Here is a 284,809-nt window from a genome sequence, read left to right as displayed (position 1 = left end):
CCTCTGGTAACCACCAATCCAATCTCTGTCTCTATGTGTTTGTTTGTTGTTATTTTTATCTTCTACTTATGAGTGAGATCATATGGTATTTGACCTTCTCCCTCTGACTTATTTCACTTAACATACTATTCTCAATGTCCATCCATGTTGTCACAAATGGCTGGATTTCATCGTTTCTTATGGCTGAGTAGTATTCCATTGTGTATATATACCACATTTTCTTCATCCATTCGTCCCTTGATGGGCACTTAGGTTGCTTCGAAGTCTTGGCTATTGTGAGTAACACTGCAATGAACACCGGGGTGCATGTATCTTTACACATTGGTGTTTTCCTGTTCTTTGGATAAATACCCAGCAGTGGAATAGCTGGATCATATGGTAGTTTTATCCTTAATTTTCTGAGGAATCTCCATACTGTTCTCCATAGTGGCTGCACCAGTTTGCACTCCCACCAGCATCGTACGAGAGTTCCCTTCTCCCCACATCCTCTCCAACACTTGTTGTTTCCTGTCTTGTTAATTATAGCCATTCTGACGAGCATGAGGTGATATCTCATTGTAATTTTTGTATGAGTTTTAATAGATGAAGGAAAAAAACTACATGATCATCTCAATTGATGTAGAAGAAGCATTTGACAAAATCTAACACCACTTCAAGACAAAAAACGCAATACTCTAAGAATAGAAGGGACCTTCCCTAACATGATAAAGGCCATATGTGAAAAACCCTCAGTGAACATTATACTCTAGGGTGAAAGACTGAAAGCATTTTCCCTGAGATGAGGAACGAGACAGGGTATCTGCTTTCTCCCCTTCTATTCAACGTAGTACTGGAAGTTCTAGCCAGAGTAATTAGGCAAGAAAAAGAAATAAAAGGCACCCAAACTGGAAAAGAAAAAATAAAATTCTCTCTGTTCACAGATGACGTGATCTTAAATGTAGAAAATCCCGGAGAATCCACACACAAAAAAAAGGTTAATAAACAAATTCAATAAAGTTGTAGAATACAAAATCAACATGCAAAAATCAGTTGTTTTTCTATACACTAACAATGAACAATCTGAAAGGGAAATTAAGAAAATCATTCCATTTACAATAACATCAAAAAGAAATACATATATATATCTCTACAGTAATCATGACAGTGTGGTGTTGGCAAAAGGATAGACATACGGAACAATGAAACAAGATAGAGAGCTCAGAAATAGACCCACACAAATATAGTCAGCTGGTTTTTTATAAAGGTGCAAAGGCAATTCAATGGAAAAAAAACAGTCTTCAACAAACAGTGCTGAAATAATTGAATATCAACAGAAAAATAATGAAGCTTCAACACATTCCTCACCACTTATACAAACTAGCTCAAATAGAATCATAGACCTAAATTTATACATAAAATAATAAATCACCTGGAAGAAACATATGGGAAAAATTTGCATGTCCTTGGGTTTGGGAAAGACTTGTTTGATATGATACAAAGAGCACAAACCATAAGAGAGAAAACCTGGTAAATTAGACTTTATCAAAATTAAAAATTTTTGCTCTGCAAAGAGATTAAAAAGACAAGCTAGAGACTGGGAGAAAATATTTGCAAATCACATATCTGATAAAGGGCTTGTATCTACAATATACAGTCATGCATTGCTTAATGACAGGGATACATTCTGAGAAATGCATCTTTAGGTTATTTCATTGTTGTGTGAACGTGATAAAATATACTTACACAAACCTAGATGACATAGCCTACTACACACCTAGGCTATATAGTATTAATCCTATGAAACCACTGTCATATACGCTGTTCATCCTTGACCGAAATGTTTCTGTGTGGCATATGACTGTATAGAAAACGCTCAAAACTCAACAATAAGAAAACAAACAACGTCATTTGCAAAGGGGAGAAAAGAACTAAACAGACACTCCATCAAACAAAATACAGGCACACCTCAGTGGTACTGTGGGTTCAGTTCCAGACCACCTCAATTAAGCAAGTATCACAATAAAGCGAGTCACAAGAATTTTTTGGTTGCCCAGTGCATATAAAAGTTATGTTGACACTATACTGTAGTCTATTAAGTGTCCAATATCATCATGTCCAAAAAAACAATGTATGTGCCTTAATTAAAAAGGACTTTATTGCTGAAAATACTACCCATCATCTGAGTCTTCAGTGAGTTGTAATCTTTTTGCTGGTGGAGGGTCTCGCCTCAGTGTTGATGGCTGCTGACTGATCAGGGTGGTGGTTGCTGAAGGCTGGGGTGGCTGTGGCAATTTCTTAAAATAAGACAACAATGAAGTTTGCCACATCAATTGACTCTTCCTTTCACTAACAATTTCTCTGTAGCCTGCGATGCTGTTTGATAGCATTTTATCCACAGTAGAACTTCTTTCAAAATGGGAGTCAATCCTCTTAAACCCTGCCACCGCTTTATCAACTAAGTTTATGTAATATTCTAAATCCTTTGTTGTCATTTCAACAATCTTCACAGCGTCTTCACCAGGAGCAGATTCCATCTCAAGAAACCACTTTCTTTGCTCATCCATAGGAAGCAACTCCTCATCCATTAAAGTTTTATCATGAGATTATGGCACTTCGGTCACATCTTCAGGCTCCACTTTTAGTTCCACTTCTCTTGTGATTTCCATCACATCTGCAGTCACTTCTTCTACTGAAGTCTTGAACCCCTCAAAGTCATCCATGAGGGTTGGAATCTACTCCTTCCAAACTCCTGTTAATGTTGATATTTTGACCTCTTCCCATGAATCACAAATGTTCTTAATGGCATCTAGAATGGTGAATCCTTTCCAGAAGGTTTTCAATTTACTTTGCCAAGATTCATCAGCGGAATCACTATTTATGGCAGCTATAGCCTTATGAAATGTATTTCTTAAATAATAAGACTTGAAAGTCAAAATTACTCCTTGATCCATGGGCTGCAGAATGGATGTTGTGTTAGCAGGCATGGAAACAACGTTAATCTTGTTGTACATCTCCATCAGAGCTCTTGGGTGCCCAGGTGCATTGTCAATGAGCAGTAAGAATCTTTTTGAAAGGAATCTTTTATTCTGAGCAGTAGGTCTCAACAGTGGGCTTAAAATATTCAGTAAACCATGTTGTAAACAGATGTGCTGTCATCCAGGCTTTGTTGTTCCATTTATAGAGCACAGGCAGAGTAGATTTAACATAGTTCTTAAGGGTCCTAGGATTTTCAGAATGGTAAATGAGCACTGGCTTCAACTTAAAGTCAGCAGCTGTATTAGCCCCTAACAAGAGGGTCAGCCTGTCCTTTGAATCTTTGAAGCCAGGCATTGGCTTCCCCTCTCTAGCTATGAAAGTCCTAGACGGCATCTTCTTCCAATAGAAGGCTGTTTATTCTACATTGAAAATCTGTTGCTTAGTGTAGCCACCTTCATTAATGATCTTAGCTAGATCTTCTGGGTAACTTACTGCAGCTTCTGCATCAGCACTTGCTGCTTCGCCTTGCGCATCTATGCTATGGAGATGGCTTCTATTCTTAAGCCTCATAAACCAACCTCTGCTGGCTTCAAACTTTTCTTCTGCAGCTTCCTCACCTCTCTCAGCCTTCATAGAATTGAAGAGAGTTAGGGCCTTGCTCTGGATTGGGCTTTGGCTTAAGAGAATGTTGTGGCTGGTTTGATCTTCTATCCAGACCACTAAAACTTTCTCCATATCACCAATAACGCTGTTTCGCTTTCTTATCATTCATGTGTTCACTGGAATAGCACTTTTAATTTCCTTCAAGAACTTTCCCTTTGCATTCACAACTTGGCTAGCTGTTTGGCACAAGAGGTTTAGCTTTTGGCCTGTCCCAGCTTTCAACATGCCTTCCTCACTAAGCTTAATCATTTCTAGCTTTTGACTTAAAGTAAGAGACTTGCGACTCTTTCTTTCACTTGAACACTTAGAGGCCATTGTAGGGTTATTAACTAGCCTAATTTCAATATTGTTGTGTCTCAGGGAATAGGGAGGCCTGAGGAGAGGGAGAGAGATGGGGGAACCGCCAGTTCGTGGAGCAGTCAGAACACACACAACATTTATGGATTAAGTTCACTGCCTTATATGGGCACAGTTCGTGGTGCCTCAAAACAATTACAATAGTAACATCAAAGATTACTGATCACAGATCACCATAACAAATACAATAATCACGAAAAAGTTTGAAATATTGCAAAAATTACCAAAACGTGACACAAAGACACAAAATGAGCAAATGTTGTTGGAAAAATGGTGCCAATAGACTTGCTCGATGTAGACTTGCCGCAAACCTTCAATTTGTAGAAAGCACAATATCTGCGAAGTGCAACAAAGTGAAGTGCAATAAAATGAGGTATGTCTGTATACAAACGGCAAATAATATATGAAAAGATGCTCAACATCATTAGTCATTAAGGAAATGTACATTAAAACCACAAATGCTACAAACCACAAACTGCACACATGTTAAATGGCTAAGATTTAAAAACTGACAAAACCAAGTGCTAGCAAAGATGCAGAGGTCCTGGAACTTTCGTATGTTGCTGGTGAGAATGTAAAATAGTACGGCCACTTTGGAAAACACCTTAGCCGTTTCCTCTAAAGGTAAACATAGGCTTACCATCAATCCCACTCCTCGTATTTACCCAAGAACACTTAGGCTCACCTGTACGCAAATGTTTATAGCAGTTTTATTCATAATCAGCAAAAGCTGGAAATAACTTAGATGCCCTTCAACAGATGAGTGGTAAGCAAACTGTGGTGCATTCACACAACAGAACATTGCTCATCAATGGAATGGGACAGGCTACTGGTTCATGCAACAATATGGGTCACTCTTAAATCTGCTTCCATAGGTGAAAGAAAGAAGCCAAACCCAAAGTCTACATACTATATTATTCCATTTTTATGCCATTCTAGAAAAGGTGAAACCATAGGGGCAGAAAGCAGATCAGTAATTCCCTAAGGGTGGAAGTGAGAAGAGAGTTTGACCAAAAGCGGCAGCGTGAGGGGACTGGGGAGTCAAGGAACTCTCCCACATTGTAACATGGTGTTGGAGAAATGATGCCATACATTTGTCAAAACCCACAGAACTGTACTTCTCAAGAAGTGAATTGACTGTATGCAAATATTTGTAAAAATCAACCAGGGTGTCAGGGGCTCTCAGGATGTAATGTAGACTATGACAAATGGATCTGACTGTATTACAAATATATGACATCACCACACTGTAGGGAGTGGGAAAGAAAGGAGCTGACCTCAGTGTTTTGCTGGATACTGTGAGGCTAAAGATAGAAAGAACCTTACACAAATTCTGTACTCTATTAGTTAAGTTTGTTTTTCACAAAGGACTGAGTTAGCAATTCTGAAAATACTTTGCATATGTAGTACGGTAGAACAAAGTAAATATCGTGTAGATAACAAAATCCGAAGAAAGATGTTATAGTTAATGAGAGCCAAAGACATTACAAATGAGTAAAGAAGAAATGCCAGAATGAACATACAGTGCTGGATTGGAGTCAGAAGCATCAATATAAAATCACATATTCCTTTAAGAGATAAATAGCTGTAGATAGGTATATAGGTAGGTAAACACATAGATACATACATATGTATGTGCAGACACATGGGTTAGTATATGTTCGTATATTTTCTAGCTCTGTCCCATGACAGGGCCCTGCAGCAAATAGCACTCAATGTTGCTATCTAAATACCACTCCAATTAAAGGAACCAGAGTTATTTGGAAAAGTGTTGATTCCAGGGCTGGGGCAGTAATAATTCAAGATGAACCTGGAGCATCTATTGGTGCTAGAAAGTTACAAAGAAAAAAGGAGGGAAAGAGACAGAGAGGAATGGGGAGGGAGGGAGTGGATGGGGACACGTCAGAGGACACAGGAACACACCTAGAAGACTCCCAATGGCCAAGACTTGCCATTTGAGCAACCAAAAAATAGCGATAGTATTGAATTATATTTCAAAGAGTAAAACAAATATCCAAAAGTTCACACTGATATAAATAAATGATGGAGAAGGGACAACTCCTCTTTACAAAATCATTCCAATTAATAAAGGTAGATGGAATGAGGGCCACAGAAAATCACCATTAGAACAGCACAGTAATATTTGCTGCAGGTGAATCTATCAGTGAGTGCAAAAGTTTAAGAAAAAGCAGGATATTTGCCTAGTCTCAAAGTATCTCTCCCAAACTTTTACTTTAAGAAAAGAGAAAAAAATAGTATCTTTTCAGAGGAAAAAATAGTACCTGTCATACTCCAAGTGATCAAGGTTGCCATCCCTGTAATAAGTCAATAAGTCTAGTTCCCCATGATATGGTATAATGAGAAAGACATGTGGCATTTTTTCCCAAAAACCCATAACCTCAATCTAAGGATGAGAAAACATCTGACAAACCCAAATTGAGAGACATTGGACAAAATACCTGACTGTCACGGATTAGAGGAGACCAAGGAGACATGACAACTAAACGCAACATGGATCCTGGAACAGAAAAAGGACATTAGCAGAATCTGAATCAAGTCTGCAGTTTAGTTGTGGCATTGCACTAATGCTAATTTCTTAGTTTTGATAATTGTATCATGGGTACGTAAGATGTCAAAATTAGGGAACTCTCTGCACTATCTTTGTAGTTGTCCTGTAAATATAAAATTATTTTTAAATGAAAAGTTAAAAAAAGACACGGTGAAATTAAGAAAATTAAAAGGCAAGCCACTAAAGGAGAGAAAATATTTCTCAAATATATATCTTACACAGGACTCAAATCTAGACTATACAAAGAATTCCCACAACTTAGTAATATGAAAACAACCTGGTTTAAAAATAACGGTTAAGATTTGAATAGTCACTTAACCAAAGAAGATATGAATGGCAAATCAGCACTTTTAAAGTTATTCAGCATCATTAGCCATTATAGAAATATAAATTTCACCATGAGATACCACTGCACGCCCACTAGAAGAGCTAAAAGTAAAAAAGCTGTCAACACAAGACTTGGTAAGGATGTGGAGCAACTGGAACTCTCATACATCGCTAGTGGAAATAGAGAGTAGAGCAGCTTCTCTAGAAAATAGTTTGGCAGTTGCATAGCAAGTTAAACACACACTTATGCAACCCAATAATCCTACTTCTAGATATGCATCCAAGAGAAACGAAAACATCTGCTCATACAAAGACTTGTACCCAAATGCTCATAGGAGCTTTATTCATAATAGCCAAAATCTGGAAACACCCCAAATGTCCCTCACTGATGAAAGGATAAGCAAATTATGGTATATGCATACAACGGAACGTTACTTAGTAATAAAAAGGAGCAGACACTTGCACACACAGCTACGTGGATGAGTCTCAGAAGCACGATGCTGAGTGAAAGAAGTCAGACTAAAAAACTCCACACAGTATGATTCCATCTATATGAAATTCTAGAAAAAGTAAAACTATAGCAACAGGAAACAAATCAGAGTTTGCCAGAGCCCAGGATGAGGGCTGTGACTTGACTGCAAAAGGGTAGCAGGGAATATCTTGGGAATGTTAGAAATGTTCTACAGAGAGATCATGATGGTGATTACACTACTGTGCTCAATTGTTAAAATTGTTAAAATTCATCATTCATAAATTGATGAACTTTATTCTATGAAAAATTATTCTTCAGTAAGGCTGATTTAAAATATATATACATATTTTAGTAGAAAAACGCAAGTTGCACAATGTATTTTTTTTAGTTAAAAAAACTATACTTGTGCATATAAAGACATTTTTTTACATCTGGAAGCTCCCACATCAAAATTATAAAAATAGGGAAAAGAAGAAGGGGACAGGGGATGGAATGTGGAGAATGGTCAAATAGAACATTTGTTTTAACTCCAATATTCCAGTTTTTAAGAAAAATTTATTTATGTACTACTTATACAATTAAAATTGAATTTAAAAGATAGCAGTAGCTAGTGTTTAGTCTTTCCCTGCCCCCTGGCGGGTATTGGAGAATCGGGGGTCAATTCTGTCTGCTCCACCAGCAGGTGGGCTCCTTGAGGGCGGGGACGGACATGTTCTTCTCAGAGAGCCCTCTGGCCACAGCACGATGCCCGGGGCACGGAGCCACAGAAGCTGTCAGTCCCGCCTGTGTCTGGTGCCCCCTGGTGGTGACGTTGCCTCCTTCTCTCAGTGGCTGGCAGGGCCAGGCAGGAAAGCAGCTCTGTCTCAGGGGGGCTCCAGGTGTGCCCATAGCTGGGGCCGGGGTCTCGTAGCTGGAGGACGGGCCTTGAGGAGACGCTATTTCTGGATACTTAACCTGGATCTCCCTTGCGGGGGTGGGCTGCCAGCAGAGGGCACTCAGGGCAAGTCCAGAATGAGCCCTACCCCTGGCTAAGTTTTAGCCCCTCGCCCTGTTCCCCAACTCTGTCCTTCCCTCAAGTGCAGGAACACAGGTGCCCTGGGGCCTCAGAATGTATCCCCACAGACAGAAGACCCATCCTCGGCCCTCTGAGAGCGCACCCCACTTAGCGGGGGCTCTGCAGGGCTGCTGACTGCCTGGAGCCATGGGACACTGTCACAGGGGCCTGTGATCCAGCTCTGCATAGGGTCAGGGTGAGAGCTCAGGCTCTGCTCAGGGTCGGAGCTCAGCCTGCAATCTATTTGGGGTCTCAGCTGGACCAGAGTTAAGGCTCAGACTGGGCGTCAAGGTCAGGGCTTAGTCTGGGCCTGGGCCAGGATCAGGAAGAGGGCCGGGGCTGAGTCCCTGAGGGACCACAAATAATGATGCTTAGATTCTTTGGGCTCTGAATGGCAAATCAGCTTCTGTTATGAGCCTTTTAGGTCAACCTCACAGTCCCAAAGTGATTTTCTGCTGAACAGAAATCACGGCCCCCCAGGAGCACCTGCTGAATGAGGGGCAGGGCAGGGCAGGGCCAGGTGTGGACGGGCAGGGGTGCGGGAGGAGCGCTGGCCTTCAGCCAGGCAACGTGAGAACAATGTGACACTTTGTTTTCCTCCAACCGAAGACGGTGCTTTGATTTGTGCATGGATAACTCATTTCTTTATAAACTTTAAACTTGACCGCAGACTTTGCCCTGCTTCTCCTGAGCAGGCTTTCTCTAGCCAGGCCTGATGAGAGGGGCTACCTGGGAGGGATCTAGAGCCAGCCATCCCCCACGGGTGCCCAGCATGGATCATTGCCCTTATTTTGCAGAAGGAGAAACTGAGGTGCCCAGGGTCTCACGGGAAATTGTCCGCTCTGTCGGGACTGGGACCCAGGCCTCCAGGTTCCCATGCCACGTGCTGTCTGTGGCCCAAGTTGTGTGCTATAATTCACTGTAAGATTCTGAGTCAAAATTTCAATGGCTTATTTTGGTGTTGAAGAGGTTTTTACACACCAACTCAAGGTGCTGCTGGGAGCAGTGGCCCCTGAGCACCATGAGAGTGTCGTGGAGAACAGTGCCCACCAGGCCCCAGTGAGTGGGCAGAGCAAGGCTGCACCCCACATGTACTGTCCCACCCTGTGCCCACTCCCTGGACTTCCTGGAAGAGGCAAAGCATCACCTCCAGACAGAGGAAGGATGCACCACTTCAGGTAGGGAGACCGAGGCCCAGGGAGGGCGGGAGACCTATCCAGGGTCACACAGCCAGTCAGAAGCAAAGCTAGGGTGCTACCTGTCCAGACATTCCTCCCAGAGCAAGAGGAGAAGGGGCAGTGCCTATGGAATGTGGCCTGGGTCCGGGCGGGGCCAGAGCTGGGCTGTCAGGGCTGGGGGACGGCAGAGGGCCTGGTGGAGCTGTAGGAATGGGGCAGGAGGGCTCGAGGTGGGGGCAGCCACGGTGGGGTTTGGGCTGCGCAGAGCTCTCCCTGGCAGCAGTGTGGCCAGTGGTCAGGAGGGGCAAGAGTGGCCGGGAGAAACCAGTGGTGGCAAGTTCCCCAGAATAAACGAACCTCTGCCACGGGCAACAACATGGATGAATCCCAAAACCAAAGGAGGACGGAACATCCCAGAAAACCACCTGCAATGGGCTACCATTCATTTAATGCCCAAAAAGAGGAGTGTTGAACAATTGCTTGGTTAGGTGTATATACACTCATGATAAAAAATCTTTTTTTTTGAGCAAAGGAATGACAAACACAAGATTCAGGATATTAGACATCTCTAAGGGGTCTTCAGGGCATAAGGGATGTGCCCAGGGCTAGATGCAAATTACTGGAAATGTTCCACGTCTTGTGTTGAGCGATGGGCTCATGGGTATTTATTATATTACTCAACTTTATAACCTAGCTCTATAATAATTAATCCTTATGTAGAGCTTACTATGTGCCAGGTCCTTTAATAAGCATGTTACACACAGCAGCTCTTTAATGCTCTCCGCAGCTCTATGAAGTGGGGTCCCATTTACAGATGAGGAAACTGAGGCACCATTAGTTGGAGATCACACAGCTGATATGAGACCCCGGATTCCATCCCCAGCAGTCTGAGTCGGGAGCCCACAGTCTAAACAGCTCTACCAAGCTACATATACTGTTGCATAAGTATGTTATTTTTTAATGTAATAAAGAAATTAAAGTGTGCTGGGAGAGGTAGGAAAGGAGGCGGCCACTGTGTTCTGGGTGACATGCAGATGTCCCCACCTGCTCTCCCCTTCCCCAGATAAAATCCCTCCCCCACCCCTGGCCTCCTCTCCTCCACCCACCTCCCCTCCACCCACCCAACTGCCCACCCCTCTGTTCTCCGGGCACCAGCACTGATGATCCTGTGCTTTCGTTTGCACACTGGAGTAGCCCAGTGCAGCCGAGACAGCGGGGCCAAGCTGGAAGACTCGTGGAGTAAGCAGTCCCAGTCCCCTCCGGGAGGACCTGGGGACTGGGCCAAGCTCCTGCTCCTCAAGCCTCCTTCAGAGTTGCTGAGCCTGGGGCTGGTGCTCAGTTCTGATCTGAGGGGGCCGGCCCCGGGGTGGGAAGGGGTGGGAGTGCAAAGAAGGGCTGGATGTCCCCCGAGGCCATCTCCTGGCCTCTCCCTGCAGCTCCCTCCTCATCCTCCCCACCGGAACCATCTCAGCCCCACCCAGCCCCCTTATTTATAAACCATATGTCCTTGTGTCCCTGCCTGCCCGGACTGTTTGTCCAAAGCTTCAGCTGCTTCCCCTGATAACCTGAGGACCAGAGGTCCTGGGGAACTGGGAGGCGCCCCGGGGCAGGCAGAGTTCAGGGATGCTCTGCGGGGCTCTCTCCCTGCTCAGGAGCCTTCAGGGGCTCCCCATGGAGATCGCAGGGCCCGTTGCATAGAACCTCCTCAAGAATCAGTAGCTGTTCCCGTTTAAATGTTGAATTTCTCTTGTTGCCCCCAGGAGCAATTCCAGACTTCTGGCCAAGCCCCTCAAAGTCAACTGAGGAAGTTTAGGCCCAGAGAGGGGAAGTGACTTGCCCTAACTCACACAGCAAGGCAGTCTGAAGTTCTCTTTACTTCACCTCACTGCCTTTCCACCCAACCAGTGTGGAGAAATGGATAGAACTCGGGCCTGGACCGTGGCTCTGAATGCTATCTCTGCCCTTCCCAGCTGTGCAACTTTAAACTGGTTGTCTAACCTCTCCGATTTATAGTTTCTTTATCTATAAAATGTAAGCACTGTCTGTTTTGTTCAATACCCATGACCCAGAATAGTGCTTGACACATAGTAGGAGCTCAACAAATATTTCTCTGATGAATGAATGAGTGAATCCCTAACTCTCAGCTCATTTATCAGTATCAAGTGAAGCAATATACATGAGGTTACTGCACAATGCCAAACACACAGCAGGACATTGCAGATGGGATTCCCATCTCCCCTTCACTGACCACTCTGAAGGCTCCAGCCTCCCTTCTGACCCCAGCCGGGATGCCTGATCTCCAAAGCCCAGATGCATCATGAAATTCCCAGGCGCCAAGAGCCCAGAGCCTAATGAGTCTACTCAGAGCACCCAGGCCAGCCTCCCTCACAGCAGCGCCTCCGGCCCCTGCTCCCCACTGCTCTGCCTAGTCCATGGCCCCTCCATGTGATGCCTGGGGATCAGTGCCCCTGGCCACCCCTTGGGGTCCAGCCTGCAAGGCCTGGGTGCCCTGGACTCCCCTTCCCTCTCTTCTTTGCAGAGCAAGCTTAGAGCAACAGAAAGGACTCGAGTCCTAGCCCAGAGGGAGCCCCTAGGTGACTTAGGGCAGGCCCCTTCTCTCTGGCCTCCATTTTCCCAGCTCTTTAATGGGAGGGGGTAGGTGTGGGGGACTTTGGTTGACTCCCTATCACCCCCACTCTTCTCTGGCTTCCTAGCATCACCACACCCGGGTCCCCATGGTCCCCACATATAGACACAGCTGTCCCAGGACACCCCAGTGAATGGGCAGCTTCCACTCCCAGCCCGGCCTGCTAAGGAGTCCCACCCACCCCCTCCTGACTCTCTCCTAAATCCATTAAGCCCCAGAACCTGCCCTGCAGGGCCCACAAGGGATTAGCAGCCAGCAGGAGAAGGGTAGGGGTGATGTGGGCACATGGGCAGGGCTTTGGAAACAGCCCCCCTGGGAGTGCTAAGCCCTGGGAAGGGGACTTGCTGACTTCCCCAAGAGCTGGGCAGAGGTGCCTGGATGCTGATTCCACCTGGATGAGCCCCAGGGTGTGCAGAATGAGGGCCAGGCCTGCGAGTGCTGCCACAGGCCTCCTCCTCCTTCGGACAGGGTGCTAGGACTGGGCAGAGAAGGGGGAATGATGGCACCTGGGTCCTGGCCTCAGTGAGAGACTGCAGGACCCACTGCAGGCCTTCCTCCCAGCACTGTGTTATGGAGAAACTAAGTCAGGGGAGGGGTGCCCAGGGTCCCACAGCACAGCAGGCAAATGGGGAAGACAGACAACAGGTGCAGCAGGTTCCCCACATTCAGGGTAGGCCTGCACCTTCCAGAGGGGGACAGACCTAATCCTGGTCGTAGGGGATGTCGGGTCTCCCCAAGCATCCTGGAGCTCTGAGGACAGGCCTGAGGCTCCCATCCCCATGTGCGCCCCCACAGCAGAGCTGAGCAAGCGCGGAGCCCAGGGGGCATTAGGACACAGCTGCAGAGATGTGAGCTGAAGTGTGAATGAAAAGACCCCAAAGCCAGCACATGCGGAGAGGCTTCCAAGTATGCGGTTCTGAAAGGCTTTTGAGCAAAATCCTAGACCTGGGAGGGCCTTTCGGGTCTCTCAGATTCAATCCCCATTGTCTGGGTGGTGAAACTGAGGCGTAGAGAGGAGAAGGGACTCATCCAAGGTGTCACAGTAAGTCGGTGGCAGAGGCAGGCCCAGAATTCTGGGCCCTGACTCCTAGCCCAGTGCTCATCCCCCTTCCACCGGCTGCTGCCCTGCTCCAGTGTCGAGGGAGCCCTGGTGTGCTGAGCCCGCCCTGGATTGGCCTGTTTCCGGAGGCTCTGGGTGAGATCTGGCTCAGCTCGGGCTCACCCCCAGCCTGTGCCACCTTTGCCCACAGCCCCAGGAGCTTGGCGCGGACACCGGCCCCAGCTGGTTCCAGCACAATGGGAGGCCAGTCAATGATTCATGGAGGCTCCTTTCCTGGAGGCCTTCTCTGAGTGTACCCAGGCACCCGCCTTGGGCTCCTGGGCAAGCTCCCCGGGTGGCAGGGCAGGGATTAATCAGTGATGGGCCCAGAGGAAGAGTTACTCCAAGGAGGAAGGTCCTCTTCACCATCACCCGGACTATACACAGCCCTCCCCCAACCCCCAGCCCTCTCCCTCTCCTTCTCTCTCTCTTTTTGTGTCTCCTTGTAATGTTCCTGTTTCTCTTGATAATTGGCTATTTCTATCTCTCCCCAGTCTCTCTCTCCTATGCACCCAGGCACTCACCCCCCACCGCCTCCCCTTCCCCCAAGCCCCCCTAGCATCCTCACTCTGACCTCAGAGCTTCTCTCTCCTCCTTCTTCCCTTACACCTGCCCTCAGGAGAGGGTTTGATAAACTAAGCCACCTGAGGTTTAAATAGGGGACTCTGAAAGCTGAGGGGCCCTCAGAGATAATGCCCAGGGCAACATTTACAAAATGTGTTTTGTAGAAAACCAGTTCACTGAAACAGTGCTACGAGTTACTTCCAAAAGAGAATTCTGTAGACAAATAAGTTTGGTGAATCCTGGCCTAAATAAGTGAGTTTTTTTTCATTGCAGGACTTGTCAGAGCTTCTACTATGGTTGAGACTCCCAGAGGGGGATGTGGTTTCTGACCCTCATCACCTGTGAAAATGAGTCAAGAGCTCCAGGAGCTGGGGCTGTCACTGTGTGAGGACCTCAGAGGGCAGGTGAGCCACCTGAGCCCACTTCACTCGGGATGGCGGCAAGATTCCCACGGCTGCTGAGCTCTGTTTTAGATCTAACTCTCTAGGATTTCCCCCCACAGAAAATCTCGTGGGCTGCTTGGGGAGGCTTCACGCTCAGGGAGAAGGAAGGAAACAGGCGGAGAGCTGGGAGCCCTCAGAATTTTCTGGAATGGAAGCTTCGGGCCCCAGGGAGGCACTCCTGGGCTGGGTGTCTCTAGCCCCCACATTCCTGGAGGCAGATGCAGCTGCTCCTCCCAGCCCGGGAAGTCACTGCCCACAGTGGAAATTCTTGGAGTTCGTCTCGGATGGAAGGTGCCACTGGCCCCAGTCACGATCCAGGCGCATCAGCAACTCCTGGAACCTCACAAACAGTTTAACAGAGTCACACCCTCCCTCAGGCCCAGGAATCCTTTTGCAGGGTGTGGAGCAGACACCTCTTCAAGTCTGCAGAGAGGCAGAGAGAAGGAGAGGAGATAAAGTGAGGCAGGGACAAAAAGATACAGGTGTACAGAGGACGGGGAACTCCTGCTGAGACTCAGAAATGTGGGCGAAGGCACAGAACGCTGGAACAGGAAGTCATGGGTGCTTATTTCAGAGTTGTAGGCGCATGCTGGGCAGCTGGCACATGCCAGGTGGCCTGTTGAGATTAAGGGGCCACGTGCCCTGTGACATGCGAGAGGCTACCTCCAAAATCAGCTTCGGTCAATGACTTGACCTAGATACGGAACTAGCTCCCTCCTCACTGCATCTTCCTGAACGTGGAACTCACCTTCCAGTTTCTGACTTCACAAGGAAGGTCAACTGAGGAAGCATGGTATGTGAAAATAGGGGTTGCCAGCACGCTTACCAAATGTATCATTGATTATGCACTTCTCATTGGAAAAATACTCTCACTGACCAAAAAAACACACACCGCCACCTCATGAGTCATCTATGCAAGCAAGGAGAGGGAGAAGAAGGGAGCCCGGCCTCCACCAGACTCACAGGAACTTGCTTTTCCCAGCGGGTAGATCTACATGGACAGCCTGGAGCTCAGCGGATGACTCTCGGCTCCATGGGTCTGGGTAAAGTGCTCTCCTATTGTTCAAAAACTCAAGCTCGATTTAAGGGAGGTCTCCTCGGAGTTCAAACAAATAACCAAACAGTTGTGAGTGGTCACATCATCCATTGTCAGGCAGTGGCCTGCACAATCCAGAAGACCCTGTAGTAGGTTCCACGGTCAACTCAGACGTCACCGATGCCCAGTTTACGGGTTTGACACCATTCTCCCGCACGTTCACATACACCAAAGTGATACTCAAAACATATTAACACCCTGCATGACACGGGCACCACCCTCAGCCGTCAACTTTCAACTTAGATGATTAAAACTCATTTTACTGGTTTGTATAGGTTTAGTTTGTTTGGGTTTTCTATTTGAGTTCCTTAAAGGTGTGAATTTTTTATAGTTATTTAAGTTGCATTGTGAAAAATACAAGCTAGGTTTAAAAAAAAGAAAAACCTCTTGTTAAATAAGGTACCAGGAGTATATTGGCCACTTTCAGAATGTTCAAGACTGCTGTGAACGGTGGGCTCTCATCCTTGAGAACTTTTTCATCTTTATTAATTCTTTGGGTTTGCTTTTTGTAGACTGGACTCGTTTGTTGAATTCACTGAGAGTGTCTCTCTCTCTCTCCCTCCGTTTCATTTTTCTCCCCAAAGACCATACTTTTCTCCCTCCAAATTATAGATCTGTTTGCTTGCTTAGGAGCTTGTAGAAGAAGGAATGCCGGCTCCCCCTTAATGAACACAAGCCCAGCCAGCCTTCTCAAACTAATATTCCACATGGGGGCCAAGCTGGCTTTGGACAGACCAAGGATGGCATCTGCTGGTGGCATCTCTTAGTAATAACATGACTGTGGGTAGAACACACTTCTCCAGCCTTTGACTATGTGGCAGGGTTTGGTCGTGGGCTAGGGTGCAAGAGCTGGCAGAGCCCTGGGTCTCGTATTTACCCAGAGCCGTGCCATGGCTCTCCCATGAGTGAGAATCACTGGGAAGGTTCTTAGGACAGATCAGAGGACGACTGCAGACAGAGTATTACAGGGCCAAGTTGTCCCCCAGCATGCACGTGCACGCACATGCGCGCACACACACATTTTTCTAACTTGGACCTTACTGGATGGACACTTCTCTTATATATGTGAATTGAATGCTTGCTTTCCCACCCAGAGGTGATGTGCAAAATATATAACAGCTGCATATAACAGTAGCAAGGGCACTGATCCACCACAACTGCCCACCACTGTGGTGGTGGACAAGGTCCTGGAGGCCCCTGATGATGACGGGGTTAACCCTTAAGTGCTGGGCTGTGGAGAGGCCCCGGGGAGACTGGAGAAGGACCAGAGAGCCAGGGAGGCCAGACGGGGGTGGCGTACGACAGCAGCTCAGAACAGGTGGAAGTATTTTAATTTTTAAGAACCAGTGAAGCTGGGCTGACTCCTATGGCAGAAGATCAGTGGTGCCCTCAGCTCGTTCCTCATCAATACACCGGAAAGAACAGACAAATAAGCAAAATCCTATATGCAGAGAATGTGGTTTTGTTGGAATGAAGTAGAGTAGTCAGAACAGAACGAGCTCATTAAAGTTTCTGGGTATCTTCACCAGCGGCCTCTCTACGCTCCAGGGCCCAAGGTACGGGTGGGAACTGTCTCTTGAGGGCTGGGATGATGGCCTTGTAGGCAAAATCCTCACCTCCCTTCCCGACCTCCAGAATTGCCCCCTTTTCAACACTAAGGACAGTAAATGTCACCACCTGTGGGTTCTTGACCCCCCAAGAATGGCACTGCCCTGGCCCCCAGCTCACAGCAAATTCCACTCATCGCCCTCATTGTATTCTAATCCTAAAAAAACAAGGCATCATGCCCAGCAGCTGGTCCATAAAACATTAATCACTATCACCCTCCTTGAGAGGCTCCTGAGCAGTGAAGGTGTGACCTCCAGGAGCGATGGAAAAATTCTAGTGGGTCAGCACATGGCCAGGCCATGCCAAGGTGGGAGGCCCTGGCACCCGTCCCTCCAGTTCTTTTCCAGACCGGCTCCAGGCTTTGGTTCCAAGGATAATGAGGACCAGCCTGGGAACCCTAAAAGGGAGAGAACCCTCCCTGCATCTACCAAATCCCCAAAAGGCGCGGTGGTCCTTGGGACCAAGTGGCAAATGGCTGCCTTGAGCCACCCACATTCTTTCATTTGGGCCATCTTTGAGCCCACATGAGCTTTTGAGAGGATAATGATGCTGGGATCAGTGCCAGTTATGGACCGCTAGCCCCGCAGAGGCTTCATGGCATCTGTGTCTGACCAGTTGACTGACCCCAGTCGGGGATGGCTTCAAAGATCATATCTTCTCCCGTAGACCTATCAGCAACTCTCCAGGGCCTGAAAGAGGGAGCTCCTTGATCCTGGAGAAGAAAGGGAAATATCAAAGGAAACGTTTGGGACTACAAGGATCCCAGATTCCTGAATGTTTAGAAAACCAGGACCGACTGACCCAATGCTTGTGGTCATATTCATGTGTGGCTCAAAGGCAACCTCAGGTTGATCTGAACATTCATCACAGGGCTCCAGCTGATCATCCCTCTAAAAGGCTTTGGAAAATCATGCAATCTGGGCCTGGGTTCCTAGGAGGCCTCAGGACAGGCGGGGCAATTGTGGAGCCCTAACTTTTTGCTCTTGTGAATTTAATGGAGGGACAAATATTCCAGGATTCAGTGCCTGCTGGATTGCATCCTGCTTCCTTCTGGGCCAAGTGCAGAGGGCACGACATTCCGGGCCAGCTGAGCCACCTCTGTGTGCAAGTGTCTATTGGACCATGAGAGAGTCCAGTGGAGGAAGTGACCTATTGTCTGGTCTCAGCTGGGACCCAGCCAAAGGAGGGTGATACGTTCCCCCAGCAAAAGCACCTCACGTGTGGAGTCACCTGAATGCTCAGCAGCTGGGCAACTGAGGTTGAGTCATGGAATCTTCCAGGAAATTTACTCTCTCCATTAAAATTTGATGAACAAAACAGGCAAGGGCTCTGGTTGCTCCAGAAACTCCACTCCAGTTCCAATTATTCCCCCAAAACCCCGTCTCTGTGCTGGCTGGATGGAACATGAGCAGAGCAGAGTGGAGATGACCCTTGGGAGACAGGGTGCCTGGAGCACTGAACCAGGGGCTGAAAGACGGGAGGGACTCTGAGACAGACTGTCCCCAAAGCTTTTTCCCCCAGGCCTGAATGAGGGTCTGTGACCCCTTCGTGATGCATTATTATTCCTCAGGTGCAGCATTGCCCTTCCCCTTCTCATATACTCTGGTGGGAGAGGACAATCTCTGAATGAGCAAGTTTATCAGACATTTTCCTCCCAGATAGGGGGAAGTAAGGCCTGGAGGGCACTGGGGAGGCTGGGGTGGGGCCGGTGCTAGGGGAGCAGCCTCAGGCCAGGTGGTGCCAATGTGTCTTAAGCAGACAACGTGTCCAGCTAGCCCAAGATGAACAGCTCTTCTCCTGGTGCTGTAGTCACCTTCAGCCAGTGGTTCCCTGCCCTTCCTCGTCCCTCTAACACTCTGCAGGCAGAGGAAGCCAGGCTTCCCAGGTGGTCCAGAGCTAAACCTAGTGGGGGTCATGACAAAATGAACCAGCACCATATAGTGGAAAAACCCAATTTTTGAAGCCAGACAGAACAGGTTCAAATCCCAATTCTGCCCCCAACACACTGTGTGGCCTAGGACAAATCATTTTATCTTGAAGGACCTCAGTGTCATCTGTCAGTGGGGGCAGTCATCTCTACATTCCAAGGATGATGTAAAGATTAAAAAAGACTGGAGCCAACTCTGATGGCCTAGTGGTTAAAGTTCGGTGATCACAGCTGTGGTGGCTTGGGTTCACTTCCCTGTCATGGAACCACACCACCCGTCTGTCAGTTGCCATGCTGCGGTGGTGGCTCACATAGAAGAACTAGAAGGACTTACAACTAGGAAACACAACCATGCACTGGAACTTTGGGGAGGAAAGAAAAATTTAAAAAAGAGGAAGATTGGCAACAGATGTTAGCTCAGGGCAAATCTTTCCCTGAAAAAAAATCTTAAAAAAAAAATTAGAAAGACTGTATGTGAAGTCCCGGGAGTTCCTCACACATAGTAGGTGCTCAAGAAATACCAGTTCCTCAACTTCTCCTTCAGGTCCTGCCTCCTGGCACTAGGATTCTAGAAGTTATAGATAAACAGTCAATGAGACAGGCTCTGCCCTGGAATGGCTGGGGCGGCGGGGGGGAGGAAGAGCAAGGGTTGAGGTGGGGGTGGCCAGGGCCCCTAGTGGGGACTGAAAGGGCTTCACGCCTGAGAGGATGGGACAAGATAAGGAGCTAAGCCAAGAAGGGCTGTGCGAGATAGTCTCGGCACACCCCCCTAAGGGGGCCCAGGTTGCAGTGTGCTAGCTCGGCCCCTGTTCCCATAGCCTGGCTGTCACCCTCTCATTCATGCCCGCCTGTCCTGAACCTGGGAGATGCAGGGGCAGTTTGCATGGGCTGAGATAGCCAGGTGCCACTCACAGTGGCCCGGTGCTCACTGGAACAAGAAAGCCTGTTCCCACAGCACTGACTCAGCCTTCACTGGTGACCTAACCCCTGGCCCTCTACAGGCCTGGCCGCCCTTGTATCACCATCAGCCAAGCCCTCTACCAGAGGGAGGCAGGAACTGTGTGTCTCTTAGGAGCAGTGTGGGGGTGCTAGGACCTTCCCAGTCACCCCTTACCTTTGCAGCCCACACTTACGGCAACACCTGCCCATGTTGTCCAGTGAGATTTCCAGAAAGTTGATGGTTCCCAGACTCCGGAACCCCCCAGACTCCAGGCCTCTGTGGAAGGTGCAAGCCTGCCCATGGCCTGTTCCTTATTATCAAGCACTGTTTCCCCACATAATTGTTCCTATTCTGAGAAACTAGCCTTAAGTGTGTGTGTCGGCAGGGAGTGTCAGGGGCCTGAGTCCAAGTGTCAGCTTGACATAGACTTGTCCTGTGACTTTGGGACATGTCTCGGAGTAGCCATCTCCCCTCTATTGAGTGAGGATACCCACGCCTGCTGTGCCCCCAACATTGGGGGAGGCCAGGGGTGGGAAGGAGTTTTGTGAGCTCAAGAGGTCCAGACAGAGCCTTTTTCAGCCCACACCGGCCTCAGGGCTACACGAGAACAGGTGGAAAGGCAGGAGGGGACAGAGGGGTCCTTCCATAGCTCCTTGTCACCCTCTGGCACAGGCCAGCTCACTCTGACCTCTCTTCTCTTCCACCCTTGGCAGACCCCTTAGGAATCTGATGAAAGCCACAGACCCCTCCACGGAAAATGCATACCCTCACTGAACGTGGCTCGGGATTTCAGAGCAGAGGAGCCCTTTGGCCCACAAGGCCTCAAGGGACTAAATCACTTTTCCCCTCTTAGCTACTGCAAGTTGTCCTTCCCATCCTCCATCAGCATCCCCCATGCCTGGCACTGACTGCACTCTGATGGGCGAGTCCGTACCCCCAACAGGGCGGAGCTCCCGGGCAGAGCCTGTGGGCCCCAGCACCCAGCCCAGGCACAGGTCGGGTCAGAAATGTGCGAGGGGGGACAGAGGGAGGGATGCAGTTCCTAGTGCTCCCTGGGCCCTGCTCTGACAGGGGCAGAGGGGACTAAAGGTGCTGTCACACTTCCATCCTGCTTTCCCCCCTCATTCACACTCCAGAATCAAAAATGGCCCCTCAGATGGAGGGGTGTCCCTCAGATGGAGTTCTGGGGTAGGGCTGTGTCCACTCCCTAAGACCAGGGATCCTGAGGGCAGGAGGACAGGCAGGTGCTCCCCCTCAGACTGGGTCCCTAGGGATGGTCTGATCTCTCAGACTCAGAGATCCCTTGTGGGAACACAGTGCCAAAAGAAGAAAAACTACAGGGAACCTGAACAACCTGTATTATCCTTTATTTTCTTAACATATAACGAAATTCCAATTCCAGAGAGACATATATGCAGAGCAGGCAGAGGCAGGGTCCTGGTACGCAGCAGCCAGAATTGGGCAGTGGGTGGGTCTGCTCCCCTCTCCCCTCCAGCACAGCCCTCACCACTCCTGGTGCCTGGCCATTGCCCAGGCAGAAACCGAGAAGTTGGGATTGAGAGGGGCCAGTCTCACAGTCCAGAGAGCAGCCAGAGGCATGGCCTCGGCTGCGAGGCCTGGCCAAATCATGATCTAGCTGTGGGACCTTGGGCCTCAGTTTCCTTGTCTGTTAAATGGGCTAGAAGGCCCTGCTAGGAAATGGAGAAGAGAGTGTATGGATACTGTGATGCATCGGTGACCGTTAAGGGCCTCCTGGTCGTCCCACTGCTTCTAGATACCTACCTACGTATTGTGTCTCTCGGTTTTTGTCACCACCGTGGCTACAGGCATGTAGGGGCACCAGGCCCTGGTGGAACTGAATGGACTGTGTGCACAGCTGCCCCCAAAGCAGACTCTGGACTCTGAACCGTCCTTGGGCTGCAGTGGCCGCTACTTCACCAGGTCAAGGCCGACTCCCCTCCAGGTAAACGAGAAAGGGAAGGCTGTGCCCCGGGGTCACACGGGAGCCTGTGCAGGTCACCCAGCTGCTCAAATGCCTCCAGCCAGGAGCTCAGGAACAAGGCGGAGTCTGCTCCCTCTCCCCCCTCAGGACCAGCTGGAGGCTTGGAAACACCTCAAAGGGTCCAGCAAGGGCATCTGCCTCCGTGGGCTGATCCACATCATGGTCATCTGTCCTCAGGTTTGGGGCTTCAGATAACCAGCTGCCCTTTAAAAAACACACACCCGCATAACGGTGACCTGTGTCTACACTGGCAGGAGGAAGTGGAGAACCGAATAATGATCAAGATGATGCAGTGATGGGTGAAAAGACCGGCTAAAACTCAGTGAAGGGACATGAGTAGTCCTCCTTCGCCCTCTGAGTAGCCTTCTTTCTGCAGTAGTAGGCCCTGTCCGCGGAAACCCCAGCTTAGCAATCAGCCCTGCTTGCCCAGGAACAGGAACTCCCAATGGCCTGCACTCTGTTGCTCTCTGCTTTGCACGTCTATGCATATGTACACGTGTTCACATGGATGTTAGGTACAGCTATACACTTGGGGAAAGAACCAGGGCAAGTGGAAGAAGCAGCACTGGTCCAGACTATGTCTTCCAGAACCGGCGGTGTGTCTACACTTACCGAATCCTAGAGAGGGACCTCAGACCTGGAGAGCTCTCCCCTGTCCCTACCGCTTTACAGACGGGGTCCCTGAGGCCCCAAGATAGGGGCGATCCCAAGGTCATGCAGCAAGTCCAAGAGGGGACTGGAAGCGAGCCACACTGCAAGGATGAGGCTCGTCTGCCACTTGCCCCCACCACTGCCCCGCCTGGGAGCTCTTCCCTGAGCACCCTTAGGAGCAAGGTGCATGCTCTGAGAAGAAGGAGGGCCACGCCCAAAGGCACGAAGCAATAATGGTGGTGCCCCAGGCACCGGCGGCAGGTGAGTCGGTGAGCAACTTTGGGATGAGGGGGCACTTTCTGGCACACCTCCCGTCACACTCTGAGGGGACAACTTAGCAAGGTGGGTCCCTTTCTTTCACCTCCTCCGTGACTTCAAGGGAGTGGATAATTGGTAAATCTGGGTCCCCAGGAAGCCCCGAGGCCAGGAAACAGAGAAAGAGAAAGAAAGTGATAGAAACAGCCCCAAATCAGGCCTGACCACGCAGGTCCTGTGGATCTTTGGGAAGTGACGTTGGCCAGCTTGTCAGAGTGTCTGCAATATGGATTTCAGCCCTCCCCTCCCTCCGCCCGCCCCTGGCCCCGCCCCCACGTGGATGCCCGGGCCAGGCCGCCTCTATTTGGGCTTCATCTCCACCCTGGCGTTGATGTCGTCGCCATCCAGGTCGTACTCCTCCACCTGGCCGCTGGTCCACACCTTCATGCGGTCTGCGAGGTCGCTGCTGCGCGGGGCCAGGATGAAGTCGTAGATGAGCACCGCCAGGGCTCCCCCGATGAACGGCCCCACCCAAAAAATCTAGGAAGAGAGCAGGCGTGCTCACAGGGTGTCTGACAGGGCCTTCCAGGCGCTGCTGAAAGCCCCCTCTCCTGGCACTCTTTTCCTGAATTCCCCACCCCACCACCCCATTGGATGCGTTTTCTGCGCCCCGTGCCTGGGACAGAGCACCCTCATTCCAGAGCCCCCAGAACTGGCCAAAGCCAGGATGGTGGTAGTGGGCATCTCCTTGCCTCTGTGTGGCCCAGCTCAGGCTGCCTGAGGTGGTCAGACCAGCCCCTTCCTGTGGTGGCCACTGCCCCACCCTCCCCCGCTTTGGAAAGGCCATAGGAAAGTCTAGTCTGATAAAAGGTTGGCCTGGAACAGAAACATCCATAGTAAGAATAGCTCAGTCCACTGAGTGCTTGCTCTGCACTGAGCTCAGCTTACAGGTGGTGAAGTCGTCATCCTCCCGGTCATCCCAGGAGGCGGGTAGGTAGCACCATACCCCACTTCACAGCTCAGGAAACACAGGCACCGAGAGGGCCAGCAGCCCAACTGGGGTCACACTGACTGGGAAAGTGGCAGAGCCAGGATTCGGGCCTGCCTCTCGACCACGCTGCTGGGATGACATGGGGCAGGTCTGAGCTGGGCAGGCAGAGGCCTGGCCTATGCTGCCCGAGGTGTGGCCCCACCGGCCCCTTCACCTCAGGCCTTGACTCCCTGATTTCCTCCACCCTGGCTGTCTCCCAGAGCCTCTGGGATGAGAAAGGACATGGCAAGGTGGGGTGGGGCCTACCATGGGGCACCAAAGCCTCCCTCCCCCCTCTTCCACGGGGGGCCCCGCCGCCCCTTACCCAGTGGTCTTTGAAGTTGTGAGTGATCACCGAGGAGCCGAAGGACCGGGCAGGGTTGATACTGCAGCCGGTGTAGTCAATCTGTGAGAGGGAAGGGGCCGGTGGGCAGAGGAGAGAGAGAGAAACAGGGGTGAGAGAGGAAGAGAGACAGTGACCCAGAGAGAGAAAAGACAGGGAAGTGACAATCAGACCCAGAAAGAGAGGGGCACACTGACCCAGAAAGATGGTCAGGAGGTTCCTGTACTTCCCTCTCCCTCAGCCCCAAAGAGCTGATCGCACCCCCCTACACCCCCATGGCATGAACCCTGTTGAGGGTCCCATCCACTGCCCATGACAGGGCACCTCGACAGTCTCTGCCTGGCCCTGCACTCCCCACCCCACCCCACCCCCGCCAACCTGGGAAGGTCCCTCACTCACCGCCAGCAGGTGTCCCAGGGCCACAGAGAAGCCGATGGCAAGGGGGCCTGAGCCCCCGAGGTCACGGCGCCTCCGGTCCGTGGTGGCCAGCACACACAGCACGAGCTGCAGGGTGGCGAGGATCTCGATGCCCAGGCCCTGGCCTGAGTTCACGCCCGGGGCCAGCTGTAGGCAAGAGGGGCAGTGAGGCTCAGTGAGCAAGGCAGGTGGGGACTGTGTCCTAGGCCCCCCAGGCCCGGGCAACAAGGGCCAGACCCTCAATGCCCTGAGAGCCGATCACATCAGCCGCTGGCTGGGCCCAGAGGGGGCAAGGCCTTGTCCAAGCACGCACAGCTAGTAGTGGACATCAGGCCTTGTCCCCTCCCATGCCTGTTGAGGAAGCACCAGCTCGGCCCCTGGTACCTGCCTAGACCCCGCAGGCTCTGCCTAGAGGCCAGAGAGGCCTGCGGCGCCTCTGCATCCGGCTATATACAGGCCAGGGTACCCTGGGGGTACCAAGGCCACAGGTGAGGGACGAGCCCCAGGCCTGGGAGGTGATGGTCAGGCACACTTATAGGAGAAGAGAAGTAAATGTGTGGGAGGGCCCAGCTGGAGACATTGCTTCATGCCCCCAAAATCCAGAACATTCCACCCCATCCCCTGCAGCATCTAAAAATCCCAAAGCTGGGAAGAATTTTCCTCACTTAGTTGGCCTGGCTCCCTTTGTCCCTCTCTCCTTCGTGCCTGTCTCCCTTGCTGCCTCCTTCTCTGTCTCCTTCCCAACTCTGTCTGTCTCTCCCCTGCTCCAGTGTCTCTCTCCTATTTCTTCTCGGACCTGCCCTCCCTGTCTGCCCCCTCCCTCTTCCTCTTGGCCCGGCCACCCTCCCTCTCTCTGGCCACATAGGGCCCGCCACCAGCATCTGGCTGCCACTTGCTCCTGGGCCACTTTTAGAAACATGACTCACGGAAAAAGAAGGGAATGGGAGCTGCCATGAGGTCACCGGAACCCTCTCCCTGCAGCTGCACCAGGAAGACCCCTCCCCGGGGAGTCCCTGCACCCTCTCCCATGTGGGGGGTTCCAGGGGCCAGGTGTGCCCACACAGAGGAGCTGGGCCACATGGGCAAAGGCCCACTCGCTGAGAAGCCCGGATATGGCCACGTAGGCTGTCTTCTCCCAGGCAGGGCTGGTTCACCCCAAATAAGGCTGAACTTGAAGTCTCATCCTGAGGGTGGGAGGTATCTCCAAGGCCATAAGGCATTTTGCAAAATCCCAGGTGAGGGGCATTCCTCTACTCTCCAGAGGTTTTCTCAGCCCCACCCTGAGGCCATCTTACAAGAACAATTCTCTTCCCGCCTTTGTCTGCAGCCCTGGGTCATAGGGAAAGTGACTCACATCCCCTCCCCTGCATGCAACCCCATCTCTGGGCCTTTCCTGGCCCACCCGAGAGCTGCGGCCCCTCAGCTCAGCCAGCCCTCTGGGCAATGCCCGGTTTTCTTCCCACCCCAAGGTGGGGCCATGGAGGCAGGAGCCCTGTCTTCAGGTCCTGACTCTCCTACTTGCTGGTGCCGTGAGCATGGCCTTTCCCCTCTCTGGTCTTTAGTTTCCTCATCTGTAAAATGGATCTAATTTTCCCTGCCCACTCTCCACAGCAGCCAGAGGTTCAAAGGCAGCAGGGGCTGTCTTGGGGCATTTGGAAAGGCTGCAGAGGCAAGAGAGATCCAGACAGTAGTGATTTTGTTCTGATTCTCCCTCATCTTATCCCCAGGATTGGGGGACAGACAGAAGGGGAAGGGCCTTGCTGCATAGGGGTGTGGAGATGGGAGTGAGGCCTGCCTGGAGCCGGACGAGCTCCATGGAGGTGAGGCTTGTACCAATTGACGCCCATCACACTCACACCTGCCACCACTCTCTGTGTCCCAGCGGTCAGGAAGCTCGGGGCTCCTCCCCTTGTTCTCTCCTCTGCTCTCCAGGGTCGGCCTATTTGCTAGCTGGCAGGAGTCCTGAAACCAGCCCTTCCACGGAGATTAATGGAGCAGTCGCTCTAAGTGGCTCCTCCCTCAACCTCCCGCATCCCCACCTCGCCCCTCTCACAGACGTGGCCTGGGTGAGCTCATCTCCTCCCTCGGCTCTTAATCAGGGTCTGAGCACCCCAGCCCCTGCTCTGCCCAAAGGCACCAATTTTTTGCAAGGTGAGCAGAGCAGGGGGCCTGGTGCCGTGCCCAGAACTCTGAGTCCACGGGAAGGGGCCACCTGCCCTGGGAACTTTGGAATAGACCCCTTCCTGATGGCCCAGAGCCCTTAGAACCTGACTGCCCAGAACCACATGGGTAGGTAACCTCCCTCTCCTAATACCCATTAACACTACCACCACCACCAGGAAGCCTCGCCTGATTGCCTCAGTCTTTATTGACTGCCTTTCCTTCAACTGCCAATGCTCTTGCATTACTTACATCAGAAAAACTTGATAATTCAGAATTGGAAGGGGTAATTAAAGGTCTGTTGAAACTTGATGTCCAGGAAAGAGCAGATAAAAATTCAATACATTCGTTGCTTACAACCTGAAACAATTGCTAAATAGGGCCAATCCCAGTTGTGGTCACTTGTTATTGGAAAAAAATAGATGTTTGCACATCCCCAGATAGTTTTGCCTGGCCCAGGTCTTATATTTTACTGATTAAGTCCAAAAAAAAGAAAGTAACAGTTTCGTGAATGCAAGAATAAACAACAGATTAATCCACACATTTAATCTGGAGCATCAGAAAGACATGAGCTCTCCCTTTGAGTACCAAGCCCATGGAAACCTACTCTCTAGGCCCACTTCAGACCCACCAGCTGTGAGAAGCCTTCCCAGGTCCCTGGCTGGAATTAACTTCTGCTGTTGTCCCACCACGACCTCACTGAACTGCCTGCAGCTCTTATAGAGAAGCAATTATCCTGTCTCCTGTGTGGGTGCTCAGCCCCCCGGGCCTGGGAGCTCAGTGAGGACAGGGCAGGGAGATCTTCCCATCTCCCTCCCCAGACATTGGAGGGGACACTCATCGTGTGGTGACAGAAATGGCAGAGGATTCTAATTTTCTGGGACTTCCACCCTCTCTGGAGGCAGCCTGGCTCCACGGAAGTTCTCTGGACCCAGGGCTGGTTTCTTTGCTTTCTGGCTGGGAGACCACAGGCCAGTCATTATTCTCTGTGGGCCTTACAGGGAAGCCCATGCAAGGGCTCCGTGAGATGATGGATGAAGAAGCTGAGGCCCAGGGTGGAGACAGCAAAGCCAGGATCCTTGCCCCAGGATCTTTGCCTCCCCATAAGCCCAGGCCAAGGTGCTGGCTACCACCCAAAGGATGTGGTTATTCCCAGCTTGGACTGGGGAGCTGGCAGAAGGACTCTCTATAGCTGCCAACGTGTCCTGGGCTCCAAGGTGGTACAGGGCTGACCTCTCCAGGCAATGGGCCTCAAACCCTCCCCGTTGCCCATGGGCAGGCTGACCAAGGTAGCTTCCATGGCCCAGGGCCCCAACTTGGCCTGGGAACCCTCATGTCCCACTCTTGGGGAGCAGCAGGCTCCAGAGCCCAACCTGGCTACAGCTCTGAGCGTCTGCTCCTGAAGAACAGGGGATGGGAAACCTGGAGGCCTGCCCCGCCCACCCACTTGATTCAGCCTCACAGCAGGGGGCCTCAATGGGTCCCCAGTGTCACCCTCCATGGACGTTCATGTGTTCATGTGCATCTGGGTAGCCACAGCTCCGTGTGCCTCTATGTGTCTTTAAAGATGGGTGTCTGCAGGATCTATGGGTGACCACACGTGTCCAGTTGTGACTCTCTCCTTTTCTTTTTTGTTAGATATTAAGAGATTTATTACACAAAAATTAAATGAAAGTCTATCAAAGAGCTATAAAAATTCTCAACCTGTATACAGCAAACAATATAGACTGAAAATAAATGACACAAGAATTGACAGAACTACAGGGAGCATCTGATCAATTCACTAGGAGAATGAAAGAGTTTAAGGTCCCTCCCTCTCTTAGAAACTGATAGAATGAAGCAGTCAAAAAATATAAATAACATGAATGGGGAGGATTTGAACCACATAATTAACAAGTTTGATTTAAGGAAAATATGTAAAACACTGCACCCCAAAATTAGAGAATATACACTGTTTTTCAGCCCATGGGGACATTCAGACAAATGGGTCATGTATTGGCCAAATGTATCTCAACTGTCATGGAGAACCCCTGTGACACAGGGTGCGTCTCTTACCAAGGTGGGCTCTGTGTCGGGGGTCTCTGTGTGGCATGTGGCCCTGGGTGGCCGTGCTGTGTCTGATGGCATTTCTGAGTGTGTCACCATGCCCTGTGTGTCATACACCCACACACAGGTGCCACTACTGACTGGGGAGGGAAGAGGAGAAGGGAAGGAGGCCCCCTTGAGCAAGAAAGAGAAAATATGTCTCAAAGGCTCTTTATTTGCTCCCAGAAGCCATTTCACCTCCCTGACAAGAAACAATACACAAAGCAATGGCTTCCTCCTTCCCTCTCTCCTTCTTTTCCTTACTCCAGGGCAGACCCCACCCTCCTGCCAGGGAAAGGAAGAGGCTCCATTGAGAAGCCCCCACCCTACTCTCCTGGGGTCCCAGGGCCTGAGTGGGACCACCCAGACTTGAGAATGTGCTCCATGCCCACATGTGTGTGCCCCCATGTACCATGTGTGAACAGTGGGCTCAGTGGCCTTGGCCCAGAATCTAGCCCCAGACAGTCTCCAGGATTCCTCCCTTCCTGACATGGGACCCGTGCCTCCAAGACCCACAGTCATCCCCCAGCCAAGATCCAGAAACCTGAGTGCAGGATTGCCTCCCACAAGGCCATCTGAACTGCTGCTCTCAACATGGCACAAAGCCTGTGACAGGACCTCCCTGTACCCACCCTGCTGCACCCCCGCACAGCCAGATGCCCCCAGCACAGCCCGGCTGCTGGACAGGTTCTACTCGCACACCCCCAATGGCAGGGAGCTTATTGACTTGAAGGCAGCTCCTTCTCAATTAAAAAAATACCCTTCCTTACACTGAGTGGACATCTGCCTTTCCAGTCGTCCTGATGGTGGGATTTCAGCTAAAAGGAACTGCTGGTGGAATGGGGCCCTTTCCTGCCTCTTCTATCATCTTCAGAGTTAGCGTTTTCAGCCTTGAGGTGTGCTTACGCCACTAGACTGTAGCTCCTTGGCTGTGTGAAGACAGCCCCTCGCTAATCCCCTGCGCACTGCTGTGGGCAAGGAGACCCTCTAGTCCGCGCGGAGATGCCCTGGCTGAGGGGACCCTGGCCATGACAACATTTTCCTGCCCTCACCTACAGGCGTGTGGGCTCAGCCCGAGCCATTCGAGAGACCCCAGACCCATTGGCATTTCCAAGGACAGGGACCATGACCCCCATGGAGGCTCTGCTAGCAAGAACCAAGGGCTCCCTGTGCCCCCAGGGAAGGTTTCCTAAGCCACTTCCCAGGGGACGGGCAGGGGGCATGTTTGGCCTGCCTGGGGAAAGCCCTGGTGGGCTAACACTGCAGGAACACCTGCTGGGTGGGCCCTAGAGAAAGTGGGGAGCACTGTCCAGGTCCAAGCTCAGGTTGGGGAGAACTGCATGGAATTGGCCTATAAGGAGCTAATGGCTCCAGATTGGGGGCGGAGGGCTGTGGCCCAGGAGGCAGGAGCGAGGCAAGTCCCTTAAACTGAGGCACCCCCTTCAGAGTGTCGCCCGTTCAGATAGGTGAGGGCCTAGTATCGAGGGGGCAACATGGGGCCAGTGGGACTTCCCTGAGGGCTCTAATAGGGGAAACAGCTCAGAATTTTCCGTGGTGAGGGAAGTCTCCACCGCAAAGGTCTTGCCTCCCTTGGTGCCCTCCCCCTCATCTGGTTCTGGCTGGAAACAGTAATTATACGTCCCAGCTGGCACCATCACCCAGCCGCCAGCCCCCTCCCTGGGCAGGCCGGCCTGGGCATGGCCGTCGGAAAACTCTGGCTTCCCTTTCTCCAGCCTACCCCCAGCTCTCGAGAAGGTAGGAGGGGCCCTCAACCCCAGGAGAAGTGACGGCATGGAGTCGGGGGGCTTCTCACTCTATGGTTGGGGGAACCGAGGCCTGGAACTGAGGGATGTTTAGGGCTGAGGTCTGGGCCCTGATGCAGCAGGTAGAAGCATCCCCAGGCAGTCAGGCCCAGAATAAGCAGGGCTAAGAGAAGACCCCCAAAGAGGGGAGGCTTGCCCTCTGCTTGAGCCCGCTAAGGGGCTGAAATCACAGGCTCCAGGATGGCTAAGAATCCAGTTCCCTCTAGGATGCAGTCAGACACTGGCCTGAGTCCCGAGCTTCACCACCCTCTGGAGCCCCAGCCTCCCACCATGACCCCCAATCCAGCTGCAACCCATGACTCCCAGGCCTTGAGCTCCCACTGCCCCCTTGCCTGTGTTCATGCACTTCCTCTACTGAAAGCCCCTTCCCTAGCAGGGTCTCCACATTCAGGCTCATGTGGCACCTCCGCCCTGAAGCCTTCCTGGTCCTCCCCACCCCTTAAGGTCAGAAGCTCCCTGGCCTCCCTGACACCTGTTATCACACATGGCTTCTGCAGTATATCACAGGGCAGCTATGCATGGGGCTTATCTCGTCTGGGCAGCTGTGCATGGGGCTTATCTCGCCAGGGATTGTGGGCTTCCCCAGGGCAGGGAGCCAGGTGATTCAGCCCCTCATTCAGCCCACAGCAGCCCCAGGTCGTGTTTGCAGGGAGCATGGCTAGCAAGCCACAGAAGGGAAGAGTAAAAAGAGCAGGTAAATGGGCAGGACTCCCAGGTTCATGAGTGAGCATCTTCCATTTCGCAGAGCCCAAGTGCAACCTGCTATGTCCCTATTTCACAGATGGGAACTAGGGCCACACCGGGAGCTCACGCATCAAGTCACACAGGGTATTGTGGCTGAGCTAGGGCAGGGCAGGCTGGGGCACCAACCCCTGCCTCTCACCCTCGGCTGAAATTGGGGTTTAGCTCTTAGAACTAGCCAGGAATCCTGCAGGCTGGATGGAGGCCCGTGGTCTCTCCAGGGCGTATCCTGAGCCCTGACTCAGTGAGCAGAAAGTTGTCCCCATCATGTCCCTGGGGGACACCCCCTGACTCACCCCAACCACTTCCTGCCACTTCTTTCCCTATTTTCCCTGCAAATCTCCATGCCAACGACTAGCTCCACCCAAGTTTGGGTCAAGGTGGGGTCCAGGGCCCAAGGGGCTGCAGGACCCTCCACAGGGCCTGGAGGAAACAGTGTGTCACCTGCTGGGTAGACTGGACTCTGCCCCTCTTGAAGCCCTGAGGCCACCCCCCAGTCCCTTCGGATCCCAGGTCCAGTGTCTGACAGGAGCCCTTGGGGGTCACTTTCTCTGTCTCTAGGCCCAGGACTTTTGCTTCTGGACCCCAAACTTCCATCGTGTGGTCAGGGCAGTGCCTGGGCCCCCGCCACAGCACTCAGTGCCCTCATGCTCAGCATGGCCCCTCTTGGCTCCTCTTAGCCAAACCCTCCCAGGAAGGGTAATAAACACACATCCCCAAAGAGCTTGCCGGTGGTACGGGCGTGGCCCGTACCAGGACACTAGGACACTAGGTCTCCTCTTGGAGCCTCAAGGTCCTCAGCTCCAGGAAACTCAACAAGTAAGTAGTAGATGGGACCTGAACCCAGTGTGCCTGCCTCCTGGCCCAGGGCTGGCCCCGCACTAGGCTGCCCCTTTTTCTCCCCCATCTGCAACCCCACTCAGCCCAGGTATTGGGGTGACTCTGGAAAATGGAGGCCAGAGAGGGGAAGAGACACTGGAGCAGGCATGGCCAGATCAAAATGGCCCAGAAGTGCCTGCCCTCCTGCGTCTGCCTGGATGCCCATGTTAGAGACTGCTAAGTCTGCAGCAGATGCCCTGCCTGCCTGTCCCTTGAGAGGGAGGGTCAACAGGCGGCCAGAAGGCCGGGGGAGACTCCATCCCTCCCCTGTGAGGACACCTTCCCCATCCCCATTATGCCCAGCAGAGCCCAAATGTGAACCTGACCCTACTCTGCGGGCACTCCCTGGGGTCACCTGGCTCTGCCCCCACTGGACACTGAGGCCTGGAGGGATGTGGCCTGCCAGAGCACCATCCCTTACACCCACCCTGGCCACATCTTCCTGAACTAAAGTCTAAACTCCAGCCTACAGGCTAATCTTCAATCTGGGGCCGGGCATCGGTTGGCTCCATGAAGGGGCTGGGTGAGAGGTCACTGTGACACAAGAAGTGCTAATCCCCCTGTGGCAGGGCCGTGCCAGCTGCCCTCTGCACCAGACTTTACCGAGCCTCCCCAGCTGCAGCCCCAGGATCTGAACTTTGGGTGGGAAGCAAGAGGACAGTTGCTATAATCACCCACCGAGCCCTTAGCCAGCTCCCTTTCTGTCGCCACACCCACCTGCCCTACAGGGGGCCCTGCCAGCCTCCTTTCTCTAGGTCTGATTCCTCCTCTCTGCTCCTTTGCCTCTCTCCCTCCCCTCAGGGCCCACGCTCAGATACATCCTTCAAACCTTACTCAGCCTCTTGGGCCAAATTTCCCCCTGCTGTGGCCCAAGCCTGGTCTAAGTTTGCACTTGGCTGAGGGGCTGGAAAGTGACAGCAGGCAACCACCGCCAACAGCCAATTAGCTGTGCTAAGCAGCCCGGGAGGAATTCTTTTCAGCAGCTGCCACCCAGTTGCCAACATCTGCTTATCATGAGTGCCCCCAGCCCCATTCTAGCCAGGAGCAGTGAGCACACGCAGGTACACGCTCACCCCCACACTCACTCACACACCAGCACTAACATGCTCACAGACACACTTCCAGAAACAGACACACAGGGGAGCACACAGCTTACACAAGCTTGGAAAACCACACCGGCATCCACGTGCATACACTCGTTCACACACACACACGCGCACCACACCTCTCAGTGCCGGGCACAGAGAGTAGAGCCCAGACAGGAGGCGGGATGTCCTGGCGCTGGCCCCACCCCGTACTGTAATCCAGGAAAACCACCTGCAAACAGCCAGCAAGTGTTTCCCCCACCGCCTCCATCTTTGTCTGATTCCTGGGGGACAGAGGAGCGAGAGGGGCTTTTTCCTTGAAAGCAGTTTATCTGGGGACCTGTGTGAATGTGGAGGCTGCCTGGAGGCCTGTGCGTCCCCCCACAGGAGTCCTGCTCACGCACTTGCAGACCTGGCTGCAGACATGCCAGGCATCTGGTTCAGGGGGAGTGGGGACTGAGGGCAGAGTTTCCCCAGTGGCCGGGCTGCAGGCAGAGGGAGCTGCCTGCACAGGCAGGGCTGCAGGGAGCCAAGAAACTACAGTCGAGGGGTGATGAACTGCTGGCCCAAACTTCAGCGGCCTCCAGAGCTTATTTCCCACAATAGATGCCCACAGGGGATACCGGCAAGACTGTTCCTCTCTGGGTCTCAGTCCTGGCAAAAAACAGGCGCTGGGCTGCAGGCGGAGCTGAGTTCCAGCCCCAACTCTGCAAGACCTCCAGCAACTTCTGTTCTCTCTGTTCCTCGGTGTCCCCATCTGCACAATGGGCAGAGGATGAGACCAGTGCTGTCTCAGCACCATTCTAGACGCCCCTGAGCCTGAGGCCAGCCCACTCACCTCATTGCGGCCAAGCGAGTTGTCGGGCAGGGAGGAGGTGACACCCGAGAGAATGGCAGTGGCGACGATGGCGCCCACACACTGGGCGATGATGTACATGAGGGCCCGGAGGATGCTGATCTGGCAGCTGAGCAGCAGCCCCAGCGTGACGGCCGGGTTGAGGTGGGCGCCGCTGATGTGGCCCACGCTCTGGGCCAGCGTGGCGATGCTCAGCCCGAAGGCCAGCGACACCTTCACGTTGTCCTGGGCTGCACCTGATGTCTGGTTGTTCTTCACCGGGTATTGGAAGCCCAGGGCGGAACCAATGCTGATGAAGATGAAGAGGGTCATGGCCAGGAACTCGGCCACCACCGCCCTCCAAAAGAGCTTCGTCTTGAACTCGCTGGCCATGCTGGCAGGGGTCTTGGCTGGAGACTGCTGCCTGGTGCCCGACTCCCTCCGAGAGCTGAGCCACAGCCCAGGCTGGGCCTATTTATAGGGCCCCGGGGGAAGGGGGGGGCACAAAGGGAGGAAGGCCTCTCCTTGCTCCTGGCCCGCCCCGCACCGCACAGGCCTCCTCTCAGCGATGGATGCAGACACAGCTCTGCTGTCGGCCTGCCAACTTTTTTTCCTTTCCTCCTCTCCCCCCTCCCTCCCTCTCTCCCTCCGCCCTCAGCCCTGCCCTGCCCGAGGAGGCAGGCAGGAGGCAGCCACTGCTGTAATAGGCTTTGGGAAATTCTTGCAAGTTGGCCCCACTCAGGGGGCCAGAGGAATCCAGGTGTGCAAAGCTCAGGGGGTGCCCAAGGGCAGAGCCAGGCACTCCAAATGTGGCAAGGTGGGCGGGTTGGACTCAGCGGGTGGACGTTGCCCTCCCTGGAGGCGGGCACCGTGACCCTGCTGCCCTGGCATCCCCATCCTACCTCAGAGTGGCCTTAGACTGCAGTCCATGGGCCCAGGGGTCCAAAGGGGCAGGCTGGGCCTCCCACACTCCGGGTCAGGCCTGGCCACTGGATGTCACTTTAGGGATGTCCCCACGCCTCCAGCCCCACCAGCCAGGCCTCAGTTGATGGGGGCACGGAGGCATCAGAATGTGCAGAGAGCTTGTCTGTGGCCCACCCTCTCAATGGCAGGCCTGAGATAGGAAAGGGTGTGGGAAGCCCCCACTGCGGGAGCCCTCAAGTTTCTAGGAAGAAGTTTGAACTAGTGTTTTGGGGGCAGGTGGGGAAGGTGAGGGCAGTTTAGGACTTTCCTCTCAAAGGCTGTCCAGCCGGCAGACCTCTGGGGAGACTGAAGGAACGGCAGCCTGACCTGGAGACTGGAAGGCCCAGGAGAGAAGAAAGGAGCAAGGGAGAAAGGGAGAGGCCCCAACAGAGCAGTGAAGAGGAGAGGAGACAGACAGACAGACAGAGAATGAAGGGCAGAGTTATAGGGACGCGGAACCATCACAAAAATGGAAGTGAAAGAGATGATCCCCAGGCAGAGGCAGTGAGACAGGCCAGGGCTGAGAGAGAGACAGAAGGAGCACAGAGGGAGAGGAGACAAACTGGAAAGAGGGGAGACACGACTGGACCCAGAGGCAGGCAGGGAAAAGGGAAAGATGAGGGAGGGGCAGGCAGGTGAGGGGGAGGGACCAGACAAGCTCCCAGCCCCCACCCCCCACCCCTGCAGGGGGAAGGGGAAGAGGCTGCTCTGCAGACCCCTGCAGTCCAGCCTGTGCCTGTGCCTCCCCAAGCCAGAGGTCCAGCGGTGGCCAACAAACTGAGCAAGAAACTGGACTCCTGAGCCAGGAGTCCCGTCAGGAGCCCCAGGCCCAGTCCACCGGCCTGCTGCTGGGTAGTGTGTGAAGGGGAGCGGGCAGGGCCCTGGACAGGCGGGGCCCTGGAGGGAGTGGCCTCCGAGGCCCTCTCCTCCCACCTCCTGCCTGCCCCACCACAGTCCTACATGTGAGTGCTGGCTTCTCCCCATTTTATAGGTGAAAAACTGAAGCCCAGTGAGAGGAAGGACTTCTGTGAGTTCTGCATATGCCAGGGGTAGGGCAAGGATGAGCACGTGGATCTTGTGCCTCCTGTCCAAGGGCCATCTGCAGAAGATGACACCAGCCCCCACTGGCCACCCTACTGGCCAGCTGCAGTGCACACCAGGGCCACCCTGGCGCCGGCCATGAACCCGCCCAGGCATCAGCCTGGTGCTTGCTGAGAGCAGGAGGCTCGCTTGGGACGGAGTATGGAGGGTAGCTGTGTCCACCTAAATATCTGTAAGTATAGGATGGAGTGGACATGAGCAGGGAGTCTGCGTGGTGGCTGGTGGGCCCTGCCTGCTCAGAGAACCCCGGTGGCCAGAGGTAATTGGTGCCTTATTAACCATCCAGAGAGGGAGCCAGCCCCACTGGGCCACTTCCAGGAACCTCTTCCACATCCTCCACTCTGGGCGGGCCTGGCTCAGCTCTCCACGCCCCGGGAGGCTTCCTCGTGCCCTGGCCCCTGGCCCCTGGCCCCTGGCCCTGTGGACTTGTGGCAACAGTGCCCCACAGTGAGGGGTTCTCTGTCAGTTCTGGGACCTCCGACCAGAGCTCCTTCCACAGGGCTGGGGTTCCCTCACGCCCAGGCTTCAGAGGACAGCCCTTTTTCCCCTCAGTCCAGACAGGACCGTTTCCCTTCAGGCCACAGGCTCCATGTCCACTGAGAGACATCCACGCCATCCTCCTTCTTCCCCCTCAGATTCTAGGTCCTAACAGAGCCCACACCTGTCCCTGCCCTCTGCTTGGTGCAGGGTCAAGTTCTGACTCTGGCAGGTACTGGGACCCAGCCACGAGGGCTTGAGGAGGGCGGCATGGGAGAGCCGGCACCAGGCCCGCAGGGGCCACTGGGTGCAGGTTGGTGTGGGGGTTCAATACCACAGAAGAGGGGCCTGTATGGGCCTGTGTGTGCTCCAGGTTCCGTGACAGTGTCCGGGGCCAGGTCAGGATCCGTGCAGCTGAGAACACAGAATGTGCTACCAGGCATGAGGGGGAGATTCCCCTGGGACGTACAAATTTATCCAACAAATGTTTACTTGGCACATGCCAAACACCGTTCCGGGCAATGGGGAGACAGCTATGAACCAGACGGCCCTCTCATTGTCCTCCTGAAGCCTGTGTTCTAGCACGTGAGCCTGCAGGCCCTGTGTGGGCACTCTGGAAGACAGAGTATATGACTGCAGAGGGCACGTGTGTGTGTGTGTGCGTGTGTGTGTATGTACTTGGAGAGGCCTGTGTCCTTTGGAGCAGGGCAGGAGATGGGGACCCAGGCGTCACAGAGTAAGCAAAGCACTTTTGCCCAGGCAAATTAGGCACCCGCCAATCTTCGGGTGATAGGAGGATCCTCAGGGCAATACCCCTGCCACCCCCTGCATCTCCCACCCCGTCCTTCACACCAGCATGGCCTCTGCCTCATATGCCACCATTATAACTCCATTCCTTTGGATGACGGCATTGCTGTCACCAGGAGGCGCCATCAGAACACAAGCATCTCCAGAATAATGCCCACCTCAGTCACCCACCACCTCCCATAATGCAAAGGGGCCTCTGTGGCCATAACCTGACCATTTCCATGGGAAGGGAGAAGATCTCCACTGGAGCCCCAGACCCAGGAAGGCCCCAAACCCTTCCATCTCCTTCTCTCTGGTCTGCCACACATCCAGACCGACCAGTGGAGGAAGGAAGGAAACAGCATCTAGCCGAGGGCCCATCTTCCCCACAACCCTGGGAGGCTCGGATGGTAAGAGATTTGCCAAGGAAAAGCAGAGCTGGGATTAGAACCTAATTCCCAGAGCCCAAGTCTGGTTCTCTGCCTGCCTGTCAGGAAGGGCCCCTGACCGGCCCAGTTACCATAGGGAAACCCCAGTTCTGCTTGCTCAGGAACAAGTACAAAGGCTGAGAGGTCCGGGCCCCAGAGGCGCTAGGATGGGCGAGGGGTGGAGGGTTGGGGAAGGAAGCATCAGGCTAAGACTGGGCACATAGAGCAGCCGGGAGAGGCGAGAGTCACCCCTGCAGCCCCCCTAGTCTGGGAGTTTGGGCTCTGAGGCAGGATGCTGCCTCCACCCCAGCTCCTCCTCCAGCGTGGCCTGACTCCGCGTGCTCCGTGTCCCTCCCACGGACAGTGGCATGGGCCCAGCCTCCAGAGCCCACAGGGCTGAGCCAGGCTAAATAAGGAGGACTGCCCCCCACCCAGCTCCTGAGCCTGGGCGGAGCTTGAGGCCACTCAGGCCTGGTCACTGTCTGGCCCTGCTGGAGCAACAGCCTCAGCAAACGCTTTTCCAGATGTGCCTTATTCCTGATGTGCCCAGTGAGACCCGAATTCCAGTCAGAGCTGGCTGTTCCCAGGACAGTCTGGGCTCCGTCCCCATTGGAATCCAGGGGGAGAGTCTCAGGCTTTTCCAGAGGTGGGTGCACAGAGGCTCAGGTGTCGGCCAAGCGTCCGGACCTCGGGCTGCGTGGGGAGAAGACGCCCATGAGTGTGGCCACGGCTGTCACTCTCTTAGCCAGAAGCTTCTGTGGAGCACAGAGCAGAGGAGCTGAGGGGCATGGACCCTGCCTTCTGGGCCAGGCAGGGATTTCTCACCCGCAGGCTGGGTTGTGGGAAACAATGATTTCATTCCCTCCAGGAGGCCCACCCAGAGGGTGGAGCTTGGGGTGGGAAGGGACTCAAATAACAGGCTGGCCGCGACCATCCAGGCACCATCGGCTCACCAGCAGCCTGGATGAATTTTCCAGAATGGCTCAGGCTTTCCAGAATGGAGGCAGAGGGCACTCATGGAGGATAGGAAGAGAGTCCTGGAGCGGGGTGGTGAAAATCAGAGAACGCCCTGCCCGGAGAATGCCTGCGACCTTGATCTAGGACCTGCTGCCCCTGGCCCTTGGCTGCTCAGACACAGCCTATCTCCCCCAGCCCCACACAGGGCATTTGGCTCTAGCATGAAGTCATCCTTCCTGGGAGGCATGGCCAATCCCCTCTGAGGTGGAGCAGAGGAGGGACCCAGGCCCAGGGCACAAAGACCAAAAAGGAGACAGGATGTCCCCTCAAACTCCTTGGCCTGGTCCTCAAGGCTCTCCACTTGCCACCTGGTATGGCACTTGCCACCAGCCCTTCCCAACCCCAGGCAAGGGTCCGGTTCCCGTGCCACAGGCTCTCTGCCCCTGGGTGTCTGCATGCACACTCTTCCTCCTCACATCCTACCTCCTCCTTCCTAGAGGCACAGCTGCCCCTGACCCCCGCCTCCACAGCAGCACCCACAGTGAAGGTTGTGCCCGACCCCCGACCCCGGACTGTCCCCTCACGGCCCCGTGGGGTGAGGCTGGGCCCGAGGGCAGGGCCCAGGTCTTCTCCTTCCCTGTCCTCCGCTCCCCCAGCGGAGCTGAGCACCAGGCTGGGCGTGGCGGGGGATGCTGGGGGAGAATCTGCCCTCTGACCATCCGGTTCCCACCTCTCAAAGCAAGTGAATTCCTCTCTGTCTAACAGATAATTTAGGCCTCACACAATCTCCCTTAAATCAAAACCGGATTTAGCGGGCGACCAGTGATTCATCAGAGGCGGAACAATTTAGTAATTTTCTGAACGGCTGCCTCCTGTTCTCTTCTCGCTGCCCTCACCCTCACCGCTGCCCGCCCTGAGCAATATCTAGGCTTATTGTTGCTTGGGGTGGGGGTGGGGGGAACAGACGCAATTGCAAACCCATTTCTGGAAGGCAGGATTTTCTATTTTGATGTTTTTCCAACTCGACAGCAATAGCCCCACTTGATGCCACAGAGAAGGAGCTAGAGAGAAAGGACGGAAAAGTTGTCTGGCCTGGCTAGCATCTATGAGAGCTTATCACACCACGTCCAGGAATGGGAGCAGAGATTCCAGGGTCAGGCTGGGCTCCCGGGCCTGAATGACGGCACTGTGAGGACACGGGGCTGCCCCCATGCCCACCGCCAACTCCGCTTGGCCTGGAGGAGGTCCTCCAAGAGGGAGTGAAGTCACCTTTTCCCCAGCCCTGCCCTGCAGGTGGGGAGGCATCCCTCACTTCCAGACAACGCTGGTGGTGGCATTGTGCTGGGCTGCCAGCCACACCCTTGGGGCAGTGGTGGGGGGACAGGCAGGACAGGGGGCTCTGGCTGTGGGTCCCCGGAAGGGAAGTCCTCATCATATGTGTGGTGGTTTTGGAGCATTTCCTCACACTGGGCACACACACAGCACTTCCCCTGTCCCCTGGCCTGGCTGCCACTGCAGCTTCCCTCTCTAGCCTCCAAGCCCCCTACCTCCTCCTGCCCTGGGCCCTCAGAAATCTCCTGTCTTTGCCTTATTAGGTCACAAAGCATCAAGGTTGGGAGAACGGAGTCAGATAGCATTGGATCTGATGCCCTCATTTTGCACATGGGGAAACTGAGGCTCAGGGAGGCGAGGTGACATGCCGGGGTCCTTTGGTGCGTCAGAGTGAAGCCAGGACTAGAGTCTGGGTCTCCTGGTTCCTGCCCAGCCTGGTCTGCCAGCCACACCCAGCCTCCTCGTCCTCCCTTCTCTGCTTGACAAGAGGCCACCTCCTCCTGGACTCCAGCAAGAACTTGGAAAAGTGACCTCCCTGACCAGGAACCAAGAGGCCCGGGCAGCCAGAAGGTATCCATGGGGGAGCCTGCCTTTGACTCCCCCAGCCCCCCAGGACCTGACATTTTTGTGTCTCCCAGCTGGGCCTGAGCCAGCTACAGGCCCTTGAACCCCCCACCAATGCTGCAGACCCCAGAGCATCTACACCCATGGCTTCTGCATTCTGCTCACCTTTTGAGGTTTCTTATGCTCTCCTGCCCCTGTCCCACCCCTCACCTATGGCAAGTGTCCCCAGAGGCCATGTCCGAGAGCGCACAGCAAGTCGTGCAGGCAGGGTCTCTGGGCTCCCTCTCCTCCTGCTCCAGCCCCTCTCCCAGATGCCCCTTGCCTCTGGCCTCTTGGCCTCATTGCCCTCTGTGGGTCCCGCTGCCTCTGCCACTCCTCACTACGTCTTCCTCGGCTGTCTCCTTCTGAGAACCACCACGGCTGCTGGACCCTGCTCTGTCGCACGCCCCTTGGTCCCATCACACGTGCTGCATGCCCTTGCCTCCTCTGGACCCTGCTGCTGGGACAAGCAGGGAGTTCACCGGGCCAAAGCTTTGCTGGCTTCTTCAGCGTTTCCAGCAGGCAAAGCTCAGCTGGGTTCCAGCAGTGGGAGCAGGCACCTGCCCGTGTGCTGCCTCATCTCCCTCTGGCCTGACAGCAGGACCGCTTAGATGCCAGCGGGTTCCATAACTTTAGGGAAATTCCTTTCACTGTGCTCGCAGCTGTTCTCACACACCTCACCACCAGGATTAATATATTTATTAGCTATTTATATGTATTAATATAGATATTAATATATTTATCTTTTTATGACCAATGCAATCGTAAAATTTAGTTTTTAATATTGCTTTTGGAGGAAGAGCCCAGAGCCCATGATAATCATTACGTGGCCCTGAGTGCCACCATGGCCACCATCGCTACCACAGCCAGACAGCATTAGGCAGGGCAGGGCCGGAGCTGGGCAGGCTCAGCTGTGCTCAGACTGACCCCTCCAACAAGTGAGGTGGATTTCTGGGCTGAGCCGCGTCCCCAACTCTTTCCTCCTTCATCACGAGTCCTCCATCCTTCTTGCCTGCCCTTGCCAAGTCATACCTGGCCAGGATGCCACAATGTAGTTGTCCCTTCCTCCTCCCCTGACAGTGAATGGGTTTGCATGCATGCAGGTGTGCACACACACACGGCATGTGCTTGCACACACATGTACATACATATGCATGGACAGTGCACATGTGTGCGCACTCATACACATGCAATGCACACACCGGTGTGCATGCCCAAAATATGTGTTGCACACATGTGTGCTTGCCCAAACATATACACATGCAAATGCATGCACATTGTCACATGTACACACACATGCAAAAACACAGAGTAAAGATACGCATCATGGCCACAAACCCCTACACCTCCAATACCCTCTGTCGTGTGTACTGCGGCCTCTGCTGCCTGAGCCTCAGGACCTCTGCACCATCCCTCTGGCACCTCTGAGCACTCACAGCTGTGGCCACCTGCGCTGCTCATGATCCAGGGGCCTCCCTCATCTCATCTCTTTTCATGCAGCTGAATTTAAATGGTGAAGGTGAGGAGCTGCGGGCAAGAGGAACACAGCCGTGGGCATTTCTGTAGCTGCATAGCTTTGTGGCTTCTCTCTTGGGAATTCCACATCTGTTGCTGTGTGCTAGTCTCTCTTCACCTCCAGACAGGACCCCACGCCCTGAGTGGGGACAGGGACTGGGTCTGACCCAGCTCTCTGCTCACAGCCAGGTGGGGAGCAGGCTCAGGTGCAGGGCAGCTCAGGGAAGGTTTCAAAGGTGCACAGAACCAGTCGTCTGCCAGCCCACCAACCAGTGTACAGAGGCATGTGCTGGGCCCCCACAGAGCAGAGACAGGCACGGCCACCTGTGGGGCCACCCTCTTTCTCTCTTTGCCTTCCTAGGACGTCTTGATGCTGTGGGCTGGGGCTGGTGGGGGTGAGTTTAGGAGGGTGAGAGCAATGGTGGGTAGGGCTCACCCTTGTCCCCATCCACCGGTGACCCCTCCCTCTGTGGTCCCGTCTAGGGATTCTATTCATGTGAAGCCAACATTCCTGGAGCCCACAGGGCCAGCAAGATCATCTCACACAGGCGGATCGCTGTCTCGCCTAATGAGAAAATGATGACATGGCCGCCTGCCCTGGGCCCCCGTGCCCAGCCAGGCTCCGGCTCCCCAGACCCCAGCAGCGGCAGCCTCACCCCGGCACACACACCTCCTGCTTTGTGCTGTTGCTCTGCAGGTATGCCTGCTGCTCCTGGGAAGTCAACTCACAGGTCCCCTTGCCACTTCTCCAGAGGGTGACCTCCTGTCACCAGGGTTGAGCACCTCTGAACTCCCAGGATATTAGACCATTAGGACAGGAGGGCCTTCAGGTCATTAAGACCCTATTGCACAAAGGTAAACTGAAGCCACAGGCTACAGTGGCTTCCCCAATGTCCTACACAGTGAACCAGTCTCAACCTCCCCCCGTCCCCACCAGCAGAGCAGCACCCAGTACGGGACCCAGTGGACCAGGAAGGACTTGCTGCACAAGCCAGGCAGACCACACCCCCACCCCACCCCCTTCCTCCCTGCACACCCCCACTGCAGGCCATCAGCACTGAGACCTCTGAAGAGCCAGGGCCTAGAATTCAAGAAGCCCAGGACCCTCACGTCCATTGATCCTGCCTCTGCCCAGGCCAGGTGCAGGCCTAAAAGAGGATACATATAGAGCTGACAGCAGCCTAGGGGCTGGTGAGAGGCCTTCGCTGAATCCCTCCATGTCCCAGAGCCAGAAGCCCTGGGAGTGGCCATTTTTAGAGCTAGCTGGGAAAGAGGGACCCGCCAGGCCCGCATCAGCTGCCTGCCTGCATCTCCCACTCATCCTCACCCCGCCAGTCTGAGGACAGGTGGGCAGAGGAGGAGCCCCAGGCCCTGGGTGCCCAGGCTGGTTGGGAGTCCCAGATCCACAAAGATAAGGCAGTCAGAGAAGAGCCCGGGCAAGGTTATGTGCTGGGGGGAGCGAGGGGTCTATGAGGGGGAAAAGTCACAGAAGCCTTCCTGGAGGAGGGAGCACTTTGAATCACAGAATCTCAGGATCTGAAGAGATCACAAAGGCTGCCTACAATTGCACGTAATCAGGACCCAGGAAGCTACTCAATATTTCCCTGCCAGAGGGCTATGTTCCCCTTCATGAGTACTTGCCTCACTGGGGACCTCTGACCTTCTCATCATGGGACAGCTTGGATGGTTAGAGAGTTGCTCCTTACATGTCACTTTCCAGCAATGCTGCCACCTTTCCCAGTGCTGCCCTTCAGGGCTGCAGACCAAGTGTGTCCCATTCCGCCCCTCCCCTCCCCCCACCCCCCCATACCACCCCTCGCCCAGTGACAGCTCTTTGGAGCAGAAGCATGGACACAAAGACCCATTTTCCAAGGGCTGCCAATTCTCAGGCAAGTCATCCCCAGGTCTCTCAGGCCCTCTGCGTTCCTGCTTCATCCTGGTGGCAGTGGACCCAGGCTGGGCACAATCACACCAGTACAATCCCATCACCCCAGGAGTGGCCAGGAGCAGCCACAGCCAAGAGCCCAGCACCCTAGGAGGATGACCTTGGTCCATGAGGGGGCCCTGTCCTGGGGCACATGCCCAGCACCTGCCTTTTCTCTCCAGACGACAGCACAAGAGAGCTCCCGTCCCACACCTCAGTGACCTGACCCTGCCAGAGAGCAGACCTGGGGGCCAAAATCAAAGCCGGGGCTTGTCCGAAGGGCTGGGGTCAGGCTTGGGCAGGGCTGCAGTGGAGGTCAGTTTCTCTGTAGAGAAATCAGGGTGGGAAGGGGGAGAATCTTTCCAGGTCTTATCTCACGTACTTCTTATATCTGTTCCAAAAGCATCTGAGGATTCCTTCAGTGCTTCTCAGACTTTAACGTGAACACGAAACTCCTGGGGATCCTGTTAAATTGCAGATTCTGATTCAACAGGTCTGAGTAGGCCCAAGATTCTGCATTTCTAACAAGCTCCTGGTGATGCCAATGCTGCTGGTCTCAGGACTTTGAACAGCAAGAGACTGAATTACAAAAAAAAAAAAAAAAACAACTCCAGATCACAGTCTAGTTAAAATAAAAACAGAAAGAGGGAGGAAGCTTCTCATGATACCAGAGAGAGATTGCAATAGACAATCACGTTCCCTCTGAGCTTCCTGAAAACCACGGCAAGAAAGGAAAGTAGTGCTTACCAACTCTTACTCTGTGATAAAAGAGACAGCTGCCTATCCTTGGCAGAAAGTCCTTCCCCTAATTCTGGCTGCCCAGGGAATTGATCGAGCAGATCTTACTCTCAGAAGATTTGAGAAGCAGCCTCTTTAGGGGCACTGCCGGCCCTTCTACGAGGACTGAGCCTGGACACCTCAGTGGGGCACATCACTGATGGAGAGTCACGGTTTAGATAACACAGTGCCCCTGCTGCCCAGCCCAAGTCAGCACCACAGTCAATGCCCATAGGAGACCATCCTCCCACCACTTACTGGTTCAGATACTAGCTGGCTCAAGGATCCCTGACCACAGAGGGAAACCTGGATTCTGATGCTTCACCATGCAGCCTGGGATTCAGAGGAGGGCAGCTGAGGCCAAGGCCTGAGCCTTAGGAAGGGGTGAGGTGCATCTCTGGGCAGCGGAAGAGCCCCACCTCCTTCCAGTAATCAGGAAAGTCTTCCTGGAAGAGGGAACATGGCAGGCAGATTTGTTTATGTAAAGGAAGGGAGGTGGTTTGGGGAGAGGAAAATCCAAGCAGGAGGAGGCATGGGATGGGGTGGGCGTCCAGCCACAACAGCAGCAGGGAGGTTCCCTCACTGCCCCTCTCTCCGTGGCTAGCTCAGACCCTCAGAGATGGGCTGGTGGAGGTGGGCTGGCACAGGGCCCTCCTGCCACCCCCACACCCAGGATGTCCCGTATGAGTCTATCTTCTCTTCACATCCTGAATCTCTGCTCCCCGCTTCCGGCTCAGTGCCAAGAAAGAGGCCTGGGCCCTGCCAGCCTCGGGGAGCACCCAGGCTGCGGGCACGAGGCTCTGGCCTCAGGGCATTCCACACCCAGACCAGCATGGGTGGGAGCTGGGGCTGGATGAGGGGCTCAGACAATTACGCCTCCGAATGTGACTGTGGGCACAGCCACGGACAGGACACAGGAGAGGAGAGACTGGTCAGCCTCGTGCCACAAGGCCTTCGGAAGCCACGGCCCAGTCCGAGGTCTTCCCTCGTAACCAGCTACCTTCCTATGAAAGGCCAACCAGAGTGGTCATCTCAGCCCGAAGGGGGGGTCACACAGGTATTGGGTTCTCAGCCGTCCTCACTCGTCTTTCCTGGGGTGACACGGGACACGTCCCTTTCTTCCCAGCCTCCTTTGTGATGACAGGGTTGTGCAGGACCCTGATGACTTCTCAGAAAAGGAAATGGAAAATCCTCAGATAAATAAAGCCAAGGTGTGTCTGCATTAGCAGGGAAGAAAGTACAAAGCGCCTGGCATTTTCTGTGATCGCCAAAGCCGCTGGGGGCCGATAGGAAGCGGGGTCTGCGGGGGACGCTGGAGTGGACGGCTGCTCCTGCCTTGGCGGGCCAGGCTTCCTTCTGGGCAGGGCCAGAGGGGGCTCTCACCCATCCTTCTCTCCACGGCTCACGGGGAGAGGTCTGAATTGAAGGAAAGGCTGGGCTCCCACACAATGGCTTCGGGTATAGAAACCAGGACACTCATGGCTATTTCCAGAGCCCCCAAAGTCTCAAGCCTGGCTGGCGGCTGGGGAGGAAATCAGGGGAGATAAGAGAGGGGTTCCAGGAGGCCCCACCCTCTCCACCGCCCCGCGTGGGGGCCTTCCAGGAGTTAGGGGAACAAGTAGGAAGAACTTGGCACCTGCCGTCTGTTAGCCTGGAGGCCTTGGGCCAGCGCCTGGCTCCCTGACACTCAGTCTCCTCCTCTGGAAGCAGGAGTTTAAGGGAGAGGCCCAGCAGGTGCTGCACACAGTACCTGCCATGGTGCCTTGGGTCTCAGTCTCGGGAATTGTCACTGCTGAGAACACGGGCCCAAGTGCGCAGGGCCACCTCATCCCGTCGCCTCAGTTTACAAACGGGGGACAGAAGTCCAGACTAGGGAAGGAGGCCCTTGTGGGGGCCACCGGAGAGAAAGGCATTTCTCCAGCTGGGCCAGGAGCAGCTGTGGGGCCGGGTGAGAGCTGGGGAAAGGAGAAAGACTGCCATTTGGGGGGCGGTTTGGAAAGGTAGGGGGAGAGGGACTGCCCTCCAGGGGTCAGTCGACACGGCTAAGGTCCAGCTGGCCTCGCGGCGACCCAGCACTCCACGCCGTCACACTTCCTTACTCTCAGTGAGTTAGACCCGCCCCAGTTCCTGAACCTGCCCGTCCAGCTCCCAGTAAAAGAGCCACCATCTCCTGGGCACAGACTGGGTGCTAGGCCCTGTTCCAAGCACCGTCCACTTACTCCTCACACCAACCTTAAGAGGCACAGGATATGATTATTCCCATTTTACAGACAGAGAAACTGAGGCTCAGAGAGGTTTTTGTTTTGTTTGTTTTGTAACTTAGGTGGCACAACTGAGAAGTTGGAGTTAAGATCTACACCCAGCTAGTCAAACTCCAGGTAAGAGCTCATAACCACTCCACCAAGCTGCCCAGGCCCTTTCTCACAGTGCATATCCCATGGCGGGGTGCAGCAAGGATCCCCCAAACCCAGAGAAAGAACAGTAGAGGGACAGACTTGGGCCTTCTGACCTACAGGCCCTGGAGAGCCAGGGTACCTGACAATAGCAGACGCGGTAGAGGGTGCGTGAGACTCAGACCAGGTACTGAGAGCTCTCTGCTCTTCTGCCTGAGACACTCCTGGTCCTAGGAGATGAGCAGTTTCCATGGCCCCCACAGATACTCCAAATGGCCAGAGCTGGGGATCCCAGACTCTGAGAACACAGATGGGGCACCGAGAACCCCCACGCACTGAAGCCCTTCCCAAAGCCGCCGAGGGACTGAGAACCCTCCTGACAGCCTGGCTGTCTTCCATGTGCACTTGGAGGTGACCAGACCCAAGGGAGCCAGCAGGTCCCGTCCAGCTGGCCCAAGGTCACCAACAGCTTCGAAAACAATGGGCAGCGGGTCCAGCCGTGGCCGGGGCCAGAACAAAGGCCTGGGCACTTCCTCGAATTGAGGCCCCCTCCTTCACAGTTGGCCAAGGCCAGGGACGGAGGAAACCTTCCTCTGGAGGTAGGGATGTTTTGCAAAAACTGTTCCCGGGAGAGCTGCAGCCGCCAGTGCCGACAGGGGAGCAGACAGACAGAACGGCTGCCCAAAGCCACGGTCTGCCTGCCAGGAAGCAGGGGAGAGGGGGGCCTTGACTCCGCATCCATGGGCCCCCCACCTTGCTCCCCAGGCTGAATCACTAAAATGCAGGTATCTCCCACCTGCTCCTCCTCTCCATGGCCCTGGCTCAGAAGCTGGCATTTTTCCTCTGATCCACCCTCCACAGCATTGCAGTATCAGTCTTCTAAAACAGCTTGGAGCCACCACTGCTCCGCTCTGAAACCCCCATGGCTCCCCAGTGCTCACAGGAGACACTGTGACATGCAAGTCCCTTCAGGATTCAGCCATAATGTCCTTAACCTTCCCACCACCCCAGGCTCGCCAGGCCCCTTCCCCCTGGCAGCTCTGCCCCTGTCTGTCCCACCTGGAGTGCTTCTGCCCCTCCTCCTCCCCTGCCCTCCTTCAGGATCCAGTTTTAGCCCCCCTCCTCCAAGAAGCCTCCCTGACTGCTCCAGCCAATACAAATTCTCCTCCTCTGAGCCCTATGCCCCCAATAAAATCCAAGAAGGATCTGAGCCCTGGGGTTTGGAGAATAGGGTGTCAGGAAATCCAGCAATAATAGAACAATCCTTCTTTAGACTAAGGTTCCCCATACGCAGCACCGTCTGTTTACACAGTTGTTCTGACGTAATTATAATCAGCACCCCCTCAGGTTCAGTCCCTGTGCTGGGGCAGGGGAGGCATGGGGCAGGGCCCAGAGAGGATGCTGACATCAAGTGTCCCTAGTGCCCTGAGGGTGCCGACACTTGACACCCCAGCACAGGGAGTGGGTGCTTATCACCCAGGGCTCCCCTCCGCAGGGAGGAGGGACTTTGCTGAACCTCATAGACGTCCGTGGGCCTGAAAACAGAAAATGCCAGATAAGCACCCAGGAACCTCTTATCTGGGGCCACAGGAAAGGTGTCAAGTTTAATCTCAAAGCCACACCCGGAATCAACGGTCTAGAGACCTCAGGCAGCGCCTCCCCACCCCAACACCCAGTGACTGGGGCATTATGCCTGGAGGCAGGGCAAGGGGTTGGCCAGCACGGGTGTGGCGGAGGGGAGGGGCTTCTTCAAAGAAGGGGAATGAACCTCAGGCTTTATCCCACAGGATGGGAAAGTACATGGTGGGAGGGATAGTAGGGATATGTGGAAACCTGTAGCTGGGTGACCAACACCCACTAACTGGGGTCTGGGCTTATGAGAGAGGAGCTGATCAAGGGCACTCAAGAGGGTGGGGCCAGCACTTTTAGCTAGGTAATCCAGGAGGGCTTCCTGGAGGAGGGGCCTTGGCGCTAGGCTTTGAGGGATAGATAGGATTTAACAGATGGACGCGGACAGTGGAAGGGCAGGGAGCCCGGTGCAGCAAAGAGCACTAGCGAAGGCTTCAGGCAGCAGGGGCTCTTTGGTCTGGGGTGGGTGAAGCAAGGAGCCGGAGGAGGGAGCAAGGGGGGTGGCAGAATGAGAGGCGGGTTGGAATCACCCCCTTTGCTCCCCGCCCCCATCAGAGGTATTCCCTCCAGTCCAAAGACCATCTGGTGATCTGGTCTCCAAGAGACCTCCGCGAAGGAGAAATGTCCCAGGAGGGCTCTAAACTAAGGATTGCCATCTGGGCCTCAGCTTCCCCATCTGTAAAAAGAAGGCTATCAGTGACTTCCCAGGGAACAGGACATAGGGTGGGTATTTCATGGGAATGTGGGCAAGGTAGTGGGATGAAGCACCACCATCTTGAGATAGAATGAAAGGAGGGACGGGAAAGGCAAACCGCAGGTTCCCAAACCCCCGAGTGCCCGGCCAGTGGGGTTCTGACCCCTCTCCTGTGCAGAGCAGGTCGGCTGGAGCAACGTCCCCGAGCGGCGTGCAGGCACTGGAAGTGCCCAGCCCGGACCCATGGGCAGCCTGCCTGCCCACTCCTCCACCTACCTGCCAGTCCACCGTTCACCCTGCATTAAGCAATCTCCATTATCACAAATGCCTGGCATTTTTTGCCTGGTAATTACAGCGCCGGCAGCCCCGTGAGGATTAGGGCATGATTAGGGAGGAGGACTCTGGTGGGTGGAGAAAAATACCTGCAAATAGTCTCGGCAGCCTGATTGCCTCCTGCTAATTTCAGGATCCCGTAAGGGCTCGCTGGCCAGTGAGGATCATCCAGTAGCATAGCGTCTGTCACCTCCATCCCCTCCTGCCTCTCCACTCATGCTGCCTTCCTGGGAGCATCGCAGTAGCCCTTCAGCGTGCCCCTTGCCAGGGAGAGAGGTCTGAAGCCGAGCTCTGAGCAGTCCTGCTCTGCGGGGAAACATCCCAGCCCAGTGCCCCTGTCTAAGGCCTTCACCTGCTCTCTACCTCCTCTCCCAGTCCTCGGCCCCTCCCACTCTCCGGTCACCCCCATGAGACCCACAGACATCATGAACCTCCATGGGCTCTTGGCTCTCGTTCCTTTCACGTGGAATGACCTTCCATCCACATCTCCACTTGTCAAAAAACCCTGCCCATCCTTCAAGGCCCAGGTCAGACACGTCCACCTCCGAGGAGCCTCTCCTAACCCCCATGGGAAATATAAAGAGCAAAGACTTATCAGTGTGCTGGGCCCTATTCTGCACGCTTCACAATGTGTTGACTCACTTCATCCTCATGACAGCCCTAGGAGGAGGTAATTTCACAGATGAGGAAACAGAGGCCCAGAGAGCTTATGTCAAGTGCCTGTGGCCATCTGGCTTGGCAGAAAGCAGGGGGTCAGCACTAAACTCAGGCCCTCTGTCCTGATGCAGCTTCTTCCTCGGTGCACCCACACGGCCCCTCTTTTGCATGTCCCGTCAGAACTTCATGGTGGAGACGACTTCTGCACTTCCCCATTGTCACCCCACAATGTCGCAAGCTCCGGAGCAGAGCTTCTCAAATGTTAATCTGATTCACCTGAAGGTTTCCTTAAAATGCAGATTCTGGTTCAGTGGGTCTGGAGTGGAGCCTGAGGTTCTGCATTTCTAAGAAACTCTCGATGTTGCAGACGCTGCTGGTCTAAGGATCAGATGTTGAGTAGCGAGGCTGGAGTCTAGACTAGGGCGGGAAAGTACTCCCGGTGCCATCACTTGCTTAGCAGAGCCCAGGGCCTGTGGGAGCCTAAGACTGCCCCTCTCAGCTCCCAGCCCTCCCAGGAGGACAGGCCCACCGCTGCCTCTCTGCCACCGCTGGTGCTCTGGACGGGCTGGGCCCCAATCCCTGCCTTCCCTTCAGCTCAGATCTGGAGATGCTGGGGGCAATCAGGTGGGGTCTGCATGCACCCCTGCCTTAGGATGTCCCCCAGCACCCCTCCAAGCCCTGGGTCAGCTCTGACCCCCAGAGAGTTCTTGCAGCTCTTCTGGAAACTTCTTACCTGTGCCTCCGCCATGCATAACCTACAGAGAGAGTGGTGCAAATGGTTCTGCCAACATTGGCCCATCACGCCCTCCCGCCATAAGAGAAGGTGAGGAAAGCGCTGGGCCAATAGGGGAGGAGGCCAGCAGCTAGTGAGGATGACTTTGGAGAGAGGCGTCAGTGCACTGGATCCCCGTCCCCCAGCCGTGAGGCTAGGACGGGTGCACCTCGTCTGCTAAAGCCAAGTGAGGGAGGCTTTAAGAAAACTGCCTGAAAGCTTGTCGTGGGTGCCCCGCAGTGTGGGATGGTCTCTGACTCCCGCCTGGGGACGCTGAGACGTCGTCGTTCCGGATGGGTGGCTGAGCAGACAGACAGGCTGAGGTGAGAAAGGTCTGACCTCCAGAATTTGGGAGGCAAAGATGTGTTGGTGCTTTGCATGCTTTAAATATGGATCCTGCAGAAGGAAGACTCTGGTCTTTTTTTTTTTTTTTATTGCGGTAACATTGCTTTATAACATTATATAAATCTGACCTTCTTAAAAAGGGAGAGGAGGGAGGTTGACACCAGCTGCTGCCATAAGCAGCAGCCAGAGGATGAATCAGCTGGCCAGGGAGAGATCCCTAGTGATCCCTAGGGATCCTTAGAGATTCTCCCTAAGAGCAGGGGGAGGGGGAACTTTCCACTGATGAGCTGACGAGCGTGTGGACTCAAGTGGCCATTAAACTGGTCTTACTGCTGACACTACAGGAAGAGCTGTGGACCTGGCCTGCTCTTTCATCCAGAGACCAAGAAACAGTCAAGAGAAAAAGAGAATCCAGTGGGAAGTAGTAAGCAAGAATAAAGCTGCTTCCTGCTCACACTCCACCGAGGTCTGCTTGTTCAATAAACCGGCCCCCTGCTCCGTGTCTGTGGGGGGCAGAGAGGGAGCGGCCGAGCCCAGGCCCAGCCCTTGAGGCTACTCAACTCTAAGACATGGTGCTTCACCTTTTTGAGGGAAAGCGGGAGGGGCATTATTCCACATTCTAGGCCATGAGGAAGGCTATAGACCCTCTCCCCAGAAAATCACACACATGTACATGTACACAAAGATTTTAAGATAATTAGGGGGGCTATGGATGCTCTGAAGCCCACCCCCAGTCTCCCTAAAGAACTATGCACCCCAGATGGAGAGCGCCCGTGTGCAAGGAGACAGGGGCCTGCGCTTCATTCTTGCAGGCTTGGCGCCGGCACCTTGGGTTCATTCTAGCTTCTCTGTCTGGGAGACGGCGGTGCTGGATTCGCTCATCTTAAATTCCAGGAAACCCAGGCGAGGGGCGTCAGACTGCACGTGTACCTGCGTCTTGGCTTTCAGAAAAATGCTTTTGTAATTTGTTGGAACTGGTCTTCTCAAGCAACGCTGGGAATATTTTGATATCTCCAGCCCTGCCAATGGGACTCTGTTCAGGAGGTTAAGCGAGTTTCATTGAAAAGACACACTTTTCCTTCCCGGGCTGATAAACAAGGCTGCTGCAGGGAAACCGACTTCCTCCCCCGGGGCGCTCAGCTGCAGCGGCCGGTCGCTGGCCAAGGAAAACAAATGCAAAAACATTTTGGGGACATATAGGAAGCATTTCTGCTGGACGCCTGCTGTGTGAATGGCCACTGGAGTTTACACAGCAAACCCCACCGGGGCCTCGCACAGCCTGGACAAAGCACTGCCGGCCCACTCACTTCCCTCGGGGTCCTCCCTGCCTCTCCCCAAAGACCAACAGCCTGGCCACTGCGCGTGCCCAGCCCACGAGAGCACAAAACAGGCTCTTCAGTTGTCACCACCAAAAGCCACTTTGCCCCTGCATGCCTGGCCCTTAAAGAGAAGGGGTCTCCTTCTAGCCAGCACTGCAGAGGGAAGACAGCCCCCAAGCTGCTTGCGTCCTGAGCCCACGGGGGGCACATGGAGCCTGGAGACCAGCTGCTGTCCAGCGTCAACGACTCTCCGAGGCCTCTCCCTAGGCCACGGCAGACATGAAAGGAGGGCATACCCCGTCCCCGTGCGAAAACACCCACCTCTGCAGGCCCCACTCAGAGTCACAGCCCAAGTGCTCGCTGGGCACAGCAGGGGCAGGCGCTGGACGGGGCTCCTGAGGGCTCTGCATTATGCTGCTCTTGGCTTCTCACATGGGCAGCCCCGGGACAGAGGCTCCCGGAGGCCGGCGCTGACTCTGGGCGCCCCGGCTCAGCCTCGCTGTTGGGAACCGCTGCAGAGGGGTCCTTAACTCCAGTTTCTGCCACAACTCTCTCCCTCCCTGGTCTTCTTCTTCAGCAGCCTCCCCTGGCATTTTTACACTTCCTCATATTCCTGTGTGAAATCGGTAGGACATAAATTAGTGGAATGAAGGAGGCAGCAGCTGTACAATTTCCCTTCACGAGATTACGTTTTTCCGTTCCCACCTATCCTATCCTTGCTCTGGAACGCCAGGGTCTCCACAGGCCTGGCCCACTCACACTTTCAGCCAGTTCTCTCGGCACGTGCCCCACCATAGCCACACGGGGGCCCACACACAGTCCCTCTCCTCATCCCCATCATATTGCCCTCCATGGCCAAGAGGCTCCTCCCTAGAAGGTTCTTTTCCCCATATCCACTTGGTCAGGTCCGGCCTAGTGGCTCAGGTCCGGGCCCTCCAGGCCCTCATGACCATCCTCTTGGGGCTTTGCAGGGATCCGAGTCTGCCCTGCGGGTCCCAGGGCCTGAGTTGCTCCTGGTCGGCACAGTTGACAAAGCCTGGTGCCTTAGACCTGGGGCTGATCAGTAGAAATCAGGCTAGACCAGAAGCCCAGCCAGGGACACCACTGGACCAGGGCATCGCTTGCCTGCAGAGACCCCTGTTACGTGACGTCTTAGCCCACAGGTCTCCAGGACTCTGGGCCCCTCCACCCATCACCGTTCCCACCCCAGTCATGAATCGCACAGACCTCCTGCTTCCTTCGCGGCAACAGAACAAATGAGTCTCCACCCTCAGTATGGGTTTGACTCCTGTTTTATAGAAAGCCAACTACCAGAAATAACGAGTGCTCAGGGTCCCGGGGCCGACCGGATCAGAGGCTTGGCGAGGGGATGGCCCAGCAGGGAGCAAGGGAGGGATGCAGACAAAAGGTGGCAGAGGCCCTGCTGGCCAGCCTCCTTCCAGTCCTTGGCAGTCACAGCTCAGCCGGGACGGAGCCGCACAGCAGCGCCCTGCGCCCTCATCACAGTCCCGGGCAGGCCCTTCGTGGAGGGGACAGAGAGGTTCCGGACACTTCTGCAGCAGTGCTGGCCCAGGTGGGGTGACACTCTTCTGAAAGCCTTGTCCCTGAGGCCTGGGGCTCAGCTGTTACCCCCAGTGATGAGTGGTGAGCCATTGGGTCTACCCACATGAAGTGTCACAGGATGGGCTCTGAGCCGTTCCAGTTCACCGACGCCCCCTTCCACCTGAGAGCAGAGTAACAGAGAGAGGGAGTCAGGGCTACAGGGCCACAGACGAGCCATCTCCGGCCCTCACTCACCTGAAGTTCCTGTCTCGGGGGCTCTGAGGATTTCAGATTCCACCTTCCCCGCCTCGCCCCTCCTCACTCACACACAAACCTACACACCAGGCTCTTACGAAACACAAATGCCCCAAGACCCCGGAGAGCAACGGAGGAGACAGAAGTGGCAGGTCATTCACTCATTCATTCATTCATTCATTCACGCCACAGTCTTTACTGAGAACCTCCTTTGTGCCTGGCACTGTGCAGCCCTCGGCGGATGTGAGTGATCCACACACATCTGAATCCAGCCACTTTCCAGGGGTGCCTGATGGGGGCACTGTAAAGGCACATGGGAAGACCTAGATATGGGAAAACTTTGGCATATTCAAGGTGCAGAAGGAGGTCCAGGTGCTGGAGCCCAGAAAGGTGAGGAGAGAGGTGCGGCATAGGGTGGGGAGCGGGTGGGGGTGGCGCCACACAGGACCTGGGGAGGATTCTGGGCTATGAGCACTTCAGTAAAGCATAGATTTGCACTTTTTTTAAAATTACTTTATGTCGCCTTAAGAAGCACTGAGTATAATTAAACTGTAGTCCAGGGTGAGATGCAATTTAACAATAGTTCCCTTCCAAAATGAAAGTTATTGCAGGCGAGGCCATGACATTTCCCAACACTTGATTTTAATACATGGTGCTAGTTTTCTACAACAACTCAGAGGAATCACATTTATAGAGGACGGAGTATTTCTGCAAAATCTGGCATTAGGTATATTATATATATATACATATATCCTAAGACTGTATGAACCAAGAAACAGGTTGCATACCTCAGTAGCAGTACTGGAGTGCAGAGGCTGAGACTGGGGTTTACAAATGCTTTTCAAGGTGTGGGGTTTGGGGAGGGAGCAGACGTTTTCAAAACCTGAAGTTTTTCTTCAGGACTGAAGTGAAAATCGTTAACTGCCACAGAGGAGGAGGAAAACAAGGAAGCATTTCTCACTTTAACTGTACATCTGCATTGGAGAGTCCAGTAGCCCTGAGGCTGCAACTGCAAGATGGGAGTGAACAGGCCCACCCACAGGAAGATTGTGCATTTCCCAGCTGAATACTTGCAGGCATCCAGAGGCCTCAGCAGTGGTTCATCGTAAACCCAACATTCTCCATCTTCATGAATAACCTAGACTCCCACTGAATGTCTTTCTCCTTGCCTCCTTCCTCAGCCTTCTGCTCTTTGCCTTTCTTCACGTCTGTGCCTTGCTTCAATCGCCACATCAATGTCTCTGATTTCTAGGTTGAGAGGGACAGCCTTCCAGAGGCAGCGGGATTCATATTCATCCTGTCCTTCCAGCTTACTTTCCTCTTGATCACAGGCAACTTCTTGGTATCTGTAAAGACTTTATGTTCCCCTGTTGAATATTTTACACACTTTACACCATTCCATTTCCCTTCAAACGAGCAAAAAGATTTCTTGTCATTTAGAGAAAAAAACATCTTAGCGGTAGTTCTGTGCTTCTTGGTCCCACAGAAAGGTTTAGTGTGCAAGATGATATTCGCATATAGCCTGTTTTGGAACAATTAATAATGCGTTTTCCTCCTAGCTCCACCCAGGGAACTGTGAGGACAGACTTTCCATAACCACTGGGGAATGCGAGAATGTACTGTTTGTCATTGTCTAGACACAAGACACAGCCCCGCCCCACACTTTGCACGCCAATCAACATCCCAAGGAATTTTTATCTCGTCCAATATAAAGGCTGAATTGTGTCTTCTTGTTAAAACACTCGGCATGAAAGGCTGAGATGGGAGGAAGATGGAAAACCTGCTTAGCTATGAGCGTTATACTGTTTTAGGGAACTGGTCCTTCCAAACCCAGCTCTGCGTTCTCTTCAGTGTCATCTGATCATGCCTGTGATGCTGGGAGATCTCCCCCTCAGTGCATTGGTATGGCTTTTTGGCAACTGATCCTTTCCTTCCCGTGTGAAAGGCTGAGAAACACCATTTCACCACCTCAACCATTCGGTCCCCAGGATCCTTCTAGTCACAAATGCTCAGAAGCAGGTCTAGATGTGCAAAAAAGTTTGCAAATGTTTCTAGAACAAGTCTTCTCTCAAGAGTAATTGTTGGAAGAACTACCTTAGTAAGATCCATTCCAAGCCCAACCTGTGACAAGAGATGCGTGATAACCCTCCCAGGCTCGTCCATGGATCCTGCCTCCTCTTCATCACCAGTCACGTCACATGATCCAACATGGTCGGCATCACTTGTTTCATTGGATGAGGAAGAATTAAGTGACTCTGTGGTATCTGGGTTCTTTAGACTCTTTCCTGAGCTGCTGTGTGTCAGCACTGAGGCAGATCTAGAGGAATCTATTAGACTCTTTGAGGTTGAGCCCCTTTGATGGAATCCATCAGCATCACAGCATTTGTCTCTGTTTGAAGAAGAGACACCAGGACTGTGTTTGGAGACAACATGACATGACTGGGAGAAGCTGGGCTGCTCCTAGATGGTGAGTGCCCACTGCCTGCACCATTTGGTGCTAGAGCCTGATGATGTCCCAGGGTAGCTAACACAGGTCCCGTAAGTAGGGGAGACAGATGCAGCTCCAACTTGCACAACTGAGTAGGTTCTTGAGGTAAGACAGGATGGGAAGGCTGTGCTGATCACAGGTTCCAAGGGAATAGGTTGACCTGCATCTACTGGGTTAACAGTACTTCAGCAATCTGCAGCACCACAATGCAAGGCTTAATTGATTCTACCATGCAACATGTGACTTTCAATTTTCTTTCTCTGTTCATCATCTTTGCAGCTTTGAAGGATGTCATTAAAAAGCTTTTATTGTTGTATTAATATTTGAATGTAAGCATCAGCCTCTGTATCTTATCAAATTCTTGGACACTAGGGGAACATCCTGAATCCAGAGGGCGGCGGAAGGGAGGCAGGGAGGAAAGTAACATTCCCACCCACAGCCTGGCTCCAGACAGGCATCAGGGACCCAGATTTGCAAAGGGGAAACTCCTCCCCAGACCAGGGTGGTTTCTTGTCCCCATCACGGTGAGAACAAGGGGAAGAGTCAGAAGTAGAACAGATTTCCTATATCCCTATAAGATCCGCCCTCAGCCTGGCCCTTCCATCCCTCCCAGCCTTCGCCCTCCCCACCCTGACAGGCAGACAGACGCGCCTCCTATGAGCTCCCAAACTGCACACCCCTCAGATCCTGGCAAAACGGGGTTTGGCTTCAGGGCAGGGGTGAATCATACTCAACTGCTGCTAGGCGTCCATGCCATACCAACAGTCACTGAGTCCTAAGGCCAGGCTGTGGGGTTTATGCTTACAGAGGTGACTAACCCACTCCATCTCTGCCAACGCAGGGACAGTACTGGAAACACCGGAGAGAAGCAGTCCGCAACTACGATAGAAAATCCAAGCAGAGATGTTTTAAAAATTGAAAGGGCTGGGCTGGCCCTGTGGCTTGGCGGTTAAGTGCGCGCGCTCCGCTACTGGTGGCCTGGGTTCGGATCTCAGGCGCGCACCAACACACCGCTTCTCCAGCCATGCTGAGGCCGCGTCCCACATACAGCAACTAGAAGGATGTGCAACTATGACATACAACTATCTACTGGGGCTTTGGGGAGAAAAAGGAGAAGGATTGGCAATAGATGTTAGCTCAGAGCCGGTCTTCCTCAGCAAAAAGAGGAGGATTAGCATGGATGTTAGCTCAGGGCTGATCTTCCTCACAAAAAAAAAAAAAAATTGAAAGGGCTGAGACAGGAAGGACGCTGTGCTTCTCTATAGAGGATGAATGATTCCCCAGTAGGTATGGTTCTGAAAGCCTATGAGTCCAGGATTAAGAAGAACTCTGTGTATGCAGTTAGGGACAGGCAGAGAATGCGGAAGGATGAAATGGAAAGGCTTGAGTCCATGGCAGCATCAAAGCTCACTCAGCCAGTGCGGATGCAGGAGGAGGCTGAGAGCGTGCAAGTTTACAGCAGGGTTTCTCAACCTCTGCACAGTCAACATTTTGGACGAGATAATTCTGCTGTGGGAGCTGTCTTGTGGGATGTTTAGCACCCTCCCCCGCAAGCTGTGACAACCAAAACATGTCCCAGACATTGCCAAATACCGCCTGGGGTGCAAAATCGCCCCCGGCTGAGGACCACTGGCTTAGGGGTTGAGCTCTGTGAAGATGCCGTGGTCCCTGGAGCTCCAGTCGGCTCAGCATCACAGGGTGGGCCCACCTCACGGCCACAGATGAGGCCTGTCCTCCCCAGAGGCCATCTCCACAACAGAGCGGCAGTTACCTGGCTCTACTGATTTTCAACATTGAGGGACTGGTGTATTTCAGGGGGAAACAATGCCTGCTAGAGCCTGTATCAACGAGGAGAAGAGGGCAGGCCCATTTTAAAGCCTCCAGAGCTGACTCCAGAGTAGAAATGCCCCCTGGAACTCCTCTTCCTCACTTTGGATTTCCAGACGAGTATCGTGTATGCAAGTTCTACTTCCTGGGCTCCAGACACCAGATGCCAAAGCAGCTCCGGAATGAGCCCCATGGGCTGTCTCTCATCTGGGGGCCTTGGCCTGTGCTGTGCCCTCCACCTGGAACGACCATCCTCCTCCCCACACCTTCCTCCTTCAGGATCAGATCCAGGACTCCTCCTTCCAGAAGTGTTCTCTGACCCCATGGCCGCCTGGGGGTCCTTCCTTAGCACCACCACCAGGCTCTCCCAGGCCATATTGTCATGGGATCTCCCTCCCCCACTAGACTGTGAGCTCCTCGAGGACAGAGCTAGTCTCATTCGCCTCCGTTCCCTCCCCACCCTCTAGCTCGGTGCCCGAAGCGTGGGCTCAGGGGTGCTGCTGAATGAACATATCCCCTCCACACCCGCTGCTCCTCCTGGAGCCGCGGGCACCTAGCAGGGAAGCCTTAGTCTTCATTCACACCTCACTCTCCCTTCCCTCCGACCCTGGCAGTCACAAAGCCCTGCCCACGGCACACTGCCACTCTCGTGTCCCTTCCCCTCTGCCTCCCTCTGATCCTTCCTCCTCCCCCCAGCACTTGCGTCAGCCCCTTATGGTCTCAGAAGAAAAGGGAACACTTCTGCATCTCTTCTCTCAACCTCACAACAGCTCAGGGAAGGGACAGTTATACCCAATCAACAGATGGGGAAACAGAGGTCTGGAGCAGAACCAGACCTTCTGGAGGTCACGTGACATGACAGCAGCAGAGCGAGGACTCAGCTGAGGTCTCCAGACTCCTGTTCAGTGCTCTCCCCATGCATCATGGCATTGGGTTTTCTGTGAACCCAACTAGGGCAACACAACGGGCAAGTGTGCATGCGGGCTGCAGAGCGGGGAATCAGAAGAGGGAGGGTGGGGCAGTGGGAGCACCCAGGGAACCCTCCTTTGAGGGGTAAGAGGCATTGTGAATGGGGCACCTTGGCAAGAAGGTGTCAGCAGAGGCTTGAAGGTTGGAACAGGCCCCTCAGATGGGCAGGGTTACAGCTGAGGGAGGTGGGCACTCGGCTCCAGCCCCTCGAAGGCACCGTTCCCAGCTGAAATTACATTTTCATGAATTTCTTGTCTGAGCCTCCAAACAGAAACATCTGGGGCCCAGCCCCAGGCCCCGGTTATGAGTTCTTTCCTCTTTTCTCTGGACTGTTGACAACATTTCATTTTCTCTCACTCTAGCTAGGCTGGACGCTCGAGAGAGGTCACTGTGTGTATGTTTGGAAATGACCATAAATGAGTCTGTTTTTGCTGAGGTGGTTAGAGAACAGCTGGGGGAAGGGGAGGGGTACAAACCCAACATTCCCCACACAAGCGAAGGTAACAGGAGACTCTCTGAGGCCGAGATATGCGTCACACCAGTGAGTGGGGATGGCATGGGACCCGGGGACGGTTCAAATTAGGATGCTCTTCTGCAAAGGCAAAACCAGCAGTCTGGTCTTGTGCAATGTCGCCATGGCAACAAAGCCAGGTGGCGGAAAGTCACAAGGCCCACTCAGTGACCTTCCAGTGGGCCGGGATGGCGGGGGCCTACGCACCAGGTCCTGTGCTGCTGGTGACTCGAGCTATGGCCTGGGGCACAGACCTCCACTCTGGAGACCCCGGTCTATAAAAGGAAGGGCCATGTCGAGTGGCGTCCAAGGGCCTCTCTGTGGATCCAAGCAAGTTGCCAGATGGCCAGGTGTATGGTGTGCTCCGTGCTGGGTCAGGGTGACGTCAGGTTCTTCCAGGGCAGTAGAGCTGGGTTGGAGGGTAGGCTGTGCATCTCTCCCTGGATCAGAACAGAGCTGATTCTGAACTTGACTTCTATTCAATTGTGAACTCTCTGAGAGCAAGAACCTAGTCTTATCCAGCTGTTTCTTCCATGGAGTCCAGCTCAGGGATTCCAAGAGGGCTGAAGTGATGGGAGGGAACCTCACTGCCCACCAGGTTGGTCTATCCTGCCCGGAGCACTCAGCTGCATCTCAGCAGGTGCTTGGAATCTGACTGGCCTTACAAATGACCTGAGCTCAGGCTGTGGACCACGTGTACCCACTTCCTGTCAAGGCTGGTACATCCTACAGGCAGCAGGACTTATTCCCCAAGAAGTGGGGCCCCATCTCCAGTGAGTCCTCGCTGACCTCAAGGTCACTTTTCCCAGTTTCTCCCTTTGAGCTGTTTGAGAATCTGGGAGGAAAACAAAATGCAGAGCCTTTGTAATCCAATTCCTTGGAACAGGATTCCAGGAGGCTGGGCCTGCTGTTTCCCATTACCATGGTATGTTATCTGATGGGTACAGAGGGAAAACACCCAGCCTTCCCACTCTTCACTCACCCACGCGGCTTTTCCGGGAACGACGCTGGGAAGGGTTTCACCGTGTTAACTGTCCAGGTGGACCCACCATGGTGGGGCAAGTGAGGGGGTAGAGAACAGGCAGGCAGCTGGTTCCAGGAAAGTCTCAGCAGAGGTTGGAGCACTCACACCTGAAGGGTGGGGGCCGGGGGGCAGCCAGTGGAGCCAGGAAGAAATGACCCCCGGCCCGGTGCGTTACCACTGGCCAGACGCGGGAGGGTCAGCACCTCACTGACATGGGCCTCTCACCAGGCACTAGAACAGCGATTCTCAAAGTGTGGTCCCGGGACAGCAGCACCAGCAGCACCTAGGAACTCCTCAAAAACGCAAAATCTCGGGCCCACCCCAGACCTACCGAATCAGAGCCCTGGGGGTGGGACTGGCGGTCTGCATTTTACCACGTCCTCTAGGGGATGTCTGCTAAAGCCTGAGGACCACACCCTGGAGCAAATCTTCCCAACAGGTGAGCCACAGATGGATACAGGTGTGCCGAAACATTGACCCCCTCAGCCATCTGGGAGCTGGCTGGGGTCTGGGCCAGGTGTCACTACTCTGTGTGCTGCACAAATAGGAGGATTTTCTATCTGTGACAAGGACTAGGAAGTCCTGCTGGAGGAGATGTTAGGGCTCAGCCTTCCCCAAGCTCCTCCCCTGACAGCGAGCAGAGGCCAGGGCAAGGCAGGGCCTCAGCCTGGACCATCCGCCCCTGGCCAAGGGCTCCCCGCCAGATACACGTGGCCTCTCCAGCTTCCCACGTCATTTCACTGTCACCTGCTGGCACATGGGTGGGGCAGGGGGTAGGTCCTGGAAGAAGGGGACAGCTGACAGAAGAGAAAGAGGAGCTTCAGGCCCACATTCGCACTCAGATGTCTCTGGACTGAGCTCCCTGCCACGCCAGCTCTGGGCGAGGGGCTGCCTCGGGGACAGACCAGAGCCCCGAGTCCTTCTCAAGCAATTGCCAAGTAGGGCTGAGCCCAAGAAGTCCAACCCTGGGCCCATGGAGGTGCCTGTGAGTCCTGCAGAGGAACCGTTCTTGGGGAAAGAGGAACTGCGCCAGATGGGGCAGCTGGACAGGTTCAGTGGTGGGCTGCCCGGGGGTGTGCACAGACAGATGGAGGCCTGCAGTGGGAACCTAGGGGTCTGGAGGTGAGCGGAGTCTGTGTCCAGGGTGCAGTCCCAAGCCCTGCTTGGCAGGCCCGCCTGCAGGAAGGATGCCCTGTGGCCTCCCACCCTGTCCTGCAGAAGGTGCCAAGGCCAGTGTCGCCTCCTATCTCCGCTGCTGCCCTTCTCTCATCACTTGGAATGAGTGGCCCTTTGTACATGAAAGGAAAGCGACCTGCATGTGCCTTTAATCCTCCCGATGAAAGAAACGCCGGCACATGACCCCACAGGAATGCTCCATCCCTGGCCTGCTGGGCGGGCAGGTGGACAAATGAACAGATGGACGCATGGATGGGGCCTAATGAGGATGTCCCGACATCCTCTCCCACGTCCTCTCCCTGGTGTTTCCACCGTGTGTGTGGAGTCCTCTCTCTTGGCGGCTCCGTTCAAGGGCTCACTTGCCTGCGGGTGAGCCCCCTGGATCTCAGGCAGTCAGAGCTGCAGGGCCTCAGCCTTCGTCCACGTCCCTCCACCCCAATCCCAATCACCTCACAAACAAGGAAATGCAGGTTCTGCCTGAGGTCACACTGAGTCATGAGTGACCAAGATAACAATAACGAGAGCCGTCTACTGGGCGCTGGGTAATGTCCCGCACACTCTTCACAGCAACCATGAGCCAGGCACTGCCATTATCCCCATTTTACAGATGGCAAAGTGAGGGACAGATGGGTGAAGTCCAATGGCTCATAGCCAGAAAGTGGCAAGGCCAGGATTCGAACTCCAGAACCCACACTCATAATGCCTGCAAGTTGTGCTTCCCCAGAAGAAGGCCCTGGAATCGGGGTCTCCCCCCTCCCTGGCCTGCTCCTCCCACTGCACCTTGAGGCCTCCATGTCCTTACCCAAAGGCTTTGTGAAGGGCCTGCCTGAGCGCCCCCAGCCCTGGGGCTGGTCAGTGAACTCATGAGTGAAGTGAACCCTGACTCACCAGAAAGTCTGGGCCACCCCCTCCTCTTAAATACAGAGGGGCTGAGTTAGAGGAGCCAAGGACGCCCCCTGCCCTGCCTCTGAGGCTAGGGGGCACCTCTGCTCAGTATTCAGAGGGCTCAACCCGCCCCAGCAGAGTGACTGAGGCTGTCCTCCCAGACAGAGGGTGCCCCTGCTCCATGAAGCCACCTCCCAGCTACACCCTGGCCAGGCCAGGCCTCCACCTCCCCATCCTGCTCAAGCCCCCACCCCGCCCCCACCGGGTAAGCTTACCTGTCCCTCCTCTCGGCCTAACAGCACTCACCACGTCTGGCAGCTGCTGCCTTGAGGGAGGGGGGGCCTCGAGAAGCACTCACTTATCCCCCACCCCCTCACAGGGACATCCTCACAAACTGAAGACACGTCACCTCTGCAAGGCACACACTTCTCCACTTGAGCCAGTGACCACAAAACGCTCCCTCTGCATGAGCCCAAGCACTGTGTCCTTCCAGACTGCAGGGGTCCCACTTCACCACACCGCTCTTAGCTGGGGCCACCCCAGAACCCATCCTCCTTCCTGCAGGCCTGACCACCCCAACCACTGCACCTCCCGGCCACTCGGGCGAGGTTCTGAAGCCAGAGATGGGCCTGACTCACTTGGTTCTGATGCAGAGCTCGAGGGGCGGGACGAGGTCTTTGTCTCTGTCCTCAGGGATGGTCTGGGTGGTGTCTGGGGAGGGGAGAGAGGCACACGCCCATCAGCCCAGGACCCGCGCTCACCCTGATGTCGGCACCGGCACCCCAATCCCCAGGACCTGACTCTTCTGGCACCTGCCCCTCTCTTCATTCGACTGGACCCACCCTCGTTCCTGCCCATCAGTTCTCTCCTGGACACCATAGCACCCTCCTCACTGGCCTCCCACCTCCAGTCTCCACCCCACCCTTCTGACCCCCTTCAGCTACAGAACAATTCTTTCTAAAAACACATCTAATCCCATCACTCCCTTGCTCCAAAACCTTCCATGGCTCCCCACTGCTCTGAAGAATAAAACCTACACATGTCAGAATGGTATTTTGGGCCCTCTACTACGTGGTCTCACCTCACCTTACACCCTTAATGCCATCAGTATCTCAAGGCCCCGCTCTGGCCCCTCCTGCATGAGGACCTGCTAACACTCGCCCTCTGATCCCCCAGACCTGACACTTGAGTCTGCGTTGTTCTCTGACTGCCCCGAGTGGGCATGCCAAGGCCGGTTTCCCGGCCGGTCTGGAGGCTCCCTGAGGGGTATGGGGACAGGGTGGGGAGGCGACGCACCGATGGTCAGCCGGATCTGCTCCTGCTGGTTGGCCAGGCCGTCGTAGTAGTACAGGTCAAAGAGCCTCTCGGTCCTCCAGTCTCGCAGGAGCTCCGGCTGCAGGCTGAAGAGGACGCTGAAGTGGCTCTCGCTGCACACCACCCAGATGGGGAACCTCGGGGTTTTCAGGAAGCAGCCGACCTGGACGAGGGAGAGGGAGCTGACAGAGGTGCCTGACGCCACCTGCCATCCACAAGCAGAGGGCCAGAGCACCTTCTGTCCAGCCCCAGGGCCGGGCTGACCTCAGAGAGACCCTGTTGGGGATCACAGCCTACGTGTGATGCTGGGCGCCCCTCCTGGTGCTGTAGGCAGGGCCTTTGCCTCACAGACAGTCATACGGAGCTACCCCAGCCCAAAACCCGAGCAGCCCCCGCCCATCATCTCCCATGTTGGGCTGGTTCACCGTGCTGCCCATCCTGCCTTCAAAAGCTCCCTCACGCCCAGCCTCTCCTCCCCAGACAGTGACCTCCTCACTGGCTCTTCCACACACACTTCCCACCACAGCCACACCGAACCTCTCACAAGTCCTCAAATCAATCCAGCACAGCAAACCTCCGTGCTGTGCATTCCCTGCCCACCGGTCTAGGGCACTGGTATGACTCCTCTCTCCTTGGGTGACGTGCTGCATCACCCAAATTACCCAATCAGGGAGCATGAATCACCTCCTCCTTCTAGTTCCCGGGGTGGGGGGTACTAGGTACTAGGTACTTGCCCTCCTCTACCGCAGTACATCACTCTGCCTGATGATGAACGCATTTTCTGCCCCTTGCACACTGGACTATACCATTAGCAACAAGAACAGGGGACAAGTCACCATAAGCAAGGTTTGACCCATGAAGGTCCTCGTGAAAGAAGTGGAACTTAAACTAGGACTTGACCTTGAAGACAGGTGGGACTTGGAGCCACGAGGAGAAAGGAGCGAGGGCCTCTGGGGCAGCTGTCTGTGGGTGACGCCGGGACGAATGTCCAGAGACATTCAGGGAAGAGCGGGGCATTTGGGAAAGAGCAGGGGAAGCAGAGGCTAGGAGCTGGGACCTCCTTCTGATGAGGCACTCCCTTGTAAAGTTCCTAGCAGAGGACTTCCATGGTAGAGGGGTGTTCGGGGAAGGCAGATGCCACGGATCACACATCAGGGCCCTTAGCACTGCTGATGTTCTGCCTGCCAAGGGGCGAGTGTGGCGGGGCCCTCTGCAGAGGCCTGCTCATAGGCCTGGCTGTCTCTGGCCCTCCCCGCGCTCCCTCCCTGTCACCTGCGACTCCCTTGGCAGCACCTCTCCACCCAGGCCCTGGTATATGCAGCTCTGTACACACCATGGGCCAGGGTGATTCCAGCTTAATCCCCACCAGCCCCAGGGAGATGTTTGCAGGCTCAGGTATTTACAGCCGCAGCCTGTGGATTAAGGAAAGAATGGGAATTATTTTTCCAGTGGGGAGAAGGGCATACTTTCTCCGGAGCCCGTCACGGGAGAGTGGCTGGACAGTCTTCATCGGCCCCTTGGAGCCCACCTGGGAGCTGACTCTGGGCTGGGGTGGCTGGGGCAGAGGGGCTGTGCTCAGAAGGCCCTGAACGAGGTCCCTGGTGAAAGACCTGCCCATCGACAGCTGCCTCTTCCAGAGGGCAGGAGGGCGATCTTTACACGTGTTCATTTTCTCATTTTCCAAGCGCCCCGCCCCACCCCGCCCCCACCCCAGGCCCGTGTGACATTAAAACGTGACGGCAGAGCTCTTTCCTCAGTGGGACGTGGGGGAATTAGATGTCTTAAAGGACGTGGCTGGACGTGCCTAAACCCCACTGCAAACTTGGCTTCTGCTCCAGGCTCAAAAGAGGCTTTTCTGGTGAGGGCGTCACCTTGACCAGGGAGCCCTGAAGCCTGGGGACCCAGGGCTCATTCACTGCAGGAAAAAGAGCTGCGAAGCCCGCCAGGGAGCAGACGTCTGCATGATCGGCCCCCCTGAATTTTCCAGCAGAGGGACCAAAGGGTAGCTTGCCATTTATACACGGGTCAAAAGACTAAGGGCAAAAAAGCTGCCCAGAGAGTTTATAAATGAGTTTTCTCATTCAGGAGCCACTTCCAATTGGGTGACATTTTCCAATGATGAAATTGGCTTCCTTTGGGTTCTTAGGTAGCTGACCAAAGGCCTGGGGCGACGAGGAGGCATGGGAGGCACACTTACTCCAGCAGTCTGAGGCTTTCTCCTAGTGGGTGGATATGCAGCATGACTAGGGATTACCTTTAAATGGGGACTCCTCAATCTTCTGGTGGCGGGGGTGGTGTGTGTGTGAATTCCCCAAACCCATTAGTGGACTGCCAGCTTAGAAGCCCTAATTTAAGAGGATCAACATTTGATTGCTGGCAGAATTACAGTCTGTCATCTCTAAGGATAACATCCATTCAACATGACTTATACTTTGGGCCCAGGCACCGTGCTAGGCACTGGGGACACGGCCACACTGGGGCGAGGGGCTGGTTACTTACAGCAGGGGCCACATTTCTCAGCCCAGCATTTCCTCTGCTTCCCCCGGGGAACACCTGGAGTGTGGGTCATCTGACAAGCTCGTTGACAGGTAGGACCTCCCCACTCCCCACCCCCACATACTCAGCGAAGGCCCCAGAACCCCAGTTCTGGTCAAAGGCTGCAGTGAGAAGCCAGAGACAGTCTACGAGTGAGAGGTAGGTCCAGTTCTGCCCTCTATGTGAAAGAAAGCCTCAGCCTTGTAAGAACAGCCCCTCTGTGGACCCCAGGACCCAGGCTGCCCCAAATGCCAGATTTTCCCCATGGCCACGTCTGTGCTGCCCGCTGGAGAGGGACAAGGCCAGGCCAGAGCGGGACCCCCTCCCCAGGGAGGATGCTAAACCTTCCTGGATTCCTTCCACACCCAACGTGGCTAATCACGAAGGCCGCAAGGGACTCTCTGTGACAGAGGGGACACAGGGGATGGCAAGTGGTGTTAAGGGAGAGGAAACCACTTTGTCTAAACTGCCAGGCCTCCGCCTTCTCCTTCAGAGGCCAGGCCCTCAGTGAGCTCTGGGGAGAAGGAGAGCAGGCCCAGGCTCCTGCCTTAGCAAGCTGGCAGTCCCCGGGCAGAGCAGCAAACATCCCCTTGCTGCAGGGACATAAAACTCCCAGCCTTTGCCAAGCAACAACAGCAGAGGGGGTCTATGCGGACTCAAGCATTCAGATCTTTGTAGGGCCTGAATTTCTTCCACTGACATTTTATTCCAAGGGAAGGATGAGCCCCAACTGATGTTCCCATCAATTACCCTCAACAGACAGAAGGAAAATAGTTTACTTTTTGAGCAACACCCTCAACACAAGCATGGAACCAGGTTTCCTGGTAAGCCCGGGGATTCCACGTGCCTGGCCAAGGTTACCGTGGAATTTCGGGCTGAATGCTTTCAGAGCCCACCCAGGGTCTGATGCTCAGGGGCCCTGGTGCTTCTCACGGGCCACGTGGCCACATTCCTGGGCTTCCTCCTGACACCAGCACATCTAGGAAGGAGCCACTATCATTCCTTTCTCCCTGAGTCTTTGGATCCCACATGTCTGCTTCCTGTCTGTGGGGGTAGGGGTATCCCCTAGAGAGGGCATCTGGGGACAGGGCCACACCAGATGGCCCATGAGCAACAGGATAGAACCCCAAAACATATAATCCTGCAGAAAGGGCACCACGAAACTGAGCCCTGCCTTAAAATGCCGATCTCCACCCACCTCGCAAACTCATTGGCCCAGCACTGCCTGAGTCCCCTTGGGCCAGACTATGTTCCTGGTTCTGGGGCTACATGATGAAAGAGGCCTCGTCCAGAACTTCCAAGAATATTTGCAGGGGGGGCCACCACGAAAAGAGCTCTTGCTACCCCCTCAGGATGACCCTTTCCACGGACTCAACCACAGAACAGAGTCTCCTCTGAAAATGAAAACCAAAACTCAGAGAAGGTTCAGTGGCAGGCTGGGACAAGGACGCAGGGCCCATGCTGCCCTGCCCGTGCTGCCCACAGACACAGTCACCCTGTCTCCTGTGCAGCTTTACCTGGGGGTCTGGCCCTTCCCGAGACCCTGGCTGCAGTGAGAGGGGAAGCAGAGGGATCAGTACACCAGCAAACAGACTGAGTGAGGCCCATTATGGGTTGAATTGTGTCCCCCAAAAAGATATGCTGAAATCTTCACTCCCAGTACCTCCAAATGTGACCTCATTTGGAAATAGAGTTGTTGTAGGTATAATTAGTTAAGTTGAAGTTAGTGGAACAGGTTGAACCCTAATGCAACATGACTGACGTCCTTCTAAGAAAAGAAGACACACAGGGAGAAGATGACCACTTGATGATGGAGGCAGAGATGGGGGTGATGCATCTACAAGCCGAGGAACACCAAGGATTTCCAGAAAATACCAAAAGCTAGAAGAGACGAGGAAAGACTCTCCCTGTGGGTTTCAGAGGGAGCACTGCCCTGCTGACACCTTGATTTTGGACTTCTGCTATGAGAACTTCTGCTCAGAACTACAAGACAATACATTTCTGTTGTTTTAAGCTACCAGGTTTGTGGTGCTCTGTTGAGGCAGCCCTAGGAACAAATACAAGGCCTAAGACCTCAGGTCCCCATCCCTGGAGAAGATGTCCCAACACACACACACACACACACACACACACGCCAGCTGCAGCCACTCTGACCCACAATCACGCTATAAATCTCTATATGTCCCTTCCAGACAACCTTTCCCAGAACACAGTACCCGCTGGCTTTGGGGGTGAATTACTCATGTCAGGGAAGCTGCACTTCTTCCCAGAGCCTCTGTGATGGAGACTGGACTTGAATTCCGCCCGCTCTGGGAATGGGAGTTGAACTTTCCTTGCCCTGCCCTCCTTCTTGTTGGTCCCAGGGAGCCGGGCTCCGCGTCTCCGGGGACCTGTGCTCTCGGTACCTGGCACACATTGTAGTGCTCAAAGAGAGACAAGAAGCCAATGTCGCTGCGTGCAGCAATGCCTTTGAGGAGCATGATGTTCCCGTTCCCAGAATCCAGCTCAACCACGTCGTTGAAAACATTGGACACAGCTTTCCCGGTCAGGAGCAGATTGACAAGTTCCTGTTGACGACAGAAAGGGAAAAGCCTGTCAAGGGGAGACCAGGAACAAGAGAAAGAGGGTGGAGGAGGAAGGAAAGCCAAGAGGGAGAGAGACTGAAATCAGAGGGGCCATGACTTTACTGTTCCCACAGCCCTCGGGGGAGGCTGCCCACTCTCCTCATCAAAGTGACTCCAGGCACTCATCACTCTTTACTCCACGAGCATTCATTGAGCACCAACTGTGCACAAGCTGTCCTAAGCTTTGGGTGGTGGCGGAGGGAGGTTCCTGCTGGAGGGAAAGAATGGCTCCTGACTTCGGGCGTCCAGGTCCAGAGTAGGAAACAATGTGTGCACAGGGCACTGGGGGCCCAGATGGACACGGGACCACATGCCTGAGTCAGAGCCGCTTTGTGGAGAAGCGACATTTGGGTGGGTCTTGACGGAGGGTATTTTTTTTAATAGCCTTTTTTATTTTGAAACAATTTTAGACTCAAAAGAAAAAGTAAAAATAGTACAGAGAGTTCCTGTGTACCCTTCACCCAGCTTCCCCCAACAACATCTTACATAACCAGCATCCCTTATCAACACCAGGAAACTGACAATAGTGCAACACCAATAACTCAATTCCAGGCCTTAATCGGACTTCACTGGCAACGATGGGGTCTTCAGGCAGCAGGGGAGAGTAGAGGACAATAGAAGCAGAGAGGGAGAGGCAGGGAAGCCCCAGGCTGGGTGCTAGCTCTGCCTCTGCCCTTGTCGGCTGTACGGCATCAGGCTGCCCACGTGACTTGTGCGGCACGCCCAAGAGTCCAAGGAGCCTGCCGACCCCAGAACCAGGAGATAGTGACACGTGGAGCATCGTTTCTCTGGCGGTCTCCTTCAGCTAGGGCCTCCCGCACCGGGGTGGCTGGAAGGGCCCTTCCCTATGCAGGACATCTAGGGGTCCAACTTCCTGTTAGGAATGGGGAAACTGAGGCTCACAGATGAAAAAGGATTTGCCCATGCCACATAGCTGGTTAGTGACAGAGCTAGACCTCCACCCACATTTTCCAGCTCCCTGTGTGGAGTCCCATCCCTTTCCTTTCACTTGTTACCCTCAAGGTACCAGCTGGCTGGCCAAAAATTTTTGAGATGAAGGGTGGCTGCTAAGCGCCTGCTGCCTGCTGAGGAAGGATTTCAGCAAGCCCTGTGTTAGCATGCGGGCAGGCAGGACCCTCTATCTAACCCACCTTCTGCCAGGGCTGGCGCACGTGTGAGGCCAGCAGGCAGGAATCTCCCCTCCAGACATGTAACAAATAGCCCTTTCTCTGGAGGGCAGAGGTCACAGAAGTGTTTTCCCCTGAATTGTGAGAGCCAGGCCCAGAGTTAATAAATCTCTCCGTCAGCCCCAGCCCCTGCGCCAGTGACAGTAAAAGAAGCCTCCTCTGATGGCTGCAGAGGGACCCCCATTGGAGGGAGATACTGAAGGGGCCTCATTGTGTCCTTGCAGAGGAAATGAGAAAGAATTTCGAGGAAATGCCTGCTCTGAGATACTGCACCTCAGGGACAGTGGCTGCTAAGAAAGGCCTGGCCATTTTCAGATGGGTTTGAGTTTTCCCATCTAAGTTTCCTTTCTTTTTTTTTTTTTTGTTTGGTGAGGAAGATTGGCACTGAGCTAACATCTGTGCCAATCTTCCTCTTTTTGCTTGAGGAAGATTGGCCCCAAGCTAACATCCGTGCCAATCTTCCTCTATTTTGTATGTGGGTCGCCGCCACAGTATGGCTGACAAGTGGTGTAGGTCTGCACCTGGGATCTGAACCCACAAACTTGGTTCCTGCTCCCTATCTAGTCCCTTGCGGTCATCTAGTCCCTTTCTATCAAAGTGTGGTCCGTGGACCAGCAGCATCGCCCTCCTCGGGGAGCCCGTTAGAAATTCAGAATCTCAGGCCCAGCCTGGAAACCCACTGAATCTGAGCCTGCTTGTCAACAAGACCCCAGGGGGATTCGCGTGCACGTCGAAGTTTAAGAAGCACTGGTTTAGTCCAAACGCCTCATTCCACAGATGAGGAAAATGAGTCTCAGGGAGGGGAAGAAAATCGTCCCAGCTCATTCTGCAAGTGAAGCAGCCAACACAGCTCAGAACCCAGCCCCAGACTCTGGTCTGGCATCCTCTGAACCAACTTAACTGCCCACCCCAGGGCCGCACTGCTCTCTGCCTGCCAAGGGGGAAGCTCCCAGAGGGAAGACAGGCACCCAGGGTGGGGGATGGACCAGCCAGGCGGCCAGAAAGGCAGTCGCTCACCCTGAGGCCTTCCTCTAGGAAGGTGGGCAACAGCCAACCGCACAGTCCTTTGGGTGCCCTGGACAAACCACAGGCCCCACGCCGGACCCTGCATCGTGTGTAGGTATGTTTTCAGAACTGGTACAAGTAAGCCAGGACCCCCAGGACAACTGGTTCCTCAGCTGGGCCCAGCAGACTGAACAGCTCCGCCTGACCTGTCTGTGCTACACACATTGCCCCCGTAGGCACTGAGGGTCAGATTTAACTGTGGCCCAGTGGCCACTCTGGGAGGCCTTGCCGTGTGAGAAAGGCGTGGACAGAAGCCAGGTGTAGCACTTGGCTCCCAGTCCCGATGCTTACTAATAGGATCTTAACAGATCTCTTCCCTGGTGTCACCAGGTGACTGGGTGGATCTATGAAAAGCAATCATGCCAAGAGTCTCCTCTGCCCCTCATGAGGCCTCTTGAGGGCCCCTTTGTGAAGATGCAGAAGGGATGGTTGTTGCAAAGACAACACCCTGTGCAAACACAAAGGGTGCCATGGCTGCTGTCTCCCCAGCTGGACCCGGGGCTGCAGCCTGTGCCCGGGCTCTGAGCTGGGCAGCACCTGGTCTGCTGTCAGTCTCTTTTGCACCCCGTGCAGCACCAAGCACACAGGTCGGGCACAGCAAGCTCTCTGGACATGGAAGCTAACCTGAGTTCCCTTTCTCGGTCTCCACGGTGGTGAAGCTCAGCAGAGGCTGGCAAGGGAAAGCTACTTGGAGAGGGCTGGCAGGGGCCAAGAAGGAAGAAGAGGCAGGGAAAGAAGTGCCTGGCTGCCCTGGTGCCCCACCGCGCCCCCTGACCTGTGTGCAGTATCCGTGTGCTCCAATCAGGTGGCTGGTCGGGACATCGAAGTCCTGGCGGACGCTGGAAAACACAGAGGAAGTGGTGTTAGTGTGTCTCTGCCTGACTCAAGCCGCCCCGGCGAACCTCACTGGGTGACCAGGGCTCCCACGAGTTCTAGGCTGAGGCCCAGAATTCCGGATTTGGCGGGAACCTGAGTGCCCTGGGTTCTGTGCCCTCCCTGGGGTCTGGAGCCCAGGGCTCCTCAAGTCTTGCCCACTCTGCTCTGGGCAACGGCCTCCACTCCGACTTCACTAGCTCCTCTGCCGACACAGAGGAAGGTGACGGAAGCGTGACACAGCAGAAAGGCCCCCGGGTTTGGAATCCAACACCCTGCATTCACATCCCAAGGGTCATTTACTAATGGTGGGGACTGGGACATCTCCTGCTGCCTCTGGGCCTCAGCCTGTGAGTCTGTTAAATGAGAGGAATGGTCTAAAGTGACAGCTGCCACCACTGAGCACAGACCTCGCACAGGCCCCGCACACACATTATTCCCGAAACCCTGAGAGAACACCAGGGCTCAGAGAAGGCTGACTCGCCCAGGGTGCTCGGCTCGTGGGCCATGGAGCTGCCGGGACCCAGCAGCTAGTCTCAGAGGCCTGCGCTCTCCCCAGCCCAGGCTACCACTGTGGCTCCACCCTCGGGAGGGGGGCCCCCTAAAAGGCACAAAGTGAAAAGTCCCTTTGCCAAAAGAAATCCCTCAAACCAAAAGAAACGAATTTCTGGGGCCGTACACTGCTGGGGACCAGAACAATGCAGGGTGTCGTGTCAGCAGGGGCCCTGTCACATGGGAAGTCGGCACCAGGAGGCAAACTTCTCCCCCCACAAACTTCAAAACCGTCCTACCATCTAGAAAGCCCATCATCAGGACATTATTCCTTTTTCCTACCCAAAGTAAATCCCTGGGGAGACTATGCATCATTGTTGAACGGAGCCGTGGGACGAGTAAACAGGAAAGGAGCCACCACCTATGGGACACACTCAGAGGATGGCTATTTCAGCCCACCAGCCCCCAGCAAAGTAAGAATTACTATATTTTACAGACATGGAAATAAGTTCAGAGAGGTGACTCCGGTGGGCCACGTGAGGCCGGAGACTGGCTTCCTCTGCTGCTGCACATGGCCCCAGGGGCATGCCGCCCACCCAGTCCTGTGCCCAAGGTCTGGCCTGCATCCTTCATCCCCACACCAGAGAGAGTACCGAGAGGCAGCCCAGAGGTAGGACGGGCTTAGCAATCACGAGGTTTGTTTTTCCTTTTAGTGGAAGAGAAGAGAAACCTGGTCTCAATTTTATGCTTTAAATCTAAGATCTGGCATAAGTCCACAAACCTAAAACACACACCCTGGCCCCTGCGTCCTTCCCAAACGAGTTTAGAAACTCAAGCTCCATGACCTCTGCAGGAAAAATGCTTTCTTGTGGTTTTAATGACCATGGCCAAATGGGGACAGTTTGTGGTCCACATCGAGAAGACAGGCTAGGGTTGGCACTGCTGGCCCAGCCGAGAACCACAGAGGCTGGGGGTCGCCTTGGAGCAGGCCTGGGAAGGAGCTGGCTGAGGGGACGAATGGCCAAAGGCAGCGCTCGGCTGGCAGTAGCTCAGGCAGAAGAATTAATGGGAACGTTCTCCGAGGCATAGACAGGCATCTTCTGAAGAGAAGAAAATAACCTCAAAGGAGCGCTGGGATGACTGATAAGCATCGCTGGCCCCGAGCCTGCCCAAAGCTTTCAGAAGTAGTCTGATCTTCATAATCTCACATTCACGTGTTCACCCAGCGGGTTTGAGAGCCTGCGTCAGCTGAGGGCAGAAGGACAGTCGGAACGGACAATGGGAGGAAATGGTAATTGCATCCTTAGGTGCAAACACGATGGGAAATTCAGACGTGGGCTCAGATTTAAAAAGGAGAAACATCTGTATTTCACATTAGGGCATTCAGGAGATGCCAAGGCGCTGCTTATGGCTTAAGAGATTTACAACTTTGGCAAATCTAGATGCGCAGACCTCCGTCTAGGGGAAGTCCCTGGAGAGCAGAGTGTGAGGAGTCCTTGAGCAAAGGAACAGGCTCTGCTCTGCCTGCAGGGCAGCCAATTCACGCGGCAGGGCCCTCACCAGGCCCGAGTTCTAGCCCCCGCTTGCTATGTGGCCACAAACCTCTCCTCCCTGGGCCTCAGTCTCCCCTTTTGTAACAAGAGGGGTTTGCACAAGATGAGTGATGTCATGGGCTGAATTGTGTCCTCCAGAAGTCGTATGTTGAAGTCCTGACCCCCAGTACCTCAGAATGTGACTATAGTTGGAGACAGGGCCTTTGAAGGGGTGATTAAATTAATGCGGCCATTAGGGTGGGCCCGAATCCAATCTGAGTAGTATCCTTATAAGAAGAGGAAATTTGGACACATAGAGGGACATGAGAGATGCATGCACACAGGGGAAAGACCGCATGACGACACAGTGAGAAGGTGACTGTGTGCAAACCAAGGTGAGAGGCCTCAGAAGAAACCAAATCGGCCAACACCTTGACCTTGGAGTTCCCGCCTCCAGAACTGTGAGACAATTAATTTCGGTTGCCTAAGCTCCCCAGGCTGTGGTACTTTGTCACGGCAGCCCTAGCAGACAAACACAAGTAGCCTCCAGCACCTTTTCAGACTCAGAGCTCTTTCTTCAAATGGAATCTAATGTGCAGAAGTCCAATATATGAAACATAAAGGCAGAGCTGCTCTGGCTGAGGATGGTCCAGGGGCTGGCCCCATCCTTCTCCCCCTCCACTAGCCTGTGCAGCCCCTCTAGGGGACCCTTAGGTCTCCAAGGTCATGCAGCATACTGGGAGCAGCGGCTGAATCCGTGGAGGGCTCGCCTAAGCTCTGAGGTTCCTACACATTCTGGGCAGAATTCTGAGCTACAAGCTGTGACGGGCCCTTCCCTGGGACTGACAATCACTCTTATCTAACAGCTGGCTTGTCCCTTCCATGGTCCTCCTGGGGGCTGGACAATGCCGGGCCCCAGGAAAATGCACAGCCTGAAACCAGGCACCAGGCTGGGTGACGGGAGCCAGGAGGAGCCAGGGCCTGAAGAAGCATGCGCCCTGAGGCTGCCCTGTACCGAGACCCCTTCGAGGAGCAGGAGCTTTCCCCGATTCTGGACTCGAAGAGTGGAGGGAGCCTGAGGGGACTTGCTCAGGGCGTGAAAACCTACAAGGAGGGGCTGGGCCCTGGCTGCCCGGCCACCACCCTCCTCAGCATTCCGGGAACAAAGGGCCAGAACCTGGACCAACGGTCTGGGGGGACGACCCAGCCTCGAGGGTGTCCAGTTCACTCACTGACAGAGGAGGGGGGCCAGAGAGCTCTGCCTAGGATGCCGCAAGGACTGCTCCTCCAGCTCTGCCCCCATCAGGAGGGCCCGGAGACACTGCGCTGATCAAGAAACAGGACAAAGGATGTCAGCACTGGCAGGGCCCCCAGGGCTCAGCATTTCCCAGACGGGAAAAGGGATGCCCAGAGGAAGAACACAGCTGGCCCAGGACTAGTGACAGATGCCAGCCCGAATTCAGCGCCTGAAGCCCAGAGTCCACTTCCTCTCTCCAGTCCGCCCTTCGTCACACTTCTCAGCGGGGCAGAGGTTCTGCCACCGAGCAGCTTACAACGCGTGAGCCTCAAATCTGCAGCCTCAGGCACTCGCAAATACACTGTCCTCTCTAAAGCCTTGTGAGGCCAGGAGGGCAAGAACTGCCTGCTCCATTTTACTGATGGGGAAACTGAGGCCCAGAAAGGAGAAGGGACTTGTGGTCACACACAGAGTCAGCAGGCCAGGACTGTGTCCTCAGCACCAACATCACAGTGTCTACTGTGGCCTGAAACACGTGATGGACCAGCCCAGCTGGCCAGCTCCAGGCAGGCCCAGGAACCCTGAAGCCCCACTCCTGGTCCCCACCCTCCCTGGCTGGGTGCAGTTTGTCCCTTCACCCTAATGCCTCCCCCACAAGCATCTGAACATTTGAATGAAGGAATCTGAACGATTCATTTGAACAATGAATCTGGGCATTTTGTACAGAAGTTTCTGAATAAGAAGGAAAATATGTCCAAGCGGCCTAGAGACACAGTTCCAGTCTACGGTCAAAGCCATTCACCTAAAATCAATGTCCACGAGGTGGGGTCAGCGGCCAGCTTGGCCTCGGGCTAGCTGAGTGGCCTTGGGCAAGTCCCTGCCTCTCTTAGCCTGATTCGTCATTTATAAAACCAGAGGACTGGAACAAGGGGTCTCCAGGAACCTTCTGGGATGCGAATGAGCGTACCTGGTCCATGACTGATATTTAGAACATCAACCCTAAAACAGGTGGTAATTAATCTGGGAGGACCTGACCAGCCACCTCCCCTCCACCTGAGCCCACCTCCCGCCAGGCCAGCTGCAGCCCATCCCTCCCCGCCAGCCCCTCCCCAGGGACTGCACCTCCCACTGCACTCCCCACCCCCTGCAGCGACCTCTAGAGACAACCACCTTTCCTTTGGTGGGACCTCTATTAACTTTTGAGGATGACACCACTAGAGCAAAGGGCAGCTGTGCAACCACTAAGAGAACCTGGGCTGGGCAGTCAGGGAGCCCAGGATTCAAATCCACTGCTGCTCCCCTCTCCAAGCCTTGGTTTCCCCACTAGCAACACGATATGCTGATGCCTCCTGCTGGTACAGACTGCTGTGAGAACTGAATGAGATGAACTATGTGAAGCATTTGGCATTCGATAAATGTTGCTTCCTTTTTCCTTCGATAGCAACAATAACAACAACAACATCAAAACACAACGAGGTCATGATTCCTGCAATCTCAACCATTCGTTAACACAGCCAAGAACCCAGAATAAACGGAGGCCTCCCAGCGGTTGAAATGCAGCCATGAATATATGAAAAGAACTTGGAGAGAGCGGATACCGACTCTTTTCCCAGGAAAGCCAAGAGAGAGTGGACAATGAGTCAGAACACCTGGGTATCAGGCCCTCTCTGACACCTGTGCTGTGTGACCTTCAGCAAATTGCTTTCCCTCTCTGAGCCTTGGGTGTGTCATTCTCTGATGGAGATAATAATAATCACCTTAAAGGGTTGTTGCAATAAGGGCTGAGGCCATAAAAAGGCCTTGCAAACTGCACACAGGTCCACAGGTTGGAAGGAACAGCTACTATTTCCAGGGCCCTGGAGAAGAAGGGGCTAGATGGGGGCCCAGGAGGCAGGGCAAGGTGTTTGGAAAGAGATGGAGGGACCTGCCTGGGGGAAGGAAGAGAAAGCAGAGACGGCCAAGCCCTTCCCAAGCTGCCTTCCGCCTGACCACCTCCCAGACCTCTCCCCACATGCCAGCACCTTCCTTCCCAACCAGACCTTGTGCCATCGTTCCCTGCAAACCCCACCACTGGCCTTTGCCTACTCTGTTCTTGCTGCCTGCCAGGACCCTTCCCACCCATCCCTCAGAGCCCAGCTAAATGCCGCCTCCTCCATAAAGACACCTCCCTTACCCTTATCCAGTGCTCCATCTCCCCTAGACCTCCCTTTCCTAAGAGCACCCATCACCTGCTTTTCATGTGCCCACCTTGCCCCTCTGGGCAGCAAGGACTTTAGGGCCAGGGATACGTTGTGTCCATCCAGCCTCCTGGTGCCCAGAACTGGGCTCTAACCCTGCAGGTACCCAGCAAATGGGCTCTAAATGACACGAGCCTGCCCACACTCGTCCCAGGAGAAGCGGCAAGGAAGGCCTGGTGGACTGGCCTCCAGAAGCTGGATCCCAGGGGGCGTACGGAGGCAGGAGAAGAAGCTTCCCACCAAGCAGCTGTGGCTGGCCTGGAACAGAAGAGTCCTCCACAAGGTGAGCTGCCTCTCCCTCCTCCTGAGGCCTGTCCTCTTCATCTGGGCACCCGAGCCCTTTGTGGAACAAGGATGCGGAGCCCTTGGGTCAGTGGGTGGGGGTGCTAGATGCACTGAGGGTCAGGACACCCTCCCAAACACCACTAACCGGGTGTGGCCTGGGCTTGGTGGCCCTTCTCTGCTGTGGGAGGTGGGCCCCTCATCGAGCCCTCAGGCTCAGCGCCCGTGTGCAGACCTACTGCCCTCAGCCACGCCCCAATGGCACTCCCTGGCCACGACTTGCCACCTCAGCAGCCTGGCACCAGGCTTGCTCTGGCCCAGACCACGCCGGCCAAAATGAAATGGAGAGTGAGGCAGGTGGACAAGCAACCGGTTTGGTGTGGGCCTACCTGGGGGTCTGTCCTCCACTTCTCCCTCTAAGTTGGCAGACACAGCCCAGCAGCGCCCGTCACTCCACCCCTGACAGGAAGGGCGAGGCAGGAGACTTGGATGATGATGTCAGCCGTGCCACCAACCTGCCCTTAACTTCTTGGAGCCTTGGTCCCCACATCTGTAAAAGGAGATAATGGCCCCAGGCTCCGGACCGGCCCCTTGGGTTGCCACAGGCCCCAAAGCCCAGGGTGTCAGTGGGGGCCCCTCCCTCCCTCCTCCATCTCCAGCTGAGGCTGGGCCTCCAGCACCTGCCTTCCACGGGGAGAGGGGGCCTCAGGGGCCCCTAGAGGGAGCCAGCCAGAGATCTACCGGACGGAGCCCTGGTCACTGCACAGGAGCTGGGGGACACAGGAGCCGGGGGCTTCCAGAAAAGGAACCAGGGAGGGGAAGAAGGTCAATTGAAGGAAGTGGGGTCTGGGTGGAGGGTCTGCTATGTCCAAAAACAAAGGTACCGCAGGCCCTTTGGGTCTGCCTCCCACCCACTACCCTGGTCCCTTCAGACACGTCTGCTGAGAGTGCTCACTAGCATGGCCTCCAGCTACTCTGATGGAGGTTGAAGTTGGCTGGAGTTGGTTGAGGAAGTTCCTCTCCTCCTGCCTCCCAGCTACAGTCAAAAGATCTTGGCACGGCAGGTGGGAAGGGCCCTGCTCCCTCCTGTCTGGTCTCTCGTGTTCCACGTGGAGGACCAGAAGAGCGAGGCCCCGGGATTTGTTCAGGCCGCAAAGCAGCTGCTGCCCATGTGGAGTTGGGTGCCGGGTCCAGGTGGTTCTGTGTGAGCCTCATTATTCTGGGCTGGAAGGGGTCAGGCGGGTACAACAGCAGGGGGGAGGAGAGAGCTGACGCGTATCCCATCTGTCCCCTCCCGTCAGGACAGCACAGCTGGGACCACCAAGAACCCGGGATTCTCAACAAGAACAGCCCCCTGCTCAAATCCTCACGCTGCAAACCACGGGCCCGCCCAGCTTCCCTGAGGTAGTCTCCAGCTCAGTGAGCCCAGTCAGAACTGGAAGCTTTGTCAATGCTTTTCTCCATCTCTGAGAGGAGCGTGCAGGGCCTCCATCAAGGCCCAGATCTGACCCACCTCAATCTCACATCTGCTCTCCTGTTCCTTGATACACCCCAAACTCCCAGTCCCTGACTATATAGGCCTTCCCTTCCCAGCCAGTGTGGCAGACCTCTGTGGGTTCTCCCTACCTTCTGGGCCAGCCTTGTGTTCACATGCCCCGTGATGAGTGCGGCCTGGGCCTTGAGGGGTCAGCTGGGACACGGCTCCCTGCAGGCTGAGAGCTGAAGAAAGGGCTCCCTCTCCACTGGGCTCGCCAGAACCCACCATGCAGGAGGACAGAGGAAAGAAGAGTGAAGAGACAGAAGGAGGGACACCAAGTCCCAAAGGCATTGTCTGGGTTCCTGGATCCAGCCACTCCTAAGGCCCTGGGCTTTTGCTATAAATCAATTAATAGTGCTGTTTTCTGCTTACGCTGGCTCAGAGTGGAGTTTCTGTCACTTTCCTTTGCATTACCAACACTCATCGTTGGTTTTCCTTTCAGGGCTATTTCCACACGAAATAAACTGCATTGTTGTTGTTGTTTTTTCTCTCTTGGAGAGAGATACAGAGAGCAACAGAGCCACCACGGCATGGGTGCTGCCCCTCGCCTTCAGTGCCCGTCTTGTGCTGTTCAGAAACTACTTCAGCAAATGACAAACTACCGCTGATACTGACTTGCAAGATTGCCTTTGGGCAGCCCAAGTTGCACTGTACGAATGCCAAGGGTCCACTGCATGAAAGGTTTTCTGCACAAGCTGTCTCCCCGCCCCAGCCCAGGCCTGAGCTAGCAGGGGGGCATCGCCCGAGCCCTTCCCTGTGCAGGCCTCAGCTCACTGCTGACCCCTCCCGAGGGGCTGGGGCACCCCTGCACTGCGCTGCGCAGGCCTGGTTGGAGCTGCCCCTCACTCCAGGGCACCGAGCATCTTTGGGGCTTGTGAGAGTGTTCTGGGGAAAAGTTCTAGGTCGTATGATTTGGAAAGCAGTGGAGCTGGGGGAGCATGAAAGCTTGTATGAGATTTACCATAAGCAAGTCAAGATCTTAGGGAAGAAAATAGATGGCTGGAAATCAAGAGGAAAAAAATAAAACCTCAAAGCTCTGCAGTTGGTCCGGGGTAAACAAAACTCAAAGACTAGCTTCGCTATTATTCTTTCAGCCTCTGAGGGTGAAGTGTCCAGGCTGCACTCTGCTGCATTTGCATCTACCTATGGCGCCCTCCCCCTGGCTCCCCCCGGGGGGTCAGGAACAGCCGACGGACAGGAGGCATGGACTTTGGTGCAAGGGCTGCCCTGGGGCCTCAGGCATGAGAGCTGTTGCTAGGAGGGAGGGACAGCCATGCCCTCAGCCACATACACACTCACACACACAATCAAGTCACCCTTCACACAATCTCAAACACAAGCACCAACACCCACATCATCTCAGCCAGCCTCACAGCCTTGCCGACTCTCATCTGCGCACACACCACTGCAAATGCACACATACACACACTGTGTTTGTAAAGAACTGGGTGGGTCTCCCAGCCCCCCAGTCCGCTTCTCCCCGGCTGAACAGCCTATGATCTGAGAGCCTCTGCTCTCTCTGGGCTACCAGGACATGTTTCCAACTGCCCAGTCAGTGACTGACCACCCTGAAACAGCATCAAAGGGACAGCAAAGCTGGATCTGAACCCAGAGCAGGAAGCCCTCGGCATCGTCTGGTCCTATGGTTTTTAAGCTGTGTCCGCAGAGCTGGGGTTTCTCCAAGGAGGGTCTCCAGGCACCAGGCGGGGAGACGGGGAGGGGCAGCTGGGGTCTCCACCTCCCCATCCCGATGCTCCGGTCAAAGCCGGTCTGCTGCATCTGCTTTATATAGCGAGCTTCGGGATACGGCTTATTTGGAAAAAATCAGATTTTGTTTCACTACAAAAAGAGTTTAAGAAGCATTAATCTGACCCCCTCTTGTTAGAGATAAACAGCTGAAGGCACAGGTTGGGTCCGCCACACAGCTTGTTGGCAGCAGAGCAGAGATGGGGACCCAGGTGTCCTGAAGCTACATCGTAGCCAATGGGTGGGATGCTTTCCTGTGGTTTCTCACACACTGGGCTGCCCTGGACAAGCCTCTCAGCTCAGGCTGACAAATGGTGCCCGTGCTGGGTGACAGTGGCCCCCACGTGCCCAGATGTCCATAAGGAAAGGCCTGTACAAGTTGCTAACCCCCCAGGCAGGCCCGGATGAGGCGGGTTTCCACAGTCCCAGGACTGTTATCACTGCCCAGCAAATCACAGCAAACCTTCAGCCAGTCCTGGCATCCCTCCTGAGGACGGAGAGCGGAGGCTCCGGGAGCTGAGGGAAGCACTGATAGAGTGCAGCACGACTGGCAGGGAGAGGGAGTGGACCGTTCCAGAAGCTCCCCTTCCAAAGGCAGGCGAGAAAATAGCTTCTTCAGAGGAGCCCCCAGAAATGCCAGGAATGCTAGCATGTTATTTTAGATAATTTCAGCATGAGTCTCTCACAGGATCCGGGCAGCATCTCGACAGGCTATTCCCATCCTCACTGTCAGTCCTGTCTTTCCTCCTCATGTCTGCCATCCCTTTCAGGAAGCCCCCAGGACCACGTGGATGACAGGTCAGCTCCATGGCAAAGCTCACGTCCCTGGCAGCCCCGTGCGAGTGTGGAGTGGCCAGGCAGCCGCCCCGGGACGACGTGAGTGGGGAGGGAGCGTGGGTCTGGAGAACCCCCAGAGGCGGCCCGGGCTGCCCACGGCCTGCCCCACCCCCCACCTGAAGCCCTCTGTCTAACTAAAAGTTTCCTTGAACTTGAACAAATAAGAGCGAGTTGGGTGTCTTCTCAAGCACACCTCTGGGCGGCTCACTCCCAGGACAGGGACTGGTCCTCTCGCTGTCCTTTCTCCTGCCCTCTCTGAGCAAAGGCACACAGCGCCCAGGGAGCCCTGGGCCCCTCAGGACATGCCTGCCAAGGGTGAGCGCCACCACAGGTGGACACATCTCCAATTGCAGGACATCCCTGTGGCCATGTCTCCACCACAAGGCACCAAGCCAAGGCTGAGGGCAAGACAAGACAGGACGGGACAGGAGAGGCTTCTGAGCACAGCTTGGATGGGATGGGACCAGCAGCAGCCATCATCCAAGGCTGGCCCCCCACCGGGAGCAGTGCCAAGCACACGACACATATTTCTTCATTTAAGCTGTGAGGCTGGAATTACCATCCCCATTTCAGAGCAAGAATCTCAGGCTCAAAGGAGTACAGAGGCAGGAAACCAAGTCTGTTTTACTCCCAAGTTCAGGGCCTTACACCGCAAAGGCAAAGAGACCCGTCTGGGGCCAGGCTGCTTGGGTTGAGCCGTGTGACCTGGGGCAAGCCACTCCCCTCTCACAGCCTCATGTCCTCATCTGAAAGACAGGGATCGGGACAGTAATCACAGTAGTGCCACCTAACAGGGCTGTTGTGGAGATTAAAGGAGTTTCATGTGCAAAATGTCACAGCAAAGGAGCTGGCACGTGGGGAGTTTACGAGATGTCAGCTGCTATTGTTCTTACTGCCGATGAGAATGTCCTCTATGCTGTCTTCTTAAAGAAGGGAAGGGAGGCCACAGGAGTGAGACAAACCCAACCAGTGCCCTGCAGGGTCCAATTCTAAAGCAAGTCTCCACTGGTCCTCCCGGAAGGCAGGGCCCGGGCTGGCCAGAGCTGCCATGGGGAGGCTTCAACACCACCGCCTCCAGGACCTGGGAGGGTCTTCAGGGGCCCCGAGGGGGACAGAGACTGTCTTTACATACGCTCTCTCCCCTGCCCTGGGAACAAGGGGAAGGAGGTGACTCCAGCCAGATGGTGTGTGTCTATGTGTCTGTGTCTATATATGTGTGTCTGTCTGTGTGTCTATACGTGTGTCTGTGTGTGTCAGTCTGTGTGTGTTAGTCTCTGTGTCTATGTGTATTTGTGCGTCTGTGTGTGTGTGTGTGTGTGTGTGTATGTGTGTGGTGGAGGGGGAGGGGGTGACAGGGCTGTGACTTCAGGCCCATCAGCATGAGGCTGTGCAGGTCCAGCGGGGCAGCCTTCCCCACACAGATGCCCCATAGACGCCACGGCCTGAGCAGGGACTGACCCCTGGCTGGCTTGGTGGGACGGGCAGGGAGGGGGCAGAAGCAGCCCCCGTCCTCCAGCTCTGGACAACGTGAAGAGTAGCCTGGCCCCCGTGGATGGAGAGGGCCGCCAGAGCCGCTCCCTACAGGAGCACGCGTGTAAACGGGGGCCCAGCTCCTGGGCTGGCGAGTAGGGTCTATGTAGCTGCCCCAGTGACCAACAGAGCAGAGACACTCCAAGCACAGAATCCTAGACCCCCAGAGCCAGAGGGCCCTAGTACAGATGGGGAAACTGAGGCCTAGAGGATCACACACCCAGACATCACCAAGCCTGCCCCTTCTGAGATCTCAGCTTCTCCTCAGCGAGCTCAGGCAACTCACCCACACACTTGGAGCCCCCTATCCAACCATGTCAGCCCAGAGATTAGCAAACCCAGGCCTGGGGGTGCGGCTTACGGTCTCCACGCACATGAGCCCAGCCAGGAACGAAACACGTCATTATGGCAGGATTAGAAGAAAAACGCTGTTAGAAAATGCGATGCACACACGCACTTAACAAGGTCCGCAGCAGCCAGCAGCAGGCAGGCCACAGCATGAAGCCGAGGAGCCCCTGCCCTCCTCCTCCCCCCAGCACCAGAGGCCACGGGAAACGAGGACAGGCCCTGCCCAGGCCCCCCCGGGGACCAGCGTTTCCTTCTGCCAGGGCCTCCCCACCTCCCAGGACTCCTCTGCTTAGAGTTGTTCCCAAATCCTCCCCCCCACCAAGTAACCCCCAAAGTCAAAATTCATTCCCCCAGGTCTCCATGCCCTCTGGGTCCGCTCTCTGCTTGGGAATAGATGGGCAATCGATTGTACTTTACAAAACTATTCATGTGTTATTAATCTGCTACCCTCCCTGGAGACATAATGCCCAGGTGACAAATATGGTAAGAGGCCTAGAAAGCGAGCGTGATGGAGGAACTCCTGCTCTCAGGCAGCCTGGGAGGCCACATTTGACAAGGATGCATGGAGTTGGGGGACCCAGCCTCCCCACTGCCCCTGCCTCCAAGGCCCCCGGGGCCCCCGCCCACTTGTCTCCTCAGGGCTGGCACTAGACACAATCCTTGCAGCCTTCAGGATCGCCCTGGCCTGCAGCAAATCTCCCTTCCCTGAGTTCATGGGGGCCCTCAGTCATCTCCCAGGCCTCAGCCTCAACTGTCCATCCCCACACATGTCCCAGGGGAGTCCACAGGCATCCCTAACGAGGCACACACTGCAGTGTCACTGCAGCACTGGGGTGCCCAGGATGGAGGAGCTCTTTGTGGGTGGGTGTCTGTCAGATCATCCCCTGCACTCGCCAGCACACGTGGGGAGACCAAGGAGAAGGGAGTGTGTACGTAGAATGTAACTTCTCTCTCCTCCACCCGCCCACCGTCTCCTACTCCGCTGCTTCACACATCCTTTGAACCACGCTCACTAAGCACCCACCAAGCGCCAGCACTGCCCCGGGCTCCAGGGAGGCAGGAGCAAACAAGACGGATAGGCCCAGCCCCAGGAGTCGAGGGAGGAAGATACTCACAGCTCCGTGGACCTGGACAGGATGGCAGACACGGTGAGCAGGATGCAACCGTGGGGGCCTGCTTCAAACTGGGAAGAGGAGAAGGGAATGAGCACCCATCAAGTCTGCTCCTCCCTCCTCTCACCGCCTTGGGGGCCACACCCCAGGGAGCAGCCTGACCTGGGCCAGCTGTCTCCAGCCCGGTGCCAGAGGTCGCCAGGTGGCCCCACGGCAGACCCCATGCAGGTCTCACCACCCAGACCCCCTAAAGACGGGGAGCGCATCAGCCTGAGTGACAATGGGAGCAGAGGCAGCATCCGCCAAGGAGCACGGCCCCGACCTCCGAGGCCTGGAAGCTCACCACGCAGCAGCGGCCAGGGCAGGCTCCATTCAAGTGCAAGGGTCTTATGTGCATTATCACATTAAAACTGTCACAGGCCTGTGCGATAAGTACTGTTGTTACTGCCCTCTGCCATATAAGGCAACCGGGGCTCAGAAATTGAGTGACGGGCCCGAGGTCACCCAGCTGGTAAGTAGCTCGGTGGGATTCCAGGGGGCTCCTTCTGATTCCCAATTCCTTACTCAGAAGAACTGTGCTGAGCTGAGAGCAGCAGCGAGCAGGTCTGGGGCAGAGCCGGGTCGGGAGGAGCAAGTGAGGTAAGCATGGGCAGATCCTGTCTTTTTAAAATGTTTCATATTTTGTTCATCATGGGTTTTTTTTGGATTAATTTGCTACTTTTTAAATATTGCACTAAACTATTATTTATGCTGATTATCGAGGTTTTCGGTACCCCCTTGAATTTTGTGCCCAAGGTGAGCATCTCCCTCGTCTCCCCCTTGTCCAGACCCTGGCTTGGAGCCCACAGCCTGGAGCCTGCAGGCCTGGGTTTAAATCCTGGCTCTCCCACTCCCACCTATGTGACCACAGGGACATTTCTTAACTTCTCTGTCCCCAGCCTTCTCATCTGTAAAACAAGGATAATAATAACAGGACCTACCTAACCTCATCAGGTTGTTGTGAAGATCAAGTTAGATAATCCTTATACAACACTTAGAACAAACCCGGTACCTGTGTTGGCTGTTAGTATGATGCTAGCTCCACACTGCTTACCTGTCCAGTGAGCCCAGCAGGCCATAGCCTAATGGGATGAACTACATCACTTCTGTTCCCTGGATAAATGCCACCCCCCAGCCCAAATCAGTGTGAAGACCTTACTCATCCCACTTTGGGGACGATACCACTTCTTGTGAACTGTTGTTGAAGATGCTGCCTGTTACAATAGCCCATGTTCCTTACGTGTGACGTTTCTTTTTATACATAAAACCAGAAAAAAAAAGCTTGCTTTCCTAGAACAATGAGAATTATATAATTTATCATTTTTCCATTTTTGCCTTGGCTGCCAGGAAGCTCAGAACCAAATATGGTGCTCAATTGTGGTAACTCTTTCAGCTCAAGCTTCTGATAAAATTATCTTTTCTTTTCCTCAAAATATAGTCTTTATTTTCATCTAGTAATTCAATTAGTCAGTCATTCAAAAAAAAATTACTGAGTGAAATTTCTGTGCCAAGAGGATGCTCCTTGCTAAGGCTATACTTGTGAGCAAGGTGGGCATAGATCTGCCTTCTCAGGAAGAATCTCAGTGAAGAAAGAACAATAAGCATCTTGAAAAGAGTGAGGAAGGCTCTGCTCTGATGGGAAATACAAGGTCCTCCAGAAACACACAAGGGCCTTCGATACAGACTTGGGATTTAGGGAAGGAGGGGTGTCAAGGAAGGCCTTCTGGAGGAGGTGGTGTGTAATAGAAACCCAAGGAACAAGGAGCAATCAGAAGAGAAGGGAATGCTGTTCTAGGCAAGAGAAAAAGCATGTGCAAAGGCACAGAGACAAGCGAGGGCAAGTTTACTATGGTTAGAACACAGAAAAGCCCTGAGGACATCATTTTTTTAATATATAACTTCAAATCTTTTGTGGAAGCAGCAATGGAATGAATGAATCAACCACCATCTTCAACCAACCTCATCTTAATTCTGTGATCTCAGGCTAGTCCCTTCACTTCTGTGGTTCTCAGTTTCCCCATTTGCAAAACAAGGATAATGAACACCTACCTTGCATATTTCATGACCTCCATGTCTGGAGAAGTGCTCTGACAACTGCAAAGAGTGATGCTGACATCTCCACACAGGGGGACATAGGCCTAGGAGGACCTGAGCCACCAGCACCCTTGTCACAGCTCCACTACAGACATGCACGTCACCCTAGGGAGAGGCAAAGCTCTCTCAGTCTCAGCTGCCCCTTCTGGAATGCTGACCGACTCTGCCATGGACTTGCATCTCTCCTTGGGGAAGTCACAGACTTGCATGTCGCCTTAGGGAAGTCACAAAGCGTTCTTAGTCTCAGTTTCCCCTTCTGGAACGCCTACCTACTTCTGTCATGGACTTGCACATTGCCTCGGGGAAGCCACGCACTTTCTTGGTCTGTTTCCCCTTCTGCCATGCCTGCCACACCTACCTACTTGCAGGACTGCAATGAAGTAAGGGACACGAGCCCATTGGAAGCCCTAACTCTCTACGTCAATGTGGAGAACTATTGTTACTGCTCGGGCCAGCATTTCCACAGCCCCTGCAGCACCTCCAAGGGGGCCTTCCCATGAGCCCTGGATATGCCCCTCCACGTGGACTGGTTAGGAGAGGCTGCAGAGGGGCGGAACGACCCCTGGTCCTTGCAAGAACACAACTGAATGGCACCGATATTCCATTTTATTTTCAAAAACATTTATTAAAATTATTTCATCCAATTCAAGCTGCCAAGACATGGGAGGCCACAGGGCAAGGTGCCCACATTGAAAGGCGAGCTCGAGCAGGCAACGGGGCCGGAAACCATCGTGAGGGTCTGGAAAAATGTCTGGTGCCACTTGGGAAGAAGGGGCCATTCTCCTGTGCGGCTCTGGCCCTGGAGAGACCTCAGCCCACCAAGGATCTCCAATCGGAGGCAAGGGCGGGGGCACCCCCAGCTCACGGGGCTGGGGGGAGAGGCACCAGAGACCTCGCCCGGAGGGTGGGCGGTAATGAAAACACAGCAAGGAGGCTATTTATTCTGGGCAGAGACGTTCAGTGTTCGTTTCCAGGCCTGGCACGAGGAGCCCCACTTAGGCCCAGGCCATGAAAAATGGATTCGGTGAGGGTAGCGCTGAGGCAGCTCGACGGCTTCCAGCAAAAACATAAATTAAACTGCAGGGGGAAAGCACGGCCTTCCAGAGTCAGGCGGGCCAAATATTGACTGCTTGTACCCAGGGACCCAAGCCAGGTGGGAGGGGGAACTGCTCTGAGCCCAGAGGCAGGACAGAAAGGGAGCAGCTCCCCCCCGCTGGCGCAGGCCCCGCTCTCTGAACCTCTTCACAGCCACTGTCTTGCTCAGGCTCCACCAAAACCCTGAGGGTACAGGCCCAGGGAGCGGGGAGGCCCCGTCTGATAGACAAGGATGCGGAAGGCCTTGGCGTTGAGGGGCCACCTCGGGGCCATCGGTGGGCAGTGATGGGGCCTCAGAACCTGGGGTCATTTGAGAATCACCCCGGGCCCCTCCTTTGGCCCCTAGAAGCCTCACAGGGCACTTCCCTCTCCTGGCCTTGTGGCTCCGCGCTCTGCTTCCCCTGACGGCGTGAACACAGGTGCCCCGGACCCAGCCGCCTCGTCACATCACCCACTGATGCTATCAGGCTGTGCTCGCCTCTCGCAGGCGCACTGTATTCTCACAACTCTGGGTGTGGGTAATAGTAGGATCTTTTCTGCTTATTTAGGTGGCCTGGGACTTACTTTGGAAAACATTCTTTCCCACGTGTTTAAGTTTCTTTTTTAAGAACCACAGTAAAGAGCTGGAAGTTCTTAGATAGCTGTTCCATCCTCCATTTTCCAGATGAGGCAGCTGAGGCCCAGTGACTTTCCCGAGGCCACGTGTGACCAAGAAATGAGCCAGAGAAGGTCCCGGGCCCCTCTTCAGCAACCCCCTGTCCTGTGACACCTCGGCCAGGCCCCTCTCCAATACGAGAGCCCTCCCACACACCTCCCAGACAGGCCAGACAGAGCAGCCAGGGCAGAAAGGCAGCATCTTAAGCTGGGCATCTGGGCTGGGCCCGGGGCCTCTCCCTGGGCTGAGTGCCCCCTGAGGCAACAGCCCTGGGGGAGAAGATTTCGGGTGGATCAGCACCTCATGGTCTCAGGGCAGGCCCCGTTTTCCTACCCACGGGGTAGATTCCTACCCCTATCAGGGCTGGGACACTTCCTGGGCTGAGCCCAGATCCTCAGTGTCTCTGGGGAATTGTGCGGGGGTTGGTATTCGGACAGCAGGAGTGTCGGGTCCGGTCCCACATCCGACAAGTTCTCCCACCCTCCTGGCTCACCATCAAAATCTCTAATGCCTTCCCTGAGGCCTCAAAGAGCTGACCCCACAGCCCAGAGGGCTGAAGAAATGGCCAGGAGGAGGCACGGAGAGCGGGCGTGCACACTGAGAGAGACAGGCTCGGCGCTCTCCCTCTCCTTCAATCCCGACACAGGCGTCAGAATTGTGAGGCTTGTAGCTGGGGACTTCAGAGGTCATCATTCCCCCGGCCTCGGCTCACGCTGCACCCTCTCTCTGTAACGCTTCCCTCTCATTCCCACCTGTCTACAACTAACTGTCTCAAGGTTGCCTTAAATAATCATGACGAAGGTGGTTGTGGCATCCACAACCACAGCGAAAAATCACTGAGAACACCGAGCAGGGCACGTGGTTCTGGGCCTTCTGCACAGCCTCTGAGTCAGCCTTTATTATCATTCACATTTCACAGATGAGGAAACTGAGGCACAGAGGGGTGGAGTGAGTTGCCCCAGGTCACAGAGCTATAAGTGGTGTGACCTAGAAGCAAACCTAGGCCCACGGCTCCAGAGACCGTGTTCTTTACCCCTGAAGCATTCAGCCCCCTCCTCCACAAAGCCAGCGAGGCTGCAGCCTTACTCGGAATTCCCTCGGCCCCAGAGCGTTCCGCCCACCTCACAGCCAGGAGGGGATGCACGGATCTCCGCCAGCAGACGCCGTGCTCCAGAGGCCCCACGTGGCCCAGCCCTGCCTCCCAGGACACCAAGCCAGGGCCTGCACTACACAGGGTCTCCATCAATGGTGCTCAGACCTCCAACCCACCCCAGGAATCCAGATTCTAGTCCCCTCCTCAGCTGGCACTGGGCCCCAGTCACTGGCGAAGGGTTCTTTACTTCCAGAGGGGCTGCTTCCCCTGGGATGGAGAGAAAGCTCTCACACCATAGTCTGATGGCTGCTCCCCTTCACTCTGACCCGGCTGCGCCCCAGCTCTGCTTTCCCAGCCCCCACTGTGGGGCAGCTCCCTTCACCCTATAGTCAGGGCCAGCCCTCAAGGATGCGATGGCAGAGACTGGATCCCCTGCCCCCCAAGTCCATCCTTCTCCAGCCTAAATCACCCCACAGCCCTCAACCATGGCACCTGGGGCCAGCACCAGCTCCTTCCCAACCTCTCCACCCCTCACCCCACCCCGAAAGGGATGACCGGGGGACAACTCCAGTTCACCAGCACCTCTCCGGCAAAGAAAGTAGAAGTTTAACAAGGCACATCCCACAGAATAAACCACTGTTCACACCTGATGGACGCTGTGTTGAAGAAAAGTCACCAGCTCCTCATAGCAGGTCAAACTGTGGAGTGTGAGCTGAGGAGACACAAACACACAGGGTGAACGGCCCCAGCCCCGCGGACGGTGCCCCAGATCAGCGTCTGCGGCTCTGGTTTCAGTAGGTACTAAACACCACTTGGAAATGTCCCTGCAGTCAGAGAGCGGTGACCTCGGGACCCAGGGCCAAGCCTGTGTGCAATTTAAAGGCTGGCAGGGCCCCGCTGGGGTCTCTGGGGTCGAGCGTGCCCTGCGGCAGCACTGGGCCTCCCTTAGAGTCCCCAGGATCGGAGACATCACGGGACTAAAGCCAGGGAGCCAGCATCATGTGTGGGCTGGGATATCTGAGAAGCACCTGGGAGCAGGGGCTGCAGGGTGGGGGTCCCATCCAGATGGCCGTCACCGGGCCAGTTCCAAGCCCCGGAGGCAGTGTCCGGAGTCAGTAGGAAGCAGTGGTAATGCGTCTCCTTCACTTTCTCAGGAGGGTCAGGAAAAATCACATTTAGAGAAAACATCCAATAAAGTGAGACCCTTCATTAGGGTCTCAGGGCCACACGTGCCCAAACCTAGGTCAAATGAAACGAACTAGTTGGCACAAAAATCCTCAGTGAAGAGGAGGTTAATTTGTGGCAAATGTCACTGTTTCTGTATTTTCATACGTCTCTCATTTTTTTCCCCTTTGTATTTCTCAGGTCTAGCTTTATGGCTGGTGCGCCATCTTATCAGAGGTCTTCTCCGCCTTCTAACTTCCTCTCCTCTCCATACCATCCCCGACTACCCTCTCAGGACAATCCCAGAGAGGATGCTGAAGACATAAAGAGGGACACCGAGAAGGCTCGGGTTTAGCCAAAAGGCTTTATGTACGGACCGCTGGGGGAACTTCAGGCTCTGTACAACCTGGAGGTGACAGGGCACTCATCCGCCTTTTGTCCATAAAGACAGTTCTGGCAAGAGCCCATCCCCAAAGGCCCCCACCTCTGCCCCAACCCGGCCCAGATGGAGGGCTCTGCTGGCCTGGGCGGCAGGGAGGGCTGGCCCACCCCAGCTGAGGAAGGATTTACTTATATGAAAGGAGACTGTTCCCCAACAAAGCCAAGGTTGCGTGATAATTTTCCAGAAAGCCGTACTGTTTCTAAGATTCCATCTGCTTTGTATTTCCCTGTTGGACTGAACTGCTGTGTTCCCGAAGCCCTAAAAAGGAAAGGGAGATGCATGAGGGCTCTGCGGAAGAGAAGACATGCCCTCGAGCCAGGGAGAAACCACAAGTGCCCTTCAAGGAGGACAAATAAAAGGTGGCTCCAGAGGGATGAGGGAGCCAAGGGTTTCTTGTTTTTACCAGCTTTGAACTCGCCCGCCAGGCTGGGTCCAGAGAACTCCACTAACAGGAGGGGAAAAGGAATGGAAAAAGACAGCAGGAAGAGGGCTGGAGATAACCAAACCCACAACCTGGCAGTCGGAAGCCTGCCTCTCACCCACGACGGACAGACATTTCCAGACTGAGCAACGCTGACCTGCCCTTCGTTTTCGAGGACGTGAGGAACTCCAGCCTCGGTCCTCTCTGGGGCGCCCCGCCCTGACCCCATGAGCATCGGTTCACACGACCCCGTGAGCATCGGTTCACTCGGCACCCTGAGTGTGCAGCCCAGGGAGGCATGGACCAGCAGCGGGGTTTGGGTTTGGGCCCACGGGGCCGTGAGCCTGCTGCGTAGCCTTGCAACAGCCACTGCCTCTCTGAGCTTCTGTTTCCTAGTGCATAAAATGGGGAGAAATTGAATTTTTGCCCCGTCCGCTCTCAGGGCTGCCCTGCAGGTCCTAAGGGCTGGAGTTAGTAAGTTAAGTGGAGCACAGGTCCCCAGGAAAAGCAGCCAGTAGGAACGGTAACGACAATGATGATAACACCCAACACTGACGCGACACTCAGTATGTGTCAGACATTGTCATAAGCGCTTCACACTTATTATTATTTATCATTTATTTATATGGATAAATGATTTAAACTAATGATATCATTATATACCATTTTATTTATATTGACTTATTTAATTCTCATAATCACCCTATTAAGTAATCATTATCATCCCCATTTTCCAAATGAGTAAACAGATGAGGCACAGAGAGGTTGAGTCAATTGTCCAAGGTCATGCAGCCAATAAGCAATGGGGTTTGAAGTCAGCCTCTGGAGTCCATTTTCTTAAGCACTGTGCTCTAATGACCACTGTGACCCACCAGAGTGTGGTCTTTGGCCCCAAAATCACCCCCTTTACTAAAGCTTAGCCACATGGCTGGGATGAAGGGATGCTTCCACTCTGAAGTGTCAGGCTGCAGAGCTAGCAAACCATCCATGTAGATGACAAGGATGGCGTCCTCCATCCGGGGTAGGAAGGAGGCAGCAGGGAAAGGCTGGCTCCATCACCAACCACACTCCTCTCTGGGTCTCTTCCTCAATGGAACAGGGATCCAAGTGACAGAGCAAACAGCAGCATGCTCTGGGGACTGGGGACAGCAGTACCAATTGGTGGGGTGACCAGGGCAACTGAGAGGGTTCAGAAAAATACAGAGGAGAGCAGGCTTCCCAGGCCAGAGGTTTTCTCGGGTGGGTTACGTCCCGAGTTCCCCAGGGGTAGGCAGGGCAGATCTAACCCCGTCCCGAGATGGGAGTGGAGCTGGGTGGAGGGCCCGAGCCCCCTCCCAGTGCGGGGCTGCCCAGCACACCGGGTTGACTCTCTGGGCTCATCCCGGCACGGGGCACAGGGCAGGGATCTGGGGGACACAGAGAGCCCCTGTCAGAGACCCTGTCCCCAAGGACAGGAAAGCACACAGCCAGCCTGCCCACAGCTCTGCTGGCCCGAGGTTGAGTGCTAGCAACACAGCCCTGGAAGCACTTACAGCGTGACCACGGCTCTCTCGTGTCCCCCAGCCCGCCACACGATGTCCGCCATGGCCAGGGCGAGGCAGCGGCTCCTGTGGGTGTTTGATGGCTGCAGCTGCCTGAGGACAGAAAAAGTAATGTGTTTACGCCTCTGGGGACACAGGCCAGGGACGCCGCAGCCCTGTGGCAGATGGTCCGTGCTTTCCCCTGCCACCCAGAGGGGCCCCTGCAGCCCAGGGACTCTGCAGAGACTGGGAGGAGGGGCCTCCTCAGATGAGGACCCAGGGAAGAGCCTTGAGGGAGCAGCTGGGTGGGGCTGGAGGAGGAGCAGGCCAGGAAACCCCAAGGGGAGCAAAGGGGACTCCGGAGGCGTGGCAGGGCCTGAGGTGTGCGTCAGAAAGGGCCCTGCGTTCTGACGGAGCCAGGAGGCTGAGCCAACGTGCTCGGGAACTGCTGCCACTCCAGGTAGACGCGGAGCCACGCCGCGCTCCAGCCTTGGCCAGTCCCGACATCTGGACCCTGGAGACAATGGCTCCTGCAAGCAGGTGCCCTTCACTCCCACCAGCCAGTCGGAATGAGACCACAGGTGGGAGGGGAAAGCAGCCTGACTTGCAGATTACCTAACACAGGGCATGCGGATGTGGGAGAGGAAGGATTCGGGGTGACCTCTGGGTGGGTTCATGGTGGTGCTGCCAACTGAAATGAGGAATACGGGGCAGAGAGGCGGACTGGGGGAGGCGGCTGGAAGTGCACATGGGAGCCCCAGGAGAAGCTGTCGGACACACCTGAGCCCAGGAGAGCGGTCGGGACCGAGTCTGGTTTACGAGCCACCAGCATGTGAGGAGTCCTGGGCCCTTTGAGTGGCTCAGATTTCCCAGAGAGAGGATGAGGAAGGGCAGAGGGGGCGACCCAGGATGGAGCCCCGAGGAACTGTCGTGTAAGGGGGAGGCGGAGGAAGGCAGGAAGGGGCAGAACTGGGGACGGTGCCATTACACAGTCTTAGGAGCAAAAGGGCTTTAAGAAGGATGGGCAGCCAGTGGTGTCAAAGATGGCAGAGAGATCTCTCAGGATGAAAATGGTAACTAAGAGGCTCCTGGTGGGCGAAATGGATGAGAGAGGAGAGTAACAGCCAAATATAGATGCTTCCGCCAGCTTCACATTACCAGGGCTCCTCAGAGCTGGACTTCTTGCCTGTTCCTGAGAAGTTTTTCTAAATTCTTACGAAAGCAGGCTGAGTGCCTCCCTTCCTAACTAACAAAAGGCCCTTGATGAAGATCCCGCTGGGCTGGGAATACAGAGAGGGGTTTCCACATTTTCAATCACTGAGAAATAACTGAGCTCCATGCTAAGCTGTGCGGGGAGAAAGAAAACTAGAGTTTTGTCCTTCCTCTTCGGGTAGGAAAATGGGAACCAGGACACAGGTCACCATGGTGGGCAGCATGTGGTCACTGCCCAGCGCTGGGGACACAGAGCCAGTGGTCTGCACCCAGGCTGTTGTGGTCCAGTGACTTTAAAACAGGAGGTGATGTGACATAGGGGTCCCTCAGTTTCCCCATCCATAAACTGGCGATGACAATAGTACCTCCTTCGTAGCGTTGGGAGCTTTAAACGAGATGATGTTTGTAAGGTCCACGGCCCAGTGCCTGACACGCGGAGAATGTTCAATAAAGGGTACCTATTACTACTGTCTTTATGGAAACATCAGTCCCAACTTGGGCTGTGGCGACGGGAAGGTGAACTCCCAACATCTGATGTGAAAGTGACAGCAAGGCTCCAACACCAGGCAGTCCTTCAAACCAAGTGAGACAAACCACAAGCCCTCAACCACTGGAACAATGACACGGCCAACTGCCGGGTACTTCTGCAGCCACGGGCAGCTCGTCATGTTCCTCGAGGAAACGGTTACCATGCCATCACCAAACCGAGCTGCCTGAGCTGTGGGGAGCACTGACCCCATCGCCATCAACTATGAAAACCAAGATGAGGAAACGTCGCTCTGGGTTTCAGGAGAGGCCAAGCCAAAGCCTACGGGGGGCCTGGAAGGCAGGGCTTGTCAGACAAAGGAGAAAGGATTGGAGGTTCACCTCTTTGGGCTCAGAACCCATGAATGTGAACTCTGTCATCCCCACAGCTCCTGTTTCCTGCCCTGCCCCCATCCAGATGACCATCATGTCTTGTCAATCGCATTGCGCCTCCTGAGTACCCACACCCATCCCCTTCCTGCCCCTGTCCAGGACCCGGGTGCCCTGCTCCTCAGCTGGGCTGCTACAGCCAGTGCCTGACCAGCATTTCTGCTCCACCTGGCCCCTCTCCCCAGTCCTCACTGCACACACTCACCCAGGGCTCCGCCTATAACACAGGTGTGGGAGGGGTGCTCCCCAATCAAAACCCTTACCACGGGTAGGAGTTGTGCAAAATTATGCCTGGATTGCATACTCTGTCTAGACCATCTATGCTGGAAAAACCTCCAGACACGGAACTAAGAGGTCACCTTTCAAACATTCCCTGCCTTCTACACTAACATACTGAAGCAGGTAATGCTTGATGGAAAGCTTCTCCGAGGAGCCACAAATATGACTTTAAAAACCACTATACTGAGTACTCACTGTGCGCCAGGCACTGTTAGAAGCACTTCACATGTATCATTTCATTAATCATTAAAACCGCCCTATGAAGGAGGTACTATTATTGTCCCCTTTTTAAAATGGGGAAACTGAGGCACAGACACTAAATGATTCACCCAAGGTCACACAGTTAGTAAAAATTGGAAAAAGTAAAAGGGAGGGAGGAGGGAGAACTTGGGAGGTGGAACCGTCTGGAGCTCTTGGCTTTAGGAACCAGCATCCCTTTGCCTTCAAACTTGTCTTTCCAGCATCACACAACACTCTCAAGGGACCTGTCTTCCTGATCCCACAGGCTCTACTACAGACCCCTGTACTTCCGGGTTTCTACACAAACCACGATGAGGTGTGTAAGGTCCACAGCCCAGGTCCATAGTCCTCATTCTTTTCATTGGCTTCCATTTAGTAACTCTTTCAGTCTCTCCACCCTTCCCTGGGCCTTCTCCACTTGCTCTTTTGAGACACAGCTTTCCAGAAAACACAGTGGAGTCAGGGAAAGTGCAGTGGTCAGGGCTGGGTTCAATTCCTGGTTCACAGGCCTGGGGAAGCCCCTTGTCCTCGCTGGCCTTTGCCCCCCACCTGTAAACACAGGCACTGGGCCAGATGCCCTCAGCACCATTCCAATCCTGCCATTCTGCCATCTAAACGGCCCCCGTAGACAGGGCTGAGCGTGCGGGCAGATGACAAGAGGAAGGGCGTTGTGTGCATCGCCCAGACTCCAGCTTCGCCAGATAACTAACGCAGTGTCTGCCTTCACTAGCGACACCTCGGTGACCAGGATAGTCCTGCATCGCCTTGATCAGTCAGACCCACATTTATCAAACTCCTACCATGAATCTAGCACCTGGCCAGGCTCTTAAACTGGGAGAAGTTTCTGTAGCAGTCTAGTTCCTCCCAGGAGAAGTGCAGGATGAAGACATTTGTCTAGGAATGGTCGTGGCCGTGGGGGAGTAACACATCCTGTGTTTGCCTAAATTACACAAGTCGTTCAAGTTAAAGAGATGTTTCTACCCTAATTATCTCAAAACAGCCTCACCTGTCCACTCTGACATGCCCACTAGTCTGCATCTGTAGAAAATTCAGAGGAAAACTGGCCAATGAATGGAGGTCAGCTAGTCCATCCCGTCTGCTCCCTCTCAGCGTGAAAAGCCGCCAGAGAGTGGACAGAAAGCTGGCCTGGGGCCCACTGGACCTGAGTTCCAAGCCTGGCTCTGTTACTATTGTCCAGAGAAGCCTTGGGCAAGTGCCTCTCCTTCTCTGGGCCTCCAATTCCCCAATTTCAGAAGGGAAATGGAGATGGGAAGAAAACCCCCTTGTCTATGGCTCGTTACAGGGGAATGAAGTTCATCTTCTCTTCCCACTAGCTGAGCCTCAAGTGGAAAATCACTGAGTCCTCCCGCCCAGCTCTGTCCTCCCTGATGAGGAGAGGACGGCTGCCGGCCTGATGGAAAGAGTCTTAATGAAGCCAGACAGTCCTGCAGAGAAAACACCACCCGTGCCAAGAAGCTTTTATTTCAGCATGACTTCCCTGGAGGGCGCGTAACATCTTCCGTGCTGCTCTCACAGAACCATTTACCCATTGGTTGGGAGGGGAGAGTGAGGAGGGGGGCCCCCACTGCCCAGGCCTGCAGACCCAATGCAAGAAGGCCCACCGGGCCTGGAGTCCCACAAGGGCCCGGAGTGTGACAGCCGCCGATATGTGGCATGTCAGGCCATCACGGTGTCCCTGAAGAGAACAGCAGGCTGCCTACCTTTTTGTTGTTGTTGTTAAGCTGGATCAATTCTGAAATCCTAGAATTTCAGAGTCAAAAGGCAGTACTGAGCCTCAAACCCAGCTCAGCACACACAGCCCACGCAGGAACATCAATGACCCGTCAGGAACATCAATGACCCGTCAATCAATATCAAAGTTGTATCAATAAATGGATGAACCAGAGGAGCTGGCCAATGAGCAGTCTTGCAGAGGTGGCAATGTCCCCTTGGCTCACAGGAGGCAGTGGGTCCCCAGGTGTTTGCTGTGTTACTGTCTGTACTCTTCTGTATTGATTTCTTCCAAAGTAAGAAAAAAAAGGGGGGGGTTCTGGCAGAAGCCCTTTGTAAAATACTGAGCCACACTCAGGTCACTGAGAGTCCGTCTGGGTGTCCAGCACCTGGGTGTTTCAAACCCATGACACTCTGCCTCCCAGCACCAGCCCTCCCAGCCTCCCTGGCTCTGCCATTGCTCAGAGTCTCTTCTAGAGCACAGCAGCACGATGTGACCAACAGGGCTTCACGTACCAGGCTTGGCTCTGCCACGGATGCAGGTGTGACCCTGGGCAAGCATCTTTCCCTCGCTGGGCCTCAGTTTCCCCACATGTACCACTGCAGGCAACTTCTATGGTCTTACCTGCTTGCATAGCCCTTGAGGATTAACAAAGGATTTGGAGTGCATTCCCTCATGCAGTCAGACTCAGGAGGACAGAGAGTCACAAATAAAGTGAGGTTCTGCTCCCCCAGCACTGCAATCCAGGTCTCTGGACCCAGTCCAGCGCTCTCTTCAGCACCTCCTGCCCTGGGACGAGCTAAAGAGTATAGAGCCAGGGACTCCCCCACCTCTAGCCTCAGCATGGGGCACCTACAGGCTGCTCCAATGCCCACTTGGCAAAGATGACTCTCTGTGGCCTCTGACCTGCAGGGCCTCAGCTCAGCAAAGCAGTGACCCAGACTCTGCTCTAGTCTCTCTCCTCTGCTACCAGCCCCGGGCCCTGGGCCCTCACTCCTCTGGCCTTTGCTGGACCCAGGTCCTAGCCTGAACCCAGGAGGGCTCTCCCCTCCTACCCCAATCGCCCTCCAACCCCTGAGGCAGGCTCACGCCTCCCAAAGCCAGGGCAAGGGAAGTGGGAGGAGGAGACACAGGAGGGGAGGGATGTGGAGGCATCTGGTGCCCCTTGCTCATGGCCCATCACCACTGGGACCTCCCCCAGCTTGTCCCCCTCAGAGCCACCTCTTCCTGCACTTTCAGCAGTCCTGGCTAGACGAGAGAGCCCAGGTCACTGAACCAAGCTCTCCTCTCCTCCCTTTCAGTTGGGTATGAAGAATGCCCACTCTCAGGCCTGCTCTGAGGTCTATGGGAGCAGGAAGCTGGCCGACTATGTCCAGCCTGCGTGGAGAGCAGCTCTGTGTGCAGGGCCTGGGGCAGCAGGAGGGTGGGGGCACAAGAGAAGAGGGGTTTACATGGAGCACCCATAGTTTGGGACTCCAAAGAAAGGCGAGGTTCTCTTCCGCAGCATGAATCCTTCCATGCTTCCTGGAGGACGGGGCCCTGGCTGGCAGGCCGAGCTCTCCTAGCTATTCGGCACAGACCTCCTCTGGTCCAGCCAGGCAGCCTTCCCCCCAGAGTAGGGCTCCTTCCCACCAGGCACATCCCCCCACATAACCCCCAGCAGCCACAGCTCCTTCTCCCCTCTTCTCCCTCTGCCCACCCCACCACTGCCCCCAGGACCCAGCTCAGTCCCATCAGCCTGGCCTCCAAGGGCCTTCAATCCAGGCAGACCCCAACTCCTCTCTCAGGGTCCCAGGTGACAGGGAGCCCAGGGGTCAAGGCTGCATTACCTGCACACCCACCCTCCCACCCCCCAGCGGAGTCTTGGCAGAACTCTCCATCTAGTCCGTACTTAAACAGACACCTGTCAATATGAACTGGGCCTGAGTCAGCGCTTGGCCCGCGGCTGACTGGCCAGAAGCGGGAGGTGGGCAAGAACCTCACTTTCCATATAGCTGGCACAGATTTCTCTCTACCCAGAGCCCGTCTTGAGCCCCCAACCTGGACGGCTTTCTGACTGCCAAGCCCTGGCTCCCCTCTCTGGTGTGGAGAGCAGAGCTCTCCCCAGAGGATGTGCGTAGGGATCCAGGCTCTCACATCCCTTAGTGGGGGTGTTGGGGCGGGGGACAAGGAACCAAGCCTGCCTTGTGCCCTGGGCAGAAACAGCCCTTCCTGGAACCAACTTAAACACCCTGTCCTGACTGTTAGGAAATGATCCACAACTTCCCCTGAAAAGTCCAAAGTCCAAGTTCAAAGGCAGCTCTGAAGGGGCATGGGGCTGAAATGAATTATGAGACATCTCCCACCAGGGCCAAGGCCAAGGCTTGACCTGAGCAGGCGGCTGGGCCCGAGGCCCCTCGGGCAGCCTGGCTGACCCATCTGCTGGCCTCGGGTCTAACCCTGCCCCTCCAAACTCTGCCCTGGCCACCTCAGGCGACTCTGCACTCCTCTCCCAGCCCTGCTCTCCCTGCCCTCGGGCCTCTGCACATGCTGGTCTCCTTACTGGAATACCATTCATTCCCCTCCCCTCTGTTAATCCTGGATAACTCACACATTTGTCCATGCATTCACTCCACAAAAATTCCAAGGGCCTCTTCTGTGGACTAGGCCCTGGGCTGGATGCCAGGGATGGGCTGTGAACCAGACCAGGAAAGCCCCTGTTCTCATGGGGCTCTTGTTCTTGGGGGAGGGGTGGGGGCAGACAATGACAGGTAACAACATCAATGAAGAAGGGCACCAGCCTGTGGGGAGGCCTTGGAGACAGGCCCTGGTTTGTCTCAAGTTGGGAGGTCAGGTAAGGCCTCCCTGAAGTCATGGCCTCTGTCAGTGAGGATCCAGCACCCAGGGCCTAGCAGGCCCAGGAAGGAGTTTGAGGGATTTGCTGGGAAGGGGACAATTGAGAGAGGAACAAAATTGTGCAGGGATGTGTGTGAAGGGGAATCAGGAGTCCTATTTATCCTCCAGATCTCAATAGGATTAAAATGCCACTCCTCTAGGAAGCCTGCCTGACCCTCTTCATGTCTGGTGAACCCTTAGTATCCTGCACGACCTCTAACCTCCTGTCTATTTGTCTGGCCCTCGTGTTCAATCCCAGGTGCAATGAGGGCAAAGCCACAGCCGTCTTGTTGAGCCCCTCACTCCCTGCCAGCACCTGCTAAGTACTTCCTGCCTGCTTCTTTTCCATGCAAGGAGGGAAGGTAGGCAGCTGGGTGCATGTGTGCTCAGAGTCCCCGTACCCTTTAAGGGCAGCCAGAGGTCGCTCACTTAGCAATTTATACCCAGTTAGTCAAGAGCGTTCCTGAACATGGAGCACTGTGCTCCAGGAGAGTCGAAGGCAGAGTCTCTGCCCGTGACATAAACTCAAACCTCCCAGCACCTTGCTAGGCTGGCCTTCCAGAGCAGGCACGGGGAACGGTCCCGCACAGACAGGAGCAGCTAGGGATGGACCCAGAGGGAAAGCAAGAAGAACAAGGACACGGCAAGCTCTTGCCGTGGAAATGTTACGCTGCTGTGCTTCTGGTTACGGTTACGCTGCGCTTCTGGTTAGCATCTTTGGCTTGAGAGAAAACACCTCGACTATCACTTTGTAAAGTAATTAGACAAATTATATTGTTAGACAGATTATAAAATGCCAAGTGTGAAAAGCTACTTTCACTTGGACCTTGTCTAAGACGAAATCCACTAAGCTGGTAAAATGTGTTTCATTTGTACCGAGCTTGGCTGGATATCTGGGGACCAGGGTCTCTCCCAGGAATCTGAACACCAACAAACGGGGGATGGGGCTTATTATCTTTATTGCACCTAAACTTAAAAAAAAAAAGGGTGCCGAAATGCCTATGTCAAAGAACAAGTCCCTTTAATTAAAGTTTAAGAACTGGCAAAACTAAGTTGTGATTTTAGAATCCGTTTTAATTACGACTTTTGGGAGGAAAATGGAGGTATCTACTGGGCAGGAGGATTCTTCTAGGATGCCGAAAATACTTTCTTTCTTGACCTGGGTGACATGTTCACGGGTGTGTGATTTTGCGATGATTCATTGAGCAGAGCATGTATGAGTTGTACGCTTTCGTGAGTTGTGCACTTTTCTGTATGTAAGTTACATTTCAACTAAAAAAAAGAAAAAGAACAGGGACCGGCCCGGTGGTGCAGGCGGTTGGGTGCATGCACTCCGCTGCGGCGGCCCGGGGTTTGCCGGTTCGGATCCCGGGCGCGCACCGATGCACCGCTTGTCAGGCCATGCTGTGGTGGCGTCCCATATAAAGCGGAGAAAGATGGGCACGGATGTTGGCCCAGGGCCAATCTTCCTCAGCAAAAAGAGGAGGATTGGCAGATGTTAGCTCAGGGCTGATCTTCCTCACAAAAAAAAAAAAAGAAAAAGAACAAGTGCCAGAAGTTCTGTAGCTCTGAGGGTGACGCGGTACAAGCTGGTAACTGGGCAGGCAGGGAGGAAAAGGTAAGAAGGCCGCCTCCTGAAACTGGCCACACTGGCCTGGCCCTGGCCAGCACTCTGTCAATCCTTCTATCTTAGCACAACCGTGGTGCAGGATTACGGTTTTCTATCCGTCCCTCAACCTCACAGGGCATTGTGAAGGATAGAGAACTCATCTATTCCCCTCTGTATCACTTGTGCCCGCACAGAGATGTTCCAGAAATGTCTGTTGAGTGAGTGAGAATGAGAATGAGGTGTCCCTGTGCAAACACTTCATGTGTGAGATGGAAAATAAATGGCCGAAGGGAGTGGGAGCAGTGCACTGTGGGGCTGGCTGGAATGTGTGGTAATGGCTGTTGGCAGAGGTGAGGTAACACGGGGAGGGAGGGGAGACCTGGACTCAGTCACAGGGTGAGCAGGTTGACGTGGGTGTGGACGGGATTCGGGCAGCTGTTGTATTCAGCTTCTGGGGAGGGGGTGGCCTTAGTTTCGATGCCCTTCCAGCAGCCGCTTACCATGTGGAGCAGGACTTACCAACCCTCCCTGCTTTTAGAAACAAATTCACACAGGTCATTTCAACTGGTCAGCACTGGGCCTGTTAGCCAGCCGCCATTTCCCTTTCCAGAAGACGGGAAATATCAGAGAACACATACACTTCCTTGCTTGTTTTTTCTGGACACTGAGGAGAAGCCTTGGGAAAAGACGAGATTGCCGGAATGAGCGTTAACTTACCAAGCGCAGTCAGCTCTGCTATCTCCTTCAAACAGGAGTTTTTGTAGGACACAGGCTTGGACAGCTGCCAGCACCCCACAGGGACCACCCTGCAAAGGAGGATGCGCATTAGTGCCAGTGAGAACTGGCCCAGGGCAGAGCTGTCTGTTCCTCCAGAACCAGCCTCCGCCCACAGGGTACAGAACACAGGGGCCCACCAAGCCACTGCCTCTCATACAGGGGTCCCTGACATGGCAACTACTTCTACGGGGCACTGACCCTGAGTCACACAGTGGGGGTGACGAAGGCCCGGGCGCCCATCGCTGGAGGAAAGAGCGAGTCTGCCATGTCTGATGGGAGGAAAGCAACTCTTCACAACCAGTCAGTTGTGAAGGTGTGAAGCCACGGACATCACCACAGGTTTCCAGATACCAGGGAAATGTTTCCACATCCACAGGCTGAGGGTGTCACCTGTCTACCCAGCCTTCAAGGCCCATCTTGAAGGCCTCCTCCTTCAGGAAGCCTTCCCTAACCATCTCAGCTAGAAGTGAGCCCCTCTGGCAGCCTCCACTTATGTGAGCAACCTTCTGCCCAGCTTGGGGTCTGCCTCAGCACCCATTAGGTATCTCTTTGTCCCCTCCCACACTGGGGTGAGAAGGCTCCTCGAGGAACTCATTTCTGTAGGCATCAACAAGTACAAGGACTGCCTGAGCAGCGGGCCATGGGTGCCCTTGATTTGAGGGTGCAAGAGACATGCTTGGCCACACTAGGGACAGCAGCTGGTGGTCTCAGGGTTCTTCCTTGGGCAATGTGGGGCAGGGGGAGGCTGGTGGAGTTTGAAAAGTGAACCTGGTTGAGCTGCAGAATTTAGAGCATCTTCTGGCCCTTAAAGTGTATATCTTGGGACATGCGTATAAACCACGTTCAAATCCTGCCGCAATCTACCTATATTTCCCTGTCTTATATCACACCTCCTCCTTACGCACCTCTTCTCCTCACACTTGATACCTTTGCCGTTTCCTGCGGCCCCTGGACCTTCACATAGCCTCCCCTTTGTTCCCGCTGCCGCCTGCCTCAAGTGTCCTTCCTCCAGCTCTGCCTACAAAATCATTTCTCGGTACTCAGTGCATTTCTCAATGCTCAGCCTAAGGACTCTCTCTGGTGGCCCCGATCAGAGGCAGGGCCTCCTTCTGCTCCCTCTCAGAGAGGATTCCAGCACCACGCACTGCTTGCAGTAAGGATCGTGTGCCCCAACTCTTACTCCGCCAGCCACACGTGAGGTTCCTGCACTGGGTGACAATTGGGCAACGGGGCTGGCAGCACTGGATAGCCCAGGTAATGCAAGGGGGATTTACCAGACTGGAGGACGCCCTGCCCCTATTCGTGATGGGGTCTCCACAGAAAGGTCCCTTGGGAAACGTAAAAGCCACCTGCCTTGTTCTGCACAATGCCGTACTTTAACGAGGCTACGTCACTGAAGGAAAAACTCTGAAGTTTCCATTCTTCATTGAAACAGCAAGAGCTGGAACCAAACAGAAGGGTCTTTATGTCCTGTCAAAACGAGAGAGTTTTATTAGTTGTTTGAAAAGCAAACAATACACTGCTCGGTGTACGTATTCCCACAGGAGTTGGTCTTGAATTCTAGCACAACAGAATGTTTTCCAGCAGGGTTATCTATTTTCTGTTTATTTTGCAAACCCATTCTTCTCATATTTGAGGAAAGAGAAAAATCGAGCCTGAGGGTCTTACCATCCAAACATCTGTAAACCAAATCAGCTTGTGCTGACTCAGGCCAAAATCTTTTTAAGCTCCTTAGAGGAACCTAAATTTTTGAAACATAAAATTTTAGTTTTATAAGGGATCTTGGAGGTTCTTGGTTGCACATTAGAACCACCTATGGAGCTCTTAACAGCCCTGATGCTCAGGCCACATACCAGGCCAACGAAACCAGAACTCCTGGGCATCAGACTCTGGTATCTGTAGCTTTAAAAGGTCCCCAGGTGATTCCAATGTGTAGCCAAGTTTGAGAACTGGTATTCTAGGATAGGCTTAGCAAACTATGACCCACAGGCCACATCCGGCCCCCAAGTTGTTTTGTAAATAAAGTTTTATTGAAATCCAGCAATGCCCATTTGTTTACATATTGTCTATGTTTGCTTTTACATGACAACGGCAGAGTTGAATGGTTGCAACGGAGAGCCAAAATATATTATCTGGCCATTTACAGAAGTCTGCCAACCCTGCTCTAGTACAACCCCTTACTATATGTAAGAATCTCCTCATGACATCACCCACAAGTGGTCCCCCCCGTGAAATCAGCTTGAACACCCCAGCCACCCAGTCAAGGGGTTCCCACCACCTCTCAAGGCAGCCCCTCCGTTTTTTTCACAGCTCTTTCTCTAAACTTCTGGCTGACATTGAGCTCACTGGTCATCTCCTATCAACCCAAGCCCCACCCTCCAGAGCCCCAGAAAGTGCCAACCCCTCCCTACTGACCAGCCCTCGGATGGGAAGGTAGAACCTCTCCCTAGATGCCCCCTCCCCGTGTCGGCAACCTCCTCTCTCTCAACCATGATTTTACATCCAGGAGTCTCTGAAGGGCCAACATGTGGATTCTGTTGCCACCTCCTCAGACTGCCTCTCTGAGTCAGACCTTTCCTACAGACTCAGATTATTTCCCTCCAGAATCAGTTCTTTTTTTCTTTTCATCAAGTACTAGGAGAATCTCTGTGACAGAAGCATGTGTCTATGTGTCATCAAATGTAAGCTGGTGGCACACAGGAGAGACGGTGGGTGAATGCATCTGTCAGGGCTCAGTTCCTCTTCTTGTGCCAACTACAATCATCCATGTATGTGAACTGAGTTTCCCAAGAGCTACATGGACTTGAGTTTTCTGACTGAAGCCCATGTCTGTTCTCTTACTCACAAGATGACAGTTCCCAGCCAGGCACAGCGTGGTCTCCAGGTTACAGGGTCACGAGCCTGGAAACCTGGGTTCTACTTGCTGAGGATGTCATGAGCCTTGGGCCCTCCTTTCCTCTGCAGGCCTCAGGTTTTCCAGCTGCTTTTGGGGATGCTACTGCTGGATGGTCTTTAGGGGCCTCTAAGGACGCTTCTCAAAATGTGAGTGTCCACTGCAAAGAACCCCAGCCCTGTGGCTACAGCCAGCCAGAGCACTTACTCCTAGGTTTGGGGGTACTTAAATGTGTCTGACCCCCTGTGGTTTCAAAAGAAGGAAAGGAAAGGGAGGGGAGGAATGGGGAGGGACAAACCTCCAGAAAAATCTTTGACTTTTTTATCTGTGTGCTGAGTAAATACTTGGTAAGTAGGAAGAGAAGAGGGTCAGCAGTGTACCCAGGAGTTTTATTTTTACCTCCTGGACCCTGGCTGAAAAGCCAGTGGAGGACACCAGGAGCGGCATTCCATCCCACGGAACCACTGGCCACAAGGAGAAAGGAGGCCATCTGGCAGCTGAGGATGGTGAGGAATCCAGGACTTCCCTGCAGAGGAGGCTGCCGAGGCCAGCACCCTCCCTCAGTCCTATAACTGTGAGTCCCTCCAGGAGGCCATTGGTGTGAACCAGACAGTGCTGAAGAATTTTTAACACCTCCCTGTCCTTCCCTCACTGCAACCCAGCCCAAGCCCAGCTCAGGAGACTAGTGCAGGAGCAGAGCCAGCCTAAGGAGGACAACTGTCCCTTTGCCATCCGAACTCTGGAGTTTCCCAGCGCAGACGTGGTGATGTAGCTCTGGGCCAAAAGAAGAACTGGATGCTGGAAAGTTGGAATGGGAGGAGGTTGTATCCTCACCTTCTGTCTCGAAAAGGGAAGGAGAGCTGCCAGGACTAGGCCCCCGTTTTCCTGACTCTCAGTTCAGGTCTCCTTCTACATCACACCCAAATTTCCATTTTAACAATGACTGAGCGATTATAATGAGATGGATGGGGCCAGAGAGATCAAAATCACCTCAGCCACACCAATCCAAATCAAGATGTAGCAACTTACACTTTACGTTGACACCCACCTTTGCCAACGAGAGGTCGATTGGCTTTGACACGATTGGCAGCTTGAGCAGTGATGGGACCGGCAACAGAATGACTTCTTCCCTTACCAATTCATCTTCCACATCCTCTGAAAGAAAGCCGCGGCCGCATGAGCTCCTTGTTACGACTCACAGAGAACAGAATATGAAGTCATCTAACACCGAGGACTCTGATGAGTTTGGAGATGGTTTGAATGAAAGAAGGGCTCCCCACCATCCAACCCCCACCCCTTTGGGGCTCCCAGGCCTTTATCAGAAGGAAAAAAGGCAGAGAGAGCAAGCCCTAGCTCCTTGTCGCAACCTCACGCTGGTCCGTGCCACAAGGATGCTGGCGGGTGGGACTTGGCTATTGGTCCACTAGAGAGTTCTGCTTGTGGACATGCAGTGAAACAAGCGTAAAGGGCCTAAGCCATCGAGTCAGGCCCAGAAAAGCCTCGCTCAGACACATTTCTGACAAAAGGTGGGCATGACGTGCAAGTCTGTCCTCCTGAGGACAAACGCGAAGAGGGCAGAATTAGAAAAGAAAATGCCACCATTCCTGATAAAATAACAATAATAATAGATTATTGCTATTGTGGCTTTCACTTATTAACCATTTGTGTTTTATCCCATAACAGCCCCACTGGGGAGTACTTATTATTACCCCCATTTACAGATGAGGAAACTGAGGCTTAGAGAAGTTAAGTGACTGGCCTAAAGTCACGCAGATGGGAAACGGCAGAGACAGGATACAAACACAGGCCGACTCCTAATCGCTCTGCTATCCTGCCAGCCAGACCTACCCAGACCTCCAGCCAGAGGAGACACTAAGTCACATTCTGGATACAGTCCTCTCACAGCTGGGGAAACTGAGGGCCAGAGAGGGTCCCACTGTGAGTCTTGGCAGCACCAGCCTATGCCTTCCCAGCTGGCCGAGGCTCCCTCTCACCATTACACCCACTGCCGCAGCATTTACCAGAAGAGTCAGATGAAGGACCCAAGTGAAAACAACCCAGAGCAATTATGCCGGCAAATCTGAGCAGGCTGGTCTCCAGGGAGCCTGTGGAGCCTCTTTTTTTTTTTTTGTTCTCCATTTTCCCAAGATTAAATGATTATTTAAAAAGCACACCACATTGTATAGAAATCAACATACTTTCCCATAATTCTGAGTATGGGGACTATAGAAATATCACTATCCCGGCCCCACATCCCCTGGACACGGTGTCCAAAGGCCAGCATCCCCAGGACACGTTTTATATCTTATTCTACAGCCTCCTTTTCTCCCCTGGGGACGACCAGGCACAGCACGAGGCAAACTCCTAGAGGCTCAGTCCACTGAAAAGGCCACAGATTCCACCTCTAGGTGGAAAAAAATTTAAAAATAAGTCTGGAATTTAAAGGAGAACCGGAATCTACATGAGAACCCTTCTTAGTTAGGGTCTCTGAAAAAGCCACCCTATGACCATGGCCTTACAAAAATACCCTGAAATAAAGACCAGATGTTCACCCAGCAACATGCATGGGTCTTAAAAACATGTGCTGGGTAGAGAAAGTAAGAAAGCAAGTGAGATCTATAACACGATATGATTTACATCCATTACAAATACATGCACACAAAACACTACACATTTTGCAAGAACATACACATGCAAAAAGATATCAACTAAATACACAGAATGGTTACTTACACAGAGGAGGGTCATGAGAATGTGGGAGTGGGGCTAAAGGGAAATTAGGAAGGAAAGGCAAGAGGGAGGAGGGAGGAGGGAGGGAAGGGAGAAGAAGAAGAGGGAAGGGAGGGCGGGAAGGAGGAATAAGGAGGGAGGGGAGGAAGGAGAAGGGAAGAGAGGGAGGGAGGAGGAGGGGAGGCAGGGAGGGAGGGAAGGAGGCCAATGGGCAGGCTTTGCAAAGACCAATACTGAGAATGTTCACTGGAGGACTAGAGATGTGTGATTAACTCAACCCTAGGCACCTGAGGCCCAAAACCAAGGAGGAGAGTAATCTGGGTGATTCCACCAGGCCCTGAACAGCATCTTTCAATGCCTCAGGCCAGACTGTTGCCTGGAGGCACAGAAGAGGCAGTACTGAAGCCTATTTGGAGGCTCCTGTTTAGTCGGAGTTTCTCCAGGAGGGAGCGGGGCTGAACCGTGCTCTGCTGCGGCCCATGATTCAAGTTTGAGTATGGAGACTAGGGACCAGGGGAAGGAGGCAGCCTCCCTTGGCTTCTGCCAGGAGGAAGTTGTCCCTGTGTGGGAGTTGGTTCAGGACCACATAGCAGGCCTCGGGCCCAGATGTGGTGGGACCGCCAAGCAAGGGAAAAACAAAGCACTCCAGAATGACATGTTGGCCAAGCAGACAAAACCATCAGCAAATGCCAGTCGTTTGAGAATGCTATTTTTAAGGCCCTGATACAAATGTCTAGTTAAAAAGAATCAAGAGATTTTTGTTTCCCATACCATTTTATTTACCCTTTGAAAGAAAACATATACATTTTCATACATAACATATATTATAATACATAATAGAGGCCCACATACCTCTTTTTCCAGATGCCCACTCAGTATTTCCCCCTGACTTTAAGATATCTTCTCCTGGAAGCGCCCTAACTCCCCAGACTCAGGAATCTCCACAAGGCACCCCTCCAGGCATTGGTTTTGATAACAGACCCCATCTCCCCAGCCCTCCGCCAGGGACCCAGGCTGAAATCTCAACCGTCTCCCACACACCACGCTGCTCCAGCCTCTAGATTATTCTGCCTCTAGAATGTCTCAGACCTTGCCCCCGCCCTTTCTCTCTCCACTGTTACAGGAATATGTCATTATTCTTCTATTTGTTCTTCAAGCAGTTTATTGAGCACCCATGATGTGCCAGGATTATGTGGGACAGAGGAGGTCCAGAGACGATTAAAACGCCACCCCTGCCTTCCAGGACCTCACCGCCTAGAGAGGGAGACAGAGCCCTGAACAAATAATATAACATAAGCACTAAAATAGAGACAAGTGCAAAGGTTTTAAGAGCAGAGGGGAAGAGGCAAATAATTCTGCCTTAAAGGGTCAGAAAACCTTCCCATAAGAGGTAAATATTTGAGCAGGGTCTTGAAATACCCACAGGATTTCCCCAGACAGAACAGGGGCCCAATCACCTCTTTTCTGGACTATTCCAAGAACCCCCTCACCAGTCTCCCAATGTCCAGGCTCTTACCTCTAAAATCCACCCTCCACACACATCCAGAGAGAGCCCCAAACACACAGCTCTGGATACACGACTCACCAGCAGAGAATCTTCAAGTGCTCCTTACTAGCTAATGACTTACAGTCAAACCCTTAGCACTCAAGAGCATCCTTGCCCTGCCACAGCCTTCCTTCTCAGCCTCCTCTCCGTCTGACCCCACACTTCCCCTACAGGCCAGTCGCCTCAAGTCAATCTCTCTCTCTCATACTCCAGGCCTTGGCCATGCGCTTCCTCTCACATCTCTACTTGGTAAGATCTTGCCCATCCTTCAATGCCCAGTCTAAATACCACCTCACCATGGAAAGTTCCAGAACCCACCACAGAACTTGGCTTACACGTCTCTTGAAGCAGTGAGGATCAGCAGTGCTGATCATTTGCTCTATGTGTTGCTATCACAGGACACCTCTCCTCCTTTGTCCCACCAAACCCTGCCCTCCAAGAAGACAAGGCCACTTTTTATTCACCTCAATCTGCTTTCAATAGTCTTATATATGCCCTGGCAGGTAACTGCTAACAAAAGTTTGCTGAACTGAATCAAAAGAAAATGAATTGGGGTCGGGAAGGGAATGCCGTTCCTCTAACAGAATTTTATTCCTTGTTTCTGCCCCCAACACCAAAACTTCTCTTTCCCGTTCTCTTGGTGACTGGGTTCCATGATCTCTTTTCTTTCATTTCCTCTCCTTTTCTAAATCGTTAGCTGAGCAACTAGCCAAGAGGGGTCTGCCTCCCTCTGGGAAACACACACACTTCAAACAGCTGGGTTCTGAGGGAACTGCTAAGAACCCTCCTTCCAACAGAAGCCTTCTGGGTTCTGAAGGCCGGAAACTGCTTCGCCTCATGTTCAGACAGGAGTGGCTTTCACTGGAAAACTCTTCAAGTGCAGCGCTTTTCAGAGAGGCTTCAGATGCCAGTGTCTCCTGGCTCTGCACTTCACTCTGCATGGCCATGTGCAGAAATCTGCCCCTTCCTGGGTAGGCCAGTGATCCCCATCAGCTATGTCTGATGATTCAGACTCTGAGGAACTGTTACCTCTGGAGCGAGCTACACAGAATAAACAAACCCTGCCTCGTCATTCAAAGGCCTGCCCCTGCTCTTTCAACTTCATCTAAGCAAACTGTCAGACTGCATGTCTCACACGAGTAACTTCTAAAGGGCGCACTGCTTTCTTCCTTCAGTTTGAAAGGGAGTACTTAAAAGGAGAGGAAAAGTACGCAAATAGCTCTTAGATGCCAAAATGGTCCAAGAGGTAAACTGTCGGCTTCCAGGAGAAGAGCAAATGTTAACGGTGCTCAGGCCTCATCCTTTCATGTCTGGTCGTTGGTTCGTCATCCTCTATTCTACTGTTTCTTTTGCCAAGCCCTGCAAACACGTCAGTCTTTGGGGAGTAGAGGATTACAAAAAGACATAAAGAAAGATTGCTTCAAAACTACAGAGTGGGTGGACAGTTCTCTACCTTGATCTTGGAGAGTAGTCACACAGAAGTAAACATGGGTGAAGTCGCATCGAGCTGCACGCTAAAGGACCGTGCACTGATGCACTTCGCTGTTTATATTTGTGTGTGTGTGTGTGTGAGGAAGATCAGCCCTGAGCTAACATCCATGCCAATCCTCCTCTTTTTGCTGAGGAAGACTGGCCCTAAGCTAACATCCGTGCCAATCTTCCTCCACTTTATATGGGAAGCCGCCACAGCATGGCCTGACAAGCAGTGCTTAGGTACGTGCCCAGGATCCAAACCTGGGCCGCCAGCAGCGGAGTGCATGCACTTAACCACTACGCCACAGGGCCGGCCCCTCACTGTTTGTATTTATACCTCAATATTATGTTGATAAATTTCTGAAAAGGATGGATTTCCCCAGGAGAGCTGTATTATTATTTTGACTAAGAACTGTCTTCTGGAGACCTTTATAGGTTCTCAATGACCCTAAAAGAACCTCCAAATGCAGAAAAGGCTCCTCTGGCCCCCCAGTGTGGATCCAGAAACACCCAGACTTCTTATAAGGATTTCTCCAGGAGAGAAAGACAGGGAGTGGAAGAAGACATCAACCAAAAAGAGAGAAGCCTGCTCTACTCACCAGGCCAGGCTTTCCTTCCTGAGGTCAGGTGGGAAGAAAGGAGCCCCCACCCCAGCCAGTAGAGAGCCCCGCCACTACTCACTACCTCCCAGATGGAGCAAATGAAGCCCCCTGGACCCTGATGGGCACAGCAGAGAGGCACCAGCGAAACATACCGAGCTGCAGGACAGCCAGCTCATCATCGGTCTTGTGGGACACGGGCAGCTGATTTTTCCTAGAAAAAAAGAGAATGTCAGTGTACCAGGGGAGAATGACAGAGCAATACAAACGGCAGAGAAGCGTGGCAGGAGTACTGGCTAGGGGTTCAGGAGACGGGTTCCCTCTAGCCCTGGCCCTGCCACTCTGTGTGGGCCTTGCACCAGCTCCCTCGCTGAGCCACCAAGAGGTTCCATCCTAGATGGGAACACATGGCCTCCAAGGTGCCTTTCAGTTCTGTGTTCTCACAGACACAGACAAACAGACACACACAGACACACAAATAAATCAAGTCCTTGTAATCACTGCACAGATTTTTTCATCTCATCTCTCTCTACTTTTTTTCGTTTCCTTTCTCCCAGCTTTCTTGTAAAGCTATCAGCAGCTATTCATAAGAAACTTCTAAAATGCACCAAAGAACCTGTCCTGTATCCTCCTATTGTCTGAAAAATTGTCCCGTGATTCTGATTTGTAAATTCAAGTATGTGCAAGCAGAACTTTCTTAAAATGATCTACCTGTATTTTAGCTCTCTTTAGGTTTTTTTGTTTCCTCCAGCATGCATAAAGCTAAACTAAAGTAAAATCATTTTTTAACAAGAATGTATTAAAAATAACAATATTACATCACTCTCTGAACACCCATTTACTATATTAAAAAATGACAGCTCTTTTGAACATGGCATTGAAATATATTTTCCTCCAAGATCCTTGCAGGGTAAGATATGATTGAAGTAACAATCGTAATCTTGCCATGGTCCGTGCTATTGAATTGACTTCCTCCTGAAGATGTATGAAGGGGCGTGAGTGGAAGACCACGGAGGACACGCAGTACCGAATCTGCGAGCACACACGTACTGCTTTGGACCCCGGGTTTCTTTCTCTGGCACTGGAACACAGAGCTCCTCCGCCCTCCCAGGCAGCCCTAATCCTCCCCTTGTCCTCCTGCACTCAGTCAAGCCCATTTTCTTCAATGCAAAACTGCAAAATTGCTATGCCCCTATGCTACCAGGATTCTGCAAGTGTTCTTGTGGGGAATGGTGAAAGAAGGAGCTGGAAAGAGGAGCTAAGGTGTGGAAGGGCAGCAGAAGGTTGTGAAAGGGGGAGGCCACGCAGAGACCATGTCCGAGCCATGCCTCCCCAGCCCCAGCAGTGAGGAACGCACTTTCATCAGAAGCCCGGCCAGCCATACCACTCCCGCCCCCACCAGCTCTGCCACTAAAGGCTGAGGACCTGAGTCCCATCTCTCTATCTGTCCCTTCTGCCACTACTTCATCCAGAAACTAAGGCAAGGTGCCTTCCCCTGGCTGTGCCTCAGTGTCCCTGTCTGAAAAGCGAGGACCGAGGCATGGGTGCTAGATGGCCTCTAAAATCCACCTTGAACCATTGCAAGCAGGGAACAGCAGGGGCAAAGACATCTCTGGAACATCCCGAGGGCAATCGTCTCTCTCGTCCCCATCTCTGCTCTCTGCCTCTTCATCTCTCACCCAGATCATTGCAACAGCCTCCTAACTGGTTTCCTGACCCCCAGTGTGATGCCCCACCCCAAGCCAGCCCCCCACATCTTCACATGGGTGTCAAAGGCATCTTTCTAAAACGCAAATCTGACCATGCCACAGCCTGGCTGAAATTCTTCAAAGTTGCCCGTCATCATCATCATCACCACCAACAACAATCATATTCATAAAAATGACAGCAATAATAACAGCAAATCCTTTCTGACTCAGGCACTGTGCTGAGTGCTTTGCAAGTACCAAGAGTCATCTGCTTCTCAGAACAGCCTTATGAAGTAGTTACTGCACTGAGTCTCAGAGAGGTCCAGTAAATTTCCCAGAGTTACACAGCAAGTAAGTGGCAGCACAGGGATCTGAACCTAGGCAATGACTCCAAAGATAACGGCAGCAACCACCACATATACTGCTTCCTTATAAAATAAAATCCAGGCCCATTAGGGTGCCCTATGAGCTGTCTATGATGTGGCTGTCTACCGCCCCAGCCTCATCTCCCTCTGTACCCTCACACTCTGCCTGCATCTCCTCCATGTTGAACTGCTCAGGCTATGCCTCTATACCTCTCCCCTAAGCTATTCAGTTCGGCTAGGATAGCTTTTGGCAAACTCATACCAACCGTCTAGAGCCCTGTTGGGATGTCACCTCCTTCTCAACTCCAAAGCACGCATTCATTCATTTCTCCATTCACTCACCCAGCAAACACATGGCAGTTATCTGACAGGCCTGGCTCCCTGCTCAAGGCAGCCCCTGCCATGTAAAATGAACAGACATAAGTTGCAATATGATGTGGTGTGGGAGGCTGAATAATGACCCTAAAGATACCCATGCCCTGGAAACTGTGAATGGTCCCTTATATGGCAAAACGGGCTTTGCAATTGGGATTAAGTTAAGGATCTTGAGATGGCAGAGGGTTAAGGATCTTGAGATGGAAGATGGTATCCTGGATTATCCAGGTGGAACCAATGTAATTACAAGCATCTTCATAAGAGAGAAGCAGAGGAGATCTAACACAGAAGAAGAGAGGTGACATGACGACAGAAGCAGAGGTTGGAGTGATGCACTCTGAAGATGGAGGAAGGAGCCATAAGTCAAGGAATGTACGTGGCCACTAGAAGCTGAGAAAACAAAGAAACAGATTCTCCCCTAGAGCCTCCAGAAAGAACCAGCCCTGTTAACACCTTGACTTCAGCCCAGGGGAACTGATATCAGACTTCGGTCCTCTAGAACACTGAGATAAATTCATGCTGTTTTAAGCCATTAAGTTGTGGTAATTGGTTATAGCAGCCATGGGAAACTAATACACATGGTGAGAGAAACAACCAAGGAGGAACAAAGGACGTGGATTCTCTTGGTCACCTCCATATCCCACGTGCCCAGTACCTAGTCAGTCTCCATAAATGCATGCCGAGTGCCAGAGTGGCCCTCACAGAAGCTAGGTGACTCACACGAGGGCACATAACTTAGACGTGCCAGAGCCAGCACTCAAACCTAGGCCGCTGCCTCCAGATGCTCTATTTTGCTCTTTCTTCTATTTTACCTTTCTTCCCCGGCCCGGGACCCTCCATGGCTTCCTGTGGACCATGGGACAAAGTCCAAACCTTCCCAGTGGCCCCTGGGGCTCCTACAGGCAAAGCCACGGGGCACGTGGGCTGCCGCAAGCCGTGGTAAGAGGGGGTATGGTGTTCCCGCCACAGAGGGTACAGCCGGCCCTCTCTCTGGTCATGAGACTTCCACCCAGAGCACCATCCATCAGCTGCAAGAGCCCAGCTCTGATGCTTTGTGCCCATTTCCCATAGATCTCATCAGTGGAGGAGACTTCAATCATGCTCACACTTAGGGAACGTGCTCATTGTTCCTTTCATGTGTCCCTTTGTGGCACAAAGCACTACAGAGTTTAAAAGGTCAGTTTAAAAGCATGCTCCTGCCTTTGAGTGAAAACTGTTATGAAAAGCAATGCCAAAAAGATAAATCAAGGATTCAAAATACTTTTTCAAAATGTGATTGTGTAGATAACTCAGGGACGTGTGTCGTTAAAGTGTGCATGTAATAAATCCATGGGAGCCAGGCTGTAGACATCCAGCCTGCCTGTCTGCTGTGTCTGAGGCCTCCACTTCCCACTCAAGCTCCTCTTTGTGCCCCCAAGGGAGAGGCAAGGGACAGGGCACTGCAGGTGTTCAGGGAGACATGGGGCCAGGACTCAATCCCTGGACTGAATTTGGCTGGTGGAAGGAGCCACTCAGAGACCTGAGTTCTTGTCCCTGCTCCCCCCACTCTGCATAACCTTGGGCAAGTCACTTACCTTCTGTGGGCATCAGCTGTCTCATCTGTACCTTGAAGGAAGCCTGAGCATGCCTACTCACCGAGGGACATGAGCAGGTGCAGGGGCTCTGAGAGAACTGAAGCGCCCAGGTCAAGCTATTCTGGAAGATGCTGTACTGATTCTGCATCCCAACACTCAGAATATTTCACCAGCTCTTAACATAAAAGCAAAGACAAGGAGATGCTCCTTCCTCTATGTTTGGTACTGGATACTTGGCTAAATTAGTCACGGATTATAAAAGAAAGGTGACCCATGAGAATAAAGATATTGATCACTTACTACACATTCTATTTGATAAAAACTCAGAACCCAGTGTGAATGGATTCCAAATTGACCCCATGTGTGTAGCACAAGAATCCAGAATATAAAAAAACAACATAAAATTTTCCCAAGCCAGTGATATCCCAGCACATCTAATGGAAGCAATGTAAAATTATCTGGAGGGGCACTTCTACAAAGCAGTCACACCAAATTCCCTGAGAGAGAGAGAGATTTTTTTTTAAAGCCCCACTGGAAAATATGCTCAACACAAAAAACTATTAAATATATGAGAAAATGATGCACCATAAATGAAAGCCAGCTGACACAACAAACAGGACTCCCAAGAACTTGAGATAATAGAACAACATCTAAAAGAGGCTGTAATTAGAGAGAGCAGAGCAACTTTTTAAAAAAGGAATGGAAATCATAAGAAAAGAAATAGACACTTGAGAAAAGAATGGGTAGCTTTGAAAAGCAAATACAGTCATAGAAAAAAAAACTTACAGGCATACAATGATGGTGATAGATAATAACATATTACATATTTTTTAAAAATCCATGAATTGGCTACTAGAGGAGGAAGGAAGGGAGGAACAGAGGGGGCAGGGATAGATAATGGGAAGCTCTTCTCTATAGAACACTATCAACTAATAAATGCAAAAAAAAAATGATAAAATGATAAAAATTAGAAAACCACCATTTTATAAACTCCTAATACGGGAAAAGATCATCAACAGATGCTAAAGCCACTGGTTGAAATGTTTTTAAGGAACAGGATATTCATATGATCTGAAAGCTACAGATTCTATATTAATTGCAAAAAGGAAAGTTACCTTTATAATGATGGAGAGATTGGCAGAAACCACTTCAATAGAGGGATCCAACTCAGTATCACCAAAAGCAAACTGACATTCTGTGCTCCTGATATGATGTAATGGGAAGTACACAACCACACACATGCATTGTCCTTGCCAAAAAATGGTTAGCGTAAATCTAGTAACGAAACAGACATATCTAGGATGTGGTCACGCTGTAAGACAACAAGACTACACCCATCACGAAAAACTAAAAAAGGAGGGGAAATCGCTTGAGATTAAAAGAAACTAGAGACATGACAACGAAATATGACTGAACTTTGACTGGATCCTGGACTGAAAAAACTAAAGCCTAAAAGAACATTCTGGAGCCATTTGGGAGAAAAATGATTATGGGCTTTATGTTCGCTGATGTTATTGAACCAATGTGAAATGTCTTGGGTATGATAATGGTACTGCAGTTATGTGGGAGAGTGTTCTTGTCCTTAGGAGATGCAAGCTGAAATATTTAGGGGCGAATGCCATGATATCTGAATTGCACTTTCCAACAGATCATCAAAAATGTGTGTGATACAAATACATATAATATATATGGGGAGGGGAGAAGAGAAGAGAAAGAAAGAGAGACAAATAAAAACAAATGTGATAAAATCTTAGAATTGCTGAATGTAGGTGAAGGTTATACAGCTGTTCAAACTGTTCAACTTTCTACAGGTTAGAACTTTTTTAAAGTTGAGAAAAAAACTTCGGGTGAGCTTAAACAGGAAACCAAATACTGTGAAGAGATAATAATTACTAGGAGCTATCAGATGCCATTACCCAGAATGTAACTTAATCAGAAGAGAGAAAAAATATACGAAACAGCAAATAAGAGACACAGAGGGGAAAAAATGTGTTCGAAATACATCTAAAAGGAGCTCCAGAAGGAAAGAATAAAGAGAATGTGAGAAAGGAAATTAGTGAAAAGATAATTGCTAAGAACTTTCCACTTATGAATCCTCAATGGTACATGTGACAATAAATGCAGATCTAGATATGTCATGTTGAAACTACCAGCATACCAAAGACAATGATAAAAATCTTAGAGAAAAGGTAGACTATCTATAAACAACAATTACTTTAACAAAAGACATCTTCAATATGCAAAATATTAAAGGGAAGGCTAAAACAAAGACATTTTCAGACAAACACTAAAAAAGTTTACTATCACAGACCTTCAATGAATGAACTACTAAAAAACTTACTTCAGGAAGAAGGAAACTGAACCCAGAAGGAAAGAGTAGGATGAGAGCAATGCTGGGAAGAGAAATCCGTAAACATTTAGATAAAGCTAAAGGAGAGCCGACAATAAAAATATTAACAATAGCAACTAATTTGGGAGAAGTTAAAAACAAAGAGGTAATCCTAGACAATAACAAACAGGGAACATGGGAAGGGGAAATGATCACAGTTAAAGCTTTCTAAAAATCTAAATTCCTTGCATTTTTTGAGAGGTTAGAGAGATTGATTAAATGTAAACTTGAAGTCAATTATGATCAAAAATTTAAGAGTAACCACTAAAACAGTAAAAACATAATGGATAACTTCCAAATCAGAAAGCAGAGGAAAAATACATATCAGTTAATTCATAAGAAAGTGCCAGTGTGGAAAACAGTTTGGCAGTTCCTCAAAAATCTAAACAGAGAATTACCATATGACCCTGCAATTCCACTCTTAGGTATATACCCAAAAGAACCGAAAACAGGGACCCATGTTCAAAGCTATTCCCAACAGCCAAAATGTGGCAGCAACTCAAATGTCCACCAAGGGATGAGTAGATAAACAAAATGTTGTATGTTCATACAACGGATTATTTTTCCACCATAAAAAGGAAGGAAGTACTGATACATGCTACAACATGGGTGAACCTCGAAAACACTATGCTGAGTGAAAAAAGCCAGAGACAAGAAATCACATATTACATGATTCCATTTCTGTGAACTATCATAGATTGGTGATCGCCAGGGGCTAGCGGGTGGGAAGAATGGAGAGCAACTGCTTCACAGGAACAGATTTTACTTTGACGAGAAGAAAATGTTTTAGAACTAGAGGTGGTGGTTACACAACATTGTGAATGTACTAAATGCCACTGAATTGTTCACTTGAAAATGGCTAAAGAAAAAAAAGAAAGGAAGAAAAAATAAAGTGTGGCCAACTGAAAGCATAAAATACAACAGGATGAATGAATTCAAGTATAGCACTCATTACAATAAAGGCAAACAAATTAAACTTGCCAGTTAAAAGACAGAGACCCTCAGACTGATTTTTTAAATTAGCAATATGCTGTTTCACAAGATATATGACACAAAAGGTAAACAGAAAAGCATGGGAAAAAAATATATGACTTGTTTGCCAACCATTTAAAAGCTAATGTACCAAATACTATCAGATAAAAATAGACTTTGGAATAAAAAGCATTAGTGATAAGCATACTTGTTACAGAATAACAAAAGGAACAATTCAACAGGAAAATTTAGCCATCAGGAACCTCTATTAAATAGGGTTAACAATAATCCTACCTCAAAAGATCGTGGTGGGAATTAATCGAGTCAATATATCAAGTACTGAGAATAGTACCCAACACACAGTAATTGCTGTGTGTTAGCTGAGATGATGATTAATGAGGCCGGTACAGCCTTGATTCCCAAAACCTAACACTTGTAAACATAAGTGCAAAACTATGAAATAAAATAACAGTCAACTGCATCAGCCATGAGTTTGAAAAAAATGTTGACCAAGTAGGGATGCAAGAATATTTTAACATTGGAAAATCTAATCATGTAATTCACACCAACAGAGGGAAGAAATGTAAAATAATCTCAATAGATGTAGAAAAGGCATTTGATACAAATAAATATTCATATATACTTAAAAAATAAAAACTCAGCAAGCTCAAGGGACAGGAAGGGTTTTGCTTTACTTGATATATATATTTGAACCCAACAGAACATCCTAACACTGAAGCATTAGAAGCATCCCTACTGGAGGCAGTAGCCAGATGAGGATGTCCAGTGTCCCACAAGTTTCGTATTTCTACTAGAGGCAGTGTAATAAGACAAGTGAAACTGACAACCCCGGGGCCAGAGTCCAGGTTTCCTGACCTGGGTTCAGCACTCTTGCTACTATTCTGCTTCAAAGAGAACATCCTTTTGGAATGAACAAGAAGAGGGTTGGATGGTAATGAAGCAGAGAGTTGTTCAGTAGTCAGTGGACACATAGGAACTGGACAGAGAAACCATAGGACCAGCTTGTGCCAGAGAAGATTGGCGTCACCTTGTAATAAACTAATAAATTTCTCTTCTGCCAGAATCATCCTTGGGAGGCTGCAAGGACCATGACATCCAGTGATTCTGGGCTTCAGCTATTCAGACCCACGCCATCCCCACCTGCAGGCACTTCTTGGCTGTGTGTGCACGAAGCAAGTACTTAGAGGTGCCCTCTGAGGAGTGGCTGTGTTGTGTTCGGTTCCTGCTTTCCCAACAGTAACTCTCCACCCTTGCTCTTAAAGGCTGTCATTAAGGAATGAACTTCGGGAGGAGTAAGTCTCAGTGAGGCAGATCCCTGAGGGCAAGCTGACTTAAAAAGAAATTTTTTAAAAAACGAAGTCCTCCATAGAAGAAAAGACTGTTTCTTTTCCCTTTCCTGCACTCCTTTTCTCTTAGGCTCCTTATAGAGGCTCAGCCAAGCTCCCCATATAAAGACGAGGTACAGACTCGTGGTGAGTTAGACTTGGAAGGCGCTTAGGAGTCGCCTGGCATAACGTTTGGTTTTACAGAGGAGGAAAGTGAGCTCTGGCAGAGGAAGGGAGCTCCTCCAGCTTCTTCGCATCCCAGGCACTCAGCCCGATGGGATCCATGTCCCGCCTCGGGAAGCGCTCCACCGCCCTGGGCTGCCGGACCGGCAGGTGTTTTTAAAATTAATCCATAAAGAACAAGAGATCCCATTAAGGTTGAGTTATCAAGAGGTCGTCACGTGCACTAACCATCACGCCGTGTAGCGACTTTAACAGATCTCAGTTTACACCCTGCAGTTGCCAGTTCTCGAATTGTTGACCTTCAACACATAAAAGGAATCTTTTTTTTTTCCTCTCCCTTTTCTTTTCTCTTAAGGATGTGGAAAACCTGACTAGAATTGCCTGCTCTGACATTTCCTGTGAGAAAGCACTCTGCTTGGAAAGCAATCGGCCTTAACAATTCAACTCAAATAGATTATCTTCCTGAAACTAGTAAAAATCCTTAATTGGGAATTGGGCTGCATACCCAAGTCTCTCTCATCCGGGTCCACGATGACGAAGGTTGGACAAAGATAGGGATCACCCGGTGAGGACACATTTGGGGGGAGGGGCACTGATAGCCCTGCATCCTCCTGGAAAAGCCATTGGCCTGACCCGTCTAGCTAGAGAGAACACACGTTGTACTCCAACCTCCTGAACCATTGTTCTTTGGGGGTGATAATTTCTCAGCTTAACTATCTTTCCATATGTGCTCCTCCCCGAGGGCTTTGGCACACACTCTTGATGAGAAGTATGCAGAGCCAGAGCAAGATCCGAAAGCAAGTCTAACATTTCTCCTTCCTTGAGTCAGCCTGGATTCTGGCACATTCCAGGAACAGAGAAGAAATTTACCCTGGTCACCAAGACATCAGACTGGGAGGGTTCCTTCAAGGACACACAATTCGCAAAACAAAACGGTACCAGATGTAACCTTCCCTCATATTATTCTCCCATTCTCCCAATTTGGCACAAGGCCTTGACATACAGCTGGTGTTTAATGGATGCTCCCTCTGGAAACTGAGGAGTACTCAGAGTTCACCTAGATACAGCTCATCTATCTGGAGGGGCTGGAAAAGCTAATTCAGACCATCTAGTCTAATCCTGCAGCCCTGTCTGGGGTGGGAGAGGGGAGCGGAGTTTTTGCCAAGGCCCCCTGGGTCGTAGGTAAAGCCAGAAATAGAATTTTAGGCTCCAGGCTCTCATCTCAGTTCATTTTCATCTATCTCATGCTGGATGTTGGAAGCACCGACTGTGTTTTCTTAAGACCCAAGATGCATTAAGACAGGCTGGTTGCCCTTTCCTTAAGGGACGCACACTAGCGGGGCTTTGCAGCTCTCCCAATTCCCATCTCCCCGCCCTTCTCACAGGCTGCAGTTTCCTGGGTGAGGCTGAGCTCGGCTCCACAAGGTGACTGGTGCCAAGAGGTAGGCATTGCTCAACAGGCAGTGAAAAGGTGGGTAGAGATGACGTTACTCCCGGGAAAGAAAAATATCCTATGGAAGGAAAAGCAGTCTCTATGGAGTACATCTCTAGAACATGGCCAAATCCACTGAATAAGCATTCGTTCACCTGAGTTGTGCAGTTCACCATGCAGAAAGTCGCTAGCCCATGATCTACCTTCCTCTTGGTCTTCCCTCCTCCCCTCTGCCTACCAGCACGTGGCTGCATGGCTCGGTCAAGCCCATCCTGAGATGCTGGATGAGCCCAATGACCAGGGCCAGAGCTAGAGACATAACGTGGTGCCTGGCCCGTGCCATGAGAGCTCCCAGGTGTGAGCCCCAGACTGCACACCCAGCAGGTGGGATCATTAAGGCTGCCACTGATTAAGGCTCCTGGCATTAGAATGAGGACCCAAAGGGATGACTCCACCAGAGACAAAGATTCCCCCTGGCCCTGCCCTCCCCCAGGCTGGCATGAGAGCCCAGGATGGGAAGGATTGACTTGGCCCTGTCCCGGGGAGTCTAAAGTCACCCTTGGAGTTATAAAAGGGAAGGTCTAACACGCCGCCTGAAAGGCATTACATAAGAGTTGTCGCCGGTTTCCACAGTGGACTGGAAAGCTGTGCAGAGATGTTTACTCAGCTGCTAGGAGAAGCTGCTCCTTGGCACCATTCCTGCCCTTGACTGTCCCAATAAAGGCCACATATCCAGGGAGGGAGCTGCCCCAATGACAGAGGCCAACTTTCTCTGAGTCCCACTAAACATTAAATCCACTTAGGTTCTGTTTGGTTAAATATGCCAAAGCGCAACTTAAAACAACTCGTGGGATGAAATATTTTCATTTTGAACTCACAAAACATTCCCCTGCATAAGCACTAATAACAGAGCCACAAGCAGCAAGTTTGAAACCACATTGTCTGGGTCCAGGTTAACTTCATATCCATTTGAAAATAAAGAAATTTGGGTTCATTTACTTTTAGAAAGGTGAGCAGGCTTATCTTGAATAACTGCTAGTCCTGTCTTTCCTCAAGTGGCCCTGGGTGAATGTTCCCCTTTTTCTACTTTAGCAAGCACTTGCAAAGTACGCTTTTTAATTTCATTCTCACAAAAGGCCTGTGTGGGAGGCGGCATGGGACTTGTTAGCCCTATTTTCACAAATGAGGACATTGAGGCTCAGAAAATTGGAAATTATCCAACATAAACCAGTCTGTGACAGACAGGTCCATGGTGAAATGAGGAAAATGAGCAACATACAGTGACTCGCTCACAAGATTTAATCTGTTCATTTTAAAGGCTGGACTTTTATTTCAAGATTATATCTATATTTAAACTTTAGGAAATTGTTTTAATGTTCTCACTTAGCCAGAAAAATAAATAATAACAACAACAACCTGAATAGCATTTGATTTACCATGCAGTTAATGGGGCTTAAGCTTCAGAGACCCTCACTCGCACAGGCACCTTCCAAGCGGCCCCAGAAATGTGTTGGCATGGTCTTTTATTTTTGCAAAATTTGCAAAAATGAGATACTTTTATACTCTTTGTCTTAAAGAAGCCACCCAAACTGTGTAAGTGTCAGGCCCACAAAGTCTGGATCTGAACCTGAAGTTGGTCCCCCCAGGTTTTTGGTTTTTGGTTTCGATTTTGTTTTGCTGACCCATGAATTCCCAGTGACCCACTGTACCAGGTGGATGTTCCAAGGTCTTCTCCAACCCAGAGACCCTGTCCGTGTCCTGCCCGATGAGTTCTCATAGAGAAAGGCCCAGCCAAGACTGGCTCCTGGAGCTCCTCTTTCTTCTATCCCACATTGCCCCGTCACAAAAAAGGAATCTCCAGGAAATTTTGACCGACTCCAAAAGCATAGAGGACTGATTGTTTTCTGGGCATTTCTTAGAAAAAGGAGAAAGAAACATGTTGCTTTAAGCCCAGGTTAGCTTTGCAAGCTTTGAGCATTACACCACTCATACAGAAAAAAAACAGAGAGCTGTGGAATTTCCATGGGTGAGCCAGCCCCAACTCAGGACAAGCACACCCTGGCTCAAATTAGATGTGTCCCTGAGCCAGCTAGGTGGCCTCCCTGTGCCTCTCCTGGCAGCCATTGTCACTTGAAATGGGCTGTGAGGGCCTTGGGTACCAACCAGAGTGTGGGTCCCCTCCCTCCCCACCTCTCTGGGGTTACCGCCTCTTAGGGTTATCAGCACAGGTGGCTCATGGGTGGGGAGCCTGGCAGGTGTGGGTACTCAGTGGGGAGCTGGGATGTGAGTGAAAACAGCTGCTCAAAGATGGGGCATCTATGCTGGAACTTTCCACGAGCCCCAAAGCAGGGGAGCACAGGGCCCACCTCATAGAGAAGTCAGGAAGTGGAAACTTAGAATTTTAGCACAGGGCAAGTATTCTCTCCCAGATCCTTAAGAGGTAAAAATATTTCATGTGAGTTGGTGAGGGGGTGGGGGTGGGGAATCAAAGCAGCACAATCTCTTTTCTCCTTAATAGTGAAACTTCTGCAGAAGCGGAACGAGGCCCTTTGGCAAGGCTCTGGCTTCCCTGGTTTCTAGGGACCTGAATCCAAATAACACAGGCATGAGACTGAACACATGTGCCCTCTAGACCCCCTGGAGTTCTCACTTCTCCAGGCTGCAACCTTCTGCCACCATCACCTGTCCCCAGTGGGGCAGACATGCAGGGGCCTACAGACGGCAACCCCTTCTGGATCACGTGGGTGAGAAATGGCCCCAGTAAAGTGGCCAACAGGAAGAGCTTTGACCAAAAGCATCTGGAGCTTTTTCCAGAACAAATAGAAAAACCATGTGAAGCAGCTGGACCCATGTGGGGCAGTCTCCTGTTGGAAACGTCACGTTGCACCTCACAATGTGGGTGTAATCAAAAGATTGGGAGTTTCAAGACAACATCCAGAGGGTTGGGAGAGGGCGGGAGAGGGAAGACCAGCCAGCTTGGACTGCCAGGCTGTGGTTGTGTGGATTCCAGTCTTAGCCGTGTGGGTGGTGGAGGATGGGTCTGGCGAGGGAGGGTAAGAATCAGCTTCGAAGTACCCACCAGGATGACACTGAAAGAAGCTGCTTTCTGTGCATCTGGAAAATATGTGTAAGCTATTGTTTCTGGAACAGCCACTGGTTCCTTGGAGGTCAAAGGGCTTGAGGATGCCCATCTATAACAAGGAAGGGGCTACCACACTCCACCCACCAGCCATGCTGGGTGTTCCCTTAGTGCTTCTTGGGCTGGCCTTGCGTTTTATGCCGTCACCTCACCCAGATTCCAGCATTTAGTGACACACTATGACCTTGTTATACTTCTTTACTATCTTATTGAGACAAAAGATGGATTCTACTGACTATTCATTTTTACTATTTGTTCCATGTGTGTTTTCTTTTTTTTATTTTGAAAAATGTTGAACTTACAGGAAAATTGAAAGAATAATACAATGAACATCAGCACATACACCTTTCACTTATAGGGACAAATCGTTAACATTTTGCTGTATTTGCTTTCCCCCTCTCTCTCTTTCTCTCTCCAAACACATAAACACACACAAACACAGACACTTTTTTTTTTTGCTGATTCATCTGAAAGCAAGTTGCAACTATTGTGACACATCGGCCCTAAAGACTTCAGCCTGTATCTCCTAAGAGCAAGGACAGCTCCTACAAAACCCATATGGGGTTTATTTGTATGACAACATTGTTTAAAACCAGGATCCCTGTTTAAGCTCTCCCAGATCCCTGCATCTGGTAAGTGCACCCTTTTGAGTTAAAGGAGGATAATAAATCAGTCGTAATGTCTTCATTAAATATTAAAGGAGCCAGATCCACTTTTGGTTTTTATCTAAAATGGGTACTTTCAACTTCTCTTTTCGTCTTTTAATACACTCCTGGGAGTGTATTGGATTTTAAGGATGCCTGATCATCCACATCTAGGCTGGAAAGTGACCTGAGATTTGTTAGGAAGCTGACGGGGGCCGGTGGGAGGGGGGAGACTCTGGGTTGAAGAAGTCTGTGTGGATGGACTTCCTTGGCAGCTCCTGGTGTCAGCTCCTAGACACTTGTCAAAATGCCCTTATAAGTTCATCTGCCCTCTCCACAGTAGCTTCTGGAACATGAATACTCAGTGTGTCGCTGCTCCCTGAGGAGGTGAACATGAAACAATGGAGGTGGCTCTAAGCCTTGCAAAAGAGCCTCCAGTCTCAGATGGTGGCTTCTTGGTCTTGGTCTTGGCTTCTATCAGTGACTTTTTTAGTTTGCTTGATTGTCTTTTTTTCTCATTCAAAAGAAATTTTATTTGAAGGGAGACAGGCTCAACAAAGTGACACTGGGACCAAAGGAAGCAACACCATCAATTACAGGAATGCCATCCTCCTCTCACTGGCTTCCCATTTCTCTTTACTCCTTCACAGAAGCTAACAAAGCCCTGGGCCCAGTGCAGCAGCCATGAGATGGAGGACCACAGCCACGTGGGCCCAGGCAAGCGCAGCTCACCGTGCCAGCCCACTGCCCAGGCCCGGCCTCCAGAGAACTTCTGGAAGAGAAAGACAGGAGCGTACATCTACATCAACCTCCAGAGCTTTCAAATGAACCCAGTCTCACCTTGGCCTTCAATGCAAATGGTAGGAAATGCCTGTGGAAGGCAAATTCAATCCACAAATGCTCCCTGAGGGCCTACTACGTGCCTGGCGCCTTGGGAGAGACTTGCCCTGAGTCACAGAACCCAGACCACGCTCTTTCCTTCACTTGCCTTGGCCACGGCCCACACAATGGATCTGAACATTTCTCTTTGACCATCATAACCTTCCATAATCTGGCTCTAATCTTACCTCCCATGCCCTTCTTACAAAATTTCCATTTATTCAGGAATACATCTGTTCTTTTTTTTTTTTTGCTGAGGCAGACTGGCCCTGGGCTAACATCTGTGTCCATCTTCCTACCCTTTTTTTATATGGGATGGCGCCACAGCATGGCCTGACAAGCGGTGCATTGGTGCGCGCCCAGGATCTGAACCCGGGTCGCCAGCAGCGGAGCACGCACACTTAACTGCTACGCCACGGGGCTGGCCCCAGAATACATCTGTTCTTTTAAGAAATGGGGTGTTTTGTCTTACCAAACAGTAGAAAAGAATGTATTTATTAAAATAACTATTGTTGGCCCAATATTTTATATACATTATTTCATTTATTCTTCATAACAATCCCATAATGGTGGCTATATCACTCCATTTTTTTACATGAAGAAACTAAGCCAAAAAAAAGATTTAAAAAATTCTGCCCTTGGAGCCAGCCCGGTTGCATAGTGGTTAAGTTCGCGCACTCCACTTCAGCGGCCCAGGGTTCGCAGGTTCGGATCCCGGGTACAGACCTACTCACCGCTTACCAAGCCATGCTGTGGCAGCATCCCACATACAAACAGTAGAGGAAGATGGGCACAGATGTTAGCCTAGGGCCAGTCTTCCTCAGCAAAAAGAGGAGGATTGGCAACAGATGTTAGCTCAGAGCTAATCTTCCTCATGAAAAAAAAAAATTGCGCCCAAGTTCACCCTGTTAATAAGGGGAAAATCTGTTCAATCCTAAATCTCAGGCCCTTTCAACCTCCTCATGCTGACAGTTACTGAATATGCTAAAGATGGAGAGCCACGTTTCAGTCTCCGAATACAATAAAATGCAGTGTTTCCCAAATAGCAGTCCTCAATAACTTCACAAAGCTTTGCTTAATTGGAGTAAATTTCAAATAACTCAAAAATTCTGCTGAGTAGAATTGGCTCTTTCACTGAGGATTTAAAAGGTACTTTGGGAACTTGTAATGCCCGGGGCCATCATTATGGACATCAATTATCATCGTAGAGCATGGCAGAAAATGAATGTGGTTGCTGTCAGCGCTGCCCCCTGCCAACCCCGCCCAACACACACTTCCTGCCTCCTCAGAGTCTCTGAATGATCAGTTATTCCTCTCTGCTGCTGCGCCCAGCCCTCGGCTTACAAACATGCTCACATCTCTCCTGTCCCGGAAAAAAAGAGCCTGTTCCCTAACCCTCTACCTTCTTGAGCTGCCATCCTGTCCCTATGCTTCCCTTCACCTCTGAACTTCTACAAAGCTCCATGTTCTCCCTGTATGTCCTCACCCCACCGTTCCTCAACCCACTGCAGTTGACCTTCTGCCCCAGGACCCTACTGAAAGTGGTCTCTCCAAAGCCACTCCCGTGATCAGACCTAGTGACCTTCCTCACCTCCCCGAGTCAAAGCTGCCCACCGCCTGCTTCCTAGACAACCTCTCTTCCCTCGCCTCCCCAGTCCTCCTTCTGCTCTCACCACTCCTTTTCTTTACCACCAAACACATGGCTCTGCCACTGCAGCATTCTGACCTGATGCCTTTATCATGCATCCTTGGCAATGTCCACCCTCCAAGGACCTCAGCTTTCGGCCCCATGCCAGCCCCTCTCAGACACCCGTCTCCCAACCTCTCATCCAACATTTCCCAGGACCTGCGTGTATACCCCTCTCCTGACCGTGGAAACCAAAGCTCTGTTGGACACATCCAGGAACAGACTCCTCATCTACGTCCTCATCCAGCCAGTGCCTGCCCCTTTGGGTCCCCTATCTTTGCTATCTCCACACCCAGGCTCCAGTCCTCCAGGCCCACAACCTCCTTGTACGCCCAGTCCTGTGGATTCTCCTCTCAGATCCCCTGCTCCTTGGGCTTCTGGTACACTCAGGTCAGAGCCCACTCCGCCTTCTAGGCTGGCTTCCGACTACTGGTCACCCTGCTCGGTCCTGCAGCACCCCTGGACTAATCTTCCTGAAGCACAGCTCTAACCAGTTAAAAAATAACAACTGCTCAACCAAAAATGTGAGAGCCATTTCTAACCCTCTCTATTGCGCTATCACTCGGCTCTCAAGGCAGTGTCCAGTCCTCCAGTCTCTCCTCCTGGTGCCCACACACACCCCGTGTTCCAGCTACACCAGCTTGACTACCTCTTTGCCTCTGCTCACCGTGTCCCCTCAGCTTGGGATGCTTCCACTCCCTGAAGTACTAGACCGACCCTCCAAGTCCTTGCCAGTGTCAGCTCCCCAAGAGTCCTTCTTCCCCAGCCACGGGTCTGGGGATAGTGGTTAAGACTGAGGTCCCTTGAGCCAGACCGCTCGCATGAACTCAGACTGCTGGGTCACTCTGTGCTTCAGTTTCCCCACCTGTAAAATGGAGCCAATACCCCTCCTGGTGTTGCTGGCAGGATTAATGAGGTAACACATCTAAAGCTCTTGCAACAGGACCTGTCAAATAGTGAGGACTCAATAAATATTAACAGCTTAATTATCCCTGAAACAATCCAGACTCCAGCTCCATGGTGCTCTGCCCTTGTCCCCTCGTCACTCTTGTCTTTTTTCTTTTTTTTTTTTTTGAGGAAGATTGGCCCTGTGCTAACATCTGTTGCCAATCTTCCCCTTTTTTCTTTTTTCTTCCCAAAGCACCCCAAAGTACATAGTTGTGTATCATAGTTGTAGAGTTGTAGCTCTTCTATATGGGACGCTGCCTCAGCAGGGCTTGATGAGTGACGAGTAAGTCGGCGCCCAGGATCCAAACCTGCAAACCCCAGGCCACTGAAGCGGAATGTGCGATCTTAACTGCTACGCCACTGGGCCCACCCCCGTTTTGTTTTGTTTTTTAATCTTGTAGAACAGTTATTTGTATGGATGTCTCAGTCTCTTTGGGGCAGGAACCTCATCTTCAGCATCTCTCTCCGCAGCACTATTTGAACAAGCAAGAGGCACTCCATAAACAGTTTGTTGAATGGAATAAAATTAAATAACGTATTTCAATTGAGATCAAAAACTGTTTACTCTATGGGGAAAAGGTTCTACTTCTGAGGAACCCATGGCCATGAAACTGGCCTCAACAGGAAATGGAAGGAATCCTATGGCTTTAGTAACTTCTTGTGGAATGAGCAGAGAAAACAAAGTAGAATTTTCTGGAATGAGGCACACACACGGAATCCAGCTATACAGGAAACCGCCCTGGCAGATCATCTTTGTGATTTGAAGAACTCTGCCCAATATGCCCGTGACAGAACTCAGCATCAAAGGCCATCTTCCCAAGGTGGGGGCACCAGCCCGCGTGAGTCACAGCAGCATTTCATCCCATGGCCACTACTTGGGAAAACCAGCTGGGGAATCATGAGAGAAGGTCCACTCCAGCAGGATGGAATGGGATTTGGCAGAGGAAAGACTTCAGCTCTCTCTGCCCCAACCCTTAAGGTAGCCAGCCTATCAGAGTTTTACTCAGAGTAAGAACAAGGATGCCCATCTTTTCCCTAAATCAATGCCCTTCCCCAATCCCTAGGGAAGCTATGAGCTTAGGCTCTTTCTCCATGAGCCACCATAAGTAGAGATCATCCAAAAATGTCTACAAATGCAGCAGAACCCAATGGAGGCCCAAGAAAAGAAAGGGCTGAGGAAGAGTAAGAGAGCTGCTTTTGTCTTTAGGAATGAGACCCCCAGGGACACCAGCAAACTTTTTCCCAAAAAATCTCAGGCTTGGAGGAAGGTGGAGAAGAGAGATGAGTATGTCCAGGCACAGGAGGGAGGCCCTTGGCTGGCCCCCAACTGGCCTATTCCAACCCCGCTCAGCCTTCAAGCCCCAGCCCAGGAACAGCCCCCTCCTCTAAGATCCTATGGCACCTCAATGGGCACCATTCATCTGGCTCTGGGACAGATGCTGCCTGCTATTTTTAGGTGACTTTTCCTATCTGCTAAATCACTAACCCCATTCCTCTGTGTGCTCCTTGAGGGAAGGGAAGACTTGACACTTCACTTCTCCCTCCCCCCAAGACAAAGCCAATAATCCAGCTCCATCCAATAAGTGTAGAACAATTCTGAGCAAAACTGAGGGAGGCGGGGTCACAGACAACTCATCCCCATACTCAGGCAGCTGACAGTCCAGCAGGAGAAACAAGGTAGCCTGTTGGCTCTCTCTAGTGCGACATGTGCTGTGAGAGGTATGAGAAGGGGATCACATCCAGGTATAGGAGCAGGGAAGAGATTGAGACAGGCTTCCTAAAGATGGCAACATTCAAGATGACTTAAATATGGGACATCATAGTTGTGATGGGTTGGGTTGATGGGTTGATGAGTTGGATGGATGGTTGGTTGGTTGGATGATTAGTTGGTTAAATAAATGTATGAATAAAAAATGAATGAGTGAATGGATGAATGAATGAATGCCAACAAGTGAACCTGAAGATAAAGTTTGGATTGTTCCAATTCTATTAAAGATTATCAGTTTAAGTTTCATGACACTGTCTCAAACAGATCAGCATAATCTTCCCTTCCATTCTCCTTACTATGTACATTCTCTCATTTGATCAATATTTACTGCCAGGTCCAAGAATATAGCTAGAAAAAAAAGAAAGAAAAAAAGAAAGAAGGTCCACTCCAGTCCTGAAGGAGTTTTCATGGAAGAAAAGATGAGTTATCAAGTCTTTATGCTATATTGAGGGTTATCCATTATACTGAGGAGCACAAGAGGAGCAGCCAGGCTCTATGGACCAGGCCACGATTAGAGTGAGACATACAAGGTGCCTAGGGTGCAAAAGTTAAGGAGGCACTCACTCTCAGGTTCATGCAGGCACCTACACTGCACTTGAACCACCTTGAGAGTGAGTGTCTCCATAAATTTTGCATCCTACAAAATTTGTTGTTGACCTCTATATGGGCCTCTCTATGGGGTTCTGGTAGCCAGGGTCTGCTGGAAGCTAGCTGGCAGACCAGCAGATAAGCATCTTGGAGTGAGGAGGAAAAACAAGCACCCAGGAAAGAAGAATCTCCATACACCTCCCCTGCTCTCGGACACTCATCTCCCAAAAATCATCCCTGAGCCTTAACAGCCTCATTCCATTTACCAGCAGTGGCTTCCCCTGCGTGGGACATCTTCCCAGCCTGCATGCCCAGATGGACTTGGGCCTAAGACAGAGATGGCAAGACCCAGGTATGGTCCAAGCAGGATCTCGGAGCTGTCACTCTGATGTCCAGAGATGGACAAAATGAGATCATTCACCCTTTCAAGGAGAGGTGTGGACTCTCACTTACCTCTTTAGCCACACGTTCTTGATCTCAAAGGAAATCTGAGTCATGGGAAATCCCTTCCCCCTGGGAGATGCATTGGATCAAAGACTCGGAAACCCTGGAACTGAAGGTATCCAGCAGCTATAATTACCACACAGAGGGAGGGGCATTGACTTATTCCTGGAGGGCTCCACGTGGCCTGTAATGTGCACTGGAGCCATTTCTCATGTTTAATCTCCTGCACACACTAGGGAGAGGCCTGCATTCGGAAGGAGCGAGAACTGCTATTCCGCTTGGACTGGGAGCACGCATGTAGGGTAAATGTGGATGAGAGGTGAGAGGAGAACCAGCTGAGCACAGGGCACCGACAGCAGGTGTGGAGGGTAGCTGCACCTGCCACAGAAGAGAGGTCCCTGGAGGCAGTTATGAAGGTGAAGTTGGACCAGCACAGGAGCCCCAGGCATGCCGCCTGTCCACACGGGGCTTCTGGCACACAAGAAAGCAGCTGTGTGTTGTTTCAAGAGTCAGCTAATTTAGGACCTCCATAGTCTGACATAATGTCCAAATCATGTGCAGAGACAAACTAAATGGCAAATTCTCCCCATTACTCGTGCCACGCGGTGCAGATGCTGTCAGGCTGGGGATGCCCGGATACGGGAAACAGTCAATAAACCGCAAACGCCACATCCTTTCTTAAGTCTGCGCCAAGCCCCAGATGGCATTATTCACTCCCTCTCAGGACAGACAGGCATCTGTGTGCCTGCTGGCCTCTGCTCATGATCCCAGGAGGGGCTGGGGACCCAGGAGGGATTGGGATTCACTCATCTCTCTCCCCTGAGCGCGTCCTCCTTGGTAGGGGCCTGGTGAATGTCTGCTGAGTGAAATCATGTAACAAGGCCAATCAAGGTCTCTGGGGTCCTGAGGATTGATGAAGATCTGCTGCCACCTACTGCCCATTCTCCTGCAAAACCCAAAAGTCTGATGGGGGCACCCACAATGTCAGAGTCACTAGATCCCTGGAATTGACTACTGGCTTCAACACAGAGGCAGGGACACTGACACTTTGGAGCCATGGCTGTGTCCAGGCTGCAGAGACCCTGCAGAACAGGGCAGGTTAATCACAGCCATTCCTCGCCCAATGTGACTGGTTCACCATAAAGTCTTTGCGTTAAAACATGGCCTATCCAAGCCCAAGGCCCTCCTGCCGTGTCAACAGCGCCCCATAACCCCTCCCTGATCTTCCAGTCCTCTGTGAGGGCCACAATTGAGCACCCAATTACCTAGAGCCTCAAGGCAGGCCCTGGGCTTCGGAGGCAGGGAGCCTTCTGATTCTCCCACATCCCCAGTGCCGGATCTGGGCACCAAGAAGGGCTCAAGAGACACCTCCTGTCTGACTGATACAACAGGACATCACCCAGCCACGAAGCCAGTGACGAGTTAACATGGCGCTCTTGCAATGAGAGCTGTGGCTGTCATGACAGGAGGGGCTGGCTGTGGGCCTATCCCGGGCTTCATTCCAGTCTCCCCCTCTGGGGTCTGCCTCCTCACCTGTAAATGATTCCCATTTGGCCTGCCCCACCAGGGCGTCCTATGCCCCAGAGGTCATGTCCATGAGCAGGCTTTGCAGCTTGTCAGTTTTTATTTTAACACTGGGAGCTGGTGAGTGTAAAAGAAGCCATGAGAACTGACATGGAAGATACTGGTGACCCACCCGGATGCCCTGGACTGGGCACACCGATCCCAGCTGCTGTCCATGTTGGCTGCTAAGGGCTCACAGCTGCACCTTCTCCCAAGAGTTGGCACACTGCCGGCCCGACCCCAGGATGGGCAACCCATAGCCAATGACTGACACAGGAAAAGAAAAGCCCACTCCTGGCTTTAAGGGGGGACGAGCTCTGGGACAATTCACACTCTATCTGCCTGTAGAATTAGACTGAGACCCCACATCCTCGCTGAGACCTTCCCCTGCCCTGTCCTGCCGAGAGCCACCCCCAATAACTGACACGCTCCTGACCCTCCATCTCAGGCTGCGCTTCTAGAGCACTGGTCCCCAAACCTTGGCCTGCAGCACATCACCTGGAGGCCTTGTTAAAACACACTGCCGGGCTTCACCCCCAAAGTTCCGATTCGGTAGGTCAGACAAGTTGTGTTTCTAACAAGCAGCCAGGTGATGCAGATGCTGCTGGTCCAGGGATCACGGTTTGAGAACCACTGCTCTTGGGAACCTGACCTAACACAGAAACCATTCAACAAGTACTAGGCAAAGGGGTTAGAGGCGGCAGGATTTAACCACGCAGCAGTCAGCCTGCCGCCCAGCTCAAAACCCTGCAGCCGGGAACAGCAGATCATCAGGCTTCCAGCGACACACCCTCGTGCTTGGGGCTGGGGGTGACTCCAGGCTGCTGAGCCCTAAATCATTTTAATGCACACCTATACGAGCCCAGAGGAGCCCACAGTCTAGGAGGGACTCCAGAGGCACAGGGCCCTGGTTTATATGCTCGTTCTTTACACAAGACGAACCTCAGAGGTCAGCCAAGTAGACTGTACTTCTCGGATCACAGAGAAGGCGCAAGTTTCGCCTAGGCATGCCCAAGGCCATGTGTAGATTGTAGGATGGGGAGGTGTCAGAGATGGAGGAGCCCTTAAAGAGCAGTCCATCCAACCCCTCCACTTACAGACAGGAGCACAGAGGCCCAGAGAGGGCTGGAGATCTGATCAAGGCAGAAATCCAACCTGCAAACACAGGAAAAATAAAAGCGCTGGGCTTAAAGGCAAGACAGTTGCTTTTATTGTCATCAGAGAATAGCTGCGAGCAATCCTATTAACTTGGGCTCTAGTAATAGTCCTGGTGTGAGAGACAATCTCTTAACAGCGTCAGTAAGACCCCAAGGCCAGAAGAGAACTGTCCTGTCACAACAGCAGCAACAGGGCGTGAAATGAGAACCACAGGACAGCCAAATGGTCTCATTGTGGATTCCAGGCATGTGGTCCCTGACTCACAGGCCACAGGGAGGCCAGCCAACAAAGAAACACCACTGGCCTGATAGAAAGTATCATGGCGGGCCAGGGGTATGGACTGTGACCCCATGACTATGACCTAACCTGCTTCTCCCACATTCTTCTTCGTTTCAGGGAATGGCAACCCCATCTTGTAGTTGTTCAGCCAAAAACTTTGGAGTCATCCTTGCCTCCTCTCTTTCTCTAATACAGCGTATCTAACCCATGGGCAAATCCTGCTGACTCTACCGTGTGTGTGTGTGTGCGTGTGTTATAAATAATCCAGCCCGTGTCTCACCACCTTCAGTGCCACCACCCTGAATCAAGCCACCACCAGCTCTCCTCTAGACTACTGCAGTTGCCTCCTGACTGGTCTCCCTGCTTCCACCCTTGCCTCCTTGAGTCATTCTCAACCCAGCAGCCAGAGGGATCCTACTGAAACACAAGTCAGATCACGCCATGCCTCTGCTCGACCTCCAAAGGCTCCCGTATCTCCTAGAGTAAACTGTTCAGCAGCCTCCAGGCCCTCACTCCCTCTCCTCTCTCCCTCATCCACTCCAGCCTTGAACAAGCAACATGCTCCCACTGCAGGGCCTGTGCATGGCTGCTCTCCCTTTGATTTGCTCCCAGGGATCAAAGGGCTGGTTCTCTGTCTTCTGACTGGTCTCCTCTCAAGTGTCAGCCTCTCAGAAAGGTTTTCTCTGGCTACCCCTTTGTAAAATAGCAGTGCCCAGCCCAGGGCTCCCTGTCACTCTTCCTTGATTTACTCTTCCTCGTAGCACTCAGGTATGTTATATATTTAGCTGTTTGGTTGTTGTCGGGGGCTGACTCTCCCCATCAGAAGTGAAAGCTCCCAGAGGGTGGGGACTTGGTCTGCTTCATTCACACGGAACCCCCAGGGGCTAGAACTGTATCTGGCACATAGTAGGCCATCACAGGTGGCATGCTGGTAGACGTTAACAACTGGCTCACCAGGGAGGGGGACACTGATCTGCAGCATTTGCCAACTTCCATGGTATAAATATTCCTACTGTGACCAATTTCAAGCTACCACCTAGATGTCACCAAACACAGAGTCAGGAAGAGATGCTAACAAACAGCTCTCTGAGCTGGTATGAGCCAGCTCTAACACCCTACAGCACTCACTAAAAAGATGTTAAATTAATTGAGTAAATGGATATTTCTGTGAATTGAAGGGTTTTTTGAGGATGTAACTCTAGGGACTCAGGCTCTGAAATCGCATCTCTCCAAAATGAAGGGAGTTACTGCATGAGGAACAGGACGTCACACGTTGGTTGGTGACAACTGTGCTGGAGGTTTATATTGAGTACAGGAAGGACCATACTTATTTAAAGCAGGCGCTCTAAACATAGCTAGACAGTGAAAACAGGGGCTATGAGAGGACTCGACGACAACTGCAGGAGCTCAGGTGAGTCATTTCCCCTCCATCTCTGGGCCCTGTTCCCCGACTGCCAAATGAAGGGCTGGGATTCTAAGGATCATTCCAACCCTGACAGTCTACGAGGTTAAGAATTGAGACAGGTCCTAAAGAACCATCTATTCCACCCTGCTTTTTAAAACACCCAATTGAAAATATCTTTTAAAAAATCCAACTAAATTAAACTTCCATTTCTATCATACTTCAAGCTTGTATTCTGGGAAAACACCCACTTTCCCAGGGTGAAACCTATTAATGCTCAAGAAATTAACAACTACCCTGAGCTCACTGGAGCCACCAAGGAGGCCCCATAGCCAGTCATCCTCTATGCACCTAATCTGCTGCTCCCCGGGACCATGTATCTGTGGGTTTTCCTGGTTCCCTTCCCACACGTGCCCCACATAAAAAAGAGAGAGATAGATAGACAGGGGAGAATGCCTAGAAAAGGTGAAAACAACAAAAATTCTCCTGGGAGGGTTAGAAACGGAGACTGAGAGGGTAAAGGTGAACACTTTAATAAGTGTAATGAGACCAAAAAAGATTTTTAAATGTTGCAGGAAAAAAACAGTTGCCTTCTGTGGTAGGCAGCATAACGTCCCCCTCCCAGAGATGTCCATGTCCTAATCCCCAGAACCTGTAAACGTGTGGAGTTACGTGGCAAGGGGGAATAAGGTTACAGATGGAGTGAAGGTTGCTAATCAGCTGATATGGAGATGGGGAGATGATCCCGGATTATCCAGGTGGGCCCAGTGTAATCATAGGCATCCTTAAAAGGGAAGAGGGAGGCAGAAAAGGGAGAACCAACGAGATGGCAGCCTGGGAAGGACTGGGCCCAACATTGCTGGCTTTGAAGATGAAAGACAGGAACCACAAACCAAGGAATGTGGGTGGCTCCTAGAAGCTGGCAAAGGCAAGGAAACAGATTCTTCTCTAGAACCCCCAGATGGAACACAGCCCTGCCAACACCTTGATTTTAGCCCACTGAGACCCAATTCTGACCTCTATCTTCCAGAACTCTAAGATAATAAATTTGTGTTGTTTTCAAGCCACTAAGTTTATGATCATTTGTTACACCAACAATAAGAAACTAATACAGGGACTGGCCCGATGGCGTAGTTGTTACGTTCGCATGCTCTGCTTTGGCAGCCCAGGGTTCGTGGGTTCCGATTCTGGGGGCGGACCTACATACTGCTCGTCAAGCCACGCTGTGGTGGCATCTCACATACAAGAAATAGAGGAAGATTGGCACAGATGTTAGCTCGAGGCCAATCTTCCTCACCAAAAAAAATGAAATGAAAGCAAATATATTAAAAAAAAAAAGAAAAGGAACTAGTACACCCTCATATTGGCCCACACTGTCAGGCCATCTGATCCCTGATCCTAACAAAGGGCTGTGTGACCATAAAGAGTCCCATGCCTCTTCATCTTCATCTTCATCCCCATCTCTACCATGAGCCTTCCCATCTTGGTGCTCCTGGCTCTCAAGTCCCCATGGCTCAAGCCACTGGAGGGTACATGCATTTGATCAGTGGCTCTGGCACCCAGACACTGCTGCTGTGGCCACTGCCACAGACTGAATTCCCAAGGGAGCCAACAACCCTTCTCAATTTCATGACCAGGATTACATCCATGTTTCCGAAGGAGATTGGGCAAAAAGTGAGTGGCCAGGGCTTCTGCAGCCCATGCACACCTGGAAAACATAAGGTGAGGCCAGTTCCTATTGCCAGATGCCTGGCATGACATGTTATGGGCTAATATGCAGAAAATCAACTGCAGCAGGGTCCATGTGGCCATCAGAAGGCCCAGAGACTCACTCTGAAGGACTCTCAGACAAATGACAGGCCAGCACACCCTGAGAGAGGGCTGTAAGCAGCACCAGTGAGGTGACCTCCAACCGGACTATCAACCTTCACAAAGTGCCACCTGGAGAGCCACCAGGCTTGGAACACCTAGCTTTGGGGACTTGTAAATAAAGAATTACCTCTCCCGTGTTCTTAGTCCTGCACCTGAGGTTTCCTGAGGGCCTACTCTGGGCCAGGAGCATGGGTGATAACAAGATATGTAAATGCGTACAGGAAGAGACACAGCACAAGGCAGGAGGCAGAGTGAGGCACGGGTTAGGGACCACCCAGGTCAGGGCCAGAGCCCCAGCAGATCTGACTGATCATGAGAGGAACCCAACAAGGGCAGCTCTGACAAGCCAGTGACAAATGACAGATGGCCCCAAACAACCACAACCTCCACAATGGGAACCCAGATGACATATTTTCTAAGCATCTTCTTAGATCAAAGGACACAGGAGAGAAACAAACATCGAAGCAGACAATAGTCCCTTCAGCAACTGAGTCAGATCCAAGGAGTCGGAGTTAGAAGAGCCTGACTGAGCAGATATTCTTGTCCCCTAACATCCCAGCAAGTCATGTTCTCCACCTGCCCCCTATCTCCCAGGACACACGCTCGCTCCCCCTGCCCTGCCCCTAGGTGTGACTTCCATGGCCATCCCTGAGGCTGATGCTGCAAGACCCAGAGAAGGCTCCAGGCAGCCACCTTCCTCCAGCTTCATTTGGGCTGAGTGACGGAGCACATGCTGTCATCTCACCGTCCTTTGTCATGCTTTAAAAGAATTACATATGCACACGTCTCTGTCACCTTGAGGAGCTCACGGAATCTGATACACATGAGGACTTAGACCGGTGTTTATTGAATTGAATGAAATAAATGGGGGGACGGTAGGTAGGACTGATGAAGGCAGATTGGGAGGGGCAGGGGCTGCAGTTAGGTTTGGCAAGTGGGATTACTTTGGCTCTGGTTTCAAACCAAGGAGTCTGCATACAAGGAGTATGTGCACTGCACAAGATGCCCAGCTGAGGGGATGAGAGACAGCTGAAATCCAACCCATATTCCATTTACCAAACTGTGGGCCTTGGACCCACATCTACCCAGAACCTTGACGGGTCCCTTAAATTCTCAGTGCCTCGGTTTCCTCATCTATGAAATGGGAATAATTGCTGGGGTGGGAGGATGCTTGTTCTCAACCCCCAGTGTCTTCTGGGAGTTTGGGGGGAGCTCTTCTGGCCTCCCCCTCCTCTAGACCTTAACTCTCCTCCCTTTACTCGCTCCATCCTGAGGGAGGGGAAGTGTGACTTATCTGTTTGGTTAATTTGGGAAAGAAAGCAAAGGAGAATGTTAGGCTCAGCTGCACCCTTCCTCTTCTCGGGAGCGAGCTGCTTTTCCAGGGGCCGGCCCCTCCCACCATGTGGCCTTGTGAGGTGACCTGCCCTGGGCCTGAGATAATATGGGAAGTCTGTCTAGCCTAGGGCCTACCAGGCCTCAGGACTCGCCGTGTCCTCTACCTTCCCCTTATCAACCACAGAGATGATATGTATTTTACTCCAATCTAACTGATACCCTCTGTGTTGTCAATTTGTTCAGAACTTAGGAGGAGGAGAAGAATTTAATGAGAACTCAAAAAACAACAACAAAGCACAATAATATCATCTCAACAGACTATTATAAAGAGCAAAAGAGATAATATACACAAGTGATTAGCATGGTACCCAGCAAATAGAGAAAAGTGGTAGATAAAAAACAAGGTCCCCAAAATGTCTGTTGATTGACCCATAGAAAGGCCAACACTAATAAACACATGTAAAGACCCCAGGTTATACTTCTCCTGGTACTGGGGGGGAGGGCTGTGGCAGCACTTCAACCTGCTACCCTCTTCCTATACGACAACATCCATACCATCTTTCAAGGGTTTAATAACTGGTCCAAGGCCACAGCAGTTATAAAGGCAGAGGTGGCTTGCCAGTCCAGGTCGTCAGACTCCGGAGCCCCTGTGCCACACCTCCTAAGTGCCCTGTAAACAGTAGGTACTCAGTAAATATCTGATGATCAAAGCAGAGGGCCCAGAATAACTCTGGAAGTAAGAGTCATAGGCCAGCAAAATGTATGAGCTGGAAGGATACTTGGAAATCATCCACCTAGTGGCCACATTTTACAGTCAGGGACACTGAAGTCCACAGACAAAATGACCAGCCCAGGTCAGGCAGGACAAAGTGAGGACTAGAACCCAGGCCTCCTGAGGCTCCAGCCACTCCTTTCTCCTTAACCCACCATCCCTCCCAGATCCCTGCAGCCTGAGAATGCTCCCCTCCATTAGCTGTGAGGCATTGTTCCCTTTTCCAGGGTAAACATGTTCTGGCATTGGAGGGCAAAACAATGCCCTCTGAGTCAAATATAGGCAAGCAGATTTTAACCCAGTGTGAAGAAGAATTTTCTAACAGTCAGAATCATGCAAAAGTGCTGTGGAAAGCAGGGAGCTCCCCGTCACTGGAGGTGTTCAAGCTGAAGCCAGTCATCATCTATAGGCTGTGGAAAGGATGTCTACTCAGGGAGACAAGTGATACCATTCATTCATGTATTCACTAGACTCTGGAGCTGGCTTCCTGGATTCAAACCCCTGCTCTGCCTCTTGGTACATAAACTTGAGCAAGTAAAGCAATTTCTCTGAGTGAGTTTCCTCATCTGTAAAATTATAATAGTATTTCCCTCATAGAAATTTTCTGAGAATTAAAAGAATAAATTCACCTAAAATACTTAGAACAGTGTTTTGCACAAAATACACCAATACCAAAAGTTTATCTTATTAATGTTATTGTTAGTAATAGTATTAAACCGATATTCATCAAGGGCTGTCTGAGTACCAGGCACTATTCTAGGTGCAGGGAATATAAAGTTCCCACTCTCATGAAACTTATATTCCATTGTGGGGGAGACAAATAATGGATAAGTAAATAAATAAAATAGTTTCAGGTAATGATAGGTGCTGTGATGATAATAAAACAGGCTAGAGATGAGAGGAGTCAAAGAAAACCACTCTGAGTACAGAACATCTGACTGACAAGAAAGAGACAGTCATGAGATGATTTGGGAGCAGGGCCTTTACAGCAAGGAGACAAGACGTTCTCCCTCATGTAGGAATAAGCTACACGTTGGGTGAACAGAAAAAAAAGGCCTGTAGAAAGAATAAAGATCTGTATATAGCTAGGTCAATCCTAAAAGAAAGGAGAAAGGAGACTGGCCCTACCAAGATACTAAGCTATAACTACAAAGTCATAATAATAAAAGCTATGGTCATGTGGCTTTCATTTAAAAGAAAGACAAAAGACCAATGAAACACAATACACAGCTCAAAGACAGTCTCATGTCTATACGGGAACTTAGTAAAGAATAAAGGTGGCTTCATAAATCAGTGGGGTAAAGAACAGATTGCAGATTAGGTTGTGCTAGGAAAACTGTCTTCCTATAAGGAGAAACATAAAATTGGACCTTTTTATCCTAACAAATACAGAAGATTGAATACCTAAATGTGAAAGCTAAAACTACAAAGTTAATAGAAAAAATGTAGAATAATATCATTGAAACCTAAAGGCAAGAAAGAACTTAATAAAGAAAATTTCAAAAATGCCAATCATATGCCAAACAAGAGATTGATTACGCCAAAATTAAGGATTTCTGTTCAACAAAGGAGATAATGGGCAAAGTTATTAGACAAATAACAGAATGATAGAAGATATTTACAAAGTCTAAAACCAACAAGAGATTAATATCTACCAAAAGAAAATTAAATTCTCTTTGGAAGAAGGTAACATTAAATCCTCTTTAGAAGAAGGTAACTAACAAGAGATTAATATCTACCAAAAGAAAATTAAATCCTCTTTTGGAAGAAGGTAGCCTATACAATTATTCATACATAATGTCTGGAATTCAATCAAAATTAACAGAAATGCAAAGAAATAGGACAAAATGATCAAAACCAAAAGAAAAATAGACAATAGCAATAGACCCATAGGTGATCCAGATATGGAAGTTACTAGATGGGGACTTTAAAATGACTATGAATAATATGCTCAAGAAAATAAAGGAAAAGATGGAGAATTTCACAAAAGACTGAAATCTATTTTTAAAAGGAAAAAGAAATTCTAAAACTAAAAAGTAAAATAACTGAAGTTAAGAATGTATTATATATATTTAATAGCATGGTAGAAGAGAAGAAACATGAACTGGAAGATAGATCAAGAGAAAACATCTAGATTGAAGTACAGAAAGAGAAAAAGATGGTAAATCTAGGAAAGAATATTTTTTAAAAAACCCTATAGAACACAATGAAAATATGTGTAACTGGAGTCCCAGGAGAGAACAGAGAGGATGGGACAAAAGCAATATTTGAAAAGACAACAGACAATAATTTTCAAACTGATGAAAAGTGTCAACCCAAAACTTCAAGAAACTCTACGTATCCCAAGCAGAATCACCAAAGAAAACCACTCCCAGACACATCATAGTAACCCTGTTAAAAATCAAAGGAGAAAATCTTAAAAGAAGCCAGAAAAGAAAAAACAAGCAGCCAGAAGTTAAAAAAAAGACACATTACCTTCAAAAGAGTAACAATAAAAATGTCAACTGATTTATCAACAGAGATGATGAAAACCTAAGGCAATGGAATGACATAATTAAAGTGTTGGGGAAAAAAACCCACCAATCTAGAATTCTATACCCACTGAAAATATCCTTCAAATATAAAGGCAAAATAAAGACATTTCCAAACAAAAGCTGAAAAAAAAAATTATTGTGACACACCTGCTAAAGAAATACTAAAAGGAGTTCTTCAAGCAAAAGGAAAATATAAATAAAATAATTATTCCAACTAAAATAAAAAATTATCAGACTGGATTAAAAATTCCAAATATATGCTGCTTATAAGAGATAAGCTTTAAATATATACTGGATCATAAAGAAATCTCAATAAATATTAAAGGACTGAAATTATACAGAGTATATATGACCAAAGCGGAAATAAGCTAGAAGTCAGAAACAAAAAGATAACCAGAAAAATAGTCTAAATATTTTGAATTAGTCAATACATGTCTAAATAACCCATGGGTCAAAAGAAGAAATCACAGAGGAAATTATAAAATATTTAAACTAAATTATATAACATATAACATATTAACGCATGGGATACAGACAAAGCATTGCTTAGAGGGAAATTCGTAGCCTTAAAAAATATTACAAAAAATAGAAGGCTGAGAGGGGTGGGGGTAGGAGAAATGGGTGACCTGTTTTTGTTTTTTTTAGCTGAAATAAATTATAACAATAGTAATAAAAAGAGGGAAGGATCCTGGTAAACCCCACAGGCTTTTGGTTGACACCCCTAAATATAAGGCTACAAAATGGATGAAAGTAAAAGGATGGAAAAACATATACAATGAAAACACTAATCAAAGGAAGGCTGGAGTAGCTATACCTAAATAGACACTAAGACAACAAGCGTTACTAGAAATAAAGAGATTTCGTAAGGATAGAAAAGTCTATGCAACAGGAAGCTATAAGAATTCTATATGTATATGCATCAAATAACATAGCCACAAAATGTATTAAGCAGAGTAGGCCCAGCTTATCTATGATCACAAAGGGAATTAGTGGACTACAGCTGTTTAGCTTGTCTTGTACCACCAATGCCTAAGTGCCTGGCACATATTAGGTACACAGTAAATGACTAAAAAAGCCAGTATTACAAACCAGGATGCCCAATATTTCTACTTATACCCACCCCTGTAGAAATTCTAATAAACATATTAATAGTGCTTAAAATATACACAATATGCACACATACAAACACACACACACAATAACCTAACTAGCATAGCATGGTGCTTATAGGCATGGTAGGCTTTGGACTCAGACAGGCCTGGGTTCATATCCCAGTTCCTTCACTTACTAGGTATGTGACCTTGGGAGCAATACCCTCTATTAGCCTGTATTTCCTCATCTGTAAATTGAGGAATAATAATACCTCCTTGCAGGTTTTTTCAAGTACAAAATAGAATATATATGAAAAGTGCCCAGTATAGTATCATGCACTAAATAAACACTCAATTAATGGTAGCAATTAATAGTAATAATTATAAGTAAGAAATTTTGAAAATACTCACAAAATAGCAGTCAAAAACCCCCCTAAAAATCAGAATCATAAATGCAAAAAAAAAAGAAGGCTGAGAATCAATTAAGATCTACGTCAATGAAATAGAAAATAATAGCAAATTAAACTCAAAGAAAGTAGAATAAAAGTAAAAATGGAAATTAATGAAATAGAAAACAAACATATAAAGCCAAAACTTAGCTCTTTGAGAATAGCATACAATTGATAAATCCCTAGTAAGACCAGTCAAAAAATAGAGAGAACATAAATTATCTGTATCAGGAATGAAAACAGAGACATCTCTGCAGATCTTATAGACTTTAAAGTGATAATAGGAGGATATAATTACACAATTCTATACCAAAAAATTTAAAATCTAGATAAAATGGTCAAATTCCTTGGAAAAATACACCTTCCCAAAATTGATACAAGAAGAAATAGAAAATTTGAATTAAAAAAAATTTTTCAATTGAATCAATAATTTAAAACTTTTCAACTCAATCCTCAGAAGGCTTCACCAATAAATCCTCCCAAATAGTTAAGGAAGAAATAACACGAATCTTACACTAACTCTTCGCGAGAATAGAAAAAAGAGGGACCACTTCTAGCATATCTTAGACACCCGAGTCTGACACAGCTGTTGCAAGAAAGGAAATGTGCCAGCCAATCTCCTTCACGAACTTATATACAAAAACTCTATACAACATATTAATAAATTGAATCCAACAATATATGAAAAGATAATATATCATAGCCAAGTGGGGATTATTCCAGGAACGTGCGGTTGGTTTAACATTCAAAAATCAGTGTCGAACTCATCAAAGTCTGTTGTGAAAGAATAAAAGGAGAAAGAGTAAGGATAGGGTCACAAAAAAAAAAAAAAAAACCCCAAAGTTGCCTTGTGGGAGTTGATTCATCACCGTGTCTCCGGCCTCCCAAGCAAACATCTTACACCACGTCAGCCTGACCACGCTGCTGCAGGCCCCTATGGGGACCATCTGCTAACGCCTTCTTGACTTTGGGAAGGATTAAGTAGGGCCAAGGAAACCACCCCGGAGCTTCCCTGATGTGTGAGCTCTGGGCTGTCTTCTCCACAATCACCTTCCCTGCGTCACAGGCTTGCTCTCAGAGCCCAAGGAGCCGCTAGGGACAGGACGGTTCCTGGGCGCAGCAGGCTCACCTGAGGGGCGGGGGCTGGCTCCCCTGCCGTTTGAACGCTCTTTGCAGCCTCTCCTGCGTCATCCTGGCATTCCCCCCCGGCAAGGGGAACTTCAAGGGCGTCCCGTCGGCCTCGGAGTCCGCAGCTGGGCTGTCCTCCGACGGATCTCTGCACCTGCCGCCCCCGCTCTGGGGCAGCCCCTTGCTGGCCGAGAGAGGAGGGCTGCCGGGCGTGGCTCTCCGCCTTTCTGAGGTCAGCTCACTGAGCTGGCCCCGGGGGCTCCTGGAGGTGGAGCCGGGGCTGGAAGCCAGGCCCTCCTGTGGGGCAGGACACGCGGGGGTGCGGGCGGGGAGCTCGGGCGCTTTCCCGCTCTCTTCCTCGTGGGGTTGGGTGATGCTGCTCAAGGCCGGGGACCGCCTCAGGGAGCGTTTGCGGAGGGAGTCCTGAAAGGGGCGAGGACAAACGCAATGAAGAGCCCCTTCAAGGGACGTGGGAAAATACTGTATCACACTTCAAGGATTTGCCCATGCTGTTCCCTCCCCCAGGAAAGTCTTTCCCCATCCCCAGCTCCTTCTCTTAAAATCCTACCTGTTCATTGAGGAGATACTCAATGGCTACCCCTTCTGTAATGCTTCCACTGCAGCCCAGCTGCGGAAACCCCAAGAGCACGCCTCAGCCCTTACACAGAGCAGGCTCCAGGAGCTGGTGACACTGTAGCTCCTGGGTCAGACCTGTGTTCTAATTCCCGCGTCACCACCTACCAGCTGTGTCCCCTGTGGCTTCTCTCTCCCTCACTTCCCTCACCTGTAATATTATCTGTCCACAGTCCACTATCTGTCATTTCTAAATCCCAAAACCTCCAAAAACAAAAGTTTCTTTTGGAATCCGGTGGCAAATTCTTTTTGTTATCAGGTTGCTTACAGTCTTTTTGGAAATGTGAATATTCGTATATTAAGTTGCAGAAATGTTAATGTTTTTGCTTATGGGGTGCTACCCCAAACACTACTGCAGGTGCTGTGTGGTATATGCACTGTATTTCTTTTCTGGAAAAAAAAAAGAAATTCTAAATTCTAAAACACATCTGGTCCAAAGGTTTTGGATGAGGGACTGGGGACCTGTAGTCCTTGTCTCCCTGTCTCCCACAAGACAGTGGTGAGGATTAAAGGAGAGACCCGTGTAAGGCACTAGCACAGAGCCAGACCCACCACTGCAGTCAACAAATGTTAGCTACTGCTCTACATCTTTCCCCTGTCCCCACTTACACACGGCCTTCACCCCCGCTGCTGGCAGAACAGGAATGGCAGAGGCCATCCCTCATTCATCTCTGTTGCTGCAGATCTCCCAGCTCAGTGACCTAGACCTGGTAAGCACTCAAGATTTGCTTAGTTTTTAAAATGAAGGAACTCCAAAGGAGTCAACTGAAATGTCCTCACTCACTATCAATGATTAACTGATGAAATGGGAATCCACGTTGTTACCAATCTAGGGTGGGGAGGGGGAGGTGGAGGTGGAAGGGACAAAAACAGACCCGCTGGGCTTTTCTCAGCATTTCTAGAAATAATCCCGAACCAAATGGTAAGGCCTGTGCTGGAATAAGAACAGCTAATTCCATAGTGTTCTTGCCCAGCGGAAATTACTAGGCGCTAGAAACCTCCTCCAAAAGCCACCCAGGGCATCCCCCACCACAGAGCGAGGAAAACGTTAGTCATCATCCGAAGGAGACCCAAATTGCCAGCCAAGGGCAGGGAACCCAGCCTCTTACTCACCCTTCCTAACTGTGGAGCTGATCTAGCAGTAAAAAATGATGAAATACCTAGCAAATCTTGCTCTTTTCTCTTGAGCGACTAATAAATATGGCCAAGGTGCTCAAAAGCCCACAAAACACCTTCCAGAAAACCTGGGGAAATTCTACAGCAACCCATCGTTCAATGTCCTTCACAAGATATTCAGGGTAAAGGGCACCTCCCAAAACAATCACTAAAAGGAGAAGTTTGAGACAACCTCTTGGCAAGAGAGCAGATCCAAGTCATCTCCCTCACACGTCAATTGTGAAGGGGCCTCAACCACAGGGACTTGACGATTAGAACATCATGGTAGGACAGGACCCTGGCATTCATCTGGTACACTCCTTCTCAAAGTGTGGTTCACTAATCTTAGGGGTCCCCAAACCCTTTTAGGGAGCCCAAAACTATTTTCACAGTAATATGACATGATTTGCCTCTTTCACTGTGCTGACATTGACAGTGATGGTGCAGAAGCAGCAGTGGGAAAAACTGCCGGCCCTCAGCACGAATCAAGGCAGTGGCACCGAACTTTACCAGTACTCGAGGTATTCCCCACCACTTGCAATCAAAATAAATAAGTAACATGCTAATTTCACTTAAGAATGTCCATGCTGAGGGGCTGGCCCGGTGGTGAAGTGGTTAAGTTCGTGCACTCCACTTTGGTGGCCCGGAGTTCATGGGTTTGGATCCCAGGTGGGGACCTACACCTCGCTCATCAAGCCATGCTGTGGCAGTGTCCTACATACAAAATAGAGGAAGATTGCCACAGACATTAGCTCAGGGACAATCTTCCTCACCAAAAAAAAAAAAAAGAATATATACGCTGAAGCATAAAAATTATTAATTTCCTGCAATCTCATCCCTATGGTACATATCTCTTCAATATGCTGTGTGACAAAATGGGAGGTATATATAAGCACTCTGCTGGACGCAGAGGATGACTGTCGTCTCAAGGAAAAGCCCTTGAGCAACCACCCGAGTTGTGAGCTTAACTTGCTATTTTTTTCATGGAACAATTGACAGATCAACTATGGTTACTCAGACTTGGATACTGGGCAGGCATTTCCTGAAAAGAAATTGAGCCCATCACTTCAAGGGAAACAAATGATGTATTGTTGTTAGTGACAAAATATAAGTTGTCAGGGCCCGGCCCGGTGGCGTAGTGGTTAAGCTCATGCATTCCACTTCGACGGCCCGGGGTTCTTGGGTTCGGATCCCAGGCGCAGACCGAGGCACTGCTTATCAAGCCATGCTGTGGCAGCCTCCCATATAAAGTAGAGGAAGATGGGCACGGATGTTAGCCCAGGGCGAATATTCCTCAGCAAAAATAGGAGGATTGGCAATGGATGTTAGCTCAGGGCTAATCTTCCTCACAAAATATATATATACATAAGCTGTCAGGTAAAAATTAGAATTTGGGGAAACTTGTAGTATCTACCACTGTAAGCATGAGGGCTTCTCAATACTTAAAAGCTTTTCTGATGAGTTGGGTGGTGACATCAACAAATGTGATTTTTTTTATGGGGTTTTTTTTGTATAATGAAATGTATCAACATTCAGAAGATCTATATAACCCAGTAAACCAATATTTTCCAAATGACTGATGCATCATTTACTGCATCATGCAGTGGGAAAAGATTCATTCAAAGTGCAAGACAGACTGACGAAAATTAATAAAATACAAAAATTTCATTGGTATGGTTTGACTCCACATTAAGAAACTACAATTTGTCTAATTTTGGTGTAGTATGAAAGAATACCCCTAGTTTTCTGAAAAGACTATTAAAATACTTTCCCTTTGCCAACTGCATATCTGAGTGAGGCCAGATTTTCTTCATCTACTTCAATCAAACTACCATAACACAACAGACTGAGCATAAGCAAATATGACCCTTGAACTATTTCTAAGCCAGACATTAAAGAGATCTGCAAAAATGTAAAACAACGCTACTTATCTCAATATTTTTTTTGTTTTATAAAATACATTTTTTGTTGTTTAAAAACATGTTATTTGTGTTAAATGTAATGAGTTTACTATTGTCAATGATTTAGTAAGTAAATATTTTTTAATTTCTCAGTTTTAATTTCTAATATAGTAAATCTCAATAGACATAACCCACACAAGCCAAAGCTCTTTGGGCTCCTCGATAATTTTAAGAGCATAAAGAGATCCTGAGACTACAAAGTTTGAAAACCACTGATGTGGTCTAAACTCACAACCAAACAGGAACCCCATCCAAAATGTCCCCAGCAGATGGGGTACCTGGCTTCCCCCAACACAACTAGTCTAGTCCCTTCCAGAATGGCCTGTTCCACTGTGGAGGTGGCTCTGACTAACAGCTCCTCATACCAACCTCCACTCACTGGTCCCAGTTGTGCTCTCTGAAGCTACTAGGCAGGTCTACACCGCTCAATCCAACAAAGGGCCAGTGAGTACACACCGTGCTCTACACACAAACATGGCGGAGTCCCTGCTCTTGGGCTTACACCCGAAGATCAAGATGGCTAACAGGGATCATCTCACTCACCACTCCAATCCATCCATTGGGAGTAACTGCCCAAGATGCCTGGAGGTTCTGAAGTCACATCCAGGCTTTATAGGAAAAAGAGCACCAAGATCAGCCAGCAATGTCTGCCATAGGCTCAGCACCAGGGAGTGGCAGGAAGTGGCAGCCACCTATTTGCCATCCTGGGAGTAGGCTATTCCTACCTCCATGTTTCACAAAATCTCTTACATTCTGCCCTACCTCCCACAAGCCTTCTCTTCCCAAAATTAGAAATTCTCAAATCTTTCCATTTCCTCCAAACTCTTCACCTTCCTAGTTCTTTTCCTCTAGGCATGGTCCAGTTTATGAATATCCTTCTTCAAGTACAAGATACTCAGGATGGGACATGATGTCAACATGTGGTGTGAACCACACAGAGGGAGCAGAATCTTGCCTCCCTTGATCTGGACACCAAGACCACATGACCATCATCAAGCCATTAAATCCCAGAGCTCGAAGGGGCCTTAGAGATCTAGTCTAACAAATGAGACCACAGCCAAGAGGAATAAAGACTTTGTCTGAAAATCTCACAAGATGTAGGCAGAGGCAGGGAGAGAGTCCACTTCTTTCTGTCCTAATTCCAAATGAATTGGAAGAATAGTGCTGGCATCCACAGCCACAGCCCACATCGAAACATGCAGCACGTGAGAGTGGAGGTGACCAGCCAGGGACACAGATGACCTATCTTTGGTTTGCTCAGGCTCCCTGATCTGACTGATGCTACACTGTGAGTTCGGTGTTTGATTTTATTTTGTTGTTTTACAAATTCCTTTTACATTCATTCTCTCATTTAGTTTCTTCTCCCCACCTAATGGGACCCTACCACTGCCCCTCTTTAAAGGGACACTATAAAACAACGACATTAAATTTTTAGAATTTTTTTTTAAAGCAGAACAAATCAAACTATAAGGATTGGGATTTCTTTTTCCCTTTTAACTATCATGTTTTAAAAAATAAAAAAGATGTTCTCTAGATTTGGATGGGTCCCCCCACTCCTGAACTGCAAAGATAAAGCTGGGTAGATATGTTCTCACTCAGCAAAGGAATATTGAAACCATGGCACCCACCTCATTGACAAGATGGGTAAACTGAGGGCAGGGAAGTAGATGAGGCCTGTCCACGGTCCCACAGGAGTTGACAGTAGAACCGGGGAGAAAAAAGAGGCTGGTGTTCTTCTCATCCCACAACACAGATCCCCCCTTCTTGGGCTGTCTTGTAGGGTACCCCCAAATAAACCCAGGCAGCCCCTCAAGCCCTGCCTGGTTCTCACTTTCCACTCTCATAATAACAGTAAGAGCAACAACCCCACCTGTGGGGAGCTGGCGATGGGCCCAGCCATCACACCTCGGACAATCGGGCCAGACTTTGGCCTGACCTTCTCTCCCATCCTCTTCGTGTCCAAGGAAGGCTCTGATGACTGAAGCTTTTCCATTTTCTCCCAGGCAGGGGCCACAGCAGGGCTTTCACCTGGGACAGTCTGCATGGGCTTATTTTTGTGTGGGGGCCTTTTGGATGATACAAAATTACCGAGCACATCCCCATCAAGATTGTCATGTCTGCAAAAAAGGGGTATTTCCATTAAAACAGATTCCCCAACAGGAATTGCTAACAATGATAATAAATTCCACATTCAACAGACACTCATAGCAAGCCCCTTCAGAAATCTGCAGTGATTTCTAACCAGCCAGTGCTTTATCATTAAAGGGAAGGACTAGAAAATACTTTTGTATCAAGGCAAGTCTGGCCTATAAACTGAGACCAAGAAACAAGAAACAAAATCAGAGCTGATGATCAATGGTAAGATCCCTCAAATCTTCAAGATAAAGAGCATGCTTGTTTCTTCCAGACCCCAGGGATTTAGGGAGACTGTAGCTTCAATACAGTCGTGAGACATGTGGAGCCAGTCTCACTGCACGCCATCGAGACTGGTTGGGAGACACCTGTGGCAAACCCAGCACTCCCCGGCTATTAAGGTTCAGTTAAGTTAGGCATGCTAACGGCTTTTTTTCTTGGGTAGCTTTGCACTAAAAGAGAGAAAAAGAGTAAGAGAGAGAGAAAAAGTGTTTGTGTGTGTGTGCATGAGACAGAGAGACCAAGAGAGAACAGAAGAGGGTAAGAGACAGGAGAGCAAAGAGTGAGAAAGAATAAGAATGAGGAAAAGACAGAGCAAGAGCCCCAGGTAAAGAGGAATCTTACCTGTGACCACTCAGAGTCCTGTACTCTGGTGACACAGCTGGGATATTTTCTACCACTGGACTCTGGCATTAAGGGGCATTGACACCTACCCTGTGCCAAGCTGCTTACCAAGCACTGGGTCACGCATGAGAGAAGCAGTCATGCATGCTATGACTGGGGCATGTCAAGCAGAGGAAGGGTCCGGAACCAGCCTGGGGAAATCTAGAAGGATTTCCAGAGAAGGCAGCTCCTGAGTCTGAAAGAATGAGTAGGAGAAGGCCTCAGGCACCAGCACGGACGCCCCTGAAAGCAGGATGTGCCCAAGTGCGCCATGGACGCTGATCGTGGAGAGGGTTTTGCAAGTTATCCTAAGGAGTTTGGATTTTATCCTGGAAGCCATGGGGAACGTCTGAAGGCCTTTCACCAGGGGAGCAGCATGGCCAGAACTGTTTGGAGGAAAGCTCATGCTATCTTAGGTCAAGAGTGGATTCGAAGAGAGGATCACTAGAGGCCTGGAGTCCAGGGAAGAGCCGGGGCAGTCAGCGAGCGAAGGAGGTGAGGCTGTGAACTGAGGCTGTTGCCATCAGGGCAGAGGAGCGGCAAAGAATCTAGTGTCATTAAGGACTCAAAGATGAGAAAATGATAGACAAGGAGGAGCCAAGGATAAGACCCAAGTTTGTAGCTTGAGCAACTGGGTAGAACTCAGGAGCTTCAACTACTGTATTGCTGGTTTTTTATCGTTTCAGAAATATTTAATCTGACAGCCAGGAAGTAGCACCTTTGAAGAGGGACCATCTTCTTCATACCATCCTCAATACTTTTCACATTTTAAGCCTTGAGTTAATTTTTTTAGTGGTCCCCATCTTTTGGCAGCTTGACACCCAGACCCTAAGCTTTGCCTACCCTCAGAAAAGGAAACGCCTCTCCACAGAGCTGGAAGCGCACCCATTCTCAGGAAGTGAGACTCGCCACTGGTTACTACATGCAGTGTGTGAAGGTTGTAATGTGACCTCTTTTCCAAGTAATAGAGGTTCAATCAAGAATGCCCACTCGTTTTCTTCCTGAGAGTTCCAAAAGGGCCTTATCTTTCAGGTTTTTCCATCTCTACCGTGTTTCATTGCCTTTTAGAAGTCTATACTCCTGTTTTAAAGAAAATGCAAACAAAGCAAGCCCCTGCACCTTACAAATCGTGGAATTTAAATTAAACATTTTGAATCATAAGCAACCTCCCTCACAAAGTGTTCCATTCCCATGCCTCTAGAGAGAAATAACAGTGCTCCACAACAGGGATTTTGGAAGTGCCGAATGTGGGAGGCTGAATAATGGTCTCCCAAAGATGTCCATGTCCCAACCCTCCAGAACCTGCGAATATGTTACCTGACATGGCAAAAGAAACTTTGCAGATGTGATTAACGTAAAGATCTTGGGATGAGGAGATTATTCTAGATTATCTGGGTGGGCCCAATGGAATCACAAGGGTCCCTATTAGAGGGAGACAGGAGGATCAGAGACAGTGGTAGGAGAGGTGACAACAGAAGCAGAGGTTGTAGTGATATGCTCTGAAGACAGAGGAAGCGGCCAAAAGCCAAGAAATGCAGGCGGCCTCTGGAAGCAGAAAAAGGAAAGGAAGCAGATTTTCCCCTCAAAGCCTCTAGAAGAAACCAGCCCTACTGACACCTTGCCATTAGCCCAGTGAGACCAATTTTGGACTTCTGACGTCTAGAACTGTAAGATAATAAATTAGCATTGCTTTAAGACACTGTGATGGTTAAATTTTATATGTCAACTTGGCTAGGCTATGGTGCCCAATTGTTTGGTCAAACAGTAGTCTAGATGTTGCTGCAAAAGTATTTTTTAGATGTGATTAACAGCTACAATCAGTTGACTTTAAGTCAGGGAAATTATCCTAGATAATAGGGATGGGCCTCATTCAACAAGCCGAAGGCCTTAAGGGCAAAAACTGAGGTTTCCCAGAGAAGAAGCAATTCCTCCTCAAGACTATAACACAAAAATCCTGCCCTACAGACTTCAGGCTTGCCAGCCCCCACAACTGTATGAGCCAAATCCTTAAAACAAATCTATTTATATATATATAATATTTATACACACATATTTATATATATATTCATACATATATCCTATTGGTTCTGCTTCTCTGGAGAACCCTGACTGTTAGAGCCACTGAGTTTATAGTACTTTGTTACAGCAGCAACAGGAAACCAATCCACAGTATAAATGGGAAGAGATACCTGGCCTTGCTTGTTTCTGACAACGATGCTCTCCATCCTGCATCTTCATCCGCAAGGTCGTATATATTCACCAGCGTGGTCTCTGAGCATCTCAACGGTAATCTGTTATTTTTCTTTGGAATTGAGAGTGCAGGGATTGGAGTTTCTTGAGTGACACTGGTAGCAGTATTTCCAAAGTGATCCAGAAAGTATCTGGTAATGAGTTCAAGGTTTGTTTTCAGAGGATTTTCCTTTGCCTATCATTGGAAGAAAGAAAAAACCATTAATTGTATGTACAGTGTCAGGAGAAGGGTGGAAAGGATAGCTATTCCAATTCTTTGACATAAGTTTATCGACTTCTCACTCCTTCATACAGTCTTTCAGAAAATGTTCACTGACTGCCTATTAATGTCAGGTGCTGTGTTAGGTGGCTCCACAGAGATGAAGACGAAATCTGTACCCAAAAAGAACTAGCATCCAATGCATGAGTCAGGTGATTCAATGAATATTTTTAATAAAATGTGATATGAATAGAAGAATTACCCAAGCAAATTTCCTCTTGGTTTTTTCTCCTAGGAATAACTTTATAAAATGCATATCCTTTCATTCAAAAACAATTAAGCATTTAGGGATCACTAACTCTACAAGTTTATGAACATTTAGGACCTGAATATTTTCTTAGTTTGTGTCCTCTGCATTTAACACCAGACATGAGGGATTAAAAGCACAATGCAGCAGGAGGTTATTGCAAAGAACATAGAGAGGCAGTCAGGACTGCCTCAGTTTACACCCCAACCTTAAAACAAATAAAGATAAAATGAAACTCTTCAGTAGTAGGTTTTGGAAATAAATGACATCAGTATTTCCCAATCCTGACTGCACTAAATAGTACTTTTGGCAATTTTTAAAAATACAGATTCCCAGGCTCCATTAAGTCCCTGTTAAATATGTGATAGATAAACTGATACAATGACTGCCTGATAAATCTGTTGAATTTGGTCATCTGCCACTTGGCTGTGGGTCTTAGTCCCAGAGTTCTGCTGCGTAGATCAGGGCAGTAGAAAGGGGCAAGGATTGGATGCACCCCTCTGTGCCCAGCTGTCAGGCACTTTACCGCTCTGACCACAAACTCACCGAATGCCCACAGTTCAGAAGGGCCGAGGTGTTCCTGGGTGTGGGGTGGGGACTGACACAGCTGCATGGCAGTCAAAATCAGGGGACAGACTTATTTTTCTAGAATGGGACCAAAAAGAACTATTTTATCTAAATCTAAATGAAACTTACAAGGAAGAGAGTTGGGGGAAGAAGTTATATAATTTATTTCTGCCTTCTTGCTTTTTCTTTCAATGTGAGAGATTTAGGGCCCCGGATTACCTGAATTACACTTTGTGGCTTTTCATGTCACTTTGCTCATAATAGACACAGGCTTTATTTGAATCTAGATATCATTTTTCTAAACCTCAATTTCGCATTGGCATTTTTATCTATCATATACGTAATAGGGAAAAACAAGTGACTGGAATTAACATTACATTGCCGGACTTTCCTAGAATCATGCCAGCTTTGGGTGGAGGGAATGTCAAAATTATTATGCAGTAGATAAATTAATAAGTATATTTTTCTGTAAAATATAAGCTCTAATTCATTGTATAATATCTAACAACTACTGTGTAGATCAAATCATCAGGGCACTTATCAAGATCTAATGAAAATATCTTAAGTATCTTAAGATAATAGTTACCTTAGGGAGACTACATTATGAAGAAATTTAAAGAAATTGTGAAGAAATAAAAAGAACTTGAATGGCAAATATACCTAACGGGAAATTTGATAAAAGAGCGTTTACAGAAAAATCCCAAGATACCAGAACAGTTAATTGAATTTCCTGGTTAACGGTCTCACTTGCTGTGGAAAAATCTTTCTAAAGCGTGCAGTCCCCTCTCCTGCCTTAAAATGCAGCAGATGGAGGATTGCGGAATATCTGCTGCCTGGGTCAACAGCCCTCTTTCTACAAGACTTCAGCTGAGCGTGTACAAGAGATGGAGGGGCCCCAGTTCACCCCAGGACCCAGGGGATGAAGGTCATCTATCTGATGTCTTTACCGAGCCTGTGACAGGCCTTCCCCTGGTTGCCATTTGTGATAAATGCCGAACTACATGATCATTAGGTTCTTTCCACCTCTGGCACCATGTCCTACCACGAGGCAACACCTGCTGGAGAGCCCATTCTTACATCAAATTAGAAGATTCCGCCTTCTCAACAGAAAGTGCAATTAAGTTAGGATGGCAGCTTCATTCATTCATTCATTCATTCATATATTCATTCATTCATGTATTCCACAAATAAATATTGACTATTTACTATCTCATCAAGCAACATATTAAGTGTGCGGATACAATAGTGAACAAAGACGCCGTCTCTGGCCCCTGTAGCGTCCAAGGTAGTTGCAGAGGCAGATACGAATTAAAAAGGAAAACAAAGGCTGCCTGAAAGCTTATAACAGAGGGCGGGGGGGTCGAGGCTGGGGGATCAGGGAAGCACCCCCACACCCAAGGAGGTGCCCTTCCGTTTGCTGTCTCAGCTCCAATGCACCCGGGTTAGCTGAACCCAAGCCCCGCTTCTGCCTGAATTAAACGTCACAGGAGACTCAAGAATAAGGTATTACTCAGAACTGAAGAAGGAAAATCTTGGGCAGGCAGGGAATGGAAAATTTTAGTATAACTGAAGACTATATCCTTAAGTACAGTCTTACTAAAAATAGGCTCATGGGGAAGAAGGGAGCACAGAGAATAACAGCTACAGGCTCGGGTTGAAAAGGAGCCTCACCGCTGCGCACGCGCAAGACGCGGGTGGGCGGCCCCAAAAACCCCACACACGAGCGGGATCTGTCAACACTCGGCCGCGTCTGTTTCTCCCCGACAGACCGCAGGTGTGGCAGACCTCCTGCCGCCCGTCTCTGATGGCTTGGCAGGGCCCGTGAGTGCTCTGACACTGCCAAACTCGGTTCCAGAACTTCACGCCACACCTAAAAGCACGTACTTTGTTCTCCTTGTAGAGAAATTCAAGATGCAAAACCTTGCGGAGGTCGTTTCTGCTGTTTATGCTGAGATCAGAGCGCGGGCGTTCCTGGTCCATGATCACACACGTCTTCTTTAAGCCCTGAGGGAAGAAATCTGAATCACTATTTACCATTTTAAATCAAAACCTTCCGTTCTCCAACACAGAGTATAAACAAAGACTTGACCTTCGTCGTGACCATTCTTATCCTGCCCCCCTCACAAGGATACTGCAAAGACCAAACACTGACTTAAAAACATATTCTTATATAACCTCTACACTGGACAGCATCTTCACGATTATAACTCTGAATCTTACAATGACCCCGTGGGCTGAGCTAAGTAAGGCTGGAGTTGTCAGGCCATTATATAGATAAGGAAAGTGAAATTCAGGTAACTGACTCACCTGAGGCTGACCCAGGAGCCCCAGGTTTGGCCTTAGATTTGGGGCCATAGAATACGAAGATTTAAAAATAAACAAAAGGAAAAACAAAAACGAAAGGCCAATATTCATTCCCTTCTTTTCTCAGATGGGAGCCAGGGTTGATCTGCCCCAGGTAACAACACAGTGGAAGCACAGAGGAGAGAGTTCTGACCACCCCAGCCTCTGAGTCTGTGATGTCGGGACCCAGACCCACCGGAAGCACTTGGTAAATGTTGCTGAGTCCCCAGTGAAGCCATTTTCCATCATCCAGCCCTGAACTCCCAGAAGACCCAGCCAAGATACCCTCTGGCAATGGGAAGTGCTGTTCCCCCATGAGCCTGGCTTCTTCATTGGAAAAACAACCACGGCAGCTGCGGCCTGCCCACCTCACCGGGCCATGGTGATCACCGGCTGGCGGAGGATGAGGAGATGCCTCACAAACAGCTCAGCCTGCTGCTAAGGGAGCCCCTTGCTCTTGGTGGATCCAGACCCCAGTGCTAGACAGGCCCCAGCTTCTCCCCTTGCCTTTGTGTCCAGAATTATACAGAGGCTCTCACTGCTGGGAAAACAAGACAAAACCTGCTGCCTGCTATGAATTGAGGCAAGAGGAATTTGTGAAACAAGAGGTAGGAACATAGCCTTGAACCAAAGAGAAGAAAAAGGAAGTCTTAGGGAGGAGGATACAGAAAGAAATGGGTGTATATGTTGGGGAGAAGGTAGGGACATGCCTGGGTACATTGGAGAGAGTGGGACTCAAGACACACCTACATTTCATCTGGGCTGAACCATGGCTTCCGCACCAATCAAAGTGATGCGGAACCTCTGCAGGTCTCTCTCTGCTGGATAACTCCTTACATTTGTCAACAGTTCAGATCAGCAAGTCTTAGTACATTTAACAAACACTCCAGGATAATAGTGCACACTGGCATTTGAAAACCACTGGCACAGTGGACAAGGATGCCCTCGAGAATCAACCAGTCCTTGGTCCCATCCAGCCCACTTAATCTTCATTCATTCAACAAACATCTGCCATGCACCTACTATGTGCCAGGCTCTGTTCTAGATGCAGGAGATACAGAAGGAATAAGCCGCCCCCCCCCCCATGGAGCTGACATTCTGTTGGGGAAGCCAACCATAAACAAAGGGGTAAATGTATAGTATGGTGGCTGCTAACTTGCATTACTATGGAGACAAATAAAACAGGGAGAGCGGAGACGAAGATGAAGGACTCTGTGTTAGATAGTCAGCTACTTACTGAGCATCATCCACGTGCTCACTCCTATCTTCCTGTCTCCCGGTCTGTGAAATGAAGGGAACCAACGACTAGTCCACTAGTTCTGCTGCTAGTGGCAGAGGAGCGAGCAGATCAAAGTCCTGGCCCTCACGGAGCTTACATTCTGTCAGGGAAAAGCCAACAAGCAGAATATGCTATGGGGAAAAAATACAGCAGAGTCAGGAGACAGAGACGGCCAGGAAGGGGTGCAGAGAAGGGGTGCTATTTTATAAAAGGTGGTCAGGAAAGGCTTTATGATTAGGTGACATAAGAGCAGAGATATGAGGGAAGTAAGGAAGCAGGTCGTGCAGACACTTGGGGGAAAGTGTTCTAGGCTAGGAACAGCAAGTACAAAGGCCCTGTGGCAGTCACGGGAGGCCAGTGCAGCTAGAGCCACGTGACCAGGGGAAAGTGGCAGGAAATGAGGTCAGAGAGGTCACCTAGAGCCTGCTAAGGAAAGGCCTTGTTGGCTTTTGTGAAATGGGGGCTCCTGGAGGATTTGAAAAGAGGAGCATCCTGGACTGACTTATATTTGTAAAGGACCACTTGGCGGCTAGGTTGAGAACAGATTGTTGGAGGCAGGGGATTAGGAGAAACCAGTCAGGAAGCTATTAAACAATTCACATGAAAGATGGAGGTGGCTTGGACCAGGGTGGTTGCAGCAGAAGTGGAAAGAAGTGGCTACATTCTCCATGTGCTCTGATAGTAAGGCTGACACGTCTACTGATAGACTGGGTGTGGGGTGCACAAGAAGGAAAAAAAGACAGGAATGATTCCAAAGGTTTTGGCCCGAGCAACCAGAAGGATGGATGGTGGTACTACTTAATGAAGTGGGGAAAACTGCAGGAGGTAGAGGGAATCAGAAATTGCGTTTGGGACGTGTTAAGTTGAGCTGTTTACTGGATATCCAAGTGGAAATGTAAAACAGGCAGTTGGAAAGAATGTAAGAGTTCAAGGACAGGTCTTGGCTGGAGACAGACATTTGGGAGTTGTTAGCATATTGATGGGATCCGAACCCACAAGACTGGATGAGGCACTTGGAAAATGAACGGAGAAGAGAAGAGGGCCATAGACAGGGTCTTTGAGCCCACGAGCACGCACAGCTCAGGGAAATGAGGGGGACCAGCAAAGAACCTGAGAATAAGTGACTGGAGAGGTACAGGAGGACAACCAGGAGGAGGTGGTCTCCAGAAGCCAAGCAGAATGAGTTTCCAGTAGGAAGGACATAATTAACTGGGCCAACCACAACTGTTAGATCATGAACTGTGAGGACTGAAAATTAAAGGTCACTGACAAACTTGACAAAGAGTCGTTTCCATGGGTTGTTGGGGACAAAAGCCTGATTAAAGTGGGTTTAAGAAAGCATGGAGAAGAATTAGAATCAGAGCACACAGAGCTTTTTCATGAGGCTTTGCCATAAAAGGGAGAAGAAAATGGACCAGCAGCTGGAGGGGTTTAGGGGTCAAGATGGGATTTGCAGGAGCACATATATATGTGGATGGGAATAATCCAGTAGAGAAGGCAAAATGTATGATGCAGTAGAGATAGATGATGGTGACTGCAGCAGTGTCCTTCAGCACGCAGGGGGACAGGCACCCAGGGAGGGGTGGCCTTACCCAGGAGTCTGGAGAATTCATCATGAGAACAGGAGGGAGGGCAGGGTGAGTGGTTCAAGCCCAGGAAGGTTAAGTGTGGTGGTGGGAGCTGGAGTTTTCTCATGACTGCTTCTCTTTTCTCAGTGAAATCAGAGCGGGAAGGAGCTTTGGGGTTTGAGAAGAGAGAAGGGGTGAAATGGTCATCCACAATCTGAGAGAGGGAACGGGCTGGAGAGGTCAAAGCAGGCGGGTTGGCACCCTTGAGGCATCACGGGCGTGAGTGGCCATCAGTGTAGCTGAAGCCATCAACATGGTGCTGTGTCTTTCTCCAGCTCCATTCAGCTCTGTGGTGCAGGCATGGAGTGGGCCGAGCTGACCTGTCAACACGAGGGGAGTATGAGGAAGGGAGAGAAGGACAAGAGGGTAGAGCACGCTGTTGAGGGTGTGATTATAATGATGGGGGCAGGGTAAGAAGTGGGAGGAGGTCGCAATAGGGCTGAGGGACTGCAAAAAGGTGGCAGGGCCAATGGAATGGAGATGTGAGTGAGGCTGAAGAATAGTTTATGTCGGGCTACTAAGGGGATTAAGCTGGAAATGAGGATGGTGGGATGCTTGGAACTGAAATTATGGAAAGGGTGCAGTACTGGTAACGACAAGCCTAGGGCAGGAGCCCAGGAAACGGTGGTGGAGGTAGGATGGGGCAGGAGAGGGCCCAAGGACCGGGGAGGCTGGGGCACCGGGAGAGTCATCTGGGTAGGGTCGAGGGTAGAGGAGGCAGTAGTGGAAGATGAGGTCCAGTGGGGAGCCAGGAGCTGGGTCATAGAGAGCTTATAGGCCCTGGTGAGGCCTTCCCTTCGAATTTATTCTCATTGTAAAAGGAAACCCGTGGAGGGTTTTGAGCAGAGGAGGGAGCTGATCTCACCTGCTCACCCTGGGCAGGTTTCTTCGCCTCCTGGTCTCCTGATAGTCTTACGTGAAAGGGAATCATGAAACCTGTCTTTCACGACTGTCATGAGGATTTGAGAAAACGAACAGGCACCTAGAAGCTACCTCAGACCACGATGGGAACTCTCTTGGTTATAACTGCGGGGTGCCTGCCTTGTGCCAAGTCCTGAGGGGAGGATATGGTCTCTGCCCCGCAGCAGAAGGCGACGAGAAAAGCAGTCGACCTGGGCTGCAGTCCCAGCTCTCCACGACTTCCTGAGTGACTGTGGGCAACTCCTTTCTCCTCTCAGGGCCTTTGTGCGCCCAGATAAAAACTGGGAGGGAGAGGAGACCAGGCAAACCAGATGGCTGCCAAGGTTCCACCCAGTTCGGGTGTCAGCTCTGTGGACCTGTCTAGCAGGTCAGACAGGCAATGTATAAACTATAACATGAGTGTCCGTGAGCAAACCCCTGACAAGGTGGGTGAGTCATTCTAATTGGAGTTACCCGAGAAGACCTCTTGAAAAATGGGACTTGGGGGCACCACGGTGAAACAGGGAAAAGCATGTGGGAGAAGCTGGAAATGCAATTGGGAGGGTAAGCTGGGCTCAAGCAATAGAGGAGCCTTGGATATCAGGCAAGGACTTCAGATTTCATTTGTACTCGGGAAAGGAAAGGCATGAGGGAAACTCTCTGAGAGTCTTGCTTGGCGGCCCAGACCTAAAAGAAATGATGGTAGTGGTCAGCCTCACAGGGCGTGTCATTGATATCCAACGTGCAGCCAGGACTTGGTGACAGAAGGTCAATTAGCCATAAAAACAGAGCAGATACAATGAAGCCACATGCGTTTTTTTAAATTTAAATAAAAATACATTTTTAAAAAGTAAAGAGACTTTCAAAACAGGTGCACATCAGAGATGGCAGGAGGAGACAATGTGCCAAATACGATGCTTGGGAGCTGCCCATATATTATTATTAATCCTCTTTATAAATCTGCAAAGGGCAGGTCTTATTATTCCTGTTTTACAGAGAGGGGAATCTAGGCAGTTAGTAACATAAGTTCACACTGCTAACTAGTAGCAGACATTTGAACTCCTCTGTCTGATTCCAAAGCCCTTCTCCTTTCCTCCATTCAAACAATTATTTATTTTGTGTGTATGCACATTTTCATCCCATACAGGTGCCCACCACCCCATCCAACATGACACCAAACACAGCACACAGCAGTGGCCAGTCCTCAGTCACTGCGTGTAGAAGGAGTAACGGGGGCTCTCTCTACACTCCCCTTCGCCGGGACCCCCAGCGACTAACTTCCCACCGTGTCCTCGTGTCCTGCCTCCACTCTACGGGCAGAGGTAAGGACCTCAGACTCTGACTACTTCGGAAACTCTGCTGGGACAAGGCAACAGGAGAACTTAAAACCAAAAACGACTGAACTTCCCACTGCTGATGAACATGGTTGAAGGGTTGAACTGTCAAGAACTTTTTTAAAGACTTTTGGGTTCTCTTTCGGTGGAAGTTCTTTCCTGGTGGGATGTAAGTCTTGGGATTGGTTATGGAGACGGGCAGCCAGGCTGGGGCTGAGGCCTGCCTGCGGAGCTCCCGGAGCCCCGAGAACGCAGCCGTGCTTTAGAGAAAGTGGGGAGGGGGCCACCCGCGCACGCCGCCGGCCGCCCGGGAGGGGAGATGCCCGAGGAGGGCGGCGGCCCGCAATCCCGCCCTGCTGTGCGGGAAGCGCGCTGTGACAGAAGTGGCTCCTGGGAAATGTAGTTTCCCCAGGCCCGGGACAGTGGCGCTTTTGTTGGGCATCTCCGGAGCAGGCAGCAGGCAGGGGACGATCTCCCTCCTCGAAGGTGCGGAGGTTGCAGGAGAAGCCCCAGACTGCCCCGTCCCCCAGATTAGAGCAACTACCCAGAACTGTGGAGGGCGGCGCGACGTACCTTTCTGCTGAGGAACTCCCTGACCAGGGAGGCGGCCACCTCCTCCACGAAGAGGCTGTCCATGCTGCCGGCTCTGTCCACGAGGCCGCAGCCGGCGCAGCCCCAGGCCCCTGGGTCCGTTGGGGCCAGTATGGCCGCGTTGCCGTGGCGACGGTGTCATCAGAGCCGGCGAGAACTCCTCCTCTTCCCTGGGAGCCGGCGGGCCGGGAGGGTGGGAGGGAAGAGGAGGAGCGTCCTTCAACTCACTTCTGCGTGCCGGAACCAGATAAACCCAGTGCAGTCCAGGGGCGGAGACGTGGTCCTGGCTCTGGTCCTGTCCGTCTGGGCTGCCTGGAGCAAGTCACTGCTCCAATCTGAGTATCCATTTCCCAAGATGTGAAATGGGGAGAATGCCTGCCTCCGTATTCCTGGATGATTAAATCCACCGTGAAGTGCTCCTAGAGGTCCACCCGCTGCACCACAGCGGGCTCCCGGGCTCACGGAGGCCCCCTGACCTTGGCTGGCCTGGACTGCGTGCAGAAAGGAGGCCCAGGAGTCTGCTAACTCAGTCCTAAAATTAAAAGACATGTCCCTCGTCCTGTTGGGGCCTGCTTTCCCAGGACGAGACTGCCAGTTATTGAGCACCAAGCATTTTACACACATTATTACATCTCTAACCCCAAAATTTCCAAGCAAAGTGGTTACTATTGGCCCATTCTTTAAAACAAGCCACTGAGTTTCAGAAAGGTTAAGATTGCGCTGAAGGCCACACAGTTAGGAATTGGCAAAGCTGGGGTTTCCGCCAAATCTGTGCCTTTGCCCAGTACCAGCTTCCCCAAACTCAGCCACTTAGATACCACCTTCACAGTCTTGGCCCCATCTGCACAGCACCTAGTGTATTAGTTTGCTAGGACTGCCGTACAAAGTACCACAGGCTGGGTGGCTTAAACAACAAAAATGTAGTTTCTCACAATTCTGGAGGTTAGAATTACAAGATCAAGGTATCAGGAAGTTTGGTATCTCCTGGGGCCTCTCTCCTTGGCTTGTAGATGGCCATCTTCTCTCTGTGTCTTCACGTGGTCTTCCCTCTGTCCGTGTCTGCGTCATCTCCTTTTCTTATAAGGACACTAATCGTATTGGATTAGGTCCACCCCAATGACCCCATTTTAACTTAATTACCTCTTTAATGGCTCTGTCTCCAAATACAGTCACATTCTGAGGTACTGGGAGTTAGGACTTCAACATATGGAAGTGCAGGGACATCAGTCAACCCATAATACCTATACTGTTACTTATGTATTATTTGTTTTAAGCCAACATACATGTTCTTAAATTTACATTAAGGGAAAGTGTTTCCAATCAGTAATATCTGCAAAATCATAGGTTGGATATGCTTGTTAAATCTCTAATACAAATTAAAACAAATATATAACCAGAAAGTTATGCGTCCATCTAAAATCTTGCAACCACACTTGGGAAGCAATTATACCACAACATTCAGATGCCCTAGGAAATAGCTGTAACCTGGCAGATCGCCTCATAATCTCCAGGTATCTTCCCCCTCCAGTGTGCAATGATTCATGGAGAAGCCTCTTTTGGGCACTTAGGGCTATGTGACAGCGCATGAGTGTAGAGTAGGCAGAGTTGCAGGAGACCACATGATCCTGCATCCAGGGGACCTCATCTGCCAGCTACGAAGACACACTAAAGGCTGTGTAATAATAAAAAAGAGCACAAGACAGATTTGTGCTCGGGTAAGAGATTGTGTATCACAGACAGTAGGTGTTATGTAGTAAGTCAGAGGACAGAGAGATTCCCCTCCTGGGGACAGATCTGAGTGAAATGAGGGAAAGAGTAAAAATCCAGTCCTTCATCATTCATTTATTCATTGATACATATTTATTGAGCCCTCGCCATGTGCCTGGTGTACGGGCCCCATGGATTTAGCACATAGTAAAATATGTGCCCTCTTGGAGGGAGAGGAGTGGGGAATGGGGAGATAGACCAAAAGCAAATAAGTAAAACACATGGAAAACACACACAGAGCATAGCAGGTGGGTTTAGGATGTCATAGATTTAAAGAGAATAAAAGGGGCTGGCCCAGTGGCATAGCAGTTAAGTTTGCACACTCTGCTTCAGCTGCTCGGGGTTCACTGGTTCAGATCCTGGGCGCGGACCTGGGCGTGCTAAGGCAGTGTCCCACATAGAAGAACCAGAACGTACAACTAGGATACACAACTATGTACTGGGGCTTTGGGGAGAAAAAAGGGAAAAAAGAGAAAGATTGGCAACAGATGTTAGCTCAGGGCCAATCTTCCTCAAAAAAAAAAAATGAAAATACTTAAAAAAAAATAAGAACAAAGAGAATAAAAGTGCTGCAAGGCTGCTCCTATATTTAGGAGGGCTTTTGATGGGGAGCAGAGATCACAGTTTTTTAGAAGCTGATCCGATAAGACTGCTGTCAGACTGCTATAACAGAATACCGTAGACTAGGTGGCTTGTAAACAACAGAAATATATTTCTCACAGTTCTGGAGGCTGGAAGTCCCAGATCAAGGCGCCTGCAGATTCAGTGCCTGGTGAGGGCCCTCTTCCAGGTTCACAGATGGCCAGCCTCATGTGGCAGAAAGGGTGAGGGATCTCCCTGGGGTCTCTTTTAGAAGCGCACTAATCCCTCCGTGAGGGCTTCATCCTCATGACCTAAGTACCTCCAAAGGTCCCCTCTCCTAATACCATCACAATGGGGGTCAGGATTTCAACATATGAATTTGGGGAGGACAAAAACATTCAAATCATAATAATTACTTAGACAGTAATGGTTCAGCAAAGACTTGAAAGAAGAGAGGATGAGAGCCATGCAGATACTCAGAGGAAGAGCACTCCAGGCAGAGGAAACAGCGAGTGCAAAGGTCCTGAGACAGCATCCAGCCTGAGTGCTTGTGAAACAGAGAGGCCAGAGGGGCAGGGAGGGAGTGAGGCATCAACGCCCCACTGTGATGGCCTGTGGCTGTTGGAAGGACTTCGGCTTTTACTCTAAGTTCGGTTTTGAGCAGAGGAGAGACAGGATCTGACCTAGGTTTTGAGAGGATCTCCCCAGCTTTTGTGTTGAGAATAGACTGTAGAGGGGCAAGTGTGGAACACAGAGACTGGTTAGGAGACAAGCAGTAATCCGGGTAAAATTTAGGCTAGACATATTGTGTGTGTGTGTATGTGTGTGTGTGTGTGTTATACTTTCCTGACTGTGGGACTTTTTTACCACATTTGTAAGGGAACAGTTAAGCAAGAGAAGCCCAGGAATGTATTCTTTTTCCAGACACATAGCTAGCTCCTGGGGATACAATAACCTTAAGACAACCTTAAGGTGTCAAGTAAAAGGGGACAATCTGGTAAATACAGGAAGGGTGAAGGGTGCCCTGCCAGCATTCTGGGGGAGGGACTAGATTGCCTCATATGTCCCATTCTTTGCCACAGATCCCTGGCAGTCGTCTTGATTTCTCTGCATCATGCTCCTGTGAGTCGGAGAAGCCCACAGAGCACTGTAAGGGAGCCCACCTCTCCCACCAGAATGGGAATGGTGGTTGGGGTCCTCAAAAATGACTCCTTTATAATAAACATGCCAAAGATGTGACAACAATATCATCAAAATAAGGACTCGATTATTATTTCCAAGTTCCATAAAACAGGGACAAACGCACGGAGCTGCTAAATAAACAATGGCTATAGAGCATGGCTGCCCAGGACCCCGGCAAACACAATTTCTCCATGCCACACACTGGCCTAAAGCCAGCGTCAGCCAAGAGGGGCGTGGGCCTCACTAGTGATTGGCGGTCATTTCGTTCGCGGGCTCAGAAATGCAATGGGCTACTCACAGAGCTCAGCAATGGAATCGTGAGGGGAAAAGTTAACTCCCAAAAGATTACATACAGCCGATCTTTGTGTAAACTTAAAACAACTTAAACCAAAAAATCATAATTTATGGGAAAATATAGCTTCAGTAAAGATTTATAAAAATAAACGCAAGGGAGTGAAGACCACATGATTCAGGACAGCGGTTCCTCAGGACTGGGGGGGGCGGGGGTGGCAGGGGGACAGGGCAGGGAAGCACCACACTGGTAAATAGAAGTAATTGTCAGTGTGATTAGGGCATTTGTTTCATAAGCATTTGTCACAGTATTCCTAGTGATTCATTAGTTAATAAAAGGAAGTCTTACAGGGACCAACGATGAGAGGAAGTCATGAATCAAGGCGTATTATTAGTTAATTCTATGCCCCTAAGGTCCAGAAGGAAAGGAGGGAGAAAAGAGGAGCAGAAGGAAATTCAGTGGACTTTACATTGGAGAAACAATTTAGATGGCCTTGCATCATAACACAGAAAGGGTTCTGCAGGCACGTGTGTGTGTGTGTGTGTGTGTGTGCATGCATACAAATGTAAAATCATACACGTTGCTATACGTGTATAGCAATGCATATAGCAGTGGCTCTATGCATCTATGAGTCCAGGAGCTCCTGTGTTGGTGTGAGTCTAACCACAGGAGTTTATGGGTCCTTGGATTCCGCCTGGTGCCCTGTTGGGCTCTGCGGCAGGGTGCAGCGGACACGGCATGGGCCTTGGAACAGGGAGGTGGGCCTGCTGTATTGTTATGTGAGAGTTGAGGGTCATGTGGTGCCTCCTCCAGGATGCTCTAGGGAGGGGACTGACTGAATGGATCCCCCTCCAACCTAGGGCTCCCTGAAGGCAGGGCAGGGCTGGGCATTTATCTGGGTTGGGAGTCCCAGAGAACAGAAGCACACACACTTGTCTCCATAACCATGTCCTCCCCAGGGACCTGCTATCCGGGGTCAAGGATGTGGGAGCATGCATCTGACCAGGTGCACCATGTCTGGAACAGCTGAGTTGGAAGGACATTGTGAAAGTCCTTCCAATGACGTGAACTTCAGTCTTTCCCAGCTGTCTGGCCACCACTCCCAGAGGTCAAGACAAGGGGTCCCAGACCACTGTCCTTGGCAACATGAGGGAACAACTCACCCACACACCCTCCACATGGCCCTGTCTCATTGGCCACCTCCCAGTCTCTACTCCACATGGCTACCAACATGAGACTGGAGATGGAGGAAAGAGCCAGGCCCCAGCCAGGCTCCAGCAGGATGAAGTGGGACAGCCACAACCCTGATGAGGCTCTTGGCCTTTCACTCAGCTCAAAGCATCCCAGACCTCCTCACTTTGAGTGATGGAGTCCAACCATCCATGCAGTTCCATGCAGCAGGGCCATCCAGGCAGGTCTGTGTAGCAGGGCCATCCAGGAAGCGAGTGAGGGAGAAGGAGAGGCATCCAATGAAATTTTGAGACTATACCTTCTTTAACCCAAAGTATATATAATTCTCCTCTACCCCTGTGATGGTTAATTTTATGTGTCAACTTGGCTAGACCACGGTACCCCAATATTTGGTCAAACATCAGTCTAGCTGTTGCTGAAAAGGTATTTTTTAGACGAGACTAGCATTTAAATCAGTCGACTTTAAGTGAAACATATTACCCTCCATACCGGGGTGGGCCTCATCCAATCAGTTGAAGGCCTTGGAGAAAAAGATGGAGGCCCCCCAAGGAAGATAGCATTCTGTCTCCTAACTGCCTCTGAACTCAAACTGCAATGTTAACTCTTCCCTGGGTGTCCAGCCTGCCAGCCTGCCCTGCAAATTTTAGTCTCTCGATAGATAGATAGATAGATGATATAGATAGATAAATAGATTGATAGGTAGGTAGGTAGGTAGGTAGATAGATAGATGATAGATAGACAGATAGACAGAGATATCTCCTATTCATTCTGTTTCTCTGGAGAACCCTGACTAATACACCCCTCAACCCACCTTCCTGCGTGCTCATCCTGGAACAGTCCTAGAAAATTCTTGAGTAAAGCTCCTTAGACACTGTCCAGATAAAAAGATGCCTTTTCTGGGGCAAGCTGAGACCTTTGGCAGTTATTCTACCTCCTAGTGTTTTCACCATCAAGTGCAGACCCCAGACCCTCAGACATAGCTGTCAATATCTCCTTATGAGTAATTCCTGATTAAAATAATATGATGTCACTCTTTGCAGATCATAATATAATATCACCCAAGAAAGCATTCTGCATGAAAACTCTGGTCCAAGTAAATGAATGGAAAGTGCCCCTAAAGCGCTATGGTGAATTCCACCGATTGCTCCAGAGAATCCATTCTTTCCTTCATTCGTGATGATATAGTTAGAGTTGGACAAGGGGTTTCCCAGCCACGCTATATTCCCCACCCTCCCTTGCAGTTGAATGTGGCCGTGGAGCTAAGTTGTCACTAATGGAATGAGAAGGCCGGCACCTTAAGGCCAGGCCCCACCTCTTCCATACTCTTTTACTCCAGTAAGCCAGAGCATAGCTGCACCTATGGCTGTGTGCTATGACCAAAAAGGCAAAGACAACACCCTAGGACAGTAATTCTCAAAGTGTGCCCCAAAACACCAGCACCAGCATCACCCAAGAACTTGTTAGAAATGCAAATTCTCAGTCTCTACATCAGATCTACTGAATCAGAAACTCTAAGGGGATGCCCAATCTGCATTTAACGAGACCTCCGTGTAATTCTGATGTGCACCTAAGTTTGAGCCTGCTTCTCTAGGGATGGCAGAAATAAGATGGAAGGAATCTGTTTCCCTGAAGGACTGCATGGAGCAAAGTGACCAGGTGACCTGGAATTCAGATGGTTACAAGTAAGAGAAATAAACTTCCATCTGGTTTGGGCTTTGTTTTATAATTCCTTTATTTTTATTATTTCTTTAAAAAGTGGGGATGGGGATGTCTTTTGTTACAGCACCTTATCTGTTCAACCTAAACAATACAAACCTCTAGGAATGAGTGAAACCCCAACTGTGGGCAGTGGTCTCTTCCTCCAGGGTTGGCTAGACCAGAGCCTCCCCAGGGAGCATCCACACTGACATGTTGCAAATTGCTTACAGGTATGCTGAGATCACCACCTCCTCGGGCAGCTGGATAAAGCCATCTGGCCAGAGACCATAGGCACTTACTGCCATGAGCAGCCTTCATTTACTCAACACACTGCACAGCAATTATCATTTCCTATGCATGCCCTGACATGAAAACTGCCCTCCTGCTGTTCACAACTTTCCATCTTGTGCTTCCTGCCCTTCCCTCCCCTGGCTCTCCAACCTCTTAGTCCACAGCTCTGGACAAGCCTGGATCTTTTGCTCCAGTGGCCTGATTTGGGCACCTTCCTCCAGGTTAGCCGTCCGAATGTTCCAACTCCGTGCTCCTGAGCCGATGGTCATAGGGATTTTCCCTTCTACTTTAGTCTCCCTAAAGACAGGGTGATCCACTCTCAACTGTAAGGCAGTGCTTGGGGATAGCTGTAGGATTTCTTTTCACCCAGGTTTCCTGGCCTGAATCCTTTGCCCACGGGAGGCTGACTGCAGCAGGCAGCCATCAGCACCTCCCCAGGTGAACTCTGGCTCAGGGCAGTCGCTTCATGGACCACCTCATGCCCTGGTAGGCAAAGTGCTGGGCCTCTGGGACCAGAGCAAAAGAAGGTAGCCACAGTCCTTCGCTTTACTCTCGTGTCTGATTATATTGGTTAGCATTAGGTTCAGTTGAGAGTGTCAGAAAACCCCAAAGAAGAGTGACTTAGTAAGGAAGTGCTCCAAGATTGATGGGACATGTCAAAAGAACACAGAAGCCAGCTTAAAGCGGTTCCTACTGGCCAAATCTGTGCATCCACGTAAGTAATGATAGTAATATAGATCATATCCCTTGACCAAAATAAGAATCCATGAGTCCATATTTATAGAAAGAAGGAAGGAAGGGAGGGAAGGGAGGGAGGAAGGAAGGAAGGAAGCAAGGAAGGAAGGAAGGAAGGAAGGAAGGAAGGGGAGTGGGGGGAGAGAGAGATAGAGAGGGAGAAGGAAGAGAGAGAGAGAGAGAGGAGGGGGGAGGGGGAGAGGGAGAGGGGGAGAGAGGGAGAGGGAGAGGGAGAGAGAAGGAGAGGGAGAGAGAGGGAGAGGGAGAGGGAGAGAGAAAAGGAAAGCTCATCCTTACATTTGTATGTCAGCTAATAAATGTAGAAAGAAAGATGGAAGTAGCAAATCACCATTCGGCAACTAGCATAATAATAATTCATTCAGGGGAGAATCATCGATGGATGCTAAAACTAGTGGGTAAAATCTGATGAGGAAAGGGTATTTATATAGTCTCAAAGTATCTCTCCATAAGATATTTCTAAATTAAAGTGAAAAATGGTCACTTTACAGTGAGGAAATTTGGCTGACATGACATTAACCAAGTGATTGGAGTTACCATCACCAACAATGGGACAAATCAACATCGTTTGCCTCCTTACACACTGAAAGAGACACACCACCACTTCCGTGGTATTCCTGCCAAAATAATAACAATAATAATAGGACAACAACATCAGTGACTTAAACAAAATCGAATTTTATTTGTCTCTCACCTAAAAGTCCGGGGCTCATGTGGTACCGCATATTACTAGGTATTCAGTTTCCTTCTGTCTTATTTCTCCACCATGTGCGGCCTTGACCTCACAGCCCAAGATGGCAGCACTCACGTTCAAGGTAGCGGGACAGAGTAAAGGATGAAGAATCAAAAGCAAGGAGTCCATGTGCACCACATCCTAGGGAAGGTTTCCAGAAGCTGGCACCGAACACTCTGTTTACATCCCTTTGGTCAGGACTCACTCAATTGGTCACACCCAGCTGCAAACGAAGCTGAGAAATGTAGTCCTTGCTTCGGATGGCCATGTGCCCAGCTAAAAACTTCTATTACTATGAAGGGGATAACGGGCATAATGCACAGGAGGACAACTCGCAATCTCAGGAACACTGTTGTTCTTTTGTTTCCAAATGGCATGTGTTTACACCTCTGGTTCTTTTTATTAGGATCTCAAATCATGGCACCCTCTCCACCCCAAACACTTACTGCACACAGGACATGCCCACATGTGTGCCCAGACGTGTACGGAGCTCAGAACCCATATCCTTCAAACCTTGATCCCCAAACACGCCCGGGCCTATTCTGCTTCCGTGACTGTGCACAACTGTAAGTCTCAATATCATTTCCTATGAGGAGGGCAGCTGCCCACAGAAATGCCCCATGGGTTCTATGCTCACATTTAAGCTGATTTAAGCTGAGATGAACAGAATGGCCAATCTTTGTTCCTTTCCTTCCTAGATAAGCAAATGTAAACACCTCTCTTAAACAGCCATTTCTCCTGAGCTTGGGCTTGTTGACCTAAAACAAATTAACAGCCAGTGATTTTACCAGCAGAATGGGTTTCCTCAGGAATGGCAAAGAATTGCAATTTAGGACATGTGGTCTATGGGAACCACAGGGAAGTCCAGAGAAACAAAAGAGGAAAATGCTCTTTTATGAAGTTGGGAGGGGCTGTTGTAAAGGAAGAGTCGGTTGGAGGAGACTGGGAGTCTGAAGTGTAGTGGCTTTTCATTGGCTGAGCTGTTGCTGGACAAGGAGGAGTTCCTTCCTTCCTTCTGCTGGGGTAGTATCATTTTCTGTCAGAGATGCAAGGTACCGTCTCTTCCTGTTGGGGTCAGTAGTGCATTGAGTGGCACATGCATGTGTGAGAGTTCTCTCTTCCGGCCTCCTGACTTTTTAATGAGGTTTTAAATGAGGTTTCTGTTTATTAGTTTTCACAGGTTTTTACAGAGCTCTAGGAAAAAGAGTAGATTTGGGGTTTTTGAGATTAGCGTGGGGCAGCAAGATGTGCAGGACTTCCCAGCCTGTCAGGGGGAGCCTGAGGATGGTCACTTGCCCAGAATGCACCAGAACAAGATAGCCTGCGCTTACCGGGCAGATCTCTCCTCACCAGCTTTCCTCTTCCTGGTCCCACTCCACTCGCCACCCCCAGCTCCACCATCACAAGGACGAGGGGTGTTACAGTCTTGGGGTGCAAGGAGATTGGGAAGTTAATATGCATTTGGAGCCTATAAGTCTTTGTGGAAGCCCCTCGCCAAGTCCGGTTTGGCCTAGGATGTTACTTGATTCCCATAATGTGGTGGGCGTGAACGGGTGGGCAGTGGGGGGTACTACACAGATAGGAAAATCTCCTGAGAGTCTATAACCAAGAGCCTGGGTCTCCTGTTTTCTTATTCGTGTTATTTCAGGGCTGTAGGGGCCATGACTGTGAAGTAGCATGGGTCCTTGTATAATTAGCCACAACATTCAAGGTTTTCCCTGCACTGGGAAGGCTAGCCCTTCTCTCCATTAGACAATAGTGAACTACTCACTCAAACCACAGCTCAAAGGTCACTTCCATGATGCCTTCCTGGAATTCCCCCAGGCCCAGTTTGGCATTCTTCTGGTGCTCTTCAAGATGATGGTGTGGGCTACAGGTTAGGCTCTTAGGCTCTTGAGCTACATTGCCTGGATCTAGAAGCCTGGTTCAGCCACTTTGTAGCTGTGTGACTTTGGGCAAGTGTTTTAACCTCTGTGTCTCAGTTTTCCCAGCTGTAAAATGAGGATTAAAAATAATGCCTTCCACATGGGCCTGTTGTGAGAATTAAACGAGTTTTACATGTTTTTAAAAGCGGCTGGCCTCAGAGCAGCATTATTCGCAATAGCCAAAAGGTGGAAACAATCTAAGTGTCCATTGATGAATGGACAAACAAAATGTGGTACATACATACAATGGAATATTATTCAGCCTTAAAAAGGAAGGAAATTCTGACACATGCTACAAGATGAAAGAACCTTGAGAACATTAGGCTAAGTGAAATAAGCCAGTCACAAAAGACAAATACTGAATGATTCCCCTCATATGAGATACCTAGAGTAGTCAAATTCATAGAGACAGAAAGTAGAATGATGGTTGCCAGGGGCTGAGGGAGAGAGGAATGGGAAGTTGTGTTTTAATGGGTATAGAGTTTCAGTTTGGGAAGTTGAAAAGTGTTTTGCGGATGGATGGTGGTAATGGTTGCACCACAATCTGAATGTACTTAATACCACTGAACTGTACACTTGAAATGGTTAAGATGGTAAATTTTATGTTATGTTAAAAACAAAAAAAATTTTTTAAGTGGCTGGCACTTTATAAGTGCTCTCAGGGCGCTAGCTATTAATATCAGGTCAAGATCTATGTGTTTGTTACCTATCCCTCTCCTCCAGGGTGGGGAACTGAAGAGTTCAACCCTGGCATCGTGAGCACCCCAAAAAGGGCAGGGAGGGCCGAGTCTGCAGAACTCGTGCAGAGCATCTTGCAGGGATAGACAGAGTTGTAGGCGGAGGAGGGCATAAGACAAGGCAGGGAAGAGCCCAAATGGGAACGGCCCCCAAGGAGAGGTGGCAAGGCCAAAATTTGCCCCAGGATGAGCCTGGTGAGTGCACGTAAGACAGACAGACAGAGTTCACAGCACCGGGAGGATCCAAGGAGAGCTGGGAGCCCCTTCCTCCTCAGGGCTTGGGGAGGGGGGCCTGCACCCGTCATGCTGGACATGACCTCTCTCCATCGTCCCACACTGGTGTCTGAGCAGCAGCTGTCATGTGGAGGATAAAGCGGACTAGAAATGGGGCTGGGAGAGAGGGGAGACTGAGTCACTGACTTCTAAGAACAGGCCCTCACCCAGCTCCCAGCAGATCCCACCAAGGAACACGTCAAAGAGGCCTGAGGCCTTAGGTTAGGTGTAGAGGGACCCCTCTCGTGTCCAGCTGAGTCCCAGCGGGGCCCACTAGGCCATGCACAGTTGTCCATGAACATGCTCTGCTTGGGGATGAGGGTGCTGCCTCCAATCCAGGGGAGCTTATATTGTGGGGACAACTCATCCACCAGAAGGCTCATGTGTTGACCGAGCAGTCTCCTGCTTTCTTGTTCCTGCCAGGCCCATGGCTCTCCTGAAGCTGCCATGGAGAACTAAATGGAGGAGGCAAAGGGCTCCAGACAACCAGGTTTGCAGTAAAGGATCAAGGCTGGGGCCAGCTCTGCTTAACGCAAAAAGAACATGGCAGAGGCTGGCTGCTGGCTAACCTATCCCCTGCCAACCTACTTCTCCCCTGCCTGCCTCCACTATAGAGCCTAGAAAAGTGGTATACTTCCTTCCCCGGCCTACCTTGGAGCTAGTGGAGGCCTACATGACACAACTGGAGTTTGCTAGAATGCTTCTGCAGTGGCTTTTGCTTTCCTCATAAGAGGGCCAGAGATCACTGATGAAGTCTCCTTTTCTTCCACTTCCCTGCCTTGAACCTAGGCATGATGCCTGGAGCCATAGCAGCCATCTTGTAACTAAGGAAAGACAAAATTAATCACAGAGATGCTAGCTCTATTACCACTGAGTCACTGGACCAATATCTCATGCCGTTATATGAGAAGTTAAAGAAAAAAATTGGTGAAACCACCACAGTTGGGTTTTGTACTGTTTGCACTCCTGATATAGCAGGAGACCTAACCCATCACCTTAGGTAGGTCACAGTTTAGTAAATTACTACACAAAAGGAGTCTTGGCCCACAAGTCCACCTCCCCTGCCCCCAAATAGACGGTTCATTTCTCTGGCTTTCTTCTCTAAAGACCCATTCCCTCCAGCCTCAACAGCATATCCCAGGTTCTACCCACTGGTTAGGGCAAATGTTTTATTAAAGCATGTGGAGAGTACCAGTTATCTTCAGGTGGACAATAGCAGGTACATAGCACAGTCACTCAGTTCGGCATGGCCCAGTCTGATGAGCTAGACAGCCTGCACAAGCTCCTGTGGATTTCCCTCACACCCTTGCCCACCCTCTTCCCAAGGCAGCCAGCAGCTCCGCGTGCCGGGCTGCCCAAGGGACGAGGCCCCTGGTTTGCATGCTCTATGTCTTTTCCTGTGTTTTGGCTAAATCGTACTGTACAGGAGGTCCTGACGCTGTAAGCAGGACACGCTTGTAGCTTCCTCTCCTCAGCAATCTTTTCTCCTGGCACTGTCTGTCCCCTCCTTGCAGAAACCATCCGCTTTTTGGCTGCCTCCGCAGAAACTTCTTGTGTGCTCAAAACATCCTGGTTGCCAAAGTCCATTTTCTCTCCTGGACCTCATTTCGGCCCCTGCCCCACCCTATTCCTGGACACATGTTCACAGTCTTCATGTCTGCTGGGTGCCCCACCCCGCTCTGCCTGTTGATCATTGCGCCATGAGCATGTCTAAAACCTACTGTCGACATAAAATAATCCATAATCAATCTATAAATCAAAATTGCGGTGAGTTTATTAGGAGGCAACTTTTGAGGACCATGTCCCCGGGCCTTCCTTCCCTAAGGAAGGAAGGGCACCAAAGAAGTGGGGTGTACAGAGTGGTTATATACTGTCAAAGAGCATGTATCACATATGATTGCAATGTCCCTTTTACAATAGCCACAAGATTGTCCTGCCAGAATAGCTATTGATAGACACAGCGGGGAGCAGGTCTGCTGTCTCGATGGGCATGGCTGGTGTCAGGTCTGTGGTCTCGAGCTCAGTGGTCACAGCATGAGTGCAGCAATCAAATCCTAGCCTAGGGAGAAATGGTTATCCTTAAGGAAATGTCAATGTGGAGGAAGTTGCATCCTTATCTTAAGGGCATTTACTCTTCTCTTTGGGACATGGCAAGGCAGATACATGATGCATGTTTAAAGGTGACAGCCCCTGTTGGAAAAACAAACTCAGGCCGAATTAGTTTTACCCCAAATGGCTTCCTCATATACTCCAATATATCCTGTTGCTTGCCATTTATTTATCACTACTCATATAGGATGCCTCTCCAGACAAGTCCAGAGATGGTCAGACAGACACACATTTGGGGAATAGCTGGGGTCTGTAAGTTCCCTGGAGTAGAGTGTAACCTGGGAAGTGAAGTTCTGCCAGTAAGACTGCTGTTGCTGACCAAGCCTGTGCTAGGAGACACCCAAGGGGAAGAGGGGCTTCGGTGCCCTTCTGAAGCTGTGGCGACACCTAGTGGATTGGACGGTACACTGGACCAGAAGTTGGGAAACCTGGTTCTCGCTCCAAACCTGTCACCAGCTTGCTGTGTGTCTTTGGGCAAGTCCCTTCCCTCTCTGGACCTCAGCTTCCTGGACTACAGCCCAAAGGGATTGGACTACATAATTTCAAAGGGCTGTTCCAACTCTCCTCTGGGGAAATAATGTCAATAGTCATTTGTGCAAAACCGTTTACTTTTCCAAGCACTTTCACATCAATGATGTCCTGCTCCTAGAACTTTCTTGTAGATTATTCGATTAGGTCCCATTTCCCCGACTTCACAGAAAGGAAACAGGAGGCCCAGAGAAGGGAAAAGACACTCAAGGTCACCCAGACAATCAGCAGGGCTGAGACTACAATCCAGGTCTTCTGACTCTTAACAGGGTTGCTGTGTCTGGCTTTGCTGGGTGTACCCCACACAAAGATATAGGTGGGGGAAAAGGAGGCTAACAGGTGCTCAGGGGTGGGACCAATTAGCCTTAAGAAAAGGGCACCTTTTTCTAATTGGTCAGCCACTTTGTTCTCGTAGTCCCTCCAGAGGAAGAGGGAACACCTCTCCTCAATTAATCAGCCCAGAGGGCACCTTTCTGCAATTTGTCCATCTGTAGGAGTGACTTTTCCTAATTGGCACAAAGGCACCTGATGTGCTAGCAACAGGCCTGGCTCCCAGACTGCATCTCTTCCCCCTCAGGGCTGGATGACCAGGTCTGGCATAGGGCTGCCAGATGAAATACAGGACACCCAGTTAAATTTGAATTCCAGGTAAACAATTAATACTTGTTTTGGATAAGTATGTCCTGTGCAATTTTGGGGACACACTTAGCCTAAAAGAAATGTATTTTGTTCACCTGAAATTCAATTAACTGGGCATCCTGTATTTTTATTTGATAAATCTGCCAACTCTCGTCTGGAGGCAGTGGTTTGCTCAAGCTGACTCACATCAGCTCGTGAGAGCCAAGTGTTAAAATTTTAGGAATTTTGTAAGCCAGTTGTTAAACCACTGGGCGCTTGAAATCAACTGTGGTGGGAGTATCTACACCATGGAAACTGGCAATCGTCACAAATCATCCATCCATCCACTTTTTTTTTTTCTTTGCTTCTTTTAGAGCTGATTGTGAAACATTTACTGATACTCCGCTGTCTAGAGACTTCCTTGTCTTAAATATAATGGGTAAAGACTCTGAAACTATGTCCCTGAGTACTCTACCATTGCATGGGAGTCAGATAGCCTCTGAGGGTAGCTGTCAGGCTTAGTATATTAGAAAATGGAATATTCCACTTGTGTGATCCTAGAACTAGGTATGTTGGAAAATTAGGGTTCTAAAACAAGGATGTTAGAATCTCAGAATTTCAGAAGATGGAATATTAGTGTTGAAAGCAGGGGCTGTTAGACACTACCTATTCCTAACCCCTCTCTAGAGTGTAGATGGGCTGAGGCCTCTGAGCCTGGCCCGATCTCTGGCTGGCCCTCTTGGCTCAGGGCCCAGGTTTCTTACGGGCCACGATGAAGCAGACCCCTGCGTTGGCAGCATTGGTGGCTGAGTAGCACGTGGGACTGTGCAGGAACTGCTCGATGTCAAAGCCAGCGTCCAGGACAGCCTGCTCCACCTCCTCCTTCTCCAGGGCCACGCAGGAGAACTCACGCTTCCCCACCATGTAGGACGTGAGCCGCAGCGTGACCGTGGTCACCAGGTGGCCGCCCGGCTTGAGCAGCGAGGCGAGGTTGCAGAGCGCGGCGCGGTAGGCGTCCAGGCTACAGCAGGCACACTCCATGGCCAGCAGGGTGAGCACACAGTCGGCGGGGGGCAGCACCGCCGGAGCCAGCGGGTTGCCCAGGTTGGCATCGCACTTGAGCACCCGTTTTACCACAGCCCGCACCTTCTCCTCTTTCTCCTGCCACTGGTCACCTCAGAGAGGGCAGGGCCCAGGGAACACACATCAAGGTCCCGAGGGGACCTCTCACCCATGACCAGCAGATGGTCAAAGCATTGCTGCCTCAGCTTCCCCAGCAGGAAAATGGTCAGAGAGACGGGCAGATCAATTGTGGGGACCTTCCTCTTTCTGATTCCATGTGGGTCCCCTCCCCTTGATCCCCAGGAGGAACAAGGAGCCCCAAGCATGGACTGAGCATTCAATAAACGTTATTGAATTAATGAATTAGCAACAGATAATTCATGGATGTAGCTATCTTAAAAATATAATACTGAGTGATGAAAAGCAAATCCTAGAGATAACATACAGCAAATTACTCTGTTATAAAGTTCATAGGTGACTAAAACTAAACAATAGACTATTTACACATACATAAATATGTGACAAAATTATTTTTAAAAAGCAAGGAAATGATAAATATAAAATTCATGTTAGTAATTACCTCAGGTTGGGGGGGAAGGCAGGGGGCAAGGAATAGAGGAGAAGCACATATAAGTCTTTATCGTATCTGAATACTCAGGTTGGGTGGTGGGTTCATGCCACTATATGTAATAGAGTCACAACAGGTATAGATGGTAGAGGGAAGAAAGAAAGATGGATGGGTGGGTGGATGGATGGATGGATGGATGGATGGATGGATAGATGGATGGATGGAGGGATGAATGATGGACAGATGGATGGGTAGATAGGTAATATAGTCACAATAGGTATAGACAATAGAGGAAAAAAGGAAAGATAGATAGATGATTGATAGATAGATAGATAGATAGATAGATAGATAGATAGATAGATAGATGGTAGCTAGATAGAGGCAGACAGGCAAGAAGGAAGGAAAGAAGGAAGGAGGAAGGAAAGAAGGAGGAAGGAAGGAAGGAAAGAGGGAGGGAGAGAAGGAAGGAAGGAAGGAAGGAAGGAAGGATCCTCCATGTGGTCTTCAGTGGTCATATCTGGCTGTATCCCATCTCAACACAGTCCTGTAATCAGAAACTTGCCCCCAAAGGTGCTGTAATCCTGAAACTTGGGGGCCCATCTACTGTCCCACCCAAAGCATCTGGTCCCATCCTTGATAGACCTACTGTCCTGAAAATGTCAGGGACAACAGAGAGGGCAGAGAGCCCTCTGAGAAGGAGGGTTGCTGTCCAGCCCTCAGGGAACCCCCTCCCCGACCCCTGAGCCCTACCTGTTCCCTTCCAGCTCACAGGCGAGTCTCAGCACCGGGGTCCAGTCGTAGGCCCCTGGCTCCTTTTTCAGCCACATTTCCAGCTCCTCCCAGTTGCGGTCAGTGAAGTCGGAGAGAGTGATGTCTCTGAAGGACTCACAGGCGGCAAGCACTTGGTAGATGGTAGGCCCGTGCCGATGTCGATCAGAGTGTCCCCTTGGAGGCCCCCTGTGGGAGGGAGAGAGGTCGCTGAGACTGGTAAGGGGCAGGTGAAAGAAATGAGACCTGAGACAGACACCCTGGTCCCACCCACAGGGGATGCGGCACCAGCCATGGCCATGATCATGGACATGCCAAGCACCATGCTAAATACTGTATATGCATTAATTTCCATTATCACCTCAGAACTACCCTGTGCAGAAACTACTACTTTTATCTCCATTTTAAAGATGAGAAAACTGAGTCTGAGAAGGGTTAAACAATTAGCCCAATAGCTTTCAGCCAAGAGCGTAACCACTACCCTCCTGGACAGAGAACAAGAGCCCCAGGCCCTGCTCTGGAGAAGAGTCTGGCTGGAGTGTTCAGAGAAGCCATTCTGGGGCAGGACACTTTAGGTTCGGGGCTGACTGGGAGCCTCCCTGGGTGTCCAGCCCCGCCTGGCTGGCTTCCTCTGGGGAGGGCAGGCAGGAAGAGGAAGCCGGGCTTGAGAAGGCTCTGACCTGGGAAGATGGCCCAGGGGTGACTTGAGGTTGCCTGGGAGCTGAACTGAAGTGTGACTTCCAACATTCTGGCTGGAGGGTGGGCTTGGGGCCATCTCTCAGTCTGTGGGGTCACAGCCGCCAGGTGATTCCCTGATTTCTGCCTCCTCAAGCCGCCTGCCCCTCCAGGCTCAGCAGTCTCTTAACTCCCTCCTGCCGTCCTCACCAGGAGACTCCCCAATATCCTGTCCCAATCCCTAATCCAGTACCAGAGTAAGGACACAGTCACAAGAGCCAGGAAGGACACTGCTGGCTCACTATGTCACTACGGGGAGGATAGTTACCGCTGGGAGGCAGGCAGATGCTACGAGCCATTTTGCAGATGGTTCACTTGAGGCCCTTGGGGACTGAGGGCTCTGCCAGCAGGTTTTGTGACAGGACTGACCCCACCCAGCACTCTCCACTCCTCGTGTAGGGCTTCTCCAGACTCTCGTGACAGCCACATCCCAACCTGACCACAATCCCACTGTTTGCCCTTGGCCTTCTTGGGGTCTCTGAGGCCTGGCTGTGCAGGGGCTGGGCTGGGTTCGATGAACTTGAGAGCCTTCCCTGCCCCACCCCAAAGATCTGGGAGCTAATGGAGAGTGTTCCTACTCTCCTCACTACATTTCCTGGTCCCTGGCCCTGCAAGCAGCTCCGGAGCTATGAGGAGACAGACCCCATCCCCTGCATCACATCTGCCCAAAGAGAGGGGCAGGGCACCCCCAGCTCCCCACCTCAACCCCCGCTCCCTGCAGCCCCTAGGGAAGACCAGGCTTCTTCGCTTATCCCCTATCCAGGGTCCCTGGATATTCTTCCCTGCACGAGGCACCTTCCCTTATCCCCTATCCAGGGTCCCTGGAGAGAGGCTCAAGGGGCCACAGGAGTAAACTTCCCCCTCTGCTCACCCGGTCCGAAGCTCTTGTGGAGACACTCCAGATTAAACCTGAGCATCTCAGCCTCGAGGGAGGGGCCCCTGTCGAAGCTGTAGTAGGTGGCCAGGTAGTCCCTGGGGAGGAGGTTCTTCTGGTGCTCCTCGCCCCCCGTGAAGCTGCCCTCCATGGGGGCACTGAGTGTGTGCCGTCCTGTCTGCCTGTGTCTTATGAGGGCTCAGGATGCTGCCGACTCCGCCCCCAGAATTCCATCCCACCCCCTCACTCTCCCCGTGCCGGCCTCTCCTTGGGCTGCCCTTTCTGGAGAGATGCCCAGGGACCCTCCCTCTGCCCAGCATGCTGACGTACCTTAGCGGAAACTGCTGTAAACCCAGATGCCTGGCAGCTGAGGCTGCAGCAGCCCTGGTCCTGCTTCCTCTAGGGATGGACCCATGTCCTTCAGGGATAATCGATGGTGCCCAGTCCCAGGGCCTCCTCTCAACTCTGCCAGCCACATGCTGCTGTGTGACCTTGGGCAGGTGTCAGACCTCAGTTTCCCCATCTGCATGCCCACCTCGCTGGCTGTAAGAACCAAAGTCACTCCCCTGAGTCACAGGTGCCATGAGCCTGACGGCACAGTGAGGTCCCCATCGGTCCCCTGCTAGTCAGAGGGGCCCAGTGGCTCTCCCCAGGCCAGGCAGTGGGCATCCCGGCCCTTCTGGAGGACATTGTTCAGATCCCCGGGGGCAGAACAGGACGGCTGACCCTGCATCACCGTGCAGGCCACTGTGTGATCAGAAATAGCCACCACTCTCCATGAGTGGGACAAGGGAGCCATATCAAGTGGGACAAGACCGCTGGCTGTTCCTGCCTCTGTGGAGGCCTCAGTCTGTTGGGGCCTACAGGGTCAGAACTGTTTGTTGACTTAAAGCCAGAACCAAATGCCATACCAAAGCATGAACTGTCAGAGGAGGCCTGGCTTCTTGGCTGCTGCCTCGCCATGTGACCCCGGGTAAGTCAACGCCCCTGGCCTCAGTCTTCTTCCTTTTAGAGTCGGACTGGGTTATAAAACCTCCTACAGAGAATAGCTTGGCTTCCTTTTCTTTCCAGGAAAGAGATCTGACGTGGCCACAAACCAGACAGAAATGAATCTGCTACACTGGGGGTGCAGGCCTGCTGCCCTGGAAGTGGGAAGGATAAGAATGGCTTGTTCTGGCTTTAAGTCAACAAACAGTTCTGACCCTGTAGGCCCCAACAGACTGAGGCCTCCACAGAGGCAGGAACAGCCAGCGGTCATTTGGGGCCTGGTGTCCAAGGGGTGGGCACAAGGGCAGCCTCCAGGTAGGCCTGGGACTGTGGTGCCAGCCCACAGAAGGCACTCAGAGCAGGCAGGAAGCTGGAGCTCTCACGTTATATAATTTGAGGAGTGTTTAATAAACGGACTGCATTAACAAAGGTGTGGGCAGGGTTGAGGGAAGCCACAAAGGACCTGTGTTAGTCAGGGTTCTCCAGAGAAACATATGTATACGCATGTATATAAATAAAAAGGTTTACATGTGTGTGTGTATCTATAAAAGAGGTTTATTTTAAGGAATTGGCTCACACAGTTATGGAGACGGCAAGTTCAGAATCTGCAGGGTGGACCCAAAATCTGCTGGAGACCCAGGAAGAGCTGAAGCTGCGCTTCTGATCTGAAGGCTGTCAGGCTGGAGAACCAGAGAGAGCCAATTCAAGAGCCAGTCCAAATGCACAGGACATCTGCTGGAAGAATTCCCTCTTGCTTGGGGGAAGACAGTCTTTTGTTCTATTCAGGACTTCAACTGATTAGATGAGGCCCACCCACATTATGGAGGGCAATCTGCTTACTGAAAGTCCACCAGTTTAAATGTTCATCTCATCCAAAAACATCCAGGATAATGTTTGACCACATATCTGGGCGCCATGACCCAGCTAACTTGACACACAAAATTAGCCATCACAGTGCTCCAGGGCTAGTGCAGGGAGGAGCCATTATCTACCCTAGACCCGAGACAGAGAGCTGTATGGAGAGGGCCTCCTGCAACAACCAACTGCGAAGGAGCTGAAGAATAAATACCCGGACCTCACTCTCCTCCCTCCCTCTGATATCCTGCCAAACCCAGCTGAAATGCAGATGGGAAGAGAACGGATAATATAGTCCACATAGGTTGGCCTCTGGGGGCTCACAGGAGGCTAGAGACGGATCGAGAGTGGTTATTGAGGGACACATGGGAGATGCTAAGCACAGCATCCCATTAATGTTTACAGAATTGAACTGTGGACATCTGTGTACCATCCAGGGGAGACCCAGAGCCCCTGCAGGGGGATGTGGGCATCCAGGGGTCTGCCTGGGCTGGGTAGGAGGGATCATTCTTCCTGAAATCATTCGCCCTGCTGCAATTGGACGTCCTTAGATGGACTGAGGAGGCCATCCCAACTCAGGGCCTCCAGGGCCTCCTGCTGCCCAGAGGAATGAATCCCAATCCCCGTGGTATTCCAGAGCCTCTACCCTCTGGCCTCAAACACCTCTCCCTGAGTTCCTCCCTCTCCATCCCAATACACATGCTGACTCTGGCCTGGCCAGGGGTCTTTGCAGTGCTAGGGTAATCTGCTCAAAGTCTTCTATGGGTATATTCTAAGGAAAGGTTTCTCAACCTCAGCACCACTGCATTTCAGGCCAGATAATTCTCTACCGGGGAAGGGGGGCAGAACTGTGCATGGCAGGACAACCAGCCACATCCCTGGCCTCTACCCACTGGACGCCAGGAGCACCCAATTCCCAGCTGTGACAGCCAACAGTGTCTCCAGACACGGCCAGATGTCCCCTGTGAGGCAAAGCTGCCCCTAGTTGACAACCACTGTCCTGAGGTTCGCCTTCATCAATTTGACAGCACTTGGTTCATGCCAGGGCGGTTTCAGACTCTTTGAAACATGTCTGCACCATCTTAAGCATCTTTCTATATGGCGACTTTTAAATAGCTCAAGGAAATTTCCATTCAAGGGGACTTCTGCCTTAATTTCAAGCAAATGAGTAAATGTCAAGCTTCCTATGAAGAAAATAAGACCACTTGAGAGTCGGCCAGATGAGAAAAGGATCACTCTCCTTCTCGAGACAAGGAAAACTACCATCTCAGCAGTCCATGCTCTCTGATACCTCCGTTATCTCCTTTCCGCTTGACCCTGGGAATGAAGAAACAAGTCCAGAAAACCAAAGAGGACCTTGCACATGTAAACATGACTTTTCCCTGATAAGATGTAAGCAGCCACGCAGAGCCTCTTCTCACGCCAAACACCAAAATAAAGGCTAAATATCTTTTTAAAAATCAATCACAGAAGCGATCATAATTGAATAGCTATCAAATCTCTGGATAGGGAATGATTTTGGAAGCCTAGATAGAAGAAAGCCCAAAAGGAAAAATATTAACACATTCTATTAGGGAAAAATTAAACAAATATTTGTCCTGAAAAAATTAAAAGGCAAAAAAACATTGTTTTCCTTTTGGAAAAATAATTTGGCAATTATTTGCCTAAATTACCTGTACTAAAAGTTTTAAAACCTTGACCAGCGATCCACATCTAGGAACCCAGCCTACGGCCAGAATCCAAAATACAGAAATAGCTTAATGCGCAAGGATTTTGATTACAACGTTATCTACAATGATGAAAACCTACAAGTCTCTTACCTGTCAACCACTACGGAAGTGGTTACATCACTCTCATCTGAACCTCTCTGTGTACTGTTTATTAGGCAGCACTGAAAACTGGCATTCCCAGAGCCTTTACAGTGACACGGAGAATGACGCTGACCCAGCGCTGGGAGAACCAAGCAGGCAGGGATGGGCATACAGCACCATGACAGCCCTGCAAAAACATTCCAGATGCAAGTGTCAGGAGGCAAATTGCCACATAAGAACCCCTGGGACAAATATGATACAATCAGTGTCACCAATCATTTTAACCCACCTAGAATGTATGTCAATTGGATGTTAATATGAAATTCTTTTTTAATAAATTGGATAGAGGTCTAACTTTATTTTCTTCCCACCGGATAGGCAGGGGTGCCATCACCATTTATTATTTAATCAACCTTTGTCTCAGTGAATGGAAATACCACAGAGTATAGGTTCCATTTATATCAGAAAAGGGGGAAATTTACATTTAACACGATAAAATTAAAGTTTATATTCTGTTGAAACTCAAAAACCTGAAAAATAAATGTTGACCATCTTTGATTCTGGGCAGAAGGACTAAGGGGTTTTATTGCTCAAAGTGTGGTGGCCTCGGCGTCACCTGCGAGCTGTTAGAAATGCAGAATCTCAGGACCAGAATCTGCATCCTCACGGGGTGGGACAGCGTAGTGTGACTGGTGGAGAACAAGGTTTGGAGTCGGTCTTTATTTGGGCTTTGGACACAGGCCTTGAGTTTGAACATAGACCCATCACTTGCTGGCAGGGCCCCCTTGGAAAAGGCATGTCACCTTCAGCTTCCTCATCTCTAAGGGGGGGTATCAATATCTACTTTGCAGGTTGTTATGAAGGTGGCAGAGGACAGGGGACGCCTGGCACACAGTAGGTACTCTGTAGGTGTTAGGGACCTTTCCAGGTGTCCTGCTCTTTCAACATCTATGGGAGGGCCAGCTCATTACAGGCCCCAGACCTGCCCATTGGCAAAGCATACTAGAGTTTGCTGCCTGAAATCTCGGCTCTTAGGTGAATCTTTGAAAGAGATTTGGCAACTCTTTTTTTAATATAGAACTTTTCATTTCGAGATCATTGTAGTTTCACATGCAGTTGTAGGAAATAATGGAGATTCGTGTACCCTTACACGGATCCCTTACACGGATCTCTATTATTACCCTTTACCCAGTTTCCCCAATAGTAACATCTTTCAAAACAAAAGTAAATATCACAACCAGATACTGACATGGACACAATCCACTGCTCTTATGCAGCTTTCCCGGTGTTACTGTACTCGTGTGTGTGTGTGTGTGTGTGTGTGTGTGTGTGTTCAGTTGTACACAATTTTATCGCATGTTCCGTCCCTGTATGGCAACACTTTAAATGGTTTCTCCAAACATAGGCGTCCCAGGATCTTCAGGGCCCTGGCTGAGTTTACTTCTGCCCTAAGCAAAAAGAAAGGGCTGATTAAGCAAATGCAGAGTAAACAGGGTTGTTTTCTCAGGACAAACTGTTTTCCAGAGCAAGCTCGCTGACCTCGTCAAGGAACCTTGGCCATCTCGGGATCTGTTTCCTCCCTTTAGGGGCCTTTCCGCGCTGGTTCTCATTTTCCCACGAAACCCAGAGAGCAGCATGCTTGACCCGTTGCAGACGGTGGGTCTGTCTGCGTCTTTGTCTCTCTCTCTCGGCCTATCCGTCTCTCTCTGCGTCCCTGTCCCTCTGTTTCACTCTCCCTCTCCTCCACTCTCCCCCCAGCAGCACCTACACTCAAAACACCACCTCTCAGGACCCAAGGACGCCCGAGAGCACGAGTCGGTGACCCTGTTGCATCCTCATGTTCTTGGTAATTATCAACCAGATACACTCCAGCCAGAAAAGCTAATTCCGTGGCCTGGCTCCTTGTGTGCGGAGCCTGAGCTCCCCCCTGAGGGAGGGCCTGGTCTGAGGAGATTGTGACACTCCCGGTGGGAGAAGGCGGGGCAGCAGGGTGGGTACACCAGGACTGCAGGAGTGGGGAGACGCGGCGGGGCCCAGCCAGCATGGAGGGCAAGCTGTACGCGGGAGAAGAGGACCACGAGAAAGAGCGACCCCAGGACTACTTCAAGACCTACCACGCCTTCGATGCCGGCACCGCGGCAGAGAACGAAATCCTGAAATTTAGCCTGGAAAACCTCTTCCACACCTTCTCTTCAGGTGGGTGGCGGGTCTCCATCTCAGGGGAGTACAGGGCTGCACCTGACAGGGAGAGCTGCTGGCGGCAGGGCACCTGTCTTCTGGGCCACTGCTCAGCAAGGATGCTGCAAAGGCAGCCTAGCCTGTGAACCCAACAGGGCCTCTGCTAGTGGCAGCTCAGTGGGGCCAGAGCACTGGCCTTGAAGGCTTGAGTCTATGAGAGTCAGCCTCAGATTCTTCACCTGTAAAATGGGAAGGTAACTCTCGACCTGTGGGGCTTACAGGCTCATGCTGAAAGGAAATGAGAGAACGGACATGAGGACACTGCCTGCATCTGACCATCTCTGCCTGCCTCCCCAGCAATCACCTTAAAGCCAGGATGTGTAGCCTTTCTGGGCTCATGAATCCCCCTGAAAATCTGATGAAAGCTGCTATACACACACACACACACACACACACACACACACACACACACATACTCATAATTTTTTACACCAACTAAGGGAGTTCATGGATACCCCAAGCCAAACCACAGAGCTCAGTTTACAAATCCCTGCTCTGGGGCATCGGAACTGGTTGAGCCAGTGAAGATTATCGCCCGAGTTCCTCAGTGCACACAAGGGAAGGCTGAGGTGGGAGAGAGACGGTGGCCAGCCCAGGTCAGACAGCCAGTCAGTGGTAACGGCAAGACTAAAGATCAGCTCATTCAGGGCTGCCATGCACTGTTGGGCAGGGAATGTACTGCACAACTCTAGGGATTAATCAGTCACTCAACAAACCTCACCTAATTATGTAATTAGTGCCAAGAAAGGTATATCAAGCAACGTCCACAGGAATACAGAGGAAGGAAAGCTTAATGCTCACGGAGAAATCTGAGGAGACTTCCTGGGACAGGGATATTGGCAGCAGGCCTTAAAAAATGGGCAGGTGAGGTTTAATGGAGAATGGAGGAAGGAGAAAGCAGGAAGAAGAGGGCAGTGCCCTTAGTGTGACTCTGAGGCAAAGATCCTGTGCCCCCTAACTCATCACCATATCCCCCAGCCTTCCCTGATTGGCTGAGCCAGTTATGAACCACTGGCTCAGGTCTCATCCCGTATCTAAGGCTCTGTCCTCTGTAGCAGGGATGTGTCACTTTTCCCGTTGTTTTAAATCCAGAGTCAAAACATTGTGGGAAATAGGCCAGTTCCTACTGAGAAGTCAATCAGAAACCTGCCCAGAAGCGCAGAATTTGTCCCACCAGGCCCCCGGCAGCAGCCCTTGGGGCAGCAAGGGGGATGTACGCCAGGCTATGCCCCCCCCCCACTCCAGCTGTCACTCACCTGAGCCCCGGGTGTGTGTCTGGTCTCCCCACACAGCGTGGGGGCTACCCGAACGCAGGGTCAGGACTCCCGTGTGTCACCCTCCCCAGATGGCGAGTCCTGGGGAAGGGCAGAGCCCGGGGGTCTTCTTCTCCATCTACTGTAGCCGGGCACGGAGTTGGGGTGCCCGCACCACTCCCAGCCGATGCTGTCTCCTACAGGAGGAGTGGGAGGCGACATCTTGATGGACACTGGCACAGGCCCCAACACCTACCAGCTGCTCTCGGCCTGTGAGGCCTTCCAGGAGGTCATCCCCACAGACTACACGGAGCAGAACCTCCGGGAGCCCGCGCCGTGGCTGAGGAAGGAGTGGGGGCCTGTGACTGCTCCCCAGCCGTGCAATGCGTGTGCAAGCTGGAGGGAGACACGTACCAGCAGGTCACCATCCCTCTCAGACAAGGTCTCCCCATCCCCCACCAGACAGAGCATGAGCCCACCGACTGCTTCAGCCACATCTTCCTACACCTTCTTCCTGACTTCTTGGGTCTCATCGGCCCACACCTCTCCCTTTGAGTGAGTCCCACCTCCAGTATTAGAGCTGCCTGTGCTCTTCACTTCAGTTGTCCTTCTCTGTCTCCACTACATTGTATCCCACCCATCCCGCAGGACCAGCTTCAGTCCCACCTCTTCCTAGAAGCCTCCCCTGATTGCTCCAGCCCACACATCTCACTTCCCTCTGAAAACTAGTGGTTCAGTTTCTCCTTTAACCTAGTGTTGGAGAGGCATTTGTCATGGAAAGACACAGCCTTCCGGGAATCCCCCATACTCAGCCCCTCAGCACTGCGGCCACACCCCACAGACCAACAGCGGTAACCCCCTCCAGGCACCCTCCCCATCCCATTCACAGAGAGCCAACGCATCTTCTGGAGCCCCGGGGGGACAGGCAGGATTCTGGCCCTGATTCTACAGCCAAGGAAACTGAGGCCCAGACCTGGAGAGTGACCTTTACGCCACCTGAAAGCCAGGACAAAGACCAGAGTTTGCTTCCCGCCCTAACTTTGGGCCGCGGGGGCCTGACCCAGTTACAGGTAGGGGCAGCCCGCAGTGGGGCAGGGCTGGAGGGGCCCTGAGCACAGGGGCCTCCGCAGCAGCCCAGCCACCCTTCGTGGAGCACACACTGAGGGTCGGGCCTCCTCTGGGTACTGGGGACACTGCAGTGAACAAGACCAGGTCTCGTCCCCATGAGCCCACCTTCTAGTGGGGAAGACAACAACCGAGGTAGACAGAGACAGAGATTCAGATCAAGACAAGTGTTCTCGAGAGAAAACTTCAGCTGGGTGGAGGCCTGGAGAAAGCAGGGGTGCTGTGTTAGGTAGGACAGTGTCTAAGTCACCTCGGGCTGCCAAAACAAAAGACCACAGACTGGGGGCCTTAAACAACATTTATTCCTCACAGTTCTGGAGGCTGGAAGTCCGAGATCAGGGTGTCAGCATGGTCGGGTTCTGTGAGAGCCCCTTCCTGGCTTGTAGACGGCTGCCTTTTTCTTTTTCTTTCTTTTTTTGCTGAGGAAGACTTGCCCTGAGCTAACATCTGTGCCAATCTTCCTCTATTTTTTTTCAGTATGTGGGCCACCAGCACAGCATGGCCACTAACAGAGCAGTGGAGGAGGAGGAGGAAGAGAAGAGGATGAAGGAGTAATCAATGTCGAATCCACTGTCACCTACCAGCTGTGTAGCCCTGAGCAAGTCACTCAACCTCTCTGTGCCTCAGTTTCTACATCTGTATAATGGGGGAGATGATATCTCCCTCAAACAGCTGCTGAACAGGTTAGATCCGGGCCTTGCCCATAGGAAGCACCCCGGATGGCGGCGAGGGTGGGAGGCTGTGGTCATCATTCTCGTCACCACCCCTGTGACCCTCCCCCATAGGAGCAGGTAGAGGAGAGGGAGGCTTGGGTCTGAAGGACGGTCACACAGTTGCTAAAGTGCAATATGACCCAGCCACATCCACTGGGGCCGGCCCAGGTGCCGCCGGCCGGCTGCCTGCCGTCCCTGCTGGTCTTGGAGAGCGCCTGTCCCGACGTGGATGCCTACCAGGCAGCCGTGCCGGGCCTGGTCAGCCTGCTGCAGCCGGGTGGGCCCCTGGTCACCCTGGCAGCCCTGCGATCCCAGCACGACATGGTGGGCTCCAAGAAGTTCTTCAGGCTCCCCTGGAGAAGGAGACGGTGGAGAGGGCCGTGCAGGAGGCCAGCCGCCAGGTGCTAAGGGGGACTACCACCCCAGCAGCTACTCGGAGGTCGCCTGCAGGGGCCCCGGTGCCTGAGGCCAGCCTGGTGGAGGAGGGCCCGCCCCAGAGGGGAAGTCAGGACCAGCGTTTCCAGAGTCTCACTCCTCAGGCCTCCCGGACCCCTTCACTCTGATTACCTCGTCCCAAGGTCACCAGTGCTAAGCAAGGGTCTGCGTGTGCCCAGCCAAGGGATCTGTTCCCCACACCCTGTCTTGTTCATCCTGCACCAGAGGGCAGGAAAATAAAGGGGTTTGGCTGAATACTGTTTTGATTTGGGTTCCCCCAGAAGCAGACCCTGAGGCAAGGATTTGAGTGCAAATAGTTTATTTGAGAGGGGATTCCAGGAAACACCAGTAGGAACGTGGGAAGGAAAGGCGGAAGGCAGGCAGGCCATAAGGGTGTGTCATCAAACCACTGCGGGCAGCAGGAGCTCACCAGGGCTGGGGGCCTCGGGAGACAGGCGCATGCCTCAGAGTCACCCCAGCTGAGGGAGAGGGGCATCTGTCCACCAGCTCCACAGCTGAGGGCTGCCCCGGGGGCCTTAATTGGCCAGGATTTTCAGCCTGTCTGTTCACGGGCAGTTGGAGGAGAGCCTCGGGCAGAGGCTTGCAGGTGCTGGCTGCTGGGAGGTGGGCCAGAAGGCCAAGGGGACGCGGAGAGGCCCCCAGAGCATCTGCAACAGACACACATGCCCCGGTGGCTGGAGTGTGGGACCGATTCAGGCAGCCCGGCCCCTCTGCTGGAGGAATGGGACCTCAGGTTCTCAAAGCCCAAAGGCATCTGCAAGAACTAGATGATTTCTAGGCCAAACTCCCAGTCCTCCTCTGGGAGGGAAACCGACTGGCTGCTGACGGCTCAGTGAGTCAGCTGCAGAGCCAGAATTGGAGCCTGGGTCCAGGTGTTGAAAGACCTGTGGGGAGATGGTGCTGCCAGGGAATGGGGTGCAAGGCAGGGCCTGGAAGTCTCCAAGGGGGGCAGGGGCCTGCACCCAGCATATGAACTCTGTGCCCCTCGTTCTTCTTTGCTGAGGTCATCCCATGGGCCCAGACACCCTGGGCTTAGGAGGGGAACCAGAGGTTCCAAGGCAGGTCCCCCAAGTATGTGTGAGTCCAGGTTACTATGGACCTGGTGGGCAATGGAGCCTCAGGGAGCAGTCAGCTGAACCAGGCCGGGCAGTTCAGGGAGTCAGGCTGCTCCTCCCACAGGACCTTTGGGAAGGTCTACGGTCACGTGCCTAGAAGACCCTTCCCGAAGTCCTATGTCTTTTGAGACCCTCCTTGTCCACACAGCCAGTCAGCTCTTGTCACTGGGTTGACATGTTCTCTCTGGGATGTGTGTGTGGGGGAGGGGGCATCAGCCTTTCTCTCCATAAGCCTGGCTCACAGGAAGCCTCTAAAGGTCTCTGAACTGTGGCATGGACCCCTCACTGGGTTTTCAGTTCACAGTGTCCCAACCTCAGTCCATCCTCCACTGAGCGGCCCCCCAAAGCAACTTGAGTCAAGCCTCTACTCTGTTGAAACCCCAACCCGCAGGATGAGGTCCCAACACGTAATAGCCCACAAGGCCCTCGCCACCTGGTTACTGCCTCAGGTCCTGCAGCCACCACCCGGGGCTCCCTGAACCAGCCCAGCAACCTCCTACTTGCATGTCCTTGCTACACAGGGCTCTCTCTCTCTCCTTCAGCCCATGCTCCAGCTCTGAACAGCTTCCAACCAGGTGTGCAGGAAAGGGCAGGGATGGGGAGGAGTGTTGAGCCAAGACCCCTTGCCCAGCGAACAGGCAGCGTCCATCTGCTATCCTGCTGCCAACGCCCAGTGTTTTTAAAACTGCTTCCATTGTGCTCTTGGGGGGTCCCTGAGCCTTACGTAAGAGGTCATCGACAGATGAGTCCTCCTTTTCCCAGGATCAGTTGGGTCTTGGGGTCCTGGCTGCAAAGATGGAGCAAGGTGAGATGGCAATGGCTCCCCATGGCCACCAGAGGGCAGTGCAGGGCAGAAAGCTGCAGGCAGAGGTGCAGAGAGGGCAGATTTCAGAGGCCTCCTTGAGAAAGAAACCTGCGCTCTTGGGCCACGTGTTGGCCCATTGAGGTTATGTCAGGCCTCCTGGAGCAAAGAAGCCCTGAGCCGGCCCACCTAAAGGAGCCTGGAAACCCTTGGACAGGCAGGGCCTCCAGGAAGCCGGAACCCTCCTGTCTGTGGGTCCTGGACAGTGCATTTCAGCTAGGGCCCAGGAGACTAGGACTTTCCAAACTAATGTGCATGTGAGTCACCTGGGAGCTTGTTACACAGTGAATTCTGATCCTGTAGGTCTGATCCAGCGAGGCCTGAGATTCTGCGTTCCCAACAAGCTTCCAAGCGATGCTGATGCTGCTGCTCTGAGGGCCACACTTTGAGTAGCGAGGCATAAGGAATGTATCTTGATTTCTGACTTTCCCCCGAAATAACGGGGTTCCTGGACACACCCTGGAGCTGGCACACCTAACTTCTCTGGCTCTTGTCTCCAGGCGAGAGAGGAAGGAGGGCCCCGCACTCTGCCCAGAAAACATCCCCCGTTCCTCTTCTGTTACCCCGGGCGTGGTGGGCTCTCCTGCCTCTGGCCTTTGGCAGCCTCCTCCACCAGACGGAACTCCTCCAGGGGGTTCTCTGTTTGGCCTTGCAGGAAGCAGGTACCTGGGGAAGGTTTGCTGCTGCTGAGCCTGGTGTGGATTTCAAACAACTACGTGGCTGCCAGCCAGCTCGTCATGGTTACGGAGCCTTCCCGCATCACCTGCCCTCCTCCGAGCTCCTAGCAGACAGAGGGTACAAGATGGTTTTTACTGCAGATTTCCAACCTGAGGCCCAACGATGCAAAGTGACTTATACAAAGTCGTTCACCTTCAACATTTCTAGGCTGGGTAGGGCATTGGGCTGAGGTTCTCACCCTGAATATGCATTTGAATCACCCAGGGAGCTGTAAACATCCTGCAGCCTGGGCCTCACCCCAGACCAACCAGATTAGAAGCCCTGGGGATGGGACCGAGTATTTCATAACACCATCCTGGTGATTCGAATGTGTAGCCAAGATCGAGAACTACAGGCCTGGGCCAGGGCTTCTGAAATATTGTTTTCCTCATGAACCACTTGGGGGTCTATTAAAATCCAGTGGGCCTGAGGTGGGCTCAGAATTTGTGTTTTTAACATGTTTCCAGATGCTGCTGCTGTGGAGCCAAGAACCAGTCTGGGTAACGAGTACAGAGAGGGAGTACCTCCTCTCCACCCTGTCCCCAGCCTGGGCGCCACACTGGTTGGGGGAAGGGGACTGAGGAGCACACTATAGTGGTCCAAGTGCAGACAAATGACCCCTGATGTCCCACATCCTTCAGGACCCGGGGTCACGAATGATTCAGAAAAGCCTTCTGAATCATCAAAAACAGATCTCTCTGCGCTGCCTCTACTGGTATGTCATTGGGAGCATCCAAGAATCACTCCTTCCTTCTAGAAGTTCATCCATAGAGCAGCCGTCTGTATCTTGGCCCTGCTTGCTCTCCCGCCTTCCCGACTGCAGTGTCCAGCTGCCTCCACAGGCCTGGCCCACGGCCCCTCTAATTTAGCAGGTCTAAAGGCAAATGCTCCGTCCCCCCAAACCTGCTCCTCCTCCCATGTGCCTACCCCAGTGAGGACACTTCCATCCATGCCCTCATCTATCCTAGCCTCCTTCCTCTCTCACCCTCCGTCCCCACCCCGGCTCACCCAGGGCTCTGGACGTTACCTCCTAAACAGCTCTCAAATCCACCCTCCTGCTCGCCTTGCCCCCTCACTGTCCGGATTCTGGCTATATTATCTTCATCTCAATTTTGCAGTGGTTTCCTGACTGGGACCCCCGCCTCCATGTCCACCATTTTATATCTGTTTCCATCTTCTCCACCAGCCACTGAACTCCTTGGGGCATAATGGGTCTTAACCATGCGCAAGGCCTGCCCCACAGTAGGTGTTTAATAAACACTATCTGCATGAAGGAGTGAGTCAGGGACCGTGGTGTCCAGTCCTGGCTCTGTTCACTCACTCCCTGATCTAGTGAGCCCTTTCTCCTTCCTGGCCTCACTCTGCTCAACTGAAATGGTACCCAATAATGCTGAAACATCAGTTTGGAGATCCTGTGAGGGGAGCGTGGTACTCTCCCCCTTACCTCTCCAGTAAGGGGCCAGATGGGACGGCTGAGTGTCCCAGGAGAGAACGGCCATGCGGCTCTCCTGAGCACAGAGGTGGCAGGTGAACTGACATTAGACCCTTTTTCCCTTCCCTCTCTCCTCACACCCAGCTCATACCCTTCCTGGAACCTGGAATCCCGGGTCTGAGAAGGGTCAGCACCTACTCCCACCTCCAGACTCTTGGCAGCAGCATCGACCTCACCAGAGAGCTTGTTAGAAATGCAGAATCTCAGGAGCCAGCCCTGACCTGCAGAAGCAGATCTGCATTTTAAGAAGATCTCATGCACATTACAGTCTGAAAAGCGCTGATCTAGAAATAGAGATGAAGACAGGAAACAAAGGGCAGGAGGCAGCAGAAGAGAGGGAGAAGGGCTCCTTCACAGCAACCTGCTCTCTGGGCCCCTTCTCATCCTCTATAACCCAGCTCAGCTGTTCCCTGTCCCTGCCCTTCAGACACAGAGTAGAGCGTCCCTCCTAACTCCCTCCTTGGCTACCATGTCACCCATTTATTTCCTTCATCTCACACGTTCTTCTATTTTCTGTCTCTGTCCCCCTTCCCTCCCTGGAAAAGACATTCTTTCTGTTTCCCTGCTGTATCCCCAGTGCCTAGCATGTCATAAGCACTCAACAAGTATTTGTTGAATAAATAAATTGAATATGTGAAATTTATCATTATGGACGTCTGGCTGCCGCAGCCTTTACCCTCTGGCCTTGGAAGTTTCTGAAGCCATGTAATCCAACAGCTTTGTTTCATTCTTTACATTTCAAATGAGCCATGGTCAAACAACTTGGTGCTTCGGGCAGAACATCAAGAATTCAAAAAACATGGACCAAAGTGGGGTGGATTGCAAAAATGACGGTCAATTCTTCCCTTTCCAGTAGGCACATGTCTTTGCAATACTACTTTGCTGCTCCTCCCCAGAGAGGTAGAGTCTATTTCTCTCCATCACCACCCGCCCCAAATCTGGGCTTGGGCATGTGACTTGCTTTGGCCAAAGCAACGTTAGCAAAGTGATGCCAGCAGAGGCTTGAAAAGTGCTTGTGCACTGGGGCTTGTTCTGTCTCTTGCTCCTTGGGATTTACCCAAATGAGTTTAAAATTATGTCCACACAAAAACCTGCACACAGACGTCTGTACCAGCTTCATTCACAATTGCCAAAACTTGGAAGCAACTAAGGTGTCCTTCAGTAGGTGAGTGGATGAATAAACTGTGGTACATCCAGATGATGGAATATTATTCAGCTCTGAAAAATGATGATCTCTCAAGCCATGAAAGACATGGAGGAAACTTAAATGCATATTACTAAGTGAAAGAAGCCAATCAGAAAAGGCTACATACTGTATGATTTCAACTAAAGGACATTCTGGAAAAGACGTAACTATGGAGACAGTAAAAGGAGCAATGTTTGTAGGGTTTGGGGGAACAGAGGGATGAATAGGGTGAGCACAGAAGATCTTTAGGGCAGTGAAACTACTCTGTATGATAGTACAATAGTGGATACATGTCATTATACACATTTGCCAAAACCCGTAGAATATACAACTCCAAGAGTGAATGACAATGCAAACTGTGGACTTTGAGTGATAATAATGTGTCAACATAGATTCAGTGATTGCAGCAAATACACTCCTCTGGTGGGGGATGTTGATAGTGAGGGAGGCTGTGGGAAGGCAGGGGGTACGCGGGAACCCTCTGTACTTTCCGTTCAGTTTTGGTGTGAACCTAAAACTACTCTAAAAAATAAAGTCTATTTTTTAAAAAAGTGTTTGCACACTGGAGCTTGTTCCCTCTCTCGCTGCTCTTGGGAGCCCTGTCCCCCCCAGCATGTGGCAAAGCCCAGGTGGCCTGCTGGATACTGATGGCCCTGTCATGCCCATTGCCCCGGCTGACATCAAGCCAACGGCCAGACATGTGAGTGAGGGCATCTCAGACCATCAGCCCAGCCGAGAGGCCGGCTGAGTGCAGAGAGTAGCCAAACCAGCCCTGAACAGCAGTCCTGCCCAGCCAACTCACAGGAGCACGAGAAGTAACAAATGCTTGTTGTTTTGAGCCTCTAATTTTGGGGTGAGTTGTTCCCATGCAAAACATACCTGAAAGACAGGTAGACTTTTCAGTTAAAGATGGCAGATTGAACACATGTTTGAGTTCTGTGTCTCCTGAAACTCCCCTAAAATGACAGTAAACAGATTATTTAAAGCCAGAAACCCACAAGGACAAATAGGAGAGGAGACAACAGCAACAAAATTTTGAAAGCTGGGGAGCAGAATGACGCATGGTTACTAACTTAGCAGATCCCAGAGAGCTGCACTGTAGGCCCGCCGTGGCGAAAGTTGACAAGTAACTTGATTCGCTTTAGGAAAGCTCCAATATCGGACTGGCTGCCTCTGGAAAGGGTGAGGGTAGGCTGATTGTGGCCAACAACAGGAGGGCTGTTGAACGCTGTATAGGACGAGGCCAGGCTCCCACGCCCTGCCCATCACTCCAGTGCAGCCGGTGCTCGTTACCCCAGACAGCCAGGACCAAAGGTGCATTCCCTACAGAGGGCAAACCAGAGGGTGGTTGGACCGACGACCGAAAGGCACAGTTGATGGTAGAAGTACCGTCCTGAAAATAAAAAGATTGTGAAGACTTACATGCTGAATATCGGGGCCATCCCCTGCCCTGGCCTTCTTCCCTCTCCCTCAGCTCCCAGAATGCTGACTGCTGGGTGTTTTATCCTCCAACAGGAGGCTGGGAGAGTTTTCTTTACAGAATCTGACCAGCCCGGGAGAAATGACCTAAGAAATTGACATCCAGTGTCCCCCAACAAATAGTTCAGCCAGACTGGCCTCCTATGAGTACGGAGCTTCCAGTCTCGGTAGTGGCCCACTCCAAGGACGAACGGACAGCTGAGGATCGCCATACATGTGAGGGAAGCCTAATGGGAAGAGAATAAAAATAAACAGAAAAAAAACAGAAACAGAAGAAACATTGTGTAGGGAGAAGAAAACTTTTAAAAGTGATTGTCAATATCCTCGGAGAGACAGGAGAAGATGTTGCATGCATGAAACAAGACCAGGATGCACAGTACTGGCAGCTGGCCCCACATCGCATCCCTCGCCACCTCGGCTGCAGCCGTGATGGGCAGTTCCACGCTCGCTAACAGACGGCTGTGTCCACCTCAAGCCAGAGCCTGCCTTTGTCTCTACATTTTGCTGCCTCAGGGCTTGCTTCAAAACTGCGGTAGCCACCTCCACCTGCTGCAGGCTCAGCCCTAAGTGTGGGGGTCAAAACCCCGGGGGTAATTCTCAAGCAGTGGGAAAGCAGAACCAGTGGATAAATGCCCCAGCCTGGTGTTCTTTGAATGAACAAGGAGGGAACAGTGTTACAAAGGCACTGAGGAGTAAAATCTAAAGAATAAAGGGGCTCAAAGGAAGACTTGGGCAGCCCCAGGGCCCTGGAGGTGGAGAGAAAGGCAGGCAGAGGGCAGGTTCAGTGCTCCCCAAGCGGGCGATGAGATCTGAGGAGAGGAGATTCCCAGTGCATACCCAGCTCAGATGCATTCTAGGAAGCAGTTGGCCCCTGCTTCAGGAAGAGGTGTCCGGCGAGACAGAAGGCACGGGAGAAGCCTGGCCTGGGCACCATAGGGCCCGGCTTCCGTTGCTGAGTCCACCAGTGGCAGAGCCGTGAGCTTAGACAGGTCATTTCCCCCAGGAGCCTCATCCTATGTGTGTGTGAGACTCACGTGCTTACTTAGTGTGGCTGCAAGGACGGCATCCTTCCCTTCGGAGCCCCAAGACCCCTGCTGACTCTTTGCCGCTTCAAGTCTCGCTCCCTAGCCCCAGACCTAGGGCCCCTGGTTCTCTGTTTCCAAAATACACAACCTTATGTCACTGAGCCCTGGGAGAAGCAACAACTCCCTGCCCCCGGCAGCCTTCTCTCTCTCTGAGTTCCCAGGCACACCAGCTCCCACCTTGACACCCCACATCACACACACATCACACATACCACACACACACACACACGTTATATACACACACTGTATACACACATGTCTCATGCATACATGCCTCAAACATCACGTGCGTGCGCACACACACACACACAAACACCTCTGCTCTTATCTGTCCCCTCTGGGTCTCTGGGTCCTTCTATATTTGTGGTTGTTTCCTGCCAGTCTTTCAGCCTCAGCCCCTCTCCAGCTGCCTGTTAACCGAGTGCCTGTGTGTGAAGCACGGAATGCTGAGTGCTCACCCCCTGTCAGCTAGGATTGTGAGCACTGCGCTTCTCCCTCCCTCTGTTGCTCGGTGTGTCTCTCCACGACTCTGTCTGTCTCTGTCTCCCCCTCCCATCACTGTCTCCACCTCTCCATCTCCATCATCTTCCCTCTGCCTCCTGTTTTCTCTCTCTCTCTGCCCCAGTGTCTCACTCCCTCGGTTCCTCAGTCTCTGCTCCCCACCCTAGGTCCTGCCCCCTCCACTCTAGAGACTAACACTGCCCTGAGCTAGTTCCAGAACTTCAAGGACAGCCCTCCCCACATACTCCTTTCCCAGACTGGGCTCAGCTGCCTGACCACTGCTCTGTCCCTCACGCCTCTGGCTCTGGAGACGTGATCCATATGCTGGACCTTAAGTGGGTGTCCCATCTCCAATGGGCAGCAAGCCCATCCTGAGGGTCCTCGAACCTTCCTCTGGATGTGGCTGCCTTCTCCTTGGCCCTGGCATCTTCAAGGAATAGGTTTCGTCCTGCTGGAACCAAATCAGAGCTTAAAATAGCAGGAAATCTGGAGATCCAGGAAATGTGAGCTTCAGCTGAGGAAGTCGGAATTCAGGAAGGGAGGGTACCTCCACCCTAGTCCTCCACACTCCAGACAGACAGAGGGTCCTCCAAACTTCCTTAGGGGTCACCCCATGTGCATACCCCGAGAATCCAGCCACGCTGACTTTACCATTCCCCATACCTCAGCCCTCCCTGCCTCAGGGTCTTTGCATATGCTGTTTACTCTGTGGCACATGCCCTTGGCCTTGGCTGTGGCCATACGTGGCAGATCCTCCTCTTCCCTCCAAACCCAGGGAGTTTACCAGCTCCACCTAGAGCCGTTTTCTCTTTCCCCTTCACCAGCCCCGCAGTGCCACATGGCTTTGCAAAGCTCTACTGACACATGGTCTTGTTTGCCCACAAGCCTGTGAGCTCCATAGGGTTGGGGACAGGTCTTAATTACCTCTGCACATGCAGGGCTGGAACATGGCAGTGTCAACAAGGGAATCTGCACAAGTGAGCACGTCCCTCAGTTAGCCAGTGTCCAATCAGCAAATTGTCACTGGCCACAGGGGCCCTGCTCCAGGAAGTGTCCCTGGTGACCCCAGCCCTCAATAGTCCCATCACTATAGTGCGGGGGGCAGTAGAGGTCTAAGGCAGCACTGCCTGGGTTTCAATCCTGACCCTGACACTTGGGTATGCAAACCTGGGCAACTTACTTTAGCTCTCTCTGCTCCGTTTTGTCATATACAACATGAGGGTGAGAGTGAGATTAAGTGAGTTCACGCATGTTAAGTGCTCAGGGCTGTGCTGGCCCAAGGCAGGCGCTGTGAAGTGCTGGCTGTTGTTAGGACTCGTTCTCTTTAATTCAGCACACGTCCAGGATCACACACTGGCTCAGTCAGAGGTGGGCTGCAGGGGGGCTCCAGTCCTCAAAGGCCTCCCAGGTCAGTGAGGACTTGGGGAGCCCTGAGGAGGTCAGCGGGGTCTGGGGAGCCCTCTGAGGGCATCGGGAGAGCACAGAGCTCCACTCAGAAGAGGGAAGACAAGGCAAGCATTGTAGGTTTCCAGAACGAGACAACCACAAGGAAGGAGGGGGAAGTACCTGGTACGTAGGGCTGAGGCGACATCACAGGGAGATGATAGGAGAGGGGGCTGAGGCATGAGGCAGAACAAAGCCCAGCTGGGTTGAGTGTTTGAGATGGGCCTGCTGGGGATATTCCTGTGGTGGTCAGTACCATGCAGGCAGCCCTGGCCTCCTGCTTCTGTGGCTGCCCTGGTCACAGACAGCCTGGCAGTGGCCATCGACCTCACTGAGAACACACACAGTGTATGGGAGGTGGAGCCGAGCATCCTGCTCCCACCCACCTGCCAAACACCAAAAAAGAAGAATGCACACTCTGGGAATTACTGAACTCAGAAGCCAGACTGGGAGTGTCAAACGTCCATGGTATACTTGGTGAGAGTCTTAAATCCAACCTACAGGTTCACAGAAGCCAAGCATTCTGGAAACTTCTAGAGGACAGGAATGTTCAAGGCTGGCCCAATTCTCTCCCAGATTTCGCCTGTGTGGTAGGAAGCTGGTCTGGTTTCCAGATTCTTCTGAGGACAGCAGGAACCTGGGTGAGGGTCGGCTCTGAGGCCCCACTCTCCCCACACACCTGGATGATGGTGAGCACGTTCTTTATCATGTGCTGAGTGAGTCTGTCCATCTGCTGGCCTGTCCTGAGCTCCACCTCAGGGGGACAGCTCAAGGCAAGCCAGAGAGGCCCCAGGCTGTCTGCGGCCCACACGGTGTTGCACTATTGGAGGATCTGCACAAAGCACAAGAGCGGTGAAGATCTGCTCAGAGCCCCTGCCCTGGTGTGGCTGGGAAGGCAACGACCTCCTGACCAGCTTGCTCTCTCAGTAGATGGTAACCACCCCCAAACTCTAACCATGGGTGTTGGGATGTCTGAGGGGGCTGGAGGGGCTCAGGTGGCAGGAATCCACCCTGGGGGAGGGTGATTAGGTCTTAACACAAGGAAGGACACCACGGTCATCCACTGGGGAGGCTGGTGGGTGAGTGTGTGCAGGAGGAAGGGAGTGAGCTCCCCGTCACTGTGGGGTGTGCAAGCAGAGGCTGAGACCTCCTGCAGGATGGTGAAGAGGGGCCAGCACACCATGGGAAGTTGCTCTAGGGGAGGTAACTTCTGGGCTTCCCGTTAGTCCTGAAGACCAGGATGCTCAGGCCGAAGGTGGGGGTGTGACGTGGATGTGGTGGCTGTGTCTGAGAGGGGGCACAGCCAGGGCAAGCAGAGAGAGCCAGGAAAAGAGCGCGGGTGCTGGGAGAGTCGGCGAGGGCTCCTGCAGTGGCTGGTGAGGGCTTGGAGGGGTTCCCACAGGCAGCGGTGCTGGGCAAGGGGTTGAAAGTGGGGCAGGGCCATTGGGGAGGGGGCTGGTAGTCCTGGCAGAGGGACTGGTGTGATCAGAGGCAGTGGGAGGGTGGGCAGGAGTGGTGCGCCCGGATCAGGAAGGCTGGCAGCTCGTGGGTGCAGGCTCGGCAGACAGGAGGCCGGAGAAGCAGGATGGGTCCGAATAAAGAGGCTCTTGCATGTCGGGACTCTTGATGCCTCTTCCTTTGGAAAGGAGGGAGGGCCAGGAGCAGAGGAGGGCGAGATGCCTCTCTGTGGCTGTGGAGGAGGGAGGGGCACATTCTTGGGAACATAGAAGACTTTCTGCTGGAGGCGACAGCCAGCTATTGGCCTGAGCCTGGGTGGACAGGCGGGACTTGTGTGCAGCAGAAAGTGGTAGGAGGCGGGGGCCTTCCCAGAGGGAATATGGCCTGGAAATGCTGTGCAGAGCCTGCCACCCCTGCTGGAGAGGCCAGACTGGCTGGGATTTGCCGGGGCCCGCAGGGCTGCAGACAGAGCCAGCACGCATCTGTAATTAAGCGAGAAATCCATTTCCCACTGTTGTTAGACTACCCAATATGCTGAAAAGAAAGCAATGCATTTTTCTTTGTAATGATAACTTCTGGATAGGAGAAAAATGTCAGTTCCGCTGGCCAGCCGAGTACCTGCTCCGCCTCTCCCTGGAGTCACAGTGCCCATTTTAGACCTCAAAATGCATAACTGCTTGTTTATCCTTCAAGACCACAGAGGAGGAAATCTTTTTCACTGTGACAGCAAAGGCAGAAAGCTTCTGGAAATCCATTAAGAGAGCCCAGCCATTTGGCTTTCAGACAGCCACATAAACCCCCTCGCCCCTGCACTGCAGTGTTGATGGTGGGGAGTGGAAAGATGTAATGGAAGCCCAAAGTCGTTGGGAGAGGAGCACCATGGATGGAACCTGCCCACTGTCTGCCCTTCCCAAGAGCTGGCAGGAAAGGGGAGTTCCAGTAAGGCAGGACCCTTGAAGACTGTGGAGTCAACCACCCAATCATGGATGGGGAAACTGAGACTCACGGGGGGGTACGCAGCCAGAGGGCTCGAAGCTCCATGAGCAGCGCAGTTTTAGCCAGGAGTCGGGAACCCTGGATTCTAGCCCAGCTCAACCTCTCATCAGCTGTGTGGCCTGGAGTGGGTCACACCCGCCCTGTTATGCAGGTGGTAAAAGGACGGTGTTGCCCAGGGTCTCCTCAGAGGATTCTGTGCTCCATCTCAGCGTGTCTCCCACACGGAGGAAGCCCAAGGCTCTGGGCAGGAGAGCTGGGTAAGTGCAAGGGATGGCAGGAGGTCCAGGTACTGGGGGCTGCAGTACCTGGTCCTGGGTTCTGTCCTTGCCACATCAGGGCAGCAAGGATAGGCATGAACTAGACAACAAGGAGTCCGGCCAGAAATGTGGTGCTGAGATGGAGGCAGGCTGTTCAGCCGTCTCCGGTTGGCCTGGAGCAGCGGTTCCCCCTGGCCCTAATGTTTGCTTCTGCTGGGTCCTTGTTCTGTGGCTAGATCTCTGCTTCTTTCACACACCTCTTAGCTCCACTCCATTTCAAGGAGCGGGTTTACAAGGAGAAGGCCTACCTCACACTGAGGAGCCCGTGCAGAAGGGGGCTCACACCTCCCCTAAGCCATGTGATTCACAACTAGGCTGTGAGGCGCTCTGTTTTATGCTCCAGTGGTGATTTAATTATTTGAAAGTGTTTGTTCCACGTCAGCCTTTCCCACTAGAACACACGCTGCACAAGGGCAAGATTGTGTCTCTATCTGATTCTGTACCCCATCACCTAGTACAGAGCCTGGCACATACTAGGTGCTGGATAAATAATTGCTAAGTGATTCAAAGTAACCCCATTTTACAGATGTGGGAGCTGAGGCTCAGAGAGGTTAAGGAAGCTTCCTAGGACCACATAGTAGGTGGCAGGCTAGGATTCCACCCTAGCTGTGCCTGGCTGCAGAGCCATCACCCCTACAAGGCAGGATGGAGTGACAGTGAGTGCAGGTGAGTCACGTGCTCGGTGCCCAGATGCTGCTCTGTACACCAGGGTGGAGGGACCAGAGTCTGCATCACTCCATAGACAGAGACAGACAGACAGACAGACCTGGGTTTGGATCCTGGTTCCGCTGTCCAAGCATCATGACTGAGCTTTCAGAGTCTGCAACTATAAAATCGTAGGCGACCATAAGATTGCTCCCCCTTGGGTTGTGTGAGGATTGAGTGAGAGGCCGCATGGAAGTGTGCAGCCTGGGCCCTGGTGCACAGGCAGGGGGCACTCAGCGAATCTCTTCCCTGGGATTGTCCTAGGTCTGGAGAAGGACCAGGGGCAGAATGCTGTTGGCAGAAGAGCTTGTCTTCCTTCCAGGAAAATTCCCTCCCACTTCCAAGAACACCCCCTGCTGCCTTGATGGCAGAGATGACCTTTCAGAAGCGTCCTGTGCAGTTTTCAGTGTAGAAGACTTTGCAGCGGGACAGACTGAAGGACCAGTGCACCCCTGCAGCTCTTCCCTCACCTCCTCTCCATAGGGCCACCTGGTTCCCCGAAGGCCCTGCATGCAGTCCCACCTCGAGGCCTCTGCTCCCGTCACTGCCCCTCACCTGGCCCTCCTCCCCTTCCTCCTCCTACAGCCAGACCGGGCAGACCCTCAGCGCTAGTCCCTGTACCGTCCACTCAGGGAAGTCTTCCCCAGGCCAGCCTTTGGCGGGACACCATCCTCGGACTGCCCATGGCACTTGCAGCTGTAGCAGTACTCACTCCAGGCATTCATCCACTCGACAGCTGTTTATTGAGCACCTACTGTGTGCAGGCAGTGAACAGAGAGAATGAAGCAGATAAAATCCCTGCCTTCTAAGTAGGACTTTGCCTTCTAAGTTGGAAGAAAAAACAGAAAACAGAAGAAATAAGTGAAGTTCTATATTAGAAGGCGATAAGTTAGGAAAAACGAAGCAGGGAGTCCAGTGGGGAGCAGAAGGGATGCAGGTGAGCAATGGGTTCACAGTTCTAAGCAGCCCGAGTCTTCGACCCAGTGCCCTGGAGCAGAGTCTGCGATGAGGAATCACACGTGGCGTCTTGAGGGATGCGGGGAAGGCAGAGGAAGGATGCGGTGTCAGCAGGAGCCTGCCCTCAGCCTCATCCCCCGGGGAGCTCTGAGGTGTGCACAGTCAGCCCCTTTGACGCCTTTGCGCCCTGTGTCCATCACCCAATGGCTGTGGGCTGCCCCAGCACTGGAAGCCGATAGACAGAGGAACGCTCCAGGCCAGGCAGCTCTCCTTATCAAGAGCAACATCTGTAGGAGGGGGCAGCTGAGCAACAGTGCACCAGCCTAAAAGAAAGGGGCTTGCGTGGGGCACCCAGCATCCACTGCAGGGTAGTAAGGGAGGGCCTTTAGGAGGTGACGTTTGAGGCAGGAGGCAGAGAGTGAGTCCAGCAGAGATCTGGGCAAGTGCCCTCGAGGCAGAGGGAGCAGCGGGTCTGTAGGCCCTGAGAAGGGAGAGCACCTGGCAAGTTCCAGAAACAGTGTGTGCACATGTGTGCATGCGTGTGTGTTGCTCATGCAGGCATCTGTGTGTGCCCACAGGGCACGTGTGTGCCTGCAGGCGTGTGTGTAAATAGCGAGTGTGTTGTTCACGTAGGGCCGTGTGTGTGAGTGCGTTTGTGCGCGTGCACATGTGTGGGGAGAGCCTTATTGGCCGCTGTCAGGGCCTGGGCTCTTACTCTGAGTGAGGTGGGAGCCACTGGAGGCACTAGAGCAGAGGAGCAACATGGTCAGACTTAGCCTTCAAGGCCCACTGGGGGTACGAGTGTGGAAGCAGCTCCGGGGGACCTCGCGCCTCCACATGGGCTCTGGCTGCCCCCTAGTGCCACTCCCACCCATGCCTAGGACTGGGCTCAGCCGTGCTTGCCAAAGCTCTGTGCCCAGGCACGAAGCGGGAGGATGCAAAGAGAAGGGGCGGGGGGTGTGGTGGCAGAGGGGCTGGAGGCACTTGGGCTCAGCCTGGGTCCCGCACAATTTCTTGGGCATGTTATTGTGTAAAAGTAGTAGAGAAGGGACTCCCTGGAGATCAGAATCACCCTCAGGCTGGGCCTCAGCTCAGAGGGCTTTGTAAATAACGCCTCGAATAATTAAAAAGCGATTGTGCACTTCCCCTCCTCCTACCTCTGCGGAGGGATATTCATCCGCAAATAAATTAAAATGAAATCCTGCAATTTGCATGACTCCAGCTCTCAGGCTGTGGGTAAACTGCCGGGTCCCTTGAAGATGCTTGTGGAACACAGCATGGTTATGCTAATGTGCTGCTCCAGTTGCAGCCCTGATGAGGTGTCTCGTCTTCCACAGCAGAATCTCTCTCAGCCCTGAGCTCACACTCTCTGGACCTGGAGCTCTGTCCACAGATTATAGGGACAGTGAGGGCCCAGCCATCACTGAGTCACGTTTTGTCGGGGGTGGGGGGCTGTCTACACAGACTGGTCACTGCATCTCAAGCTCCTCTGACTGGCTGAGTGGCCTGGGAAGCCTCGGTTTACATCTGGGGAATGGGAAGAAGGCTTTGGCTGATCTACACCGCGGGGAGGAGGTGGTGGCATTGAACGAGTTGATGTGACAGGGCTTCAAAAAGAACAAAAGTGGCTATGCAAATTCAAGGTGGAATTACATTATGCAACCTAAAAATGTCAGTAGACACCAAGCTAAGCCCTGCTTCTGGATGGCTGAGAAACCATCTGAAGACCCAAATTTATCGCTCCTCGGCGGCCATGTCTCCAAGGAGAAGGGCCATTTTGGTGATCATAACAGGAGTCCTGACTCCAGAAGGGCCTGTGAGAGTCTGGGGGGTCCAGGCCCCCCCCCTCCAACAGGACCCAGTGGCAGTGGCTCTGGCCCAATTGCTGGCTACCCCGAGGTCAAGACACCTCGTGAAAGAAGCCAGGGGAACTCTTAGGTCCTAGAAGACCAAGTCCTACCTGCCAGGGGAATATCTCCCACCCCACCTGCAGGCTCTCCAGATAGTGGCCTCACCTTGCTGAGAACCAGGGCACCCCGTATTGTCCTGGCAGGGGCCCAGGGAGGAGAAGGAGTTAGGACTCATACTCTCTCTTTCTCTCTCTCCCTTTCTCACACACACACACATGCAGACACACACACACACACACAGGAAAGAGGACCCATGCCTGCCTCCCAGCTCAGGGCTCCAGCCACCTCGCTATGTGCGTCCCACATGCAGAGCACTCCATCTCCAGAGGCTGTGACCTCCCCAGTGCAGCAGCCAAAACCAATGACTGGCACCCAGTTAATCAACTCTTCCTAGACAATGAACTCACAGAGAGCAGCGGGGGCAGCAGGGGTGCTGAGGCCCACCTGGAAGCACAGAAGGGAGTTGGTTGAAGTGTTCTGAGCTGGGGGGCTGCAGAGGCAGATTTATCCTCCTTCTCATCTGCTTAAAGGGACAGAACCATCTAGAATTCTGTGCTCCTGCCAGGGAGCTGGAATCTGCTCAGATGGAGTTGCTCCCCATGAGCTGCCCAGGCAAACGCTGCTATCACGTTCTTGTTGGTCAGTAATGCCAACAACAGCAGTCATGATGAAGCACCTACTATGTGCCAGACACTAAATTTCCATTACCTTTTAATCCCCACTTGAGTTAGGTGCCATTATTCTGATTTTACAGACAAAGCAACTAAACGATGGTGACATGAAGAAAGTTGCTGAAACTCACACAGTCTGTGAGTGACCTGCCCACATTAGAATGTAACCCTCACCCCCATGTTACCACACAAAGGCCATGATCTGCTTGCCACAAGACAAAAGCCAATCGTCAAGAGGCAAGATAGTGGAAAAGAAAAGGCAGTTTTTTACAGCTTGCTAGCAAGGGGGAAGATGGCTGACTAATGTCTCAAAGAACATCTTAAGGGGGCACAAAATCTTACAGCAGTTGTATAGGCCAGTGGGTTATAGGGGAGGAGGTTAAGAATGTTGACCCTTGGATGTTACAGACTGGGAGTCACCACACCAGATCTTTCAGTTTTCATTGATGATGGCTATCAGCATAGACTCTCTGTTTGGGAGTCAACACATTGCTAAGGAACTCAAAAGAACAAAGTTATCATCTCATCATAGCTGGGAGGTACATGTACAAGCAGGGATTGTAAAATCTACAGAGCAGTTAGATCTCCTGGAGGGTATATATCCAGTTGGGTTAGTTAGTTAGAGGTCATTCAAAGTTACAGTAGGGTTTGTTTTCTACAATATGGCTTCCCTTATGTCAACCTTGTCTTGAGCTGGTATCAATTCCCCTCTTTTGTTGTTTAATCCCTCAATCTTGAGGGACATCCTGTTGTTCCATCTTATTGAACCAGTCTCTTAGTAAGACAGTGATGCAGGTGGGCTCCCAAAGTTATGCCTATATTGTGGAAGCAAGTAACCAGGTAATTAATAAGACAAAAAGAAAAACAAAGTTAATGGTGGGAGCACATTATAAACCAGTTTCTGAGGACAGGGTGCAGCCAATCAAAAAGATTTCTAGTTGTCAGAGTCAAAGCATCTTTTGCAGTTTGAAATGTCTCTGATGATGTCATCAGGTATTCAGGTACCTTTCTGAGTGGCTTACACAGCAACAGACATGAATCTCTCTTAAGTTTATATCAAGTCCACCAGCTTCAGTTTGCAAGGCTTCAGGGAAAAGGGCAGGTTCAGTTCTCAGTGATTCCAAGTGAAAATGATGGGAAAAAATTGAAAGCACTAGTTTGGAGATTTATAGCCAGATATTTCAGGAGACTAGAAGAATTCAGGATCCAGTCCAGTTAATAGACATAACAAAAACCTCAGAGACAATTAACAGAACCAGAATTCCACATCCACAAGTGTGTATTATAGTTTCTATTGAAACATAATTTTTTGCTCTAAAATCGCCCTCATTTTTACCAAAGATAGCCAAATTAAGACTAACTAGTTTGTAAAATAAGTCTAGTTTCAATAAATTTGGCTCAATTATTTACATAAGTACAGCAAGAATAGCAACTTATCATATAAGATTTTTTAAATCTGCTTTGCTGGAACTCTTTATAAGGAATCTCAGATTGAACTTTAAAGGCCTCTCGAGGCTAGGAAAGCCAAGCCAAGGACTTTGTCATCAGACTTGGCTGTAATACCTACAGATTTGGGTGAATTCCTCTCTTCTTTTGAGGTTCCCCAAAATATTGAGGTTCCAAGCATCTGCCAGATAAGTGACCTTCCTTACTCATCTGGGTAAGATGGCTTGGAACTTCTGTAAACAAAGTATCAAACCAATATTTCCAAGTGGCCTTATTCCTGAAAGTCAATCTTTATTCCTCAAAAGCTGTTTTGTCATATCTGAGTCTGTATGTTTTTCTCACATATGATATTCCAGTCAAAGCCTTCATAATATAACCAATGTTGCCAACTGTGTCCTGTTATAAGGAGAAGAGATTCTTATTGAACTTATGCAAATAACTATATTGTCATGAAATAAGAATACTCACTTACTAAGAGTTTCCAAATTCTGAAGGGATCAGGTAGAGAGAAAAAGACAAATGTTTCAGTTCTCCTTATTGCTATAAGCCACAGTTAGCTTGAGAGAAAAGAGAAAAAGTTTTCCTTAAGTCTGAAAAAACATTTTAAAAATCAGCAATATTTCAAACAAAAGTCATAAAAATTATAATCATCCTCATCAGTTCATTCAGTCCTGTGTAATCGATTCTTGGTCTTAATCTTCTGTTAGTAGTTTCATGAAGTCAGCAGTTTCTCAGTCAGAATTCTGTAATTTTCTTACCCAGTTCAGTTTTATGATCTGAAGTTTTATCAGAAGCCTGTATTCTAGAGTAAGCACCAGAGTCCTTTCCACTAATTCTCTGAAGATGAAACACAATTTGCAAAAGTGTCAGAGTAAAACAATAACTGTCTGTAAACAAAAAGACCCCAAAATGGCAATTGACAAAGAAATTTGGTTAATTTTGTGACACACAACACTTTAAAATAATAACTAGAATTATGACTGATAACCAGGACAGATCAGAATTCTAGGAATGTTATATAATTTTTAAAACACTTATATCAATAACATTCACCACACAATATCATAGGTCCCCATGAAGCAATGCTTAGCTATCCAATTAACCGTGGTGACAACCAAAGATCTTGAAGGCAAATAGAAAGAGCCAAATAGTTTTAAAAAAAACTTAATAGAGAGAACTCAGTCTTTTTAAACATAGGAAATTATTTTAACAAAACATAGTTTTTCTCTTTTTTAGGTAGACTTACTCAAAGGTAAAGAAAAACCTCTTATAACTTCTTTATCAAGTTCAAGAAAATTATCCTTTTAAGAGAAAGAAGACCAAATTTTAATTTTACACCAGTTTACTTTTGACAGTAAAACTCATTTACTTAATTGGATTTACTTTAATCCCAGCCAACTTGACCATGCATAAAAGTCTTTTTTAGGGTTCCTCTTCCACAAACCTTCTATAACTTTATTTTTACCTTCAGAATTTGTCCTATGCCTTCCTTTCTTCCCTTCTAGTACTTTAGGACAAATTTATCTTTCTTAACAAAACAAACAAAAATATTTCCATTCTTTATACCTCCTTTACTGAAAACATACATCTTACTTTCCTTGTATACAGAGCTGTTTTCCTTATTAGTTTTCAGTAGCTTTAATTACATATATTAATTCAAATTTTTTTAACCTTTACAGACCTTAGTAAAAACTAAAAAGAAAGCAATTATGAACTGTATTTTATATCAGCATTCTAAACACTTTTCATAATTTCTAGAAACATGCTACTTAATAGTAATAAAACAAGGCATGTTTACTAATAGACCCAAACACTTTTTAGTTTCTCTGTAATAAGAAGCCAAAAGTAGATAAGCTTAGATATGTTTAGCAATAATGTTTCAGTATTTTATCTTATTTGAAAATGACCCAGATACTCAACAAACTTTTATCATTTAACTTAATTTAGCAAAACTGTGAAGTTTTAAGTTACCAAAAGGAATTTGAAAGCTGTTTTTTCAAGTATACAGACCATAAAACATAATTATTGTACCCAAAAACTCTTACCATTTTCATGTATCTAAATCGTTTCCAACAATACTGTTTAGATCACCCATGAAAACTTCATGAGACATTAGACAAAATTAACTATCATTTGAAGTTATTATTCTTGTTAACCAGTTTTGTGGTAGAGATAACATCAACTTATTTGACCAATAAACGTAGAACAAAGGTTGCATGTCTGCACCATATCCAATGCTGATATCTCTGAGGACGTGTCTATTTCAATCAAGCCAACAAATTTAAACAAGCTTTCATTCACCAAAGATTATTTCATATCACATTAACTTGAAAGAAACATTTGGGTTAGTTGCATTTAGAAATAATTTTTGTAAGTGTTTACTTTAAGCCAATTGAATAGAGCTCTTTAGAAACTATACCATCTGGAGGTAAAATATCACACATTATAACATACATACAGACACACATACACAGAGACTGCACAGCTATTACTGCCATGAATCAGGTACAAGCCTCCCTAGTTATGAATCCAAATTTTTGTTTATGCCTTTTTTATCAATATTTGTGGAGAAGACACTCAAGATGCTAGATTTTTGGCGAGTGTGCTCTTATGGCCATTTTTGGCCTTTTCTCCCTTTTTTTCTTCAGTCTTAGAAATTAGTGATGGGCTAGATATTCCTCAAAGGATTTGCAAGCTCTTTGAGATAAGGGAAATGGGTGGAACCTGAACTGTCTCTAGAGCTGCATTTCCAGTCTTGCAAGGATTTTTTTAAGGACAATTGCTCTTAATTTCTCAGAAATTGGGTTATAACTCAAATGACATTATAGGTTGATCTACCTGTCCAACTACATCACAAAGGCACAGAAAAACCTCTTAAGTTTTCTCCAAGATGGAGTTCCTGGGGCGTATTTGCCTTATCAGTTTTTAACATCCCAATATCTACAAGCATTTTAAGAGGAACAGGGGAAGCTCCGGGATTGGAAAAGGACAAGTGAACCCTGAACCTCGTTCCAGAGTCACACCTCTGGCCCTGCAGGGATCCATAAGACAAAGATGGCTGCCTCCAGTTCCCAAAAGAACTAGAAAGAAGTTGACCCACCCTTTCAGCTACGCTTTTTCAATTTAGAAGTTTTTCCAATTTAAGGACCCATTCTCTGACCTTTGAAGAGTAGGGTCTCAATGGCAGCCCTCATAAGATCCAGAGTTCACTCCCTAAAATAGCCCAAGGAAGCAAAGGCTTCCACTCCACAGGTGGTAGTGCACTAACAAACAACAAAGGTTGAGACAACAAAAGCCCTCGATGGACTGGGACCCCTCATGACCAAAGAGGTCACAAAGCCAAGCTCTCAAGACATAGCACGAGACAAAAAGAGAAAAAAAAACTCATCTTATATGCACATTAGCAGTTTTAGCTATGCTTTGGGTCTCTCAGAGCCAGACTAATACCTAGGGAGGACGTGCTGCAGAGTTGGGGATTGTATATGCATTGCATAGGCATTTTTTGAGGTTTGTGTGGGACCTAATGGTTCTTAACTGCTCGACCCACGCCCACCAATATTGCAGCCCTTTTTAGCTTCCAAGACGTCCCTTAGCCACAGCTTCCACCTTATGTGCATACTCCATAGGCGGCCCTATGGCAAAGTTTACTGCGGCCCACCCAGACAACAGGCTTGTGGAGATGCCTGCACCTTGCTCTATGGTTTTTCCTTTATGACACATCCCACACACACACACACACAAACAGAGACAAGGAAAAATAGTGACCATCCTTAGGAGGAGAAGGATCAATAAACCAATGAGTACTCAGGAGCTCATACTTGTCGCTGAAAGTCACCCAGTTCAGGAGAATGCAGCCCAAGGAGTTATAGGTGGGGATCGAATTAGCGTTTCTATTGTTTCAGAATTTAGACATGGCTGGTCAAAAGTATATTTATGCTGCAGCGAGAATCAGATGGCGAAAATTTAAACCATCCCTGAAATCAAGACCCTTACGATGAAGGCCCAGCCAAGGCTTTCTTCAAATGGCCAATGTAATTCCCCCGAGGCTGATGGCGGTTTGGTGGGACTCTTAGCCACAAACAGGAGTGCAACCCGCATTTCTGTCTGACCATCTCTGACCGCAAAATGAGGTGCAACTATATTTTTGTCCATATTTTGGGACCTCCCCAGCCTGATGATTATAGAGCCAAGCCCTCGGGGCACAAAACAAGCTTGGTAAGATTCTGTTGTTCTCTGCAAAAATTAACACCTCCTGGAAACTTTCAGTCAAAAGCTCGAGCCCTTGACTCTTTAAAGATAAAAGATTTTTCCTTGTTCCTTGGTTTGGAGGCTCAAAAAAAGAGCCCAAAATGGCCACTGTAATTTTAAATTATCCCAGGTTATCTTGCCAGCTGTGTACAGTTATCCCCATTTTAGGGGGCTTTCCCCAAGGTGGCCACAATAAACAAGGTAATTTCTAAAGAGAGGTTGTTATGATCACCAAGAAACTCAGTCTCCAAACAGCCAATTTTAACAAATAACATTCAGACATAGACGAACATGAACAGACACCAAAATCCAATATTCTGGGACTCTAACCTGATCCTTTTGAGTGCCCCAGTGGCTATAACCTTTATATTGTCTCCCACACTCCTAGCCTTGGGACTCTAACCCAGCAAGCAAATCTCACCAGTGGGGCCTCTAACCCACTATCTTGATGAGATATTAGACAATTTTAGGCACAGGCGCATTTTAACGAGGTCACTCACTCAAATCCCAAAGACGTCTGATCCTGGAGCTGTTTACAGACACAGACAAATTAGACACCAGTTCCTAAATTCAGGGTGAAGTTCTATGCCTCTTCCCACTGTGGCAGGGCATCCTCTTTACCAGATGGTCCCCTTTCTCAAAGAAGGGATCCCAGATGGAGGGGAAGAAAAGTTCCTGGTGGTGGACCCCTGAGGCGACTTACCCTACTCCAGATGTGAGCCCATTGACCCACCAGAAGCATCCATTTCTCTTTCCACCATAGGGAGCGTTAGGAGGCAGCCAGCGTTGGCACAGGAGAGCAGGAAGGGCAGATCCCCGAGACAAAGAGAGCCTCAGTGGCTGCTAGGGACTTACCTGACAGGTCGCCCGTCTGAGGTCGGCTGGCCATGAGCAGGGACCTTAATGTCCCACCAGAGTTGCCAGATTTCTGTTACCTCACAAAGGGCACAATCTGCTCGCCACGAGACAAGAGCCAATCGTCAAGAGGCAAGATGGTAGAAAAGAAAGAGCAGTTTATTACAGCTTGCTAGCAAAGGGGAAGATGGCTGACTAATGTCACAAAGAACATCTTAAGGGGGCACAAAATCTTACAGTAGTTATATAGGCCAGTGGGTTATAGGGGAGGGGGTTAGGAATGTTGACCCTTGGGTGTTACATCCTAGGAGTCGCCACACCAGATCTTTCAGTTGTCATTGATGATGGCTATGAGCACAGACTCTCTGTTCGGGGGTTATCACATTCCTAAGGAACTCAAAAGAACAAAGTTATCATCTTATCACAGCTGGAAAGTGTATGCACAAACAGGGGTTGTAAAATCTACAGAGCAGTTAGATCTCCTGGAGGGTGCAGATCCAGCTGGGTTAGTTAGTCAGAGGTCATTCAAAGTTACAATAGTGTTTCTTTTCTACAATATGGCTTCCCTTATGTCAACCTTGTCTTGAGCTGGTATCACCCACATCATCATTACCCCAGTGGAACCTTCACGTATTCCTTTCCTGGGGCTGCTGTGACAAATTGCCACAAACATTTTGGAAATGCACAAATGTGCTTTTAGGAAATGCACACTGAAGTATTTGGGGCATAATGTACACAAATATATATGGATATATGTAATACGTGATGTATACATATGTACGTATGGGTGTATACACACACAGGGAACAAAGGATAACATAAATATGACAGAATGTTAACATCTGATGAATCTGAGTAAAAGGTATACGGGGTTCTTTGTACTTTTCTTGCAACTCTTCTGCAACTTGAAATTATTTTTTGAAATGATATTAAATTTAGATAAGTCAGATGTGAACATGTAACAAAACTCCAAAGCTAGAAGGGGTCCTCAGGCGCCCAAGGGCAACCCTTGTCTCTGGCACCTTGGGTTTCCTTGCAGTCTGTCCTCCCCTCTTTGCCTTGTCTCACTCTCTGACACCCAGGAGGAGAACCTCGGTAGCAGTGGGGGAGCAGCAGCTCCGGGAGGGAAGAGGGAAAGGCCCGGCCTTGGGGGAGGCTGAGGAGTCTGCTGCTTTGGTTCTGGGAGTCAGAGGAGCACATGGGACAGGACATGGGACACAGTACAGCTCCTTCCCTGGCTCGAGCTCTGCCCACAACACCCCCTGCCCCTGCTCCCCCTGCTCGCTCAGGCATCCAGCCCCCACCCAGCGTGCCAGTTGCGGTTGCTCATCTGTGATCCTCCACTTGGGAGGGCACTGCCCCCTCCACGGGGGATTTTTCATTATCAAAATGCCCAAGGAGTGCTACTGGCCTCTAGCGGCCAGGGCAAGAGATGCAGAAAGTCCTGAATTACTAGAGAAGATTCGTTCCCTGACCCTCACTCCATGTCAGCCCTTGAGAAACACAGTAACTCTAGTTAGTCACACCAGGTCACACTGCCATGCCTTTGCATGTGACTTCCCTCCCTACTGGCCTGCTTCTCCTGACCCCCCTTGCATGCACAGAGGAGGAGGTTGGACATGGTCTGCTGGCAGTTGGGAGCCATTGACAATCCTGGATCTTGGTGAGAGAAGGGGAGAACCCAGCTGACTGTGGCCCAAGGTGTCTGCCTATGGCTTGCCTGGCCCAGGCCCTTTCCCCTGCAAGCTGAGCCTCGGAAGGAGGAGCTTTCTTGAAAAGCACACGGCCTTTCCCAGCTGACTTTCGCTGAGTGGCCACGGTGTGGGCTCCAAGTCGATAAACTGCACCAGGAAAGCCTTTCCAGGGAAAGGCTCTGTGAATCACTGAAGACTGCCAAATGGAAAATAAACAAAGTAACCTTTGCCATGGTGTTTTCAGTCCTGTTCTCAGCCTGTGTGTATCTCATTTAAGCATCACAGTGCTGGGAGTAGATACATAGGATACTAATCCCATGATGGGGCCCCACCCTCATGACCTCATCTAAATCTAATCACCTCCCAAAGGCCCCATCTCCTAATACCATCACATTGAGGGTATCACGTTCAACATATGAATTTTCAGGGGACACAAACACTCAGTCCATAACAGTGCAATCCTTCATTACCCTTCCAGCCGTCTCATCGGACTTCTCCAAGGAGGTGAAATGTGAGCAGGGCTTTAAAGGGCAGGCAAGGCCGTGAGCTGGGCTGTGAGGTCAGAGCAATATCTCTTCCTTCTCCACAAATCCATCATTCTGTCCCCAGTAGGGGAACCCCCACTTTGGCTAGAGCAACCCCTAGCTGCTCCCAAGTCCCATCTCTGCCTACATGAGCAGCCTCATGCCCACATAGGTTCCTGGGCAAGGGCTGAGCTCCCGCACCGGGGTGGGGTGGGGGTAGAAATGAAACTCCTCTCCACGTCGGGTCTAGTTCCTACGGCATTGGGCTGGTGCTCCCACTCAGGGATCACACAAAGGGAAGGTGGCAGGGAACAGGCTCATGGTTCCCCACACAAAAGCCAGAATAAAAAGCTCTTTGTTGAACACAACAAAGTGCCTTCCCCAACCTGGGCCTCCAGAAGGAGCCTGAGCTGCATATGGGGTCCTCCCCAGACTCCATCTGCAGGCAACAGAAGCAGCATGGGGACAGACTTGTTCCCTGCCTGGCTCTGTCCCCAAAGAACCTCATGGCTCACCCCCTCACCTCCTTCAAGTCTTTGCTCAAACGTCCCCTTCTCAGTGAGCGCTTTTCTCATTGCTTTTAAAACTGCACCTCTTGCCCCTGCCTGACACTCTAACCTCCCTCTCCTGCTTCATTTCACCCCGTAGCACCCATCTCCACGTGACTTACCATGCACTTGACTTAATCGTCGTGCTTATTGCCTGCCTCCCCCAAGAGAGTCTCAAGTCCATGAGGACTGGGATTTTCACCCCTCTGTTCCCCAGTGCTACCACGGTGCCTGGCACACAGTAGGCCCTCAATAAATAGTTGTTGAATGAGTAAATCATGTGTTATGATGATGTGCCAACCTTACCGCCAGTGTCCAAAATCCCAGTGATCCAAGTTGAAAAGAGACAGATGTCCAAGTGGAGGTAGAAACGGTTCTCATGGGAACCTGAAGAAGACATCGTAGAGGAAGTGGCCCCAAGCCTTGGAGGGTGGGGAGGATATGCTTAGGTAGAGCCAGGGGAGAGGGATAGTCCAGGCTGTGGGTCGACACCAGCCAAGGCCCTTCCGAGAAGAGGAAGGGACTGGGGACCTGAAGCAGGGGTCCCCTGTAGCAGGCCCACCCCCGGTAGGGCCGGGAAGGTGGTGCAGGTGACTGTGGGACCACAAACCAGGTTTTTGCATAGACTATAGAGGAAGGTATGAGGTCAGAGGCAGCCCAGGGGAGCCCCATCCCAGCCAGGCAGCCAGACCCCTTGTTCTCTGATGAGAACAAGCCTTCTCATCAGAGCTCCAGAAAGATGGATTGCCTTCACGAAGGAGGTTCAGAAGAAAGCATTACTGCCTGCCCTCTTCTCAGAAACTCTGTGTTCTCAGCCCACACTGGAGCTAGAGTGGGAAGGCAGAAAGCCTGCTGGGATGATTGAAGCCCTTCACTGGAGATGAATTACACTTTTAAGTGGCCCCCCACCCACCCTGCGTGGCAGGGTGCCACCCCCTCTGAGCAGGGACCAGAGGAGGCTGCTGATTAGGAGGAGGCCTGGCTGTCAGGTCCAGCCCCCTCAGCTCCCACAGCTCTGAGCTTGGCAGGGGCTGCAAGGGAAGGTGAGCACTCAAAAGCAGCCCAGAATGAGCCTGGCTCTGGAGTCAGATGGAGGTTCCAGGGTTCAGAGTCTGGCTCTGACACTTACCAGAACTGGGCAACATCTGCAAAGTCTCTGAGCCTCATTTTCCCAGTCTAGGAGAAAACCTGCCCAGGGCTGGACAGTCAAATTCTCGGGATTTGGAATTGGGATTCACAAAAGCTTGGGGCAGTTGAGGACTTGGAGACCTAGGGTGTGATCCTGGGGCAGCCTCATAGAGTCCATGAACACAGAAAAGCAGACAAAGCCAGTGTGCAGGGGAGACCATGGGGTCCCCAGGGAGACCAGGGGGACGCAGCCTAAGTTTTGGATGGATTTTCCCAATCCGGACCTTCCCTCCACTGCATTTCCTGGCCTGGCTTTCTCTGAGACACCCTGTGTCCTTATAATAAATTCTCCTCTTTTTTCTCAAACTGCTTGGAGAGGATTTCAGTTGTGTGCTAGATTGTCTTTCTGAGGCATCACAGTCTCTCCTAGCCCACGTCCTCTTCCGCAAGGGGCCCTCACCCCTCCCCCACCAAGAGGGGACGTCTATTTCCCCTCCCCCAGCCCTGGGACAGGTTTAGCCAACAGAATGAGGTGTCAACGATATTCTGGGGCTTCCAGGTACAGGCATTAAGAAGACCTAGCAGCCTCCCCTTTGCATTCTGGGGGCAGCCAGCTGCCATGAAAAAATGTCACTTTCCTGAAACTGCCATGCTGTGAGGAAGGTTGACCTAAGCCACTTGGAGAGGCCCCAGAGAGATGCCCATCCAGGCCCCAGCTGGCCAGTCAGCCCAGCCCAGCTCCAGAAATGTGATTGAAGAAGCCTTCTTGAATGTTCCAGCCCCAGCAGACAACTCATGGGGCTGGCCATTGACAGCTGAGCTGTCCTCATTGAGCCCTCCCCAAATGGCAGAAGCATGAGAAAATAAATGATTGCTGTTCTTGTAACCATTAGGTTTTGGGGGAGTTTGCTATGCAACAATAGATAACTGAAATAAATTGTAGCTGAAAGACTATACTCCTCTCTACGCCTGTCTCTTGGGTTTCTGAGTTCAGAGAGCAAAAGTTCCGATAGTGAGGGACATCCAGTTAGAGAGACACCCCTGAGCTGAGGAGGCCTTGGGTTCAGGTCCCAGCCTTGTCTCTGACTGGCCATGTGACTCCACTGTTCTAAGTGTCAGAAACGCCTTCCTCACTCTGCACTCGACCCAGGTCCCATGAGCATCACTCCTGGACCAGCCCAGAGATCCGGAACTCACAGAACAATCTTCCCAGGGCTACATTACTCTTCTCCTCCTTGAGCAGTATCTTGATTAAGCCCCTAATTCATTCAATGAGCATTTCCTCTACTATGGCCAATAACCATATGAAAATATGCTCAGCCTTATGAGTAACCAAGCAAACGCAAATTAAAGCAAGAATGAAATTCACCTTCCTGTTTATCAGATTGGGAAAATGAAGATTGATCATGACTGCTGTAGACAACGGAGGACATATTGGGGGGTCTCAGGTGCTGAGGAGTAAGCAATCTGGAGGGTGGTTTAGCAGGATCTATTAAACACAAAACATCCATATCCTCCAATTCATCAACCCCGCCTCTCAGTTTGTACCCCGGGGAAATACTTGCATGTTACACAAAGAGGCATGTGCAGAAATGTTTTCTGCGGCATTGTCAGTAACCGAAACATTGGAAATGCAGCACACCTCCATTAACAAAAGCAGTGTATCCTTGCTCTGGTACACAAGGCAACCGTTACTATAAATGGTGTTGTATGCCACACCTATGCCATAGCATAGATAACACATGTAGATGACATACATAAACGACACACAGCACAAAAGTGCTGACACGGAAGGCTCTAAGACATATTGTTAAGTGAAAGAGCACCTGTATGGTATATTTATGTAAACAACCTCACAAAAAAATACAAAGATAAAAATTTGACATAAATGCAAAATTTAAGGTGTGGAAAAGAACTCAGGAAACTGATAAAAAGTGTTCTCTAGGGAGGTTGATGGTATTGGGAGGGCCATGGGAGATGTTTGTCTCTCTTATTTTTATTTTTTAATAATGATAATGTATTTGTGTGCTTCTTATATTATTAAACATATTTTTTAAAATAAGTATTTATGAATGCCCATGGACGCTTCTAAGTTGGTGGGGGCAGCTGAGAAGAATCCAGGCAGCGGGGAGGGCAAGGGCTGGAGTATAAGGCTTAGACTTTGGGGGCTGTGGGAGCACAGGAGTAGGGAGATCTGGGGAGGCTGGAATGGTCGAAGAAAGACTCCTCCCACAAAGGCTGGTGAGACCCGGGCGGCTGAAGAGGAGGAGCTGTCCAAGCTGAAGCTGAGTGCCCAGCCGCTGAGGGGCTGCATGGGGAGCTTCTGGCCCAGACAGGAAGTGGAACCGGGAACCTCAGAGAGCTGGTCCCACCCCGGGCCTCTCCCGTGCTCTGATTTCTTGGGCTGCTGAGAAGTCCTGGTTGCTCTACCTGTGAGGCTAGGGTGCCAGGGTGCAGGACAGCAGAGATGCAGAACTTGTGTCCCCATTGCTCAAGCCTCAGGACTGTACACACACACACACACACACACACACACACACACACACACACCACCTCTCCTGCCCCACCGGAAGACTTCACACTCATCCTCACATACCCTTGTTGGTTCATCTGTTCATTCACATATTCATTCGATCATCCATCCATTTCCCACTCATCCAATAATGACTGACAACTCACTGTGTGCCTAGGAGCTCAGCGCCCTGCCTCAGTCACCTGCCCTGCTTCAGAAGCCTAAGCCACTAGAGCTGGAAGGGCCCTCAGAGTTCATCTAGTCCACGCTTCACCCATTTTAGAGATAAGAACAGGATAGTGACTTGCCCAGAGGCACACAGGGACCAGAACCAGGACAAGGAAGGTGCCATGCCCACCCTACCCCAACCCCCATCCATCTGCATCTTCCCTTCAACTCTGCATCCCAGCACCCACCTGCACACAGAGAGAGATCAAAAGGCTTTGGTTCAATGAATGATGGAATAAATTAATGAACAAGCAATGACTAAGTAAAACATAGGCAATGCTGAATTTCTACACAGAGAGAAAGGAGGAGAGAGAGAAGTTATCTACTGGGGTAAAGAGGAGATTTCTGCCCTCCTCTTCAGCCTGATGAAGCGTGGGTGGTATGCCTGGGTGAGTGGGGCTGGAGAGGGGAAAGGGTCTAGGCAGCTGGAGGGTATGTTTGGGCTTCGGGTCCAGATGTTCACTGGATCACTATGTGCGCATCTGTGCCGAGCGATCGGGTCAGGCCCTGAGCCAAGTCGGGTGGTGAAGAGACCCTGACCTTAAGGAACTTAGTCGAAGGCAGTAGTTCCCAAACTTGAGCCTGCATCAGAATAACCTCCAGGACTTTTAAAAATGCAGATTGCTGCACATACACACACCCAAGGCTTTCTGATTAAGTAGGTCTGAGTTGGGGCCAAGAGTCTGCATTTCTAGCAGGTTCCCAGGTAATGCTGATGCCGCTGATCTGGGATAGTAGTGCTTCTCAGTCCTGGCTGCTCGTTAGAACCACCTGGGAAGCTTTGAAACCACCCAGTGCCCAGGCTGCGTCCTTGCCCAATCACATCAGAATCGCCGGAGAAGAGACGCAGGCAGCAGAGTATCTCATACTTTGTCCAAGGCCGAGCGCCTGTATTTTTTCCTTATCATTGTCAATCAATTGTAGAGCAACACTTTTTAGAAATACAATAAAATAGATTTCTAGAAAAAATGAAATAAACCATAAAGATACACAAAATATATGCTCACATTTTTATTACTAGATTCAGCAATTTATAAAACTACTCTCATCAATTGCCTTAAAAGTTTCCTTATGCTTACTCTCAATTTCTGTACTTACTGCAGACCAGTAGCCAAAAGTTTACAACTGACAGCATCCATGGACACCCCTTTTGAGTAACCCTAGGCTGGACCCTCTAACTAACTCTCAGCACCAGTCACAAGCCAGACAAAGATGACCAACAACCTAACACTACCTTCCCCAGGGAGTCATCTCTCTCCTCTCTCTGTTACATCTACAGTCCTCAATTCTGGGTGAGCATCAAATCCCTTTTCCCATGTCTACAGGGCTCATCTTTATAAGGGCCAGAGTTGGGGGATTTTCTGAAATATTTTTTAAAACTTTGCTACTGGGAAAATCACCAACAGGAGGCTTGCTGAGAAAAGTACCAGTTCCTTGCAGTTAGATTCCTGGTTGGGAAGTCAGCAATCTGGGTTCTTTAAATCTATTACCAACTACCTAAGAGGCAAATAATATTTTGGAGAGTGTCACTTTCCCTCCCTATGAACTGGGCAGAAAGGTGTCTCTGGACCCAGCAATGGCATCACTGTGGTTCCAATGATCTAAAAAATGCATATCGCCCCACAGATTCAGTTGCCAATGTCCAGGACAGAAATCATGATGAGAGCCTCTTGGAAAGAATTCCCCCATTAACTAGTCACATAGCTAAGAGGTCTGATGATTAAACTGATGGCTGCTGTCCCTCCTACATGAATCCTGGCACCTCCTCAGTATCAAATTTGCTAATTTGAGTTGTTTGTCTTTTCCCAAAGGTGACCTGTTGATTCTTTGATGTTCAAACCTATGATCAGGTCACAGTCACGGATAGAGAAATGAATCTGGAGAAGCAGCGCGGCCTCCAATCTAGAGGGACTTAAGTCCCAGCTCTGACAGGATCTCACTCTGGGGACCTGAGCAAGCCCTTCCCCTCTCTGGGCCTCACTTTCCACATCTACAATGAAGGGAATTAAACTAGATGTTCTCTAAAGTCACTTGCAAAGCTCTCTCTTCTGTATATTTGCCAATTATTGCTAGACTTTCGTCACAACGCAAACATCTATAAAAGATCAATGTCATTTCTGGTCCACACCCTCAGGTGCAGGGTGGCCGGGGTGACCTCCTCCATCCTAGCCACGTTTTCCAGTCACTTTCCCATGGAAAGCTTGTCACAGCAGGAGCTAGTCTGTGGTTGAGGATGTATGATGAACCAGGCACTGAACTAACCACTTCTGCCTTGGTTAACCCACGTCATCCTCAGAGCAATTGAATGAGGTAGGTCCTATCGTGGGTACTATTCTGAGCTCCACTTTACAAAGGGAATTGTGGCTCAGAGAACTGAAGTAACTCCCCCAAGGTCATGCAGCTAGAAGGCAGCAGACAGAATTCTAACCTGGCGGGCTGGCTTCACTCAACTTCTATTGCGCTCCTACTATGCACCTATGACATAAGACCCTGCACAGAATCAATATTTGGGAACACCTGTGATGGTATTTATGTTGTGTTCAAAAACCAATTTCCCCTTCTTCCTGAGCAGCCAGGGGAAATGCAGGACAATCTGAATTCCCTTTGTCAATACTCTACATACCCGCCAAAGAGAACATTAGCAGATTGTGCGAAGAGATGCAATTCTCTGCACAAATACTCCTATTATCCCCGAATCAATGGCTGCAGTGCTCAGTTGGAGAGCACTATCTTTCTTTAAAGAAAGAAAAAGCTTTTGAGGGAAATTCCAATTCTCCCTTCACAAACAGCCTCCCAGTAATACCGACCAGAGGGGCAAGTCGTTGATGGCCAGGTGGGCTCTGAAATTCAGCAGGAGGGCTGGGTGGGGGGATAGCTGGTGTTCTTATTTCATAGCAAATCCTGAGAAAATAAAATTGGTATTTCTAAGGACATGCAGGCCTTAGGTGGCCTTTCCTACAGACAGACACCCTAGTATGGTGGTTAAGAGCATGGCTTCCTGATCCGGACAGCTTGGGTCCAACTCCTAGCTCCACGACTTATTATTGGCTGTGACCTTGGGCCTGTTCCCTATTCTCTCCATGCTTCAGTTTCTTCATCCCTAAAACAGAGACAGCAGCAAGGTTTGGTGAGGATTATATAAGTCCTACAGTATATGCAAAAGGATTAGAATCATGCCTAGCAGGGAACAAGGCTACATAGGCGTCTGCTGTTATTATTACAATTTCAGGTAGCTCACAAAGCCCGCTATTGGGAAATGCAGAAGCCAAGGGTTGACAGGTGGCATTTCACTTCCTCATTAAATACACTCCCTTCTAAGAATAGTGTGATGGCCTTCCCTGAACACAAAGCAACAGCAATGACTTTCTTTCCCTTCTTTCCTGCACCGTCCAGTTGTGTCCATCTCCTCACCTTCCTTCACTGACTGTTCCAGCCCCCATGGCCTCCCAGCTCTCCTTATCACACCTCAGCCTGGGCTACTTCCTGTCTGCTGTGGGGGGGCGAGGGGGTCACCCTCCCTGAGAATGGGACCCGGACTTTTCCTCTGCTTCGCCTCCCACACCCCTCATCCCCCTGAATTGGCCGTGGTCACCTCTTCCCTTCCTCCCTGAGGAGAGCTGGCACAGGGCTGGGCCGACCGAAGAGATCAGGGGACTAACTAGCTCGGACTGACTGACCACAGGGCACGAGGTCGCTGAGAAGACATTCTGGGGTGAAACACTAGCCACAGCCTTCCATTCTGCAAAGCCATCTACCAAGCATGGCCTCCACCAGCCCTAGAAGGGCTGACTTCTTCTCTCTGACGCCTGCCAGGATTCTGCACTTTGTCCTAACTGACCCAGAAGCAGATCTCTCAATATTTTCTCTCCCACCACCCCCTGGGGGCTTGCATGTGGTGGGGGGTCAGGTACCCCAGTCTCCAGGCCCTGAATTAACCCAGAGGCCTCATTCTCCCTGTAGCCTCCAGCCTCCAAGTCTCCAACTAGAAATGGAGACCATGAGGCTGTGCAGCAAGGTGGCAGAAGGTCCAGGCCCGGGGGTCAGGAGGCCTGAGGTCTCCTCCCTGGTAGCCTTGCTTACATGCCCAGCCTAACCCACCCCACCTGGGTCCACCAGAGTAAGCCATAACCAACCTCCTCCTGCTAAAGGCCAAGTCCTACATTTTAAAATAATTTTTTTATTACTATTAAGAATATATATATATACATTCTATTGGTTCTGTTTCTCTGGAGAACCCTGAGTAACAAAGGCAAAAGTGAAACGACAGGGCTGCTCTGAGACCTTTGAGGGAACGTCGTGCAGGCCAGAGGCCAGGGGAAAGGAGTGGCCTGAATGTGCCACCGTGGCTCTTATTTGAACTGTCTCAACCCTGCCTCTCTGGTGGTCTGCGGGCACGCTCATCCATTATTGGAGCTGTCCCAGTAAACGAGCCCAGTAGCACCCTGCTGTGGGGCCCCTAGCAGAGGAAAACCCGAAGGGAGGACGCTGCTCTCCCTCCCTGTCTCCCAGCAGACTGCAGGGACTTCAGTGGCCAGCATAGTCACAGTGTTCTGGCCCTGGCACAGTCTCTGTGCCCCAGGCAGGGGCGAGGTTAGAGGCAGCAGATCCAGTGCAGCCGGCAAGGAGCAGCAGGGTCTTGGCTCAGCGAGGTGGAGGATGGTCTCGCAGCAGAGCTTCCCCATAGCGGGAGTAGCCGCACCCCGCTCCGTGCTCGGGGGCTTGGGGGAAACCATGTGTGAGTCTGTGCAAGCCAGAGAGAAGAGACAAGAGAGGCATCAACAGGTCAGCAGCAGCTGGGACTCCGACCAGAGGTGACAATGAGAACATGAGCTCCCTGGAATACAGAACCTCCCGGGGAGTTCACTGAACCTCCCCTGGGACGCCAGATAGCATGCTTCCACCAACTTGAGTTTAATCTCAAAGGACAGCTGTCGTCACAGGGAAAGAGACACATGAGGGGCCGAGGAGAAAGCAGCCCTCACACGGTGGGGACACAGCTTCCCTCCTCTCCACAGGCCAAGGCATTGGCAGGAAGACAGGGCACAGAGCAGGCCTGGCGTCCTCCTTCAGGCCTTTCTTTGAGCTTGGGTTTGTTCAATGTTTCCTTGTTTCTGGCTTATTTCTAGCCTTCAGCTCTGTTGGCGATTTTCGTATATCTTGGGGAGGTGGGAGGTGTGGATCAGGAGGTGCTAGGTTTTAGCTGTCATAACCTCCGTGTCCCCTAATTTGTACTTTTCAGGGCCTTGTCTTGTTCCAGGAACAGCTGAGGACCGTGGGGAAGAGGAGATCAGAGTGGAAGGCAGTGGATTCCACCCCACGATACTGAAAGGCTGGCTCAGGCAGAGGGAGCAAAGCAGAGCTGCCACCCACCACCGGGCCGGGAAGGTTAGCAGAGGGTCTGCCTGAGAGGCCATCAGCCCCCAGCATGGAGAGTGGCCAAGCAGAGACCAGGGGACCCTGACAGGGAGGCCAGACCCCCAGGAGTCTCAACTTCAGCCTCTTCCCTAATCTGGGAGATAACATAAGGCAGCCAAGCTACAGAGATGATCCTTATCCCCACCTGACAGATGAAAAGCCTGAGGCCCAGAGGCTGAAGCTTTTTTCCAAGGGCTGACAGCTGGTAAGTTGTGCAGCAGGACTGGAACCCTCCCTCCCAGTCCAGGCTCTGGGCCAAGTAAGCAAGGCAGAGGACAAACCTTCCAGGCCACTGGCCTCACTACCACACCCGCCACCCCGTCCTGCCGGCCACCAGGAGAGCAGTCCGGAGTAGACGCGGTGTCCTACTCGGGTTTACTCTGGCTTGTTCTTTTGTCCTCCCGTGGCCCAAGGAGACTCCATTAGCAAAGGCTCCTCCTTGCCCTGCCAGTCTGGCACCAGTGGCCTTGGCCTTGTCCCCACATCTGCTCACATTCCCAGGTTCCGTCAGATGCTCCCAAGCCACCAAGCCACTGAGCCTGACCTTTGCCCAGCAAAGGGCTGAATCCAGGCCCGGGCAGCCTCACAGACCACTCACCTTTTATTAACCTGTGTCTCGGGCTCCTGCCCTCTGGGGCACCCACAAGTCAGCCCGAGGCAGAGGCAGCCTGGCCCAGAAGAGGAGGAAGGGAAATGTGTCCTTGGCTTATGTCACTCTGCAGACGGAGAGGGGAGAGGAGTGGGCCGGTGGAGCAGCCAAGGAGAAGCCTCCTAGGGGGGAGCCCTCCTGTAAGTGTGAGGCATTAGGCCTCATGGGCCTTAGTGTCTTACCTGTCAAATGGGAACATGAATTGAGTGGCTGTTACAGTCCTTTCCAGCTCTGACGTTCTCTTGGGAGAAGCATCAGGACCAGAACTCAGGCTACCACCACTACATATCTGCAGAGCCTCCTGATGGGTCTCCTGCCTCTGGGTGTGTCCCAGCCAAGCCATTCTCCACTCTGTTCTTTCTACAATGCCGATATAACCATGTCACCCCTGTGACTAATATCACCAGCCCACATACCTCCTGGCCACGGCTTGCCCACTGCTCAGCCTCACCTCAGTAGTCTCACCCCCATCCAGGATTGATTCCATCCCCACAAACTCCCTGCAGGTCCCAGAGTGTGTCTCCTTCTCGCTCACCTCTGGGAGGCCCTCCCTCCACCTTGAACACCCCCTCCACTGGCCTCCACACCATCACCCTCAGCCAGCTGAGCTCTGTGCATCCTCCGAGACCCCGGTGGCTGTGTGGTGCTGGTGACTCCATACTCGCCCTTGCCTGTTCACTGGTCGGTCTCCTCGACTACTCTGGGACCACCGCTGTGTCTTCTCTCCCTGCACCCTGCACGTCACAGGTGCTCAATAAAAAGATGTTGAATTCAAACTAAGGACTGTCTTCTGCCTTCCAGCCCAGTGCTCTTGTAGGAGTCCAGGAAAGGCAGACTAGCGTGGAAACATCCAGATTCTACCCATTGTGCCCAGAGCTTCTTAAATCCCTCTGTCCCTAACCACTCCCAGCCTCTTACCCTGAGACTCCTTTCATCCCCATTAATTCGTTCACTCGACAAAAATTTGTGAAGAACCTACTCCGTTCCAGGCACCAATGGTCATGCCTCGCACAGGGTCTTGCACACAGTGGGTCCTCAATTTTTGTTGACTTTGAACTGGAAGAAACAAAATAACAACAATGACATTCCCTCGAATTTCTGGCAAGCAGTGGTCTACATCTGTTCTCACTAGATGCTCATGATGGCCCTTCCACAGTCAGTGTTATTATTTTATTTTACAGGTAGGGGAACTGAAAGGAAAAGATGGAGGGAGTGAGATATGCATCACAGGGGCGACAGCAAACACTGGAGCAGGGGCAGAGGTGGCCCTGCAGACAGGACACCTCCCCAGGGAACAGCAGTGGCCAGTCCCGCACCACACTTGGGATCCCCTCCATGGGTTTCTGCCCAGCCCAGCCCATGGCGCCTATTCCTAGGAGAAGCCTGCACAGCGGACAGGGGGACAGCTGTGAAACCACAGACACGACAACCAGGAGCCAGGCCTGAGTGCCACTCGGCACTGAAGCTTGAAGTGTTCTGGAGAATACGAGCCCCACAGCTGTTCTCTAGGCACAAAGTTCAAGGCTCCTTCATGAGCAGGTAAAAACTCTGCCAGAGCTGACTCAATCCCTATTAATCAAGCATGATGACTTGCTTTTCTTTAGAGACGAGTGACAAGAGAGCTGATCATAACTCATACTTGGACCTGGCCTCCCTGAACCAGGATTTTGGAGGAAGAAAAAGAAAGAGAGAGTAAAGTAATATCCCACCTAACCCACAAGAAAAAAATAAAAAATAAAAAATGAGCAAAATCAATGCCTGTTGTTTTGGAAATGCTGTAAAATTGTGTTCTGAAATTGCATCAAAAAGCAGTATGAGCAGTCTGCTAAACTGAGGCTAAACAGGTGTCACCACAGCTAAAATAAGGACATAGCCTCACAAACCTGGGGACAAGATGTCACCTTGCCATAAGGTGGGGGAGGGGAGCTCCCCCTCATCTGTTCTGGCATCTGGTCTGAGCAGCCTCAGTCCCAGATGAGAGATGGGGTTAGTGTGGTGGTCCCACAAGGCAGGACAAAGAGTCTGGCTGATGTCCCCTCTGTGAAACAGGCCCCACCTTTCCCTCAGACCCCACTCCAACTGAGATACCATCTTATCTCTTGCCTGGGCTGCTGTACCAGCTGCTCTGCTCTCTCTTTAACTCCAGACTTGCCATCTCCAACCCAAGACCACCCTGCTGCTCAAGAAAGCCTTCTAGAACGTAGATCCAACCCTGTCCCTCCCCTGCTCAGAGACACATGCAACGCAAGTGTCCTTAAGAACCTCAGTCCTCCAAAGTCACCCTTTCCTTTCATAGACACATACAGTGACCCAATCGCCCCGAGCCCATTAGATTTACAGAAAAGTCTGGGCTCTCCCCAACAGTTCTAGACCCCAAACACGGGGATGGAGTGTCTTCCATTTTCCTAGTCACCTTTTATGATGAATTCTACTCCTGTTCAATTCCTGATCCCTTCTATGTTGGTTAGAATTCCTAAGGTAGTGAGAAACAGAAACACACTTCAAACTAGTTCGGGCATCAGGGAAGATTCATTGGAGAACTCCCTAACCAGGGGCAGAGGCAAAGCGTGCTTCTGGCTGGCCTGGAACCAGAGCCTCAGAGGTCTCTCTTCTCTGCTCCCCTCTGGAGCGTGGAAGCTCATTCCTCCAGCTTGGCTTTTTCCAAACAGCAGCCAACAGCCACGCAGCTGCTGCACTTGGCATCTCTCAGTTTCTCCAAGAGAGAGGAATGGTCTCTCTCTTTGATGCAAAGTTTTAAAATCCTAGGGAGGGACTCTGATTGAGTTGGTTCAGATCAGCTGTCCCTTCCTGTACCAACCAACTGTAGTCATCGCGTGCGGCCCTCTCCTTTGTCCGGCCTGGTGGATGGCATTGGGCCAATCCACAGTGACCCGCTGCCAATCAAATCACATGGTTGGAGTACAGCAGGCACGCTCAAGGAGGGGAATAATGCCCCCAAGGAGGCACAAAGCAGTTCTGGGAGGGCAGAACAATCTTAGATCTTACAGTGGTTTGTGGTCCTCCAAAGAACCACAGTACATAACCAGATATACAGTATGTCTGTGGGATTACAATTTCATAGCGGGGAGGGCAATTAGGAAAGAAATTAAAAAGCCTCCTTCAGGAGGGTGCTGATAATGAAAAAAAATGTTGAGAAACACTGGAGTAGAGGAGGGAGCATCTCTCAGAAGGACAGGACCATTCTGGACAAAACAAAGAAATGTCCAGTACATCCTCCCACCTCCTGCAGCTGCTGACTCCTCTCCAGCCCTCGATCCGTACGCGGGTGCAGCACCTCCTCCTCATTCCCCAAGCACATGACGCAGGCTGTCCTGTACTGTGGCCTCGTGCTGAAGATGGAGGAGAGTGGAGGATAATCACAGCCCGGTTGCTAACGTTCACTGACCATTCACACCTCAGGGAAGCCCTTCCAGCCCATCCTTCCTCAGACCTGGCCTGCCCTGCAGTCCTTGCCCCCTCTTTTCCCTCTAAGTCCCTGGGACAACCCTCAGCCCAGATCCTAGCCCTTCTACCCCTTTGCCATCTTGCGTGCCAAGCCAGATCTAGGAATTTCCACACTGTACAAAGCAAATCACCCACCTCCCTGGTAGACCACCCTGTGTTGGTCTTTCATAACCAATAAGGGTCATGAAGGCATTTCAAAAATAAAAAGGCTCCTCTGCCTTGGAGTCTGCCCTTAGGCACACAAAGCTGATAAATGACAATTTTTATTTTTTTTTGAGGAAGATTGGTCCTGAGCTACCATCTGTCGCCAATCTTCCCGCTTTTTTCCTTTTTTATTTAATCCCCAAAGTCCCAGTAGATAGTTGTATGTCATAGTTGTACATCCTTCTAGCTGCTCTATGTGGGACACCGCCTCAGCATGGCTTGATGAGCGGTACGTAGGTCTGCGCCCAGGATCCGAACTGGCGAACCCCGGGCCGCCGAAGCAGAGTACGCAAACGTAACCGCAATGTCACCGGGCAGGCTCTGGAACGACAATTTTAATTAGCCTGCCCAGATCACAGTTGTAGGCAGGGTTTCTTCCAACATCAGCAGCCCCTGAAAGCTGAGAAGGGCTGTCCAGAGGACATCCCAGAGGCTCAAGGGTTGTGTATGTTTTTTACTGTTGTTGTTGTTTGTTTTGAACCTATTGCATTTAGAGGGGTTAAGTCCAGACTTCCCTGACTTTCCAGGCTCCCCTAGGTCAGGTTTTTCAGGATGAGATGAGGATTCGCCTGCTGCGATTTGTGAAGGAAATGTTCCCAGGAGAGACTGGTAAGAGAGGGGGCAAACCAGGACAGAAAAAGAAGTCCGGCAGCAGTGAGATATGCCAAGCTAAGTCCTAGCCTCCCCTGACCTTGCAGGGCCCCCGGGTGTTAATTACACCTGGAGTTCATCCACCTCCAGGCAAAGGAGCACCAGCCAGTCAACGGCTAGGCATGCCTTTGGGGATTGGGGAAACTCCTGGGTACCTGGGGATCCCCTCCTTGGTGCAAAAAGCAATTGTAGTTGTCCAAGGGCAGTCCTCCTAAGAGTGTTCCAGGTCAGGGAGGAGGGGATGGATCTGGAAGCACAGGGAAAGCCCTGCCAGCAAGGAATCCGGCCATCACCACTGTACCTGTTCCGTAGATCTTCCTAGAACTAGATCCCGTCCAGTCTGTCCCCCACTCCTGGCCCTACACTGTCCCAGCCTCAGCCAGACCCCCGGCTGAGCCAGCCTGCACTTGCCCAGCTCCTGCTTCTGCTCACCCTGACTCCTCCATCCAGAGTAAAGGTGTCCCCTTCTCCGCCTGTTTAAATTCTTTATGATGCTCCTGCAGCATTTTTCCCCCAAAAGTCCCCTCCCTCACTGCCCTGAGCTGCCCCAGCATTTGTGCTCCCTCTTACCTCCCATCGCAGTTACTTGTGCCCAGATCTCACGGGCTCCACATACCTTCCCTCTGCTGGCACACTCCCCACAGTCTACGAGGTTGGCCTTGAGGTCCCAGCCTCTGCTCTCTGCTTCAGAGCGTCCATGTGAGGCTGGCCATGGAGACGCTCCAGGAACACATGCTGAAGAGAACTGTTGGACCTCATGCTGACCCATCAACTCTTTCTGAACCTACGCATCCATCAAAGTCTGGCTGAGTGGTCATCTCCCGCCAGGATCCTCTCTGATCAAGTTCCACCCCGTCATCTTCAAATGAATGGGGAGATCTGGTCAACACTTCCTCAGCTTTTCCCATAAAGATTCCCTTGCACCACATATCCCCAGTGGCTCTGTGCAACAGAGAAGGGAGGGGAAAAGATAAAAAGAGGAGGGAGAGACCAGGGCTCTACCTTCAGGAGTGCCTTCCCCCACCAAGCTGTTTGGAGACCACCAGCCTCACCCAAGGGGCAGTTAGAGAACAGTCCACATGGGGGTAGGGGGAGGAGCCAGGGGCTCAGGCTCAAGCCTGTGAGATTTCAGGGGAGGGCGATGTGGGAACAATCAGGAAAGGCTGCTTGGAGGAAGGGGGTGGAGGGGAGGAGGACCTGAGGGACAGAAAAGTGTCCCCGGCAGACAGACTAGAGTGAACACAGTGTCTGAGTTTCTTGAACTCGGGCTGAGTTCTCCGGGGCCTGTACCCACCTTGTCTGCATCCTCCAGGAAAAGCTCAGCGCCCCGCTAATCGCATTCCTCAAATGCTTTCCCCTCAGATCCTAACGACAACGACGCTGGAAATGCTGCGTAAGTTTTTAAACACCCTGCACCAGGCCCACCTGTTGGAATAGTTCCAGAGGCCCCCCCAGAACAGGCCTCACCTCCTGAGCCCTGACCCAGCCCCAGGTTAGACCTTTCCCCACCCAAGATCAACACTGCTCAGCCATGCCTGACATAAAGATCCTTGGGCAAATTTACTGAAACATACTAGTGCCTGGGTCCCACCCCAACCTATGAAACCAGAATCTCTGGGTGGGGTTTGGCACTGCTGCATTTGTTGTCATGGTTGTTTGGGGTTTTTATTTTTAGCATTTTATTTCAAATTTAAAGAAAAGTTGGAAGAATAAGCCAAAGTATACACACATCCCCGTTGCCCAGATTTACAGACTGTTTCTTGCCCCATTTGTTTTATTGTTCTCTCTCTATATGTATATCTGTGTGTATATTTCTGAAGCATTTGAAAATAAGTTACAAACAGGCTGCCTCTTTAGCCCTAAATGTGTATTTCCTAAGAACAGAAACATTCTCTTACCTACCCACAGTGCAGTTATCAAAACTGGGAAATTGAACACTGATACAGTTATTTAATCCGGCATCCACATTCAACTTGCAAGCGTCCCAGTGGGCACTGGTGCCCGGTGAAAGCACCCCAGACAGTCAGAACATGCCTGCAGGGCTGGGACACCTGGTGAGGATGAGACCCACCCAGCCCACCTATGCTCTGGCCACAGCCACAGCGAGACTCCTTGCCCCCTTTCTCCATTCCTCTCTCCTGGCAGTGGGTAGCTACAGCCCTGGCAAAGGTGGTGGCGGATGAAGGCATTAACCCCTTCTCTGCAGGCGGGAGGCAGAGTCTGGCCTCTGGCTGCTGGGGCAGAAGCGGCTGCCCAGCGCCCGCTATAAATAACGTGGAGGGGCGGGCTGTGGGGCGGTGTCACCGCTGCCTTGGGGGAGGGGGCGAGGGAGAGTACCCCCTGTGCCCAGGGCCTTACCTTGGCCTGCTCCGCCGGTGGGGAGGGAGGAGGCCAATGCGGCTGTGGCCCGGGGGAGCGGCGGGCGGGGCAGAACAGCCGCGCTGGGAGGTGTGCTCCGGTCCCTAGCCGCTGCGGGCATGGGGGGTCCCGCGGGGCCCCCGCGCCTCCTCCACACCCCACACCCTCTCCTCTGCCTGCTCTGCCTCCTCCTGCCGCTGCTCGAAGTAAGTGCGGGGAGTGGGGTCGGGTCTCAGGGTGGGGGCGCCGGGAGCTGGAGCTCCGTGCTCTCAGGACTAGGGGCTGGGAGGGAGTCTTGGTGCTCACTTCCTCGGCCTTTTCCCTCAGCCCTGTTATGAGTTGGGTGGGCTTGTGCGCCGGGTTGGGATTGGGGATCCCTGTGCGGATCATGGGATGGAGATCTCCTGCCTGGGGAGGGGGGCAGGTGGAGAGGAGAGGGAACTCGAACACAACTGGGATGGGACAGGGAGGCCCTTGTGGATGAGCAGAGCCTTCTGAGTGACGCCCTAGCATCCATGACACGCCCTTCCTCGGGTCCACAAATTCCCTCTTCCCTGTCCATTCTGTCCCCTCCTTCATGGATCCTTCTCCATATCCCCTGCAGGAGCTTCAAGTCTCTTCCTCACCCCACCCCAGTTCTGGCCCTTCCTCCCAGTGGACCCCCAGAGAGCTGCCCCCCATCCCCTGCACCCTGTCCTCACCCTCTTCTTAGTGTCTCAAACCAGGCAGCCCCAGTACCAAATGAGCAATGGGGCAGAGGGAGCACGGGGGTGGTTTCTCAAAACTGTAGGTGCCCTTTGCCCAGAGTCTGGGTCTGCAGGTGGGGGCTGGAGCAAAGGGATGGAGAGGAGCTATAAGGAAGGAGCTTTTGAAGAAGGGAAGTGAGGCTGAGAGGGAGTGATTTCCAGAAACAGATGCGGGAGGAATCTCCCTCTAACCCTCTCCCCATTTTACAGATGGGGAAACTGAGGCTCAGAGAGAGCAACCTGTCCTAGGCCACACTTTTCATGAAGAGCCACGGCATTAAAAGGGTTCAGAGGGCAAAGAGGGGCCCGGAGACCACACAATGCTGGGGACAGAGCCAGGCTGGAAGTCAGGAGGCCTAGTCCTGTCCCCACTCCAACAAAGACCAGCCTTGGGGCCCGTTTCCTGGGCCTCGATGTCCCCATATGTACACTGAGGACCCATTCATTCAATATTCATTCAAGACAGGTAGCAAGCATCAGCTGACTGTGGCAAAGTGGCTTTTCCGACAGACCTGATTCAAATCCCTGCTTTGCTGCTTAGCGTGTGACCTTGGACACGTTACTCAAATTTTCCGAGCCTCAGTTTCCTCATTTGTAAAATGGGGATGGTGTTGGTGCTTACTGAATAGGGCTGTTGTGAGGAACAGATGAGATATACAAGGAAAGCTCTTAGCACCATGCCCAGCACAGAGCAAGCACTCGGTAAATGCAGCTATGGTTCTGTGCCCGGCACTAGAGATTAAGTGTGACCACACCAGGGGCCCTGCCCTCCCAGGGGGTCTGGTCACGTGGAGGGGAAGGGTGGGCACCATGCTGAGGTGTGGTCAGTGCCCCGATGGTCAGGCGGCCCCTAGACCTGCCAGGCCCTTGTAGTGACATTGCAGACTGTATTTGGGGGGAGGTTGTGCCGTGGATTCACCCCCATCCCCCACCCACCACCCCCAGGTCCTGGGCGTTGAGCTCTTTTTGTCCCCTCCCACTCATTCTCAGGGTGTGTGCCTTCCAAGAGAGCTGGGTGTTAGGTCCCGGGTTGCCCCTCGGCCCTCCCCTCTGGAGGCTATGATGCTGGTTAGACGGAGAGGGCTTCTGGTTGCTCTCCAGAGCAAGGCCAGGCAGAGGGGATCTGTGGCAGGGTACCCTGAGTTCTGGGGACGCAGAACAGGAAACTTCAGAGGCAACAGTCCCTTTAAACTCCCTTTAGAGTCAGCCCAGGCCCTGCCCCTAGCTCCCTCCATGACCCCAGTCTGAGACAAGAGACTAGTTACTCATCATGTAACCAGCTAGAGAGGAACTAATCTGCGGTCTTTCTGGCCCCAAAGCGCAGCCTTCCCTGCTCTGAGCCTTCATGGTAATGGGATTTATTTCTGGGTCCTGGTCCAACTATTCTGAGATTTCTGCTCCAGAGCAGGTGGTGGGGAGGGAAGGTGACCCAGGAGGGGCCTGGCCTCCAGCCCTCTCATTTATTCACTCAGTGCTTAAGGAGGACCGGGCCGTGAGGACACAAGGGTGAAAACACCCACCCGATGGAGTCATAGCCTAGAAGGAGACCCTGGCAGGAAGAAAATAATGGCGAAGAATTAAGTGTGTATTTACAAACTCTGGCCACGGGAACTAAGAAAAAGCGTGTGCAGGTGTGAGAGCCTCTGACAGGCGGGCAGGATGGCAGGGGTGGCCGTGGGGTGGTCGGAGAGGAGGGCTGAGGGGAGAGCAAGCAGCGGGGAAGGCCCCAGAGCCCCGACCCTGAGAAGAGATGGTGTGAGGCTGCAGGGGGCATGGTGGGTCCCCAGTGGGCTCCGATTTCTAGCCCAAGGGCATGGAGGGGAAGGGCCCGACCTGATCTGCAATTGGGGAAGTTCCAGCTGGTGGTTGGGTGAGGAGGACACCCTGCACCTTGTCCCAGCCCACACCGCAAGAGCCCGGAGGAGCCAAGCCTTGACCCTGGTGCTCCCGGGGTGCCCTCTGAGGCCTTTGGGAAGCTGCTTTGGGGGCAGCGCTGTAATCATGCAGCCTGCCCTGGACACCCAGTGCTGTGCTAAGCACTTGACTAAAACATCGGGAAAGTGGATCGGTTACTTACAGATGGAAACAGACGTTCAGTGAGGCTGAGGAATGTGGCTGCTGGATTCCAAAACCCTCCATTCTAACCTTTCGAGCTGCTTGCCTCCTCCTCTGTGAAGATCCCAGGAGTCTACCAGCCCCTTTTGGCTGGGTCCAGCCCCTTGGACCTTTGTGGGGCAGCAAGATACTCCCTGCTGACCCCAGGGTCTCAGGACAGCGATTCTGTGGCCTCCTGCTCCAAGTCTGGGCTTCTGGGCGGGGCCGTCTGTCCTGAGAAGCCTCAGCAAAGAGAGAAATCCCCGCCAGGGCCCGGGGCCCCAGAAGCCTGGAACCTTCCTGACCTGCATGGCCCTCCCCAAGACCAAGGCCAGGGCCCTGCACATACCCCCACACATACCCCCACACACCAGGGTCTGCTGGGTGGGCGGCTCAAGGGCCATTTGCCAGAAGCTAACTCATCTAACGACTTTTTCCAAAACTTCAACTACTTTCTGAGTGTTTTCTAACCTAATCAGCTAATTTAGTCTCTCTGCTTTTGCCATTTTGTAGATGTTTAAGTATTTTTTAAAAAACCAATTTGTCTGAGCGCATTACCTACTTAATTTTGTATTCTTAGTAAATCTCCAATTTACAGCACTTTACCAATTACGGGACTCTTCTATATCCTCTTAGCTGTCATTTTCTACTTTATCTAATTTTAACAATTTTTAGGACTCCTCAACCGGTTTGTCTAAAGTCACTTTATTCAAAATTCTAATTTTTTAAGATGTCATTTCAATCCACCGGAGGAAAGGATAGACTATTCAATAAGCTTATTTTGTTTATTTTATTTAGCAGCTACGAAGGCCTCCCATGTGCTCAGCACTGTTCTAGGCACTGACATACATTACCTATTTTAGCTTCACACTAACCCTAAGGGCTAAGACCATCGTTATCCCCATTTTACAGATAAGAAGCTGAAGCAAGGTCATGTGCCCAAGGTCACTCAGCTGGTAAGTCACAGGGACCAGCTTCAAACCACACAGCCTAATCCAGATTCCCTTCTCTTCACAAAAATTTAATTAGGACACTCAGACAAATGCCAAAACAAATCAGAAAGGGATAACTTTTTGGCAAACTGGACATTCAATGAGTTGATAATTGAGATAATTTTAGGCCTAGTGACCTGTTATAGGGCCTCCTGCTGGCCAGCCCCGCCCCCTTTATTGGGCCAAGGTAGTCCCTCCCTCCTCCTGCATCCGCCTGGGCGCCCTCCTCCCCCCCAGATGGCTATGTGCAGGGCCCAGGGCTTGGCACAGGTAAGGGGAGAGGGACAGAGGAGAGAGGGAGCCATGGGCTTCCAGAGGTGAAAGAACATATGATAAGGAGAAGCCTGGAAGTTTCTCCAGGCAAGATGGAGGCTGAATTAGGGCTGGAAGGGAAGTGGGGCGTCTTAGGAAGAGGGACCTGCTGGAGCAGAGATTCAGGGGTAGGAGAGCCTGCTGGAAGCTGCTGCAGGCTCTTGGGGTCCTCACTTGACATCCAGCACCCAATAAGTTAGAACCGAGTATCTAAAGTCTCCCCTTCCAGGAAGCCTGCCCAGATGCTTCAGAAATCATTACCTATCATGATTCTTCATATATGAAGGAAGTTATATCCTTCATATAACTTTCAGTCCCTTACCCTCTGCCTCAGCCAGCCTCAGCCTCCTCTGTGTCTGCCTCCTCTTCATCTTCCTCCCTCTTCCTCCCCTCCACCTCCACCTCCTCCTCCCCTTCCTTTCTCCCCATCCTCCCTCCTCTCCCTCTCCTTCTCTCCTCTCCGTCTCCCGCTCTCCAGCTCTCCACGGTCCCCTCTCCTCTTGCCCTGTCTCCTCCTCTTTCCCTGAGGCAGGGCCTGAGCTTCTTCCTCCTCCATCCCTAGCTGAGGCTAAAGGAAGCCAATGAATGAAAGAAAGCAGTGGGGAGGCATCCTCTCCCTCCAGATGAGTCCTTCTCTGACCTTGGGCAGAGGGAGAGGCGGGGAGAGAGCTCACCCCATTCCCCTCTGGTTCCTGGCAGCCCGGCCACAGGACCTGTGGTCCCATAAAGCTCCCAGGCATGGACCAGGGGCTAAATTTAGACAAAGCTTTGTCACAAGGCCAGGAGGGAGCACTAGGCTGGGCCAGACCTCCTGGCTCCAGGGAGGTGGCACCTTGGGGCCTGCCTGGCCCCTGGGGCACAGGTTCTGCCTGGACAGGGCCCAAGGTGGAGGAACGGCAGCTGACATCTTCGCTCTGACTCGCTGCCTCCTCTCCCTGCCAGGGTCTCTGCCCTGCGCTCTTCCAAATCCAGGCACACAGAGGCCAGAAACAGGACCTGGGCTGACCTCACATCGAAAATTTAGAGAGAAGGAAATCTGACAAGGAAGAAAGGCCAGAACCTGAGCTCCCAGGATTGGGGGCAGGGGTGCAGCTGCACCTGGCTGCGGGGGCCATCGTCTCATCCATCTATCCAGTCAGCCAACAAGCATTTATTGAGCACCTGCTGTGTGCCAGGCTCTGGAGCAGGAACTGGGGACACGGATGTGAGCCAGACAGATGTGGTCTCTGAGCTCCTGCAGCCTGTAGTTTCATGGGGCAGGTGTGAGGGGTGGGGAGCAGCTCTTGGCCCCCGGGACGGCCAAGAGCTGAGCAGTACAGAAGTCCAAGATGTCTCCCTCAGAAGAGAGATTAATGAGGTCTCCAGGGGGCTCGGAGGTTGTAGAACCCAAACTTCTCCCTTGTATAAGGCCCTGCTTGGCTGGCTGGGTCTGCCCCCGCTCCTCCTCTGACCCTGCTCTCTGCCTAGAGGCCCCCACTCTGCTGTGGTGAGAGCGGCTCCTCACTGGAGTGGCCTCCCAAGCCCCACAGCCACCCGGTTTGGGGCTGGGGTCCTCTCAGCATCCGTGGACCACAGGCCGTCACTTCCTCACCCAGGACCAGCTCTTCTGTGTGTATCTGACCAAGCCACAACCTACCAGACTGTCTGCCCAGTCCTGTCTCTGCCCCTTACCTACCGTGTGGCCTTGGGAGGTGACTTCGCCTCTCTGGGCCTCAGTTGCCTCATCTGTAAAGTGGGGTTATTCACAGCTACCTCAGAGGCTGTTGTGAGGACTAAATGAGCTGTCGTCAAGCATTTAGAGCTGTGTCTAGCACATAGTCAGTGCCGACTTCACATCAAAGACGCTGCTCCTTCCCCCTGCCTCCCTCCACCCTCTTAATGGCATCCTCAAGCCAGAGGCTTGCTGCTCCCTGAGCAGGCCCTGCGCTTGCCGGCCTCCCAGCTTTTCCTGCTCAGCTCCTGCCCCTGGGACCCCTTTCTTCTCTTCTCACCCTTCACTCTGCCTTGCACCAAGTCCTCCATCCTCTTGGACTCAGCTCCAGTGCCCAGTCCTCCATGGAGCCCCCAGTTTCCTCACCCAGCACTCACTGAGCACTGCTGAGCGGTGAGCCCAGTGAGGGGTTGCGGGCTGTGTCTTTGGGGGCCCAGTGTCCACGGGAGGGTTGCTGCGGGCCGAGGGGAATCTGGAAAATTGGGGAAGGAGGAACACAGGGTTTCTAGGAAGCTTTTCTGGAGGAGACGGGTTTGAGCTGGACCTTGGGACTCCCCACAAGGGGGCTTGAATCCTCCATTTCTGAGCTCTCTAACTGGACCCCTCCTGAAGTCCTTGACAAGAGCCGCCATTTAACACATGCTTTCTACGTGCCAGGCTCTTGACATATGGTAATTTGTTTAATGCGCACAAAAACCTTGTGGGGTTCGTATTATCCCCATTTTAAAGATGAGGAGGCCAAGGCTCGGAGAAGTTAAGTAACTTAGCCAAGACCACAAAGGTAAGAAGCAGCATCCACAGAGCCCTGAACGTGGGGATGTTTGCAGTCTCCCCACTTCGAGATCTCGTCACCCAGGTCTTGCAGTGTAGTTATTCATGGCTGTGTCTCTGCCTTCCCTGGCCCACCATGCACTTTCTGAGGGCAGCGGCCTCTTCCTCCTCCTCCTTGCCTACCCACCACCACCACCAGCAGCAGCTCTGCCCAAAATAGGCACCTCCAGGGTATCTTGTGGGTTTGAACTAAGTCAAATCCACCCAACCAGCCCCTTGAAGAGAATGAGTGTCTTTGGCTGTGCCAGCTTATTGGACCAGCAGAGAAGTTACAGGAGATGGAGCTCAGATCTGGGAGTTATTCCAAGATCTGCTTGCCCATTTTGCCCAGGCCCTAGCAGCACACATCGATGCTGAGCACAGCGATCTGGGCTCCAGCACTTTGCTCAGCAAGGAGGCTCAGCCACAGCCTCAGACCACAGTGTCTGATACAAGGACAGCCCGGCCATGCCTGAGTCCTGGGGGAGGGTGTCCTGACTCCACTCCACGGGTTCCGAGCCAGGTGTTCAGACTCCCCCAAGGTTGCACATGAAATACCTGAGTGACAGGGTCATAGTGTGGCAGTTGAGGGCTTTGAGAGAAGGAACCTGCGTCTAAGATGCAAAGTCTGGTCGGCCTGAGGGTCCACTGTCAACACTGCATGCCTCTGGGTTGAGCATTGCCTCTGCCATGACCTCCAGAGGCTGGCGACTCCCTGGGAACTCAGTGCCCCCAGGGAGGGCGTTACTAGCTTCTTCTCAGACAAGAGGAAGGGGGCTGGTAAGGGGGTGAGGAGCCAGGCCTAGGGCCCACACTCTCCCCAGACCCAGCTGGGTGGGTCTCAGTTCTTCTTGGAAGATCCAGGACCCAGAGAATCTCCTCCCCTCCCCAGCCCACCTCACCTGGTGGCCGGGGGCTCACTGGGCCAGCAAGGCCTTCCTGATGCCCAGGAAGCTGATGCTGAGGAGCTCCTGGCAGGCCCTGGGACATGTGAACAGCAAGACCATGGCCCCCAGCGCCTGTCCTGCACGACAAGAGGCCAGAGCTCCCAGCTCACGGCTCAGGAAGCCCCTTAAAGCAGCCAAATACACACATTACACACACACCCCCCACACACCACGCACACTACGCACAGACACATGCACACACACACCACACACAGACACACACTGCACATCCTGTACACATACTACTCATACACACAACCACACACGCTACACAGACATAATGCACACACTACACACATACGCCTCACACACACACAGCATATGCCCCTGCTTCCCAGCACTCCCTCTGCACCCTGCACTGTGGGCAGAGTTGGCAGATTCCAGGTGCAGTGAGTGCCTGTAAGTGGGGTCTGTGCCGCCCGGGACTCTCCAGGAACAGGGGACTGCGCTGTCCTATCTGGCCAGGTGGGGTCATTAATTAGGAGCTCCAGGCCAGCGTGGTGAGGCAGAGCATGTGGCCTCCGGCCTCAGCACAGGAAATGGACCAAGCCGATGTGGGGAACGTGATGTTTGAGGGCTGGCAGGCTCTGGCCCTAGGGACATCCTGGGGCAAACATTGATCCAGCTGCCAGGGAGGGAACACCTGACAGGCAGGGGAAGCGGGGCGGGGTGGGGGTGGGGGGCTGCCCACTGGTGAAGCAGTGTCTTTTGGAATTCTGGAATTAGGAATGTCAAGGTTGAGAGGGGCACACCAAGTCATCTCGCATATACATGCACTAGTGCACAAATTCGTGCATTCGCACACACACTGGTCACGGAATAGGAAATATAGTGGTCTTGGGAGGAATGGGGGAAGGGTGAGAACAGGGCAGGGGGTACAGACATGTGCTGTCAATGGCTAGCCAGGGTCTGACCTCTGACCCTCATCCCTCCTATCCCCTAGGCAGCTGGGTCCAGCCAGGCGTCCAGAGAGCAGGCCCTGTGGGCCCTGCTGGAGCAGTACTGCCATGCGGTCACGACCCTCGCCAACATCTCAGGTACACAAGCCCCTGCCACCACCCTGCAGCGGACCCCAGGAGATGAGCGTGGGCCTCGGGACCTGGGGGAGGAAACAGCTCTCCTGGGCCAGTGCAAGCTCCGTGGGGGTGGACAGTGACTGGCTTCCCGTCCCAGCTCTTGTCTCTGTCCTTGGGCAGGCTCCTTCCCCAGGTGGGGCTCAGGCTCTTCACTGGTGATGAAGGGCTTGGCGGGGAGTCTTCCTCCAGCTCCCAGCTCCCTCTCCCAGCTCTCTGCTCCGCACACAAAGGAAGCAGCTGGGCTGGCACTCAAGAGCCTGAGGAGGGGACGCCCCTCTGCTTTCAAACTTGAGCGAGGCCAGCAGAAGGTGTAAAACACATTCGCAGGTTGCCGTAGCTACAAGCGTCACCTCCTGGTTAAGGACCTGCAGGCGAAGCAGCACCCGGGCCCCTGGGTTCTGACGTCTCAGAGTTTCCTGGTGGCTGATTCAGAGTCAGAGTCAGCCGCTGCAGAGCTCAGAACAGCCCTGGGCTGTCATGGCCCCGGGCTCCTGAGAGATGTCCCCAGGGCCCCACCCAGTGTTCTGGCCTTCTCAGGTCTGCATCCATAGAAGCAGCAGGGAAGGAGGAAGATGGGGTAGGGAGGTGCCCCTGGGACCCAGAGCTGCTGCCAGGGCACAAGGAGACAAGAGTGCTAGTCAACACTGGGACCGAGCACCAAACACAGCCTGAGTGGGACCTCAAAGAGGAAAGCCCTTGTTGCCTGCCCTCCTTACAGTGGCATGGTCATGAGCTCAGGTGTTGGGGTCAGACCCGAGTCTGGATCCTAGCTCCTCCACTCAGCAGCAGTGCGACCCTGGACTAGTCACCTAATGCATCTGTGTTAGTTTGCTAGGGCTGCAGGAAAGTACCACAGACTGGGTGGCTTCAACAACAGAAATGTATTTTCTCACAATTCTGGAGGCTAGAAGTCTGAGATCAAGGTGTCGGCAAGGTTGATTCCTTCTGAGGCCTCTCTCCTTGGCTTATAGATGGCCGTCTTCTCCCTGTGTCTTTGTCTTCCCTCTGTGCGTGTCTGTGTCCTAATCTCCCTTCTTACGAGGACTCCAGTCACATTGGATTAGGGCCCCCCCTAACGGCCTCATTTTAGCTTAATTACCTATCTCCAAAAGAGGCCACATTCTGAGGTCTTGGGGGCTAGGACTTCAACATATGGATTTTGAGGGACATAATTCAGCCCATAACACCGTCTGAGCCTCAGTTTCCTCATCTATTAGGAACGGGGCTAAGTCGACCTTAGGGGCTTACTGTGAGGGTTGAGCAAGAGACCATGGAGACCCCAGCATGGGCCATGTCGAGCAGCAATCAGGCAGGAAATGGAGGCCCCCTGTTTCAGGAGGGCCCAACCTCCCCCTCACCAGAGCTCTTTGCTCTCAGAGGCAGCACTCGTTCACAAGCAGACCCACCACCTTCTCCCTGCCCTCCCCTCTCCTGCAGCATGTGGCACAGACCCTCACCTTCCTGTGACCCCTGATGGATGGTACCCCATCCTCCCCTCCTCTGAGTCTCGGGGAGAGGGTCCCAACTTCTCGAAACACAAAGCCTCCCCTGCTTAACTTGTAATATCATTTTTCTGTTTACAAACAGAATACATATTGTATATATAATATGGAAAACATATTTTTAAAAATGAAAGAAGACACGAAGTGCTCATTATGCCACAACCCAGGAATTTTTATAACATTTCTATCCCCCAGGAGTTTATCGATCCATAGAGCCTCATGTTTTTTCTTTTTTTTTTTTTAATTTCCACAAAACTGGCATGCTGCTATGTTCACAATTTTGTAACCTGCTTTCTCCTCTTGTAACTCAGAGTCGTTAAATGTTCCCCCTGTCATGAAATGTTCATCCAGCGCGTTGTTGGTGATGCTGCCTGGCAGCTGCCATGGGAACACGGCATCCTTCATTAACCAGGCCCCAAATAGGCTACTGGGATGCCCTTAGACTTCAGGAATCGTTTCTCAGGTCCCCACATGGTGGTAGCGATCTCCTTTTTAGTGTCCACTGATTGAAAAAATGCATAATGACTAACAAAGCTCAAAAACAAGTAAAACCAAGCAATCTATTGCTTAGACATACATCCATGTGATAAAACTGAAAAAAAAAATAAGAGCAAGGGAATGATAAACATGATATTCCAGAGAATGTTCCCTCTGGGGCAGGAGCTTGTAGATAAATATGTGAGTGGTTGGTAATGGTCTAGTTTCGGATTAGGTGACAGATTCACTATATTTACTACTACGTATAAACTTCCATAGAAAATAAAACTGAAATACAATAAAGTTAGGCCATGTGTGGGCTAATGATGACAGGGGGTCATGAATCAAAGGCTGTGACCAATTAAATTGTGTGCCCTTGAGGTCCAAATAAAGGAAAAACAGACATAATCACAAGAGACCTCAGACAGGCTTTAAACGGGTTATTGCTGTTTTATTCATCACAGAGGCATCTAATAGGGCGTATATTGTAAGACATATTAGTTATTTGGTCCGTAGGCAGTATAAGGGTCCAAGTGGGCTCAAGGATCCCTTGAAATAACTTCCCAATCCAACACACACACACACAGGCACACACACAGCCCAGGGCTGGTCAAATGGGAAGAGATCCTTGGCCCAGGAGACAGGGCAGCTGCCAAGGCATTTGTTCCTTCAGTAGTGGCTCTGAGCGCAGGAGGTCTGGAGCATTCTGATGGTGCTGGGGCCAATTAGCGAACACACCAGCCCTGCCCCCGGGGAGTCACAGCCTGGCAGAGGAGACAGAGGAAAAACCAATAACCTTGGTGTGGCATAGACCAGCCCCGAGCAGATGGGGCACCAAGGAGGGCCACCACACCCAGACGAGGCAGAGGAGGTGAGAGCTAAGCTGAATGGTTGAAGGATGAGTGGGAGTTGGCCAGGCTAACTGGAGTGTAGAGCCGTGGGGCCCTTCCCAGCAGAGGGAACAGCACATGCAAAGGTGTGGAGGAATAGAATGGTTCCAGGGAATGACAAGTTATTCCAAAGGGCGTCTCCAGTTGAGCAGGAGGGAGAGGATGAGGAATGGACAACCATGAAGAATGTTCTCTGCAGGGCTAAAGAGGTGGGCTCCACCCTGAGGGCCATGGGGAGCCACTCTTGTGAGGGGGAGTGACATGGTCTTAATTGTAGAGAAATCACTCCATCTGCCCAGTGGAGGAGAGCGGGAGCCCAGTTGGGCTGCTGCAGACATAAGGATGGTCCGGGAGGGGCTGGGGTCGGAATTCCTTTTTCTCCTCCGGGCCTCCCTTTGCCCATCTGTAAATGAGAACGTGTGATTGGAAGGTCGCTGAGGGCCCCTCCTGGTCCCATAGCCTGGTCTCATGGCTCGATATGAACAAACCAGGCCATCTCCCCTGCACAGAGGTGGGGTGGGGAGGATGTGTCTGGCCTGGGGGCACTGTCCCAAGTGCCACAGGGCAAGAGTGGGGCACCTTCAGGCTTCCCCCAAGCCTCCATGCCCTCGGTGGCCCCACTGTAACTCCCAGCAAACCCCACAACTTTGTCCCAGCTCTGTGTACTCCCTGTCTATTCAGTCTGACCGAGGACAGCCCCTCAGAGGTGCAAAGACAGACTCTGTGCCCTTACATCCTGTTTTCCAGGTGACATTTGCTGGGTGGTGGGATGAAAGAGAGAATGTGTACCATGCTATGAAGACGCGTGACTGTGTGTGATGCTGTGTGTGTTTCCATTGTGTTCTGCATGCCTATTTGGTGCCGGGCATTAGGCTGTGCCTAATGGAGGACCATGATGTGTGTCTGAGCTTGCCTGGAACTGTCCACTGCCACTGCAGCTCACAGCAGAGGTGGGCCAGAGGCCTCTGCCTCACCTCATGCTGCTCGTGACACACAGTATCTTCCCCAGCACCTGTCACACTTCCTTGAACTTATTTGTGACTTGTCCCATCAGCCTGGGGACACACAGACTATCCCAAATACCTCTGCCTCAGTGCCTGGCCTGGGAGCCCACCTCCATCCCAGGGGTCTCCCATCCACCTTTGCTTCCTTAGTTAGCAAAAAGGTCCCAGACTTTGTTTATTTGTAGTTGGACTTAATCTAGTTGAGGAAAGTTTTAGCTCTCTACAATTTCTTCCTCATTTACCTATTAGCAAACACTAAAGTGAGGTGTTAAATCAGTTTGTTCCAAAGCTGCTCCTTTTTGCAGTTTCGTCTCTGTCACATCTAGAGTAGCAGACAATAGTGCCTATAATGATAAGATCCATGAAGAAATGGCCCTGCATCCTGGAAACCAGGAGATCTTGTGTCTGTGGGTCTGTGCTCAGGCTCCGATGGTCCAGTCAAGATGCAGAATGGCCTTTGGCTCTGCCACCGAAATGGTCACTTCCCAGAAGAAACTTTATTGCATATGCTCTCCCAATTAGGAACAATCCAGGCCAACCTTCTATTCTGCAGAAAGCTGTGTGTGAGATGAGAAGTCCTTGGCTTCCAATATTGGGTGCTCATCACCCACTGAGATGGCTGCTTCCCTGTGTGGAAGCTTTGGTAATGAGCAAGTTAATAACTTGGCGTGGCTTGATTTATCTCTTTCCCTTGTGCTGTGATGGAGGGCCCTCCTTTGTACATGAAGGAGACTATTTCCCACTGAAGACCCTGCCAGCCACACTCTAGCCTATGTGGGACTTTGTGGGGCAGGACTCAGTCTGGGACCGAGGCTGTCTCAGCCTGGGACTGGGGACAGGACTCTGCCCAGGGTTGGGGACAAGACTCAGGTCTGAGGCTGGAGTTGGGACTCAACCTATCCTCTCCTGCTCGTGGCACTGGTTATTGTGGAGACCAAGGGACCTTTGCCTCTGCAGCTGTCCAGAGCTGAGCCAGGGGCTATAAATGTCCATTCAGGAGGCAGAGGACAGACCTGGCTGGCAGGTCTGTGCCTTGTAGCTGCCAGCCAGCTGGCCCTGGAGATATTCCAGCGCTCAGTCCTGGTCTTGGTGCTCTCTGGCTCTGTCTGGGCAGTGACAGCAGCATTAATGTGGAGGCTGGTGAGACTGGACTACACAAAGGCAGCCCAGCCCGCCTCTCCCTGCTCAGGGCCTGGTGCTGGCTCAGGGTGGTCTCAGCCTTCTGTGGCAGCCTTGGTTCCCAGTGGAGGGTGGCAGAGGCGACAGGCCTGGGTCCCAGCTCCTTGCCCTCTAAAGATAGAAACAAACACCACACACACTCGCATACACGTAAATCTTCTTCAGTCTTTGCTTCTCATAACTCAGAACCAGAGACTCAGCACTGGGAGGGGCCTCAGAGCATTTCACTGACGGAGAAACAGCCCCAGAAAGGAGGGCAAGAATTGGAGTAACATGCACGGAGAGTAGAGACAGAGGCAGGACCGGAACCCAGCCTGAGTTGGAGCATACCATGCCCCAGGCCCTGTCTCCTGAGCCCAGATCTCCCACTCAGCAGGCATGAGTAGCGGGCCCACCCTGGACACTCTGAGAGTGGAGCCCAAACGAATTACGGAGAGGGCACTCCTGAGGAGGCCTAGAAAAATTCCATGTAAATGTTTTTAGCTGCTCCACACTTGCTCTGGGGCCTGATCTCCAAGCCCTCCCTCCCTGTGCCACCCCTCCCACCCCCCCACACAGACACACTGGTGCGGAAACCAGTTTCAGGAGGCCGGCCCAAGCCAGGAGGAAGAGAGACAGGGTCTCACCTCTCACTTTAGTCTCGCTGGAGCCCAGGGCAGTAAGACCCCGGTGTTTGAAGTCCTCTAGATAATTTCAGCCAATTTCTGCCCTGGACTTCTCCATCTCATTAAATGGCAACACTATCCTCCAGGTCGCAGGAGCGGGAGACCTGGTATTATCCCTGCCTCCTGGCTCCTTCTGGAAGCCACCCACATACTCTCTCCAGTCCCTCCCGACCAGGGCTAGTTCTCCCTCCGAAATGCCTCTCCATCCCAGTGCCCACGGCCCGGTCCGGGTCTTCACGCACTCAGGCCACTGGATCCCACTAGACTTTTGAGTGGCCTCCCTGCTTCCCTTGAAGCCCCTCCAATCCACTTCTTTCCCAGAGGCCACACAGGCTTTTCTAGAACGCAGATCTGAGTGTGAGTTCTCTGCTCCCCCTGTGGCCCCCCTCCAATGTCCTCGCTCAGGGAGAAAAAACTCAGGCTGCGAGCTGCCAGTTCTGGCTGTCGGTTAGAGAGGCTGCAGTGGGTTCCTCCGGCGGGAACGCGGGCGCACGTTGCTGCCATCTGCAGCCCCGGGGCTTGATATCCTCGCACGGGGCATTCCGCCACCTCAGGCCCAAGCTCTCCATCCCCGCCGCCCTCCTTCGGACCGTGCCAGGGCCGGCGAAGGCGGACTCCAGGCAGGGCAGAGGGACCGGGGGCTGGAGGCTGGACCCGGCGGAGAGGAGCCGCCCGGCCCCGCCCCCTGGCGCCGCCATTGGCCGCCGCCGAGCTGGAGGACCCGCCGCTCGGTGCGCCGCGCAGCTCCTCTCCGGGAAGGTCCCAACTTGGCAGCTCTCGGCGATCGGGCGCAGCGCTCGAAGGCTGCCCGGCAGGTCGGGGCTGGGCGGGCAGGGGCCAGGACACCTCGCTCCTTCGGCCGCTCACTCTCGTACCCAGTCCCTGCAGCCACGCCGGGCGCGCACTCACACTTCCTCTCGGCGCGCAGCTCCGGGGCGCGATGGACGCGGCACTGCTCCACAGCCTGCTGGAAGCCAACTGCAGCCTGGCGCTGGCCGAAGAGCTGCTCTTGGATGGCTGGGGGCTGCCACTAGACCCCGAGGGTAGGCGGGAGGAGAGCGGACCCAGGCGGCGCGGGTTCCTTCCCTGGCGCGCTGGGTGCGCCCGGGACCCTGCGCTCCGAGCGCCCCGCGCGTCGGGCGACCTCTCTGAGCTCCGCTCCGCTCTCTCCCGTCGCCAGGTCCCTACTCCTACTGCAACACGACTTTGGACCAGATCGGGACGTGCTGGCCTCGGAGCGCGGCCGGAGCCCTGGTGGAGAGGCCGTGCCCCGAGTATTTCAACGGCGTCAAGTACAACACGACCCGTGAGTGCCCCCGGACCCTCCGCCGCGGGCTCTGCGCCTGCCTCCCAGGAGGACGGTTAAGGGAAGGGGGAGGGCTCCGGACCAGCCTCGGAGACTGGTTGAGGGCCGCGGCATCGTCCTGCCGCAGGCGTTCAAGACCCCATGTAATGTTGCGGGCGCTCCCTCTGCCTTTACCCCACTGTAGCTCCGGACCTCAGTAGGGCAGTGATTCGCCCACGATTCCCGTGTTTCATACGGCGAGAGCCCAGAAAGGGGAGAAGGAAATACTTCCTTCTTTTTGAGGGCAAACCTTTTACCCACATTGTTTGCTCTGGGTGCCTAAAGTTTCCCCATTAGGGCGTCTTCTCTTTGTTTAGCCAGCGCCCCACCCAAGGGGGACGCATACACTAAGTTCCCAACCCCTAGGGTGGGTGCGGTGATCAGACTCTTTACTACCAGAGAGGAGGGCAGGAGACAGGAAAGATGGGGTGAGAGCTTGTGTTCGAGGGGTGGGGCATGCAGAGCATAGAGCTGCAGGGCCAGAGTGTGGAGTGTCGCCTTTTCCTACCCGGATGTCCCCAGACTGGCCCTCTGGGCTGTGAGTCAGGGCACGTGGGCAGCGTTACTCCCGGGCCCCAGGTAATGCGCAGTGTCTGAATCAGGACCACCCCCCACCTCCCAGGGAGAAACAGCCAATGCCCTCCTTCCTCCTGGCCTGAGCTGGCTGGCTTGACACTCTGGGGAAGAGAGCGGCAGAGGCTGCTGGAGTCACAGCGTCCAGGTGGGGTTGTTGGGTATGAGCTCTGGTTCTGGGGTGCCCAGGTGCCTAAATCTGTGCCATGTGGAATGTCCGATGGGAGCCAGGTGGGAGTGTCCTGTGAGGCTGTGTGACTGCAGCAATCGCTGGCCCACCCTGAACGATCTCCAGCCCCACCCCACCAGCAGAGAGCCTCCTCTCTGCTGAGGGCTGGAGGGCAGTTTGTCTGAGGCCCCTCATCCTGGAAACATCTTGGCAACCTTTCTCTGAATGTCTGTCTGAATAGTGGCACAGCTCCCCGTCACCTCACACACACACACGCACACATACATGTGCCTGTCCAAGCTCGCAGAGGCTAAGGCAGAGTTAGAGAGCAAGGCAGCGCCTGCATCTGATGCCCAGTGGCCCTCCCCTGTCTGTACCAGCGGAAGGCTCTGGTGGGCTCAGGGAGCAGCTGTGCTCTGAGGAGTCCAACGGCAGAGGTGCTCCTCATAGAAGGGGGTGGTAGAGGTGGAGGTAGTGGGGCTGTGGAAGAAGATTTCTGCATCATCTGAGGACACGCTGGGTATCCATGATTAAAACAGACCTCCCTGTCAGGGAGGCGGTACTGCCCTGTAGCCAAGAGTGAGGGCTGTGGATTCCCCTGCCTGCACTGTTGCATAGGAGCTGATTACAACCTTGAAAAGTTACTTCATGTCTCTGAGCCTCAGTTTTCTGGTCTGCAATATGGGCAAAAAAAGCAGTACATCTCTCAGGGGGCCTTAGGGAGATGGGGATGAGTGGGACCATGAATGCAAAGCTCTCTGGGTGGTAGCTGGCACCTGGAAAATGATCCACACTTGGTAGCTTTGTGGCTGATTCTTTGTGCTCAGCGGAGTGGAGGGAAGTTCGCGGGGACTAACAGCCTCAGCTGCTCTCCCACCTGGGCAGCGCCTGCCTTTTAAAGAACGGGGCTTCAGTGGGGGGTTGGCTATACATAAGAACACTGGGAAGGAAGGGGAGCCAGGACCCTTCCTCCTCTCCCCCAGGCTTCTCACAGGAGCCGTTTTCTTCTCTGCGTTCTTTTTTCTAGAGGAAGGATCCCACTGAAAAGGCAGAGCAGGAGGAAGCAGCGGCGAGGCGGCAGGGGAGGAGCGAAATCAATCACTGATTTCCATTGCCATTAGCTGCCTCTGCTCTTCCCACCTCAGCGGCCGCGCTGGGTAACGGCAACACTCCCCGCCGCCTCCCTTCCCAGCAGCTACAGTATGGGCAGCACTTTAGTCCAAATGAAGAAAATTGTTCATTAGATACCAGGGGCTAATTGGCACATTTGCCAGCCTCAGTGGCGCTCTGACTTTTTTTCAGCTTCTCATTTGACGTGATGTGAGTGGTCTGGGACGTGCTCCTTGGGAAGTTGTCCTTGCCTCCCCTCCTTTCCCCCCCGCCAGGCTCTCACCCTCCACAGCCCCCTTGCCTCCCCTGTCAGGGCATTTATCACTCAGGATTCCTTTCTTCTGTTGCAGTTGTGAGTGAGGGCCTCAGTGCCAGTGCAGCGGCTGACACCTGGTAGGTGTTTAATAAATTGATTGAATAAATATTGTGCTCAACTCTGCCGTGAAGAAGAGGCCCAGGCTCTGCCCTTGGGGAGCTCCAGGCTGGTTGGGGAGAACAAGAGACAGCCCAGGCTGGGGTAGAACCAGAGCAGAACTCCCTCAGGTCCACCTGCTGTGGAGCTGAGAGGCTTTGTCACCTCACTTAGCCCTTAGTCTCCAGGCCCAGGCAGAGTCAGGGACCCTGATCTCCACTGCACCCCACCCCCCCGTACCAGCTCACAGGATCCTAAAAATACAGTTTTAAAATCTCAGGTCAGGGAAGGAGCAAGGAAGTCATTCATTCCTCTGCTCTCTGTGAGGAGAGCTTAGAGGGACAGAAAAAGACTCATGTCTCCACCCAGGAGGATCAGGGCGGGCTTAGCCCTCTGAGCTGGACTTCTGGGAACAGGTGGGATTTTAGCAGGTGAAAGTAATAGGTATAGAGGAGGGGAGGGGACCGTGCTTTGTGCCTGGGGACTGGTGAATGTTGTATGGAGCACAGGTAGTAGGAGAAAGAAATAGATGAGACCAGACGGATGGATGTTGGTCAGACGGTGCCCGGCATTGCAGAGACTTTTCTGTCGGTGCAGAGTAGGAGGGAGCCTGGGGGAGCTTGTGAGCAAAGGAGCTCACTTTTGGGGCACAGAGTCTCTGGAGGAGAGAAGAGAGGTTAGGAGGCTATTGCAGCTGGTCCCGGGAGTCCAGTGGTCTGTGGTCGTGTTCGGTAGGTAGAGTGGAGGCTGTAGGAGCAGAGGAGGGGATAGATGCAAGAGACCCTGGGCGCCTGTAACTGACAAGACTGGGGTGGGGTGGGGAAGGGGGAGGAGTCAGGGATGACACCCGGAAATTGCTGAGCACAGGTGAGGATATGTTGACTCTGAGTTGCTGGAGGGACATCTGAGTAGAGATGTCCAGGACACCGTTGGCTGGGTAGGGAAAAGCCCAGGATTGCACCTTGGGCTGGAGACAAGGCATTCTCGATGTGTGGTTAGCTAACAGCTACAGGTAGCAAGTGTGGGAGGCTGGGTCAGAAGCTTGATTATTCTCACCCAGAAACTATTTCCAGATACAGCAATGGCCAAGGGACGGGAAGGGACTTGTCTATGGTCACACCTGCTAGTCTGAGGCACAACCAAGTTAAGTGTTCATGCGTCCAAGTCCGTGCAGGATCCTCCCCACCACCCATGCTGCCGCTTCAGTGGTTCAGGTTCCATGCGTCCGTACTGTCATTTGACCCCACAGAGAAGTTAAGTGACTTTCCCAAAGTCACACAGCTTGTAACAGAACAAGGATTCTAACCCATGCTCTGCTGCCTCTCAGAAAGCAACTCTGCTGCGTTAAACAGAAAAGGGATTTGTTGAAAGGATTTCGGGGAGCTTATGGAATCACTGGGGGAGGCTGAAGAACCAGATTTGGAGCCCCCAGCCAAAACTCGGGGCGGAGCTGGCCCAGTGAGGGAACCCCACGCTTCCCGAGTAGGCAGCCCTGCTGCCACCACAGTCCTGGGGTCTTAAGCTTCCTGCAGTGGCCCCCTGGGAGGCTTTCTCCCCACCTCCACTTTGTGGGCCCCCAGCTCACTATTTCTCTCTGGGCAGGTGCCTCTGATGGGGTGGGGGAGTGTGTGGAGCTCCAGGTCACACACTCCAGCTCTGGCTACAGGGGAGCCTGGAAGGTGACGACCTGGCATTTTGGCTTTATGGCAGGAGGCGGCCTCTGCCTCCCCGCAGGTTTCCCCAAGTCCATATGGGAAGCAGGGTCAAATCCTGGGCCACCCAAAGCTATCACAATGTCCATACACAGCATAACCGGAGGCAGGTCCATCCCCTTCCTGGGCCTCAGTCTCCCTGTCTGCAGGGAGGAGGGAAATGCATTAGCCCAGCAGTGGTCAGGTCAGAGGTGGACACTATATTCCATCTCCTCCCATCTCCACCATCCTACACAGACTCCTCAGAGCTCATCTCTGTGTGCGCGTGTCTCTCTGCCTCTGTCTCTGTTTGTTTTTGTGTGTGCGGTTCTGTCTCTGGGTGTAGTTTCTCTCTGTCTCTTTCTATATCTTTCTCCATTTCTCTCTTGTTTTCTATGTATGCATCTCTCCCTCTCTCTCTTCCTTCTCTGGCTCTCTTCCTCCCGTTCTCTCTCTCTCTTCCCTCTCCATCCTCCTCCTTCCCTTCTCCCCAGATCCTGTCTCTCCCTCCTCCCTCCGCTCATTCCATCTGCCCTACTCTGGCACCTCCTCTTACCTGTCCCTCTGGTCCTCGTGGTCCTCGGTCCTGTGGTCCTCGCTGCAAAGGAGGGTCCTGCTGCCTTCTCCTGAACCAGGTCCATTTTCCTCCTGCAGAATCGCTAAGCCCAGCCCTGCTCGTCCTCGGCCTCCTTGAACGCAGGCTCCCACCATGTCCTGGTGGGAATGGCTGGGCCCATCTGTACTGAGGCATCTGCCAGCACAGGGGAAGAAGAGACACCGCATCTATCCCAACCCCGTGGGGAGGACTGGGAGTCTCCACTTCCCAGAACCGCATTCTAGAGACACAGGGAAGCACTGGCTGTGGTAAAATGGAAACATTTAAGCTGAGTGTCTCCGGCCAGAGGAGTCTTCCCATTGGGTCTGCCTGCCTGTGCAGGAATCCCCTCTTGAGCTCTGAGGAGACAGGAGTGATAAGAAAGGCTGAGCCCTGCCCTCAGGGAACCCCAGGCTGCTTAAAGGCCAGACTCACACAAACCAACAGTCAGGGATTGGAAAGAGGGGCTTGCCGGGCACTGGGGCATTCCTGGAAGGCTTCCTGGAGGGGATAGGAGTGGGCCTTGAAGGTCTTGGAGCAGTGGGGATGTCACATTTGTGGAGGACAGGCCTAGTGCAGGGGTGGAGCCTCAGGGAGGGCCCCAGATAGACCCTGCGCCCTGGGTTGAGGAAGTAGAAGCTGTGAATCCAGAAATTCAGGTCTGCATCCTCAGTCCCAGTGAGACCTGGTCACACCTTGACCCCTGGGCCTGAGGGCCAGAAGTTACCCTGTGTGTGAGAACTGTTTCCCCACTGGGAGAGAGGGAAAGGGGGACATGCCTGGCCATCACTGAAAGGAGGAGGGAGGAAGAGATAGAGCAGAAGAGGCTGCCCCCCTGGCCATCCAGACCCCCAGAGCCTCCAGCTGCAAGGCCTTCTGTGCCAAGTCCAGCCCGCCCCTCCACTGCTACTTACAGTTAAGAAATGACTGGCCCAGAGAGGAAAAGACACTTGCCCTGCATCCCACAGCCTGCCAGGGCCCTGCGTGGCCTCTGCTGGCTCTGGGAGCCCTTGGTCCATGCTCTAGCATTTTCCACCTCTGCCTGAGTGGGGCCCAGGCAGCCGAGAAGCATAATGGTGGAGTCTTAGCTATCCCTCTGCCGAAGGACCCTTCATCTCAGGGAGGACCAAAGGTACCGCCACCCCTGATCCTCCCTCCCTCTCTCCCCAGGAATCCTCCAGCCGCTTCATGGCCCTTTTCCTGCCCAGGCTCACCTCTTACTGGGTTTGTGGGTATGCTGCCCTCTCCCCACTAGAAACAAGCTCTTCAAAGATGCATAAGACCTGAGCCTGCCTTCCAGGGGCTCCTGTTCCCGGGAGAGTGAGAGACAGACAGACTTTAAAGAGAACTTTTGATATTTGGTCTTAAGTGAAACAGCACAGCCAAGGCTGTAGGAGCACACGGGAAGAGGCCGATTCCAAAAGGAGAGGAAAGCAAGTTGGGAGGACTTCATGGAGGGAGTGTTGTTGAACAGGGCCTTGCAGAATTGGGCCAGTGATATGTCAGGTGGAAGGGAGAGTGGGAACAGAGGTGGAGAGGAAAGCTGGGCAGAGGGAACAGGGGCCGGATCGGAGCAGCCTTGAATGCCAGACCAGGCCATGGGCCTCAGTTCTGCTAGCTTTAGAGCCTGGCTGCTTGTCCATAGCCCCAGGGTGCAGGACTGGAATATTCCAGAAAGACTCTGCTTGATTTCCAGGATGTACCATCTAAATCTAAATCCAGGCTGGCTGAGAGTTTGACCTTGTCCCTCCCTGCCCTTCCTCTTGCTCCTTAAGTCAGAGGCTGCAGCATCCTTCCCTGCCCGCTCCCCCTCCGCACCCCAGCAGCCACAGCAGAGTCTGAACCCTCACAGCAAAGCCCCACCCCCGGTGACTCTCAAGGACCACCCCAAAGGGCCCCAAGTGCAGTCCACCCACCTCCCACCGGTGCTCCAGAGTCTGGCGGGAGCTCCTTTGCAGGGGGCGGGGGCGGGATGAGGAAGAACAGGAGGAACCTGGGCCCAGATTCAGGAGGGTTGATCTAAGTCCCGGCTGTGCTGTGATTCACTGAGTGACGAGCAGGTCCCCCTCATCCAAGCTTCAGTTTCCTTATCTGTGTGAAGGGCACACAACGTACTCTGACCTCGTGGGGCCCTCACACGGCTGCTTGGGGCTTCCCATGCACAGCTAGGGTATTGTCAGCAAGAGTAGAGGGTAGCCTGGGGCCCATAAGGAGGAGCAGTCATGTCCTTGGGATCATGTCCTCGAGGGTCCCGCTCACACCAAGGATGGTTATCCTTATTCTGGGGTCATGTGGCCTCCTGTCGCCCCTGAGAGGCACCACAACTCTGTGGCCTCTGGATGGTGTGTTGGGAGAGGGCAGTCTGTCTACACTAAAATGGTCTGGGGAGAGGTAGCCCCTTAGCCCCCCAGAGCCCCTTGAGTTAAAGGGAGGACAGGATTGTGCCAGGTAGAGTCTTCACCCCACACTACTTCACGGAAACTGGTTGAGAGCCTGGTCTAATTCTGGCCACCGACTGCTTGTCTCACCTTTGGGCAGGTTTTTCTCCTCTTTGGGCCTCAGTTTCTCTGTTCTAGGCGGGGAGCAAGCTCGATGAGCTCTCATGGCCCCCTTCCCCTGATGTTCCTCCATTACCCAGAAGCCTCTGCCTCAGGGGTCCCCCGGTTCACCTTCCCCCCGCCTCCCTCCGTGGGCCAGTGTCATGGCGACAAGCCCATCGAGTGTTGCTAGGGATGACTGGAAGGAGGGAGCCCTGCACAACAGAGGCTGGAGTAGGGGGCAGGCACTTCTCCCCCTCGCACCTCCCCGGGGAGGTCAGTGATCTCCCACAGTGAGCTGGATTCCAGTCACACCCCTTCCCTTTTTCATGGGCCCAGCATGGTCTCCATTAAACTGCTCCTTGCCTCCCTGACTCAGTTTCACCACTGTCTGCTTTAAGTATGGACATTTACCCTCTACCATGCCTACTCAAGGATGGAAGGGCATCATGAATGAAGAGTCCTTTGGAAATAGGGATCTGAGGGTTTTTGAAGGTCCAGAATGGACATTTGGGACCAAGTGCAGTGTCTAGACAGCACTGAAAAAATTAAATAGGAGTTCCCTGTCCCTCATCCCCAATGGCACAAGGAGACGGGCCCCCCTGATGATGGAGTTGACAATGGCAGAATCCCAGTCTCTCAACCCAGCACTCCCAGTCAGGCTTGTTCTGAGCTTGGTGAGCATCACCAGCTGCCCCCACCCCCACCCCCTCAATGTGCTGTATCAGATTGAGACCGGAAAGGTTCAAGCTGGGCCCAGAGCTGGCCGGCCCTAGTCAGTGCAGCAGCATCTAAGCAGCGCAGGAGTGTTAACTCAGAGAGACACACATTGTTTGGGAAGCTCAGGGGAACTATGCTATTGGCACCGTGACTCTGCCACACTTCCTCAAATGGTCTCTTAACTGGAGGTGAAAAGCAATTGGTCATTCCTCACAGCATCAGTGCCCCGTCCAGGCAGTGGAGGATTTTCTTACAAAAGGTAAGAAAGGTGACCCAAGGGGAAGATCAAAGATTTCCCAGCAAGGCCCCAAGCCAGACAGAAAGAAGATGACTAGGTCTGGAGTAGCCCAACTCCAGGGAAAGGCAGCAAGGGAACTGAGGGTGGGATATCTGGCCCCTAAGGCATTTTCTGCTCTGGGGATCCCGACACTAAGTGGCTAAGACACTGCAGAAGTGGCACAGCTGGCTGCATCTTCCAGAACACAGTGTAGCAGGGACAGCCTCTCCCTTCCCAAAACACTGACTCCAGGTTTCCCCTTGAGAAAGTGTGTCCCAGGGCAGAGAGATCTTGTTCTGCTTTTCATTGCTGGTGACCCTGGACATGTCTCTCTCCCTCTTTGGGCCCCTCCAGAACAAATGAGGGAGAAGTTGCCTTCCCCTCTTAAATTCCCAAAAAGATGCTTGCTGACTCAGTTTCCAGTGCACTTTCCTGGGGACAGTTGAAGCTTTCTTGCCTGGAATCTGGAGGATGCTGACCACAAGTTTGCTATTTTAGACTGACACCCCTACCCTACATGGGGTTGGACTTACGGCATCAGCAGTTCTGGCAGCGGGGCTCAGGCTACCTGTGGTGTGTGTGAGACCCCAGGTGCCTCCTGCAGGTGTGACTGTTTTGCACTTGCCATGCAGCTTGGCAGAGCCTGGGTGTCCGAGGTGGCAGACTGTCCTCTTGGCCCATTCCGAGCCTCTCATCTTCATTCAGAGTTCCCCAGTAACCTAGGCAACAGCACCACCTCGGTCCATCCTGATCCCCCGTGTACTCAGCTCTGTGTAGCCCTTAAGAAACAGCCAAAGGGCCCAGTGTCGTAGTGGTTAACTTCGTGCACTCTGCTTAGGCGGCCCGGATCCCAGGCGTGGACCTACGCACCACTCATCAAGCCATGCTGTGGCAGGCGTCCCATATACAAAATAGAGGAAGATTGACACAGATGTTAGCTCAGGGCTAATATTCCTGAGCAAAAAGAGGAAGATTGGCAACGAATGTTAGCTCAGGGCCGATCTTCCTCACCAAAAAAAAAAAAAAAGAAAGAAAGAAACAGCCAGAGGGGAGGGTGACTTAGGCCTTGCCCCCCTGGCCTGGCTGGGAAAGCATGACCCCTTACAGGGGTCACTGAGAGAGAATAATCCTGGCCCAGTGTGAGCCAGGGGAAGTGAGCAGCTGAACCCTCGGTGGGGCTGGAGCAGTCATGGAAGCGTCTGGAGGAACTAGGGCTGAAGCTGGGCCTTAAAGAGGGACATGAATTGGCTTGACCTTCTTGGGCTGGGCCCAGGGCCACAGGCTGAATGCAGAGTAGGAGGGCTGGGTCTTAGGAGCTCTCCAAGGTCCCCCACCTGCATAAAGGGTGGGGAGGGAATCGCATTCTGCTGTCCATGGTGCTGAATATTTCGGTCCTGCACAATGACCTCATTCCTTCAGTAAATATTGCTTCTGGCCCTTCCCGCCTCCCTGCCAGAACCTTCTCGCCCTCACTTCTTGTCATTTTCTTTCCAGATATCTAATGACCACATTGCTGCCCCACAGTCCCACTCTCTCCCCATGCCCAACCTGTCTCCTGCACTCTTTCCCCTATAGCTACCACCAGAAATGGTCCCTCATGGTCCCCGTCTCCCATAACTTGCCAATTAGACTATCAGAGACAGAAGTGCCAATGTAGGGAGCACTTGAAAGTGATGTAGGGATGTTTGGGGTTGTCACAATGGCTCGAGGGTACTGCTGGTATTTAGCAGGTTGAAAAGTCGCGTACATGGCCAGCCCTGTGGCATAGCGGTTAAGTGCGCGTGCTCCACTGCTGGTGGCCTGGGTTCGGATCCTGGGAGCGCACCAACGCACTGCTTGTCAGGCCATGCTGTGGCGGCATCCCACATAAAGTGGAGGAAGATGGGCACGGATGTTAGCTCAGGGCCAGTCTTCCTCATCACAAAGAGGAGGATTGGCATGGATGTTAGCTCAGGGCTGATCTTCCTCACTCACACACACACAAAAAAAAGTCCCATATGAAAAATAATTGACCCCCCTGAGATGCCAGTAGCATCATTGAGAAACAATTTACATTACTTTCTATGAGAGGAGAAACTGAGACCCAAAGGGAAGGGACTTAGCCAAGGTCACTTAGCCAGCCAGAGACAAAACTACAGCTAGAATATAGGCCTCCAACTTCTCTCAGCTGGGCTTTTGGACCACTCAGGTGACTGCCTGAACCAGGAACTCTTATCAAAGTGTCAGCATCTGTAAGGGGGGAGCCCACTGTAATGGGTGCTTTCAACAGGCCAGGGCCACTCTGGAGGCAGAGTCCTGGAAAACTGCTAGGGATAGGGTTCAGGCCTCCTAGGCCACAGAGCCCTGGAAGAGAAGATCCTGCCTGCATCATCCAGACCCCAGTGCCCCTGGCAGGCCACCCCACATACCATCGACTCGATCTTCAGCAGGAGCATCTGTGTTGCTGTGGTAACAGGCACCCACCTGTCTGCATCCATCTCCAACATTCTGGCCCAGCCACCTGCCCTCAGACTTTCCGTGCCCATCCTCCCATGGTTCCCCAGGGGGAACTTTTCCTGTATTACCCTCTCCTGTCCAAACCTGTGCCTGAAGCCTCAGTGTCCTCATTAGCCAGCTCCCCCGAAGAGCTAGGAACACCTGTCTTTCAGTCCCCTGGCACCCAGTGTCTGTAGCCAGAACCTCATCCCAGGCATGGGGGGGCCTCCATAGGGACACCCCCTCCCACCACTACATCCTACATCTCAGACCCTGCTTTCCAAGGTTTTGAAAGATCTGAGTCAAATTGATTCAGCCCATGTGTACTCGACAGCTCACTCCTGAGGGGGGAGCTGGTGACTCCAATATGATCTCTGCCTGCTTGTCTGTACTCAGGGAGCTCAAGTTCAGTAGCAAAGAAAAGAAAGGTCAAGTCCAAAGAGAGGAGGTCCATAGAGAATTATGGCAAATGCTCTAAAAGGGATTTTTGTTTTGCAAACTATGGATTATAGCACAATAGTGGATTGTGAAGTCAGTTTAGTGGGTCATGACCGGCATTTGTGTATAAAATAAATAGAATTCATTAGAATAGAATAGAAAGAAAAATATTATAGCTGTGGTCAAGGTAAATTTCACTTTGTGAAACTGGATTCAGTCATGTGGTGTGTGTACTGGATTGTGATAAGGAATGGATACGTTGCTGCGGTTCAAGGGCAGTAGAGTGTGAAGGCCTATGCTCAAGAGACAAGACGACGTAGAGGAGGTGTTTAGAGGAAAAAAGAAAGAGACTGCTTAATACCTCGGGTGTTGGGGAAGCCTCCAGGAGGAGGTGGCATATGATCTGGAGTTTAAAAGATAGGTAGAGGATCAGCCTGGTGGCTTAGTAGTTAAGTTCGCACACTCTGCTTCGGCGGCCCGGGGTCCGCGGGTTCAGATCCTGGGTGCAGACCTACACACTGCTCATCAAGCCATGCTGTGGTGGCTTCCCATATACAAAATAGAGGAAGATTGGCATAGATGTTAGATCAGAGACAATCTTCCTCACCAAAAAAAAAAAAAAAAGATAGCTAGGAGTTTGTCAGTGAGCAGTGGGGCAGAGTGAGGAAGATGTTTCAAGAGGTGGTTCAGCATAGAGCTGGGTATGTGCCAGGCCTGCTAATGCAAATGTCCGTTGCCGTGCAGAGTGGTGGAGATGGGCCAGGAAAGTTAGGCTGGGGCACGAGTGTCGAGGGCCTTGAATACCACACCAAGAAAGTTGGACTTTATTCCCAAGAGCAATAAAAAGCCACTGATGGCTTTTAAGCAGCAATCAACATGATCACTCTGTCAGTCAGAGTAAAAGATAGAGAGAATTGAGGGGGCAAGAGAAGAGGCAGGGAGGCAAGATAGGAGGCTGACTGGAGAGAGGGCGGAGGGATGGGCAGGAGCAGGGTGGACTCCGGAAAAAGAAAGAGGAGACAGAATCCACAGGACTTGGTACGCCAGGGCATTGATTTAAGGGACCAGAAAGGTCTCAGATTTGCAGCATCTCTATCCTGACTCCCTCCCATTCGCAAACCCACCACAAAATATCATATTTGGGAAATGACTGTTCTGAGGCCCTGTCCTTGGGGAGCCCCGCACTGATCGGAGACCAGACTCACACACCTGACCAACTCAGGCCAAGTCATGAGCAAGGACTGAGTGTGGGGCTCAGGCTGTCAGGACATCAGGCCAGTGGTGGGAGACTCAGGAGAAAGAAATTGGTGAGATGGGAGCAATCAAGGAGGCCTTCCTGGAGGAAAGGGCTTAGCACTGAACTTCAGGAAAGCTAGATAACATCTACGAACACATCCCCAGAAGATCAATTTTTCCGCCCTTTGAACCACAGCCAGGATTCAGATCTGTCTCACCTCACACAGGCCTGTTGAGAGGGACTCTAAACCCCCATCAGGAAGGGATTGTTCATTTTACAAAAGGACCCACCCTCCCAAGATACCTTTGCGTGGGTCCTTTTGGCTTCACCCCACTCTGTCCTTTAGTTCAATAACATCACTGACCCTGTGCATCAAATTCTATTAACACACAATCTTTCCTTGTAAAACAACCCCGAGGAGGGAGAAAACCCTAGTGGGGAATTGGGTGCCATAGTCAGGGGTGAAGAGCCTGTGTCCTCACTTTGGGGTCAGAATTGGTGTCAGACCATCATTGTCCTGGTTGACTCACACCCAGGCCCCTGCTGACAGGCCGGGGAGGCAGGAACAGGCCTGTAACAACCCTGAATTTGAAAAATCTATGAGCTCAGAGCACCAAATTAAAAAACAATTAAGCTAATAGAATCTCCCCCATTGTTTCTGCTCTTCAGCAAGTGCTCCTTAATAATTCGATTGCTTTTAACTCACTGTCGGCTCAACGGAAGTGGGCTTTTTAAGTAACTTAATTATTTCAGAACTCACTGCTTCCCAAAACAATCTAAGGTTCCCTCTCCAGCTCTGTGAGCTATTTATTTTAATTAGCTTTAGATTGTGTATCTAACATAACTCAAAAGAAAAATCCACAAACAGCTGCCCATTAGCCAGCGAGCAGAACCCTGGTACAAATCACCCCCAACAATGGAGTGTTTAGAATTTGCAGTCAAGTTGGGAAAGTAAGATACAAACTAATGGTGCCACGCAGAGCAGACTTGGATGTCAAGCTAGGATTTAAAGAAAGGTAGGTATGAGCATTCTTTGACCTTCGTACATTCCCCTTCAATAAAACCTACACTTCTGTACATCAGACGTGGATGCTTGGAACCGTCTCTTCACACATCACATTCCGACTTGAATACAAAGGCCAGTTCTCGAACATTTAGAGACATCACATGGTAGTCTCCCAGGCAGTCGCAGCTCCAGGTCAGCAGCATAGTCCTGGTTCCCCAAATTTCCCTCATTCCTATCTTACCACTGCTCAGTAGCCTAGGGGCTAAGAACATAAAACCTGAAGCCAGGTCTTGTATCTTTGGCAAGCAGCTTAATCTCTTCGTGCCTCGGTTTCCTCCTCTGTAAAATGGGTTGATATCAGTACCTACTTCACGGGGTTACTGTGAGGATGGAATGGACGAGCATGTATAAAGCAGTTAGAGGAGGATCTGGTATGCAGAAAACCCCTGCTATGTAAATGGGAGCTGTTATTAAAATGGAAGTGCTGACACTGGTGGGAAGAAGTATGGATCTCATAAGCGTAAAGTGATTGAGATGAGGATGGAAATTATTTGGAGCGCTGAGAACAGTGAATCTTCAGTCACAACCCAGGGCTCGCACTTGGGTTTGGTTTCAAACAAAATTAAAGAAAGTATATGAAATGCTGGTCAAAGATTGTATCAAAAATGGGTTTTATCCTGCCTTTTAGTAACCATATGTGGTAAGCCTTTTGTGCAATTTTCACATGAACTTGCAGACATGCGTTGTGTTTCCTGGCCTAGAGAGGCTGAGAAGTATGGGCCTTATCCTGTGGGCACCCAGGAACCAGGGAGTGTTCTTGAGGAGGGGAGTAACCTGCCTCTTGGTCTTTTGCAGGGAGTGCCTACCGAGAGTGCTTGGAGAATGGGACGTGGGCCTCACGGATCAACTACTCACAGTGTGAGCCCATTTTTGATGACAAGGTGAGTGGCCTCCACCTGATCTGACCCTGATCCTTGTACAGGTATTAGGACTCAGGTTGAGCACAGAGGACCCCAAGGGGGGCAGAACCAGTCTTTGTGCAGCCCAACCACTCCTTTTTGCACCTCTTGCCCCTGCCCACACCTCCTGTCCTGTGCTCAGTGACACTGTGGTGGGTAGAGAAGGGCGACATGGAGCCCCGCCTTTGGGAGAGCTCGGGCTGGCAGAGGATGCAACCAGGATGGCACGTGGCAGAAGAAGAGAGTACCATACAACCAGTGCCCTCACATCTAACAGGCTGGGTGACGTCCTTCCTCCTCTGGGCCTCAGTTTCCCCATCTGGGATTCTGATTCTGTGACTCCACGTGGAAACAAGTGCAGCCCCCAGAAGCGCAGTTCCCACGGGAAGCTGAGTCCCGCTCAGACCTCACCAGCCCCCCTTGCTCAGGAACTGGATTCCATGCTGCCTGCCTCCCCCTGAGTGAAGCTACACCGCATTCCTGACCCACAGTGATACCTCCCACTTCCATCCCCCTCCTCATTCACCCGTTACAGCCCCAGCGGGGCTGGAGCATTTCCCCAAAAGAAGTCCAAGTCCAGGGGAAAAACATTTGTCTACTCTGAGAAAGTGATGCTACAAAATGTGAGCCAAAGAGGGTCTGCACTGAGGGCCGCAGGAGTGGCAAGTGGGCCGGCCCCCTCCGGTCCTCTGTCCCCACCTCTCCATCTTTCAACCCCTCTGAGTGGTGGCAAAGCAAAGTGAGTGCCGGGTGGAGTGGGGGGATAGTCAGCCCTGGCAGGAAGCAGTATCATGGCCTCTGTTTAGAATTGCCAGCACGTGGGGATGACAAAAAGCAGACTGGCTTTCAGTTGGTTTTATACTGTTCTTAAACTCCCCCCCTTGTTGCTGCACCCAGGGCAGAGTGAGCCCAAGGCGCCCCCCACCCGGACCTCTCATAGTCGCTGCTTCAGGGGCAGGAGGGCAGGTTGGCTCCATTATACAGATGTCAAAACTGAGGCCCAGAGATACAAATCAACTCACCCCCAGTTGCTCAGCCAGCCAGGATCTGAGCTAAAACTAAAGACGGGTGTGGCAACTCCAGAATTAAAAAGAAAAGAAAATCTGCGTACCAGCACCTCTAGCATATCTCAGAATGCGCAGTGTCCAGAGCTGCCCCAAAGCTGCATGTTGGGAGGCCTGACCACGGCCATTTGTACCAAGAGCCACTCAGGGCCGATAGGAGTGAGCTCTAGGGACCAGGCATGGCGATGACACCAGGAGCCACTTCTGCCCCACGTCAGGACACGACATGGCCGTCACTAGGGTGCCCAGCCCTGCCCTCCACATGCCCCATGCCTCCGTCTGCCCTGTGTCTGTCTGTCTGTCCAGCAGAGGAAGTATGACCTGCACTACCGTGTCGCTCTCGTTGTCAACTACCTGGGCCACTGCGTTTCTGTGGCGGCCCTTGTGGCCGCCTTCCTGCTTTTCCTGGCCCTGCGGTGAGTCCATCCTGCCCCCCGCTTTTTCCCTGCCCCTCCTCCCATAGCACCCCCTTCACCTCTCCCAGACATGTCACCTCCACTGCAGGGGCCCTGGAGCCAGTGGACAAACGGGGTTTGGGGAGGAGCCAGGGCACTGACCGCTGGCAGACATGCAGCGTGCAGACAGGGAGCTGCCTTTAAGAGACCCAACCGGGGCCACCATGAGTGGGCGTGTGGCTCCTGGTGCAGCCCTGCCCTCACCCCAGGCTGAGTCTCTACCTGGCCTCAGGGGGGGCCCCATCCCAGCTGACCCCTGACCCCAGCTGACCCCTGATCCCAGCCCCAACCGAGTTCTGACCCCAGGTGGAGCCTGTCCCAGCTGAGCGCTGATCCTGTCTGACCCCTGACCTGGGCCTCCCACAGGAGCATCCGCTGTCTGCGGAACGTGATTCACTGGAACCTCATCACCACCTTTATCCTGCGAAATGTCATGTGGTTCCTGCTGCAGCTCATCGACCACGAAGTGCATGAGAGCAACGAGGTCGCTGGGCGGAGGCTTGGGGCTGGGCCTGGGGGGCTCCGGGCTCTGGGGGCACCCGCCTTTCTTTCCTAATCCTCAGGTGCAGACCCAGACCTGAGCTCACCTCCACCCCAGTCATTGTCCCTCCAGAGCTGGGGCTAGAGGGTCGGGGGGTTGCTGCCAGGCCAGGGTCTTGGAGCAGCACCAACCTGACATCAGACTTTGGTTTATCCCATTCCACCCCCTGTCTCGTGAATTCAGAACCTCCCAAAGACCCCTGAGAGGAAGGGAGGCTGGAATTAACCTCTGTTGAGCTTTATCTCACTTAAATTCCATTGACAGACCTGTAGGGATTATTTTCCCCATTATACAGACATGGAAACTGAGGCTCAGAGAGGTCAGGAGACACTGTAATGATGGCTCTACGTTGAGGCCAGCAAGGTCTTGTGCAGGCCATCCCACGTGTTGGCTGCCCACCCCAGGCTTGTGTCAACTGCTGTTGTACTGTGTCCAAGTCATTGTAAAACCGGAGACTAGAATGGGGCAAGCAGAGTTCTTTGGCACGCCGTTAGACACTTCTCAGTACATTCTCTTTGGAGGGCTGGACATGAGCAGACACCCAGCCTGGTGCGACCTCTAACTTGGCCCCACATGAAGCCCTGCTCCAGCACCAACTGCAATTAATCCAATCTTGGATGCCCTGCAGCCCACTATTGGCTTGTACTGATAAGATGTCACTTAACCTGGAGAACAAGCAGAGTTGGGAGAGGGGCTCTTTAGCTTCCCACCTCAGGAGGACTTGCCCAGAACAGAGGAGACAGACAGCCACATGCAGTCCAAGATCAGGACTGGGACCGTGGGGGAAAGCCACGGAGACAGCGACCAGCTCAGCACGGGGTGATTTCTGACAGCCAGGGCTGTCACCGCCGGACAGAGAGGGGTTGGGCTGTGCATGGGAGCAGAGAGCTCCCCATCGCAGGGCTCCACTAGCCACCACTCCCTACATCCCAATCTCAGCCCTGAGGATGCCAGGGACGAATCCCTGGGAAAGATGGCCAGGTAGGGTCTGTTGAGAAGAGCTCTGGCCTGGAGGCCCGAGACCTGGCTGTGGCTCACTATGGCTCTGGGCAGGCTTTTCCTCTGCCCGCACCCCGTCTTGCCTCTGCAAGGTACTTGGGAGGGTAGCCCTGCTCGGAGGGACAGGGACCAATTCCCCTCTGCTGGGAAGGCAAATGACAACAACACTCATTTCTTGGTGCCTGCCTTTGCCATCCTTCATCTCCTTTAACCACCCTGTAAGACGGCATCATTATTTTCTCCATGTCACAGTGACGTTCAGAGAGGTACAGCCACTTGCCAGAGGCCCCAGAGTTGGCAAGTCTCCCTCCAGAGCTGGCAGTGATCATACTAAAACCAGAATCTCCCAAACCAGATATTTTGGAGCATCTCCTCCATGGCTTAAGTTCACCTGCATAGGCCATGTACTGTTATTCATATAACGATTTTCTTTTGATTGACTCACAACTTTTTTTCTACATGAAATTTCATATTCCATCCCTAAGTGGAAACCAGCCCGACTTGCTGTGGATTGAATGTGACCCACAAAAAAATGACAATGAAAACACAACAGTGTTGTTCAATTCTAGCCTCTTTTGCAGAAAGCTCGGAGCCAGACTCCTCTTTCTTTATTAAAAAAGGAGATTAGAAAGCTCTGGGGAGAAGTCAAAGACACATTAGCACCAGCGAGACTGGCGCTTTAACTTCATCCGGAACAGAGAGGGGGCAATGACGAAGGATGAATTCCCAGAATGAAATTCGGGGGTATTTAATGCTATGTCCCTGACCTAAAATGACCTTCCCTCCGTGGGTGCCCATGCCGCACCCTTGGGCCCTGGCCCCAGGCAGCCCCTGACCACTGCCTGCCCCATGCAGGTCTGGTGCCGCTGCATCACCACCATCTTCAACTACTTCGTGGTGACCAACTTCTTCTGGATGTTCGTCGAGGGCTGCTACCTGCACACGGCCATCGTCATGACCTACTCCACCGAGTGTCTGCGGAAGTGGCTCTTCCTCTTCATCGGATGGTGTGAGCGTCCCGGGGGCCAGCAGGGCCTAGCGGGGAGGGGGCACTGCTGATAAGGTCACCTCCCTTCATCTTGGGTCCAAGGATGGGACCACAGCCCTGCCAACCATCCTCAGGACAGTTCGAGGATGCAGTCACTCCCCTCCATGCCGGCAAGGAAGAAGCAAATGGTCCCTTCAAAAGAACATTCCATAGATAGCCCTCCTCTCCTTGCCTGGAATGGCCAAGCCAAAGACCTTTGTCTGACTTCAAGAGAGAAGCTGGCCAGCTCCACTTCTGTCAAAAAAAATCTCAGAAAATCACGTGGTCCCCTCATCTCTGACCTGCTTGGAGGGGATGGCTGAGAGTGGGGGAAGGATGGGGGTGAGGTCTAGGGACAAGGCCCCCGGGGTCGTGGATGGCCTACAGTTGGGCGACTGGAAACATGATCCCAGACCCTTGTGGTCCTCCCACCTGTGTTCTACAGGAGGGTCCCCTGTCCATCTGTCTGGCCGCTACAGCCTTGTCTGTCCTCCTTTCAGGCATCCCCTGCCCCATCATCATCGCCTGGGCTGTTGGGAAACTCTACTATGAGAACGAACAGTAAGTAGAACAGGCCAGCCACGGGGGTCAGAGGGATGTGAGGACAGGTCAGCCGTGGGGTCCAGCCAAGCCATGGGGCAGGAATTGCAGCCATGCCAGAATGGATTCACTTTCCCATTGTTTTTTTTTTGTGTGTGAGGAAGATCAGCCCTGAGCTAACATCCATGCTAATCCTCCTCTTTTTGCTGAGGAAGACCCGCTCTGAGCTAACATCTATTACCAATCCTCCTCCTTTTTTTTTCCCCCCAAAGCCCCAGTAGATAGTTGTATGTCATAGTTGCACATCCTTCTAGTTGCTGTATGTGGGACGCGGCCTCAGCATGGCTGGAGAAGCGGTGTGTCAGTGCACACCCGGGATCCAAACCCGGGCCACCAGTAGCGGAGCGCGCGCACTTAACCGCTAAGCCACAGGGCCGGCCCTCCCATTGTTCTTAAATTGAAAAAATATCCCGGCACCCGGAGGTCCTCAAGTGGTAGGTGTCAAGTCAACTTTGTTGAATTGAGTTAGCAATCGTGGTTCCTGTACGGGGCCCAGTGCATGACGCCTTTGGCCTTTGGTAAGGCTTCCTCCTCGGAGTTGAATGGGGCAGGTCTGGTCCAGGGACCAAGGGCTGGAGGCTTTCACAGACCCCTGGGCGGGAGCAGTGAGCATTTGTCTTATTCCAGCATTCCAGTCTCTGCCTAAGGTGCAGTGTCCCACCCTGGGACCCTCCCTGTACCAGAGACTTTGATACACTAAGCTGCAGCCCAGATGATGGCAACTCTGGCCACAGGCCAGCCAAGGAGCAGCTGGGAAGCCGGGCGCCACCAGCTGAGACAAGGGAATAGGAGAACGTCAGTCTCAGTATACAGATCTCCAAGGAGTTGCCAAGGCTGGAGAGAGCAGAGGCAACTTGGGAGCGGGGGCAGGAAGGGCTGGGTTCTAGGAGCTCAATATTAGGAAGAGCTCCTAACGATAAAAGCTGCCCAAGAATAAGAGGGCTGCCCTGGGAGGTAGTGAGCTTCCTGTCAAAGGGGGTGTTCAAGCAAAGACCAGAAACCTCAGTGCTGGGAGGCAGCAAGGGAGATCCTATTTGAGGCACTGTGCACTGGATGACCTCTGAGGTTGCGGAGGACACAGTCAATTTCCCGAAGTCCATATGGCCCTTCTCGAGGTCCAGTCGGAGTTGCTGGCAGAGCCGGACCAGGTCCTGGCCCAGCCTTTCCCCGGACCCTGAAGTTTCTCCTCCTTCAGAGGATAATGAAGCCTCTGGTAGCAGCAGGCCCCCTTCACTGGGTGAACGAGGCTCAGCTTGGAGACAGGCCGGGGTTCAAGGTGGGATAAGGCTGCACATCTGCTGCTTGTGTGGCTAAGTGCCTGGCGCGTGGAGCGGCGAGTTCTGACTGAGGCGGGTACAGGTGGTACAGGGTGGTTGGGCCCTGGGCCAGCCAGGGGGAGCCCGGCTCTCCTTTCATTCATGAGCCTCCTGCACGCCCAGCCCTGGGCCCAGCAGTCTGAGATGGGGTGAGTGAGTGAGGAGAAGGAGGAGACCCCAGTCTCCCTGCCCTAAGTCCAGCTGGGGAGACCAGACCCTCCATGCAGGGCAAAGGCAGCCCAGGGGTGAGCAGGGTGGTCAGTGGGGCTGGGGGCTGTAGGGAACCCCAGCTTTTCAGGAAGGTGCAGCCCTGGAGATGGGGTCTCAGGAAGGGTCAAGCTGGAGGACCCTGGGCCCCAGTCCACAGTGGTCCCCAGGCCACTCAGCAGGCCACTTACAGCCACTCCATCTTTGCAGGTGCTGGTTTGGCAAGGAGCCCGGTGATCTGGTGGACTACATCTACCAGGGCCCCATCATCCTTGTGCTCCTGGTAGGTCCTCAGTGGGGACTGGGACAGGGCTGGGCACCAGAGGAACAGCAGAGACGCTGGGGAAGGATGTGGCCTGGAGCAGCCCCCCAAGCACACCTGTAGACACCACCCCCCTACCCGGCACCCCCACTCCCAGCTCTCTCTCACCCACACTCCATGCCCAGGTGCAGCCCCCTCCCCTCTCTGGACCTCGAGTTCTTTCTCTGGGCAGAGAATGGGTTTGACTGGCAGACTTCTAGTGCCTCCCACATCTGAGTCCCCTTGCCAGGTACAATGCCAAGATAGCCAGGCGAGGGGGCAGCTGGTGGCAAGAGAAGGGTGTGCGGGCTTCTGTTCAGCCCTGACCTACATCCCCCTCCGCCCCCAGGAACCCCGTCTGGGCCCCCGCCCACCGCCCCCTGCCTGGAACAGTGGTGCCAGAATGAAGCCTAATGAGCAATTGTTCCTGTCCAGCCCCCTGCCTTTGCCAAATGTATTCACATCTAAGGCATAATTGCCGCCACGTCTTTAATCCACAACGAGCTTTAATTAAGGTAGAGTTTCAGTAGAGGCTGCATTCTGCAAAAACGAATCCATTATATATCATACATTTAAAAAAAGAGAGGTACAAAGAGCCCCGTAAGAAATTGGCATTTACGTAAGACTTATTTCAGGCTCGGTAATTTCAGGCTCCTGTATGTTAACAGCTTCCTTAAAGGGCCACTTGCCCCTTGTGGGAAACAGAGGGCTCATCCTCCTCTTGCACACAGCAGACAGCCACTCTTTATCTCTTTTATTTCCTGACTGTCGTCCTTTTTGTGACTTCTTCTGGGATTCGTTTGACCCCCATCTTTGGAGTGTCCTTGATGACTAGGAAGGTTTTTCACCCACTGCCTGAAATTCCACCATCAGGGCTCCATTCATGTCAGAGGCAGAAGCCGATCCTTGCCAGCAGTCAGTGGGGGAAGGGTTGTCCTTGGAGTCACAGCTGCAATGAGTCACTCACCCCCTAGTGTGAACAGAAGTTTCCATGAGACCCCTCCCCTCCTGGCCAGCTGCCAAGAGCCCATCCTGGAGGGATAGGGCTTTTTTGTGTGTGTGTGAGGAAGATTAGCCCTGAGCTAACATCTGTTGCCAATCCTCCTCTTTTTGCTGAGGAAGACTGGCCCTGGGCTAACATCCGTGCCCATCTTGCTCCACTTTATATGTGGGACGCCTGCCACAGCATGGCTTGATAAGCAATGCATAGGTCTGCACCCGGGATCTGAGCCTGCGAACCCCAGGCTGCTGAAGCGGAGTGCGTGAACTTAAGCCCTACGCCACCGGGCCGGCCTCAGGATAGGGCTTTTGGTAAGCCTGGAACCCCGCCAAGGAAGATGGCCTAGCCTGGATGGGGAATGAACCATAGTGGGGAGCGAGCCCCCCTGCAAGGATGTTGGATGGAAGTGAGGAGATGAACAGAGAAAGGGAGACTGGCGTGGAGGGCTCAGTGTAGAGACCAGACTCCTGGCCCCTCTCCATGCCCCTTCTCTGGTTCCACCCTCACCCCTTGGCCCAAGAGCCCTTTGCGTGTCTTTCCCTTTGGGCCCAGCCCACCCGCAGCTGTTTGCACTGCCAGGGCTTCCACATTCCAAGCTGAGCCCTTCCAGAAGCTCTGTCTTCATTACTTCCAATCCTCCTATCCTCGATGCCTGGAAGTAGGGATTGTGCTCCCCATTTTACAGGTGAAGAAACTGAGAGAGACGAATGGCCTGCCCAAGGCCACCACTCATAGCTAACTGAGCTGAGACTCAGGGGCGGGTCACCCACCACCTGCCTGCCGTCCTCTCGGGGCCACCCCTGCCCTCCCCAGCAGTTTATAGCTGCATTTCTGCTGCTGAGACACACGCTTATTTCTGGGTTCCAGGAAGTGAGTTGTCTGATTGAGTTTGCAGGAGGCCATTGTCACTGCTGTTGTCATAGGAAAGGCATGTGGCATTTGTTGGGCCTTGCTCTGGGCCAGGCCTGGGGCAGAGTGCTCTACAGGAGTATTTTAACCTGTGCCGACCTTCCACGCCCGGCTCTGTGGCTGTCTCCGTTGGGTGGGTGAGGATGCAGAAGCTCAGAGAGGTTAATTAAGCATCTTGCCCAAGGCTGCATGAATGCCAATTGGAATAGCCAGTTAGAGGCATGTGACAAGGATTTGGTGCCAGGCGCTCTTTTGGGAGGTGGTCCCAGGAAGCACAGCAAGGGATGGGAGGAGAAGACAAGGAAGGGGGGAAACCAACAAAGGGTGAGGTGATGAGCAGGCTACCAGGGGGCCACCATGGCGAAGAGTCATCTCAGAATTGCCCCCGAGGGTCGGGAAGCTGAGTTACTTATTCACAGACTTCATGCCTCATCAGTGGAGGTTGCCCTTGGGACGTTAAATTTCCACATTTCCAGACGCCCCTGTTTTCAGGCTGAGCTAGCTCCCCTGGCACCAGAGAAAGCCTCAGGCTGGGAACTGTCCCCAGCAGCTACAAGTACAGGGGCCCAGAGGACCCAGGCTGGGCACCTACAGTGTGTGGCACGTCAGGTCTGTTGGGCTAAAGCCTTGGCTCTTCATACTACGAGGGTGTCTCCTCGCTCATTGCTCCTCCCAGCAACACCCCAGCTGCCCTGTTCCTAATGCAGATTCCAGGGCCCCCGCCTGCCACTGGGAATGTCTGGAGTGGGCCCAAGATCTGCATTTGGAACAAGCACCTCCGGTGCCCTTGATGCGCACACTCTGGTTGGAGACTCATGGTGTCCTGGCCCTGCAGGAGGGCTGTGTGTCTGGCCTTTCTCCATGGCTCGCAGTAGCGCTCCGGACTTGGGCCTTTGAGACTTCACCTACCTCAAAAATGCCCACAGGCGGAGAAAACTGAGGTGTCCAGTGAGGACCAGGCTGCTGGGGCCATGAAACAGACTGGTCACCAGGCTGCTGGGGGCACCCTCAGTTCCATCTTGTGGGGCTCCCTGGTGACAAGTCACCAGGCTCCACAGACCCAGGTGGGACAGACTGGCTGTCCGTGTTGCTTGACCTGGTGAGTGTGCTGTACAAGAAGCTGAGAGCTGGAGAGAGGTGACAAGAGGGACCTGAGATGTAATGGCAGCACCCCAATAAACCCCTTCAATACCCAGGACTGGAGGGGAGCAGAGGGCATCCCCAAGGGCTGGGCCCTCCTCCCTGCCTGCCTGCCTGCCTGCCTCTGCGCACGTGCAGACAGCGAAGGGGCTCCCGTGAGCACCGTGACTTAGCAGGTGCCCTCCCCTTGCAGGGCTTGGGGAGGCAAACGGTGCTCCTCGAGCACTGGAGGTTAAGAACCAGCGAGCAGGGCTGTCTCTTTTCTCTGCCTGGTCGGGGTATGGGCTGTGTGGCGTCGTGCAACAAGCAGTAGCTGGAGCCACGTGGGGTCTGTGGTGTGATCCTGAGGGAGCCTTTTGCCCTCTTGGAGCCTCAGTTTCCCACCTATAACAGGAGGATGCCAGTCCCTGCTTCACGGGGTCACTGTGAGGACTAGTGGCTTGGGACACATGCTGGTGGCCCTGGGGCTCTGCCCCCAGCAGTTCCTCCAACACCTGGAGCCACAGGTTGGGATCCTGAGCTGCTGGGCCTTGCAGTGCTCTCCTGAGCTGCCATCACCCGACCCTGGCAGTGTGAACAGTGCCTTCCCTCTGGCTCCGTCCATCTGGCCCACGTTTCATTAACCCCTGCAGGAGCAGCAGTATGATGTAGGGGTTAGAAGAAGGATGCTGAGGCCGGCTGCCTCTGTTGAAATCTGACGCCAGCGCCTCCTACCTCAGTGGCATGGGCAAGTGATGTAGCCTATTTGAACCTCAGCTTGTGTATCTGTAAATGGGGATAAGGCTGCCGCTTGAGGAATAGTCATGAAGTACTTGGAACAAAACCTGGAATGATCCACATTAGGGAGCAGTGGGCCTCCCTTGTCTGTCGTGGAGCAGCTGTAATGTCCAGACCCCCAGTCAAAAGATCGCAAGGTGACCTGATGCCCACCACCACCTGCCAGGACCGAGCTGTGACCAGGCTGGGGCCCTGACCCCCACAGAGCCTCATTAGGGGTAAAGCTGGCTCCCCTGGGGAGCTAACGTGCTGGTGGGGGCCTAAGCCGCCAGCATCAGAGCACCGGGAAAGACGGGGCAGGATGATGCAAGGCTGGACTTCTCAGGGGCAGCTTCTCCAGGGCCTGGCCTTACCCTTTCACCCCACACCCTCGCCCCTCAGCGTTCCCAGAGCCCACCCCACGCAGGCTGCCCTAAGAACATTCTGGGCTGGGCGGGCCCTGCAGGGGTTGTTGTAGAAGGAGGTAGATGTCACTGTTTTGGCTCACCTCAGCCACACTGCCGCCAGCCAGCCTGTCTCCCCAACCCCAGGCTTCCTCCCCTGGTCTTTGCTCTGTTTGGAACACAATCCCCCGCACCTTCCTTCACTTCTCGGCCCACGTGCCATTTCTCTAGGCCTTTCTGACTCCTTAGGAAAGATGCAGTGCCCCCTCCCCCCAGACCACAAGCCTTCTACCTGCAGGAGCTGGGTCAGCCGTGTCTACTTCCCATCACTGGTGGCCGTCTCAGAGCCTGGCACCTGGCAAGTCAATTCACTGAATGAATGAATAAAACCAGAAACCAGGGTACAGTAGCCAGTGCTCACGGAAGAGCCAGAATTTTTTTGGAGTAGGTGGAGAGGGGAGTCCTAGAATGGAGAGCTCAGTGTGGGCTGGGGTGGTCAGCGGCTCCCTGGAGGAGGGAGGAAGGTGCTGTGGGGGGTGAGGCGGAGCAGGTGTTGTAAAGGGGGAGGCTGGGAACCACACTTATAAGGAAAGAGTGACTTTCAGGCTGCACAGACCCAGGCTGAGATGGGGTGCGAGCATCACCAACTGCCTGCCCCTAGTTGGTGTTTACACCAACTAGTGCGAGGAGAGGGGATAAGGCCTTGTCTCCCAGACTCTCCACACTAGACCCTGTCCTGCTCTTGCCTCAGCACGTGGAACAGGGCCCTGTGGCCCGGAGGTGCTCAGCAACTGTTTATTGACTGGATGGATGGGTAGGTGGACGTGTGCATGTTACCCATTAAATAAATGGGTGAGTGTGTGGGTAGATAAATTGATGAATGGATGGTTGAGTAAATATTTGGATAGGTGGCTGGATGAATGGATGCATGGATAAGAGTGGGTAGATAATTGAATAAATTGGTTAGTGGGTTGATAGATGATGGATGAATAAGATTTAATGCAGGGAAATATAACAGAAATTAGAATATATTTTGATTCCAACAGCCTTTACTCTCAGAGAAGTCAGGAAGAATCAGAAAAGGTCAAGTATTTTGTATCAACTTGTATGAGAAAATTAGGATTGACCTATGTGTTAAGGTGACCTTGAGATCTAAGGGAATATACTAGAAACCAAGGAGCTAGAAATTAGATGAGCCTTAAGAGGAAAGTGTGCAGCAGGCCATGGGCAGCCCTGGCTGACGGCTTCCCACTCCACCCCTTACCCCGGGTTCACCAGGCCGTGCCACTGTGGGTGTGAGAGCAGCAGGCTGTGGCTGAGGAGTCTGAGCCCCCCAGGACCCCAGAGCATCCTCTAGCCTAGGGGTCATCCAGAGGCCACAGGGAAGTCTGTCCCTATGATGTCTGCCTATGTCTTCCAACTTCTAGCCTGGGATCCAGAACTTAGGAGGGCTTAAGAAGCGATGGATTCTCAGGACTGAGACTTGGGAGGGATGTGTGTGTGTGTGTGTGTGTGTGTGTGTGTGTGTGTGTGTGTGTACTCACACATGTGTACACACATGAGCCAGCAGACACCCCTGGGCTAATATGTATCTCCCTCTGACCCATGGGCACTTTCTTGGGAGAGAGTCCCAGTGTGTCAGGCTGACACACATTCACTTTCTTGTCTGCTCACACTTGGAGATGGATGAAGAGAAACACGGGCATGCCCACGTCCCCAGATACACACTCACACGTGAACACACCCGCCGAGGCAAACACACACAGCACAGAGAGCAGACCCACAGACGCAACCCAGAGCATTTCGAGGGCAGCACACAGCCACGCAGACAAGCTGACACAGATTAACAGGCGCCCAGAGACCACACATAGCACAAGGCTGACTCAGGAGGCCACGCAGGCAGGTCTCGGGGAGAGACTGTGTGCAGTGGGCTCTGATGCTGAGAGACGGCTCAGAATGAAGACAAATGAGCTCCTTCCAGAAGCCTCAGAGTCAGCCCAGCAGCCCATTCATCTTCATTGCCTCTGGGGTGTATGCGAAGGTTCTAGAGTTTTCCTGGACCCAGGGGATGGATGGTGAGAGATTAATCACTCTGTCAGCAACTGTTATTAATCACTCCATCCGGCCGGGTCTGTGCCATCGGGGCAGGTCTGTCCTCAGTCAGAAGGGCCTCAGGGAGACCCTTGATGACAAGTGGGGACCCTGTGGCACAGAGTGGAAGGGGCCCTGGCAGAGTCATGGGCCCAGCTCCAGTGGCGTCTCTGAGCAGGGCTGGGGCTTGGGGACTCTCTGAGCACTCGTGTCCCAGGAGGAGTGGCCTCTGTGCTCTTGTTCACTGCCTCCCAAGCTGCTTTTCCTCCCTCCAGTCTGGGGGTGGAGAAGCAGGGCCTGGAGCCCCCAGGAGGGGAGCTGAGCAAATGAGGGTGTCTCCTGTCCCGACAAGGGAGGAGCAGAGGCCTTGGGGCCCCAGGCAGGTGCCGGGGCGCCAGGTGGGACAGGCGTGTGCGTGGGACGCGGGTCTTCAGTGGGTTACCGGGGGAGGTGGCTGCCTCCGGGCTCATCCCCACCTCGTGGTCCTTCCTTTTTCCCTCTGCCTCCCTCCCTCCAGATCAACTTTGTATTTCTGTTCAACATCGTCAGGATCCTCATGACAAAATTACGAGCCTCCACCACGTCAGAGACGATCCAGTACAGGTGGGTGATGAGTGCCGTGAGCCCCAGCGGGGGACAAGGGGGGAGGCCGGGGCCATTCCCCTGCCTCCAGGGAGCTCGCTCAGGCTCCGGGAAGAACCAACGTGAGTGAGGCCCGGCCTGCAGTCTGGGCTCAGGCCGTCTTGTCTCGCCCCCCAGGAAGGCAGTGAAGGCCACTCTGGTTCTCCTGCCCCTCCTGGGCATCACCTACATGCTCTTCTTCATCAACCCTGGGGAGGACGACCTGTCGCAGATCGTGTTCATCTATTTCAACTCCTTCCTGCAGTCTTTCCAGGTGGGGGCCGCGGTGAGCTTTCCTGACCTGGAATGCTCCGGTGCCCGTGCCCTTACAAAGACGGTCACATGGGACTGGCACACACGTGGTTCACTTATGTACACACTAAATATAAGCAGATGCGCACACTGAACCCCAGCCTGGTCCCCGTCACCCCATCCCCAGGGCCTGGGTGGGCCCACACCCCGACGGGGTCTGGATCACCGTAGTCTGCACCTGCTGCTGGCCCAGCACCTGCTCTGAGGGTTCCTGGCAGCCTGTCACTCGCAGTGGGCCCCGGTACACCTGCACCATAAAGGGTGAGGCCCTAGCCAGCTCTGGCCCTCTGGGGTCCTGGGTCAGAGTGTTCCCCGGCGATCCTGTCCCTGCTCCACCCCTCCAGGTAGAGCGGCTCCCCAAGCAGGTCACTGACCCTCCTCCCTTCCTTTCCAGGGTTTCTTTGTGTCTGTCTTCTACTGCTTCTTCAATGGAGAGGTATGAGACCGGGCTCCAGGGAGGCCTGGGCTCGGAGGTCCTCAGACCCCACTCTAGGGCTGTTCCAGTGAAGCTGCCCAGCCTTTCAGGAGTGCAGGGGCCCTCTGTTCAGCTCTGCCCTGGAGGAGGGAGGGGAAGGCTGGAGAAACCACTCAGGGGGCACAGGAATCCTGCCTGAGGGACTCGAGCCAGTTTAGGTCAGTATGCAGGCCAGAAACAATATGTCATCACTCCACAAACGGCGCTCGGCGAGCCAGGTGAGCAGGGGAGCCCAGGCTGCAGGGTCTCACAGAAGAGAGAAGCCAGAACAGAGGTGGTGAGAGGAGAAAGCTTCCAGGAGCAAGTCAGGTGTGAGCCATGCCTCCAGGCCGTTATGGACCCAGGGAGCGGAAAAGATACCAGCACATTCCCCCCGATGCCAAGAAGACCACACACCTCTGGGTGGGCTCTAGGTGAGACCCGGGTGCAGCCTGTTGGCCCAGAATCCCAGCGGCTGACTGGGGAGAGATGCTCACGCAGGCCTGCGGTGGGTGAAGACACACAGTGGGTTCTGGAGCAAAGAGCAGACACAGCCCCCCAGGGCCGGAGAGCTTCCAGACACTCAAGAGGAATGCGAAGCCTGGACAAGGCCGCTTCACTTGCCTGTGCAGAGCGCGATGGTGGGGTATCTCTGCAAGCCTGGGGCTCTGTCAGTCAAAGCAGACCTCCGATGGGAAAGCCCAGCAGAGGAGGCTGGCCTGGGCTCGAGGGCAGGGAGAGAAGGAGCCGCTTCTCCTTCAAAGCACACAATGGACGCTCACGGAGCATTAATTCTGTTCAACCATATGCTAGGCTAGCATGTGGGAGACATGACCATTTTACAGAAAAATTCTTCTATTACAATGCAAATGAGAATAAAATGGCACCAGCGACCATCAGGCTTTGAAACGACTAGAACTGTTAGCTTTCTGTCTGGCAGTGCGTGTTATGGTAAGCGAGGCGGGGTCTCTCGGGAGGTGGAGGTCAGGGCTGCCGAGGAGGTGAGAGGAGGGTCCTTCAGGAGGGAGGAGGATGCCAGCCAAGAGTGGAGCACAGATTTCAGCAGGTGCCCGGGAGAGCACAAGGGGCGGATTCGCGAAGCCGGGTCCTCTGGTCCCGCCATGGCAGATGTGAGGTGGCAGAGCAAGGTGGGAGGGGAAGGCAATGAGTCCAAACGAAGCGTGCAGTGGAGCTTCTCCGAGGGAGGGGCCCTGAAGAGGCTGCAGAGGAGGCCTGAGCTTCAAGGGCCAGCAGCGTCAGGGGAAGGACCTGCTTTTGGAACCAGCCAGTCCCTGGGTGTGACGGTGGCAGTTGAGAGGGACACCCCAGTCTCCCTTGATGGCCCTGCCAGGGTTGGGGAGCAAGAGAGAGCTGTCCCAGACCCCAGGATTGGCCCCCGCAGGCCCAGCTGAGCCTCTACCTCTCCCACAGGTGCGTTCGGCCGTGAGGAAGAGGTGGCACCGCTGGCAGGACCATCACTCCCTCCGAGTCCCTGTGGCCCGGGCCATGTCCATCCCCACGTCGCCCACGCGGATCAGCTTCCACAGCATCAAGCAGACGGCTGCTGTATGACCCCTCAGTCGCCCACCTCACCCATCGCTCCATCGGGACAGCTTCCCCATCCTCCTTCACTGCCTTGCTCTGGGTTCTCCTTGCCATGCAGGCCCTGGTGGGGGCAGGAGGGAAGGGAGAGACCGGCTCCCCAGCCTGGCAGGAGAGAGGCTGTGCAGCAGCGCGAGGCCACGCCAAGGAACCAGGGCCAGCTGGGCCCAAGGTCTCAGTGCGAGAGGGGGCAGAGAGCTAGATCCTCACTGTAGCCCCATTCACAGATGAGGAAACTGAGGCCCAGAGCCAGGAAGGGCCAGCCCAAGTCACACAGCTAGTTCGTGGTGGACCCGGGGCTCCTCTGCCCCACTCACCGTGTGGGCCTTCCTGCCAGCAACAGGGTCACAGTTAGCCCTGCTCCCTGCCTTCTGCCTCCATGCTCAATGGCACCCTCTGCTGTTGGAGGAGGCACAGCAGCTGGAGTAAAGGATTAATTCAGCTGGGTTCATCCCAGGGGCTCTCCCAGAGAACCTCACACCCCACCCTACCCCACCATCCCTCCACCCCTCCCAGCCATCCTGCTGCCCCTGGAGCCCCATGAAGGATACTGCCTCTTTTCTGGGAGACATCTTCTCAGCCTAGTCCACAAATTCAGAGGCTTGGGGAGGGCAGGTTGGGAGGAAGGCAGGGCCAGGGCAGCCGTACACTCGTAGGCTGACCAGATACACAGGGCAGGATGAAACGAGGAGAAGCAGCATGGGAGACAGGTTGGCAGAAGGAATGGGGTAGAAATCGCAGAACCAAAGTATGTCTTTGCTGATTGGAACTAACCCCCAGCCCCGACCTGAGACGGCTTCAGCCTCCCCTTCAGAACCAACACCTTGACTCTCTGTGAAATAAACCATGCCTCTGTGGAAACGGCCTGCCCTCAGGTCCAGTCGACCAGGCATCCGCAGGGGTGCTGTGGGCCGAAGATGGTGGGCTGGGTCCATCCTTGTTTGCAGAGACTCTGGCCCTGGCCTGGGGCCAGTTCTCCCTCTCTGACCTGTGCACCACTAGGTCTGTCCCTAGTCATTCACCCAGGCCACTATCTGCCCCTCCTTCCCAACCAAAGGCCGTTTAATTCCACACGGGGGAGAAGTGCAGCTCACCCAGAATGCCACAGAGGCCAAGCTTCTGGGATCTGGAGGGCAGTGTAGACAAGGCCTGCAGTCTCCGTGGGCACCAACCACGGGGGGGTTTCCACCTCGTCTTCCATCCCTGCTTCCCTCCAGGAAAGGGTGGGGGTCAGGGGGCAAGAGGAGCCATCAGGCCAGCATTTGAAAGCGCTTTTGCTCTAGGGACGCCTCCCCCAAATTTTTCAAATTATGTATCCCATCTTGCATGTTTTTAAGTTGACATCTAATATTTTTCCATAAGTTTTAAAACTTGCAAGAGATGTAATTTCTGGCATTTGGTAAATATTTACATTTTAAAATAAAACTGTCACAACGCTTTATATCACACAGAATTCAAACACAACAGTGATTTAATACCTACTCTCACCTATTTAAAAAAAACACAACCCGCTCTTTTTTAACAGTTGGAAATTTTACCTTGTTCCTTTTCTCTTTTATTTATTTTTTTAGAGTGTGAATTAATTAATTAATTTTTTCCCCCAAAGCCCCAGTAGACAGTTGTATGTCATAGCTGCACATCCTTCTAGTTGCTGTATGTGGGACGCAGTCTCAGCATGGCCGGAGAAGCGGTGCGTCGGTGCACGCCCGGGATCCGAACCCGGGCCGCCAGCAGCGGAGCGCGTGCACCCAACCGCTAAGCCACGGGGCTGGCCCCTTTTCTCTTTGAATTTGCATCATCTTCATCCTATTTCCCTTATAGCATTTTATATGAATGCAGTATTTTTTATGGAAGTCTTTTATTGCTCACCTTATCATACTTCTCTGCCACAAAATATATTTAGAAATTGACATTGAAATATTTAATTTCCTAGTTCAAAAGGTTCTAAGGGTTTTTTAAAAAGTCTTCTGTATTGAGTTATTGTAACTATTTTTTGATATAAAATATAGTATCCAATTGATTAAAACAACAGCGATACCAAGTTTTAATAAGTGTTAAACCTAAAAAGGAAAATTAATTGAAAACACATCTCAATGAAATGGATAGGAATGTAATTGCTCATGAATCTATGGATGAATATTTATTGCTAGAATGAATCAGGACTCAGCATCATTTATTTTTAAAAGTTTTTAAAGCTCTACATGCTGAGAAGCCTTTTCACATAAAGCAGCAGATGTCACACAAATAAGCAGATGTCACTCAATTCTCCAAACTTCGGAGATGTATGCCAAAAATTGCATAGTGAGCTACCATCAAAAATGATCTGTCAGCTGGCCACTTAAGTCCTCTTTAAATTTGGCTGAAAGAAATGAATTGAGAATCATCAGACTTGCC

At 51.9% G+C, this 284,809-nt stretch overlaps 5 protein-coding genes and 1 pseudogene across 9 annotated transcripts; 2 read left to right on the top strand and 4 right to left on the bottom strand.

Moving 5' to 3' along the window:
- Nucleotides 1-23,146: 23,146 nt before the first annotated feature.
- AQP1 (aquaporin 1 (Colton blood group)) lies at nucleotides 23,147-34,639 on the bottom strand. Its single transcript, XM_058568966.1, has 4 exons — nucleotides 34,209-34,639; nucleotides 24,580-24,744; nucleotides 24,163-24,243; nucleotides 23,147-23,347 (listed from the first exon to the last, which is right to left on the bottom strand). The coding sequence occupies exons 1-4, from the start codon at nucleotides 34,596-34,598 to the stop codon at nucleotides 23,168-23,170; spliced, it is 816 nt and encodes a 271-aa protein (XP_058424949.1). The 5' UTR covers nucleotides 34,599-34,639; the 3' UTR covers nucleotides 23,147-23,167.
- A 19,847-nt stretch (nucleotides 34,640-54,486) lies between these two features.
- On the bottom strand, nucleotides 54,487-165,820 carry MINDY4 (MINDY lysine 48 deubiquitinase 4). The gene is made up of 18 exons (XM_058527757.1): nucleotides 165,707-165,820; nucleotides 159,534-159,653; nucleotides 156,516-156,751; nucleotides 153,401-153,647; nucleotides 147,783-148,204; nucleotides 113,933-113,991; nucleotides 108,478-108,584; nucleotides 105,890-106,006; nucleotides 104,477-104,565; nucleotides 94,911-95,012; nucleotides 93,152-93,215; nucleotides 91,998-92,063; nucleotides 86,379-86,446; nucleotides 73,388-73,451; nucleotides 70,142-70,303; nucleotides 65,184-65,364; nucleotides 64,526-64,598; nucleotides 54,487-54,933 (listed from the first exon to the last, which is right to left on the bottom strand). The coding sequence occupies exons 1-18, from the start codon at nucleotides 165,767-165,769 to the stop codon at nucleotides 54,885-54,887; spliced, it is 2,289 nt and encodes a 762-aa protein (XP_058383740.1). The 5' UTR covers nucleotides 165,770-165,820; the 3' UTR covers nucleotides 54,487-54,884.
- On the bottom strand, nucleotides 55,003-58,027 carry LOC131395973 (oxysterol-binding protein-related protein 9-like; annotated as a pseudogene).
- A 15,327-nt stretch (nucleotides 165,821-181,147) lies between the features above and the next one.
- Nucleotides 181,148-184,561, bottom strand: LOC131422069 (indolethylamine N-methyltransferase-like). Its single transcript, XM_058568955.1, is given in 4 exon segments — nucleotides 181,148-181,570; nucleotides 182,771-182,955; nucleotides 182,958-182,990; nucleotides 184,408-184,561. Coding segments are annotated over 4 exon segments (795 nt in total).
- A 5,544-nt stretch (nucleotides 184,562-190,105) lies between these two features.
- Nucleotides 190,106-192,109, top strand: LOC131399893 (indolethylamine N-methyltransferase-like). Its single transcript, XM_058534515.1, is given in 3 exon segments — nucleotides 190,106-190,259; nucleotides 191,758-191,904; nucleotides 191,907-192,109. Coding segments are annotated over 3 exon segments (504 nt in total).
- A 44,677-nt stretch (nucleotides 192,110-236,786) lies between these two features.
- CRHR2 (corticotropin releasing hormone receptor 2) lies at nucleotides 236,787-283,914 on the top strand. Of its 5 annotated transcripts, none has more exons than XM_058527717.1 (13): nucleotides 236,787-236,873; nucleotides 245,223-245,316; nucleotides 252,253-252,378; nucleotides 266,513-266,598; nucleotides 267,990-268,096; nucleotides 268,502-268,619; nucleotides 270,531-270,684; nucleotides 271,203-271,263; nucleotides 273,036-273,108; nucleotides 279,944-280,029; nucleotides 280,186-280,321; nucleotides 280,754-280,795; nucleotides 282,245-283,914. In XM_058527717.1, the coding sequence occupies exons 1-13, from the start codon at nucleotides 236,787-236,789 to the stop codon at nucleotides 282,383-282,385; spliced, it is 1,311 nt and encodes a 436-aa protein (XP_058383700.1). In that variant the 3' UTR covers nucleotides 282,386-283,914. The 5 variants fall into 5 exon arrangements, with proteins under 5 accessions (XP_058383700.1, XP_058383696.1, XP_058383718.1 ...); XM_058527713.1 differs by having other exon boundaries at nucleotides 267,987-268,096; XM_058527735.1 differs by lacking the exons at nucleotides 236,787-236,873; nucleotides 245,223-245,316 and adding an exon at nucleotides 251,882-252,115 and having other exon boundaries at nucleotides 282,245-283,913.
- The last annotated feature ends 895 nt before the right edge of the window (nucleotides 283,915-284,809 follow it).

This window comes from Diceros bicornis, chromosome 3 (assembly GCF_020826845.1).
Source record: "Diceros bicornis minor isolate mBicDic1 chromosome 3, mDicBic1.mat.cur, whole genome shotgun sequence".
NCBI lineage: Eukaryota > Metazoa > Chordata > Mammalia > Perissodactyla > Rhinocerotidae > Diceros > Diceros bicornis.
The sequence above is the reverse complement of the archived record's forward strand: the minus strand, read 5'-3'. Positions and strand labels throughout refer to the sequence as shown.

Excerpts from the sequence above, each read along its gene's own strand:
- CRHR2 (XM_058527713.1), top strand. The coding sequence starts at position 236,787 with ATGGGGGGTCCCGCGGGGCCCCCGCGCCTCCTCCACACCCCACACCCT. Across the intron at positions 266,599-267,986 it reads AGCCCATTTTTGATGACAAG|CAGAGGAAGTATGACCTGCA; the intron begins GTGAGTGGCCTC and ends CTGTCTGTCCAG. Across the intron at positions 270,685-271,202 it reads CTTCCTCTTCATCGGATGGT|GCATCCCCTGCCCCATCATC; the intron begins GTGAGCGTCCCG and ends TCCTCCTTTCAG.
- AQP1 (XM_058568966.1), bottom strand. The coding sequence starts at position 34,598 with ATGGCCAGCGAGTTCAAGACGAAGCTCTTTTGGAGGGCGGTGGTGGCC. Across the intron at positions 24,745-34,208 it reads ACTCGCTTGGCCGCAATGAG|CTGGCCCCGGGCGTGAACTC; the intron begins GTGAGTGGGCTG and ends TCTTGCCTACAG. Across the intron at positions 24,244-24,579 it reads CCCTGGGACACCTGCTGGCG|ATTGACTACACCGGCTGCAG; the intron begins GTGAGTGAGGGA and ends TCCCTCTCACAG.
- MINDY4 (XM_058527757.1), bottom strand. The coding sequence starts at position 165,769 with ATGGACAGCCTCTTCGTGGAGGAGGTGGCCGCCTCCCTGGTCAGGGAG. Across the intron at positions 106,007-108,477 it reads TCGACCTCTCGTTGGCAAAG|GACATAAAGACCCTTCTGTT; the intron begins GTGGGTGTCAAC and ends TCGTTTTGACAG. Across the intron at positions 64,599-65,183 it reads GCAGATCCGGCTGACCATCG|ACACCACCCAGACCATCCCT; the intron begins GTGCGTCGCCTC and ends TCCCCTCCCCAG.